This window comes from Bos indicus, chromosome 7, assembly GCF_029378745.1.
Source record: "Bos indicus isolate NIAB-ARS_2022 breed Sahiwal x Tharparkar chromosome 7, NIAB-ARS_B.indTharparkar_mat_pri_1.0, whole genome shotgun sequence".
NCBI lineage: Eukaryota > Metazoa > Chordata > Mammalia > Artiodactyla > Bovidae > Bos > Bos indicus.
This window is the reverse complement of record NC_091766.1, coordinates 5,857,866-6,071,630: the sequence shown is the minus strand read 5'-3', so window position 1 is coordinate 6,071,630 and position 213,765 is coordinate 5,857,866. Positions and strand designations below refer to the sequence as shown.

At 51.4% G+C, this 213,765-nt stretch overlaps 5 protein-coding genes, 3 long non-coding RNA genes and 1 other non-coding gene across 26 annotated transcripts; 3 read left to right on the top strand and 6 right to left on the bottom strand.

Annotated features, from left to right (window-relative positions):
• Nucleotides 1-53,472: 53,472 nt before the first annotated feature.
• On the bottom strand, nucleotides 53,473-78,509 carry HAUS8 (HAUS augmin like complex subunit 8). Of its 2 annotated transcripts, XM_019963918.2 has the most exons (11): nucleotides 78,377-78,509; nucleotides 74,124-74,185; nucleotides 70,968-71,023; nucleotides 66,871-66,952; nucleotides 64,005-64,097; nucleotides 63,012-63,103; nucleotides 62,330-62,395; nucleotides 62,064-62,222; nucleotides 60,187-60,328; nucleotides 55,150-55,291; nucleotides 53,473-53,881 (listed from the first exon to the last, which is right to left on the bottom strand). In XM_019963918.2, the coding sequence occupies exons 1-11, from the start codon at nucleotides 78,403-78,405 to the stop codon at nucleotides 53,695-53,697; spliced, it is 1,110 nt and encodes a 369-aa protein (XP_019819477.2). In that variant the 5' UTR covers nucleotides 78,406-78,509; the 3' UTR covers nucleotides 53,473-53,694. The 2 variants fall into 2 exon arrangements, with proteins under 2 accessions (XP_019819477.2, XP_070648683.1); XM_070792582.1 differs by lacking the exons at nucleotides 74,124-74,185; nucleotides 78,377-78,509 and adding an exon at nucleotides 71,198-72,042.
• A 186-nt stretch (nucleotides 78,510-78,695) lies between these two features.
• Nucleotides 78,696-186,518, top strand: MYO9B (myosin IXB). 13 transcript variants are annotated; one of them, XM_019963907.2, is made up of 42 exons: nucleotides 78,696-78,804; nucleotides 100,050-100,957; nucleotides 132,177-132,271; nucleotides 138,260-138,322; nucleotides 138,802-138,901; nucleotides 139,167-139,267; nucleotides 141,487-141,616; nucleotides 144,883-144,972; nucleotides 146,525-146,641; nucleotides 147,197-147,331; nucleotides 152,008-152,129; nucleotides 154,448-154,589; nucleotides 154,918-155,122; nucleotides 156,404-156,482; nucleotides 157,738-157,827; nucleotides 159,260-159,373; nucleotides 160,728-160,767; nucleotides 161,810-161,932; nucleotides 163,365-163,445; nucleotides 165,535-165,645; nucleotides 167,504-167,626; nucleotides 168,736-168,885; nucleotides 168,969-169,135; nucleotides 170,180-171,085; nucleotides 172,436-172,508; nucleotides 172,685-172,803; nucleotides 175,145-175,278; nucleotides 175,539-175,729; nucleotides 177,505-177,603; nucleotides 177,716-177,889; nucleotides 177,996-178,037; nucleotides 178,216-178,327; nucleotides 179,223-179,293; nucleotides 179,706-179,898; nucleotides 180,263-180,391; nucleotides 180,656-180,761; nucleotides 181,033-181,164; nucleotides 183,063-183,186; nucleotides 183,672-183,719; nucleotides 184,051-184,193; nucleotides 184,864-184,991; nucleotides 185,112-186,518. In XM_019963907.2, exons 2-42 carry the CDS (start codon nucleotides 100,106-100,108, stop codon nucleotides 185,525-185,527), a joined length of 6,570 nt encoding a protein of 2,189 aa, XP_019819466.2. In that variant the 5' UTR covers nucleotides 78,696-78,804; nucleotides 100,050-100,105; the 3' UTR covers nucleotides 185,528-186,518. The 13 variants fall into 13 exon arrangements, with proteins under 13 accessions (XP_019819466.2, XP_019819468.2, XP_019819467.2 ...); XM_019963909.2 differs by having other exon boundaries at nucleotides 156,401-156,482; nucleotides 175,572-175,729; XM_019963908.2 differs by having other exon boundaries at nucleotides 156,401-156,482; nucleotides 177,999-178,037.
• Nucleotides 107,162-107,265, bottom strand: LOC139184267 (U6 spliceosomal RNA). The gene has a single exon (XR_011567859.1). It is a non-coding gene; the product is annotated as a U6 spliceosomal RNA (small nuclear RNA).
• LOC139184045 (uncharacterized) lies at nucleotides 133,020-139,267 on the bottom strand. Its single transcript, XR_011567471.1, has 3 exons — nucleotides 139,139-139,267; nucleotides 138,144-138,367; nucleotides 133,020-134,995 (listed from the first exon to the last, which is right to left on the bottom strand). It is a non-coding gene; the product is annotated as an uncharacterized lncRNA (long non-coding RNA).
• On the bottom strand, nucleotides 151,443-155,031 carry LOC139184047 (uncharacterized). Its single transcript, XR_011567474.1, has 2 exons — nucleotides 154,901-155,031; nucleotides 151,443-153,371 (listed from the first exon to the last, which is right to left on the bottom strand). It is a non-coding gene; the product is annotated as an uncharacterized lncRNA (long non-coding RNA).
• Nucleotides 186,519-188,267: 1,749 nt separating the features above from the next.
• USE1 (unconventional SNARE in the ER 1) lies at nucleotides 188,268-191,238 on the top strand. The gene is made up of 8 exons (XM_019963905.2): nucleotides 188,268-188,424; nucleotides 188,740-188,789; nucleotides 188,911-188,989; nucleotides 189,076-189,228; nucleotides 189,747-189,759; nucleotides 190,160-190,187; nucleotides 190,615-190,789; nucleotides 191,034-191,238. The coding sequence occupies exons 1-8, from the start codon at nucleotides 188,284-188,286 to the stop codon at nucleotides 191,214-191,216; spliced, it is 822 nt and encodes a 273-aa protein (XP_019819464.1). The 5' UTR covers nucleotides 188,268-188,283; the 3' UTR covers nucleotides 191,217-191,238.
• LOC139184046 (uncharacterized) lies at nucleotides 190,330-194,756 on the bottom strand. Of its 2 annotated transcripts, none has more exons than XR_011567472.1 (2): nucleotides 193,190-194,756; nucleotides 190,330-192,131 (listed from the first exon to the last, which is right to left on the bottom strand). It is a non-coding gene; the product is annotated as an uncharacterized lncRNA (long non-coding RNA). The 2 variants fall into 2 exon arrangements; XR_011567473.1 differs by having other exon boundaries at nucleotides 193,590-194,756.
• Nucleotides 194,757-194,800: 44 nt separating this feature from the next.
• OCEL1 (occludin/ELL domain containing 1) lies at nucleotides 194,801-197,245 on the top strand. 4 transcript variants are annotated; one of them, XM_019963904.2, is made up of 6 exons: nucleotides 194,801-195,064; nucleotides 195,327-195,453; nucleotides 195,576-195,775; nucleotides 196,181-196,346; nucleotides 196,580-196,633; nucleotides 196,845-197,245. In XM_019963904.2, the coding sequence occupies exons 2-6, from the start codon at nucleotides 195,376-195,378 to the stop codon at nucleotides 196,965-196,967; spliced, it is 621 nt and encodes a 206-aa protein (XP_019819463.1). In that variant the 5' UTR covers nucleotides 194,801-195,064; nucleotides 195,327-195,375; the 3' UTR covers nucleotides 196,968-197,245. The 4 variants fall into 4 exon arrangements, with proteins under 4 accessions (XP_019819463.1, XP_019819462.1, XP_070648681.1 ...); XM_019963903.2 differs by having other exon boundaries at nucleotides 195,277-195,453; XM_070792580.1 differs by lacking the exon at nucleotides 194,801-195,064 and adding an exon at nucleotides 195,205-195,223.
• Nucleotides 197,246-199,228: 1,983 nt separating this feature from the next.
• NR2F6 (nuclear receptor subfamily 2 group F member 6) lies at nucleotides 199,229-210,287 on the bottom strand. The gene is made up of 4 exons (XM_019963902.2): nucleotides 209,340-210,287; nucleotides 205,679-205,773; nucleotides 201,477-202,061; nucleotides 199,229-199,968 (listed from the first exon to the last, which is right to left on the bottom strand). Exons 1-4 carry the CDS (start codon nucleotides 209,621-209,623, stop codon nucleotides 199,694-199,696), a joined length of 1,239 nt encoding a protein of 412 aa, XP_019819461.2. The 5' UTR covers nucleotides 209,624-210,287; the 3' UTR covers nucleotides 199,229-199,693.
• Nucleotides 210,288-213,765: the final 3,478 nt, after the last annotated feature.

Genomic DNA, 213,765 nt, shown 5'->3' with positions numbered 1-213,765 from the left:
CCATTCGCTGCCAGATGCTGGGCCCCTGGTTGGGAGTGGGCATCAGTACACACATGTGACAGCCTCCCCGTCCCCGTGAGCTGCAGTGGGACACTGCGAAGAGTCCCACACTGACACATTTCCAGCACTTGTGTGAGCCGCTGGGTAACAGACCCACGCGTGCTACAGTCCCTGGGTTTGCAAAGAGGTGGACACAACAGAGAGACTGAACAACAACAACTACTAAAAATTAAGTTATACCAACTTTCTATTAAAAATCCATATTAAAAATAAAAGCGATGTGTGCAAAAGTGATCAGTTCTTCATTATTTCACTACATCATCCTATTCTCTGCGCTCTTGGGAGTATCCTTGACCTTTGAATCTGTTGGTGAAAAGACTCTCATGATGTGTCTCTTCCCACGTAGTGACTTCCTCCTGGCAGCTTGAAGCTGGCCGTGGGGGGAGTACAGCCAATTCTGCCCTAAAGCTTGTTTTGAAAACAAAAATTTGTTCCAACACAATGGATGCATAAGGGAAAGATTTGAACATAATTTGATGGAATGTGGTCTTGCTAATGCAGGATTTGGTCTGTGAGAAACCTGGAGTGAATTCAGGAAATAGCACCACGCTGGCCACAGCCACATAGGAATATACAAACCACACACACACACACACACACACACACACACACAGACACAGACCCTCCACATCTAACTGCCTGAGCTGTTAGGAGCCACCCTGCCCAGCCCCAGTTTCATTTCAGAAAACCTCTTTCTAGCACAGCGACCCACAGTCTGCAGCCTTCCCACATCACATGCACACGCAAACCTCAGATCTTTTCCAAGGTCAAGTGCCGTATGCGCCCTAATGCATGTCATTTCGTAGCCATTTAGTGTGTGGGCAACGGTGCTGTCAGCAAGTCCCTATCTTTTCTCAATGCGTCGCTGGTAACGGTTTTTGAGGGTGCTGTCCTCCCTCCTTTTTCCCATGAGCCCTGTGGTTGGTGTGAAGAACGTGGTCATTTTCAAGCATGTGTCAGGGCAGAACTGGCTGCGTTTACCCCACTAGAAGAGATCGTTAAATAGGTCCCAGCGCACCAGTGATGAGTGGCGTGGCGGTCTGGGTCTGGGTGGAGAGGGGGAGGACAAGATAGACAGTCCAATTGTAAGAAGTGTTTTGTTCTTCCAGAAAGCCAGCAGGTCCTGGGGCCACTGAGCACCCAGCAGTTGGGACATGGCATCTGATGAGCTCACCGCCAGCAGAAGATAGGGGATCAGCACCGAATGGCCAGTCCCTCCAAGCCAGAGGGGGAACAGGGCAGGAGCAGCTGTGGTGAGCGACATTTGCTGCCCAGGAGGACACAGCCAGGTCATCACCAGTGGTGGGGCCAGTGATGTTAATGAAGCTGAAACTGCATGTGACCCTTGACCCTGCTGGAAGGACACGCATGCTTCAAGGTGACCTGGCCAAGAGCTTTCACAGTTGTGTTATTCAGGGGTGGTGAAAAGTGAGAAGCAGCCTGTGTGTCCATGCAGGGGATGAAGGACAAACCGATAAAGGAAGGAGGGGTCATGGGTGATTCCCACATATCAGGGAAGATCGGGTATGGGGTCAGGGGAGAAGAGTAACCAGGGAGAGGGACGCAGGAAGGCGATTTCAGCAAGACCCAAGCACTTTCACCTCCCGCTGCCTGGGGAGCAGGAGCCTGGAGGGGAGGGAAGGGTGATTGGGGGATCTTCCCACACCTGTGTGATGTCATTCACCCTGTGTCTGCTGTGCCCCCAGCGTGTGAGGACTGGGGGTGCTGGCTCGACAGAGAAGCAGAGGGCTCTCCATCTGGTTAGTGTGAACTCCCTCCCAGGGCGGACTTTGGGGAAGGATCCCAAAAAAGATATACAAATGGCTGACAAGTGCATGAAAAGATATTTTAAAACTGGGTTGTCATGATGTAAAATCTGTAAGTTTATGAAGAACGTTGATCTGTATGCTGAAAACAAGTAAATTTGATGGCGTGTCAATGACATCTCAATAGAGCAATGATGGCATATGGAAACACACGCAAATATACTCGTTTGCGTATATATATCTGAAAAGCAAACAATGTGCTTTGGGAATGCCCACGCTGGCAGGTCTTGGCTTTCTTTTTCTCCCTCCCTCTCTGACTCTGTATTTCCAGCATCTCACAGAAGCCCAAAACAGCTCAATTCCACTTTGCAGTTGAATTAATAAAGATCAGTAACGAGAAGGTGGATTTCACGCACCTGACCTTAAGCTCAGTCCAGGGCTCAGCAGAGGTCAAGGCAAAGGCTAAGGACGAGATCTCTGCCATGCAGATTCCCCAAAGCCAGCTCCCCCTGACGCTGCTTATGTGCACGCCATGTCCTGCTCTTTTGCATCGTGAAAATGTCCAAGCAATTTCACAGCAGTGTAGGGCGCAGAGGCACGTTGGCAGAGGGCTTTCCAGTTGTTATTTGCAGTTCCAGTCCACGGCAGAAATCAATGCTGTTTGCAGATGCAACAACCACTTCTGGGGTCTTTATTAGTGTCCTGTAGCTGCTGTAATATAAGACCACAGACCAGGTGGCTTAAACAACAAGAACTTGTGCCCTCACAGTTCTGGCGGTCTGAAATCTGAAAATAAAAATGTTGGCACGGTTGGTTCCTTCTGAAGACTGTGAGGAGAGTATATTCCTTGCCTCTCTCCCAGATTTTAGTGGCTGTTGGCAATCTTTGGTGTACCTTGGCTTGTTGATATATTGCTCCAGTTGTTCCATACCAGGGTCCTTGGACTCTTTGGTGTGTGTGCTCAGTCACTTCAGTCGTGTTCAGCTCTTTGTGACCCCATGGACTGTAGCCCACCAGGCTCCTCTGTCGGTGGGATTCTCCAGGCAAGAATACTGGAATGGGTTGCCATACCCTCCCTCCAGGGGACCTTCCATCCTAGGGATCAAACCCACATCTCTCACGTCTTCTGCATTGGCAGATGGGTTCCTTCCCAGTGCCATCTGGGAATCCCTCTGGACTCTTAAATCAATAGAAATTGATAAGAGTCCAGAAATTCAGGCAAGACTGCAGTACAAACAAGTGAGAACAGGAAACAGGTGCTGAAATTTCCTTGGCTGTCCAGTGGTTAAGAATCCACCTTGCAATGCAGGGGATGCAGGTTCAATCCCTGGTTGGGGAGCTAGGATCCCACGTGCATTGGGCTAACTAGGCCCATGTGCCTCAGCTAGAGAGTCCATGTACTGCAAAGAAAGATCCTGAGTGCAGCAACTAAGACCCGATGAAGACAAATAAATAAATATTAAAAAAAAAATTTAAGAAGAAAGAAACTGATGCCTTTGGTCACTCTCTGAGATGGGAGTTGAGATAGTTCCTTAAATGGGGTGGGGGTGGGGGCAGATCAGTAGGTTGGGCAGGAGGTGTAGCTCAGGTGGCTGCCCACCCCCTTCTTGGTGCTGGGCACAGGGATCATGCGCAGTACTCTGCTTTTGCCCGGGGCACCTCAGGAGAGGCAATCGGTTTGTAGCCTTTTGGTATCTTATTGTGCATTTGCTGTGCTATGCTAAGTTGCTTTAGTCGTGTCCAACTCTTTGCCATCCCACGGACTGTAGCCTGCCAGGCTCCTGTGGCCATGGAATTTTCCAGGCAAGAATACTAGAGTGGATTGCCATTTTCTCCTCCAGGGGATCTTCCCAACCCAGCGACTGAACCTGAGTCTCTTGTCTCTTGCCCTGGGAGGCAGATTCTTTACCACTGCACCACGTGGGGAAGCCAATAGGAAGTCTCCAGATTTCCCTCTTCTCACAAGAGCACCAGCCCTATTGGATCGAGGGCCCACCCTAATCCAGTATGACCTCATCTTAATTAGTTACATTTGCAAAGACCCAAATGCATTTGGATTTATGACTCAAATAAGATCGTATTCTGAGATTCTGGGTGGACATGAATTATAGGCGGATCCTATGTATCCTAATACAGGGACCTGTCAGCAAATAATCTAAAGTGATTTCTTAGGCACTGCCTAGGAAGGGAATAATACCTATATAAGTTGAAGTCTGTGCCTAAGTCCAGTTCATCACTTCCTTGGCCTAAGTTAGCTTTGGCCCCACTGGGTCATTCTGATAGCGTCAGAGTCCAGATCGCAGCAAGTGAAGGGCTGGGTCTGGGTGGGGGCTTGGAGTCAGACCTAGGGGTCCCAACCCAGCTCCACATCTGGGGCAGTGCTGATCAATCTGGACTTGGTTTTCCTTGTCCATCACACAGGGATAGTCATAACCCCACCCTCATACATGCTGCTAGGACTAAGCAAGACTATGGTGTGTGCAGAAAGCTCAGCTCTGGGCCTTGTTCAGCGACCGCACCCAGGAAACCAGAGCTGTTTCTGGGCTCCTCTCCCCTGTGCACCCACTTTTAGGTCTCCTTCCAAAATCTGGAATCCGGAGAATGTGGGCCTCATGCCAGCAGCAGTATCTCATCCTGGCTAATGATGACGGCTGAAATATTGGGTCAGTCATGAATTGTGGGTCAGTCATGAGCTGCAGCCCAAGAGGGGTGCTAGGATTCAGTGAGCATTCCTGCAGAGAAGAGGGTCCCATTGAACCTTGTGGCCTGAGAAGGCTTCCTGCTCGCCCTCTCCCAGTTCCCTCTGCCACCCTGTGCTCCCCTAGAAGGTTCTAGAGCCCATCCAAGTTGGGAATAGGTTTTGTCTGCACTGTGGATGCCTGTGGCACCATGGCAAGTCTAGTTAGGCTTTTCTCTGTCCTCTTTCTGCCCGCACGCATTAACAAAACAAGGATTCCCTCCCCTTCAGGTCTAAGGTCAAGACCAAGGTCATCTCCTGCTGCTCCAGCCTCCACCAGGCCAGGTCCCACCGCCCAACCTTTGCTCAGGCTGTGTCCACAGACTGCAGGCCCTTCCTCCAGCTCTCTGCATAGCCATCTCCTCCTGGCTAGTCTCTAAGTCTCAGCTTAAACATCATCTCTTCCAAGGGGACCTCCCAACCTGAAAGGACCCTCTAGTCTTGTTCTATCCTAAGGCCTTGTTACCAGGTGGATATCTGCAATATCCAGAGACATAAAGATCACTATTTAAATTGCCATTTAGTACATTCTCAACACTGCATAAGCATCACCTCTATCTAGTTCCAGAACATCTTGTCACTCTGAAAAGAGACCCTGTGTGCATTAAGCAGTCATACCCCATCCCGCCCCACCCCACGCCCCCAGCCGTTGGCAACCACTAATCTGCTTTTCTATTTCTGTAGATTTGTTACTTAGTTCAGGCTCACTCTGCTTGCCACATAAGCCAATAAGTCGGGAGACAAGGTGTTGAGGCGAGTAATAACAACTTTATTCAGAAAACCAGCAGACCGAGACGATGGCAGACTAATGTCTCAAAATAACCATCTTACTAAGGTCTGGGTGCCAGTTTCTTTCACAGAACACAGAAGGGGAAGCAGTGTGGAAGTAAAATTTCAGTTCAGTTCAGTTCAGTCACTCAGTCGTGTCCGACTCTTTGCGACCCCATGAATTGCAGCACGCCAGGCCTCCCTGTCCATCACCAACTCCCGTTTAAAAAGACATTAATCTTGCAAATATCTCCTGGACTGGCCAGGCTTGGGGAAGGGATGTGTTCATTTCTTTCTTCCAGCCATTCACAGGTGAACAGAATCAGAATGTTTCCCTGAACAAAGACACTTTAGTTTAACATTCAGGCAGAGAGGAAGGTTTCTCCAGGCAGGACATTATGTGTAGACAGTATCCTTTTACTGAACAAAAGCAATGGGAAGCAAAGGTTAAAGTCAAAGATCCAACCTGAAGTCAGGTTTTGTCCTTCCCCATAGCAGATTTGCCTGTTCTGGACGTTTCATATAAATGGAATCACAGACTATGTGGCCTTTGATGTGTAGCTTTTTTCACTTAGAATAATGTCTTTAAGATTCATCCATGCTGTAGCATGAATCAAGTCTTCATTCTTTTTTATGGCTGAATAATACTCCACTATATGGACATGCCGCAGTTTGTTTATTCATCCACTGGTTAGTGAACATTTGGGTTGTTATACCTTCTGGCAATGGTGAATGTTCATAGTTAGGCTATGAACACTCATGTGCAAGGTTTTTTTTAACACCTGTTTTCAATCCTTTGAGTCCGTACCTAGTAGTGAAATAGCTGGATCATGGGGTAATTCTGTTTCACTTTTTGAAACCACCAAACTGTTTTCCACAGCAGCCACACCAATTTACAGTCCCACCAACAGTGCACAAGGATTGCAATTTCTCCACACCCCTGACAATACTTATTAATGTCAAACTTTTTGATTCTGGCCATCCTGGTAGGTGTGAGGAGGTATATCATTGTGGTTTTTATTTGCATTTCCCTGATAACTCAGATTTAGTCTAAAGAGTTGGGGTGGGGGGCGGGGGGCAAAGGGAGAGTGCCAAGCATGGATGTGAATATCTCATTGTGGTTTTTAAGAAACTCCAGTGGGGACTTCCCCAATGGTCCAGTGATTAAGACTGTGCTTCCACTGTAGGGGACCCGATTTCAATCCCTGGTCAGGGAACTGAGATCCTGCATGCTGCATGGTGTGACCAAAAAGAGAGAGAGAGAGAGAGATGGCTCTGATAAGAGGAAGGACTTTTGAGAATCAAGAGAGAGAGCAGAGAGACCAACATAGGGCTTTGCAACATTTTGCATCTCACCAAAGGTACCCAAGTTCTGGCCAGGATTTGGTGGGACATGCAGGAGGCAGAGAGAAGGACAAGCCTGTCTCGTCTGAACTTCTGCTACTCACCAGCCGGGTAATTTCATGGACCATCCTGGAGGGCCGATTCTGACCCTACAGGGTTTGTTGAAGAGATTGAGCAGACAGCACAGCGTGACAGTGTCCAGCCCTCAGTTGGTTGTACACTCATGTGCGTCCCCTCTGTGCCCACTCACATCTTCCGTAGCCCCTCAGCCCAGAACAGGACGGGCATCCCATCGTCAGAAAATGGCTTCGGTTGCAAGCCACCTGCTTTTCCAAAGCCAGTGAAGGATCGGGGGCTGGTTCCTGAGAAGAACGGCGGTCCAGGTGCAGCATCTCCGTGCTGGGCAACAAACCTTTCAGAGCTCCCACTTAGACTCGCAGAAGAGAAGGTCTAACTGTAGAAAGCCAGTAAGGGCAACTCTAAGGCTTTGTTCCTGGATTTCTGTGCCCCAGCACTGCTGACATTTGGGGCCAGATTATTCTTTGCCATGGCGGGTGGCGGCTGTCTATGCTATTCTTGGGCTTCCATGGTAGCTCAGATGGTAAAGAATCCACCTGCAATGCAGGAAACCTGGGTTCGATCTCTGGGTTGAGAAGATCCCCTGGAGGAGGGCATGGTACCCACTCCAGTATTCTTGCCTGGAGAATCCCCATGGACAGAGGAGCCTGACAGGCTACAGTCCATAGGGTGACAAAGATTCGGACACAAATGAGTGACTAAGCACAAGCAAACCCAGCAGATGCCAATAAAACCACACCCAGCTGAGAATCACTGGTTTAGAAGATCCCAAGTTTTTCACTTTGGAAACCAAATTCTTGGTATTTGCACAAAATACCTGTTTCCCAAGAAAACCATGTTTGGAAAGATGCCACCATACTATGAGTTCTATCAAGTAATGATTCATAGCCCATTTTTATCAGCTGTCACTCACCAAGAGAATCAGTGGTATAGACTATCTACTAATAAACTGAGACAAGTAACGGGAACACAGAAGTGCCCTTTGTCACCCACCATGGAGATAACTAGTTCAGGCAGGATCATAATAGATGCTAATGATGATGATAGGAGGGTGGAAGGAACAGGTGATTGGTGTGGACACAAAGGATTTGACCACAAAAAACCTCCCAGTGCAAAAGGGAACACAGGGCCTTGTGGTGGAGACTCTTGGTGTCAAAGTGTGAAATTAGGAGGCATAAGACCACCCTCACTTCTGACACCAAGAGCAACTGGCATCACTAACTTAACGGAGGTGAGTTTGAGCAAGTTACAGGAGTCTGTGATGGACAGGGAAGCCTGGTGTGTTGCAGTCTATGGGGTCACAAAGAGTTGGATACAACTGAGCAACTGAACTGAACTGAAGACCTCCCTCAGGTTCAATAATCTTCTAGAAGGATTCACAGAACTCACTGGAAGTTGTTACATATGACAGTGAAAGGATATAGGTTAAAATCAGCCAAGAGAAGAGTCTAGAAGAAATCCAGACATGGGCTTCCAAAAGGTTCCCCCACCCAGTGCAATCAGCAAAGAGTTATGTTCCTGGCAATGTGTGACGTCACACACGGTGTACCGCCAACCAGAGATGCTCACTCAATGTCCAGAGTTTTCATTGGAGGTCCGAGGTCAACTGCCAATGTGCCTGACCTTTAGTCTCCAGGCCATCTGGGGGTCAACCTGAGACCACACAGCCCGAGGTCCCCATCGTAAATTAGATTATTTGGGGTGGCCCAAGTTTCCAGGTAAACAAACACACTCTTCTCAGGCAGAATATCCCAGAGGTTTAGAGGGCATGTCCCAAGAGCCAATAGCAAAGTCCAGATTCTCTTTGAATCGGGTTCAATTCTTTACTACACACAAGATAATACCCAGTGAAGGGACCAGATGACAGGGGAGCTTCCTGATGTGGTATCCTGAGAAGAATACATCATTGATTCTGTGGTCCTGCCAAGAATTCGGGGGCCTGACTCTGGACATAGGGTCTACTGATAGCTCCAGGTTGAGAGTCATCCACAGACTGAAAGGGTGTGTGTGTTTTTCTTTCCCAGAAGTTTTATTGAGATATAATTCACACACCATACAATTTGACCATTTAAAGTGTCCAACTCAATGGTGTTTTCAGTATATATACTATAGTGTATACACACACATATATATATATATGTATGTACTTCCCCAGTGGCTCGGCAGTAAAACTGCTGCAATGCAGGAGACGCAGATGTGGGTTCAGTCCCTGTGTTGGGAAGATCCCCTGGAGGAGGAATGGCAACCCACTCAAGTATTCTTGCCTGGAGAATTCCATGGGCAGAGGAGCCTGGTGGCTACAGTCCAGTGGGTTGCAAAGAGCTGGACACAACTAAAGTGACTGAGCATGCAGACACACGTTTGTGTGTCATCATAGGCATTTACAGAACATTTTCGTGATCTCAAAAAGAAATCCCATGCCCGTTAGCTATCATACCACCCCTCCATCCTCTTCCCACCCTAAGCAACCACTCATCTGTCTTCTTTCTCTATTAAGACCCTATTCTTTAGGACTTCCTTGAAGGTCTAGTGGTTAAGAATCCATCTGCCTATGCAGAGGACATGGGTTTGATCCTTGGTGGGGGAAGATCCCACATGCTGCAAAGCAACTAAACCCTTGAGATGCAGCTCCTGAGCCTGAAAGCTGTGATTACTGAAGCCTGCATGCCCGGAGCTCACGCTTCACAAGAGAAGCCGCCGCAATGAGAAGCCCACACACCACAATGAGAGAGTAGCCCGCCCTTGCCATAACTGGAGAAAGCCCACGTGAAGCAACCAAGACCCAGCGCACCAAAAATAAATACATTAAAAAAATTTTTTTTAAACTCTATTCTTTTAAACCATCAGGACCATGAAGGAAAAGGAAAGACTGAGAAATGTTCAATGTTCTAACTAAACGGTCAGCCGGAGTCCAGATGGCACCTGGTGACTGCTGGCAGCACCACCCTAGTGTAATGGTGGATTCATGCAGTCGCAAGTGGGTTTTGTAGGAGAGTGTCCTTGTTTGTGGGATAGTGTCAGGTGAGTGAGTAGCATGTGTGTCAACTGCTCGGGGATGATTCAGAAAATAAAGCACTGTGATGAGTGGAGATCTAGAAAGCAAGGGACCGGGGGCAAACAGGACCAAATGTCCACCTTCAGGGAATCCATCTGAAAGGAGGTTCTTGGCCATTTATCTGTAATTCTGAAATTATTTCAAAAGAAATTATAAAAAGGATTTAAATTTTAATTAATTACTTTAAGTTATTGAAAAATTTTAAAAATCATTTAAATTTTTATCTTTAATTATTAAAAATATTTTTAAAAATTTGACCATGTATTTACCAAATATATTAATATTACTTTTTCTCTCTTTCATTTTTCACATACATTTGCAATCATTGCAAATTGTATCACTACCATATAGCATTTCTTGTTTTCATTTTTTTTTTTAATTTATAGATTTTTTTTTTTAACAGCTTTAAGTTTCCAGAAAAGTAGACTGGAAAGTTCACAGTTCCCCTTGCAACAATTTCCCCTATTATTAACATCTTGCACTGGGGTGGTACATTTGTTAACAATTGATGAATATGAATATTGATGTATTACTATTTAAGTCTGCAGTTTATAGTAGGGTGGTGCACATTCTATTTTCAGAAAGTGCGTGCTGAGTCGCTCAGTCATGTCCTACTCTTTGCCATCCCATGGACTGTAGCCTACCAGGCTCCTCTGTCCATAGAGTTTTCCAAGCAAGATTACTGGAATGGGTTGCCATTCCCTCCTCTAGAGAATCCTCCCAACCCAGGGATCAAGCCCCAGTTTCTTGCATCTCCTGCATTGGCAGGTGGATTCTTTATCACTTCACCACCTGGGAAATCCATTCTATGGGTTTTAACAAATGTATGATGTCATATATCCACAATTGCATGATCCTAAGATTAGTATATTCTTTTTCAATTATAAAAAGAAAGAGAAAGAGAGAGAAAGAGGGAAGAAAAAAAGGGAAGGAAGAAAATCTAGGTCAGTCTCCTGGTCTTTCCCCTTCTTGCCTTAGCCCCAGCCATCATCCTCTCCTGCCCACTGTCAAAAGGTGAGCTCCACAACAGAGGGCAGAGGGAGGGGGTGTGACTTGGTCACCCTGCCCATCGCAGAATACGATCTGGGACAGGAGCCCCTGCCCCACCCCCTCCTGAGTCATCCGTCCCCAGAGATCCCTCAGCCTAGGACCCCACTTGGCAGACTCACTATCCATTTTATTTTAGATATGATGCTAAAATCAAAAGCAACAAAAGAAAATAGATTAAAACTTTTGTGCATCAAAGACTGTCAAGAAGGACTTCCCTGGCAGTCCAGTGGTTAAGACTCCACTTGCAATGCGGGGGACACATGTTTGATGCCTAGTCAGGGAACTAAGATCCCACATGCCATGTGGTGCGGGGTGGGGAGTGAACGATCAAGAAAGTACAGAGACAACATGAAACAGGATGAAATATTTGCAGACAGTATAGCTGATGAGGGATCAATACCAGAATATATTTAAAAAGAAAACTCTTATAACTCAGCAACAGCCAGAAAAGGACAAACAACCTCATTGAAAAATAGGCAAAGGACTTGAATAGACATTTCTTCAAAGATGATACACAAATGACCAATCAGCACATGACAAGTTGCCCTAAATCTCTAGTCATCAAAGAAATGAAAATCAGAACCATGATGAGATACCTCCTCGAACCTGTCAGGATGGCTACTATCAAAGCAGCAGAAACTAACAAGTGTCGAGGAGGACGTGGTGGAATTGGAATACCTGCACACTGCTGGTGGGAATTTAAAATCGTGTGGTAGCTGTGGAAAGTAGTCTGGCAATTCCTCAATAAGATAAATACAGAATTAGCATATGATTCAGCAATTCTACTTGTATATACATATATATATATATGGGCTTCCCATTTAGCACTAGTGGTAAGGAACCCGCCTGCCAATGCAGGAGACAAGAGACGAGGGTTTGATCCCTGGGTCGGGAGGATCCCGTGGAGGAGGGCATGGCAACCCACTCCACTATTCTTGCCTGGAGAATCTGCATGGACAGAAGAGCCTGGGGGACTATAGTTCATAGGGTCTCAGAGACTGAAGAGACTTAGCATGCATACATATATGTGTGTATATATATATGTATGTATATAAATATATACCTGAGAGATTTGATAATATGGACTCAGATAATTGTACAAACACAACCACAACAGCACCAGTCACAATCGCCAAAAGGTGGTAACAGCCCAAATGTCCATCAATAAATAATGAAATGATGAATAGATAAACAGAATGTGATCCATTCACACAATGGAACAGTCAGTTCAGTTCAGTCGCTCAGTCGTGTCCAACTCTTTGCGACCCCATGAATCGCAGCACGCCAGGCCTCCCTGTCCATCACCAACTCCCGGAGTTCACCCAGACTCACGTCCATCAAGTCAGTGATGCCATCCAGCCATCTCATCCTCTGTCATCCCCTTCTCCTCCTGCCCCCAATCCCTCCCAGCATCAGAGTCTTTTCCAATGAGTCAACTCTTCACATGAGGTGGCCCAAGTACTGGAGTTTCAGCTTTAGCATCATTCCTTCCAAAGAAATCCCAGGGCTGATCTTCAGAATGGACTGGTTGGATCTCCTTGCAGTCCAAGGGACTCTCAAGAGTCTTCTCCAACACCACAGTTCAAAAGCATCAATTTTTCAGCGCTCAGCCTTCTTCACAGTCCAACTCTCACATCCACACACGACCACTGGAAAAACCATAGCCTTGACTAGACGAACCTTTGTTGGCAAAGTAATGTCTCTGCCTTTGAATATGCTGTCTAGGTTGGTCATAACTTTCCTTCCAATATTACTCAGCCATAAAAAAGGGATGACGCACTGACACATGCTAATACCTGGATGAACTTGAAAAACATCATGCTGAGAGGAGGAAGTCAGACACAGACAGACAGTGTATGATTCTATTGATGTGAAATATCCAGAAAAGACAAATCCACAGAGACGCTGTTTATATTATTAGTTATGGATGGTTAATCATAATATAGGGTCCTAGGTTCTATATTATTATATACTAGGGTCCTCATATCTGCTGCCACCCTTTAACTAAAGAGTCTTAGCTTGATGAGGGGAAAGATGTGTTTTATGAACAAACTTCTGTAGCACATTTTGTGGGGTGCTTTATTGGCAGGACCAATAAAATCTAATATTTTCATGACTTTTGGATGTTAAAAGAGAACTTTGGGAAGTTTTGTTCTCTTTGCAGTCACATTAAAATAAAAACATTTTATTCAAAACAAATTTCACAGAGACGACAGAAAGCAGATTAGTGGCTTGGAGCAGGGGTGGGGGTGCGGCTGCTGTGGGAGGGGACATGAAGTAACTGCTCATGGCCATGGGGTCTCTTTTTGGAATGAAGTGTGTGTTAGTTGCTCAGTCATATCCGACTCTTGGTGACCCCAGGGACTGTAGCCCACCAGGCTCCTCTGTCCTTGGGGATTCTCCAGGCAAGAATACTGGAGTGGGTTGCCAAGCCCTCCTCCAGGGGATCTTACCGACCCAGGGCATAGCAGGCAGTTTACCATCTGAGCCACCGGGGAAGCCCTTTATGGGGTGATAGAAATGTTCTAAAATGGGCTCTGGTGGGGATTGCCTAACTCTGGGGATATACTATAAACCATTAAATTGGGCCCTTTAAAATGGGTGAATTGTGGACTTTCTTGGTGGTCCAGTGCATAAGACTCTGTGCTCCCAAGGCAAGGACCCGGAGTTCCATCCCCAGTCAGGGAACTAGATCCCACAAGCCACAACTAAAGATCTGCCTGCCACAATTGAAAAAAAAAAAGTCATGCCCCAACAAAGATCAAAGATTCCCCATGCCACAGCTAAGACCTGGCACAGCCAAAATAAATAAATAAATAAATATTTTTTTAAATTCCATTTTTTAAGAAAATGGGTGAAATGTATGAAATCTCTCACTAAATCAGTTACTCAAGAAAATGAAGCTCCATATATCCTTCTAATTCTCTGTATATTCATTCTATTAATGTTTGAGAGTTTGATATTGAAATTCCCGCTAAAAATCATCTACTTAAAAAAATAATTGTAGTATATGGAACCTAGTTCTGTACTTCCAAAGTCTCCTGGAAATGTGTTATCATGCTTTCATAATGTAGAAAAATAAAAATAAGCTCCAGGCATGATCTTCTGCCAGAGTGTGGCAGGGTCTGGCGCTGTGGCCACCCTCTGGCCCTGCGTGCCTCTTGGGCAGCAACCTGAAGCCCCAGACGGCGCTGCTGAATTTGCTTTGAAAATTTGGATCTAAAAGTCTATCCTGGCTCTGCGTCCCTGTGCTGGGAATGGCTTCTGTCCACCCCCACCCCCACCCCCGGCCCCCGCCACGGGAGGCCGCAGTTTTTCTCCATCGTGCTGTTCCAAGAGTGACAGGCTGTGCTTGCTTCAGCAGGAAAATAGGCTGAGATTTCAGCATCACTGGAACCTGGACAGGCCACAGGAGATGGTCTGTGCCGAGCAGGAGAGCTGGCTCTGGGCCAGCAGGGCTCTGCAGACACAGGAGATCCTTAGGAAGTGGAAGCCCCAAGGCAGGAGAAAGGATTTCCTCCCTAGCTCTGGTCATGCATCGGGCAGGGGGCGGGAGACCTCCACTCACAGAGCCTGGGCACCTTTTCCCACCCATACCCGCTGGGCACCCTGCCAGGGTGGGGGTGAGGGGGAGTGAGGTAGGCAGGCACACCTTGACCTTGCCAACAGGGACAGATGCCCTGGGGAGGGGGTCGTACTGGCAATTTGATTGCTGGCTGCTTTCAGGATTCAGGGGAAGTTACTGCTAATAGGTACAGGGGCAGGGTAGTGAAAAAATGTTCTAGAACCCGACAGAGATGAGAGTTGTACAGCTTCTTGAATATATTGAATGAAACTGAATTGTTCCCTTTAAAACGGTTACCTTTATGGTATGTGTGAATCTCTTCTCCATTAAAGAAAAGAGAAGGGACTTCCCTGGTGGTCCAGTGGTTAAGAATCACCCCACAGTATTCAGAGAAGGCCAGTTCAGAGGTTTTATTTCCTGTGGGTATCTTTTAATAAAGAAGGAAAAGCAGGAACGGTGTATCTTTAGAGTACATGCAAAACAGAAGTGTCTGATTAGAAATAATTTTGAAAAAAAAAAGTGAAAGTCGCTCAGTCCTGTCTGACTTCGCAACACCATGGACTAGTCCATGGAATTCTCCAGGGCAGAATACTGGAGTCAGTACCCATCTCCTTCTCCAGGGGATCGAACCCAAGCCTGCCACATTGCAGGTGGATTCTTTACCACCTGAGCCACCAGGGAAGCCCAAGAATACTGGAGTGGGTAGCCTATCCCTTCTCCAGTGGATCTTCCTGACCCAGGAATCGAACCAGGGTCTCCTGCATTGCAGGTGGATCCTTTACCAACGAAGCTATCAAAGAAAAAAAAAGTCTGCCCTGAAATGCAGGGGATGTGGGTTCAAACCTTGGTCAAGGAACTAAGAGCTCACATTCTGTGCAGCAACTAAGCCCACTCGACACAACAACTGAACCCCTGTACTCTGGTCTCTGTACCACAGTGAAAAATCCCATATGATGCAAGGAAGATGTTGCATGCTGCAAACAAGACCCGAGGCAGCCAAATAAATGTTTTTTAAAAAACATAGAAGAGAAAGAAAAAGAAAAGAGAAAGAAAAAGAGAAAAGACGAGAAAGAAAAAAAAAATGCATCTTGCTGCTGAGGAACCCAGAACACTCAGCGTGGCCAGGATTCCAGAGGGTCTTGATTTTAAAAAATAAAAAATTCACATATTGGGATATAGTGAAGTCATTCTGCCTTATGCATAAGTTAACTTGAATTTTATGCTAACTAAACTAGCCTGTTCGTGGCCTATCATAGATACATTATGTGTGTGTTCAGGTGTCCGACTCTTTGTGACCCCATGGACTGTAGCCTGCCAGGCTCCTCTGTCTGTGCGATTCTCCAGACGAAAATACTGGAGTGGAGTGCCATTTCCTCCTCCAGGGGACCTTCCCCACCCAGGGACCTAACCCTCATCTCCTTCGTCTCCTGCATCAGCAGGCAGATTCTTCACCAGTAGTGTCACCAGGGAAGCTCACATACATTGTACATCCGCTTTATTTATTTAAGGAAAGGCCACGTTGACCGGAAGTAAAGAATGTCCACGATAGAAAATAAAGATTAAATGCCCCTTCTCCTGGAGTGACAGTGCTAGTCCTCCTCTGATGATAAGACTCCGTTCCCAGGTGCCCGGCCATGCCTACTCGCTGTGTGCGTGCTAGCCTGTTCTTTATTTTGGACCACTAAAGAAATGTAACCCTGACTTGTTTAATGTTTTTTGTTCTTTCAAGATATGAAAACTGTGCTGAAAACCCTGCTTCTCCCGAGCAGCTTCTCAGAGTGATCTGGAAAGATGACTTCTGGGCTGGTCCTTGCTGCTGCTGCTAAGTCACTTCACTCGTGTCCGACTCTGTGTGACCCCAGAGACGGCAGCCCACCAGGCTCCCCCGTCCCTGGGATTCTCCAGGCAAGAACACTGGAGTGGGTTGCCATTTCCTTCTCCAATGCAGGAAAGTGAAAAGTGAAAGTGAAGTCACTCAGTTGTGCCTGACTCTTAGCGACCCCATGGACTGCAGCCCACCAGGCTCCTCCATCCATGGGATTTTCCAGGCAAGAGTACTGGAGTGGGTTGCCATTGCCTTCTCCATGGGCTGGTCCTTAGTCTGGCTCAAATAAAACTTTCCTATTCTTATTATGCACAGAGCAGACGTCCAGTGGAGCAAGTGAATTTTGGAGCCAGACGTAAGTTCAAATTCTGACTCTTGCATTTACCAGCTGTGTAAGCTGGGAAAAGCTGAGTCTTTTAATTACCTCGGCTGTCAAGTGGAGATCACAACACTTCCTTTCAGATCAATTTGGGGATTAAAACTCAATTTGCAGATTCAACTCACTGGGACCTTGTCTGGCATGTGGAAAGCACTTGATAGAAAGGAATCATGTTCACCCTGTGGAACACAATCCCTGAGGCAATGAAAAGGAAAGATATACGGACACATGCAATGACGTGGACAAATCTCAGAATAATAATGCTGATTGAAAGAAGACAAAGAGTACATATTATAAAGTTCCACTTATAGAAAATGCAAACTATAGTGACCCAAAGTGGCTGCTTGAGAAAGAGGGGGAGGGACAGGCAGGAGGGATTAGGAAGTGTTCTGTTATTTTTTAGTTACTATAATGTAATAAGAAATATATACCTGTTCAGGAGCACAGCTCCTAAACCCGATGTTGTTTCCTAAGTGATAAGAGCAACAGGAACATATTTTGCTAAAATATTTGGTTTCAGTCCCGTTTCTGAAATAGAAAAGTGTCTTTTATTGTTTACACCCTTTTCTTTAAAAAAGAATAACGTCAGATTTTTTAAAATTCTGTTTGTATATTTACGGCCGTGCTGAGTCTTCATTGCTGCAGAGCAGGCTTTCTCCGGCTGTGGGGGTGGGGAGCTTTGCTTCTCACTGCGATGGCTTCTCTCGTTGCGGCGCACCGGCTATAAGGCTTCAGAAGTTGCAGTGCGTGGGCTCAGTAGTTATGGCTCTGGGCTCTAGAGCACAGGCTCAGTAGTTGTGGTGCTCGGGCTTAGTTGTTCTGTGCGCAGTAGTTGTGGCATATGGGCTTAATTGTTCTGTGGCGTGTGGACTCTCCCCGGACCAGGAATTGAACCCATGTCCCCTGCATTGGCAGGTGGATCCTTACCCACTGGGAAAATAATCCCTTTTCAATCACACCTGAATTTCAGGTGCTGAGATGACCTCTGGAAAGCACCTGAGGATGAGGGCTGGTTGCCTTGGAAATGAACCACGTGACTGGAGAGTCGGATCTTTCGGTTCCACCCCTTTGACCTCCAGGGAGAGAAGGACTGGAGATTGACGCTGAATCACTAAAAACCAACGATGAGTCAGTCATGCCTATGTCGCGGAGCCTCCATAGAAACCCAGAAGGGCCGCGTTCAGAGAGCTCCTGGGTTGGTGAACACGTGGAGGTGCTGGAAGGGTGATGTGTCCGAAGAGAGCATGGAAGCGCCACGTACCTTCCCACAAACCTTGCCCTGTGTGTCTCCTCTGTCTGGCTGTCCCTGAGTCCTACACTTTATTAAAAACAAACAAACAAACAAAAACAGTAACAACAAGGAATGTTCTTTCCTGAGTTCTATGAGCCATTCTAGCAAAGCATTGAAGCCGAGAAAGGGATCTTTGAAATCCACGATGTATTTCAGGTCCTTCAGAAGTCCTGGAGGCCCGGCCTTGGCCCTGGCATGGAAAATGGGGATGGTCTTGTGCAACTGAGCGCTCTACTGTGGGGTTTACACTAACTCTGCGGAGTTAGCGTTGAATCATACTGTGGACAGACTGGTGGTGGCCAAGGGGAAGGGCGCTGGGGGTGGTGTGGAACAGGAGGTTGAGGTTAGCAGATGTAAGCTTTTTAAAAAAATATGTATTTATTTATTTGGCTCTGCCGGATCTCAGTTGTGACATGTAGGGTCTTCTTTTTTTTTTTTTTTTCTTCAGTTGCAGCATGTGGGATCTAGTTCCCTGATTAGAGATTGAATCTGGGCCCCCTGAATTGGAAGCATGATATCTTAGCCACTGGACCACCAGGGAAGTCTCGAATGTAAAGTTGCATTTATAAGATGGATAAACAATAAAGTCCTACTCTACCATACAGGGAACTATATTCAATATCCTATGATAAACCATAATGGAAAATAATGTTTTAAAATGTGCATATGTTCCCTGCTGGCTCAGCAATTAAGAATCTGCCTACAGGAGACACAGGTTCGATCCCTTTGTTGGGAAGCTCCCCTGGAGAAGGAAATGGCAATCCATTCCAGTATTCTTGCCTGAAAAATGCCATGGACAGAGGATCCTGGTGGGCTACAGCCCAGAGAGTCACAAAGAGTCAGACACAACTGAGTGAGCACACACACGAGTGTAACTGGATAACTTAGCTGTACAGTAGTAATTAACACAACAGTGTAAATCAGCATACTTGAATAAAAATACAATAAATAAAAACACAGCTTACTTCTTAAAAAATAATGGTAAAAGAAAAAGAATTGTTAGTGTGGAAAACCCATATGTTTGGTGTCAGAAGTGCTGAGTAGAGGACAGAAGACAGTTTTCTTTTAGGTCCTGAGGGACTTAGAGGGGTGATGGTTGTGTTCACTGTCTCGACTGTGGTTATAGGTCCACGGGCCGGTGTATGTATCCACACTTGGCTAGTTAAGGGCTTCCCTGGTTGTCCAGTGGTAAGGAATCTGCCTGCCAATGCAGGAGACATGATATGATCATGATTTAGTCCAGGAAGATCCCACTCGCTGTGGGGCAACTGAGCCCATGCATCGCAACTACTGAGCCTGTGCTCTAGAGCCTGGGAGCCTTAGCTAGTGAGCCCGCGTGCCCGAGAGCCCGTGCTCTGCAACGAGAGAAGCCACGGCAGTGAGAAGCCCACGCACCAAAACAAAGAGTAGCCCCCCTCACTGCAGCTAGAGAAAAGTCCTCGAGGCAACAAAGATCCAGTGCAGCAAAAAAATTAATGAATCAAAATTTTAAATGGCTAATTACAAAAAAACAGCTAAATACTTCACATACGTGCAGAATGTCAGGTATACATCAATCAATCTGCTTATAAAAATAGAAACATGATTTTTTGGATGTTTAGAACGCACATAATTTTATTTGTTGCTGTTTCATTTTCTGCTTCAGTTTCTCAAATTATTTTCACACAATTTTTAAAGGTGATACTCTGTTTAGTTATTAGAAAATGTTAGCTATGTTCCGTTACATTTTTAAAACAGGGAACACTTCCCTGGTGGCCCGGTAGTTAAGACTCTACACTTCTACCACACTTCTACTACAGGTGGCGTGGGTTTGATTCCTGGTCAGGGAACTAAGATCCCACATGCCGCATAGCCACAGTCAAAAATAAAAATTAAAGATACATTAAAAATGGAGACGCAGGAGAATGGGATGCGGGGCCAAGACTTTGCAAGGAAGCAGAAGCATCTCAGAGCTAGCAGGACAAAGGGGTCTGCAGTGTACATTTCGACTCCGTCCACTTTGGGTTTGGGAGAATCCAGCTGTCCCAGATGCTCCTGTGTGCCTCAGAAATGGCACACACGGTCCTGTCGACAGGAAGGAGCTCCTGCCCACTCCAAGTAGCATGAGGAAATGGTGAGGGGACGCATCCAGTTGCTATCTTGGGGTGGAGGGACCCAGAGATTGAGCCAGGCTCCTCTCCTGGCCCAACAGGGTCCATCCCATCTCCCTGGAGCTGGAGGGCAGTAACGGGCAGGCAGTCCCCAGGCAAGCCACATCTGGCCCATCAGTTCTCAGGTCAGCTGTGGCAGAATCCATATGGCCTTGAGGGCCTGCAGGGATGTCGCCTGCACTTCTGAGCACCCATTGCAGCCTCAGAGCAGAAATGTCTGGTTGTATGTCCCCAGAATCATTTCCTGGAAACCACAGTTTCCCGGGTTTTCATCTTCAGAGCAAAAGACACATCCTTCATCATCATCAGACGCTTGACTCTCTCCCTTGGGGCCTGAACACAGCCGCACTGTCACTGGGGCAGACCCCTGGCATCCCCCTGTGGGCCACCTGCGTCCGGGGGTGGGGGCGCCCATACTGATGCACCGTCTATACCCCTGCGGCTCCTTCTTCCTTTCACGTACTGTCCAGGTGCTTTAGCATTGTTGTGGGTTCCTTAACAAGATGGCAGCAGTCAGGCTCTCTCGACCCACCCTCTTACACACTCTCGCCCCCTGTTTTGTAAACAATGACTTTGCACAATAGTGCTGTGGCTGAGATCTCTTATGGCACTGCACACGCATGGCACAAGGTACCCGCTTGGCCCCGAGCTGCTTTGTGTGGTATGCCTGTATGAACTTCACCATGAAAGCGCTGGCTGCTGCTACGCTGGGGCTGCACTAAAGCAACATCATGGTTGTGTTATATGAGGTTACATTAAGGCTACATTATAGCTACATTATGGTTATGTTAGGGCTTCCCTTGTAGCTCAGTCGGTAAAGAATCTGCCTTCAGTGCAGGAGACCTGGGTTCGATTCCTAGGTTGGGAAGATCCCCTGGAGAAGGAAATGGCAACCCACTCCAGTATTCTCACCTGGAGAATCCCGTGGACAGAGGAGCCTGGCAGGCTACAGTCCATGGGATCACAAGAGTCGGACACGACTTAGCGACAAAACCACCGCCACCATGGTTATGTTATGACCGCTGCGTCAGCCAGGAGGGAGCCTGTGTTACGGCTGTCGTGCCGTGTCTGCAGTTTCTACGGCTCCTCAAGTCTCCTTCCAGCCTCTTAGCTTGTGTCTTGCCTACCCTGGGTTCAGCGAATAGGGTTCAGCAATACAGTTGCTAAGCCCCTCCTGGGGGACTCCCCCAACTGGGCAACTATGCCTCCGAATGAGTCCCCGTAACATGTGCTGTGTGCACCTGCCCACCTGACCTGGGGGCTGTCCACACCCATTTGCATCACCCAGGGCTACACATTTTCAGGAAGATTGCCATGCAGAGGCATTGCATCTGTCCTGGGAGGAGTGGAGGGCATCACCTGCAGCCCTTCTTACCAGCACCAGAGCCCTCGGCATGGCCCAGGGTCAGACTCCTCTAGGCACTGGCATCTAGGTGGCTGGCACCTTTGTCTGTCCCCTGGACTTCGACCTGGGCTTAATCATTCATTCTTGGAAGATCCTGAGAAGTGAGAGCAGGAACCCGCTTCAGATGGCATCCCTGCTCTGAAGTTTGATGGAGGAGAAAACTGAGGGCCAGACTATCCAGCCCCACATGGGCATCCTGGCTGGTTCTCCCTTCTGGGCAAACAGGCTGGAAATAAAAGTGCCACTGTGAATGCCCTGGCCCTGCCAGTCAGGCTGTTTCTGTCCTGGGGAAGATGCCAGCTCAGTGCCAGGAAAGTTCTGGACACACCCTGGGCCAGGAAGGAACTAAAGAGTCACCGGATCACCAGCAGTTCCAAGCACCCACTCCTCTGTGGGTGGACTCACCTCACTGTGCAGGAGACTGAGTCTGCAGGGGGCAGAGCCTGAGATAGTCCCTGGGCCAACAGCACCTCTGACGCAGCCCCCAGTTGGGGGGGGACAGAGACACGGCCCCTTGGGTGAAGTGGGCAGGTGGAGACAGCTTCCAGATGAGGTAGACGGGGTAGACAGTCGCCAGGTAAGGTGAGGAGGTGTAGACAGCCTCCAGCTGAGGTGGACAGAAATAGACAGCCTCCAGGTGAGGTGGACAGGTGTAGACAGCCCCCAGGTGAGGTGGGCAGGTGTAGACAGCCCCCAGGTGAGGTGGGCAGGTGTAGACAGCCCCCAGGTGAGGTGGGCAGGTGTAGACAGCCCCCAGGTGGGGTGGGCAGGTGTAGACAGCCCCCAGGTGAGGTGGGCAGGTGTAGACAGCCCCCAGGTGAGGTGGGCAGGTGTAGACAGCCCCCAGGTGAGGTGGGCAGGTGTAGACAGCCCCCAGGTGAGGTGGGCAGGGGTAGACAGTCCCTAAGTGAAGTTAGACAGTCCCAGATGAGGTGAATATGTGCGGACACTCCCTAGGTAAGGTGACTGCTCCTTCCCATTCTTCCTTTCTCTCATCAAGTACTATGGACCCCATTTACCAGGCCAGAGAGCAGAGTGTTTAAAGACGCACCAGGTTAATCCAACTTTCAGCAGCTCATTATGAAGATCTGTTTTGACAGGTGAGTTCCAGAACCTCGGAGACCAGAGCTCACATCCCAGGGCACCAGGGGGAACCAAAACCCAGATGTAAAGCCAGCCCAAGCCCAGCGTGTAGTCCATGGTCTGAAGAGGACACCTCTTCCTGTGGTGTGGTGGGTGGCTTCCCAGGTTTGACACAGACAGCGTGGGAGCAGGACGGACCAGCTCCCAGGAGGGCTGCTTTGCAGGAAACAGTTCATTGTGCTTTTGTGGACACCTTCTGAGGCTCCCTCAGCATCCTGGCTCCCAAGCCCATGGCCCACCCGAGCCTGAACACTCAGCCTCCCACTGTCCTGTGAGCCAGATGGTTCACGCTTGCCTCCCGCAGCTGGTCCCGCCTCACCCGCCTCGTCTCCAGCGGGTCTCAGCTACAGGGTTAGGCCTTACCCTGCTGCTGCCTCTGTGTGCTTGCCTCCTAAGTCACTTCAGTTGTGTCTGACTCTGCGACCCCAAGGACTGTAGCCTGCCAGGCTTCTCTGTCCACAAGATCCTCCATGCAAGAAAATTGGCATGGGTTGCCATGACCTCCACCAGGGGATCTTCCCAATCTGGAGATTGAACTCACTTCTCTTATGTCTCCAGCATTGGCAGGCGGGTTACCTGAATGTAAGACCAGATACTACAAAACTCTAGAGGAAAATATAGGCACAACACTGTTTGACATAGATTGCAGCAAGATCTTTTGGGGGTCTCCTAGAGTAATGGAAATGGAAACAAACATAAACAAAGGGGCCCGAATTAAAAGCTTTTGCACAGCAAAGGGATCCATAAACAAAATGAAAAGACAACTGACATAATGAGAGAAAATATTTGCGAATGACGTGACCAACAAAGGACTGATCTTCAAAATACACAAACAGCTCATCAGTTCAGTTCAGCTGCTCAGTCATCTACGACTCTTTGTGACCCCATGGACTGCAGCACACCAGGCCTCCCTGTCCATCACCAACTCCCAGAACTTGCTCAAACTCATGTCCATCACGTTGGTGATGCCATCCCACCATCTCATTCTCTGTCATCCCCTTTTCCTCTTGCCTTTAGTCTTTCCCAGCATCAGGGTCTTTTACAGTGAGTCAGCTCTTTACATCAGCTGGCCAAAGTATTGGAGTTTCAGCTTCAGCATCAGTCCTTCCAGTGACTATTCAGGACTGATTGCCTTTAGGATTGACTGGTTGGATCTCCTTGCAGTCCAAGGGACTCTCAAGAGTCTTCTCCAAAACCACAGTTCAAAAGCATCAATTCTTCAGTGCTCAGCTTTCTTTATGGTCCAACTCTCATATCCATACATGACCACTGGAAAAACCATAGCCTTGACTATAGGGGCCTTTGTCAGCAAAGCAATGTTTCTGCTTTTTAATACACTGTCTATGTTTGTCATAGCTTTACTTCCAAGGAGCAAGCATCTTTTAATTTCATGGCTTCAGGCACCATCTGCAGTGATTTTGGAGCCCAAGAAATAAAGTCTGTCACTGTTTCCATTGTTTCCCCATCTATTTGTCATGAAGTGAAGAGACCGGATGCCATGATCTTTGTTTTTTGAATGTTGAGTTTTAAGCCAGCTTTTTCACTCTCTTCTCTCACCTTCATCAAGAGACTCTTTAGTTCCTCTTCACTTTCTTCCATAAGGGTGATGTTATCTGCATATCTGAGGTTATTGATATTTCTCCCAGCAGTCTTGATTCCAGCTTGTGCTTCATCCAGCCTAGCATTTTGCATGATGTACTCTGCATAGAAGTTAAATAAGCAGGGTGACAGTATACAGCCTTGATGTACTCCTTTCCCAATTTGGAACCAGTCCGTTGTTTCACGTCTGGTTCTAACTGTTGCTTCTTGACCTGCATACAGATTTCTCAGGAGGCAGGTCAGGTGGTCTTGTATTCCCATCTCTTGAAGAATTTTCCAGTTTGTTGTGATCCACACAGTCAAATCCACACAACTGCAGCAAGATCTTTTGGGGCCCGTCTCCTAGAGTAATGGAAATGAAAACAAATATAAACAAAGGGGCCCGAATTAAACTTAAAAGCTTTTGCACAGCAAAGGGATCCATAAACAAGATGAAAAGACAACTGACAGAATGAGAAAATATTTGCAAATGACGCGACCAGCAAGGGACTGATCTTCAAAATACACAAACGGCTCATCAGTTCAGCTCAGCCGCTCAGTCATCTCTGACTCTTTGTGACGCCATGGACTGCAGCACGCTAGGCTTCCCTGTCCATCAAAGGCTTTAGTGTAGTTAGTGAAGCAGAAGTAGATGTTTTTCTGGAACTCTCTTGCTTTTTCGGTGATCCAGTGGATGTTGGCAATTTGATCTCTGGCTCATCGGCCTTTTCTAAATTCAGCTTGAACATCTGTAAGTGCTCAGTTCATATACTGTTAAAGCCTAGCTTGGAGAATTTTGAGCATTACTTCGCTAGCGTGTGAGATGAGTGCAATTGTGCAGTAGTTTGAGCATTCTTTGGCATTGTCTTTCTTTGGGATTGGAATGAAAACTGACCTTTTCCATTCCTGCTGCCACTGCTGAGTTTTCCAAATTTGCTCGCATATTGAGTGCAGCACTTTAACAGCATCATCTTTGGGATTTGAAATAGCTCAGCTGGAATTCCACTAACAAAGCCACTAGCTTTGTTCATAGTGATGCTTCCCAAGGCCCACTTGACTTTGCACTCTAGGATATCTGGCTCTAGTTGAATGATCACATCATCATGATTATCTGGGTCGTGAAGACCTTTTTTATATAGTTCTTCTGTGTATTCTTGCCACCTCTTAATATCTTCTGCTTCTGTTAGGTCCATACCATTTCTGTCTTTTATTGTGCCCATCTTTGTATGAAATGTTCCCTTCTTATCTCTTAATTTTCTTGAAGAGATCTCTAGTCTTTCCCACTCTATTTTCCCCCCTATTTCTTTGCATTGATCACTTAGGAAGGCTTTCTTTTCTATCCTTTCTCTTCTTTGAAACTCTGCATTCACATGGATACATCTTTCCTTTTCTCCTTTGCCTTTCACTTCTCTTCTTTTCTCAGCTATTTGTAAGGCCTCCTCGACAACCATTTTGCCTTTTTGCATTTCTTTTTCTTGGGGATGATTTTGATCACTGCCTGCTATACAATGTCACAAACCTCCATCCATTGTTCTTCAGGCATTCTGTCTATCAGATCTAATCCCTTAAATCTATTTGTCACTTCCACTGGATAATCATAAGGGATTTGATTTAGGTCATACCTGAATGGTCTAGTGGTTTTCCCTACTTTCTTCAATTTAAGTCTGAATTTGGCAATAAGGAGTTCATGATCTAAGCCACAGTCAGCTCCTGGTCTTTTTTTTGCTGACATACAGTCAGCTTCTCCATCTTCAACTGCAAAGAATATAATCAATCTGATTTTGGTGTTGACCATCTGGTGATGTCCATGTGTAGAGTCTTCTCTTGTGTTGTTGGAAGAGGGTGTTTGCTATGAGCAGTGCGTTCTCTTGGCAAAGGTCTGTTAGCCTTTGCCTTGCTTCATTTTGCACTCCAAGGCCAAACTTCCTGTTACTCCAGGGATCTCTTGACTTCCTACTTTTGCATTCCAGCCCCCTATGATGAAAAGGACATCTTTTTTGGTGTTAGTTCTAGGTCTTGTAGGTCTTCATAGCGCCGTTCAGCTTCTTCAGCATTACTGGTTGGGGCATAGACTTAGATTACTGTGATACTGAATGGTTTGCCGTGGAAATGAACAGACACCATTCTGTCATTTTTGAGATTGCACCCAAGTACTGCATTTCAGACTCCTTTGTTGACTATAAGGGCTATAGCATTTCTTCTAAGGGATTCTTGCCCACAGTAGTAGATATAATGGTTATCTGAATTAAATTCGCCTATTCCTGTCCATTTTAGTTCACTGATTCCTAAAATGCCGATGTTCATTCTTGCCATCTCCTGTGTGACCACTTCCAATTTACCTTGATTCATGGACCTTATATTCCAGGTTCCTATAAAATATTGTTCTTTACAACATTGGACTTTACTTCCATCACCCGTCACCTCCACAACTGGGTATTGTTTTCACTTTGGCTCAGCCTCTTCATTCTTTCTGAAGCTATTTCTCTGCTCTTCTCCAGTAGCATATTGTGCATCTACTGACCTGGGGAGTTCATCTTTCAATGTCGTATCTTTTTCCCTTTTCATACAAACCAATCAAAAAATGGGCAGAAGATCTAAATAGACATTTCTCCAAAAAAGACATACAGATGGCCAAAAGGCACATGAAAAGATGCTTGACATTGCTAATTATTATAGAAACACAAATCAAAACCACAGTGAGTTATCACCTCACACTGATCAGCTTGGACATCTTCACAAAATCTACAAATAATAAATGCTGGAGGTGCTATAGAGGAAAAGGAACACTCTACACTATTGGTAGGAATGTAAATTGGTGCACCCACTATGGAGAACAGTATGCTGCTGCTGTTGCTGCTAAGTCGCTTCAGTCGTGTCCGACTCTGTGCAACCCCATAGACGGCAGCCTACCAGGCTCCTCCGTCCCTGGGATTCTTCAGGCAAGAACGCTGGAGTGGGTTGCCATTTCCTTCTCCAATGCATGAAAGTGAAAATTGAGAGTGAAGTCGCAAAAAACTAAAAATAGAGCTATTGTACGATCTAGCAATCCCATTCCTTGGCATATGTCTGAGAAAACTGTAATTTGAAAAGATACATGCACTCCAATGTTCGTAGCAGCACAATTTCCAATAGCCAAGACATGGAAGCAACCGAAATGTCCATCAGCTGATGAATGGATAAAGAAGATATGGTATAGTTATGCAATGGAGTATTACTCAGCCATAGAAAAGAATGAAATAATGTCATTTGCCACAATATGGATGGATCTAGAGATTATCATTCTAAATGACGTCAGGCAAAGACATGTACCCTATGATATTGCTTACATGTGGAATCTTTTAACAATGATACAGGACTTCCCTGGTGGTCTATTGATGTAGAACCCACCTGCCAATGCAGGGGACATGGATTTGATCCCCGGTTCAGAAAGATTTCAGAGGGCAACTAAGCCCTCGTGCCACAACTTCTGAGCCTGTGCCCCGGAGCCCGAAAGCAAGAGTAACTGAAGCCCGAGTGCCTAGAGCCCACGTTCCACAACCAGAGAAGGCCCCGCAGTGAGAAGCCCGAGCACAACGAAGGGCGGGCAACTCCCGTCACAACTAGAGAGCGCGCCAGCAGCGAGGAAGACCCCAAATCAATAAACAAAAATCTAAAAAACGATACAAATAAACTGACGTGCAAAACAGAAATACAGCAGATTCACAGACATAGAAAACAAACCTATAGTTACCAAAGGGGAAGGGAACAGGGAGTTTGGGATTAACGTATACACACTGCTGCTGCTGCTAAGTCGCTTCAGTCGTGTCCGACTCTGTGCGACCCTATAGACGGCAGCCCACCAGGCTCCCCCGTCCCTGGGATTCTCCAGGCAGGAACACTGGAGTGGGTTGCCATTTCCTTCTCCAATGCATGAATGTGAAAAGTGAAAGTGAAGTCGCTCAGTCGTGTCCGACTCTTCGCAACCCCATGGACTGAAGCCTACCAGGCTCCTCCGTCCATGGGATTTTCCAGGCAAGAGTACTGGAGTGGGGTGCCATTGCCTTCTCTGATATACACACTACTATATATAAAACAGATAACCAGCAAGTACATACTGTGTAGTACAGGGAAGTATACTCAATATTCTATAATAACCTATAAAAGGAAAGAATCTGAGGAAAAAAAAAGATGCCTGTGTGTACGTAAAACTGAATCACTTTGCTGTACACCTAACACAACATTGTGAATCTACTAAACTTCAACAAAAATAAAAATTTTTAATTAAACTTTTTATTTTGTATTAGAGTATATCCGATTAATGGGCTTTCCTTGTGGCTCAACTGGTAAAGAATATGCCTGCAATGCGGGAGACCTGGGTTCGATCCCTGGGTTGGGAAGATCCCCTAAGGAAGGGAACAGCTACCCATTCCAGTATTCTAGCCTGGAGAATTCCACGGACTGTATAGTCCATAGGGTCGCAAAGAGTCAGCCACGACTGAGCACACACACATAGCCAGTTAACAATGTTGGGATAGTTTCAGGGGGACAGCAAAGGGACTCAGCCATCCCTACACATGTATCCATTCTCCCCCAAATCTCCTCCCATCCAGGCTGCCACATAACATTGAGCAGAGTTCCTTGTGCTATAGAGTAGGTCCTTGTAATAAAATTTTTTTTAAAGAGGAAGTTCACTCATTCCAAATGTACAATTCAGTGGGTTTTTTGTATTTTACAGTTATGCAATTATCACCTTAACCTACTTTCAGGGCATCCCCATCATCTCAAAAGGAGACCTGTTATTCACTCTCCAATCCCGCTACAGCCCCTGGCAACCACTAATCTGTTGTCGCTATAGACTTGCCTGCTCTGAATATTTCATGTAAATGGAATCATGCAACTCGTGGGCTCTGGGGCCTGGCTTCTCTCACTCAGCATCACGTAATCAAGATTCCTTTCTGAGGTACCCTTCATAGCTTATCCGAGTTGGTGGAGTAAGCCAACCATGGTTCTGCTGAGGACCCCAAGGGGCCCCACAAAGTCTCAGACATAAAAAAAGACTACCACCATCAAAAATGGCATTAATAATAATAACGGTTAGAGCTTCCCTGGAAGTCCAGTAGTTAAGACACCACCCTTCCTCCGTAGAGAACATGGGGTTCAATCCCTGGTCAGGGAACTAAGACCCCATTTGCAGTATGGTGCAGCCAATGAATAAATACTAAAACCTTCCTAAATAATAATAACAATGGTTGGCCTTTGTGACTGTGGTTGAACCTCACATACCGGGTATGAATCACATCATTTTTCTTTCTTCTCATAACTACTTTGAGCAAGGTCGACTGTTATCCCCAGTCCTCAGATGAGGAGGCCATATCCAGGGGACCCCAGCAGCCCAGTATCAAAACCAGGATCCCACCACCCTCCTTCCCCCGTACCCCTCAGCAACATGCCTCTCTTCAGCTCCCTGCTCACACGTTCAGCTTGGAAGGCTTTTTGCAGCAGCCTTTCGTGCCCAATCTCTTCCTGGGAGTGTGGAGGCATGCAACCCCTTGTACTCACAAGGGAGAAGGAAACAGCACCCCACTCCAGTGTTCTTGCCTGGGAACTCCCATGGACAGAGGAGCCAGGCAGGCTACAGTCCACGGGGTTGCAAAGAATCGGACATGACTGAGCGACTAAGCACGTCCTTGCAAGGATTCCCCGGGGTGGCAACCTTGAGTCTGGGCACAAAGCAAAGAACTTGACTCTTTTGTTCTCATCAGAAAAAAAGAAAGATAAACAAGGAGCTATTTTTCAGTTGGATGTGCTAATCTGTGAGCCTCTTAATTTTTTTTATAATCCTCGATTGGTATTAGTGCGTGGACTGAACTCTGCCTTTCATATCGTAGCTTAAGTCAGCTGCTGATCATTCACTACATCATAATAGCATAGCTCAGTTCCTAACTTAAATCTACACTGCTTTGATTAAGACACAAATCTCTAAGAGAAAAATCTCTTTTTTACTGTGAAACCATAAAGGATCTGTTTCATAATATTGAGATTAATTTGCTGTTATAAAAATTTCATCAGTTAAAAAAAAAAGTAAGCGCTGGGACTTCTCTGGTGGTCCAGTGATTAAGAATCCGCCTTACAATGCAGGGGACGGGGATTCAGCCTCTGGTGGGGGAACTAAGATCCCACATGTCCACATGCTGCAAGTAAACCCCACATGACACAGCAAAGATCCTGCATGCCTAAACTAAGACCTGATGCAGTCAAATAAATAAGTAGTAAGTGCTGTGAAAATCGGAGGGAAAAAGAGCTTGGCCACTGTAAGTGAGTTGAAGTATGTCCCCCGGCCAAAAATTATATCCTAGTCCTAATTCTTGCCCTGGAACCCGTGAACATGATCTTCTTCGGAAACAGGGTCTTTGGTGTCAGGTGTCACCTGGATGCTTTGCTGTCAAAGGAGATGCAGAGACATTGCTCAGGGCCGTGGAGGGTGGGACGTGGAAAAGCATCATAGGAAACAGCTCACAAACAAAGATCAGGATGTACCCCAAATCATGTTTCCCCTGTGTGACTTCCCTCTGATCCAATCACTGGCAGCTAAAAAAGACAGCACATAAATAACCCTGATGCTGGAAAATATTGAGGGCAGAAGGACAAGAGGGCGACAGAGGATGAGATGGTCGGATGGCATCACTGACTCAATGGACATGAGTTTGAGCAAGCTCTGGGAGATAGTGAAGGACAGGGAAACCAGGTGTGCTACAGTTCATGGGGTCGAAAAGAGATACGACTTAGCGATTGAACAACAACAAATTCGAAGGTCATCATGTAATTTGACAAGTCATTTTGCATAAAATGTCTTCAGAATTCTTGAAGACATGTCCTGCTCTGCTTCGGAATTACAGAATCATTGCAAATTGCTTTGGCTCAGTCACTGCTGGGCCCCCCCTTGCACCTCCACAGATCTGCGCCCCCACCCTGTTCGTCCCTGATGCCAAATCTGTGCACATTGATCCCCACGGCCTCGTGTTCCCGTGCCTCTCAAGGCAGCTCTGGGAGGCAGATGCAGAGGCGGCCGTGTGACTGCACAAATGGCTGGCGCGTGGCCAAGTCAGCTCTGGACCCGAAGGCCAGAAGCTTCTAGCTTTTCGGGGGCAAATGTGGCGCTGACAGGAAAATGTTTGTTTGGTTTGTAAGTTGAGCTGGCCCACTGTGGAAGGGATGATAAAGATGGAAGCCCGTGTGGTCATGGTGTGGTCAAGGCTCTGAACTTGGCTTTGATGGGCAACGCCACAGGCGTGATCCTAAGGGGGCTCAGCAGAGAGTTGACGGACGTGACCTGCGACCCTTTCCCTTTCTGAAATCATCAGACATCTGCTGAGTGAGCTGTTTGGGAACTGGTCCCAGGCCAATGTCACGGAGGGAGCAGAGTGTGGGGTGGGGTGGTGGGTGGGGGGGCAGATAATCTCCAGGGCCCTTTTCATCAGGAACACACATGAGTCATTTTTAATCAATCAAAAAGAGGAAACGAGACCAAATGCAGTTAATGAAGGCTCGAGTACCACGCTGTGAAGAAACTTCCAGGAGTTGGACAGGCAACAGTGAAACCTTGGAGACAGCTTAAAGGGCCATCAGGAGGGAGAGTGGTTAAGTAATTAAGGTCCCCTCTGCACAATGCAATATCAGCAAGTTGATAAAAAAGAGCAAAGGAAAGCTATGTATGCTGACATGGAAAGATACATGACATAGGGTTCAGTGCAAGAAAAACCTGCGAGATAGTCTGTATTTGTTTCCTACACCTGCTGTAACAAATGACCACCAGTCTGGCAGCTTAAAATCACACATATTTATTCTCTTGCAGTCTTGTAAGAGTCTTGTAAGAAATCTGAAAATAGTGTCTTCAGGCTAAGTCAAGGTATAAGCAGGGCTGAGTCCTTAGAAAGACTCAAGGGGAGAACTTTTGTTCTTGACTCTCTGAGCCTCTAAGGCTGCCTGTGTTCCTGGCCATATGACCCCTTCCTGACCTCTTCTATTTCTGTGGGAGAGTACCCTCTGCTTCCCTCTGAGAAGGACACTTACCTGTGATTACCTTTAGGATATACCTGCGAATCCAGAATTATCTCACCATCATCTCAAAATCTTTAACATAATCACACCTGGAAAGTCCATTTCATCATAAACCTGATATTTACAGATTCTGAGGATTAGGACATGAACATCTTTGCAACAAGGGAGAATGTTATTCAGCCTTGAGGGTGGCGGAAATTGTGTTCTGGTTCTATGGATGTATCACAGTTTATTACGCGTCATAACGTAATGTATCACTCAGGGATTAAGGCAGGAAACAGAAGTCACTTGAGGTCTTTTAACAGAAAGGGCTTCAATACAGGAAATTCACAATGCCTTGACTCTGCAATTGGAGCATGAAAGCGGCCACAGACAATATATAAATGAGAGTGATTGTGTGCCAATAAAACTTTATTTATAAAAACAGGCTGCAGGCTAGATTTGGCCCTGGGGGCTTTAGTTTGCCAACTCTGGGTGATATCACACCAAACGGTGCAAGCAAATGGCATAGTCCTCACTCCTCTGCTCCAAACCCCCTGAAGGCTCCTGGTCTGGCCATAGCAGTCTTACCCCAGGGGCTTTGCACTGGCTGTTCCCTCTACCTGTAACATACTTCACCTGGATACTCCCATGGCAAAACTCACCACCTACTCAGTAAGAGATACAACTGCTGTTCTGATTCCTTGATCTCCTCACCCATGTTGTTGCTATTGTTGTTTTTACTTTTTCCCAATATGATCAGCTCTTTGTATCTGAGGATGTGGAACCCACCAATAAAGAGGGCTTACTGTGCTACACCAGTTTATATAAGGGACTTGAGCATCTGCAGGTTTTGGTACCCATGGCGGTCCTAAAACCAATCCCCCTTGGATATTGAGGGACAATTGTGCAGGAATACCTCATTTTATTGTACTTTGAAGATACTGCACAAGATTTTTCACAAATTGGAGGTTTGTGGCCACTTTGCATTGGGCAAGTCTACTGAAGCCATTTTTCCAACAGCATTTGCTCACTTCATGCTGTGTGCTTAGTCTCTCAGTTGTGTCTGACTCTCTGTGACCCCATGGACTGTAGCCCACCAGGATCCTCTGTCCATGGGATTCTCCAGGCAAAAGTACTGGTGTGGGTTGCCATGCTCTCCTCCAGGGGATCTTCCCAACCCAGGGATTGAACCCAGGTCTCCCACATTGCAAGTGGATTCTTTACTGTTTGAGCCACCAGAGAAGCCCTGAAGGTCCCACCGAGATATAACCACTTCATGTTATATTTTGGTAATTCTTGCAATATTTCACACTTTTTCATCATTTTTATATTTGCTTATGGGGATCTGTGATCAGTGATCTTTGATGTTACTATCACAGCTCACTGGAGGCTCAGACGATGGTGAGCTTTTTTTTTTTTAGCAATCAGGTATTTTAAAGTTAAGATATGTATGTTGTTTTTTAGACATCATGCTATTGCACTCTTTATTTTTAAAATAAATGGCATTCAGTGCTTTTATTCATATTTTTGAAGTTTGTCTGAAATTTATAACTTGAAGGTAATGTAAGGTTTATTTTTTGAAATTTACACAATCAAGTTTGAGTAACAAGTGTATGAGTAGAAATTTTTTTCCTTTCCAAATATAACTCAAAACAGCTTTTATCCCAGTTTATTTCTCCATTTACTGGATGCATTTATGGAAGGCACACAACAAGTATCTTGTTTTCTATTTTAACAACTTAAATGTAGATAAGACATATAAATCTACTTCTGTTAATTAAGGATACTGGCAGATTTTCAAATATTGCTACAAATTACTATTAGGGTTTCCCTGGTGACTCAGATGATAAAGAATCTGCCTGCAATTCAGGAGACTGGGTTCAGTCCCTGAGCCAGGAAGATCTCCTGGAGAAGTAATGGCTACCTACTCCAGGATTCTTGCCTGGAGAATTCCATGGACAGAGGGGCCTGGCGGGCTACAGTCCATGGGGTCGCAAAGAGTCAGACACGACTGAGCCACTAACACTTGCACTTTTCACTTTCACTATTAGACCAGATACTATGCATACTTTGAGAAAGCCTCTTTTTAGGCCAAAAGAGTAACTTTATTTTTTTTTTAGAAGAAGAGGAACAAGTATTTTTTTAATTGAAATAATAGTTGATTTACAATGTTGTTTTAATTTCTGCTGTAAAGTGACTCAGTTAACATATATATAGTTGTTTAGTCTGTAAGTCATGTCCGACTCTTTGCAACCCCATGGACTGGAGTCCACTAGGCTCCTCTGTCCATGGGATTTCCCAGGCAAGGATACTGGAGTGGGCTGCCATTCTCTTCTCCGGGGTAACTATTTTGAGGTCTTCTTATACTCAGTTAACTAAAGGCTGGCAACATGCAGAAAACTTGGGCTTAAAAAAATGGCTTTGCTGTTTTGAGATACACTATAATCATCTCCAGGCTATTATTTAAACCCGGGGCCTATTTCCTATAGGCCAATCTGATCTGCCGCTTGTTTTTGTAAATAGCTTAGTTTCCATAGTGCCTGAGCTACAACAGCAGAATTGAGTAATGATGACAGACACCCTCTGACCCACACAGCCCAATATATGAACAGGCTACTATACAGTGTATACATAACTTTCATGTGTACTGGGAAACCAACAGATTTCATGTGACTTGCTTTACTGTGATATTTGCTTTATTGCAGTGGTCGGGAACCAAACTCACAGTATCCCCAAGGTATGCCTGCACTTATTCCCCCTGATGTACTATATATCTTATTTATTGTGTTTATCATGTCTTGGCAATGTCCCCTCACTAGAAGATAAACCCCACTAGAGCAGGAATCTTCGGATCAACTCTCTACACATTTGGTTGAGTGAATGATAGTCCTGTGTGTGTGTGTGTGTGTGTGTGTGAATGCACATGTGTATGAGTGTGCACAGAGATATAAACACATATCAGGAAAGAGCCACACCAAACTGTTGGAGAGAAACTAGGGATTCTCGTTTTTCATCTCACATACTTTTTGCAACAAGCATATTTTCTGTTTTAAAACACAAGAAAAGGCAGGAATGCTTCCCAAAGGCATAACATTTTTTTTTATAAGAGCTTGGAACCAACAGAAGATGTACAAAGGCAAAGCACTAAATTTGGGCATACCTTTTAGTGAGGATAAAAACAGGATTTCTGAGGTGAAAATGGAAAAAATAACCAGGGTCTCTTTGTAATCTTTTTTTTTTTTTTTCCTTTGGAACATTTTGTTTTGTATTGGGGTATAGCTGTTTAACAATGTTGTGATGTTTTCTGATATTTTCAGGTGAACAGGAAGGGACTCAGCCATACATATACATGTATCCATTCTCCCCCAAACTCCGCCCCTCCAGTCTGTCACGTAACACTGAGCAGAGTTCCCTGTGCTGTCTTGGTGATCTGTTTTTGGTGTTAGAGTTCACGTGGTGATGAAGCCTTGCATTAAAATATGCCCTGATGAGTCAAATGGGCAGATTTCAGCATGGCAAGTGGAGGAAAGGGCATTTCTAGAAGTCCACTTCTTTGTCTGTGGCAGGACCCCGGCTGGGTGTGCTATCCAGAGTAGGGATTGACCCTCCCAATGGGAGAGGAGTGCGCAGGGGTACCTAAAAGATCCGCTGCTTCAGGAGCACTTGGCTTTTACCTGCTAGGTCAGTATCCTGGGGCTGTGTAGCAAAGTGCCATGAACGGTGTAGCATTAAACAACAGGAATTTCTTCTCTGACAGTTCTGGAGGCCGGAAGTCTGAAATAAAGGTACAGGCTGGGCCGCGCTCCCTCTGAAGGTGCGAGGGCAGTGTCTAGCTTCTGGGGGCTCCGGCTGGCCTTGGCTTGTGACTGCATCACCCCCATCTCCGTCTCTATCTTCACACAGCTGCCTCCTACATCTTCATGCTGTCTTCCCTCTCTGCTTGTCTCTTGTGTCCAGACTTCCCCTTCTTGTATGGACACCAGTCATTTGAGACTCAGACCTTCCCTAAGGATCTCATCTTAATCCGCTTAAATCTACAAAGACTCTGTTTCCAACTAAGTCCACACACTGACGTCCTGAGAGTTAGGATTCCAGCTTTTTTCTTTTCCATGGCTGTGCTGAGTCTGTCGCTGCACGCAGGCAGCTGTTGCAGTGAGCAGGGGCTACTCCCTAGCTGTGCTGCGCAGGTTTCTCATGCAGTGGCCTCTCTTGTTGCAGAGCACGGGCTCTGGGTAAGCAGGCTTCAGTAGTTGCAGCGCTCGGGCTCAGTAGCCACGGCTCTCGGACTCTAGAGTGTGGGCTTCAGTAGCTGTGGTGCACGGGCTTAATTGCTCTGTGGCATGTGGGATCTTCCTGGACCAGGGCTCGAACGAGTGTCTCTGGCATTGACAGGTGGATTCTTAACCACTGGACCACCAGGGCAGCCCCCAACATATCTTTTTTTAGGGGACACAATTCAACTGGGAGCAGAGACCATGTCTTCCTCACAAGGCAGCAAGAGATGATATGTGTCTGTCCGTCTCTTGGGGAAGGCTGAGGGCTGTGTGTGCCGGGCCTGCCATGTGGAATCTCTTCCTGCAGTCTCAGAGGCTGGAGCTAGACTAACTTCTCTTCTCTACCTCCTGGTGGCCTCTGATCATGTGAGCTAACCCACTGCAGTCAGGAGACAGAACAGGCTTCCACTGTTAATAAATTGTTTGCCAAAGTATCGTGCCCATCACATGCTTATCAGAAGGGCGCCCGTGATGGCTCTAGGGTGATTACTGGAGGGAGAAAACAGCAGTCTCCAAGAGTCTTATTTTGCTAATATGTTAAAAGTGAGAGGAGGGAATTCCCTGGGGGGTCCAGTGGTTAGGATTTGGCGCTTTCACTGCCAGTGCTTGGGTTCAATCCCTGATTGGGGAACTAAGATCCCACAAGCCTTTTTCAGCAGGGGAGGGCACCCCTTCCTCCCACAAAAGGAGAGGAAACTGAATCCCCCCCACGTATGAACCAGAACATTCTGACTCAGCACAGTTCAGTTCAGTCACTCAGTCGTGTCTGACTCTTTTTGACCCCATAGACTGCAGCATGCCAGGCTTCCCTGGCGTCCATCACCAACTCCTGGAGCTTGCTCAAACTCCTCTCCACCAAGCTGGTGATGCCGTCCAACCATCTCATCTTCTGTGGTCCCCTTCTCCTTCTACCTTCAATCTTTCCCAGCATCAGGGTCTTTTCCAATGAGTCAGTTCTTCACATTAGGTGGTCAAAGTATTGGAGCTTCAGCATCAGTCCTTCCAATGAACATTCAGGACTGATTTCCTTTAGTATAGACTGGTTGGATCTCCTTCAGGAGAAGGAAAGAGAACCATAGAGAAGAGGAAAGATGAGAGCTATGGATCCCCTGTGATGGGGATTAGTGATATGTTAGTATATGCCTGGGCTTCCCCAGTGGCTCAGCAGTAAAGAATTCACCTGCAATTCAGGAGCCACAGAAGACACAGGTTTGATCCAGGGGTCAGAAAGATCCCCTGAAGGAGGGCATGGCAACCCACTCCAGTATTCTTGCCTGGAGAATCCCATGGACAGAGAAGCCTGGCAGGCTACAGTCCATAGGGTCACAAAGATTCAGACACCACTGAAGTGACTTAGCATGCACACACACAGGATTCGCCTGAGCATCAGCCAAACCCCACCTGGGTCTGCAGTGAGGGCATCCTGACCTGAGTTCTGCATCCGCCACGGCGGTGCTCATTGTGCCAGGAACTCCTAATTGCTCAGGGTCGACGGTTCACTGAACTAATCCTCAGGACATCAGAGCTCTCAGCGATCGCTGAGGGGGGCTTCCGGAACTCCCTGGAACCCAATCAGTTCCAATTAACCAGAAAAGGCAGGAATGTGGGCTGTGGATGGAGCAGGGTGAAAGGGCTTCTCGGCAGGAGAGCAGGCCTGGTCCACGGCTGCCTCATGGAAACAGGCGTGGGTGTTGGCCACAACCAGAGGAGGAAGGGAAGGAACCCAGGTCTCACGGTCAATGGGTCTCCCTGTTCGATGGGGCTGTCAGGCCATGGGATCAAGCAACACCACCCTTTATAGTTAATTCGATCATTTAAAAAATACATTTCAGTAAGCTAGACAGAGAAGGCAATGGCACCTCACTACAGTACTCAGGCCTGAAAAATCCCATGAATGGCGGAGCCTGGTGGGCTGCAGTCCATGGGGTTGTGAAGAGTCGGACACGACTGAGTGACTTCACTTTCACACATTGGAGAAGGAAATGGCAACCCACTCCAGTGTTCTTGCCTGGAGAATCCCAGGGACGGGGGAGCCTGGTAGGCTGCCGTCTATGGGGTCGCACAGAGTTGGACACGACTGAAGTGACTTAAGGGCAGCAGCAGCAGCAGACAGAGAAGGACAGATACTGCATGATTCCACCTGTATGAGGTCCCTGGAATAGGCAAATCCATAGAGATGGAAAGTAGAATCGAGATTCCTAGCATCCTGGGGTTTGCAGGGGAAGATGTGGGGATGGGGAGTTAGTTTTTGGTGAGCAGAGTTTATATCGGGGTTGATGCAAAACTCTTGCATATAGATAGTGGTGATGATTATACCTTCTCCAGGGGATCTTCCGAACCCAGGGATCGAACCTGGGTCTCCTGTGTTGCAGACAGATTCTTTACCATCTGAGCCACCAGGGAAGCCCTATATAACATGATGAATGCATTTAATGCCCCTTCCAAACGTCAAAAATGATCACTGTTTTGTTATGTGTAGAGTCTATCACACTGCGCTCATTCAAGGCAAAGAAAACAAAAAAACTACCTGGGTGCTTTCTGCACAGAAGCCAGAGTCCTTGAAAGGGGCCATCATGGCCCCTGTTAGCAGGGAACAGATGTGTGGCCCAGGGAAACCAAGCTGTCCATCTCTTGCCAAAACTTGGCCTCTGTTCACAGCTGCCAAACAGAAACATGGAGACAGAGTTTTGGGTGAAATAGAAAGAGTCGCTTTTAAGGCTTTGCCAGGCAAAGGGGACTACAGGGAGCTGATGCCCTTAAGACTGTGTGGCCCACGGTGATGGAGTCCAAGTTATATGGTGCTCACGGAGCAGGGCATGAGCAGCTCTGGGACAATTCTGTGACTGGCTGGCATCCAGGTGAAGTTTCAGGCATCATTGACCTTCTGGTTTCAACCAGCATAGGGTCTACCTTGAGCTTCCTAGGTAGCCAATGCAGGAGACACAAGAGATGCGGGTTGGATCACTGGCTCGGGAAGATCCCCTGGAGAAGGAAATGGCAACCCACTCCAGGATTCTTGCCTGGGAAATCCCACGGACAGAGGAGTCTGGCGGGCTACAGTCCACGGGGCCGCAAAAGAGTAGGACACAATTTAGTGACTAAACAAAAATAACAACAGGGTCTATGTTTCTGTGGCTGGCGGTGTTGATCTGGTGGGCGTCTGCTTCCTGTAAAAACATAGGTGTGTTTGTCAGGCCTTTATGTCTTTCAGGGAGCTGAGAGTTCCGGGATTCTGTTACCTGACAGAATTATAGTCTAAACTGTTACCAGTTCTCCAGTCCAACAGCTCTTCTTTGTTTTCACGTCTTCATATCTCCCAATCATTCACTCTCCAGTCAGCATTTCACTTCAAAAGAAAAGGACACAGGGGTTTGTACGCAGTTTCGCATCCTGTGGTTACCAGGCGTGCCGCGGGGTGAGAGTCAAGTTCAGTCTCACCTCTACCCCCATCCAAGTTCACTGTCGTTCCTCAGGGTCAAGCGGAGTCGGTGATTTACCTGTGGAAACCGTCCCAGCCCCTGGCTGCGGCAGGTCCTAGGAAAGGAGTGTCTGAACTTGAGTTATGGCAGGTGAGATGGTCCAGGTTCAGATTATGTGGCCTTGTTCTGATAATGGCCCTCGTAGCTCTCACCAGTCACGTCAAGTCATTCTCGTGTGCCTGGGTCTATCTCTCCCCACCTCTCTCGGTTCACTCCAGCACCTACACTTGCCAGCCACCGCTCCTGCCTCGAATCAAGGTAGCCAACGGAGAAGTTTGAAAGCTGCAGCTTGTCCAGACTCACTAAACAACCTTACGCCAGAGGACCCCCACCCCTAATCTGAGCAGTGAGGGTGAGGCAGGAGATAGCTGGGGCCCCAGGCCGAACAAAGGTCCATGTAGTCAAAGCTATGATTTTTCCAGTGGCCATGTATGGACGTGAGAGTTGAACCATAAAGAAGGCTGAGCAACAAAGAAATGACACTTTCAAACTATGGTGCTGGAGAAGACTCTTGAGAGTCCTGGGACGGCAAGGAGATCAAACCAGGCAATACTAAAGGAAATCAACCCTGAATACTCATGGAAGGACTGATGCTGAAGCTGCTGCTCCAATACTTTGGCCACCTGATACAAAGAGCCGAATCATTAGAAAAGACCCCGATGCTGAGAAAAATTGAAGGCAGGAGAAGGGGGCGACAGAGAATGAGATGGTTGGATGGCATCACCAACTTGATGGACATGAGTTTGAGCAAAGTCAGGGAGTTAGTGAAGGACAGGGAAGCCTGGTATGCTGCAGTCTATGGGGTTACAAATTGTCGGACACAACTGAATAGCAACAACAGGCTGAACAGTTTCTCCCCTGTGGACAAAAACTCCATAATAGCAGGATGATGGAGGAGGGTGGACCCTGCCCAGATAAGAGATAAAAGACCACATATCCCTCATTCTTGAAGTTAAGGAGACCTCCCCCATACACATGCGCAGAAGACCTTGGAGGTCAAAAAGGGATGGGACATCACCTCACACTAAGTGATGTCAACTACTATAATCCTCTTCACTAGAATTCATCTTGGCTAAGAGATGCACGTACATACATGGAAGGATCCTGAGATATACCAAATACAGACTCAGGGCCAGGCAAATCAAAATGATTGGCCAAAAGAAACCCCAAAGAAATGCCCCATAACAGTAAATCAAACTATCCCAAGGGTGTGACTCAATGCCTCTCTCTCTTTGAGCCCGCCCGTGTGTCTGGCCACATGCACTGTACTCATTTTTTACTCCTAAAAAATACTTTGTTTCACTACTTTCTATCTTTGTGGAAACTCCTTTCTGCAAAACTGAGAAGCCAGGGCCGTTGTCACTGACCCCTGGTCCAGTGGCTGGGATTCAGTGGTCTCACTGCCACGACCTGACCTCAATCTCTGGCCGGGAACTGAAGCTTTTCTTAAAGCTGCTGCAGCCACCTGAGATCAAGGGGGCAGGTCAGGAGGCAGAAATGGTCCCTGACACCCTCTTCTCCCCATGTGTCTGACTGGACCCTGGATTAGTTTTCTAGGGCAGTTGCCACAAACAGCTACACACCTGGTGGCTTCAAACAACAGAAACTTATTCTCTTGCGGTTGTGGAGCTCAGAAGTCTGACCTCCAGCAATCTATGGTTACCGAAGGGGAAGTGGGTGGGGAGGGATAAATGAGGAGACTGCGTCTAGCAGATCAAGCCACTACATATAAAATAGATAAACAACAAGGACTTACTGTATAGCACAGGGAAATATATCCAGTACCTTGTAATAACCAATTAATGGGGAGTAATATGATTGACGAAACTAGGGAAAACCACTAGACCATTCAGGTATGACCTAAATCAAATCCCTTATGATTATACAGTGGAAGTGAGAAATAGATTTAAGGGCCTAGATCTGATAGATAGAGTGCCTGATGAACTATGGATGGAGGTTCGTGACATTGTACAGGAGACAGGGATCAAGACCATCCCCATGGAAAAGAAATGCAAAAAAGCAAAATAGCTGTCTGGGGAGGCCTTACAAATAGCTGTGAAAAGAAGAGAAGTGAAAAGCAAAGGAGAAAAGGAAAGATATAAACATCTGAATGCAGAGTTCCAAAGAATAGCAAGAAGAGATAAGAAAGCCTTCTTCAGCGATCAATGCAAAGAAATAGAGGAAAACAACAGAATGGGAAAGACTAGAGATCTCTTCAAGAAAATCAGAGATACCAAAGGAACATTTCATGCAAAGATGGGCTCGATAAAGGACAGAAATGGTATGGACCTAACAGAAGCGGAAGATATTAAGAAGAGATGGCAAGAATACACAGAAGAACTGTACAAAAAAGATCTTCATGACCCAGATAATCACGATGGTGTGATCACTACCTAGAGCCAGATATCCTGGAATGTGAAGTCAAGTGGGACTTAGAAAGCATCACTACGAACAAAGCTAGAGGAGGTGATAGAATTCCAGTTGAGCTATTTCAAATCCTGAAAGATGATGCTGTGAAAGTGCTGCACTCAACATGCCAGCAAATTTGGAAAACTCAGCAGTGGCCACAGGACTGGAAAAGGTCAGTTTTCATTCCAATTGCAAAGAAAGGCAATGCCAAAGAATGCTCAAACTACCGCACAATTGCATTCATCTCACACGCTAGTAAAGTAATGCTCAAAATTCTCCAAGCCAGGCTTCAGCAATATGTGAACCGTGAACTTCCTGATGTTCACGCTGGTTTTAGAAAAGGCAGAGGAACCAGAGATCAAGTTGCCAACATCCGCTGGATCATGGAAAAAGCAAGAGAGTTCCAGAAAAACATCTATTTCTGCTTTATTGACTATGCCAAAGCGTTTGACTGTGTGGATCACAATAAACTGTGGAAAATTCTGAAAGAGATGGGAATACCAGACCACCTGATCTGCCTCTTGAGAAATCTGTATGCAGGTCAGGAAGCAACAGTTAGAACTGGACATGGAACAACAGACTGGTTCCAAATAGGAAAACGAGTACGTCAAGGCTGTATATTGTCACCCTGCTTATTTAACTTATATGCGGGGTACATCATGAGAAACGCTGGACTGGAAGAAACACAAGCTGGAATCAAGATTGCCGGAAGAAATATCAATAACCTCAGATATGCAGATGACACCACCCTTATGGCAGAAAGTGAAGAGGAACTAAAAAGCCTCTTGATGAAAGTGAAAGTGGATAGTGAAAAAGTTGGCTTAAAGCTCAACATTCAGAAAACGAAGACCATGGCATCTGGTCCCATCATTTCATGGGAAATAGATGGGGAAACAGTGGAAATAGTGTCAGACTTTATTTTTGGGGGCTCCAAAATCACTGCAGATGGTGACTGCAGCCATGAAATGAAAAGATGCTTACTCCTTGGAAGGAAAGTTATGACCAACCTAGACAGCATATTCAAAAGCAGAGACATTACTTTGCCAACAACGGTCCGTCTAGTCAAGGCTATGGTTTTTCCTGTGGTCATGTATGGATGTGAGAGTTGGACTGTGAAGAAGGCTGAGCACTGAAGAATTGATGCTTTTGAACTGTGGTGTTGTCTGAGAGTCCTTGGACTGCAAGGAGATCCAACCAGTCCATTCTGAAGGAGATCAGCCCTGAGATTTCTTTGGAAGAAATGATGCTAAAGCTGAAACTCCAGTACTTTGACCACCTCATGCAAAGAGTTGACTCACTGGAAAAGACTCTGATGCTGGGAGGGATTGGGGGCAGGAGGAGAAGGGGACGACAGAGGATGAGATGGCTGGATGGCATCACTGACTCAATGGATGTGAGTCTGAGTGAACTCCGGGAGGTGGTGATGGACAGGGAGCCCTGGCGTGCTGCGGTTCATGGGGTCGCAAAGAGTCGGACACGACTGAGCGATTGAACCGAACGGAACCAAATATGAAAAAGAATATATTATACATATATATATAATATATATATACATTTCTATCTGAATCACTTTGCCATACATTAAAACTAACACAACATTGCAAATAAACTATACATATTTAAACTATGCATGTATTTTTGGCTACACTGGTTCTTCGTTTTTGCGCACAGGCTTCCTCTAGTTGCGGTAAGTGGGAGCTACTATTCCCTTCCATTCTCCCATTGCGATGGCATCTCTTGTTGCAGAGCACAGGCTCTGGAGCACAGACTCAGGCTTCGCAGCACGCAGGCTTAGTTGCTGCATGACATGTGCGATCTTCCCAGACCAGGGATCAAACCCGTGTCCCCTGCTTTGACAGGCAGATTCTTAACCACCAGCGAAGTCCTATATCTTTCTTTATTTAAAAAAAGAAAAAAGAAACAAAAAAGATGTCAGCAGGGCCATGTGCCCTGCAAAGTCTAGGAGAGGTGTCTTCTTGCTTCTTCAAACTTCTGGGAGCTCCCAGCACTCCTTAGCTTGTGGCCGTATCACTCCAATTTCTGCCTCCGTCTTGACAAATTTCTTTCTCTGTCTCAAATCTCCCTCTGTCTTTCTTTTGTAAGGACACTTGTCATCGGCTTTAGGGCTTACCCAGATCTCAAGATTCTTCACTTTATTACATCTGCAAAGACCGTTTTCCAAATAAATTCACAGTCACAGGTTCCAGGTGTCAGGATTCGGAGGTAACTTGGGGCAGGGGCGCAAATTTCACCCTTCGATGGCACCCAAGCACATTCTCCATGAGGACCAGGTGTCTGCCTGAGCCTCATTCGTCCTTTGGGCCAATCTCGTTCTTTTAATGTCTCTTCCAGGTAGCGCCCCAAACAGACTCAACCTTCTCAGGATGCGGAATTCTCTTTGAAGACCAACAACCCCAGAATTGAAACCTCTATCATGGGACTTTGCTGGTGGTCCAGTGGTTACGACTCCATGCTTCTACCACAGCAGGCACAGGTTTAATCCCTGGTCAGAAAACTGAAATCCCTCACGCTGCTCAGTGCAGCCAAAAAACAAACAAGCAAGCAAACAAAACTCCACCACCGTTCACCACCACTTGAACGTTCCACATGACATAGTCAGACAGACCACACAAGGCCTGGTGACCATCCAGGGTGCAGAGCTGAGAGGTTCCGGGAGAGAGCTGGGGCTCACCACCCACCCCTACAACTCCGGTGCAACAGGAAAACATGAAACAAAGCCATGAAGAGAGATGACATTTGACACAAAAAGATGCCCATGCTAGTGCAGATGGCATATCGCCAGGGTGCATTTCCACTTCATTTTTGTCTGGAATTTGAATGGAATCATATGCTCCAGAATATGAGTTGTGCTTGTCTCTGCCGCTGGTGACGGGTTTTGATGATTTGCAACTCTACTTTCGATGATCTCAATTTTCTACAATGAAACTGTCAAAAGAGGTCTGAGATGTAAGAAATACTAAAACACAAATACAATGTGAGCATCAAGACTTTTTTTTTAAACTGTGAAAAGACATGAACAGTTTCATCTGAATTGATCGGTGATGGCCGCAGCAGCACACAACTGGCCGGGGGACTGAAAAAGTGGACGCTTTCGAGCTGGGGACTTGCTGCCTCCTAGAGTCCATTGGGAGAACTTCAGCACCAGGATCAGAAAAGGGAAGACGGAAGGGATGGAAGTCAGGCAGAAAGGCTGTATAAGTATGTGCTCTGATTCCTGCAAGCCCCCTTCCTCATCTCCTCCTTGAATATCTGGCCTGGCAGTGGTCCTTCAGGGTGCTTTTCTCCCCACCCCAGTCACGGGCAGGGGCGCTGTCCACTTTGGGTCCCCTGCCTACTTCCCAGCTGACCTGAGTGCCATCCCCTCAACAGAACTGCTACCCAGCTGAGGACACTGTAGAGAGAGGATGCTTCCGCTCATCACCCAGGGAGGTGCCTGGTCCAGAGTGGGTACCTCAAAGATAACTGGAGACACAGGTGACCTCAGGACTGCATCTCTGGGGCCTCTTCCTTCTGGTCTCATCTCCTCTGTCCACCTCAGCCCATTCTGTGCAGACTAGAGGTTACAACACATGGTTCAGCGATTCCACTTCTGAGTATTCATCTGAAGGAAACAAAATCACTAATTCCAAAAGATATCTGCGGACTTCCCTGGTGGTCCAGTGGTTAAGAATCCGCCTGCCAATGTAGGGGACATGGGTTTGATCGCCGGTCTGGGAATATCTCACACGCTGTGGAGCCACCAAGCCCGTATGCCACAATTACTGAGCCCTCACGCCACAAGAGAAACCACCGCAATGAGAAGCCTGAGCATTGCGACTAGAGAAAGCCTGCATGTAGCAACTAAGACTCAGCACAGCCAAAAACAAATCAATTAAAAAAAATTTTTTTAAGAAAATAGTTTTTTAAAAAGATAGTTGCACCCTCATTTTCACTGCAGCATTACTTACAGTAGCCAACACAGAAGCAACCTAAGTGTCCATGGATAAAGAAAATGTAAGATATGTACATATGCAATGGGATATTATTTGGCCATAAAAAAGGAGGAAATCTTGCCATCTGTGACAATATGGGTGGATCTTGATGGCAATAATGAAATGAAATAAACCAGGGAAAGGCAAGTACCAAATGATCTCTTGTAGAGGTGAAATCTTTTTTAAAATGGACAAAGGATCTGAATAGATATTTGCCATGGACTAAATATCATGTCCCCCCTAGATTCACAGTTGGAAATTAAAATATCCAAAGCGATGGTATCAGGAGATTGAGAAGTTGGGAAGTGATTAAGTCATAAGGATGGAATCCTCATGAATGAGACTGTAAGAAGACACCAGAGAGCAGGTGACCTCTTCTCTCCCTTCTCCTTTCTGCCACGTGAGGATACAGCTAAAGATGTGTGTATGTGTGTGTGTGTGTGTGTGTGTGTGTGCACGTGTGTACACATGTGCTCAGTTGTGTCCAGCTCTTTGCGACCTCATGGACTGCAATATGCCAGGCTCCTCAGTCTACGGGATTTTCCAGGCAAAAATACTGGAGTGGGTTGCCATTTCCTTCTCCAGGGGATCTTCCCAATCCAGGGACTGAACCTGAGTCTCCTGCTTTGGGAGGTGGGTTCTTTACCACTGTGCCACCTGGGAAAAATGGCCATCTGTAAATCAGGAAGAGGGTCTTCACCAAGAACCTAACCATGATCTCAGATTCCCTCAGCCTCCAAAACTGTGAAAAATAAGTTTGCTGTTTAAGCACTCAGTTCAGTTCAGTCACTCAGTTGTGTCTGACTCTTTGCAACCCCATGCACTGCAGCACGCCAGCCTTGCCTGGCCATCACCAACTCCCAGAGCTTGCTCAAATTCATGTCCATCGAGTCAGTGATGCCATCTAACTATCTCATCCTCTGTCATCCCCTTCTCCTCCTGCCTTCAGACTTTCCCAGCATCAGGGTCTTTTCCCAATGAGTCAGTTCTTCACATCAGGTGGCCAAAGTATTGGAGTTGCATCTTCAGCCTCAGTCCTTCCAATGAATACTCAGGACTGATTTCCTTTAGGATTGACTGGTTGGATCTCCTTGCAGTCCAAGGGACTCTCAAGAGTCTTCTCCAACACCACAGTTCAAAAGCATCAATGCTTTGGCACTCAGCTTTCTTTATGGTCCAACTCTCACATCCATATATTACCACTGGATAAGCTCTTGGTTTAAACAAGCCTCAGTTTACAGCAGATTCATTACAGCAGCACAAACCAAGACAACGCTTCTCCAAATAAGATATACAAATGGTCAGTAGCATTTGAAAAGATTCTCAACATCACAAATCATTACGGAAATACAAATCAAGCCCACAATGAGATAGCAGACTGTACAACCATCACCATATCCCCCTTTAATGATACACTTTATTTATTTTGGGGAGGGGGTACTTTCCAGGTGGCTCAGTGGTACAGAATCTGCCCGCTAATGTAGGAGACACAGTTTCCATCCCTGGATCAGGAAGATCCTCTAGAGGAGGAAATAGCAACCCATTCCAGTAGGCTTACCAGGAAAATTCCATGGACAGAGGAGCCTGGTGGGCTGCAGTCCATGGGGTTGCAAAGAGTTGGACATGACTGAGCACACACACGTTTATTTTTTTAATTTTTGAAAGTTTTTTATTGGAGGAAAATTGCTTTACGATGTTGTGTCAGTTTCTGCTGTACAATGTCATGAATCTTGTCCATGTGTACATATATCCCCACCCTCTTAAGCCTCCCTCCTTTCCCCTAATTATACAATTTAAATGGATGAATTATGCGATGTGTGGATTACATCTCAATAAACGTGTTAAAAAAAAAAAAAAAAAAAAAAAAACCTTCTAGGCAAAGGTCAAAACAGTTAATAATAGACTCGTTCTTATGTTCTCACCCCCAGGTTAAAGTGTTGCTACTCCCTGACATTACCTTCCTTTTTGAAAGTAACCATCAATTTGTGTGTGGCAACTGTTGTCTTGCTTTTTGTCAGTTCCACCGCCTGTATATGGAGCCCCCAGGATATTTTTTCATTTTGAAAAACCTGAGTGTCACTCAGACAAAGTCTAGTTCCATCCCTTTCCAGCTGCCCATGTTGCTACTGAGAATTCAGACACCAGGACTTTCGTTTCTGTTTCTTCTTTCTCTGAAGGTTTGAAAGTCTTTCCTTTAACCCTTTGTGTTCTGAAACACATGCTGACTTTGTCCAGTTTGACAGATAGCTCCCAACGTGGTCTTTGGTGTGATTCGGTCATGAGGTTGGAGCCCCCGTGCCTGGAATTAGTGCCCTCATAGAGGAGACCCCAGAGAGTTCCCTTGCCCCTTCCACCATGTGAGGATAGAGCAAGAAGACGCCGTCTATGAACCAGGAAGCAGCCCTCACCAGATACTGAATCTGCTGGTGCCTTGATCTTGGAGACCTAGAACTGCCAGAAATATAGTTTCTGTAGTTTGTAAGTTGCCCAGTCTATGGTATTCAGTTATAGCAGCCCAGACGGTCTAAGACAACCTGTTTCCAATTCTTTGGTGTATATAACTAGGAAGGCCATCGCAAAGGTATAATAGAGAAGGCGGGCATGAAGCAGCCCTGATTTTCAGGTAGTGATGAGCATGGTTTCAGGGATATGAAATTAAAAATCCCTCTCCCCTTACTGGAAGTGTCAGAAGAAGAGCTGGCAATGAGTTTTGGTGTGATGGCGGCTTGGGGAGGTGTTAAGGGGAGAGGGAGGATCTTGGGAAGAAGGAGGTGGGAGCAGAGGGCGGTTATAACTCCCCTCACAGAGATGGTCACTTCCTTCCCTAGAGAAGGAAGTGTGCTTCTAGAGAAGAGCTGTGTCACCATGGTATGTGTGTGTGTGTGTTCGTCACTCAGTCGTGTCTGACTCTCTGCCACTCCCCTGGACCGTAAGCCGGCCGGGTTTCTCTGTCCATGGAATTTTTTGAGGCAAGAATACTGACACTGCTTATTTGCATTATTTGTTTTGTGGGTGCTCTGACTGCAGGATTTTCAGAGACAATTTGAGCACTACCTTGGGGTGTGTCTTCTTATCTCCAATTTGCCATGACAATTTACCCTAACCCCTCCTTCTATAAGTCGTCAACAAACTGATATGAAACCATAGTTTTTCTGGTTGTACACCTGACTTGTGCTCATTACAAAAAAAAAGGAAAATGTAGACCAAGAGGGGAGAAGCTTTCTCATGACCTGACTCAGACCATCGCTGTTGGCATATCTGATGTTCATTTCTAGTCAGTGTGCTCATTCTCTAAGGAATCTGGGAAGGCCCTCCCCAGCACAGCACTTGGTCCAACCTCTTGCATGCCTGCCTCTCCAGCACTAGTGGGAAGCTCTTCTTTTGCATGGGAGCAATTCACAAAAAGCAAATCTATTTCTTGGCCCATAAACTTTCACTCAAAAATGGTGACAGCTTTGAGTCTCATAGGAAAAAAAAAACTGACTACATTCTTTTATAACTTAGATTTCCTACTTTATTGTTTAGATCAGGGTCAGCAAATTTTTACTACATCAGATGGAAAGTACTTCAGGCTTTGCAGACCTAAAGGTCTTCATTACAAAGACAACTTTGCCATCAGAGGGTGAAAGCAAACACCGACCATTTGTACAAAAAGGGTGTGACTGCGTTTCAATACAATTTTTCGTGCAGTCATGGGAGAAGGCTCAGATTTGGCGTGAAGTCTGTGTAAGTTCGCCTGATGGCTCAGATGGTAAAGAATCTGCCTGAGATGCTGGAGACCCAGGTTGAGCCAGGAAAGCCAGGTGACTCAGGCTTCCTGAATCAGGAAGATCCCCTGGAGGAGTCATGGCAATCCACTCCAGTATTCTTGCCAGGGGAATCCCATGGACAGAGGAGCCTGGTGGGCTCCAGTCCATCAGGTAGCAAAGAGTTGGGCACCACTGAGCAACTAACACTTTCACGTTCACTGTCGTTTGCCAACCCTGGTTTAGATTTTTTCCAGCATTTGTGCTCATTCTCAGCACAGTCAAGGCAGAGGAGCAGACACACAGATCTGCCTTCTAGCCTTTTCTTTTGCAATGAATGAATGACGTTAATGAATGAAGCAGAGAAAGACGGTGTGGCTGGTGGGGTGAGGGTGGGGGAGGGTACAAGGAATGGGCCTGCACCCCCTCCCATCATAGGGGTTATCACACAGAGTGGTTCCAACCCTCGGGGCCACTGCGCAGTGTCCAGACACATCTTTGGTTGGAGGAATGCTGCTGGATGTGGCGAAGGAAGGGCAGGGATGCTGCTCAACATCCCCGCGTGTGCAGGACGGCCTCCACTGCAAAAAATGATCTGGCTCCAAACATCAACAGTGCTGAGACGGAGACACCGTAACTTAAATGTAAGCACGAAAATTCAGAAAGCCCGTTTGGGGGCTTTCCTGGTGGTCCAGTGACTAAGACTCCATGTTCCCAGGGTAGGGAGCCCAAATTCAATCCCTGGTCAGGCAAGTAGATCTCAACATGAGGCAATGCAGGAGACCCGGATTCAATCCCTGGGTTGGGAAGATCCCCTGGAGGAGGAAATGGCAACCCACTCCAGTATTCTTGCCTGGAGAATCCCATGGACAGAGGAGCCTGGCAGGGTACAGTCCGTGGAGTCGCAAAGAATTGACATGACTGAACGACTAACACTATGTTGCACCTAGAGGTTCCCACATACTGCAACAAAGATCAAAGATACCACGTGCTGTAACTGAGACCCAGCGCAGCCAAGTAAATAAATAAAAATAAATATTTTTAAAAGAGCCTGTTTGCTTGAATTCCATTGTATGACTTTCTTGTGGAAATGTGATACATGCAGATGAGAAAGTATTTGACCTAAATGTCAAAGGAACACAAAAATGCAACAAGAATCACAAGCAAGCGTTCCTCCCACCTCAAGGTTCCCAGAGACTCCACCCTAGAGACAGCTTCTCTCAACACATTTTTGTTTCTTTTCAGGCTTTTAGAAATGTTAACACGAATCATTCCACACCCTACACGTTATTTTGATTTATTTTCATTTAAAAATTCATGGGAACCAGTCCACGTGATTCCTTTTCACAATGAATAGTCGTTCTTTGAAGAGTTTTCAGTTTAGTTCTTCACACGACAGAGCGTATTTTACATACCATCTGTTCATTCTGCAGCTCTCTGGGGTGCTTTTGTGCTAAGTTGCTTCATAGCCCTTGCTAAATTGAGGCGTGTGGGACACCACTGCCCACTGTAGACAGTGGGTGGCATAATTTCACAATTGTTTAATAGAGACTAAAAGATGAAGGGAACTACAGGGAAGATGAATAGTCTGAAAGCTGCTAGAGAAAGGAGGAAGAAGAGCAGAGGGAAAAGAAAGCATGTGGCAGAGTATCAGACACACATATCCTGAATACAGGGCCACGGGTTTGGGCTGTCGCTGGTGGAAGCGGGGAAGGCTGCGGGGGCTTGTGTATGTGTACGTGCTGACGACCGATGTACGTGCTTACTACCGTCGAGTGTGCCATTCAAGAGACTCCACTGGTGGTCCAGTGGTTAAGAACCCGCCTTCCAACGCAAGGGACGCAGTTTCCATCCCTGGTCAGGAAACGAAGTCCCCCACGCGCCACGGAGCAGCTGAACCTGAACTGTAATTTTTGAGCCCACACAAATGGTGGAAGAAAATGGGTCAGGATGTGGAGACGTTTCTGGGACTCTGATATAGGAGCTCCACGGGAAACTCCCATGCGGGCTTCAAATGGAGATATAATGGAAGGGTTGGGAGTGTGGATGCAAATCGGGAGGTTTCAACCAGCTTGCTGGGAGGAGACTGCGGGTTTTGTGGGAACGGCTCCCACATCTGATGGGGACAGCTGGACCACTACCTACAAGTGTAAATCCACACCTGCTGACGGGGGCCCGGAGGCCCAGCGAGGAGGGGCGGTGCTGGCAGGGTAAGGGGAAAGGGGCAAAAAGGCCACATTTCTTTAACCTAAAAGCATCATCAGGGCCTTCCCTGGTGGTCCAGTGCTAAGACTTGGAGCTCCCAATGCAGGGGGCCCGGGTCCCACGTGCCAAGGGGCACCTCAGGCCACGTACTGCAACTACTGAACCTGTGTCCGAGAGCCCACACAGCCGAAAGTTAAACGGTAAATTTAAAAAATGATAAATAACAGTATTTTTTCAATGATAAAAACTTAAGAATAATATAAACAAAAAATAAGTGCCATGGGGATGGATCCTACATCTCACTGGGGACCGCTCCCCCTCCCTGGTGTCCTACCACAGAAGGCTTGTAGACAGGAAGTGCCAGATGCCAACAGAGGCAAGGCCACGGGAACCAGGAAGAATGCCCGGGCCCACGTGGTGTGGACGGCAGCCAGCACGCGGGCTGGACCCACCCCCTGCGCCACAGTCCTGAGTGGAGTGTAGACGGCAGCCACAAGCCCCTGTAGCTGTGCCCCAGCACGGCCACGAGGGCTCTGGACTGCGTGGAGAATTTCCATTCGAGGGCCAACTCCTAACTCGCTGCCGGTTATTCAACAGAACTGCCCGGTGACTGAAGGGCATGAAGCCATCTTCAAAGTGAAACACAACTGATTCTCGAACAGCACTGGGTTAGAGGCTCCACAGTCAAATATCTTCACAGAATTTACGCCTCCGTACCCACAAGTTCTGAAACGTGGACTCTTCCAACCGAGGCCTGCACCATGCTACAGTGCGTGAGCTCCCCTGGTGGCCAGTGGTAAAGAACCCACCTGCAACGCGGGAGGCGTGAGCTCAGTCCTCGGGTTCAGAAGGTCCCCTGGAGGAGGAAATGGCAACCCACTCCAGTGTCCTTCCTGGGAAATCCCATGGACAGAGGAGCCTGGTGGGCTACAGTCCATGGGGTCACAAGAGTCAGAAAAGACTTAGCAACTAAATCACCATGTAGTATTTACTACTGAAAAAGATCCATGTATAAGTGACCTGCAGTTCAAACCCACACTTTTCAAGGGTCAACTGGTCATAATGTCTGGGAGGTTCTGATGCTCAGGACCAGCTTTTCAGAAAAAGCTGGGACAACATGCGCCTTCTTCTGCCCCTTACAGAAAAGCCAAGGCTCCGTTGCAAAACAGTTTTTATTTGTTAAATTATCAAATGAGATTATCACACAAAATTAACTATACGGCTAGGCTAAGTGCGTAAAGTGCTCAAGTTTGAAGAACCCGGGGGGTCGCTGCAGGTTCCCGGCCCCCCAGAACAAGGGGCACAGGACGTGCGTCCTTCCCCATGGGGTGTAGGCATGTCCTTGCTTGGGGTGGGGACACACTCTGCATGTGGATTCACAGTTCATCGTGGCCCAAGGGGCTCCTGATCTCCTCCTGAGTTTCCCCGTCAGTGGCCTCCTTGGGATTAAAGTACCACCGGCTGAGGGCCTCAGGGCCCTGGGCCTCTTCCCAGACATCCTGGTTGATTAAAGCTGCCTCTTTACTTGCCTCGGCGGAAAGTTCCAGAACCTGGTCGACGCTCCTGCATCAACAAGAAGATGATGGAATCTTTTCACCACCCCAACCAGCCTGCCCGAGCGCCTATGAGGCTGCCACACGGGGGAGACAGGTTCAGGATGACCCTCCTTGGGCTTGTGGGAAAGCACAGGTGAGTAAGATTTGTCTGAGCAGAACTCAAACAGCAAAGCCCCTAGAACAGGACTGGCCAGGTGTGAAGGAAGAGTCGTTTACTCGACAAATATTTAAGGAGTACCAACACTGTGCAAGGAACCATCCAAAGGGCGGGAGGCAGAGCCATGAATGGGGCACCGTCCCAGGGATCACATGACGTAAACAGCGGTGGGGAAGCCGGCATAAAACATGCTTTCCCATTCGTGTGTTTTCCATTTACTCCTGTGACCCTGGTGACCTAGAATCCTTTGGCGTGTCTGATTTCACCCCAGGCACACAGAGGGAGGCGATGCCATAGCAGGTGGTATTTGTCATGAGGACCTTTCAAACTTTTCAGGCACCTCAGGAAGTACATTTGACATCATAAAGGAGAAGAAAACTAGATTCTCTTTTGGAAGAGGTGGAGGAAAGCCCCACGATTAGAAAAGTCCCGTGGGTGGGGGCAGGCAGGCAGCTTGGTGGGACTGGCCATCGGCTGTATGGACCTGGGCCCTGGTTACACAAGGGTGCCTGTTCGTGAAAGCCACCGTTACCACCTGCGGCTTTTCTACATGTATTCAGACATTAATAAGAAGTCCCAAGATCTCTCAAAGCCCCTATTCTGAAAAACACATCAAGACCAACCCTAGGGTCCCTGATGTGCTCCTACCCTGGGCAATGATCGCCCCTTTCTATTGTGGCTGCTCAAGAACACTCACAGGGGACTTCCCTGGTGGTCCAGTGTTAAGACTTCACCCTCCAATGCAAGGGGTGTGGATTCAACCCCTGGTTGGGGCGCTAAGATCCCACATGCCTCTGTGCCAAAAAAACGAAAAATATCAAACAGAAGCAATGTTGTAACAAATTCAATAAGGACTTTAAAACCGTCCACATCCAACAACCAAAACAAAAAATTTCTTAGAAAAAGAACACACACCGGGGTATTCTTGGGTCCCAAGAATCTTGCTCTCTCCCTGCCTTGCTGGACCTTCATACCCTTGGCCCCTGGAAATATCAGAGCCGCCCACCGTCTGGGGTACAGCACACCCTCCACAGGGCAGCTGCCAACAGCCCCTCTCTGCTGAAGGGGAGGTGGCAGGGAGGGGTGCTGTCTTTTTCTTGAGCTATTTTCTGCAATACCTTCGGAGCTCCAGGTCCTTCTTCTGGATCACCTCCCTGAGTTCCCTCAGCACGTTAAAGGCCTTCGCATTGTCTTCTGAGCTGCCAATACCAAGTTCTCCCAGCAGATGGCGTGTGGTCTTCAATTCCTGCTGCAACTCGTCTGGAGGGAAAAAAGGGTTGCCAACCATGGCACCTTTCAAGGAGCCCCAAGCAATGGACACACGAACTAGGTGGCCAACTAGATTTTTCTCCTTTTGCTGGAATGCTCTCATGTGATGCCAGAATCGTGAAAGGCTCAAAGGAAGAAAGGGCAGTGAAAGAAGACATTCGTGCACTGGCACCGCCTCTGGGCCCCTTTGCCTGAGATCACAGGGGTCGGAGACCGGGGGTCAGGTGTGTCTGCCATGCAGGAAGTTACGGAAACTCTAAGAGGGCATACTGCTGTCCTCGCTACAGAAACGAATGCGTAAGACAGAGACGATCTGGGCGAGAAGGAACTTAAGAACAAACCCGTGGTTTCCAGTCCCCAGTCCCACCATTTCTGCACCTCCTCCCCACCTAGCCCCATGTGGGAAGCCGCCTGCAACAGCACTGGGTCCCCCACCTGCTCTAGCAAAACCAGCATCTCTGAGTCTGGTACAAGTCCCAACACTACATGTCGCAACTGTACGTTGTGACACTTGGGGACCCTTGTAAGGGTTCTTATAAACACACATCTTCTTTCCCGAGAGACTCAACTGTGTCCTCCCTAAAAGCCATGTTCAGGTCTTAATCTCAGGTACCTGTGAACACAACCTAACTGGAAATGACGTCTCCAGAGATGTAACTGAGTTAGAAGGAGGTCATTAGAGAGGGGCCTAATGCAGCCACTGGTGTTCTTGTAAGAAGGGGAGAGTTTAGACAAGGAGTCTCAGAAACAAGGCCCTGTGAAGACAGAGGTGGTGCCGCAACACTGTGATAACAAACAAAAAACAAAGCCAAAATAAACTTAATGACAATGGGGATTTCCCTGGCGGTCCAGAGGGCAGGGAACCGCCTGCCAACACAAGGGACACTGGTCCAACCTTCACTTGCCTCGGGGCAATTAAGCCGTACGCCCAACTACTGAGGACCGTGCGCCTACAGCCCGTGGTCAGAAAGAAGCCTGCACGCAGAACCGAGAGAGCAGCCCCCTGCTCACGACAACTAGAGAAAACCATAAAGACCCAGCGCAGCCAAAAAGAAAATAAATAATTAAGTGCAAAATAAATAAAACAAAAGGAACAGCTGGAAAAAAAAGAGAGAGGCAGTGTTTGGAGAAATGCTCCACCAGCCAACACCTGCCAGCACACTGAAGCCAGGAGAGAGGCAGGGGATACATTCTCCACCAGAGATTCCAGAAGCATCCAACCCCAATGTGGCCCCTTCAACTCGGAGGGAACACATATCTGTTGTTTTCAGCCACCCCATTTATGCTATTTTGTTACAGAAGCCCTAGGAAACTCTAACAGTCCCTAAGCCCAACTCCTCCCAACAATCTAAGGAATTTATCAGACATGGAGACCGAGAGTTACAAATAAAATTAGAAACCTGGACATGGATGATGGTTCAACAAGGCTCATTTTTCAAGGTCCTGTGTCATACATAGACTATTTCACATTGGAAAAGGCTTGATTTTACATCAGCTTCAAACAAAATATATTCAAGTGGCTCATGAGAGCTCAGCTTAGAAATTACCCAACTCTATGCCATGTGAACCAGCAATTTCACTCCTGGGCATTTATCTAGACAAAACTTTAATTCAAAAAGATACATGCACTCCTATCTTCATAGCAGCACTACTCACAATAGCCAAGACCCAGAAGCAACCTAAATGTCCACCAACAGATGAATAAATGAAGATGATGTGGTACATATACACAATGCAATACTACTCAGTCATAAAAAAGAATGAACTGTGCCACCGCAGCAACATGGATGGACCCAGAAGCTATCATACTCGGCGCAGTAAGCCAAACAAAGACAGATATCATGTCACCCGTTATGTGTGGGAAGTAAAAAAAAAGGGTGCAAATGAACTCATCTACAAAACAGAAACAGATTCACGGACACAGAGAATAGATGGTGGTTACCAAGCAGCAATGGGTTAGGAGAGAGGCAGAGTGAAGTCTGGGATTCAGTTCAGTTTAGTTGCTCAGTCGTGTCCAACTCTTTGTGACCCCACGGACTACAGCATGCCAGGCCACCCTGCCCATCACCAACTCCCGGAACTTGCTCAAACTCACGTCCATCAAGTTGGTGATGCCATCCAACCATCTCGTCCTCTGTCATCCCCTTCTCCTCACACCTTCAGTCTTTTCCAGCATCAGGGTCTTTTCCAATGAGTCAATTCTTCAAATCAGGTGGCCAAAGTACTGGCGCTTCAGCATCAGTCCTTCCAATGAATATTCAGGACTGATTTCCTTTAGGATGGACTGATTGGATCTCCTTGCAGTCCAAGGGACTTTCAAGAGTCTTCTGCAATACCACAGTTCAAAAGCATCAATTCTTCAGCACTCAGCTTTCTTTATGGTCCAACTCTCACATCCATACATGACCACTGGAAAAACCATAGCTTTAACTAGATGGACCTTTGTCAGCAAAGTAATATCTCTGGCTTTTTAATATGCTGTGTAAGTTGGTCATAGCTTTTCCTCCAAGGAGCAAGGGTCTTTTAATTTCATGGCTGAAGTTACTATCTGCAGTATTTTGGAGCCCCCCAAAAATAAAGTCTGTCACTGTTTCCATTGTTTCCCTATCTATTTGCAATGAAATGATGGGACTGGATGCCATAATAGTAGGAATGTTGCGTTTTAAGCCAACTTTTTCACTCTCCTCTTTCACTTTCATCAAGAGGCTCTTTAGTTCTTCTTCATGTTCTGCCATAAGGGTGGTGTCATCTGTGTATCTGAAGTAATTGATATTTCTCCTGGCAATCTTGATTCCAGCTTGTGCTTCATCCAGCCCGGCATTTCACATGATGTACTCTGCATATAAGTTAAATAAGCAGGGTGACAATATACAGCCTTGACGTACTCTTTATCCAACTTGGAACCAGTCTGTTGTTCCATGTCCAGTTCTAACTGTTGCTTCTTGACCTGCATATAGATTTCTCAGGAGCCAGGTCAGGTGGTCTGGTATTCCCATCTCTTGAAGACTTTTCCAATTTGTTGTGATCCACACAGTCAAAGGCTTTGGCATAGTCAATAAAGCAGAAATAGATGTTTTTCTGGAACTCTTACTTTTTTGATGATCCAACAGATGTTTGCAATTTGATCTCTGGCTCCTCTGTCTTTTCTAAATCCAGCTTGAACATCTGGAAGTTCACAGTTTATGTACTGTTGCAGCCTGGCTTGGAGAATTTTGAGCATTACTTTGCTAGTGTGTGAGATGAGTGCAATTGTGTGGTAGTTTGAGCATTCTTTGGCATTGCCTTTCTTTGGGATTGGAATGAAAACTGACCTTTTCCAGTCCTGTGGCCACTGCTGAAGTTTCCAAATTTGCTGGCATATTGAGTGCAGCACTTTTACAACACCATCTTTTAGGATTTGAAATAGCTCAACTAGAATTCCATCACTAGCTTTGTTCATAGTGATGCTTCCTAAGGCCCACCTGACTTCACATTCCAGGATATCTGGCTGTAGGTAAGTGATCACACTATCATGGTTGTCTCAGTCATGAAGACCTTTTCTGTATAATTCTTCTGTGTATTTTTTCCACCTCTTCTTAATGTCTTCTGTTAGGTCCATACCATTTCTGTCCTTTACTGAGCCCATCTTTGCACGAAACGTTCCCTTGGTATCTCTAATTTTCTTGAAGAGATCTCTAGTCTTTCCCATTCTGTTGTTTTCGTCTATTTCTTTGCATTGATCACTGAATAAGAAGTTTGGGATTAGTAGATGCAAGCAAAGTATATATAGAATGGTTAAACAACATGGTCCTACTGTACAGCACGGGGAAGTACATGCAGTATCCTGTCATTAGCCATAACAGCTGCCAAATCCTGCAGTTGTGTCTGACTGTGCAACCCCACGGACGACAGCCCACCAGGCCCCTCTGTCCCTGGAATTCTCCAGTCAAGAATACTGGAGTGGGTTGCCATTTCCTTCTCCATAACCACAATGGAAGAAAACATGAAAAGTGACTGTATATATACATATATGTAGAGTGAATTGGGCTCCCCTGGTGGCTCAGCAGTAAAGAACCTCTCTGCCAAAGCAGGAGACCTGGGTTCGATCCCTGGGTCAGGAAGATCCCCGGAGGAAGAAATGGCAGCCCACTCCAGTACTCTTGCCTAGAGAATCCCATGGACAGAGGAGCCTGGTGGGCCACAGTCCACGTGGTAGCAAAGAGTCAGACAAGACTGAGCACACACGCATAGCTGAATCACTTTTCTGTACAGCAGAAATTAACACAACACTGTAATGCAATTATACTTAAATGAGGAAGGAAGGAAGGGAGACAGAAAGTGAGAGGAAGGAAGGAAGGAGGCAAACTCTAGGGCAGCTGAAAACTTGCTTGAGAAAGAGACTTGTTCTAAAGAGAACCGTAGGGTCTTGGATGGTGCTCTTCACACATGTCAGCTTCTTCAAGTGAAGTATTAGATCCAACGCCCTACGGGAAATGGGAACGCCCTACGGAGATGGGAGCGCCCATCTCTGCTCTGCTCAGAAGACAGGACAAGGTAGGGGGTGGTGGCCCTGTGGTTTCCCAGCTGCCAAAGCACGTTACTAGATCTGCCCAAGGCTGAGAGATGGCAGGCTCCCTGCACGCCTTTCAGGACAGAAGATCACTGAAGGGTCATCCTACAAACCTGGGTTCAAATCCCAATGCAGCTCTGACTCAGGACCCGACCCTAAACAATGTCAGCCTCGCCGGCCCCCCGCATCCTCTGCCATTTGACGGGGGACACACCATCTACTTGCAAGGAGGCCTGTGACAGGACATTGAGGGATAAAGGTACCCAGGACACAGGAGACGCCAACACGCACCAGTGGCTTGTCCTGCCACTTGCCCCACAGCCACCCCAGCTCTTACCTAAGAAGAGCTGCCTGTCTCCATCCAGGTGGACTGATTTCACGGGCAGCTCGTGCCGTGTGGTGTCCAGGGCTATCGCAAATGTCTTGTACTGTTCCCGAAAGCGGCTGGCCACAGCCTCCAAGGGGCTCAGCATCTCAATCTGCAGGCAGGGAGGGAAGAGCCTGTGAGTCCGAGCCCTGCGCTCCCCTCCCTGCAAGTTCACCGGACGGCACGTGTGAGGTAAAGACTCGGCACTGTTCTGGGACTTCCCTGGGGGTCCAGAGGCGAAGACTCCACACTTGGAGTGCTTCCACTGCGGGGGATGCGGGTTCGATCCCGGGTTGGGGAATCTCAGATCCCACGGGCTGCACAGCGCAGGCAAGAGTAAAATAAAATAAAAATAAAGAAATTGATTGTTGTTGTTCAGTCACTAAGTTGTGTCCGACTCTTTACAACCCCGTGGACCAGAGCATGCCAGGCTCCTCTGCCCTCCACTACCTCTCAGAGTTTGCTCAGTTTCGTACCCATTGAGTCAGTGATGTGGATACCATCATTTAAGAAACTGGCAGCACCATTTAAAACACTTGATTAGACAAACCTTAATAAAGAAGACACAGCACTGGTCCTCCCAGGTCTCCCTGGGAAGCTTCCAAGGGTGTGGTGGGCTCTCCCGAGTCCCAGCCGGCCAGTAGCAAGGTGGCCCAGGCCTCCTCACCAGGAACACGTGCTGGCCTTCCAGCATGTTCCAAGGCTGAGCCCTTGACTGGGATCCCAGTGGATCCAGGAAGGCTGGGCCCTCCTGCTTCAGAGCCCAGAGTTGACAGGCCTCCACCCACCGAGGCCGTGCCCACCAAGCCTTCTTTCCTCGTACACGCTATCTGGGGGTTTTAAGGATTCCTTTACGTGATTATCTTTTCTTTTTTTTCTACTGTGAGGTCCAGGAGGACAGGGACCCCGTTTTCAGCTTGGGGCTGGGCCACAGGGAACACTCACAAGCATGTGCAGAGTGTCACGGGCTGGACTTGTTCTCACAAATTCCTTGGTTGATACCCCAACCCTCAGCACCTCAGAACATGACCTGACTTGGAGACTTTATAGAGGTAATCCAGTTAAGGTGGGGTCATTAAGCTGGGCCCTGATCAGTATGACAGGTGTCCTCATAAAAGGGGGCAATATAGAGACTGACGCTCACGGGGAGAAGGCCAGCTAACAATGAGACACAGGGAGAAGATGCCCGCCGACAAGCCAAGGACAGAGCCTGGGACATTCCTTCCCTCACGGCCCTCGGATGGAACCCACCCTGCTGACACCTTGCTCTCGGATGCACAGCCTCCAGAAGGAAGGGAGAGTAAGTGCCAGTTGTTTAAGCTGCCACCCCACCTGTGGTCCTTTGTTATGGTGGCCCCAGCACACACATTTACTGGGTGAGGAGCCCCGTTTCCTGGTCGAGCCTTCCTAGGTTCCCAGGGTTCACTGTGACCTTCCTTGACGTGGACATTCCTGTCCATTCAGCACCAAGCCTGCATCTCCCACCAGCACTCGGGCCCACCTGGGCTGGCCAGAGCATGTCTCACTTTTTTTTTTCGGCCACACCCCATGGCATGTGGGACCTTAGTTTCCAACCAGGGATGGAATGCGTGCCCCGTGCATCGAAGGTGCAGTGTTAGCCAGTGGACCGCCAGAGAAGCCTCCCAGGGCCCGTGTGTGTTAAAGAGACAGGCCCATTTGCAGGTCGGTTCTAACATTACTGTCACATCCTCTGATAAACCGCCACACAGAAATACAGAGTTGAAGCCAAATGAGGAGGGACACTCACAATAAAGGCTCTCTCCAACCCTCCCCAAAGGACTGATGCTGCTGGGACATGAGGCTTGGAGGCCGTGGTCACCCCTGACCTGTACATCCAGGAAATCCTCCAGCTCCTTCTTCTTCTGACAGAGGAGAAGCCTGCGCTTCAACTCATAAGCCTTTTTCTGGAGTTTCTCCTTCTCTTTACACAATATTTCTAGGTTCTTTTCTGCCTGTTCTTCGAATGCAGACAGGCCATTCTCCATCTGGGAAATACAAAACAAAAGTTCAGGCCAGAGGGGACCTTGCCTCTGTGGCTGACAGCGGCCACCCTTCCATCTGCGACGTACATGAAAAGAGGCTTCATCCTTACCTTCACGGTCAGCAGGGTCAGAAGGAGAGTCTGGGACTCCATCATTTCCATTGCTTGTGACAGATCCTTCAGGAGAAGAAAAAGATACTCCTGGTTCCCCGAGAACTGGTGTAAATCCAGTTCTGTCCCCCTGGGAGAGAAGGGGCAGAACCCTCGCCCACATGTGCTGTCTTCACACGAGCACTCTACCGCTTCTCGACTGTGTCCCCAGGCGGCCTCTTTTCCCACTTAGTCTTCTGGGGCCTCTGTGACAGGACAAGGGTGCTCTTTGGTCCCTTTCTGGCAGGTGGGTGGTCTTCTGCCAGCTGGAGGGCACCCACCAACCCGGCGACCCACCAGAACCAGGACTCGGGGCTCCCCCGCAGGCGAGACCACAGCCCAGCCACCCTCCCTGCCATGGTCGGGACCTGGCCTGTAGACCACCCTAGCGTGGCACCAGAAAATCAGACCCCAGGCTCATTTTTCACATGACCCTGAATTTGTATTTCCTCCCATAGGTGTATACTTGGGAAGATGGAACTCTGTAAATCCTCTAATAATGTCGTGGGCTTTTGTCCTGAAAGGCACAGCTGGCTTGTTTGCTCCTGGAGCAAGGCATCAAGGGGCACCTGGCACAAGGCAGGAGCTGAAACAGATTTAGCCAACCTGCAGCGGCGGCTTCCCTCTCATTTCAGACACTTACTGGGCTCTTTTCACTCACAACAGAAGAGGATGACAACTCGGCTTTCTTTGACTTTTTTTTTAGTTGTGGAGTCTTTCGGACCACACTTTTATCTAAGATGAAGAAAAGTGTTATCCATAAAGTGAAAAGACACAGGCCACCTAAAGTTCACTGCAGCACTATTTACAAGAGCCAAAACATGGAAGCAACTGAATGTCCATTGACAGATGAATGGATAAAGAAGAGGTAGCATGTATCTGGGGCTTTCCTAGCAGCTCAGATGGTAAAGAGTCTGCCTGCAATGCAGGAGACCTGGGTGCGATTCCTGGGTTGGAAAGATCCCCTGGAGAAGGACATGGCAACCCACTCCAGATTTCTTGCCTGGAAAATCTCGTGGATGGAGGAGCTTGGCGGGCTACAGTCCACAGGGTCGCAAAGAGTCAGACATGACCAAGCGACTAGCACTAGTATATATCTACAATGGAATACTATTAGGCCATAAAAAGAATGAAATAATTGTATTTGCAGCAACATGGATGGACCCAGAGATTATCATACTAAATGAAGTCAAGACAGAAAGACAAATATCATATGATATCACTTAATGTGGAATCTAAAAAAAAAAATGAACTTATACACAAAATGGAAACAGACCCACTGACATATAGAAAACAAACTTATGGTTACCAAAGAGGAAAGGTTGGGGGGATAAATTAGGAGGTTGGAATTAACATATAAAATAGATCCCTATAAGGACCTACTGTACAGTAAGGAAACTATACTCAGTATTTTATAATAACGTATATGGAAAAATAGTCTGAAAAAGAATCTACATAATCTTTATATATATATATGAATCACTGTATTATGTATCTGAAACTTACACAACATTGTAAATCAACTACACTTTAAAAAAATAAGTGTTTCTAGGGTGAGAAGAGCAGGTTTTGGAAGCCCTCAGGGATGCACTGCAACCCCCAGCGGGGGAATGGACGGGGACAGTGGACGACTTACCGTGAATGGCTGAGAGATCCAGGTCAGACAAGGCAGTGTCATGCCCCTCCAGCAAGGTAGACTGCAGGTTGCCTTTGTCAAGCCCACTGCCATCTATGGGACCCAAGGAGAATTCCCAGGAGTCAGCACAGTTAGCAAGATGTGGAAGCCTGGAAGCAGCAAACTTTTCTCTGCAATATCACCTGCTTCCAAAAACTCAGTTTCTTGCAAAGAAGCAGTAGAGAAGGCTGAAAAACCTTTGGAAATTCCCACCCACCAACTTGAATATATTTTAAAGTAGAACTAGAAAAGAGAGGCATTCTTTAGGACCAAAAGACACAAATAAGCCTTTCTGCTTAGTTTAAATAAAGGATGCTGTGTACATATGAATGTACAAAACAGAAACAGACCTAGGACCTACTCTACAGCAGAGAACTACACTCAGTAGTTTGTAAAGACCTATAAGGGAAAAGAATAGGAAAAAGACAAGACATAGATGTATACGTACAACTAAATCACTGGGCTGTACAACTGAAACTCATACAGCACTGTAAATCAATTATCCCTCATAAAAATATAAAAATAGGGAATGCCCTGGCAGTCCAGTGGTGAGGAATCCACGCTCTCACTGCTAGGGCCCTGGGCTTGACCCCTGGTTGCAGAACCAAGATCCTGAAAGCTGTGTGGTACAGTCAAAAATAAAGAAAAAAAAAATAAACGTATAAATAAACAAACAAGGTGCTTTGCTCAGAGAATTCTCCAGACAACAACACTGGAGTGGAATAGCCATTCCCTTCTCCTAGGGGATCTTTCCAACCCAGGGATCGAACCTTGGTCTCCTGCACTGCAGGCAGATTCTTCTCCGTCTGAGTCACCAGAGAAGGCCAAGAGTCTAATAGCATGCAATATACATGTTCTGCCCTCTGCTCTTTTTCTCTCTTTCTCTTGTAGCTTCATTTTTTAGCCTCTATTTAAAAATGTGAAATTACACCCTGTACTGTCTAAAATGGGCACTTGGTGAACGGCAGGTTTCAATTAAACAAGGTTTCCAGGAGGCTGCAGAATGAGCAAATAGTATGTAAAATACAGTCATGTTAGCAAGTAAACAAAACTCTTCAATGAAGAACTGTGCAGTTGAGGAAACGAGTAAAGTGACAAAAAGTATAAATGGTGGTACCTTTTGTGTTTAAATTTAAAAAAAATGCTCATTAGACAAAAATCTATCAGGAACAGCTGGCTGCCTCCTGGGTGAGGAACGGGAACTAGAGGCAGGAGATTTCTGTTTCCACTGGTTGAATGTTCTGTCATCTGCATGTAGAGCATTTCCATTAAGAAAACTAATTTCCGATCAAGGCATACAATGGAACTCAAGCAGTCCCTCTAAACTGTCATGGCTATGTTTAAATTACAATTCTGTCTTGGCACTACTGACATGGGGGCGCAGATCATTCTTTTTTGTGGGGCCATCCTGTGCTCTGAGGGTGTCAATCCCTGGCCTCCACCCACCAGCATCCCACACCACCGGCCTCAATAACCCCAGCTGAGAACCCTGAGTTGTAAATGTGGCAGGCCCAGTTTTTGACCCCTCTGACCATGCCAGCTTTCCCAGCTTCACACATGGCCCTCAACCCAGCTGCATGACAGAAGACTAAAAGGCTGGCTCCAGCTCCGTGTGCCCGCTTCTCAGTCACGCCTGGGTCAAGGAACAGAATAACTGTTCTGACAAACAGCTAGAACAGGATCAGCAAGTTGTAGCCTGCAGGCCAAATCCGGCCCACTTCCCGTGTTTGTTAATAAAGTTCTATTAGGACACAGACAAGCCCATTTGTGTACACACGGTTTGTGGCTGTTTTCACGCTGCGAAAGGCAGAGTTAACTGTTTAGTGACAGAGGCTGTCTGGCCTGCAAAGTCTAAAATATTTACCACTGGCTCAGAAAAGTTTTGCTGACTCTTGATCTAAACAATAAAGCAGGAAATTTAAGTCATAAAAGGACATATTTAGTTTTCTCCTATGGGACTCAAAGTTATTGCCATTTTGAATGAGGGTTCGTGGGCCAAGAAAGTTTTGCTTTTTGTGAATTACTCTTCTACAAGAGAAGAGAGCTGCCCACTCCCGCCGGTGAGGCAGGCACAGAGCTGGATGATGCGCTACTTTGGGGAGCAGCCTTCCCCAGCTTCCAGAATGAGCACACTGACCAGGACTGGGCAGCAAACACTCCAGTTATGGTCCTCTGAATGGCAGGTCACGGGTGAGCTTCTGCCCTCCTGGGCTACACTCCCCTTTCCTCTGGTCACACGGCATGTGGGATCTTAGTTCCCCAACCAGTGCTCGAACTCGTGCCCCACCCCCCGACCCCCGCCCCGCACTGGAAGCTCAGTCTTAACCACTGGACTGCTAAGGAAGTCCCCATTACCCATTTTTTAAATACCCAACACATGACACGTCTACAATCAGAAAATGTGAAAGTTTTCGTATCGCGCTGGTGAAAGCTTTTAGAAGACGATCCAACCAAAGATAGTGAGAGGCAGGAGGATGCGGCCTCATACCCTCTCTGAAAGTCCTGCTCTCAGAGCTCTGGTGGGAAATGGCCACATGAGCAAGGAACTGGTGCCACAAGGGAGCACCATGATGGCAATGTGGCTCTTCTCTGGGGCCACAAAGGCAGGAAGGGACGGGCCCCCTCATTCCTCTGCCATCCCTTTCAGCTCCTCACACATCCCAGATCAGTCTTCATACTGAAACTCTCTGCCTAGTTCCTTTCCTTCATGCTCCCCATGAAGGAAAGGGAGTTTTAACCCAGCATACTTAGAAACAAAATTCTCCACCATGCTCATCACCCTCTGAGCCTTGGAGCTCTTTCAAACTCTCCCTGCATCTTTACCCACCTTTGCTCTTTTGGAGCTGGCTGGATTTTGTTCCACCTGCAGGCATCGTCCCACCGGCCTTTAATGCATCTGCTGCAGGAGCCTGTTAGGGGAATATACGACCTTCAGGGGACAAGACACCTTCCTTCCTGCCATCTGCAAAGCCTGCATTTGCTCTTACTTGGAGGCAAGGGGATAGACTCAAGGAGTTCTGACACTTAACTGCATATATACAGGATGAAGGCTTCCCAGGCGGCGCTAGTGGTAAGGAACCCGCCTGCCAATGCAGGAGACATAAGAGATGTGGTTCATTCCCTGGGTTGGGAAGATCCCCTGGAGGAAGGCATGGCAACCCACGCCAACATTCTTGCCTGGAGGATCCCATGGGCAGAGGAGCCAGGCAGGCTACAGTCCATGGGGCCACAAAGAGTCGGACACGAGTGAAGCAACTTAGCATGCACGCCCGCACATAGACGATAAATGTTACTTTTTTCAAAAGATACCTTCATATCCGTTGAACATAGGAAACTATCAAAAATTTGCTGGTGGTAATATCTGACATGGCAGATTACAGATGATTGATTTTCTATATACTTTTTAGTATTGCCCAGTTTTACACAGAGAACATATTAATTTGGTAGTCAAAATAAACAAAGCTTCTGTAAAGGTCTTACTCTTCAAAAATTATACAAAAGCAAGCAACAGTTGCAGCTGGCAAGCCGTCATAGTAATATAAAAGCAAAAAGAAAATCTTGTAAAGAGTGAAAACATTTTGATGTACAGACACCACTCCTATTCAGCCTCCCAACAGAGGTCTGAGAATAAGAAATAAAAGCCAAGCAAGTTGCAAAAAAAAAAAAGAAAACTCCCTTCTTGCAGACAGGATACTTCACATAGAAAATCCCAAAAGAGGTTTAGAAGCACTGCTAAAACTAGAAAGTAAGTTTAGCAAATTTGCAGGACACAGGGCCAATATAAAAAGATACTTCTAGCAATGAACAACTTTGTGACCCCATGGACTGTAGCCCACCAGGCTCCTCTGTCCATAGGATTATCCAGGCATGAATACTGAACGGGTTGCCATCTCCTCCTCCAGGGGATCTTCCTGAACCCAGGGATCAAGTCTGGGCTTCCTGCATTGCCAGTGGATTCTTGTACCCTAAGCCACCTAGGAAGCCCCCCAGTGTGCTGGACACCTAAAACCAATACAATGTTATACGTGAATTATTTCTTAATTTAAAAAATTAATAAAATCTCATCACAAAAGAAACAAATTAAAGAAAGAAAGAAAAGACTGTATCTTGTATAACAGCATTAAAACCACCAAATACTTAGGTATAAACCTAACCAAACATGGAGAAGATCTGTATGCTGAGAATTACAAAATACTGATGAAATAAATCTAACAAAAACAAATAAATGGAGAGGAATATCATGTTCATGGACTGAAAGACTTGGGTGTTTTTAGGATGTTATTCTCCCTAAACTGATGCACAGATTCAATATAATTAAAATTCCAGAAATTTTGGTAGGAAATGGCATTATAAGTCTGAAATTTGTACAGAAAGGCAAAGGAACTAGAAGTACCAGTTTTGGAAAAGAACAGAGTGGGAAAATTCACAGGACCCAACGCTAAGACTTCCTACAAAACTGTATAATCTGGGCAGTGTATAAATGGCCAAAGGACAGACACATAGAAAAGTAGAAAAGAACAGTCTAAAAATGATATACACATGTATAGTCTACTGCTTTGCAACAGACGTGATAAGACAATACAATAAGGAAAGGAGAGTCATTTCAACAAATGGCGCTGGAATATGAGGACGTCTGTACACTTTTTTAAAAATGAACTTGAATTTCATCATCACTGCAGATACAAAAATTAATTCAAAATGGATCCCAGACCTAAACGTAAAACCTAAAACTATAAAACTCACTGCAGAAATGGGAGAAAATGTTTGTGATCTTGGCTGAGGCAAAGGTTTCTTAGATAAGACACGAAAAGCACATTCCATAAAAGCAGAAATTGATAAACTTCATCAAAAGTGAGAACTTCTGCTGTTTACAAGACACTTAAGAGAACGGAAAGCCAAGTCATACACTGGAAAAAAAATATTTGCAAATCACCACAAAGGGTTGATATCGAGGACACAGAAAGAGCTCTCACAACTCAAGGATGAGAAAAAAAAAACAATCTAATTTTTTTAAATGGGCAAAAGATCTGAATGGACACATCACCAAAGATATAGGAATGGTCAATAAGTACATGAAAAGATGCTCAGTATCATCAGTTGTTATGGAGATGCAATTTAAAACCACAGTGAGATAGCCATTCGCACCCACTAGGATGGTGTCATCTTACAGTAATGGCTCTCCTCTGTGGCTGCAGCCTCTCTGGATAAGTCGGGCAGTTTTACAAAGTCAAACATACAATTCCCTTATAATTCCACTCTTGGGAGAACTGCAATCACATCCATGCAAAATCCTGAACAGCAATGTTTAAGGTGGCTTTATTCATAAGTGTCAAAAACGGGAAAGAAACCCAGTGTCCTTGGCCAGGGAATGGCTGAGCACACTGCGGTCCATCCATGCAGTGGAATGTCCATCAGCCAGCACAGGAGCCCACGCTAACTGTACAGAGGCAGGCAGGCGGACCTTTACGGGAAAGCAGCCAGTCCGCAAGAGGCTGCAACCTGGGTGGTACCTTTTAAAAGATCTTCTGGAAAAGCCGAGCTACAGGGACAGAAAACAAATCGTGGTTGCCTCGGATGGGGAAGGGCCGGTTCCATCAGAGCACAAGGGGTCTCGGGGGTGACAGACTTCTCCATCTTGACGGTGGTGCCTTTGTGACTGCACGCACTGGTCAAAACTCACAGAATTATATGCTGAAAAGAGTGATGCTTCCTTTATGGAAACTACACCTTAATTTAAAAGATTAAAAAAAAAGAAAATGGAGAAGCTCTTAAAAATCTAAAATACTATATAAGCATGTAGACACATGGGGGTGCTGTAACCAAGCTGTCCAGGAATTTTAAAATTATGAAGTGTGGACTGTTAGCCTTTGTTGAAAATAACTTCAATAATGTAAACCACGGACTCTGGGTCCAGATGCATCATTTTAGGTTCCTAGGCTGTAAACACGCCATACTCCAGTGTGAGATGCTGATGACAGACAGGATAGGCACGTGAGGGGGTGGGGTGGGGGTATGGATGGGAAATCTCTGTACTCTCCACTCAGTTTTGCTTTGAAACTCAAACTGCTCTAAAAAAAATTAAGTCCATAAAAAAGAAAAAAATCACTCCAAGAAGCGTATCAGTTGGCACAAAAGTATCCTTTTCCTTCAAGCCCGGTCTTAAATCACGTTAATTAAGAAAGAACCTAAAAAAAATAAATAAAAAATAAAAAAAAAAAGAAAGAACCTGCCATTCACCCTACCAGAATAAAAGAAAGGCAGTAGAAATAAATATTTAACTAAACTTTACCAAATCTTACGATTTTTTCCAAATCATAAACAAAGATTTGGAAAACGGGATAACAAAAACTTTACACACACTGGCGGTCCGTACACGCTGAAACAAAAAGGTCACTGGGTAATCTAATGACTGTTCTCACTGAACACCACACAAAGCAGGTTCTCAAAGTATTAAATGTTTTCTGCTGTCATTTTCAGTGGTTTCATCATTCCCGTGGTGCGGCTAGAAGGTAAGTCACTAAGCCCTTCCTGTAACGCTGGGCGATTCAGGCACGTCATTTTTCCCCATGGTCTTTCTCTCACACCCTCCAGGTATTTTTTATGACACCAGCCAAGGCCAGAGAACTGTGTGCCAGGCATTAGAAGGAACGGCTTCAGGACAGAATCCAGAAAGGAATTACTGTGTTGAGAGACAGGAATAACTTTATGATTCACTAGAGCTCGTGGCCTTGCACAAGGGATACTCAAAGCGATCAGCCACCCACAAGAGAGATCCGTGCACTGGCGCGAAGGGCGTGACCGTCCCAGAGGCAAACTGGGCCACAGCCCTGAAACGCTTCCTTCAGGACCAGGCGGTGTCTGGCTGCTGCAACTTGTCTCAGAACTCCAAGTTCAGAACGGTTTCAAATGGACGTTATGTGTTACCTTTCTGGGGGCTTTCTTTTCATACTGCAAGTACCGCGACTCCACTATTCTTCCACCTGCAAGGGACACACAGTTGGTTTATAATAAAACTACGGCATGCAGTGTTAAGGATCCACCAGGTGCCCAGGATGCCCACACCCCACCCCGAAAGCTGGGCACTGTCAGCCCGTCCTGCTCAGCTTTGAGCATGTATGAGACATCTTTTGTATACAAGAAGACGTAGGAGATACCTCCTGTATATAAGGGCTTCCCAGGTGATTCAGCCGTAAAGAATGTGCCTGCCAATGCAGGAGGCGCAGGAGACGTGGATTTGATCCCTCGGTCAGGAAGATCCCCTGGAGAAGGGAATGGCTACCCACTCCGGTATTCTTGCCTAGGAAATCCATGGACAGCGGAGCCCAGCAGGCTAGTCCAAAGGGTCACAAAGAGTTGGACACGACTGATTGATGGAACACACACACACACTGTACACAAGCGCTTGGACTAGAGGCGGAGCCACGGAGACCCAAGAAACTACGATCAAGGAAGAGCAAGGGGGCTTCCCTGGAATCCACCTGCTAATGCAGGAAACCCGGGTTCAATCCCTGATCCCACATGGCTTGGAGCAACTAAGCTGGTGCACCGAGCCTGTGCTCTACAGCCCGGGAACCACTGAAGCCCCCAGCACCCTGTAGCCTGTGTTCGGCAACAGAGAAGCCACTGCAGTGACAAGCCTGAGCACCACAATTAGAGCGTAGCCCCTGCTCACTGAGACCAGAGAAGAGCCCAGGCAGCAAGGAAGATCCAGCACAGCCAAAAATAAACAGGTAGACACAATTATTTAAAAAAAAACAACAAAGGGCATGAGTATGTGCCAACAGTCAGAACAGAAAGTGGGCTCAGGGCAGAGCAGGGCAGGGAAAGGAAGAAAGAGCTTCCAAGGCGGCCACCTGAGAATTCCCTGGCTGTGCAGAAGTTAGGACTCCGGGTTCAATCCCTGCTGGGGGAACTGAGATCCCACAAACCCTGCCGCTTGGCCAGAAAAAGAAAAAAGGCAAAGATGGCCACCTGTTTACCTTCTCCTCCTGCCCCAACTTGCTCTGTGTGCTGTGACCCCAAGTGCCCTTCTCCCACCCAGGCCCACCTATGACCCAATCATGGTACTGCCTTTTACATCCCCCAAACGCACTCTTAGTTCAGGACTGCGCCCCGAGACTCAGTACCAATACCCCTCTGGAACACAGCCATATTCCTTGGTGAAAGTCCAGCCCCAGGTCCCCTTCCACACCTGACCCCGGAACGCCGAAAGCGGATGGAGGAAGCCCACATGTCCCCTCCATCCCCCAGGGGCTCTCACTTCACACCCAGTGCTCAACCCCAGTCCTCTGCTCTGACCTCCACCTCCTACCCCGGGGCCATCCCTCCAGTCAGCTGGAGACATCTTCCCTAATCACTGGCAAGACAGAAGCAGTCCCAGGAGGTCCTCCCATCTGGGCATCTAGCTGCCTCTCAACCTCAGGGCCATAACCTGGGCTCCCCCATGTGACGGGACTTCCGTGCTTGGGGGTAAAACGAACCCCCAACTCTGGGGGCTGGGCCCAGCCCTCAACCAGTTAGGCAAACCTACTCCCCCAGCCCCGCCCTATATCACCCCACTTCCTCTCCCCAGGGGTCTCACTGTTCATTCTCTCTCCACTCCAACCCCTGCCCCCTCCCACTTTTCTGCTCCCCTTTACTATACCGGCTCCTCCTCTCCTCTCTGCTTCCCTGGAATCCCCCCACTCCCCAGTCTGGCCCTCACGATCACGAGGAAATTCCTTCCGGCCAGCTCCCTGAGATGCCCTAGCTCCGAGCCCGGCGGGCCATCCTCAGTGCTCGTCCTGAGGCAGCGGCAGTGGGCAGCACACTGGCTGCACCCTCCTCTCTGACGCACTGTCCCCAGGCTCACCGCCCTGCGGCAGCTACAGCAGGCTGTCTTGTGGGTCCAAGAGCTGCTGAAGGCTGAGCGCCTCCAGGCCCCTTGTGGGTCCCGTGTCCCCTGTTCCTCAAGCTAGCAGGCTGGAGGTAGAGCTGGTAGTCACCCAGGCGTGCCCCAGGCAGGGAAGAGCCGTGCCTGCAGGGAGAGTGGGCTCACTCAGTCAGGCAGGAGGCACCGAGGGTCCAGGTCAGAGCAGGCAGGGTCCAGGGTAGAGAATCAAGCCACACCTGGGATCTGCCACCAGGTGTCCAGCAAGGGACTGGGGCGAAGCACACCCCCAGTTCCAGGTGGAGGAGACCAGAACGCGCTGGGTCTAATACCATCAGCAAAGGAGTTGACTCATCTAGGAAGGAGATTCTGGGTTCCCTGCACAATTGAAAAGCAGTTTCAAGTTGCTGGAAAACTAGAATGCACCTGCTTGTTCTCAACAGCGGTGGGTTTTCCAAAGAAGCAATGTTACAAGGAAGGATATAATTTGTGCCCAAGAACTAGACCATGTGTAAATAGGACAGATTTTACGGACCAGGTGACATAAACCTCCAGTCACTGGGGAACTAGAATTCTGCTCCAAATTCTCTGAGATCCACACTGATGCAGGGCATAAAAATACTTCAGCGTAACAGAGCCTTGAGCTGCAATGTGTGAGAACCTTGGGTCTACCACCCAAACTGGTAGAGTCAAGACCCAAGAGTCAAGGAGGGCTGTTGACGGTGACCCCAGACACACAGGTGGACATCAGACAGGTGGGTACCCCCGAGAGACTGACACACTTATTCAGAAACAAACTTTGATGTTTTATAACAAATTCAGCTCAGACTCTCCTCACCCACTCTTACAAGTGGGTGTGTCCTGGGCACAGCCCGAGACCCCCATGGCCAGAAAGGCCCACTGCCCTGAACAACACCCCTCAGGGCTGGGTGACCAAACTCAGGGTCCCCAAAGGTGTGACTAGAAAGAAGGAAAGCCCCAGCTTTCCTGCTCTGACCTGTTTTTTTCCTTTTTCTTTTTTCCCCAGAAGTACTTACTGCGGGCGGCGGGGGAAACGGGGTAATCACTTTTTTTTTCTGGCCAAGCCAGCAACATGTAGGATCCTAGTTCCCTGATCAGTGCCCCCTGCATTAGAAGTTCCACAGAAGTCCAAAAATCACTTAATTTCAGTGGATTCCATTTCAAAAGATAGATTCTCCCATGTTACTCACCTTGTGTTCTTCCTTTGCTCCTAGCACCCCTAGCAGTACTGGGGCCCACTGCAGGAGGCTTCCTAAAAGAGAGAAACGGGGGGGGGGGGGGGGTCTTGTTAATGCAGGTGGATAAAAAGCTCTGGGAAGCCACCCAGGAGGCTGGGCTTCCTTGGGACAGCCTTGTCCCAGCACCCACCCCTCTTGCCCATCTCTGCAAGGCGGGGCCATCTCCACGGGACGAGGGATACTGAGTCCCAGCCTTGTCACCCAGGGAAAACGCCTGAGAAGAGCAAGCTTTTTTTTGTTGGCTGTGCCATGTGGCATATGGGACCTTAGTCCCCCCACCAGGGATTGAACCCAAGCCCCCTGTGACGCAAGTGCAGAGTTTTAACTGCTGGACCACCAGGGAAGGCCCGAGATCGAGCATTTTTGCCGAGTCTGAACGATCTCAACTTCATTAATTCATCGGGTGTTTGTGCGCCAACTGTATACCACTGAGGATACACGGTGAACAGCAGTCTAGGTTTCTTCTCTGAGAGGGATAACCAGCAATTTCCTACCAGGCAAGTGCGAAGAGGGAAAGCCCAAGGCAGGGAAAGGGGTGGGGGTTGGGGGTGAGTGACAAGCACCATTAACTCACATACATGAGGAAGGACATTCCCAGAGACCATCAAGGTCAAGGGCACAGAGAATGATGCGGAAACTGGAATCGATAAGCCCCAATGTCTCAGGAGTAAAGAATCCACCTGACAATGGAGGAAATGTGGGATGGATCCCCGAGTCGGGACCCTCTGGAGGAGGAAATGGCAACCACTCCAGTATTCTTGCCTGGGAAAATCTCATGGATGGGAGGCCTGGAGTCGCAAAAGAGTCGGACACAGCTTAGCAACTAAACAATACGAGCCCTATGGCTTAGCTGGAGAAGGCAATTTGAGGAGGGGGTGAGGGATGGGGAAACACTGAGTCCCAGGAGCCAGGCGGGCAGGAGGCACTTGATAAACAGTCAGACGAGTAACTCAGCAGTGCTCGCGGGAGGGCAATTCTGATTCCTAGGGGACATTTGGCGGTGTCTAAACACCCACGATGGTCACAACAGAGGGGACTGCTATCGGCCTAGTGGGGGAGACCAGTGCTCAACGCCCTGCAACACACAGGACGGCGCCCACCACAGAGAGGACCCTCCTGCAGATGTCAGCACTACCAAGGCTGGGGGGCCCCGAAGCGGTCAACAAGTGATCGGCAGCGTGGGAGGCAGGGCTGCTGCAAAACTCCGGTCAAAAAATTACGAACCCTGATGGCAGTTAGGGGGAGAATGAATACATGTTTGTGTATGGCTAGTCCGTTCGCTGTTCACCTGAAACCATCACAACACTGTTAATCGGCTATACCCCAAGACAAAATTTTAAATAAAAAATGAACCCTGAATATTACTCAACCCTAAAAAGGAATGAAGTACTGATACGTGTTGAAACAAATAAATCTCAAAAATGTTGTCCTGAGTCAAAGAAGCCAGGCACTTAATGTCATGTGTCGCATGATTCCACTGATAGGAAATATCCAGGACAGGCTAATCCATAGAGACAGAAAGCAGAGTGCTCAAGAGAGAAGGATATATATACGTAAATATGACTGATTTGAGTTGATGTATGGCAGAGACCACTACAGCGGGATGCCAAGCAGGGGTCTGGCCACTGTCAATCCTCCTGAGGTCACAGACAGGCTCCACTGGCAACAGCGGTGCTGGGCCCCTTTTCAGCTCACTGTAGCCCCCTTCCGTGTTATGGGTTCTGATGCAAGGTGAGACCCAAGCCAGGGCTGGGGGTGCCTCCAAGCCACAGTGGGGAGAGGCAACTTAACAAATGCTGGCTGGGCGCCAGGCGCTCTGCTCCTTCATGGAATGTTCCCAACCCCGCAGACACCTAACTGTTGGCCTGCTTTCTCTTTGTTTTCCAGACAAGGACCTGGGATTTATACAGGTCACCCCTAGGGAGTCTCAGAGCTGGAAAGGGACAGAGTAAAGATTCCCTCTGGGCTACTCAGATGGTGCTAGTGGTAAAGAACCTGCCTGTCAATGCAGGAGATAGAAGAGATGCGGGCTCGATCCCTGGGTTGGGAAGATCCCCTGGAGGAGGGCATGGCAACCCACTCCAGTATTCTTGCCTGGAGAATCCCATGGACAGAGGAGCCTGACAGGCTACAGTCCACAGAGCCTCAAAGAGTCAGACATGACTGAAGAGACTTAGACACACACACACACACACACACACACACACACACAGATTCTCTCTGGGGTCTGCGCCAGGGCTCTGGAGACAAAACAAAGGAACTTAGGCCAAACCTGCAGGGACCTGAGGGTTGGGGAAAGGGTGGCACTACATCTGTGCCCAGCCTCAAGCACTTCCCCCGAACTTCAGAGAGGCTAATGTCAATTTCCGTTAGGACAAGGGGCTGTGGAATAAACACAAGTGACTTTAGGCGGCCCACTAAATTTTCATGCGCACAGGCACAATAAACATTGGTGGAATACACAAAGCCTTGTGAGACATGGAGTATTTCCTGTCATATCAATAAACAAGGACATCCCAGTCATCAATGATTCCAGCCCTCCAGGGCACGCAGGAAGGAGACAAATACCTAGGCAACCCAGCAGCCATTAGACCACAGCCACTCCATATGGGGAGCCCTGAAGAACTCAGTGCAGGATACTGGCCCTAGATAGTTGAGATGACTCTGAAAGGAATGATTTCAGTGAGCCCAGAATCTTGCCGGAGAAGGCAATGGCACCCCACTCCAGTACTCTTGCCTGGAAAATCCCATGGACAGAGGAGCCTGGAAGGCTGCAGTCCATGGGGTTGAGAAGAGTCGGACACAACTGAGCAACTTCACTTTCACTTTTCACATTCATCCACTGGAGAAGGAAATGGCAACGCATTCCAGTGTTCTTGCCTGGTGAATCCCAGGGGCGGGGAAGCCTGGTGGGCTGCCGTCTATGGGGTTGCACAGAGTCGGACACGACTGAAGTGACTTAGCAGAATCTTGCATCTTTCCCTACATATAAAAGCGCTAGATTCCTTTATTTGAGACACCAGGTTTTCTTTAATTCACAATAATCTCTCGATGTTCAGGCTATCTGCCCTTTGTTACCAACTGTTGAGTCCTTCCCCCAGGCCACAGGTTGGAGGCCTTGCACCAAAGCCATAGACACGAAGCCCAGAACCAAGGTCACCTCTGAAATTGACTGAGCCCCTTTGTAACCACTGCTAAAAGCCCACCCGCCATGATCATCACCAGCAGGCTTCCAGACCCCGAATTAGGCAAAAACGCCCACAGCTGTACTCACCCTAAGGTGCCCTGACCAATCACCTAACGCCAGCCTTCCAGCAGGAATTTTCTTGGTCTTAAGTCTATAAAACTTGGCTATTAATCCATGAAACCTGTCAACCCACTCGCTGCATTTGCAGCGCCCTTATTATCTCTGCTCACTCTCTTCTGAAATGCTGTGTGGAAATTCTTTTCCAACTCGAACTCAGACTGCCTCAACACAAATTTTCATCTAACTTGACTCCTCCCTGTCCCTTCAGAGCAATTTTCTCACGGTTACTTGAGATGCTGCCTCCCAGGCTTAAGTCCTAAAAATTTCCGCTGAATAAAACATAACTCTCAACTTTCAGGTTGTGACTGTTTTTTAATTTGACACCCGGAATCACACCTGGCAAGGGGTAAGTATTCCACATCTGTCTCTTGCTATGTGAGCCTGGGCAAATGATCTTTCCTCCCTAAGCTCATTTGTAAATGAGGAACATAGGATTAAAAAAAAAAAGTAAATGAAAGGAGATATTTCAGCGGTTCAACAGCTGTCCACTACAGAAAAGATAACTGGAAGAACTACGAATCACATTTAGTGGCGAGGCACGGCTCTAAACGCTTTTAAACCTCACACTAGGCGGCGGCGTGATCAGCCGGGTTTCTCCAGGGAGGAAAGCGAGGCAGAGAGAGGTTAAGTCACCCGCCGGAGAACACCCCGGATGGAAACTTCTGACCAGGGACTCGAACTCGTCCTCGGGTCCTGCGTCCACGCTCCCCAGCATGCACAAGGCCGCGTCCCACCTCCCAGAACCCGCGCATCTCGGTGGTTCTTGGGGAGGGGCTCAGATTCGAACTCAACCCGAGGACATTTACCTCCCCAGCTCTGCGGCCCCTCTGTCCCCAGCCCTCGACTACAGCCCTCCACCTGACACCCACAAATCCAGGCCTGCAGCGCCACAACTTACCCAGCGCCCCGCCCCGAGGAATCCGCCATTTTCCCGCCTTCAACTCAAAGGCCGGCCTCTCAAGTCGAATCCCCCGCCCTCTCCCGGACCAGGCCATATCGCGACGCCGCAAGAGGGGTGACCGTGAGTAGAGCGGTCGCCTCCTGCGCGCGCGTCTCTATGGCCTCCCCTCACACTTGGTTTCGCCCACCAGCGGCAGGGGGCGGGGGCGCGGGCAAGAAGTCGGAAGCGATGGGCGGAGATTCGTGGCCCTCCGCCCCCTGGCGCTTTGCGTCACGCCCCCCCAGGCCCGCCCCTCCGGAACCCGGAAGCTGGAGCGCGCGGGGGAGCGGCGGGCGCGGCGGGGCGGAGCGGCCAGACTAGCAGCGGGCTGGCGGCCGGGCGGGGACCTGGCCGGGGACCGGCGGCGCGCGGCGGCCGAGGCCCAGGTGAGTGCCTGGCGGCCGCGGGTTGAATGTTCTATCTCGAAGCTCGCACCGGCGGGCTGCCTTGCAGAGAAAGATGGGACTAAGGGTTAGTGGGGAGGGGTCTCGCGAAGGCAGGGGTCGAGGGGGCGGGAATGAGCTTGAGGGTCTTGGAGAGTTTGCAGGAGACGGAGTGGGAACCGGACGATAAAGGAGAAAGTTGATGTGACGGGCCTGGTGAGGGAGTTTTTGGGCGGGTGTGAGGGCAGATCTTGTGGCTTTGAGCAGCTTCTCTGAAGAGGACGTGGCTTAAGTGGTAGTTGGGGGGTCGCAGGAAACGGGGCTGGGAGAGAGAACGGCAAGGAGGCGGGGTTGAGAGGCCCAGGCTGGGGGTTGAGAGGAGCGAGGCCGGTCGGGGAACAGCCGGGGTGCGTTGGGAGGAAGAGGTGTAGGTCGGCCTGGGGGCGTCTGCTTACGGTGAAGAGGTAGACGGATGGTGCCTGCGGGAGGGCAGCGCCTGCGACTCACTGGGTGCTCAGTAAATGCGAGGGGCTCTGGACCCACTGGTGCCGTGGCCGCCGGTACGAGGGGAAATGGGGGATGGGAGAGGAGGCAGAAAAGGGGTAGAAGCCATGGCGAAAACTGAGGTCTGGTCCAGGGAGAGGTAGGGGAGGAGGGAAGGACAGGACTAGAGTGGCCCCGTTCAGATGTTGGCGTACACCCCATGGAGATTTGAGGAGGGGACGCATCTTCCCCTCTTGATTCAGCCTGTTACTGATATCACCCCTCAACTGCTGGGTGAGCCAGGCTAGTCCCAGCGCCTTCTGAGCGATATTCAGAACTTGAAAACCCAGCACGCTCCTTCTAAGACTGGACTGGCTGGAGCCTGGGGATTCTAGGGAGCAAGGAAGGAGCTCTTGGGCCCCCGCTTTGGGGCCGGAACTGGGTTTCAGAGGCGACAGGGGTGGGTGTGCACACACCCACATGTGCTAGGCTGTCACCACCTCCTCCCAGTTGCATCCTTGGACTTAAATGGGTAAAATGACATACAGGAAATTTGTTCTCCAGCGGCGCAGAGCTCAACCCAGGACAGGCACAGCCTCTGGTGGGCGCTCTGTAGACCAGCAATCTTTAAGGAAAAGCCTCTCCCACACCTCTGTCTGAGGTGGGAGCTGCTGGGGGACATTGTGCCTTACAGTTGAAGCGTACCAGATCCTATCTTCCTGAGGTATGTCCTAGTCTTAGAGTCCCCAGACCCTCAAGGCATCCGGGAGCATGGAAGGTGACATGGCCAGCTGCAAAAGTTGTCTGATGGGCCTGGCTCTGGCAAGGGCCTTGTGCTAACAGTTTGCTTTTTTTTTTTTTTTAATTTTTTTTTTATTTAATTTGACTGCATCACACAGCATGTGGCATCTTAGTTCCCCAACCAGAGATTGAATCTAGGTCCCCTGCATCAGAAGCTCGGAGTCCCAAACACTAGACCACCAGGGGAAGTCCCTGCAGTAAATGGTTTTGATCAGCATTCATTTCTTTTCTTTCCCAACCCTGGGGATCCTTGTCTGGAATCTGCTAGAAGGGCTAGAGAGCCTGGATTTATAGCATGTTCAGGACAGGAGTCTGGATAGCTTGAATGTGAAGAAGGCCACGGAAAGATAACCACCCGAACACTTCCAAAATGTTCTGGCCTTCAGGGAACTTTTGTAAGCGAGACTCTCAGCCTTGTTTCCCCAGAACACATGATTAGAGCCCACAGTCATGCCTCCTGCAGATTTTGCGTTTGGACTTGCCCTGGCTAGGACTCCCCCGCCACCCCACCGCCCCATCCCCCCTGCCCTCGCCCTCTCCCTTCATGAACTGGACCAGAATCTTCTGGTTCCAAAGCCCTGCTATTGTCTCCTTCCTGTACCAGGAGTGTGGCCAGGCACACTCTCATGGAGGGTCCTGTGTTGGGGGTTCTAACCGCCAATCAAATCTTCTTGTCTTTCTCCACCTGCAAAACGAACAGGTTGGCCTAGTCAGTGTTTCTCAACTTTGAAACCCAAACCTTGGCTTCTCTAGCGCGCAGCCTCCTCTAATTTTATGCAGCCCCACTGCAGTAATCCCGTTTTTCCATCCTACAGTATATATCTCAAAATGATTATTGTACCACTCCCTTATCTTCCATGTAGAAAATTGCAGTGCCAAACGTGTTCTCACACGTCGTACCCGTTCCCAGGGTTTCAGCTGCATCCTTCTGGCTGAAAATCTCTGGGTGAGACCCTCTGTTGAGTCCAGGCCTGTGACTCAGAGAAGCAGGAGGGGACTTGGGAATCACCCTTTTCTATTTCACTGTAGGATCTGTTCTCTATCCCTGGGGGAGGGGGGCTTGTTAACGTACTGCTTCCCATTCCTTGTCTTCCTGAAGTTGTGTGTCTTGAGTGGGTCCAGAGTTCAGTAAAGCAAGGGCTGACTGTGTCAGACACAGTGGACTGAGTGCCAGGGATGAGCCCTCGTGCCCTGATGGAGGGACATTCTAGTGGTCCACCCCCCCCCCCCCCACAGGCATGATGGAGTTCACAGTAACTGGTCAGTTCAGTAGCAGAGATGACACAAGAAGTTGTGGGGACAGAATCAGGAATGACCAGCTCAAGCTTCAGGGCATAGGGGATTCCAGCAGGTTTCCTCAGAAGAGATGGCTGGCCGCAAGCCAAGGCTTGAAGGATACGGAGGTGTTGAACCAAGCCGGAAGAGGGAACCACATAAGTACGTCCCTGTGTGGCTCTTCATTGAACATCTTCTGTGATAGACACTTTCATACCCAACTCTCTTACTCTGCTAGGCATCAGCAGGGAGACTGTGGTTCCCGTTTACTAGATATAGAAACTGAGGCTCAGGAAGGTGATGACTTCAGAGAGGGCTCCCTGTGCTTTCCAGAAGCGTGAAGGATCATTAGAAAGCTCAGTTTGCTAAAGACCCAATTATTGGAACGGTGTCCCGACTGCAGCCCCATTGACATCTGGGGCCAGGTCCTTCTTTGCTGTGGGGGCCACCCTGTGCATCACAGGATGTAGAGCAGCAGCCCTCGCCTTCACACGCAAGATGCTAGTAGCATATGCCCACCTCAAGTTGTGACAGCCAAAGTGTCTCCAGACATGGTTTGTGTGTGCCCCCAGGGACGGGAACTCTCCAGTAAAAGCTGGTTCCTGCCACCAGGCCTACCATCACCTCAGTGACTCTTTGGTGTTTGTTGGGCTCCCAGCAAATTGCTGCCAAGAGCAGGCGTGGGGAAAAGAGGCCAGCAACTGAATTCTGCCGTCCACTCAGTTCTTAATCTGGCGTCCCGATAAAAAGGAGACACCACTGGGAATGGACCAAGGGGGAGTTAGGGAACGTGCCCTGAGAATGTTGCACGGAGGAGGAAGAGGAGGTAAGCTGGAGCACTCGCCATTCGCTGCCACAGCAAATGCCATTGTCTTTCTCTTCTTTGTCTTCCCACTGACCTGGATTTCTGCAGGCACCGTCCTTGTCTCAGAACAAATGGTTGCTTTTCTTCCGAGATTAGAGGTATTCGATTCTCTTCTCAAAGAGCTACTTTGGAGGCAGCCCCAGATGACTGTGGCTCTCGAAGCTGCGTTATCTTCTCTCATTTGCCCTCCTGGCTCCAGACACGGGTCCGTTCTCAAGCACAGGCTAACTTTTGCTCTCTGTGCATCCTCCTCTGCTTGTTCCCCGACCTTGACACTGCTGCTTTAACTCCGGGGGCAGAAAGGGCACACTCTGGGGCCATCCAACCCCTTCTGAAGGCCGCCTTGCCCCAGCCCCCATCCACCGGCCCTTTGTGTAGCCAGCATCCCCAATCAACTGTGCCAGGCAGCCCCTGCTCGGCCTCCCCGCCGAGCAAGACAGGCCCTTCTCTCTGCCCTCGTCCCAGAGACGGAGAAACAGAACAAAGGGCTCTGTCTGAGCGCGGCCGGGGCCCCCAGCAAGCCAGCCCGCTGCCGGCTGCAGCTCAGAGACCCCCACGTCACCTCGTCGCCTGTTTCATTTTGGCCCCAAAAGGGCCCCAGAGATTAGGCACGTCTCAAAAACGCAGCCGATGGATGAGTTTGGGTTCTACTCATTTCCTCGTCGGGACTCTGAGCCTGAGTCCCGATGATAAATAAAGCAGTGATTCAAGCGTTCAGCCTGTGGCTTAGTCGGAGCAGTGAATAAGCTGTCCTGGGCTGACTCATTGGTTTACATCCCAGCTCTGCCCTGTTCCTTGAGGTTGTGTGCGTAAGAGGGAACCAGCTCCGAGCATTTCATGACTGTCGCCGCCGCCTGTGCGGGTTTCCTGGGGCCACCGTAGCAAAGTGCTACAAGCTGGGTCGCGCAAGCAACAGAAGCATATTGTCTTGTGGATCTGGGGGCCAGAAATCCAGATCAAGGTGTGAAGGTTGGTTCCTTCCAGGGGCCACGAGCGAAGGATGCACGCAGGCCTCTCTCCTCGGCTTGTCTCTCGCCGTCTTCTCTCTGAGTCTTCACCGCATCTTCCTTCTGTGCGAGTCCATGTCCAGTTGCCCCTTTGGATCAGTGCCCATCCTAGTGACCTCATTTTAGCTGAATCACCTCTTTAAAAGTCCTATGTCCAAGTACAGTCGCATTTTGAGGTCCTTGGAACAGTAGGACTTCAATATAATGAATTGTGGGGGGCAGGTGCATGCTCAGTGGTGTCTGACTCTGTGACCATATGGAGTGCAGCCTTCCAGGCTCCTCTGTCCATGGGATTTTCCTGGCAGGAATACTGGAGTGGGTTGCCATTTCCTCTTCCATGGATCTTCCCAACCCAGGATTCGAACCCGAGTCTCCTGCATTACAGGCAGATTCTTTACCTCTGAGCCACCAGGGAAACCCTATGGGGGCCAGCAGAGGGTTGGCGGGGGACACGGTTCAGGACACTGGGTAGAAGACAGGTTTCATTTTTTATGAAATGAATTTAGTAAGGGAAATTTCATTTAATAAGGGAATTTTTGATAGATAATCATCCAGATAGAGAAAAGTTGATTCAGTTTTGTCTCATTCACTGAAACAAACACTGTAGGGGAGATGGGCAGGTTGGCCACGTCACCTTTGGAAGTGCCCTCTTAGGGAATTTTCCAGATCTTGCACATGTCCTTATACTTGAAGTGACTATAGAGAGGCAAGAACATGACTCATGGGGAGCGGATCTTGTGGGACTTTATTAGGGATGTGTTTAGAGCCAGACCTGGGAGACAGTGTGTGCCCACCCAGGGGCTAGCCAAAGTTTATAATTGAGGTATATGGGGGTCCCTGTCCTCAGTTTTGCCAGACTCTAGAGGGGGAGTCCAAAATCAACTCCGTTCATGGAACAAAGTGACTTTGGGACCAGCTGCTTCCACAGGTGATGAGACAAAAGAAGTTTCTGGAAGACTTGAAAATCATTCCACAAGAAATGTCCACAAGCCTGGGACAGATTTGGCGATCTCAGGTGTGCTGAGCAACAGGAGTAGCCCTGGTCTCTCTGCCCAAGCACAGGTGTCTGGTCAGCAGTCATGCCCACTAAAGTCAGATTCCCAGCCTGGTGAGGGCTGTGAAGTGCCTGGCACTGGGTGGATTTGGAACCTGGGCCTGGCCTGAAGTGGCTGATGAAGAGAAAGAGTTGGAGCCCTGACGCTACTGCTGCCTTCTCGCGAATGGGGTGCAAACGGCATCACGACCAGGAGGGCTCTGCCAGGATCTTCCCACTCATCTCTCAGAGCGTCTCCATCCCATTCAAGGGTAGATGGAACCTGGGGAGCCGAGCAGAGAAGATTTGGAGATTTTTGCATCTCAGGTCCCATGGGTGCACCCAGGGGCTTTCATTTCCTGGCGAGTGTGCCAGGCTCCAAGGCCACTGCTTGGGAAGATGGCCAGAGTCCCTGGCTGTCATGTAGAAATGCTGTTTATCAGAACAGTGACACACAGGACTTCCCTGGTCGACCAGTGGTGACGACCCCCCACTTCCAATGCAAGGGGTGCGGGTTCAGTCCCTGGTTGGGGAGCCACTATCCGGCATGCCACATGATGCACACAAAGAAACAGGCGGCACACAATGTTAAGAGCATAGCAGCCTGCGCCGTAGACCTCAGGGAGTCTGCCCCCTGGATTAGCAGGAAGAGGAGAGGATGAAGATGGAGAGGCTAAGGAATACGTGTCTGAAAGTGGAAACGGTGACTTGACAGGGAGAGGTGACCCCAGCAGCTCGGGCAGTTACCCCACCAGGCCGTCTCCCTCTCACGCCTTCTCCTGCTCCCTCCTTCTGTATATTGTGTGGTCAGGTGAACACGGAGTTGGAATCATGCGAGCATCTTACATGCCTTTGAGGCCCTGGAGAGACCCTAAAGTGTGCAAACTTTTGTTTTTTTATTTATTCAAACCATCTTTTCTCAGCCTTGGCATTGGTGCTGACTGGGGCTGGGTCATAGTCTGTGGTGGGGCCTTCTTGCCCATCAGGGTGTTCAGTAGTGACCCCAGCCTCCACCCACCAGTTGTGAGTTGCACCCCCCCCACAAGTTGTGACAACCAAAAATGTCTCCATATATGTCAGGTGTCCCCTAGGAGAAGATCACGCCCTCCCACGCCCCACCCCCACCATGATGGAGCTAGCACTGCAACCCCCAAAGCCCTACCTGAGGCTCTGTGAAAGTGAAAAAAAAAAGTGTTAGTTGCCCAGTCTTGTCCAACTCTTTGCGACCCCATGGACCGTAGCCCACCAGGCTCCTCTGTCTATGGGATTCTCCAGGCAAGAATACTGGAGTGGGTTGCCATGCCCTCCTCCAGGAGAACTCCCCGACCTAGGGATCGAACCTGGGTTTCCTGCCCTGCAGGTGGATTCTTTACCATCTGAGCCACCAGGGGCCAAGCGGAGTTCCCTTGTCCTCTGGGGGCTGCTCGCCTGGTCTCAGGCAGGGCCTTTGTGTGTTGTCGCCACAGCTCTGCCCATATTAGGCTCTCAAGGTGGCTTTCCACATGGGCACAGTGACAGGTGGACTGTGTGATCAGAGAGTGGGGGTCGCAAAGGGCCCCCCTCTGCCTGCCCAGACCTGCTTCCCAGAAGACTTTCTGAGTCTTCACTGGTCTGTAGGGAAGGACCCAGATCCCAGCCCCTACAGGGGCTTGTAGGTCTGCTGTCCCCTTGTAATCAGACCCCACCTGACCCAGGGACCAGACCCAAGCCCCCGTCAGTCCCCCTGACCTGTCACACCTGCAGGGGCTGCCCAGTACCCCTCCTCCCTCCCCCTGCTCTGCCTGCCACACTAGGCCTGGCTGATCCTTTCCTGATGTCACTGTGTCTTGGTCCTCTCTGCCTCCAACCCCCCCAGGGCTCCCTGTCAGCCTTGCAGGAAAATCTAGACTCCTTCCCACATTCACAAGGCCCTGTGGGATCTGACCTTCCTGACCCCGGCCCCTCCCCCTCCAGCCTCGGCCCTACCAGCCACACTGGTCCCCTTGTTCCGAGGCCAGCCCTGGCTGCCCCTGCCCTTGGAGATCACCGCCCTCGCCTAGGCTGCCATCGCTACGCTCAGCCCATCCATCCCCTCGCACTGCGCAGGCCTAGGCAGCTCTCTCCACTGGGCACTCCCCTGCGCCACCCCCCAGCTGGTCCAAAGTGACCACCCTGCTCTGGTCAGTTTCCACCCCTGTGGCAGCACCACTGCCATCCAAGACCAGACCACTCTCTGCTGTGGGGGACATCCCGCACGCTGCAGGGTGTTGAGCAGAGTCCCAGGTCTCCACCCACCAGATGCCAGAAGTCTCTCCCCTCCCCCCAGGGGTGACAACCAAAAATGTCTCCAGCCTTTGCCAAGTGTCCCGTGGGGTGGGGCAGGATCACTCCCTCACCCACCCCACAGTTGAGAGCTGCTGCTTGAATACACTGTGCTTTTTCTTTCCAAAAGCACCGTTACTGTTGGAAATGCCTCTTTGCTAGTGGGTTGATCTGTCAGGTTGCCTGAAGGTCAGACCTCATCGCCACATTCTCATTCCCTATTTTACCAGCTGCCTGGCCCAGCCCGGCGGGGTGGGCAGCAGAGAAACATTTGTTGACTGCACGGATTTTGAAAGAAGACATCCTCTTTGGGGATGTAGCAGCAGGCTCCAAGAAGGATCAGCCTCGGGAAGAGATGAATGGACCAGGTTGCCCCAGCATGGGCCTGGGAGAAAGAGCTTTTTCTAAGACTCAGACTGGTTGGGCCAGACTAGAAGGCCAAGGGATGAGTTAAGAGAGAAAGGGACAGTCACGAGAGGGTGTTTGGGAGGCGCTTCTCCGGGGGTTTTTAAAAGAAGCGGAAGAGAGGTGGTGGCACTTCCTGATCACGGCCTCTCTCGGGGAACTCAGCACCTTGTGCACACAACACCTTGGACCCATGTCCTGGGGCTTCTGTAAATTGGCACCACAAGCTTGCATGGCTTAAATGATAGAAATTGATTCCCTTGAAGTTCTGGAGGCCAGAAGTCCAAAACTGGAGCATCAGCAGGTCCATGACTGTCTTCAGAGACTCTGGGGGTGGGTGGAGGACCCTTCCTTGCCCCTTCCAGCTTCTGGGGGCTCCATGGCCTGTGGCCACATTCCCCCACCTCTTACTTAAGCCCTAAGCTGTCTTACAACTCTGAGCCGCCAAGACTGAGAAACATGCTTCTTTTGTAGCTGTTTCTCGGCAGGTCCATCTTACCAATAACTTCATGTCATCATTTCCTTAAAAAAAAAAAATCCCAGCAGGCTCAAGGAAACACGCCTGGAAAAGTGGAAACTCACTGCCTCCAAAACAGCATCCCAACTGATGGTGCCGTAACCCTGGCCTCCTCCTTTTAGCTTGAGGATGATTTCATCCAGTAAACATGTGGCTTCAAATTATGGCCTTATATAAACGAAGCAGCTATGCTACACTTTCTAGAGGGCCCCATCCGCCTCATTTTCCAGTCAGTTCCGAATCTTTCGCCAAGCCGATCGGCAGAATGTGGGCTTTTTCACGCATGAGGCCTTGGCCGGACTAGAGAGAGCGGCTCTTTCACATTTGTCCCTTGCCCCCAGCGCTGGACTGTGGGGCGCCTCCGCCTCCTCCCTGCACCTCCTTTCTCTGAGAAAGGCCCTGAACTGAGGCTCACCTCTCCTTAGAGCCCAGAAGGGACACTGGTGTGGTGTTTGCCAAAGCCTTTTCATTTTTCACCATTCAGGTGTTTTGGCGGGAATTCTTGTTATTGTGCAGAAGACTGGCTGAAAGTTAAGAGGGAGTGACTCCCCAGTGTTCTGCAGCCACCACCTCTGTCGAGTTCCAGAACCTTTCTGTCACCCCTAAAGTAAACCTGGCGCCCATCAGCGGTCAGTCCTGATCCCTTCTTCCCCAGCCTCCAGCAGCCACTCGTCTGCCCTCTGTCTCTGTGGATCTGCCTGTTCTGACATTTCATTGTCAATGGGATTATCCTTGGTGTCTGGCTTCTTTCACTCGGCATGATGCTCTGGAGGTTCGTCCGCCTTGTAGTTTGCCTAAGAGTGCCGTTCCTTTTTATGGCAGCATAATAGTCCACTGGGTGGATGGACTACGATTTGTTTATCCACTCGTCCTTTTTTTTTATATTTTCGGCTTTACCGGATCTTCATTGCTGCCCACGGCTTTCTCTAGTTGCAGCAAGCAAGAGCTACTCTTTGTTGCAGCACAAGGGCTTCTCCTTACGGTGGCTTCTCTGGTTGCAGGGCTTGGGCTGTAGGCACGTGAGCTTCAGTAATTGTGGCACACGGGCTCAGTAATTGTGGCTTGCAGGCGCTAGAGTGCAGGCTCAGTAATTGCGGCGCACGGCCTTAGTTGCTGCACTGCGTGTGGGATCTTCCCGAACCAAGGGTCAACCCCTTGTCCCCTGCATAGTAGGAGGTTTCTTAACCACTGGACCACCAGGGGAGTCCCTCCACTCGTCCTTCAGTGGGCATTTCAAGTCCACCTTTGGCTCTTTCATCCAGGAATGTTAGAGTCTGCAGTTTGACTTCGATTTAGTGATGAGCACATAATTGTCCTCCAAGTTCCAGGTAGATAGATCCTCTCAGTTCAGGGATGGGTTTTCCTTCCTGTTCACACTGCATGTGCTTCCATGAGCACTGGTCAGAAGGCAGAATAGGTTTTTAACTTGGGGACACTGGGAGCAGTGGTTTGAATCAAAGACAGACATAGGTTTTCGGGACCTGCCGTGCCCGACACACGGCCATAGTGTACAGTTGCTGCTTTGCTGAGCCATCCCTCCTGGGGACCCAGGGCCCCCAGTTCCTCAGCCCCAGACCTGCTTCCTTTCATTCCAGACACAGTCTGGGGCTTCCTGGGGTGCAGGTTTCACAGGCACTTGGGACAAGACCTTAAGCTACAGTGTGACTGGCTTCCAGGTCTCAGGCTGTGTTTGGACTCTGTGCGGAAGGCATGTGTAAAAGCCAGAGAAGTCAGCTGAGCGCCTCCGTGAGCTGATGTCCACTGCTCAAGGACATCCCCCGAAGCTGTGGTCATCACAGCACCACGCCACGCAGGTACCAGCAGCCCAGGGGCAGACCCACGCGTGTGTAACGTAACTTCACTTATCTTCTTTAACAAGAAGCTCCCTGATCAGGGGAGAGACAGATTCTTTAAGAAAAAGCAGGAAAACACTTATTTCATTCTTTGAAGCTCATCTGGATCCTCCCTTCACCTCCCACACCATGCTGGGTTGATTGGTTTCCCCCTAAATTCATGTCCCACCCAGAACCTTAGAATGTGACTTTGATTAGAAATCAGGTCTTAGGACTCCCCTGGTGGCCCATTGGTTAAGAATCCGCCTTCCATTGCAGGGAACGCAGGTTCGATCCCTAGTTGGGGAACTGAAATCCCACATGCTGCGGGGCAGCTGAGCCCAAGTGCCTCAACTACTGAGCCACTCCGTGCTCTGGAGCTCAAGCCACACCTAGGGAGAAGCCCACACACCAGAGAAAAATCTCGTGTGCCGCAGTAAAGATCCTGCATGCCACAGCTGAGGCCCAGTGCAGCCAAAAGTGAATAGACAAATGTTAAAAAGTAATAATAATAAGGTCTTGGCGGATGTAATTAAAGATCTCACGGAGTCTGTATCCTGAATCCAGTATCTGATGTTTTCATAAGAAGAGGGGAGGACACAGAGACAGAGAAGGCCTCCAAAGACATCAGAGTGGTGCAGCTAGCAGCCAAGGAGAGGCAAGCATCGCCAGAAGCCAAGATGAGACACAGGAAGGTTTCTCGCTCAGGATCTCCTGGAGGAACCAGCGCTGCCCACGCCTTGATTTTTGGGCTCATCCAGAAAGGCAAGACAGTACGTATTGTTTTAAGCCACCTGGTTTACAGTCCTTTGTTAGAGTAGCCCTAGGAAACTGTTACACCCTCCAGTATAACTTCCAAATGAATAAAGGCTTAAATGTGGCGAGTAAGTCCAGGCAGGGAGAGGAAGACAGAGTGTGGTTCCATGTTCATCCAATCTGGGAGAAGAGTAGGTGCCGACATCATGGGAGAAACGACCCACAGATGCGTCTGCTCATAAAATGTGGTATCTGGATCAAGAAACAGCACACACAGAAGTAAATTGGTATGGGCTTTCCTGGTGGGTCAGTGGTAAAGAATCCGCCTGCCAGTGCAGGAGACACGGGTTCGATCCCTGGTCCAGGAAGATGCCACATGCCGTGGGGCAGCTCAGCCGTGCACCACAATTGTTGAGCCTGCAGTCTAGAGCCCAGAAGCCACAACTGTTGAGCTCACTTGCCCTGGAGCCCTGCTCCACAACCAGAGAGACCACCACAGTGAGAAGCCCGCGCACCACAACTGGAGAGCAAAGAGCCCGCACAGCAATGAAGACCCAGCACAGCTAAAAATAAATGTTTTTTTTTTAAAGTAAGTTGGTATGAATTAAGTTCATCAGACATCGTGAAGACATCATACTCTTCCTATACAAAGAGCTGCTCCAAAACAAAGCTGGGTAGGCAGGGTTCAGTGGGGGAAAAATGGGCGACTGACATTAAACAGCTTCCATAAACAAATCATTACTGAATACACTTAATTCTCCAAAAACCCAGCCTGACAGTCAGAGGATTAAATGTGACAAAACACTCTTCTGTGCCCACGGATAGCCACAGGTTGAGAAAAATCTTAATCCTCAATGCCAGTGAGGCTACTCCGGGCCAACCTCTCTCTCTGGCACTGTAGCGGGGAGGGTTGGGGGGGCCTCTCCAGAAGTCACTTGGGAAGAGGGAGTCAGGGGCCTTCAAAGTGAGGCTCTAGAGGGGATCAGATCAGCCAAGTGTCCAGGTTAAAATGGTACCACCTAGAGAATGGGGGGGTTCTGGATCTACGAGGGTACGCTGCATTGGGAGCAGAGCTTCTGAGAGTCTGCTGGAGGGGTCCCAGGGACATCCCAACCTGAGAATGAGGAAGGGGACACGGATGGCACTGGAAGGAGGCAGCGAGGTGGTGCCTGCCTCTGTTTGAGAGGGAGGGGAGGGCAGGGTGCCAGCCCCTGGCAGTGGCCTGGTCAGTGATTCTTGGGCTTGTAGCCCGGGCTGCGGGAACCAGACTTCCCACTGTGGGCTGGGGGCTTTGGGCAGCTTTTCCATGACTGATGGGGCCCTGCAAGGTCTGCCCTGTGAGCCTGGGCCTGGCTGAGTGAGAAGTAGCCAAAGCATGTCCAGGAATTGCTTCCTGGTGGCCGCCGACCTACCGAAGAGGGGCTCTGCTGCATGGGGGTTGACGGCCAGGAGCGGAGGGCTGGCCGGAGGGAGGCCCCAGGGGGCTCTGCACTGGGACACTCACACCTAGACCGATATTGCCAGGGGCTCCGTTGCAGCGGCCCCGAGGGATGGAGGCAGGGGTCCCTCAGGGGTCCTCCCGTCGTCCTGGTGAAAAGAGAAGCTGTTCTGGGGACAGCAGACAGGATGTGGTCAGTGGGAGGAGCAGGGAGCAAACACCCTTGGGTGTTTGGGGCAAGAGGTGGGGTGGGCTTCCCTGGGCAGCAGCTTAGCCACTGAAGGGGGAGTACAGCAGAGTGGGTGGGCCCCAGGGGTAGGTTCAGGTGCCACCTGGCCCCCAGGGCTGCCAAGCAAGTGTGCAGGACCAGGAAAGGCGTGACTGGCAGGAGCTTGGTAGCATCTTTGGGAAGGGGAGCTGTGGTTTCAACTGTGTAGGGGGATGGCAGATGGAGGTGTCGGGGAGCGGGGGTGGGCAGAAACAACAGGGGGTGATGGCAGACCAAGGCTGGGGCGGTGAGGGGTGATGGCTAACCGAGGCGGGGGAAGGAGCAGGAAGGGCTGGCTTCAGGCTGCCTGGAAGTGAGGATGGAACTCGGAACTGGACCCTGGGCTAGAGAATTTACTAGTGTCTCTTGTTTTTCAGACAAATGAGTTATTTCAGTGGGAGGGCCCTCCCCCTGGGGAGGGGTAAAAGGAGCCACTCTGAGAGGAGAGTGTGGGCTCAGGTGAGGCTGGTTGGGTGCTGGGAGGGCCCACAGGCAGGTGCAGGGGGAATTTTCCCAGGATGCAGATGTGGTGGGGCCTGGAGGGGCAGCTGCTTCGGGCTGGGTCAGGCGGGCCCTGCGGGGGCTCCTGCAAGGGGCCCCAGCTGGCCTCTGCCCTGCCCCACCCCTTCTCTTTGGCCCGCCTCTTCCCCTGCAGCTCCAGCGGTCAGCAGGCGCCTTGAGCAAGCCTTATCTACTTCCTCCTGGCCTGGGGGTGGGGTGCGTATCAGCCGGGCCTGTGACTGTCCTCACAAACTCCATTCTCTGAGCGTGGGGTCTCCTGCGCCTTTCAGCAAGGGGCCCAGAGCAATAAAAGTCCCCCGTGGGGCTCCAAGGGTGTCTGATGACCAGGCAGCCCTGGCAGATGTGGGCCACGCAGCCCTCAGCCTATCCAAGCATCATCCAGACCCTGGTCAGCCCTGGTGGCTTCTGGCTCAGCACGGTGTCTGCTGGGAGGAGAGAACAGATGTACTCACGTGCCCTTTGTGTCACTTGCAGCCAAGCTGCTTGGGCTTGAGGCCATCCGGAGCCCTCCCCACCCTCGCCCATTCTCGAGCTGGATCGATGCCCTGGAAGTTGTGGTGCACGTGGGTCACATTTCCACAAGTGTGCGTCACAGCGGGGCGGTCTCTGCCTGAAGCCCTGGGTCATGCGTCTACACTCACATGAGTGTGGGTATATTCAGATGAAACTCTGTTTGTACTCATTGTCTGTGTTTGTGCGTGCACGGGTGTGAGCGTGGTTGGATGTGAGTGCGTGTTGATGCCTGTGTGCCTGCGTCCGCACATGTGTGCTCACATTCATGCTCGGTGTATGTTCACGAGCACACACATGCATTCACATGACCGGGATTAAGGTGCAGATCTACAGTGTACACTCTTACCTGTCTCACCTGCTCAGAGGTGCACAGATGCCCGGGCCTTGTGGTGCTCCCCAGGAACGTCCTGAGATCAGCTCTCATTGTTTCTGGGGGACGGTCAAGTGGGCGATACCTCTGAGCATAGGCAAGCTCATAGATTCCAAGCCGTTTTCCTTGCAGTGGCATCCAAGGAGCTTGGTGACATGGCTCAAGAATTGGGCATTTTGGAAAGAAAGCAAGAAGTTCCAAAAAGTTTTATTCCTAGGGAACTGCTTCCTTTCATAGTTTCACATACTTTTAAAAACAGCGCTTTTTTTTTTTTAACTTTTTATTTTATATTGGCCTATGGCCGATTAACAAACAATGTTACCATAGTTTCACATGAACAGTGAAGGGCTCAGCCATACATAAACAGCTTTTTGTAATATTTATTTTGTATTTAATTATTTGGCTGGACCAGGTCTTAGGTGCCATGTGGGATCTAGTTCCTCAACCAGGGATCAAACCCAGGCCCCCTGCATTGGGGTTGGAGGCAGGGACAGGGTAGAGAGCTCAGAGTCCTAGCTGCCAGACCACCACGATGTCCCTAAATAGCCTTATTGGCTATACAGTTATACCCTCAGTTCAGTTCAGTTCAGTTCAGTCACTCACTCGTGTCCGACTCTTTGCGACCCCATGAATCACAGCACGCCAGGCCTCCCTGTCCATCACCAACTCCCGGAGTTCACTCAGACTCAACGTCCATCGAATCAGTGATGCCATCCAGCCATCTCATCTTCTGTCGTCCCCTTCTCCTCCTGCCCCCAATCCCTCCCAGCATCAGAGTCTTTTCCAATGAGTCAACTCTTCGCATGAGGTGGCCAAAGTACTGGAGTTTCAGCTTCAGCATCATTCCTTCCAAAGAAATCCCAGGGATGATCTCCTTCAGAATGGACTGGTTGGATCTCCTTGCAGTCCAAGGGACTCTCAAGAGTCTTCTCCAACACCACAGTTCAAAAGCATCAATTCTTTGGCACTCGGCTTTCTTCACAGTCCAACTCTCACATCCATACATGACCACAGGAAAAACCATAGCCTTGACTAGACGAACCTTTGTTGGCAAAGTAATGTCTCTGCTTTTCAATATGCCGTCTAGGTTGGTCATAACTTTTCTTCCAAGGAGTAAGCGTCTTTTCATTTCATGGCTGCAGTCACCATCTGCAGTGATTTGAAGCCCAAAAAAATAAAGTCTGACACTGTTTCCACTGTTTCCCCATCTATTTCCCATGAAGTGATGGGACCAGATGCCATGATCTTCGTTTTCTGAATGTTGAGCTTTAAGCCAGCTTTTTCACTCTCCTCTTTCACTTTCATCAAGAGCCTCCTTAGTTCCTCTTCACTTTCTGCCATAAGGGTGGTGTCATCTGCATATCTGAGGTTATTGATATTTCTCCCAGCAGTCTTGATTCCAGCTTGTGTTTCTTCCAGCCCAGCGTTTCTCATGATGTACTCTGTATCAGATCAGATCAGTCGCTCAGTCGTGTCCGACTCTTTGCGACCCCATGAATCGCAGCACGCCAGGCCTCCCTGTCCATCACCAACTCCCGGAGTTCACTGAGACTCACATCCATCGAGTCAGTGATGCCATCCAGCCATCTCATCCTCTGTCGTCCCCTTCTCCTCCTGCCCCCAATCCTTCCCAGCATCAGAGTCTTTTCCAATGAGTCAACTCTTCACATGAGGTGGCCAAAGTACTGGAGTTTCAGCCTTAGCATCATTCCTTCCAAAGAAATCCCAGGGCTGATCTCCTTCAGAATGGACTGGTTGGATCTCCTTGCAGTCCAAGGACTCTCAAGAGTCTTCTCCAACATCACAGTTCAAAAGCATCAATTCTTCAGTGTTCAGCCTTCTTCACAGTCCAACTCTCACATCCATACATGACCACAGGAAAAACCATAGCCTTGACTAGACGAGCCTTTGTTGGCAAAGTAATGTCTCTGCTTTTGAATATGCTATCTAGGTTGGTCATAACCTTCCTTCCAAGGAGTAAACGTCTTTTAATTTCATGGCTGCAGTCACCATCTGTAGTGATTTTGGAGCCCAGAAAAATAAAGTCTGACGCTGTTTCCCCATCTATTTCCCATGAAGTGGTGGGACCGGATGCCATGATCTTCGTTTTCTGAGTGTTGAGCTTTAAGCCAACTTTTTCACTCTCCTCTTTCACTTTCATCAAGAGGCTTTTGAGTTCCTCTTCACTTTCTGCCATAAGGGTGGTGTCGTCTGCATATCTGAGGTTATTGAGATTTCTCCCGGCAATCTTGATTCCAGCTTGTGTTTCTTCCAGTCCAGCGTTTCTCATGATGTACTCTGCATGTATGTTAAATAAGCAGGGTGACAATATACAGCCTTGACGTACTCGTTTTCCTATTTGGAACCAGTCTGTTGTTCCATGTCCAGTTCTAACTGTTGCTTCCTGACCTGCATACAGATTTCTCAAGAGGCAGATCAGGTGGTCTGGTATTCCCATCTCTTTCACAATTTTCCACAGTTTATTGTGATCCACACAGTCAAAGGCTTTGGCATAGTCAATAAAGCAGAAATAGATGTTTTTCTGGAACTCTCTTGCTTTTTCCATGATCCAGCGGATGTTGGCAATTTGATCTCTGGTTCCTCTGCCTTTTCTAAAACCAGCTTGCACATCAGGAAGTTCACAGTTCACATATTGCTGAAGCCTGGCTTGGAGAATTTTGAGCATTACTTTACTAGCGTGTGAGATGAGTGCAATTGTGCGGTAGTTTGAGCATTCTTTGGCATTGCCTTTCTTTGGGATTGGAATGAAAACGGACCTTTTTCCAGTCCTGTGGCCACTGCTGAGTTTTCCAAATTTGCTGGCATATTGAGTGCAGCACTTTCACAGCATCATCTTTCAGGATTTGGAATAGCTCAACTGGAATTCCATCACCTCCACTAGCTTTGTTCGTAGTGATGCTTTCTAAGGCCCACTTGACTTCACATTCCAGGATGTCTGGCTCTAGGTTAGTGATCACACCATTGTGATTATCTGGGTCGTGAAGATCTTTTTTGTACAGCTCTTTATCCTATATAGAAGGTAAATAAGCAGGTTGACAACATACAGCCTTGACGTACTCCTTTTCCTATTTGGAACCAGCCTGTTGTTCCATGTGCAGTTCTAACTGTTGCTTCCCGACCTGCATACAGGTTTCTATACACTATAAATGGCACTAATTTGAAGTGTGTAATTGGATGAGTTGTGACACATGCAAGCTCCCAGGAGTCCACAACTACCAGCAGGATAAAGAGCACATCCATCGCCCGAAAAGTCTCCCCAGCTCCTTTGTCCTCCCACCCTGTCACCCTCCCTCAAGCAGCCAACAGTCAGCTTTCTGTCTCTGTAGATTAGTTTGCATTTTCTAGAAATTTCTGTACAGTTGACCCTTGAACAATGTGGGGTTTAAGGATGCAGACCTCCATACACACACACAGTCAAAATCCATGTATCACTTTACAGTTACACACAGCACTCCACCCTGGGATTCAGCCAGCCACAGGTCATGTGGTACTAACGTCTATAATGTGTGTGTGCTTCACTAGTAAAGAATGGCCCAGTAGTAAAGAATCCACCTGCCAATGCAGGAGACGCAGGTTCTATCCCTGAGTCAGGAAGATCCCCTGGAGGAGGGCATGGTAGCCCACTCCAGTGTTCTTGCCTGGGAAATCCCATGGACAGAGGAGCCTGGCGGGCAACAGTCCGTGGGTTCACAAAGAGTCGGACACGACTGAGCAACTAAACATGCCAAGTACACATATAGTGAAAAAAATATGCGTGTAAGTGGAGCCACGGAGTTCAAACCCGTGTTGTTCAAGGGTCGGGAGCATGTGGAATCATGTGATATATATATACTGCTTTGAAATTTTTATTGAGGTGAAATTCACATCACAGTAAATTAACATACAGCATTCATGTAACATTAAAGTGAGCAGTTCATTGATATTTAGCATGTTCATAATGTTGTGCAGCCATCACCTCTGTGTAGCTCCAGAACTCTTCCATCACCCCAAAAGGAAACCCTGCATCCATCAGTAGTTTCTCCCCATTCCCCCACCTCACTCCCCAGCCCCTGGCAACCACTAGTCTGTGGTTTTGCCATGCCTATGGATTTACCCATTCTGGGCATTTCCTAGTAGAGTCCTGTAACAGCGTGATGTTTTCAGGGTTCGTCCACATTGTAGCAAGGACCGTTCCACTCTTTCATCAGCTGATGGAAATTTGGGTGTTTTCCACCTTTTGGCTAATAGGGTTGTTGTGAACGCATGTGTACAAGTATCTGTGTGGATACCTGTCTTTAAGTCCTTGGGGTTCATACCTAGGAGTGGAATTTGGGGTCTCTATATATTCCTTTCCATCTTCGCTCTTTCACTCAGCACTCAGATTCCAGGATTGTTCTGTGGTGTTCTCTGCTGTTGTGAGGGTCAGAGGTCGGTCCATTCTCACAGGTGAGTCATGTTCATTGTGTGGCTGGTTTATTCGTCCAGTCACCGGTTTGTGTGCACTGACGGTGTTTCTAGTCTGGGGCTTTTAGAAATGGTGTCAGTGAGACCATTTGTGTACAGTCTGTGTATGAACATCTGCTTCGTGTTTCTGGAATAACTCCCAGGAGTGGTTCCATCGCTAGGAGTGGGTCAGCCACTAGGCATATACTAACTTTTAAGGAAACTGCCAAAGTGTTTCTATCGTTCATCATTTTTCTGCGGATACTGTGGCATTTTGAGGAAAGACGCTTAGCAATGTTCACATCCATTTATCTGCTGATTCTGCATGAGTTAACTGATTCCAAAGAAATTCTCAAGAGTTCTACACAACGTTGTGTGTCCAGGAACTCAGAAATCATGTTTCAGAGCATATTTCATGACAGGGAGACATGTTCATATGTACCAACATATCCCATTAAGAGCAATTCAGGCTTTATTAAAACGTGTAACATCTGTTGAATATTAAGCTGGAAGGAAAGATACCAATGTTCCTTAATAATTTGAGGGAAAGTGTAGGAAATGAAATGTCCCCGTCTACTCCAGCCTTCCTGCGGGCTGCCTCTACCTGCCTCCCTGTTTGTGGCTGCTTCATTATGTCTGCTTTGTTCAGCCTGGCCTGTCGCCTGCCCTCCTAGCACTGCGGTAGGACTCAGTTTCCCAGAGTCCAGATCATCACAGCCTCTGTGGCCCCTCGTGTCCACAGGGCTGAGTCATGCAGACCTCAGCCTACTGTTGCTACAAAGGACTGGGAAGAAAACATGTTCAACTTTCTAGGCCTTCAGGTTACCAGTCTCTGTCGTAATTGTGTTGTTATAACAAAGGCAGATGTAAATAGTATGGGCATGAATGGGCAGAGCTTCATTCCAGTGAAACTTTTTTTTTTTTTTTTTTTTTACAAAAATAGACATTGGGCCTACCACACTCTCTTCCCTCCTTTGCCTTCCTGTTAAACGAATGCCTCTTCATCCTGTAGAACCCCTCTCAGATGGCACCACTTCCCTAAAGCCTTCTCTGGCTCTCGGGGAGAGTAGTTTCTCACGCTCATGGTTGATAACCTCTCGCATCTGTTTGCATATTGGCATCTCCCACTGGGCTCTGAGCCAAGGTCTGGTTCATCTTTGTATCTGCAGCCACACTCGGGTGGCGCACAGTCAGCCCTGCGTGACCCACACTGCGTTCCTGCCTCTCGCCTCAAGACACAAAAGCGAGCTGTTGCCAGCATTGACTGCCTTTTTTCTTTTCTCAAAATGTCTTCAGGAGCAATTGTTTTTTTCTAAATAGGCTGTTTCTGCTGGGGTCATCCTCTAAAATACGCATCTGACCGCGTCAGTTAGCTGAAGCACACCTTTGTTGTGCAGCGTGGGCTCCAGAGCCTGTGGGCTTAGCTGCATGTGGGATCTCAGTTCCTGGACCGGGAATCGAACCCACATCCCCTTCCTTGCAAGGTGGATTCTTAACCACTGGACGACCAAGGAAGTCATTTTAGGTTTCCAGAAAAGTTGCAAAGACCAAACAGGGAGTCCCCTGAACCCCTCACCCATGTTGCCTGAATGTGAACACCTCACACTCTCAGGGTACGTTTGTACAACTAAGAAACTGACACCAACACACTGCTATTCACCAACCACCTGACCTTATTCAGACATCACCGGTTCTTCCTTCACGTCTTCTCTCCCATCATGACCCTGTGCAGACAACCCTGGGACTTTCAGTCATCACAGCTCCCCAGTTTCCTCTGGCTGGGGCGGCTCCTCAGTCTTTCACAGCCTTGGGGAGAATTGACCAGAACTCCTGTAGGAGGCCTCCGATCTGGGTCTGCCAGATGTTCTCGTCATGATGAGAATGGAGTTGTGGGTTCTAGAAGTTAATCTCCACTGAAGAGTTCTCTGGAGCAAGTTTTTTTTTGGGGGGGGGGGCGGGGGCGCTCCCTGACTTCATCCTCCTCAGTGGGGTTTCGCGGTCCCTGAGTTTCCAGGCAAGGTCAGTCTTGCTCATCCCACCCTTCCCCTCTCTGCCCCTCTTGTGTTTGGAGGATGTAACCAAGGCATGTGGGGCTGAGTTTTCATCTGCTTGGGAACTTGCCAGAGGAGTATTTGTCATAGAGGAGAGGCCAGGAAGGACTGAGCTGAGAGATGGCTGTGGTCCCTGGACTTGAGGGTTGAGAGGCTGGTAGGCAGGGATACAGCCTGGGATGTGGACAGACTCCAGTGATGTCGCTCTGTGGGAGCCACGAACCTGAAGTCAGGGTCATGTTAAAGACGGACGAGACTCCTTGGCCTTTCTGGCTTCAGGACAGCCCATGGATCCAGGCCGTGGGCGTCAGTGTTGCCCCACCCCTCCGCCCTCCACCCCCTCTGACGGTGCCACCCCTCCCTTCCAGCTCCAGGACGCGCGCCCCGAGCCCGGGAGGCATGCTGAGGCCAGGCTGCCGGCAGGATGAGTGTGAACGAGGCGGGCAGCGCCGGCCGCCGGGGGCAGGCGGCATACCACCTGCACATCTACCCGCAGCTGGCCACCAGCGAGAGCCAGGCCCCACCCCTGGCCTCATGCCGCGTGCCGGCCACCAAGGACAGCACCACGTCCGACGTCATCCAGGACGCCGTCGCCCGCCTGCAGCTGGACGGCAGCAAGCGCTACGTGCTGGTGGAGGTCAAGGAGACGGGTGGGGAGGAGTGGGTGCTGGACGCCAGCGACTCGCCCGTGCACCGCGTGCTGCTGTGGCCGCGGCGGGCGCACGACGAGCACCCTCGGGAGGACGGCTACTACTTCCTGCTGCAGGAGCGCGACCCCGACGGGACCATCAAGTACTTGCACATGCAGCTTGCCTCCCAGGCCACGGCCACTCGGCGCCTGGTGGAGCGCGGCCTCCTGCCCCGGCCACAGGCAGACTTTGACGACCTGTGCAACCTCCCCGAGCTGACGGAGGAGAACCTCCTGAAGAACCTCAGGCACCGCTTCCTGCAGCAGAAGATCTACACGTACGCCGGCAGCATCCTTGTAGCCGTCAACCCCTTCAAGTTCCTCCCCATCTACAACCCGAAGTACGTGAAGATGTACGAGAACCAGCAGCTGGGCAAGCTGGAGCCTCATGTGTTCGCGCTGGCCGACGTGGCCTACTATGCCATGCTCCGGAAGCACATCAACCAGTGCATCGTCATCTCGGGCGAGAGCGGCTCGGGCAAGACGCAGAGCACCAACTTCCTCATCCACTGCCTCACCGCCCTGAGCCAGAAGGGCTACGCCAGCGGTGTCGAGAGGACCATCCTCGGCGCTGGCCCCGTGCTGGAGGTAAGTGGGGGCCGGTCAGCGGGAGGGGGCCTTCACATGCAGACTCCATGATCATTCAGATACAGCACCGCAGCGGCCTTGGAGAAGGCAGTTACAGTCACGATTCCTCAGAAACAGGAGGTTCAGCGTGCCCTGGGCAGGGCCACACAGGGAGGCACCAGGGTCCATCAGAAGCAGCGAGAGCCAGGGGAGGGTGTAGGCAGGAGTCTGTGTCATGGTTTCCGTGGAGAAGGTCCAGTGAGTCAGGGCAAGCAGGCATAGGATTGGCTGGTGTGAATAATTTCGGAGTTTGGGGGCATAAGGACTGGCCTAGTTGAATGGTCTCCCCTGGGTGGTTCAGGGCCTGGGGAGAGCAGCCTTGAGGGTGAAAACAGAATGACAGAGGTAGCGGGGGACGGTGTGGGCTCTAAAACGGTTGGTCTGTGTTTGGAAGGCATGCTCGTAGGAGGGTCCTTTCTTCTGTCTAGGAATCCCCGCGGGGTCAGCCAGGCCCCAGGTGTCAAAGCCTCAGATATAGAAAATAACGAGTCCTGATCGATGACTCAGTGTCCTCTTAATGTACTCCTCATGTCTGGAGGGGTGGCACTCTGCACGCTGGGTCCCAGAAAGGAAAGGGTGGCGTGTCCAAACTGAATAGTTTGTGCACGGTGTTTCTGGTGAGGGTGGGGCTGTGGGGTAGAAAGAAGCCAGCGAGGTGAGTGCAGGCCTGGTGGCTGGGGACCAACCAGAGGAGGGGGCCACCTAGCACCCCAGCCTCCTGCGCCCTCTCCAGTGTCTGCATCGGCCGGACGCCACAGGGGTCACAGCCGCATCACTGTGGATGAGCCTCTGGACACAGGGCAGTGGGAGTGGTCCCAGTGGCCCTCACCCCTGGAGTCTTCGGACAGGATGCTGCCACATCTCAGAACATAGCTTAACTGTTGTCTCCTGGTGAGAGCCAGGGCCACGTGGGGGCCCAGGGGTGTGCACCTCTGGGTTTGGGGTCTGAGACCCTGCTTTCTTTCTTTCTGCTTCTAATAAGATTTTACAACGATTAAATAATTTCGAGTATGAAATTTAACCTTAAATAGTTAGATTTTATTAAATATAGCAACATTTTGGTTGACCCAAAAGTTCATTCGGGTTTTTCCGACATTACAGAAAAAAACCAACAAATTATGCTATGTCTTTGAGCGGTTTTAGGTTTATAGAAACATTGAACAGGTGGTCCAGAGAGTTGCTATATTCTCCCGCCACCTCCCAACACACACACTTCCCTCTGTCATTAATGTGTTGTGTTGGCCTGGTGTATTTGTTTACTATTGGTGAGCCAACACTGACGCAGTATTATTAACGACAGTGCACGGTGTGCATTAGGATCCACTCAGCATTGCACATGCTGCGAGTTTGGACAGATGCACAAGGTCATGTGTCCACCGTGAGGATCATAGAGTAGCTACACTGCCTTAGAAGTCCCTCGTGTTCTGCCTGTTTGTCCCCCAACCTCCCTTCAGCTCCTGGAAACCACTGAGCCTGTTACCGTCTCCGTGTGTGTGTGTGTTTGTGCACACGCGCGTGCACACACCTAGTCATATCTGACTCTTTGTGACCCCAGGGACTGTAACCCACAGGCTCCTGTGTCCATGGCATTCTCCAGGCAAGAATACTGAATTGGGTTGCCATTTCCCACTGCAGGGGGTCTTCCCGAGCGAGGGATTGAGCCCACGTCTTCTGTGCCTCCTGCGTTGGCAGGTGGCGTCCTTACCACTGCACCGCCTGGGAAGCCCCGCTGTCCGCAGTTTTCCCTTTTCCAGGGTGCCGGATGGCTGGAGTCACCGTTTGTCATCCTCTCAGCCCAGCATTGCTGGCCTAGGACTACATACTGGTCCTAAGGCTCCTCTGCATCTTTGCTCGGTCCGAGACCTCATGTCTCCATGTTCCGAGTGACAACCCCTGGGTGTGCCACAGTCCATCCATAGAACCCTAGACCCCCACCGACCCTGAAGCATTGACCTCTGGCTTCTAAGTAGCCGGAATTCAGTGAAATCCCATCTAGACTGCGCCTGCTGAGTGCGTTTCAGTTCCTCTTCCTCTCTGACGATCTCTGAGATCATCAACCAGAAACTAGCCGGGGCTGTCCAGCTGGGCCCCACGCCAGCACACATGGCCTATTTCTGTCTTCTTCTATGCACATAACGTAAAGATTGCTTGGCTTTTTTTTTGGGGGGGGGGCAAGCGTGTTTTAAAAACTCCCAGGGAATGGACACTTTTCTTATCGATACCGTGTTCCCTGCGTGCGTTCCCTCCTCTCATCCATTCCTCCCTCAAATACTTCACGTGCAGGCGCTGTTCTGGCGCTGGGCTATGCAGTGGCCACAACCGCCACAGAGGCCTGCCCACAGGGAGCTGCGGGCTAGTGGCAAGGAGCAGGCAGAGAGAGAGACAGTGGGTCTCGAGTGTGAGCTACGAGCCAGTAAGAACAAGTCGGCAATCCAGTGGTTAAGTCTCTGTGCTTCCAGTGTAGGGGGCAGGGGTTCAGTCCTTGGGAAGCTAAGATCCCACATGCTGCATGGCATGGCCAAAAGCAAACAAAGGAAAAAGAACAGAGAGTGAAGTGAGTCAGAAAAAGAAAAACAAATGTGGTACATTAGCACACGTCTGTAGGATCTAGGAAGATGGTACCAATGAACCTATCTGCGGGGCAGCAGTGGAGCCGCAGACCAAGAACAGACTGGTGAACACAGTGGGGATGGAGAGGCTGGGACGAATTGGGAGAGTAGCATTGAAACATATACGTTACCATATGCAAAATAGGTAGTGGGAATTTGCTGCGTGATGCAGGGAGCTCAGTGCGGTGCTCTGTGACCCCCTAGAGGGGTGGGATGGGGTGGGAGGTGGGACGGAGGTTCAAGAGGGAGAGGACATATGTATACCTGTGGCTGATTCATGTTGATGGATGGCAGAAACCAGCACAATATCGTAAAGCAATTATTCTCCAATTAAAAATAGACTTTTTTTTTTTTTTTAAAAAGAACAGTGGTGGGCTTAAGGAAGAATGGGTAGGGAAACGAGGAGAGAAGGTGATGTGAGCCAGGCCTGGAAGGAGAACACAGCCAGAGCAAAGTCCAGGAGGCTTGGACCGTGCCTGGCGTGTGGAAGGGAAAGTCAGGGGTCCTAGAGGGCCTGAGAAGGGGTCAGAGTGGAGTGAGAAGGGGCAGAGCAGAAGGCGGTGGGGACAGGGAGGTGACAGGTCATTCAAGGCCTTGCAGGATTGCAGGGTGGGTACTGTGTGTTATGGGAGCTATGGAGGGTATCCTAGCTTCAAAAAAAAATTATTTATTTACTTGGTTGTGCCACTCATGACGTGGGCTCCTGGTTCCCCCACCAGGGATCGAACCCAAGGCCCCCGCATTGGAGGTGCAGAGTCTCAACCACTGGGCCCCACTGTCCTCCCAGCAGTGGCCGGATAAAATGGTGCAGACACTCAATAACTTTAGAACTGGGGACAGGAACAAGAGAGCAGACCCAGCATTTCCTGAGCGTGGCGATCTGCCAAGTGGACCATTCACCCCTCACAGATCCAGGCAGGCGGGGGCGGGCCACACCAAGGTGTGATGAGGATGCCAAGCCCCAAGTTCAATGCAGCACAGCCGGGGAGCAGCGCGGACACCACAGCTAGCCTCCTTTCTAGATGAGGAGCATCTCGGGCACCAGAATGAAGTTCCTAGTGCCGCAAAAGCATCACAGGCTCGTTGGCGTCAAAGAGAGGAATTCCCTCCCTCCAACAGTTCCGGAGGCCTGGAATCTGAAGCTAGGTGTGGGCGGAGCCTCGCTCCCTCCAAAGGCTCTAGGAAAGGATGCTTCCGTGCCTCTTGCAGCTTCCGGGGCTCCGGGCAGGCGCTCCTGGGCTCGTGGCCACATCACTATAATCCCGGTCTCTGTCATCACACCGCCTTCTCTTCCCCTAAAGACGCCAGTCATTGGGTTTAGGACCGGCCCCGATCCAGGATGACTTCATCCTGACTAATTACGTCAACAGAGACCCATTTCCATATAAGGCCACGTTCACAGGTTCCGGTGTCAAGATGATATATACAAGCCTTCTGTGGGGGGGACATAAGTCGGTCCATAGCAACACCCTGCCAAGTGACAGCTGACTGTGTCTCATGCCTTCCTCCCCAGGGGCCATCCTGGGGACCCCTCCTTCCTCTGCTGGCCTCCGTGCTCCTCCCCTGCTATTGCCCCAGAGGGTTCTGGCCCTTTCTTTGAGGGCTGTTAGTCACCTCCATGGCGGGTGTCTGCACCTGGTGAGTCAGACGCCTCTGACCTCGCCCAGCTGCATCCCTCAAGCCTCGAGAGTGTGAGCCGGGGAGGCTCAGTTTCTCCAGGGGTTTTAGGAGGGAGGAGCCCATGCCAGCTTCCAAAACAGACTCGAGCCAAAGACATGTCTTGGCCATAAATGTGCTTCCTGAGGCAACCGTTTGGAAAGAGAGAAGGTGGTTTTAGTTTCAAGCTGGGCTGTGCAGCCAAAGGACCGCTGACATCTCGGGCTGGGTCACTCCAGGCTGGGGGCCATCCTGTGCATTGCAGGGTGCTGAGCTGCACCCCTGGCCTCCAGCCACCTGATGCCAATAGCACCCCATGCCCCCACTGGCGACAACCACAGAGTGTCCCCAGACATCACCAAGTGCCAGCCGAGTCTCCCTGGGTGAGAATAGCTGCCTTAGTCACAGCTGGTGGTCCCACGAGACCCAGGCACTGTTTCTTTCAAGTGTTGATGGCTTAGAATTGTCCATAAGTCAGTCCCAACCATTCTGGGCTAACTTGAGAGTTACTTTTTTTTCTAATACAGTATGTGATATGTAGTTTTCCTTCTTTGTTTTGGCCATGCTTGGGCTTTGTTGCTGCTCAGGCTTTTCTTAGTTGTGGCGAGCAGAGGTGCTCTCTAGTTGTGTGCAGGCTTCTCACTGCACTGGCTTCTCTGCTTGTGGAGCTTGGGCTTCGGGGTGCAGGGGATTCAGCAGTCGTGGCACATGGGCTCAGCAGTTGCGGCTCCCAGGCTCTAGAGCACAGTTGCAGTAGCTGTGGCACACAGGTTTAGTTGCTCCGAGGCATGTGAAATCCTCCCGGATCAGGGGTTGAACCCATGTTTCCTGCTTCGGCAGGCAGATTCTCTACCCCTGAGCCAGCAGGGAAGCCTGAGAGTTCCTTGCTAATAACAGGAATAATTAGCTGTCAAGCCTTCAGGCCCCTGGGGTGTCAGGCTTCAGGTGCCACAGTCGTCATCACCTCTCTGAGGAGTCACAGCAGCTCTGCTCGTTTTAAAGACCAGAAAACAGAGCCCCAGAGAGGCGTGCTGGTGTGTAAATGTCCTGGGGCTGCCATCCCAGGGCAGCATAAACGGGACAGAGTTGGAGGTGGGGCTCTTAAAACAACAGAGATGTCTTCTCTCGCATTTCTCGGGGCTAGATGTCTGAAATCAAGGTCTGGACAGGATGGGCTGCTCCTGAAGGCCCCCATGGAGAGTCCTTCCCACATCTCTCTCCTGGTTTCTGGTGGCCGCCTCTCTGGTGTTCCTTGGCTTGTGGCCACATCACTCCAGGCTCAGCTGCTGTTTCCATATGGTCTTCTCCCCATCTGTCTCTCTATCTTGAATCTCCTTTCTCTCTCTCTCTTTTTTTTGTTAACAAATAAGTATTAATTTTATTTATTTAATTTTTAAAATTTAACTGTGTAAGGTTTTTAGTTAGAGGCTAATTGCTTTACAATATTGTGTTGGTTTCTGCCATCCGTCAACATGAATCAGCTGCAGGTATGCATATGGCCCCTCCCTCCCCATCCCGCCCCTCTAGGCTGTCACAGAGCCCTGGCTTCGGGTTCCCTGAGCCATACAGCAAGCCCCCACTGGCTGTCTGGTTTACACATGGTACTGTGTATGTTTCCACGCCACTCTCTCTAGTCGTCCCACCCTCTCCTTCCCCCGCTGTGTCCACAAGTCTGTTCTTTATGTCTGTGTCTCCTTTGCTGCCCTGCAGATAGAATCATCAGTACTCTGTCTCTAGATTCCATATATATGCATTAATATACGACATTTGTTTTTCTCTTTCTGACTTATTTCATTCTGTATAAGAGGCACTAGGTTCATCCACCTCATTGGAACTGACTCAAATACATTCGTTTTGATAGCTAAGTGATATTCCATTGTATATATGTCCCACAGCTTCCCAAACTATGGAATGCTTCACGAATTTACATGTCATCCTTGCACAGGAGCCATGCTGACCTCTGCATCGTCACAATTGCAGGATATGTGATGCCGAAGCAAGCACTCTCCTTTCTCTTAGAAGGGCACTGTCTCATTGGATTTAGGGCCTACCCTAAATCCAAGACGATCTCACCTCCAGATCCTTCCCTTAATTCCACCTGCTGTTTATTCGCTCAGTCTTTTGTCCGTCTCTTGTGCCACACGGACTGTAGCCCTCGAGGCTCCTCTGTCCATGGGATTCTCCTGGCAAGAACACTGGAGTGGGTTGCCATGCCATGCCTTCTCCAGGGGATCTTCCTGACCCAGGGATTGAACCTGTGTCTCCTGCATTGGCAAGTGGATTCTTTACCACTGGGCCACCAGGGAAGTCCATTAATTCCATCTGCAGAGACCCTATTTCCAAAGAAGGTCCCACTCCCAGACTCCAGGGATAAGGAGTTGGGCATATCTTTCTGAGGGATGTGAGTCCACCCAGAACAGTCTGGGTGCCCCAGGCCACACCGCAGGCAGCCACAGCCGGACCACGCTTAACACCCAGCCTGAGCCTGGGTACCCCTCTGCATCTTCGTGAAAAAGATTTCCTCTCTCAGCTTGGCTGAGGCCACAGAAAGCCGACTGGGACTTTTTGTCAGCTCCCTGAAAGGAGAAGTTGAGTTGTTTTGAGGTTTGGGTGTCGCCGGGCGCCCCCCCCGGGCGCAGGCTGCAAACTTGCTCTGCAATTCTGACCAGAAAACAGGAAGGGGGCAGCGTGGAAAGCCGGTTGCAATCAGCTGGTCTGTCCGCCCGCCACAGCTAACTGTCATTGTCACCACTTCACACGGTGTCGCTCAGCTGCCCTGCGGCCGCCCTGCGAACCACCCCCGGAAACACGGCATCCACGCAGGGCTGCTGTTCCAGCTCAGAAATGCTGAAGGTGCAGAAGACAGGCTAGCCGGGCCGTGCAGTCGGGGCCGTGACCCATGCCATATGCCCTCTAAGAACCTGGCGACTCGGTGCTGCAGCCCTGGCACTGGCCACGGGTCTGGCCGCACAGCCTACCTGGGATGTGCCCCTCTGCCTTGGCATCAGGGCTGCAGATGGGGGCGGTGCTTAGGCTCGGGTTCTCTCTGTCCTTAACAGTAACAGTCACCACTAATATTCGCCAACGCACACAGGGTTTTAATTTCGAAAGCAGAAATGAAACGAGGATCCTTGCTGGCTGGACTCTTTTCCCAAACGGCCAGAAGCTGAGGTTTCAGCGCCTCCATGTAGCCACCGTGGCCTGGCCCACACAGAGAGGGAAGGCTGGGAGATGGCCCCCTAGCTGTTGGGTACATCTGCGGGAGGACAGTGACAGGACAGTGGGCTCTCGGAGCTTTCTGCTGCCCCTGACCCCCCCGCAGGGACCCTAAAAGAGCATGTCCTGGGACTGTGCCAGCCTGGGGTCCTGAGCACCAGCCCCCACTGAGGGTCCCACAGACCCAAAATCACCTGACCCCAGACTCCTCCAGCCTCCCTCCCACCCACCCATCAGCCACTGTTGGTCTGTCCCCTGGCAGCACCTGCCAGCTACCTGGGCATGTCATCCCGAATCAACATGCCGCCCACCATTCACCTTGACCTTTCCTCATACGGATACCTGCACAAACCATGTCCCTCCCTCCCACAAGGCAAGGATGGGCCAGTCCTTGCCCATCATTGAGGGCACGTGGGCAGAGCCACTCAGCTGGAATGATAGAAGGTTCCAGAGCCAGGGGTGTGCCTCTTTGCTTAGGTTTTTCTGTTGAAGAGCTTTGTTAAGATAAAACTCACCCATTTCCAGTAAACAATATAGTGCTTTTAGTACATTCCCAGTGTGGTGCCACCTCCACCTCTAGTACCAGAACGTTTCTGTCACCCCGGAGGAAACCATCAGCAGTCACTCCCCATTCCCCCTCCTCCAGCCCCTGATCTGCTTTCTGGCTCTGCGAGTTTGCCTGTTCTGGGCATTTCTGGACGTTTCATGGGGTCATACAGGTTGTGGTCTTTGTGTCTGATTCCTTGCACTCAGCTTGGTTTTTTTCCAGGTTTATCTGTGCGTCACTGGTGTCTCCGATGGTAAAGAATCCACCTGTAATGCAGGAGATGCGGGTTCAATCCCTGGGTCAGAAAGATCCCCTGGAGGAGGGCACTCCAGTATTCTTGCCTGGAGAATCCCATGGACAGAGGAGCCTGGTGGCCGGCAGTCCATGAGGCCACAGGGAGTCAGACACCACTGAGCAGTAAATACACACACGTCCTCGCTGCAGCGTGTGTCAGTGCTTCGTTCCTTTCTCTGGCTGAGTAATAGTCTGCTCTACAGATAAGACCACATTTTATTTATCTTTCACAAGCTTTCTCAGCATTTCACTCCTTTGTCTGGCTGACTCTGCAGTTGAGTTTTCTCCTGGGCTCTGGGTCCCTTCCCTGCCCCAGCCAGGCCAGCATCCTTCTCTGCCCATAACACGAGGGTAGGGGGTACCAGGCAGACATGGAGGTGATCCCGCTGGAGACTTTTCGGGGTTGACTGAGCCAAGCCCGGGAGGAGAGTGGAGCCCTGGCCAGCAGCCTGCTCCAGGTATGCAGGCCTCAGGGGCATGCCAAGGGCTGGATGGGTGCCAGCAGACACACCTACGACTGTCCATCGGTGTCACGCATCTGCGTGGGCCTGCCGCATCTGCTAAGAGCCTGGTGGCCAGAAGGCATCTGGCGTTTGGGAGCAGTGGGGAGCGAATGTGTAGGGCAGGCCACCAGGGGCCTCGGAAAGCAGGCCAGGGTTCTTGAGCCGAGGCATCCGATCAAAGTAGACAGTCCAAGGGGAGGAAGAGGCGGGGTCGGAGATGGCTGCGTGTGCTGCCTGTGGCTTCTCCCAGGATGCTGGTGAGGACTGTGGTCTAGGGGAGAGGCTTTATCCAAGGGATGTGCCAGGAACACAGAGCCCTCTGGACCCCAGCACTTGTCGGGCCGTAGAGGTTGTCCAGTCATGTGGGGACCTGCAGCAAGCTGGGGCACCTCCTGGTTTTGCTTGTTAGCTACGGGAGGAGGTGAGTTTGTCAGGAAGATTGAATGTTGAGAAAGGGGCATGTGGCCACAGACAGGTCTCGGGACCATTCTAGGGGCATGGGCCACAGCATAGAGGACACTCAGGATCGGGATAGAAGGAGGGAAATCACTGGTGTCATGTGCTGCGCAAACCACCCCCCCAAACCCATACAGGGCCCAGGGCATTCAAAGCAAAAGGGGTGTCAGGGCTGGGAGCCTTTATCTGGTGCGTGTCTGTCTGTCTCCAGGATCATAGGAACCCAGAGGCCAGATTATCTCCTGTACGTGAATACAAAGGCGTTTGGGGGTGTTTCCATGATCTGCTGATGGGGAGTGTCAGGTGTCAGCAGGCAGCTAACTGGGTGGGGAGGTGGTGGAATTAGGCTCGGGAGAGTCTAGGGTAGCAACCTGGGGTACTCCAGGGCAAGATGTGCCAGCCAGACGTCCCCTGACCCCAGCCAGTGGTCAAGGCTCGGCTGGCCTAAGGCTGGCCTTGAGGCTTGGTGGCTAGAATGTCAGCAACGTGAATGTCAGGGTGGGAAGAAGGGGAGTGAGAGCCAGGCCAGGGTGGACGCCCAGGAAGGTGGACGTGACAGGGAGACAGGGAAGGGGGGCGGGGGTCCGTGAGGCCAGGAGGCTGAGCTACTCGAGAGCCTGCGAGGGAGGCCCTGGCAGGGCGGCCCCTGGGCGCAGGCAACAGAATGTCTGGCAGCTTCTGTCCCCCCGCGTGGCCTCCCCAGGATGTTGAAAGAAGTCACTGGGAAGGCCCTATGTTGGCAGAGCAGGCTGAGAGAGGGCAGGAGCGGAAGCCACAACCCAGGGTCGGGGGGGTTGGCAGCAGGGCCTATCACACGGAGGATGAGAGAGGGTGAAGGAGGCCTCGTGCGGGACCAGCCTCACGCCTCACAGATGGAAACACCTGGGGACCTAGGCTGCACTTCTGCACCGCTGATGTTGGGGATGGGGACTGTCCCCGTGCACTATCAGCTGTTGAGCAGCATCCCTGGCCTCCACCCACCAGATGCCAGTGGCACCCCCTCCCTCGGTCAGGACGGTCATAAACATCTCCAGATATCACCAAGCATCCCCTGAGGGGCAGAATCTCCTCAGTTGAGAAGTTCTAGGCCGACTGCAGGCAAAGATTGATTTCACTGTTAATGGTTGTCCGGTGCCCAGATGGGTTGAGATTTGATGGGGCTCTGTGACATTGTGCCATTGTGGTTACACGTCACCTCAGCTCTGTTCAGTTCTATCTCGTCAGCTCAGCACAGGCCAGGTGGTGGGCGGAGATGCTGTTTCTGGCTGGCGATCTGCTTCGTTCCTGGGAACGGGCGGCTGGTGCTGCTTCCCGCCCTATGGCCAGCCACAACCAGGAGAACTGCCCACCCATCACCAGAAACCTCGATCCTTTTTTGTGTGTGTGGCCACATTGGGTCTTCATTGCTGCACGCGCACGGGCTTTCTCTGGCTGAGGCAGACAGGGGCTCCTCTCTAGTTGCAGTGCACAGGCTTCTCATTGCAGTGGCTGCTCTTGTTTCAGAGCACGTGCTCAGTAGCTGTGGCGCAGGGCTTCGTTGCTTCGGGGCATGTGGGATCTTCCCGGACCAGGGATCGAACCCATGTCCCCTGCATTTGCAGGCTGATTCTTAGCCACTGGACCACCAGGGTAGTCCCTCCTCCATCTTCCTCACCAATAGCAAAGCTCATTCAGATATGAGGGTTGGGTTTTCCATCCAAGTTTGTGCTTAGGGCAAAGTCTTCAAATGTTATTTGAAAAGCTGCTCGTCAATGCAAAAGAAAAAGAAAAAATGCAGTCACCCATGTGGTGACCCCCCAGAGCTGAGAAGTCACATGCTCCCTGCAGGCTTTCTTTCAGGCAAATGTCATGAAAGAACTTCAGCAGATTTCTGTTGCATTTCATGCTGGTTTCTCTGCACTGAAATTTGGTCACCCCCTCCCATCCCTGTCCTCCTGGGGGTGACTTTCTGAACCTCACACCAGGCGCTGACTGTGGTTCACCTCTTCTTTAAGCAACTCCCCAACAGGAAACAAACCAAGACTGCCCTGGTGGTTTTCACTGCCGGAGAACAAGCAAGGTTATCTGCACTGCCACGCCCCCCCACCCCCCCCCACCCCCCCGCCCACCCCTTGGCAGAATTGTGACGTATTTTATTGTAGCTTTTGATTTCACCTCATGTACTTGGCTTTTTTCATATATTGCTTCACTTTTTTAGTATCATTTTCCTTATCTGAGATATAATTTTTGTGTGTACCAGGGCTTGGCAGACTAGATCCCACAGGTTAAATCTGCCTGCTTCTACACGTAAAGTGTTATTGGCACACAGCTATGCCTGCTCATGTATGTATCATCCGTGGCACCTCTCAAAAGAGTTGTGACAGAGACATCATATGGTCCCCTGATGGTGACCATTGAACATCTGACCCTTTACGAGAGCGGTTTGCTGACCCCCTCACACTTTGCACACATGGAACATTCTAGAACATTCCAGTTACTTTCTCTGTGCACACATCTGACTTCTGCTCTGTTCTCCCTTCCCAGACCTAAGGAAGCCAAGTTCCCACACTGGTTCCAGATGATCCCTATCACCCAACTGAAATCTTTTTGCATTGGTCTGTGCCTTATATATATTATAACCTGGGTCTCCCACATTGTAGGCAGATGCTTTACCGTCTGAGCCACAAGGGAAGCCCACATATATCCACTAATGTACATCTACCCACAGAGGAGTCTGTAAGCCATCTTTGAGGGGTCAGAAAGGAAGGGCTTGCATGTAGATGTCCCAGAAGTTCATCTCATAAGTTCACCTTTCAGCTTTCACTCTCCTTCTCCAGTGCTGTCTGTCCCACAGGCAGCTGGGCTCACTTGTGCGGCCAGGGTGTTTGAGGTCTGGCTGACCACGGTGGGGGCCATGTGGGGCCCCCTCCCGATCTTTCATTTCACGGAGGGGCCCTCGGAGGCTTTCCAGCCACACCCTGGGCCCTGAGGCCACCTGCATCCTGCCTGCAGGGCAACACAATCTGCCAGGCATAGTGGGATGAAGACAGCAAGCAAGACCCCAGTGCCTCCCAACCCTGCCCTTCCCCCCCACCAGCCCCTGGACCCTCCACAAGCTGCTGGGAGAGCCAGCGTGAACTCACTGAGGCTGGTGGGCCAGGCCAGCAGCGTACACTGAGGGCCACAGCACCCCTGGAGGAAGCTAGCATCGGGGTGCCAGATGTGTGCCCAGAAGGAGGCCCTGGAGTTCACGGCACGCAGATAGTTCAGCCAGAGAGATGAGCGTGGGGACAAGCTTCTCGTAGCCCGGGCTAGGGGGTGGCTGTGTTCCCAGCCCTGGTGCTTAGTACATATCAGCAGGCGTGGGTGTTCCCAGTTCACCACAGGGATGTCACAAGATGCGGAAAATGGCGGGAGCCGCGTTAAGGAACCACTTGATTGGAAGGAGGGATCCGAGGCAGAGTGACAGCCTGCAGACTGCCCAGCTGAGAAGTAAGGCCACACCAGAGCAGGAGGGGGTACAGAAAGATGAGATGTTGTCTTTGGGGGTGTGGAGAGGATCAGGGTGCCCTACAGCTGTTATTGCCTGTGCCTTTTTGTCAGGGGGTCCCTGGAAGTGTTAGGGAGGGGACAGCCACCTGGAAGACATAGTCCACAGGCACTCTCTGCCCTCCCATGCCTCGCAGACCTGCAAGGCTGCCTCTCTGGCTTGCTGCCTAAGAGTGCAGAGCCCTGACGCCTTGCAGTCATCTGAGGCTATTTTAGACCAAAGTGAAAGTTATATTTTGGGGAACATTGCGTCTAAGAGAAGAGTGAAATTATGGTTGTATTTTAAGCACCCAGAAAGGCCTCCTTGGAATTTGCAAAAAGAGTTGATTAAAAGGCAAAGCGTAGCTCCGGGCCCGGGACACCCCTGCCACAGCCACCGCCCTTTCCGAATGTTCTGGGCACTTTGCTATATCAGGGCTGGTGGAGTGGGGCGGGGGGCACGATGAGAGTGTCTGTCCACCATCCATCAGCCCATCAGCTACATCTGCCTCACTCTTTGGCGCGGGGATGCGGCCAGACATCAGGCAACCACAGGGCCTGGCAGCCGATTTGTTTCCTGGTGATTATCCAGGATGGAGCAGCTTCAGGGCCCTGTCCCCAGCATCACTGGGTAGTTTCCCTCTGGAAGTTTGCTTCTGTGTCATTCAGCCACTGCTGGCCGCAGCCAGCTCCCAAGGCCAGGCCCAGCAACACCTCAGTTACCTGAGGCCCATGGAAGTGACCTGTCTTTTGGAAAGGCCAGGAGGTCAAACTCAAGGCTCTCGGTCCACCACCCAGCCACTGATCAGTCCTCTGACCCCAGCTCGTAACTGTTGACCAGCTCCTCCTGGGTGGAGGGGGAAATGGCCACCCCCTGGCAATGGTCAGGTGCCTGGGCTCAAAGTCTTCCGTGGTGTGAGCTGTCAAGAAATGTTCAATGTAATCCTCACCCGTTTACGGGAGAGTAAGTCACAGCCACCTATGAGAATTTACAAAGTTCTACTTAGCCCTTCCTGAGGGTCCAGGGATCTCTGGGACAGCCGATGTTTTTAAATTGAAGTTTGCCTGGTGGCTCAGATGGTGTAAAGATTCTGCCTGCAATGCAGGAGACCTGGGTTTAAACCCTGGGTCAAGAAGATCCCCTGGAGAGGGGAATGGCAACCCACTTTAGTATTCTCGCCTGGAGAATCCCGTGGACGGAGGAGCCTGGCAGCCCACAGTCCATGGGGGTCACAAAGAGTCAGACACGACTGAGTGACTGACACTTTCACTTTCTTTCATAGTTAACTTACAGTGTCGTGCCCATCTTTGCTTGTACAGCAGAGTGACTCAGTTGTACACATACAGACTTTTTTTTTTTAATTGAAGGATAATTACCTTACAGAATTTTGTTGTCTTCTGCCAAACATCAACAAGAATCAGCCATAGGTAAACGTATGTCCCCTCCCTCTTGAACCTCCTCTCCATCTCCCTCCCCATCCCACCTCTCTAGGCTGATACAGAGCCCCTGTTTGAGTTCCCCGAGTCATACCGCAAATCCCCATTGGCACTCTATTTCACATATGGTAGCGTAGGTTTCCACGTTGCTCTCTCCAGACGTCTTGCCCTCCTTTTGTTTTTTAAGAAGTTTACTTTGGGTTGCACTGGGTCTTCACTGCTGCGCTCGTGCTTTCTCTGGTTGCGGTGAGTGGAAGCTACTCTTCGTTCAGAGTGCAGGCTCTGGGGGTATGGGCTCAGTGGTGGCTGCGCACGGGCTTGGTTTTTAATGGTTTTGTTGAATGTGGTTCCCTGTGCTTTACAGTGGGACCTTGTTGTTCACCCATCGTATGTATAATAGTTTATATCTGCTAATTCCAAACCCCCAGTCCTGCCCTCCCCCACCCCACACCCCCCGGGCAAGCCCAAGTCTGATCCCTGTGTCTGCAAATCTGTTTCCATTTTGTAGATAGATTTATTGGTGCCATATTTTGGATTCCACATATAAGTGATATCACATGGTATTTGTCTTTCTCTTCTTGGCTCACTTCATCTAGTATGATCATCTCTAGTTGCGTGCATAGTGCTGCAAATGGCATTAAGTCGTTGGTTTCCGTGGCTGAGTAGTATTCCATGGTATACATGCACCACGTCTTCTTTAGCCGTTCTTCGGTTGGTGGACATGTAGGCTGTTTCCATGTCTTGGCTGTTGTGAAGAGTGCTGCTATGAACATAGGGGTGCGTGTATCTTTTTGAATTAGAGTTTTGTCCAGGGGTATGCAAAGCAGCCAGTTTTTTAATTTCTTAGCAGAGTCTAAGGCTCATTTCTCAGCCAAGGCTGATTCTACCACCAGGGGACATTTGGAAACACCTGGAGATTTTTTTTTCTTTAATATTTATTTGGCTGCATCAGTTCTTAGTTTTGGCACATGGGATCAGTTGCTCCTCTCATGTGGTATCTTAGTTCCCTGACCAGGGATCGAACCTGAGTCTCCCACATTGCAAAGCAGAGTCTTAACCACTGGACCGCCAGGGAAGTCCCTGGAGATGTTCTTTTGTTGACCAAGGGTGCTGCTGAACATCCTACAATTCACAGAACAGCCCTTCTGCGAAGAATGATATGTCCCCAGAAGCCTGTATCAGCCGAGGCCAAGACACCTGCTCTAGTTTAGGGGTCTTTAGGATGTGCAGTTGAAAATCAGGCCTGGGGTTCTGGACGGGGTCTTTCAAGGGGCCATGTAGATCCAGGAGCCACTGCCTGCACAGAACAGCTTGATGGACGTATCAATGTTGGTGAGGTTGGGGGGGCGGAGGGGGAGGTGGGAGAGAAGGTAACAAGGGCACGCAGCCCTGGAGGAGTGTCTCCAGTTCTGCCAAAGTGCCTGGACCAGCTCTTCCCCGTCAGCACGTGACTGCACCCCTCCCTGCAAAACTGACCACCTCCAGGGCCTCTGGGCAAAGAGCTAACTCTGCCCGGAAGCCTAGCTCGGCTGCGTAGATGCCATGTGACCTACAGCAAGCTGACCTCTCCATGCTGCCTGCTGCTCTCCCCTGCCCCAGGGCCTTTGCACATGCCGCACCCTCCTGCACCATCATCTAGCTAGGTCCGCCCCCGAGGCTTCCTGGGAGAGGCAGAGGAGAGCTCCAGAAGGTCCCAAGGCCAGCAGGCTCCTAGCACAGCACCAGCACAGTCCCTGAAGCTCCGAGAGGCCCTCTGGTGCTCAGGGCCCATTAGTTTCCTGCAGCAGCTCGTGTCACCCAGCAGCCCCAGATTTCAGCTGTGGCAGAGCAGGGAGGAAGCAGGCACGGTGGTGCGGTCATGGCAATGCTGAGGCTGGGGGGGACACCTCGTGGGGATCTAAGCCCCCCTGTGCATGGGTGGCCTTCGATGCCTGCTCCAGAGCTGCCCCTTAAAGAAGATGGGAGGGACTTCACTGGTGGTCCAGCGGTTAAGAACTTGCATTCTTAACCTGCGTTAAGTTTCCATCCCTGGTCGGGGAACTAAAATCCCATGTGCCGCAGAGCAGCTGAGCCTGCACACCATAACTACAAGCCAATGAAGCCAAATAAATATTTGAAAAAAATTTAAAAAGATGGGAGACACTTTTTAAAAGATGCTGAGTGAAAGAAGCCAGACACACAGGGCCACATCCTTCTGATCCCATCGACATGAAGTGTCTGCAACAGGCAGATCCAAGGAGACAGAGACCAGATTAGTGGTCGCCAGGGGCTGGGGGAGTGGAAGTGGGGAGTGGCTGCTTACGGGCACAAGGTTTCCTTTGGGGTAATGAAGCGTTCTGGAACGCGATAGAGATGACGGCTGCCCGACATAGCAGACCTGCCAGACACCACCAAATCGTACATTAAAACAGTAAATTTTACCACAATTAAAGCCTGAATATTCATTGCAAGGACTGAAGCTTAAATACTTTGGCCACCTTATGTGAAGAGCTGACTCACTGGAAAAGATCCTGCTGCTGGGAAAGATTGAGGGCGGGAGGAGAAGAGGGTGACAGGATGAGATGGTTGGGTGGCATCACCGACTCAATGGACATGAGTTTGAGCACACTCTAGGAGATGGTGAAGGACAGGGAAGCCTGGTGGGCTACAGTCCACGGGGTGGCAAAGAGTTGGACACGACTGAGTGACAGCAACGTACACGTCCGGAATGCTCCCCATCAGGTCCCACCATGGGCTTCCGGTGGCTCAGTGGTAAAGAATCCGTCTGCCAGTGCAGGAGATGTGGGAGACACAGGTTCACTCCCTAGGTTGGGAAGTCTCCCTGGAAAAGGAAATGGCAACCCACTCCAGTATTCTCTCCTGGGAAATCCCATGGACAGAGGAGCCTGGCGGGCTACAATCCATGGGGTCACAAGAGTCGGACATGACTGAGCAACTAATCAACAGTAGGTCCTGCCACATCAGCCTCTTGGGTTCCTTCCCATCGATCTCGCAGTTGGCGGGCACAAGTGCAGCCATCCCAGAGCCAGTCCTGTTGGCTCTGACCTCTGGGGTGGCCCCCAGCGCGCCCGAGCTCCATCTCCCGGGGCCCCACGGAAGCCGCCGACCCTGCAACAGGACACAGGACCGGCATGAGGTTGGACCTGAGCCCCTTTAGGTAAAATTTCTCCAGCAAGTGTGGAAGTGCTCCAAAATGTTTCAGCCAGCCACTTACCTTTAACATCACCATTTCCACCCAGAGAATGTTTCATTTCGTTGTGAATTGGCAAAACCCTCCCCCAGGACTGAAAGATAATAAAATCGGCCAGAGCAGGTTCGCAGTGGCTGTTCCTGTGGAATGTCTCCTGGATTCAGCCGTTCACACTTAAGCTCTGGTATAGTAGTTTACCCCAGGGGTCTGTAAACTGGTTCTGTAAAGGGCCACGTTAATTAGCATTTCCAGATTTCACAGCCGCTCAGTCTGTATCACAGCTACTTAGCTTGCAGCTACTCACCCCGCATCGTAGAGCAAAAGCAGCCGCAGACAGGACATAGATGAACAGTGCGGCCATTTGTCAATAAAACGTCATTTACAAAAACAGGCAGTGGGAGAGCAGCATCAGAGATACCCAGACTGGGGGCTTCCCCAGTGGTCCAGTGGCTAAGACTCCAGGCTCCCAACGCAGGGGGCGTTTGTTCAGCCCCTGGTTGGGGAACTAAAGATTCCACATACCACAAGAAGATCTGGTGCAACCAAATAAAATAAATGCTTTGTTAAAAAGAGAACCGATAACCAGATTGAAGGACATCCTAAAATATACTCACCCCCATCCTCCTTAAGACTGTTAAGGTCTCAAAAATAAGCCTGAGATACTTGATGTGGGAGGACTGAATGTAACGTGATGAGAATGAAAATCGCTCAGTCATGTCCAACTCTTTGTGACCCCATGGACTGTATAGTGAATTCTCCAGGCCAGAATAGTGGAGTGGGTAGCCATTTCCTTCTCCAAGGGAACTTCCCAAGCCAGGGATTGGACCCAGGTCTCCCGCTTTGCGGGCAGATTCTTTATCAACTGAGCCACCAGGGAAGCCCATGTAACATGTGATAACTGGGATAGAAAACAACATTAGGGGGGAAATGAGGACATCTGAATGAATGCAAGCTTAGTTTCGTAATAATGCATCAGTCAGTATCGGCTTCCCTGGTGGCTGAGCTTTAGAGAACCTGCCTGCAATTCAGGAGATGCAGGAGACCCGAGTTCAGTCCCTGGGTCGGGGAGATCCCACTTCCCAACCCACTCCAGTATTCTTGCCTGGAGAACCCCTGGACAGAGGAGCCTGGTGGGCTACAGTCCCTGGGGTCACGAAGAGTCAGACACAACAGCTCACACCCAGGGTCAGTCCGTATTGGTTTTGTTCACTTTTTATGGCAAATGTGCCATCATTATATTGACAGTGGGAGACACCGAGCGTGGGGCCCTTGGGAACCCTCTGTGATATTCTTAGAACTTACTGGTAAGTCTAAAACTATTTTAAAATTAAAAGGTTTTTAGAGAAGAAGAAGGATGTCGAGCCAGACTTGACTTGTGTGTGTGGAGGGAAGGAGGTCCATAGACGATCCCGCACAGGCCAGGTCTGTCGCACAGACAGGCTCCCACCATGTCCATGAGATACGCAGAGCAGATCTCAGGTGGGATCCTCACACAGTGAACTTCGACCTGACGCATCCCCGCCCTCCCGCGCTTCCCGGCGTCCATCAGCTTAGCATCATCAGCGTTCTTTGGTGCTTTCCTCTGTTGCCTGCGTGCTCGCTGTCGCCATATCCTGTCGTCGCTTCCTCTGCAATGTTCCTGCTAGTGCCCGGGCTCCGGCCGGCGGCCCCGCTGGCGCACGCAGGTGACAGTGTCCAGCAGTCAGAGTGGTGTCCAGGGTACCGGCTTCCCGAGGGGCCCACGCACGACTGGGGCCCAGCCACTGAACTCGGTTTCCTAAACAGCCCCTTACCTTCCAGGGCTATGAGGAGTCAAAGCTGGAAGGTGGCTCTGGATAGTGATTTTCTCTCCTCCTGCACCTGTTTCTGCATCATCCGGGGGCCTGGTTTCTGCTCACTTTCCCTCCATGTTACTGTGCCTAGCTGAACAAGGCTACCAAGTGGAGGCACGCTGAGAACTGGACCCGTCTGTTGTTGGGGTGCAGGTGGGGAGAGGCTGCTGTCAGTGAAACCCTGGACTATGACAGTTTCCCATCTCTTGGGGCTAAGCATTAGGAAAACCATCTGATTAAGTATGCGTGCTAAGTTGCTTCAGTCGTGTCCGACTCTTCATGACCCTGTAGACTGTAGCCTGTTAGGCTCCTCTGTCCATGGGATTCTCCAGGCAAGAACATTGGAGTGGGTCGCCATTTCCTTCTTCAGGGGATCTTCCTGACACGCGGATCAAACCTGAGTCTACTGTGTCTCCTGCACTGCAGGCAGATTCTTTACTGCTGAGCCCCTGGCGGAGCGCCCTGATTAAGTATACTGAGCACGGAGCTCTTTGCTCTGTCCTGCTTCTGATTATCAAGACCCTTACTCTAGATGTTCAGGAAAGAGGGAAGGGTATAAGCAGGTGTCCTCTTGCTTTATTTCTCTCTAGAGAGCCTTCGCTCTCATAGGAAACCCTAGAGCAGTAGTTCTCACCCTTCCAGGGATCAGAACACCCTCAGGCTCTGGTTTAAAAATTTAGATTTCCTAGCCTTTCCAGAAATCCTGCAGGTCTGGAATGGGCCCAAGTCTGCATCTTTAACAAGTCCCTACAGCCCATACTTGGATTCTCAACTTTTCCTCTCCCTTATCGCAACCTACCAGAGCAGCATGGTAGAGGTGACTCATGGGGCAAGGCAGAGGAATCTTGACAGTTCTCTTTTTCCTCACTGTTGTAAGCGGGGGAGCCCCAGGAAGACAGCTTTGCTCAACCCAGGTATGGAGGGTGGACCCAAGAGTAGCCAGCGGGGGCGGGGGAGGCGGGGGGGGGGGGGGGGGGGGGAGGGACCTTCCCCTTCCCCCTCCCGTCCCTTCCCCTTCCCCTTCCCTGTCCCGGAGGGCTTGGAGAGAAGCTATAGGGCCTGTAGGGAGAGTGGAGGGATGCTCTCAGACTCTAGTCTCTCCCTCCAGCCCACCCTTGGGAGCTCACCTTTCCTCACAAGGGCAAATGCTTAGTTTTACTGCATGGAACGTATTAAGAGTCCTTACTGCTCTCAGCAGCAGCACCGTGCAGCTTGAGATTTGTGAAAATGTTAGTTGCTTGGTCATGTCCAACTCTTTGTGACCCCATGGACTGTAGCCCGCCAGGCTCCTCTGTCCATAGAATTCTCCAGTGGGTTGCCATTTCCTTCTCCAGGGTATCTTCCAGACCCAGGGATCGAACCCAGGTCTTCCGCATTGCAGGCAGATTCTTTACCGTCTGAGCCACCAGGGAAGTCCTAATTTGTACAGAAATTCATACAGGGAAGCAAAGGAAATTTGCCATTTCCTTTTCCCCTGGAATAGGAAATGGCAACCCACTCCAGTATTCTCACCTGGGAAATCCCGTGGACAGAGGAGCCTGGCAGGCTATAGTCCGTGGGGTTGCAGAAGACTTGGACGTGGCTGAGTGACTAACATACATGCACACGGAAGCAAACCTCATCCTAAAAGGAACTTCCATAGTGAGCCACCACCCACTTACAGAACTAGCCCTCCACTCACACCTCCCCCGCTCAGCTCAGCCTGTGCGTGACTCCTTCCAGCCCACCAGGCCTGCGGGGTCCTCCTTCCCAGATCATCCCACCACACAAATACAAAATAAATCAGTGCAAAGAGAGGTTGAAAAATCTTGCGAAAGGTGCATGATCGCAGGAAGTTATCAAAAGTGACCCGGAGAATTGCTCTGACCTCCAGTTACTCAGCCACACCCAGGAGCAGCAGATGGGAAAGAGAGCCAAGGATGGAAGCCTGAGCTTCCGGAGGGAATGAGTCCATTGTGTTGCTAACTTTACATAGGTGCACTCTGCCTGAAGGGAGTTTTCAGCTGGGTTCACCAGGCGAAGTTCAACTCCATGCTTTACGAACGAAACACACCCAGACCAAAGTAGTTCAGGAAGCTAAAAATAAAGGGACAGGCACAGAGATGTAGCAGACAGATGGAAACGGGATATAACACAGCTGCAGGTTTGATGTGTAAAAGGGAGAGCTGGGGCCTCTGAACAGTGTATGATGAGGGAGATTCCCCATCAGGCCAAAACCCTCAGTTTACACTCTCAAGGTATAATCGTTGTCTGTATCTATGCATCACAGCACAGCAGCTGCTTTTACAAAGCAGAAATTATAAAAGATACTGGGAGAAATAGATGAAAACATAACATAAGGCTCCTTGAGCAGTCAGCAAATAGACAGGGCTGTAACATGCCCAGACCTCACATTTAGGCAGATCTTTGGGCCCTGTCACAAACCCTTCACTCCATTATGAGAATAAATCTTAAGTATTTGTGGAAGTAGTCATCCCTATGTCAAGTCACAGAGAAAGCATCTTAGAGCTTCCAAAAGTAGAAATACTATCATCAGTTAGTTCTCTTCATAATACTGTAAAACTAGAATTAATTTTTAAGGCCCTTTCATATGGAAATTTGTTTTAAAGAAACAGTAACCTCTGTTAACTCTTAGATAAAGGGGGAATCTATAAACCAAAATTGGTGGTAGTTTAGTCACTCAGTCGTGTCTGACTCATTGCGACCCTATGGACTGTAGCCTGCCAGGCTCCTCTGTCTATGGGATTCCCCAGTTAAGGATACTGGAGTGGGTTGCCATTTCCTTCTCTAGGGGATCTTGCTGACCCAGGGATCGAACCTGCGTCTCCTGTGTCTCCTGCATTGGCAGGCAGATTCTCTATTGCTGAGCCATCAGGGGAGCCCATAAACCAAGATTACAGATATTCTAAAAACCATCAATTGAAACCGTATAGTATCAGAATCCGTGGGATGTATTTAAAGCAGTAACAGCAGGACAGTTTGTAACCATAAATACTTTATGTCCATAAATAGGAATAAATGAAAGTAAATGAATTAACATCCCAACTCAAAAACCTGAGAAAAAGAACCAAGTACACCGCAGAGAGAGTGAAGTGTTAGTTGCTCAGTCGTGTCTGACTCTGTGGCCCCATGGACTATAGCCTGCAGGCTCCTCTGTCCATGGAATTCTCCAGGCATGCATACTGGAGTGGGTTGCCTTTCCCTTCTCCAGGGGATCTTCCCGACCCAGGGATCAAACCCAGGTGTCCTGCGTTGCAGGCAGATTCTTTACCATCTGAGCCACCAGGGAAGCCTAGAGAGTGTCAAATGGATAAGACAAGCCCTCGGGAATTCATCAGTTCCTCCCATATTTTTGGTGCAGTAAGAACCAAGCAAGACCCTCCCCCATCAAAGTTTAATTTGTTCTTTATTCTTCTGTAATCTAGCACGTGGTTTCATTTATAACCTAAACCAAAATTTAGTGAAATACAACGTACAATAACTTGTTTCATACTTGGTTTCTTTTTTTTTTCCCTGAGATTCCATAACCCTGCCTCCCCCCCACCCACCCCCTGGCACCGTCCACCGTGAAACTTCAGCCCCTGGTAAGAATCTGTCCATCTCAAAGGGCCTCATCCTGGGCCCAGGAACCCTTGGTGTGTTTTTCAGGGTTTCTGCTCACATCTGTGGCTGACAGCCAGTGCCCTTCCGGGTTAGAGTGACAGAGTCTGTTAGGAGCTGGGGGCACGGAGCGGGAGTCAGTGTCATGTCTCATCAGCACGAGACTCTCTTTACATGCCTGCCATCTACCCATCTGTCTGTCCAGCGGGCAGCTGGCTAGAGGGAGCCTACCGGGTATCCCAAGCCCTGTGGGCAACAGGGAAAGAACAGAACCCAAGCTAAAGCTGGATGTCAGCTGGGCCCTAAAAACCCTCCACTTCCTCATCTGTGAGTCGAGGAGCATGAGGTTGGGGGTGATCATTCTACTTCCTGCTCTACACCCACAGGCCCAGTGAGCCTGCAGCTGTCACCTGTGTGGGCTGACCTGGTAATTGGGGGGTCCAATCTTCTGCCCCACAGCCACCACCTCTCACCATCATTGCCACCCACTTCCCATTGTCATCCTTTTTCTCAGCCATGCCACACAGCACGTGGGATCTTAGTTCCCAGACCAGGGACCAAAGTCTCGACTTTCTGCACTGGGAGTACAGACTGCCAGGGAGTCTCCCACTGTCGTCTTGTCCTCACCCTCCCTGGCTCCGTCTCCCTCCACCCATTCCCTGCACAGCATCAGCGCTGTGGGAGTCACGTTGGCCTAGCTTCTCCTTCCCCACCTCCCACCCCATCCACGCCCATCCTCAAGGAGCTCGCTTTTCTGTCCCTCCCACGCAGCCCCTCTGAGCCTGTGACTCCGCTGGCCCCTTCTGCCCTCCGTGCTTCCTGGTCCCACTTCTCTGTGTCCTTGCCACATCTTTGCGAGGAAACCAGTCAGCTTAGGCAACTCAGGCCCTCTCGTGCGCATCTTGTATGTCAGAGTGTTGACGTCCTCTCCCTGCCTCAGCACTGCCCTGGCCCCTTTTGGAAGAAGGAGGCGTTTCACCAAGAGCCCCTAGTACAGTGGCCGACACACCTTTCCTGTAAAGGGTCCAAGTGTCAGTATCTTCTCTGCCGGAGCAATCTCCCCCAGCACAACTCAGAAGCAGACACAGACTACCTGTAAACGGACATGAACGTGCGCCAGCAGAACCTTATTCATGGTTGCTGAAAGTTGAATTTCCTGTCACTTTCATGTGTGGGAACGTACTGTTTTGATTTTTTCAAGTGTTTAAAAATGTAACAACTGGGACTTCCCTGGCTATCCAGTGGTTAAGACTTCACACCTCCAGTGCTGCGGGCACGTTCAGTCCCTGGTTGGGGAACTAAGATCCCACATGCCAAGCAGTATGGCAAAAAAAAAAAAAATGTGACTGCCATTTTTAGCTCGCACACCACACAGAAACAGGTGGCTGGCCGTAATTTGCTGACCCTGGTGGAGGTCCACGTCTAAGCCTGACCCCCGCCCATTCCTAAGCATTACACAGGCATCCTCCCCATGGCCACGCGCATTTGTGGACAGGTCATCTGTGACTGCTTCACACTCCACCGCGACCCAAATACTTACTAGCTGGCCCAGGTCATCTGTGACTGCTTCACACTCCACCGGCGACGCATATACTTACTAGCTGGCCCTTCACAGGACAAGTTGGCCCGCCCCTGGTTCACACAGAGCGCCTTTCGTCCTCAAACAACCTGAGAAGGCAGGGTTTACCCCCTCGTTTTACAGAAGAGGAACTTGAAACTCATGAGCAGCAAACTAATTTGTCCCTCTTGGCACAGCCCCCCAGCCCAGGACCACAGGGACCCACTGGAATTCCCTGTCGATGTGGAGCTGTTCTCCTGGGTTCCTCATCAGAGGTAGCCCTCCACCCCGCACACACCCAGGGGCGTTATTTTCCCGGCATTTCCACACAGGAAAGCCCCAGGCTGACTGGATGCCCCCCCGGGGCTGTTTGCTCAGTAGACTCAGCCAAGCACATTTCCTGGGCGCCCAGGTCCAGGGGCCGTGGGACGCCTCCCAGGCCTCCTTCTGCAGATGTGACAGTCGCTTGTGTCCCCAGACAGACACAATCACATAGAAATCCTGGAACTTGGAGAGCACTTGGGTAAACAACTGGAGTTCCAGGCCTAGTTCCCGATCACTCTCGGGTGTTGCTCTCTGTACCCCCGAGCACGGCTATAACAAGAGGGCGAGTGGAAGCCAGTCTGTCTTTCAGCCCTGCCTTTAGGCTTCACGGTAGCCTAATATTTGCTTGAGTTGTCTTACCTGGCAGCCTCTCCTGGCACCACCAGTCACTCCTCTGTCTTGGTGTGTGACCTGGACTGGACACGAGATTTGGAAATCCTGTGTGGAGTGGTTCGTGGTCTCGGGGGGGCGGGACAGAGGCTCTGCCCCCACCTGGCACTGCAGGGGGCAGGGCAACATCAAGGTCATGGGAGGCAGTGGGCAGCCTCCAGGAAGTCCAGAGGCGGTGACATCCCAGCCACGGCCAAGGTGAACGCTCGGAATGTCCCTGTCGGAGCCCCACCAGGGAGGGGAATCCCTGAGACTAGAATGGTGCCAGGCACATGGCCACCAGTACATTGTTGTCAAGTGAATAAATGAAACCACGTGTATAAAAGCACCACGTACAGTTGGGAAGGGGCCAGGGGGATGGGTCCCCATAGCTAGATCAGGAAACAAAGCCAGCCCCACAACCAAGATGAATTCACTACAGCGATTGAAGACAGCCACAGGTATATCTGGGGGGCGATGGAGTTACCATTTTCAGGCCACCTCTACTTAGCTGGAAGGACCACCACCCTGCAAGGGTGAGGCTGGAGAACTTCTCTCCAGGGGAAATCCTCCCCCCAGCCTACCCCCTGACTTGAGACTCACCTATCAACACAGGAGATAGCAAGCATGCTTGCCTTGGTGATCTCATTCCATGGGGCTTTTCACTTTTGAAATCTGAAAGCTAAACATTGTTTGCCTAATGCAGTCCATCGAAGCTTGTCTGGTTTTCTTGTGGGATGTACAGAGGCCAGATGTGAGCTTGGGGCTGGGGCATCTGCCTGCCTGGTTGCCAGACAGCCAGGGGGTGCCTCACAGTAGAGGCCCTGGTTTCCAGCCCACAGCCACGCCACCCACCTGTTCTTGGACTTCAGAGAGGTCAGCTGACCTCTCTGCTCCTGCTTCCTCATCAGAAACGGGGAAGGCCAGGTCTGTCCCTTGGAGGAATTCAAGCAAAAGAAAGAGTCGCAAGCCTGGCGTGTGGCTGGCACATACCACAGGCGATATGGCACATATCTGGCGTGTGGCTGGCACATACCACAGGCACATACCACATACCTTAATGTTACATCGCCATTCTTACTAAAATATTGACCATGCATTCCAACAGAGAGAAGACCCACCCTCTTGAGATAGCAAATGCACTTTATAGAAATTTCTGGCTACGTAGGCTGCTCAACCTTGGATATCTTTGGTTTAAAAATCCTCATTCAGGCATTTCCCTGACAGTCCAGTGGTTAAGACTCCAGACTTCCAACTGCAGGTGTCATATGTTCAATCCCTGGTCGGAGAGCTGTTAATAAGATCCCACATGCTAGACAGCATGGCCAAAAATTTAGAAGAAGAAAAAAATTAATAAAACCTTTTGAATCTCGCAGAAGAAGAACCTCAAAGACAAGAGCAGTTAAAAGACAGCCAGACTTCCCCCGGCTGACAGCATCCCGGGCAGGGGTGGAGGTGGTACCTGGGGAGCAGAAGGTCCAAGAAGGCCAGGGTGCTCCTGCTGCATTCATTTAAACCTAGAAACCGTGACTGGAGGTGGGGTTGGATTAATGGATCCTCTCTTTATGGTTTTTTTCCTTTTATTTGGTAAACTTTTAGCATGGTTCTATATGTTTTTTTCAAAGCATATACTTTATATTAGAAACATATCTTTTATAGGACTTCCCTGGTGGTCCAGTGGTTAAGACTCCACGCCCCCAACACAGGGGGGCACGGGTTCAATCCCTGGTCAGGGAAGTAAGATCCCGCATGCAGCATGGCATGGCCAAAAGAAAAGACATAAAGGAGGAAAAAAAGGAAAAAGAAACACGTCTTTTATATTATAAAGGGAGGGGAAACAGCATTTCTGAGAAAGTAGAGTCCTCTCCCAAATAGTGCTTTGCCAGGGCTGTGGATCGTCTGGCGTGCCGGGAAGACAGCACGAGCTTGTGGCTGCCCTTGCCCCAGAGCCAGCTCACATCACATCACTGCTGGCACCCGGGTCCCACTTCCTCCCTCCCCTTTATCTCCAGCCCCACATGATCCACCGGGCACACCAACCACCCTGAGCTTGAAGGCCTTGCACACCCCTGGCCGGCCCCGGGAACAGCTACACAATAGCTCCCCTCGCTTCGGGTGCCAGGCCAGCATTTCCTCCTCCTCCTCCGACGGACGTATAATAGCACCAACCGGATATTTTTAGATCAGTTTTGAAAAGTCGCAGTGTGTTGAGACCACATACCAGACGCATGAGGTCACCGTGCTGGTAATCGCAGAACCAGAGAGCTGGTCCCAAAGACATCCCCTCTGGTCCCCAGGACGCTGGGCCTGGATGTTTCCTTAAAACTCACCAGAGACGTGTCGCACATTCATAAGGGACCACCGTGGCTCCTCTGGGTGGAAATGTGCATTGCTGGGGTGTCTCTGTGGCAGGCCTTGAACCCAGCCACCACGGCGACTCAGGACTTGCCCCTGGAGGGGTGTCACTCGGGGTCAGGCACCCCCCTCACCATCTGTTTGTAGTTAGGACAGGCAGCACTTTGCATGCTCACTCGTGGGAGCTCATTTTATCACAAAGCAGGCCTGTCCTCAGCTCAGACACCACCCTGCAGGGTCTGGAAGGAAAGGAGGAGACGGATCTGCCGTCTGCTTTTCCCAGAGCTGTGGCTCAAGAGCCTGTGGGGTTTACCCCAAAGGCTGAACATAAGGGAAACAGGAGATTAAAATCTGGATAGACAGTTTTCTTCACCAGGGGGCCCATGAGGGCCTACAGCACATATGGGGGCCTTGATTACAGGAGGGAGCCCCAGACAACCTGCTCCTACAAACACCTTTTACCTTCATCTGTGCTTCTCAACCCCCAGCAATTCAGCTCTCGCTGGGGACTTTTTTTTTCTTATTTATTTGACTGCATCACAGCAGAGGATGAGATGATTAGATAGCATCACCGACTAGATGGACTTGAATCTGAGCAAACTCCAGGAGATAGTGAAGGACAGGGAAGCCTGGTGTGCTGCAGTCCATGGGGTCGCAAAGAGTCAGACACGACTTAGCAACTGAACAACAAATCAGGTCTTAGTTGCATCATGTGGAATCTTTCACTGCGGCACACGGGCTCTATAGTTGTGTCACTTGGGCTTCAGTGGTGGTGGCACATAGGCTCCAGAGCCCTCAGGCTCCGTAGTTACAGGGTACAGGCTTAGTTGCTATGAGGCGTGTGGAATCTCAGATCCCCAACCAGGGATTAAACCCGCGCCCCTTGCAGTGCAAGGCAGATGCTTAACTCCTGGGCCAGCAGGCAAGTCCCTGTGGGGACTTCTGGGGTTGTCCCACATGCTGCCGGCCTCTGGCGGGTAGAGACCAGGAATGACCTCGATACCCTGCAGTGCGCAGGACAGCCCTGCCCCAGAGAGTGACCGCTCCCCGAGTGTCAGCAGCGCCGAGGCCGAGGACCCTGCACTGGGTTCCACAGACACCCGGGAGGGCAGAGCAGATGGGGGCCCGGGCCCCAGCAGCTGGCCTAGAGCTCAGTCACACACATCCAGACCCTGTGAAGAAGAGAAAGGGGCTCTGTGGCCGCTGTCTGACTCTGGAAAGCACCTCGTCGGGCTAGATTCCACCACCACACAGCCAGGTGAAGACCCCTCCCCTCAAAGTGCCCCCCTACCCTGCAAGTTAGTCTCTCAGTTGTGTCCGACTCTTGGGGACCCTATGGTCTGTAGGCCGCCAGGCTCCTCTGTCCATGGAATTTTCCAGGCAAGAAGACTGGAGTGGGTTGCCATTCCCTCCGTGAGGGGATCTTCCCGACCCAGGGATTGAACCCTGGTCTCCTGAATTGCAGGCAGATTCTTTACTGTCTGAGCCCTGAAGGTACCCCCTGTACAATTGGGCCTGGTTTCCTCCCTGAGACCTCTTCTCCCTCAATCACTCGTCCCCTGCTTGGCAGTCTGGTGGTTGGTTCAGATTCTACAGCAATGCCCAGTTCTGGGGTCTGGAGCCCCAGGGGCATCGGCAGGAAGTCACACATCCCGTGACCTCGTCAGCCGGGAGCATGACCAGTGCATGAGCCCAGCGGGGGCTGCTGCCCTGATCGCAGGCTCCACTGAATGGAGCCGTTTTCTGAGGAAGTGTCTGTGGCCTTCCAGCAGATGCTTTTCTGTGGGGCTTCTGCCTCCAGGCATCGAGTTGGAAGCTCATCAGTGATTGACCTGCATCCATCCTGCCTGCTAAATGAGCGCTTGGAGAAAATCCAAACTCCTCTCGGTGTCTCCCTGAGAGCCTGGTCACCTCTGTCCACCCTGCCCTTGTCCCCCACCTCACCAGACCTGCAGATACACACCCCACCCCACAGCAGACCTTGGCAGTGGCCTTCCCACCTCCTCCGAGCTGTGGCCTCCCTGCCGGGCTCAGCCTCCTCAAACGGGAACAGCGTGAGCCTGACACCTTTTTCGCTATTGCCAAGCTTCCCTTTCCTCGTGCGACACCCCCGCCCCATCCCCTCTCTGCCTCTCGTCCCTCCTCTGCCCAGCCTCACCACCCTTGCTGCTTTTAGCCTGTCACTCCCTGAAACAGGGACCACCACTCCCCAGGTACTTCTCCTGCCCCAGGCTCCCCCAAGACTCCACCGAGCCTCCCCTTATCTGGGTACCATGTGGGAAAGAGGTAACCCCAGGAACCTGAGTGGGGCACAGAGGGTGTTCTCTTGTTTTCATCTGGATGGTGGTCATGTGGTAGACCCCGGGGGGCACTGCCAAGCCGTGGGCTCTGAGTACTGCGCACACTTCCTCTGTGTCTTGGGAATGAAGCCCTGATTCACACCACGACGAGGATGGACCCCAGAAGCATCATGCTGAGTGAAAGAAGCCAGACACGAAAGGCTATCTAGTGTGTGCCCCCACTTAACGTGAAGTGTCCAGACCAGGCAAATAAATCCCGAGAGACAGGAAGCAGATTGGTGGTTACCAGGGCCTGGGGAGTAACTGCTGAGGAGGATGGGTCTCCTGTTGGGGTGATAGAAATGTTCTGGAACTAAACAGAGGTGATGGTTGGACAGCATTGTGAATGTAGTGCACGCCACCGAAGTGTTTACTTTTGAAACTTAGTTTTATGTTATGTCACTTTGACCCTAATTTTTTTTTTTAAATTGCTGTCAACCAGCTTGTCATGCCACGGTATTGCAAGACCCTCCAGGAGGGGACGTGTCCCCACATCTGCTTCCTCACAAGCAGGCTGGCAGCTGGCCTGGAGCTGGTATCAACCCAGCACCCAGCAAACTCCTTCTGGAAAATAAATATTCTGGATAGTAAATATTTTCTGGCTTTGCGGGCCAGATGGTCTCTGTCATAGCTCCCTGCTGTCACAGCACAAAGACAGTGGTAGGTGGTCGGTGAATGAACAGGCCTGGCTGTGTGCCAGGACGCTTCATTTCTGGATGCTGAAACTTGAATAGGATTTTTACATGGCAGGAAATATTACTTTTCTTGGGTTTTTTGGGTTGTTTTTTTTTAAACCATTTACAAATGTAAAAACCACTCTTGGCTCACAGGCAGTACAAAAACATACAGTGGACTGGATTTGACCACAAGCCAGAGTTTTCTACGTGAACAGTTACTACTGAAAAAAAAAATCCTATGATTGGTGTTTCCAATGTCCAGGACTTAGAACTTGAGCCCCTCCTTCACGTCAACACAGAGGTAAAGAGCAAGCCCATGAGAGGTGTGGGAAGCCCCTATGGCTCAGTGGTAAAGAATCTGCCTGCCAGTGTGGGAGCCGCAGGAGACATGGGTTCGATCCCTGTGTCGGGCAGATCTCTCAGAGGAGGAAATGACAACCCACTCCAGTGTTCTTGCCCAAAGAATCCCATGGACAGAGGAGCCTGGTGGGTACAGTCCATGGGGACTCAGAGTTGGGCGCAACTGAGCGTGCACACACATACTTGGGACGCGCTGGGGCTGCCTATCTGTGTGTTTTCTGGGTGTCACCTGGAGTCTGTGAGTGACTTCCAGTGAACCATGGTCTACAACACCCTGAGGGAGCCTCCAGGCTGAGGCCTGTAGGAATTTTATCCTCACAATCTGAAAACCTGCTTTTGTTTTCCTCGCAGGCTTTTGGAAATGCTAAAACAGCCCACAACAACAATTCCAGCCGATTTGGGAAATTCATCCAGGTCAACTACCTGGAGAGCGGCATCGTGCGAGGGTGAGTCAGCTGGTGCCCACGCTGTGCACTCCACCGTCAGTCTGGGGTCTTGGGCTTCCCTGCAGCGGGGACCCAGGACTGAGCCAGCAGGGAACTGAATGCTGAAGTCACGATCTTGCAGGCATTTGTGAATCATGCAGGGAAACAAGTATGATTTTCAGTCATTGATATGAAAGTCTGAGAGGTGGCAGGAAGTGTGGGTGGGGGAGGAGGGCAGCACCTTCATAACCAAACCTACCTGCCGCAGGGCATCGCCTAGGACATTGAGGCATCCACTAAGTTAAGTACAATGAGCTAGAGTTCCTAGCATGATGGGATTTGCCAAGAGCAGGCGAGGGCACACCAATTTCCCGATCTTGATGTTTCTAATTCCCTGGGTCTAGGAAGAGTTGATGTGGACTCTGGCATTTGCCAAATGTGCCCCTTTAGCTTTAGCTGGAAGGAGACATGATGCTAGGTAGCAAAGTAAGGCAGTTGTCCAGGGAAGTGCTGAAAGTAGGCAGGTGAGGGGGATGGAGGGAGGGAGGGATGGGACGTGGACTGATGGATGGATTCCAGGGTGGGTGGGTGGATAGAAGGATGGGTAGATTCATAGATGGGTGGATGATGGGTGGGTAGGTTCATGGATGAACAGATAGAAGGATGGAGGGGTGGTTTGATTCATGGATAGATAGATGGGATCATTGGTAGATGGGTGGATTCATAAGTGAGTATATAGACTGATGGGTGGTTTGGATGGCTGGGTGGATGAGGAGATAAATGAGTTCATAGTTGGTAGCTGGATTGTGAAGTTGACTGCCAGGCGGAAGTTAAAACAGATTTACATTTTGTGCCAGAATGTGAGTTCCTTAGGTGAAGGTACAGTTACTTCAACTAAATGTGCAACTTTGAAATTGTGTTCCCCAAAAAAACAAAAAAGAAATTGTGTTTATTTGTATCCTGTGCAATGTTATGCTAATAGAAAATACCTGGAAGCCTTATGCAATGAGTTGATGTTACAAGGAATTACCTATTTGGTCATACTGTGATTTCCGCAGTTAATACTGTAGGATTTTTTTCCTATTAAGATGTACGTTCTGAGTAGTTTCAAGTAGTTAAAAAAATATAATTGTGACTTAATACTGCATAGTGTTTTGGATTTTTGTTTAACACGCAAAGGTCTTATGAGCCATAAAACTATTTCACAGTGGGGGATAAAGAAAGACATTTGGGCACAATGTCCATTGCCTGGTGACTTAAAGGAACCCTTCCCGCTCCACATTGTGGTGTGAGAGTCCACAGTGGCGGTGGGATTTGCAAAGGCTCCAGGTGATGTTCTGAGCGGTAGAATAAGAATCCTTAAATGTTAGATGCGGGGAGATCCAAGCAACAGGCCCATGGAGGCCACAAGAAGGCTCATGTGTTTCGGGGAGGCAGAGGTCCTCCAGGAGAACTGATTTCAAAATACCTGGGTTCTTCTGTCCATCTAAATCTGACTGGGACTTCCCCATTGGTCCAGTGGTTTTAAGACTCCATGCTTCCACTGCAGGGGGACGGGTCCAATCCCCAGTCAGGGAACTAAGATCCTACATGCCTCACAGTATGGCCAAAAAAATAAGCCTAAACCTGACTGATGATCATCTCAGTTGATGGTGCATGTTCAAGACAAGGACAGAAATGTTTTCTTCCCAGATCCTTCAACCTCTGGCTTCTTTCCTTTTTCCCCTCTGCCCAGGCTCTTAAGTGATGTTGGGAGAGAGACCCTCGATAAAGGCAACATCTCCTCTTGCCCTTCATTCAGCCCTTCAGGGACACTCAAGACTGGGCAGTTCTCCCCATGGCCCCCGCCTTCCATGGGCCATCCAGTAGTCCCTTCCCAACTGCTACTGGGCCCAGCTTGGTCTCTGCGTGGGCAGAACCACTCTCCTTCCCCCACTTGCCCCGCAGGTCTCAGCCCTTTCTCCAGAAAGACCTTCACTCTTTATTTTATTCTATTCTATCCTACTCTTCTGTGCTTCCAGGCTTCTGGGATGTTAATTCCCCAACCAGGGGTTGAACCTGGGCCACAGCAGTGAAATCACAGAGTCCTAACCAGTGGACTGCCAGGGAATTCCCCCTCCCTCCTTATTTTAAATCTGGTTTTCTCCCATGTATTGTATCTGCACATTGCAGAGCCTCTGACTATCAGGGGAAGCCCATGGTATCTTACTAAGTACAAGATGCATAAACAAATTGTTTTTCGTTCCAGCAGCTCCCTTGGGAGCAGAGACACCAAGAGGCTGCCTCACATCTTCCTGGGTCCCGGACTGGCTCTGCAGGCCAGAAGCCAGGGCCTTTGCTGCCAGTGGGAGCCTCGATGCCCCTGTTCTACCCCAAGATCAGTCCTTCCTGTGCTCTCCATTTCATGTCCCATGGCTGCTGAAACAGAGTATCACAGACCAGTCAGCACACAACAATAGGAGCACAAAACAATTATTCTCTCGTGCTTCTGGAGGCCAGAAGTCCAAGATCAAGGTGTGGGAAGGGCCATGCTCCCTCCAGAGGCTCTAGGCGAGGATCCCTCCTGGCCTCTTCCAGCTTCTGGGGGCCCCAGTGCCCTTGGCTTGTAGCCCCATCACCCCAGTCTTTGCTTCAGTCTCCATGTGGTCTTCTCCCCTGAATTTCTCTATGATCTCCTCTTCTGTCTTCTGGGATACTTGTCCTTGGGTTTAGGGCTCATCTGGACCATGGAGGAGGATCTCATCTCTAGAAAAAAAAGATGAGAGTGTTAGTCGCTCAGTTGTGTCCAACTCTTGCGACCCTGTGGACTGTAGCGTGCCTGGCTCTTCTGTCCCTGGGATTTCCCAGGCAAGAATACTGCAGTGGGTTGCCATTTCCTTCTCCAGAAGATCTTTCCCACCCAAGGATCAAACCTGGGTCTCCCGCACTGCAGGCAGATTCTTTACCAGCTGAGCCCCCGAGGAAACCCCATCTCCAGGTCCTTCACTTAATTCCATCTGCAAAAGTGTTTTTTCAGAATCACAGCCACACGCTCCAGGTGGACGTGTCTTCTGGGGGCCACCGTTTGGCCCAGCACATCAGCAGGACTGGCCCTCAGCTAAGCAGCCAGCCTGCCCTGCCCACCTCGGCTCTTGTCAGGCTCAGGGCAGCTGTGGTCCTGGGTCACTGGATCTCATAGATCAGCTGCAGAGTCCTGTCGATGGCCTCGGATTCAGGAAAGGAGGTCCTGCCTCAGCCCTTGATGGTGGCCTGCCCACGCTGGGTGGAAGGAGGTGCACTTCCTGTCCAGGGAGTGGCTGCCACCAGCTTGCAGGGAGCAGGCCCAGACCTGGTTCTGCTTTTGGGCAGGTGACACTTTTCGATGCCGCTTTCCAACAAGGCCAAGGGTCAAGGGCAGTCCACACCTCCCCCCAGTTCCCCAATTTGCAAGGCCTCGTGTTCCTGTGGGATCACGGGCTCAGTATGGAGGGGATCCCTGGCTGTGTACAAGATCACCCATGTAGGGGCCCAGCTTCACGAGTAATCACCAAAGGCTGTGGCCCGTTAGATGACACTCGGTGCCCCTGAGGGGACACTGTCCTTGCCCATGTGTCGAGACAGCACAGAGAATTGGCCACAGATAGAGATGGAAACGTGAGTCTAGGACCAGAGGCAGCCTCCCTGCCCAGGAAAACAAAACTGCTGAGAACTACAAGTTACTGCTCAGAGGAGGGAATGGAAGAAAATAGGAGTTTGAAAGCAGAGAGGACGCGCGCATGCTGAGCCTTTGGAAACCCATGTGTGCAGGGTGTGTGCGCATGCATCCATCCATTCAGTGTGTGTGTGCGCTTGCACAAGGCTGCAGCCAGAAGACTGCCGTCCTGGAGGCAGTCTGGAAGCATTCAGCAGGCCTGGGACCAGGGCCCTAATCCCCAGCTCCCTCTTCTGTATTACAGGATGAACTCAGATGAGGGTGACCTGCAGAGCTGTACAGCTCACATACTTGATGATAGCAGATCCCATGAGAGTCAGGTCCCCACCAGGCCACCCCCCTCCTCTGGGGTCCTGGACAACACGTTAAGACCTCCTCCATCAGTGGGAGCCACAGTGCCCCTCCCGGAGGGCATTTAAATCCAGTGTATTTAATCTCAGCAAAACAGTGCCTAGAACCTCGCAGTAGAGCTCCAAGAAATGTCTTACGTCTCTACTAACATTGCGGGTGTGGCTGTGTGAGTACCCCTTTCCTGCCCCAGGACCAACACAGCCTCAGGGCCCCGGGCCCCGCACATGTCCGTCAAGTGATAAACAGATAAACAAAATGTGTGTCTAGACATGTAGACACGGAGAAGGCAATGGCACCCCACTCCAGTACTCTTGCCTGGAAAATCCCATGGACGGAGGAGCCTGGTGGGCTGCAGTCCATGGGGTCGCTAAGAGTCAGACACAACTGAGCGACTTCACTTTCACTTTTCACTTTCATGCATTGGAGAAGGAAATGGTAACCCACTCCGGTGTTCTTGCCTGGAGAATCCCAGGGCCAGCGGAGCCTGGTGGGCTGCCGTCTATGGGGTCACACAGAGTTGGACACGACTGACGCGACTTAGCAGCAGCAGACATGTAGGCTGTTGTGCCAATTTGCTCAGTCGTGTCTGAGTCTTTGCCACCCCATGGATAATCTACCAGCCTCCTCTGTCCATGGGATTCTTCAGGCAAGAATACTGGAGTGGGGTGCCATTTCCTCCTCCAGGGGATCTTCCTCACCCAGGGATTGAACCCACGCCTCCTGCATTGGCAGGCAGATTCTTTAGTACTGAGCTACCTGGGAAGCCCTTACTTAGCCATAAAGAAGAATGAAGTTCTGATACATGCTCCCAAGTGGCAGAATCTCAGAACCACTGAGTTGAGTGAAAGAAGGCAGATTCAGTATCCAACTGACCCTTGAACAATGCAGGGGTTAGTCAGAAATCTGCAGATAGCTTCAAGTCGGCCCTGTATATCCGAGGTTCCCCCAGTTCCCCAGCTCCTTAATAGCTGTGGTTCCACATTGTGGATTCAACCAACTGCAGATGATATAGGACTACGGCATTTGCTATTGAAAAAAATATCCACCTATAAGTGGACCCACAGTTCAAACTTGTGTTATTCAAGAGTTAACTATACATACTAAATGAGTGTTTTGGTTTTTTGGGTTTTTTTTTTTTTAATTCTAGAAAATCCAAAGTAATCTTTAGAGGGGCTGGTCCATGGCTGCTCGGGGGTGGATGGCAGGGAGGAATGACAGAGGCCCCAAGGAGTCTTCTCGGGATTATGGATGTGTTCGTTGTCTTGGTCATGGTGGTGGGCTCTCAGGGATTCACATGTGTCACAGCTCATGCACTCACACACGTTATATCTGTTGTGCATCAGCTATACCTTCTAAAGCTGGTTTTGAAAATTATGTACAGATTATGGAAGGACCCAGTGAAAAACTCATCTAGGTGCATGCTTTTGAGTATGTATAGTTGATCATATACAATCATCAGTAAAGCTGTTTTAAGAAGAATAGAAAAGTGAATCCATTATCTTGTATATCAATTTTCAATTGGAGAAACACTTCATGGCTGGGGAGATGGTGGAAGCAGGGTTCAACCTTCCAGTGTTATTCGTGAGTACATGGGTCTAATCATTTCAATTCCTGCCACCCCCGGGGCCATCCCGAGTGATGCCAGGTTGGGCTTCCACACAACTGTCAGCCCACATCCGGTGTGTAGGGCAGAAGTGGCCAGCCCAGGTCCCTTATTTTTATAGATTCTAGCAGTAGGGTGAGGTGCATTTACGACAACAGTGTTTACCTTAAGAATGAAATAGTATTTACGACATTTAGGTTGCTTGTTTACGACACTCAGAGCTATCACCCTTTTGTCCCTGTGCTTACCTTGGGTCCAAGGTTGTTAATCTGCAGCTGGCTTTACCACAGTCATGAATCATTCTTGTTCTTCAGGGAAACGGCATTAGCGTGTAACACTTGGTTCTTTTTCTGCTTGATGACAGAGCGGTTGTCGAAAAGTACCTGCTTGAAAAGTCTCGCCTGGTCTCTCAGGAGAAGGATGAGAGGTAGGGGGGTATTTCCTTGATGATCCCGGATGTCTGCCTTCTTCCCTATGAAGGAGAAAAGCAGATGTCCTGAGGCGGGGAGTATCTACAGGAGGCCCTGATGGATCTCCTATGAGCATGAGCTTTGCCACTTTCTCCTGCTTATTTTTGTGCCTCCCTGGGGCTTCTCCCTGGAGTGGGTGCTTGGGTGTCTGCTGAAATGTGGTCAGATTAGCATCATCTCTGGTCCACCAATGAGTGAGAGGTGCCCACCCTCTGAGGAATCTACTCACTGGAGAAGCTCGTGGTTTGATTTTTGGAGTTTGTTTTTTTTTTTTTAAAAAAGATCATAAGAATCGACTTATTGTCTCCAATTTGTACATAATCGAGGTGCTTTTTCCTCCCTGGCCTGGTCTCCAAAGCAATATTAGTAGTGGTTTGACGAGTAGCTATCGCTCAGCCTCCAAAAACAACTTTTTTCTCCTAATTTTGACCTACAGGAACTACCACGTGTTTTATTATTTGTTACTTGGCGTCAGCGAGGAAGAGCGTCGGGAATTTCAGCTCAAGCAGCCTGAAGATTATTTCTACCTCAACCAGGTAAATAGCCTCAAGCCCCAACCACAAACGCGGCCTCTGTTCCCCACGGGCTGTTTACGCTCTGCCAGGGGGTCAGAGGCCGTCCGCCTTGGCCCTCTCCAGCCCCCAAACCAGCTCCAAGGAGGCCCAGAGCGGGGCGGCATAAAGGAGCCCATTCATTCCCTGCCTCCCCAGCCCTGCCCCATCGCTTCCAGCCAAAATCATCCTCACACACCACCCTCCCCAGCCCAGAAGTACCCAGAGCACTGCCGACTTTGTTTTTCAGCATAACTTGAAGATCGAAGATGGAGAGGACCTGAAGCATGACTTCGAAAGACTCAAGCAGGCCATGGAGATGGTGGGCTTCCTTCCTGCCACCAAGAAGCAGTAAGTGGGTGGGCCCAGCCAGGCACCTCCCCCTAACTGAAGTTACCGGTCACTCAGAGATCTGACCTACCCCCGGTGGGAACCTCGCTAAGGAGAGTAGCCCGAGTGACAGAGGACTGTCACCATTAGGCACTGGGAGATGCCAGTTAAAACCGCAGGGCGGGGCTCCCCTGGTGGTCAGGGGCTAAGACTCTGCACGCTCCCATGGCAGGGGGCCCCAGTTCGGTCCCTGGTTGGGGAACTAGATCCCACATGCTGCTCCTAAGACCAAGTGCAGCCAAGTAAATAAATAAATATTTAAAAAAACAAAAACAGGGCTTTTCAAAGGTCATTCATCATTTAAAAATCCTTTTCTTTTTTTTCGACCGCACCCTCGCAGCTTGTAAGATCTTAGTTCCCGGACCAGAAATCGAACCTGGGCCCTCAGCAGTCAAAGCGTGGAGTTTTAACCACTGAACCACCAGGGAATTCCTCCATCATTTAAAAATCTTAATTTCTTCATTAGTAGACTAATTAACAGATTTTGTTAATTAGCAGAAAAGCTACACTATCTCAATAGAGGCAGAAAAAAAAATCTAATAAAAGAAAATTTACTCAGGTATATTTACCCAAAACAAAAAAAACCACAAGGCTTTTGTCCAACAATGTGGGTATACTTCAGATTATGGAGCCATATGCTTAAAAACAGCCAAGAAAGTGAATTTTATATGATGTGTTTTTGACCACAATTAAAAATTATTTTAATTCTTCAAAACCACTCAGAGCATTCTCCACGCCTTCCCGGGTGACCGGGACACCCAGAGGGGATGCCTCTGCCCAGCATGCTGCCAGGAGGACACCACGGGGCCAAGCCCTGTGGACAACCATTGGGCAGCTTCTACTGCCGATGCGTGTACACAACCAAACATATACACATGCTTGGCCAGAGGCACGCACAGGAATGCACACAGCAGCCTCGTCTATAACAGCCCCCAACCCCAGGAAACCCTCCCAAATGCCCACCAACCAGAGATAAATAAATCAATGCGTTACAGTATATCCCTGCAGGAGTTGGCACACTTTCTGGAGACAGCAAATGTTTTTCAGCTTCATGGGCCACTCAATCTCTGTGGCATGTTCTTTACATTCTGTTTTCTTAATGACCCTTTAAAAGCTTAAGAACCATCCTCAGCTCAGGGGCTATGCAGAAGAAGGTCCCAGTTGGCCAGGCACCAACCCTGCACAGCAGTGGTTCTTACTGGGGTTCTGATTGTGCTCCCAGGGGACACTTGGCCTTGCCTGATGACTCTTTTGAGTGTCATACTGCAGGTGTGGTCGGAGGGGCCAGGTGGGTAGAAGCCAGGTACCAGCAGTGCCAGGGCTGAGAAGTGGCAGCATTAAGAATAAAGAATGTGGGAGCTTCCCTCGGTGGTCCAGTGGTTAGGACTCCACTGCAAGGGATCCAGTTTCTGTCCCTGATCAGGGAACTGACATCCCACATGCCATGCAGCTTGGGCAGAGCAAAAGAAAAATATATTAGTAAATCTTTTCAAAAAAAAAAGAATGAACAATGCTCCATGCAGTAACACACATGACTCCCCCACCTTACACCTTTTCTATGACAGGCCCGATGTAAGTACAAGTGATTTCACCAAAGTCACGTTCACGGATGGTGTTAGATGTCAGGACAGCGGTTTCTCTTTGGAAGCTACGGAGGGTCCAGGGCCTGAAATGTTGTTCTGTTTTTTTGGTCTGAGTGCCAGTCACAAGCATCTCTGCATTTGGTGATACTTCATCAAACTCAACACTTGGGGACGGAATTCCCTGGCGGTCCAGTAGTTACGACTCCACACTTCAAATGCAGGGAGTGCAGGTTCGATCCCTGGTCGGGTGACTAAAATCCCATATGCCTCACAGCGTGGCTGAAAAAGAAAACAGCAACTACACTTGGGGAACTGTGTGCATTTTTTTTTTTTGGTGATGCCTCCATAAGAAAATTTTTAAGCTCTCCCAACACCACTACCACCAAAAAAAAATAGAGCTACATGCCTCCAAAGTCCTGTTTGACAGAGAGTGGCCAGCAGAGGAGTGGACATCTTTCGGAGTTCGCGTGTTCTGACTGGAATGGCTGGTTTTACGAATACAGCCCAGGTCGCTGGAAACTTGAGCGCAGTTCACTGGAAGCTTCTGCTGTCTTGGGACTGGGGACGTGCCCCAACCTTGGCTCCTTCTCTCCCCAGGATTTTTTCCATCCTCTCAGCCATCTTGTACCTAGGCAACATCACTTACCGGAAGAGAGCCACGGGCCGAGACGAAGGCCTGGAGGTCGGGCCCCCCGAGGCGCTGGACACGCTGTCGCAGCTCCTGAAGGTACTGTCCCGGGCCTCAGCCACAGGGGCCGCCCACCGAGGCCCAGGCTTCCTGCGCTGGCTGAGCCTCTGTCAGCTGCTTCCTCCCCCGCCGTCTCTGCCGTGTCCCTTCCTCATTTCTTTTCTTTTTTTAATCGAGCGATGATTGGTTTTAGCTTCAGATGGACAGCATGAGTGATTCAGTATCTGTAGTATCTGTTGCCAAATGGCCACCACAAGAAGGCTAGTTAACGCTTGTCACCTCGGTGGCTGTGGGATTTGTTCTCTCTTGGGATGAGAACTTCCAAGATCGATTCTCTCGGCCGCTTGCATTTATGCAGTACGGTCACATTAGCCGCTGTCACCCTGCTGCACACTACCTTCTCATGACATCTTACAACCGAAAGTCTGTGCCTTTGCACCCCCTTCACACGCTTCCCCTGTCTGCTCTCTGTATCTGTGAGTTTGGGAGGTTTGAGGGGTGTTTTCTTCTTCTTTTTTTTTTTTTTTTATTCTACATATAAGGGAGATCACACAGTATGTCTTTGTCTGACATATCCGTTAACATAATACCCTCAAGGTCCATCCCCTCTTCATTTCCTTTTTTTTTTTTTAAATTGAAATATAGTTGATTTACAATGTTGTATTACTTTCAAGTGTACAGCAAAATGATTCAGTTCTACATATAATCTTTTTTAGATCCTTTTTCGTTATAAGATATTGATATAGTTCCCTGTGCTGTATGCTATGCAGTTGATTATTTTATTTATAATAACGTATATATTTTAATCCTAAGCTCCTAATTATGCCTCCCCCTACCCTTGCCCCTTTGGTAACCGTAAGTTTATTTTCTGTGTCTGTGGATCTGTTGTGTTTCTGTTTTGTACATAAGTACATTTGTATCATTTTTTAAAGATTCTGCATATAAGCGGTATCATATGGTACTTGTCTTTTTCTGACTTACTTCACTTAACATAATACCCTCAAGGACCATCTCTTCTTCATCTCCTTTTATTTTTTTTTAATTGAAATATAGTCGTTTTACAATGTTGTGTTGCTTTCAGGTGTAGAACAAAATGATTCAGTTCTATATATATTCTTTTATAAGTTACTACAAGATACTGAGTGTAGTTCCCTGTGCTATACGCTGTATAGTTGATTGTCTGTTTTATGTATGTGTGTATACTTTAATCCCAAGCTCCTAATTGATCCTTCTCTCTGCCCCTTCCCCTTTGATAACCATAAGCTTGTTTTCTGTGCCTGTGATTCTATTTCTGATTTGTAAATATGTTCATTTGTATCGTTTTTTTAAAGAATCCGCACGTAAGCAATGTCACGTGGTGTTTGTCTTTCTCTGTCTGACTTACTTCCCTTAGTATGAAAATCTGTGTCTCTCCTTATTGCTGCAAATGGCATTATCTCATTCTTTTTCTGGCAGAGTACTATTCCGTGCATATTCATGCCACATTTCCGTTACCCGTTTTCACCTGTTGATGGACATTTAGGTTGCTCCGTGTCTTGGCTGTTGTAAATAGTGCTGCCGTAACATTGGGGTGCAGGTATCTTTTCGACGCATCTTCCTTCTGGGAAGGGCCATCTCCCATCTCAGCCCCTCCCTGGAATGGCCCATCAAGGTTTTTTATATATTTATATAACTGAATCAGTTTGCTGTATACCTGAAACTAACATAATGTTGTAAATCAACTATGATTAAAAAAAAAAAAATCATCATTTGATCAGCAAGGTCATTTTGTGGTTGGACCATCCCCTTGTCCACTTGCCCTCAACCCCAGGAGCACTGGACAATGTCTGGAGTCATTTAGGGGGTACTAGTGTCATCTGGTGGGTAGGGGATGCTATTTAACAGAATGCACAGGACAGCCCCCACAGCAAAGAAGCAGCATTAGTCACTCAGTCATGTCCAACTCTTTGCGACCCCATGGACCATAGCCAACCAGCCTCCTCTGTCCATGGAATTCTCCAGGCATGCATACTGGAGTGGGTTGCCATTCCCTTCTCCAGGGGATCTTCCCAACCCAGGGATCGAACCTGGGTCTCCCGTGTTGCAGGCAGATTCTTTACCATCTGAGCCACTGGGGAAGCTCAAAGAAGGACCCAGCCCCAAATGCCTGTGATGCCGAGGCTATTTTCTGAACGTGTGTTCCATTTGTGGCTCTTTAAAGTACACCTGCCTGCCGGAGCCCCAGCTCCTGTCGTGCTCATGGGAATGAACGAGTACGTCTGCCAGGAGATGGAGACAGCTCCCCCGGCCCAACTCTTGACTCCCCGTGGACAGGGCTTGGCAGTCAGGGAGGAGCAGTCTCGTCGCTTCGCCCTTGCACCCAGACCAGGGACCCACTCCAGCAGCGACAGCTATAAACACAGGCAGCACCTGGGCCGGAGGGCTGCAGTGACACCCAGGCCTGTGTGACCACAGTCTAGGCCATCGAGCAAGCCTGTGGGTGCGAACATTCTGAGGCACACCGGTGTTCCACACACTGTGGGTTGGCAGCCCTGGGGGTGGGCTCTGGGCCCACTTCCTGGCCCAGCTGCCGGGGGGTCCTTCTTCCGCCCTCCTCATGCCTTGCCTCAGTGACACACAGATCTAGTCAACAAGCTCTCCAGCTTTTCTCTCCTCCCTTTTTTTTTTTTAAGCTTTTATTTATTTATTTTTAATTGAAGCATACAGTTGGCTTACAATGTTGGGTTTCCGGTATAAAGTGGGTCATGTATGTGTATGTATGAATATTTATCTGCATATGGGCTTCCCTGGTGGCTCAGCTGGTAAAGAATCTGCCTACAATGCAGAAGACCCTGGTTTGATTCCTAGGTCAGAAAGTTCCCCTGGAGAAGGAGTAGGTTAGCCACTACAGTATTTTTGGGTTATCCTGGTGGCTCAGTAGGTAAAGAATCTGCCTGCAATGTGAGAGACCTGGGTTCCATCCCTGGGTTGGGAAGATCCCTTGGAGGAGGGCATGGCAACCCACCCCAGTATTCTTGCCTGGAGAATCCCCATGGACAGAGGAGCCTGGTGGGCTACAGTCCATGGTGTCACAGAAGAGTCAGACACAACTTAGTGACTAAACAACAGCAGCAACAACATATGTGCATATGTTCTTTTTAAAATTCTTTTCCATTATAGGTTATTACAGGATATTAAATATAGTTCTCTGTGCTATACAGTAGGACCTTGCTGTTTATATATGTTATATAGATTAAATGTATCTGTTAATCCTAAACTCCTAATTTGTCCTTCCCCACCCCTCTTCCTCCTTGACCTTGAAACAGGTGAAGCGAGAAATCTTGGTGGAAGTTCTGACCAAAAGAAAAACAGTGACCTCCAACGACAAACTCATCCTTCCCTATAGTCTCAGCGAGGTGAGTGCTGCCCTGGGTTCTCATGGGGTGCCCAGGCCCAAAAACATGGGTGCTCAGGGTGGGGATAGGGAGAGCCTTCAGAAATAGCTGGCATGGGTGGTCATTTTCCTGCCCCTAATTTGACCTCCCTCATGGCTCAGATGGTAAAGAATCCACCTGCAATGCAGGAGACACAGGAGGCACTGGCTCTATCCCTGGGTCAGAAAGATCCCCTGGAGAAGGATAGGGTAACCCACTCCAGTATTCTTGCCTGGGAAATTCCATGGACAGAGGAGCCTGTCGGACTACAGTCCTTGAAGTCACAAAAGAGTCGGATACAACTGAGCATTTAACAGCATAGTTTGACAGAGGAGAACCTTGGAAGCTCAAACCAGCTTATACAGCTCAAGGGACAGAGCTAGAGCCACGTGTGATGATCTCTGTGTTGAGCTGTTTAGTGGGCACACTGGTTCTTACCAGCAGAGGACAGCCACCTGCAGCTTGCAAGCCAAACCCAGCCCACTTCCTGCTTCTGTCAATAAAACTTTATTGGCACTTGACCACGACCATTCATGCACATGATGATCTGCTGCAGTGGCAGAGCTGTCCTACAAAGCTGATCATGTTGACTCATGGGCCCTTGCCCAAGAAAGCTTGCTGACCCCTGGGTTAGAGTGTGACCTTTATAACTGTTGCGTGGGTCCCTACATGTTGATAAGACGCCTCTCTCTAGCCTTTGCCCCAGTCTGTGTTTTCTCTGTGGCATATTTTTCTTGCGTTTTTACACCTCTAGACTTGCAGGTTGGGGAGCATCAGGAAAGTACCTAGCCACGGGGGCAGGGGGGTATTTTTAGCTCATGGGAGAAGCTGCTCAAGAATCTAAAATGGATACCTAGACAGTTGGAGCCCCTGTGGGCAAAGGTGCTCAGCCGTGGTATGTGACAGGTGCCACAGGTCACTGGAGTCCACAGCCAGCTGCTCCCCGGGGGCACTGAGCTGAGCAAGGGAGATGAAGGCCAGGCACAGGGCAGCACCCTACGCAGCTCCATTTCCACAAAACCAGAGGACCTCGTTATCTAGGTCTTGATAGCAGGCTGAGTAAGTCCTGTCGCAGCTTAGATCTGAGAGCATACAAAGAAGGAATTTCTTGTAGGTCAATTAGACCCCAATGAGCCTTTTTAAAAAATTGTAAATATCAATCACCGCTTTTAGGCACACAGTGGCCTGGCCCATGGTGCTCCCAGAACCGCAGGGGTTGAACCCAGCCCAAGCTCCTGGTTATTCTCCCACAGCACCCTCCCTGAGCCCATATGCCCACCCCAGCAGTCCCCAGGGTCCTCTGAGGAGCAGGCCGTCCCACGAGAAAGACTTGGCCAGACCCCAGGCTGCCATGTCAGGGCTTCATGCTCTGGTGTGCAAGGGCGTCCGAGCGGACAGGACGGCAGGCAGAGTGAGAAGGGGAGGTATCAGAGGAGCTGAGTGTTTCAAGTCACCATCTTGACCTCCCTGTGCACAGACCTCGGGGGCGCACCTTGCCGAGGTGTGACCCCCACCCCAAACTCCGTGCCCACAGGCCATCACCGCCCGTGACTCCATGGCCAAGTCACTGTACAGCGCGCTGTTCGATTGGATCGTGCTGCGGATCAACCACGCTCTCCTCAACAAGAAGGACATGGAAGAGTCTGTCTCGGTGAGGGCCACACCTCCTCAGCTGGTAGCCTGTGACCCTGGCTGCAGTCGGTCAGGCGTGAGGCCGGTTTCTCCCCTCAGCAGCCCCAGGGAACCAACAGGATGCGGTTCTCAGGGCCCAGTGCAGAGAAAACAGGGGACTCTGGGACTTCCCTGTTGGTCCAGTGGTTAAGACTCTCCACTTCCACTGCAGGGGGCACGGGTTCAATACCTGGTTGGGGAACTAAGATCCTGCAGGCCACGCAGTGCAGCCCCAAACAGAAGTCAAAAACACAGGGCTCTTTGTTTAATATTGCAGGTTGTATCTACTCAGTGTTACGTGCCAGCCTGGATGGGAGGGGGTTGAGGAGAGAAGAATACAAGTGTATGTGAGGCTGAGTCCCTTCGCAGTTCACTTGAAACTATCACAGCATTGTTAATTGGCTATACCCCAATACAAAATACAAACTTTAAAGTTTGAAAAAAAAATATCACAGGTTCTAAGACCCTTAGCATCAGACAGGTTGCTGCCAAGGGAGTACTCACCAGTAATAACCATTCTCGCCATCTCCCCCAGTGCCTGTCTATCGGAGTCCTCGACATCTTTGGCTTTGAAGACTTCGAGAGGAACAGTTTTGAGCAGTTCTGCATCAACTACGCCAATGAGCAACTCCAGTATTACTTCAACCAGCACATTTTCAAGCTAGAGCAGGTAAGGAAATACCAGCTTATTCACCCATCCAGTCCTAGGAGGAAGGGAATGAGCCAGAACCGGGATCCCCCTGGGGACCTTGGGGGCCTGGTTTGTCATCAAACCCGCCCCAGAATTTTTCTCTGCAAAAAAGGGAGAGTCCGAGAACATTCCCACCCAGCCCCAGATGAGGCAAAAGGCAGGGATATTTGACGCCACAGGCGAGTGTTGTACTTTCTCTCTGCTCAGATGTGAAAGTTGATTCAATGGGAGACAAGCTGAGTTGCCTTGTAAGGATTTGCTTCAGTCAGCAGTGAAGATATCCCATGTAATAGGTGTTTTCACTTCAAAATAACCAGCCTTCTTTACCCAAGTATTGTCCTTCCTATGGTGGATTCTGATGAGGAAAGAAAACTGATGGGTTTACACACATGTATATGTGAAAGTGCAAGTGTTAGTCCTTCAGTCGTGTCTGACTCTTTGGGACCCCATGGACTATAGCCCACCAGGCTCTTCTGTCCATAGAATTCTCCAGGCAAGAATACTAGAGTGGCTTGCCATTCCCTTATCCAGGGGTTCTTCCCAACCCAGGGATCAAACCCAGGTCTCCTGCATTGCAGGTGGATTCTTTACCGTCTGAGCCACCAAAGAAGCCCCTATATTTAGCTAATACTTAGCTAATCTTATTATTATGTCTTTTAGCTGAAACTCACATTTCTCACTTGAAATGTGGCTGGTCCAAATGGAGTTGCGTAGGAAGAGCAAAAGACATAGCAGATTGCAAAGATACAGCACAGGGGAGAGAGGCCTTTGGGGGACTTCCCTGGCGTCCAGTGGTTAAGACTGCACGCTTCCTGGGCAGCCTGGGTGGGAGGAGTTGGGGAAGAACGGATACACGTATCTGTATGGCTGAGTCTCTGCTGTGCGTCTGTAACTACCACAGCATTGTGAATCTGCTATATTCCAATAAGATAAAAAGTTGTGGGTTTTTTTAATACATAAAGATAATTTCCATAATCATTAAAAAAAGACTCCACATTCCCCTGCACGGAGTTCAGTTGCTCAGTCCAATTCTTTGTGACCCCCACGGACTGCAGCACGCCAGGCTTCCCTGTCCATCACCAACTCCTGAAGCTTGCTCAGACTCATGACCGTTGAGTCAGTGATGCCATCCAACCATCTTATCCTCTGTTGTCCCCTTCTCCTTCTGCCTTCAATCTTTCCCAGCATCAGGGTCTTTTACAGTGAGTCAGTTCTTCACATCAGGTAGCCAAAGTATTGGAGTTTCAGCTTCAGCATCAGTCCTTCCAATGAATATTCAGGACTGATTTTCCTTTAGGTTAGGGTTTTTTCCTAAACCTAACCCTAACCTTATCCCTAACCCTAACCCTAACCTCCTTGCAGTCCAAGGGACTCTCAAGAGTCTTCTCCAACACCACAGTTCAGAAGCATTAATTCTTTGGCACTCAGCTTTCTTTATGATCCAACTCTCACATCCATACATGACTACTGGAAAAACCATAGCTTTGACTAGATGGACCTTTGTTGGCAAGGTAGTGTCTCTGCTTTTTAATATGTGGTGTAGGTTGGTCATAGCTTTTCTTCCAAGAAGCAAGCGTCTTTTAATTTCATGGCTGCAGTCACCATTTGCAGTGAATTGGGAGCCCCAAAAAATAAAGTCTGTCACTGTTTTCATTGTTTCCCCATCTATTTGCCTGAAAGTGATGGGACTGGATCCCGTGATCTTAGTCTTCTGAATGTTGAGTTTTAAGCCAACTTTTTCACTCTCCTCTTTCACTTTCATCAAGAGGCTAATCTTTAGTTCTTCTTCAGTTTCTGCCATAAGGGTGGTGTCATCTGTGTATCTGAGATTATTGGTATTTCTCCCGGCAATCTTGATTCCAGCTTGTGCTTCATCCATCCTGGCTTTTCGCATGATATACTCTGCATATAAGTTAAATAAGCAGGGTGACAATATACAACCTTGACGTACTCCTTTCCTTGTTTGGAATTAGTCCATTGTTCCATGTCCAGTTCTAACTGTTGCTTCTTGACCTGCATACAGATTTTTCAGGAGGCAGGTATAGTGGTCTGATAGTCCCATCTCTTTAAGAATTTTCCACAGTTTATTGTGATCCACCCAGTCAAAGGCTTTGTCGTAGTCAAAAAAGCAAAGCTAGATGTTTTTTCTGGAACTCTTGCTTTTTTGATGCTCCAACAGATGTTGGCAATTTGATTTCTGGCTCCTCTGCCTTTTCTAAATCTAGCCTGAATATCTGGAACTTCACAATTCACATACTGTTGAAGGCTGGCTTAGAGAATTTTGAGCATTACTTTGCTAGTGTGTGTGATGTGTGCAATTGTGTGGTAGTTTGAACATTCTTTGACATTGCCTTTCTTTGGAATTGAAATGAAAACACTTTCCAGCCCTGTGGCCACTGCTGAGTTTTCCAAATTTGCTGGCATATTGAGTGCATCACTTTAACAACATCATCTTTTAGGATTTGAAATAGCTCAACTAGAATTCCATCACCTCCACTGGCTTTGTTTGTAGTGATGCTTCCCAAGGCCCACTTGATTTCTCATTCCAGGATGCCTGGTTGTAGGTGAGTGATCACACCATTGTGGTTGTCTGGGTCGTGAAGATCTTTTTGTACAGTTCTTCTGTGTATTCTTGCCACGTCTTCTTATAATCTTCTGCTTCTTTTAGGTCCATACCATTTCTGTCCTTTATTGTGCCCATCTTTGCATGAAATGTTTCCTTGGTATCACTAACTTTCTTGAAGAGATCTCTAGTCTTTCCCATTCTATTGTTTTCCTCTTATTTATTTGCATTGATCACTGAGGAAGGCTTTCTTATCTCTCTGTGCTATTCTTTGGAACTCTGCATTCAGATGGGTGTATCTTTCCTTTTCTCCTTTGCCTTTCACTTCTCTTCTTTTCTCAGCTATTTGTAAGGCCTCCTCAGACAACCATTTTGCAAATCTTTTTGAATTTCTTTTTCTCGGGGATGGTGTTGATCCCTGCCTCACGTACAATGTCACGAACCTCTGTCCATAGTTCTTCAGGCACTCTCTCAGATCTAATCCCTTGAAACTATTTGTCACTTCCACTGTAAGGGGTTTGATTTAGGTCATACCTGAATGGTCTCATGGTTCTCCCTACTTTCTTCAATTTAAGTGTTCATCTTGCAATAAGGAGCTCATGGTCTGAGCCACAGTCAGCTCCCCTGTAATGAGCATGAGTTCTAGCCCTGGTCCAGGACCTGAGAGCCTGCATGCCATGCTGCATGGCCAGAAAATAAAAGAAAAGGCATTTTTGTCTCGCTGGTAAAAGGCCATGTTTGTAATTTTTTATGTCAGTTAAATCACATGTCATGATGTTGACATACATCATACACCTTGGGTGTATTGGGTTAAGTTAACTGTATTGTTTAAGTTAACTGCACCTGCTTTCTTTTCACATTTTTAAACATGGCTGTTAGAAAGTTCAAAGTGATATGGGTCTCTCATATTATATGATTGTCGGGACATTCATATAAGAGCAGGGGCTGCCCCAGATTACTGGCACATAGCCACACCCCTTTGTCAACACAGCATCTGTGTCTCCTTTCATGCTACAAGAGCAAAGCTGAGTATCATGCAGACACCATCTAACTTGTAAAGCCTAATATATTTGCCATCTGGCTCTTTACAAAGAAAGTTTGCTGACCCCTGGGTGATTTTAAGCGTGATTTTTAAGCACTCTGGTTTTATGCAGTAAGTCCCCTACATCATGAACGAGTTCTGTTCTGATAGTACAAACAAAGTAAGTCAGAGTTAGCCTAGGCACCTAACTGGGTTTTCCAGGTGGTGCTGTGGTAAAGAATCTTCCTGCCAGTGCCGGAGAGACGCAAGTTCTATCCCTGGGTTGGGGTGATCCCCTAGAGGAGGAAATGGCAACCCACTCCAGTTTTCTTGCCTAGAAAATCCCATAGCCAAAGGAGCCTGGTGGGGACTGTAGTCCATCGGGTCACCAAGAGTCAGATGCGACTGAGCGCACACACACACACACACCCAGTTAAAACAAACCTGTACTGTTTCAGGTTTAGAATAATTTTCACACAGATAATACATAAAAAAACAAACGCAAAAAAGGGAGAAGATATCTTTAATCTTCTAGTACTTTGAAAAGTACAGTAGTACAGTACAACAGCTGGCATACGGGGGCTGGCATGGAGTGAGTCGGCAAGAAGAGTTACTGACTGGAGGAGAGAGGGGAGGTGGGAGATGACAGAACTGAAGATTGTCAGCCGCAGAAGGCAGAGGGCGAGCTGCACAGCCACTTACAGAGGGTGTGCGTAGGTGGCAGTGTGCACCAGACACGTGAGCTCACTCACATGATTGGACATGTGAACGCACAGTCACAGCTTTGAAGGTTCGCCACCTGAAGGTTCATATGTAGAGGACTTACTGAAGATCTTTGAGAATGTGCATTCCTGTTCCCTGTTGCTAATTGTTTACTTATCAAATAATTTTATGTATTTATTGATGTATTTCTATTGGTATATTAATACGCATTCTATGTTATTTGCACGTTTATATATAAATATGTATGTGCATATATAAATAAAGTTTTTTTACATAGGACATGTGCTACGTAGACGTTACTGTGTCCCTGAAATGCTGAACGTAACAGATGCCCCTTGAACCCTGCAGGAGGAGTACCAGAGCGAAGGGATCTCTTGGCACAACATTGACTACACAGACAACGTGGGCTGCATCCACCTGATCAGCAAGAAGCCCACTGGCCTCTTCTATCTGCTGGACGAAGAGAGCAAGTGAGTGTCCATGCATCCGGATCTGCAGCCCCAGGGCCTTACTTGAATCCATTCCATCCCAGGAACTTCTGGGTTGCTCAGATTCGTGTGGCTACAAATCCTGACCCCACATTTGCCATTCACCAGAGAACTATCAACACTCACAAGAGCTGTGAATTCAGGAACACACCCTCGCCCTCCCAGGAGTCTTTGGGAAAGACTTGTGGGACCTGAATCTAGAAGCCAGTCACAGGCTTGGTGCAGCCTTACAAAGGGCAGGGGGTGGAATCAGGGCCCTGGATACAAGATGCTCCATCAAGCCTGCCGGCCCTCATCCACAAGACATGATGAGGGCTGGAGAGGGTGTTTTTAAGGTGCTTTGTGCTTGGTCACTCAGCCAGAGTTCCAGAAATCGCAGGACAGCCTAAAACAACAGAAATTTATTCTCTCACAGTTCTGGAGACCAGAAGCACAAAATCAGCCTTGATGGGCCAAAACCAAGGTGTGGGAGGGCCACCCTCCCTCCAAGGAGGAGACTTCTTTGCATCTTCCACCTTCCGGGGGCTCCAGGTGTTCTTGGCTTGTGGCCGCGTGACTCCAGTCTCTGCCTCTGTAGTCACATCATCTTCTGTCCTTCTGCTTCATCTCCTCTTCTTATAAAGACTCCAGTCTATTAGATTAGTACCCACTCTAATGACCTCATCTTTCTAGGGGAGAGTGGGGACTGTGTCATACAGCTTGTGAGGTCTTAGTTCCCCAACCATGGGTTGAACATGAGCCCTCAGTTGTGAAAGTCCCGAGTCCTAGCCACTGGAGTGCCAGTAGAGCCCCCTCAAGAGCTCGTCTTGACTTGGCTGCATCTAAGGCCACATTCGCAGGTTCAGTGTGTCAGGGCGCAGACCCGTCTTGAGGGTTTGGGTTACTTTTGACTGTGTCGGGTCCTGGTCGCAGCATGTGAGACCTTTGTCGCATCCTGTGGGGTCTCCCGTTGAGGTGCACAGACTCTCGAGCTGTGGCTCCAGGGCTCAGTAGTTGCGGCACGAAGACTTAGTTGCTCCTTGACACATGGGATTTTAGTTCCCTGTCCAGGGATGGAACCTGCATCTCCTGCATTGCAAGGTGGGTCCTTATCCACTGGAAAGTCTCTTTATCAGCAGCTTTTATCAGGCCCCTCGTTTGCTGCCGGCGTCCCCTCAGGCCTGGGGTGAATAGGGCTCACCACCTGCCTCAAGCTGAGTCCCATCCAGGACAGACACATCCATTCTAGGCCAGAATCCAGGGAGAAAACATTCAGATAAGGGAAGGAGCAGGGCACTTGGAAGGGTTCATTGTCCCTCCCAGCAAACTCCCCAGAGCCAGATCTGGGATAGGCATGCAAGGCAGGACCGGGCTGAGCCTGGTCGGATTTGTCTTTGTTTAAAATCTTGCTATTTTAGGGGGCCTCTCTGGCAGTCCAGTGGTTAAGACTCTGTGTTTCCAATGCAGGGGGCACAGGTTCAATCCCTGGTTGGGGAGCTAAGATCCTGCGTGCTTTGGGACATGGCCAAAAAATAAATAAAAATGGATGCCAAAAAAAAAAAGTCCATGGTGAGCCCCCCCCAAAAAAATCAAGATTTAAAAAAATAAAATCTAATTGTTTTAGTTCATTATGATTTTAGAGGGGCTTGGGGGGCACTGAATTGGATTTTCTAAAATAGCGTGTGAAGATGTTATTTGTTTCCACAACCAAGTGAACGGGTCTCTTGCTCTCCACACCCTGACCCTGGCAATGATGTACCTCATAGCTACAGGGTCTCCCCCTCTACGCCCTGTTAAGCCATGAAACCCAGGCATCAGGGGTTCGGAGGCATACCTTGCTGCCCGAGTTTGCAGTGAGGCAGGGCTCAGGCTGGATGCCAAAGCCGGCTGCGGCATTTCCTTCCTGGGAGGCCGAAATAGCCAGATACAGCGGCTCCCTTAGTGAGGCCCCGCTCACCTCCCTGTTTCGTCCGTCTCCCAGCCCCTGCCTCTAACGGGAGCGTGGGCAAGACCCAGGTACAGATGCACCCGAGACCGGAAGCCACCCCCGTCCCGGGATTATTCCAGGAGCTGCCCATGATGGGCCCCGGGCACAATCTTCCCTAGACCAGATGTTCACATGGGCCGGGGCACTGGCTGCCCTGCCTGTTTCAAGTTTGCTCCCCAGCCCTGAGGGCATCACTTTGCCCTCAGCCTCGTGCCCAGGCCACTGCAGCCCGAGCACCTGCCCGCCTCCTCCACGGAAGGCCTGCAACCTGCCAATACAGAGCAGGTGACCGGCTGCAGTTCCTGCAGTTAAAGGTCTCCCGTGCTCTTCCCAGCTTTCCGCACGCCACAAGCCAGACTCTGCTGGCCAAGTTCAAACAGCAGCACGAGGACAACAGATACTTCCTCGGCACCCCCGTCATGGAGCCAGCCTTCATCATCCAGCACTTTGCAGGGAAGGTGAAATATCAGATCAAGGTACGTAGCCTTCTGTCTCCACTGTCAATCAAGTTGTGCTCCGCTCAGGGGATGGGAATGGGACCCCTGGGTACCCTGGAGATCCTTTCCTTCAGATGCTTGCTCTATGCCCCCTCTTTATTGCTTTTGCTTGGCGAGGTTCCAGGGCGCTCAGACCCAGTGTCAAACCCCTGGCTCTGCTTTCGAGGGCCCCATGGGCAGGAACCCCCTCTCTGTCGTGGAAATGGGTCCCGCTCCCCACCCAGCCTTTCCCGAGCTGACCCCAGGGCCTCAGCCAACACTATCAAGGGACCACCCACCACCCTTCTTACCATCCTCCCCATACCAGGACTTCCGAGAGAAGAACATGGACTACATGCGGCCAGACATTGTGGCCCTCCTGCGGGGCAGTGACAGCTCCTACGTGCGGGAGCTCATCGGCATGGACCCTGTGGCCGTGTTCCGCTGGGCGGTGCTCCGGGCCGCCATCCAGGCCATGGCCGTGCTCCGGGAGGCTGGGCGCCTGCGGGCCGAGAGAGCTGAGAAGGCTGCAGGTAGGAGGCTCCCTGTGTCACTGTCAAGAAGGGGGTGCTCAGAGTCCATTGCGCAGTGTAAGATTTCATCACATTTAGCACATTCCTGAGGTTGTGCAACCAGCACGTCTGTCTTGTTCCCCAAACTTTTTTTTTTCTTTCGCACTAGTGATAAAGAACCTGCCTGCCAGTACAGGAGATGTAAGAGATATGGGTTCAGCCCCTGGGTCGGGTAGGTCCCCCGGAGGAGGGCGTGGCAACCCACTCCAGTATTCTTGCCTGGAGAATCCCATGGACAGGGGAGCCTGGCAGCCTACAGTCCATGTGGTCACAGAGAGTCAGCCACACTGAAGCAACTTGGCACACAATAGTTTATTACAAGATATTGACTGTAGTTCCCACTGCTATATAGGAGGGCTTTGTGGTTTATTTCATATGTAAGAGTTTGTATCTGCTAATTCCAAACTCCTAATTTATTCCTCTCCCCATCCTTTCCCTTCAGTAACCATAGGTTTGTTTTCTATGTCTGTGAGTCTATTTAGTATATAAATTCATCTGTGGTATTTTTTCTGATGCCACATGTAAGTGATACCCATATAAAATTTGTCTTTATTTGACGGCACTGCATTTGGTAGGATCATCTTTAGGTCCACCCATGTACCTGCAAACAGCATTGTTGGATTCTTTTTTATGGCTGAGTCATATTTCATTGTATAGTTATACCATGTCTCCCCTATCCATCCATCTGTTGATAGATATTTAGGTTGCTTTCATGTCTTGGCTATCGTAAATTAGCTCCCAAGCTTTTGATCTTGCAAAACAGAAGATTTGTAGCGGGATATATAATTTAACCTGCCCATCCTCACACAGCAAGAAGGTGTGTTCCTGTTTTTCTGTGAGAACAGCCTGACACCCAGAAGGGCTGAGCGACTCCCAGGATCACTCAGCTCCAGATGCCAGCCCCAGGGTTCCATTTTAGGAAGGCTGGGGTGTTGGTTAAAGGAGGATTGAAAGGTTAAAGCTACTACATTGAGACAGTACCATTTGGGCCAGACAGGGTGGGCAGGGTGGCTGGCCATGGGGGCGGGCAGCATGTGCAAAAGTCCTGGGGCATCTGTTTTAGGAAATAGATGGTGCTGTTTGGGGAGGAAATGGAACATTTCATAGTTCCCCGCTGTGCCCAAATTTGAGTGTCAGCCCCCCTACCCCCTCCTTTTTTTTTAAATCGGGTTGAAGTTAAGAAGCCCTTCAGCTCCAAGCAGCCCTCACCTCAAAACTTCATGTGCTCTGTCTCCCCAGCAGGTCTGGACAGCTCTGGTGCCCAAGGTCACCTGGGAGAACTACAGAGAGGAGCCAGCACCCCGTCAGAAAAACTGTACCGGTGAGCGAGATCTTGATTTGTCCCAGCTGGAGCCTGTAGGCAGCGGCGTTGTTTAAAACGGCGCCAGAAACCCGACACCCTGAACCCAGGTCAGGGTTGACCTGAATAAGGAACCCGGCAACCGCTTGAATCAGAAACACCCAGACGCAGCGGCATCTGGTGGCCGCATTTCTGCACACAGAGAGGCCAACCTTGTGCATCATCTGTTTGGGGGGATGTGGGCGGCTTAGTTTACAAAGGATCCTTTTCAGGGCCGGTTGTGACCGTTGGCGGGCGGGGCCAAAAGGCTGCTGGTCTCGCAGAGCAGCAAGCTTGATTTAAGAGCACTTCCTCCCTTAGCCTGACCAGGATGTCCCAAACACCAGTCTGCTAAGTTACTTTACTCTCAGTCAAAAACACAGATGCGTTGTTGCCTCTAAGATGACACAGAGGTGTTCTATGGCCACCTACTGATGGTCAGGGTTCCTCCAGATACCCCAGTTGGTACTGAGTGTAAAAGTGAGCAGGCTTGTGCTTCTAGGAAGGCAGGGTATAAAAGGTCATGCTCTATAGCCATCTGAGGCCATGACAAAGCCAGGGGAGGGACCCTTCAGGCAGCTTGTGAGAGCCAAGCCAGGCAGACTACACTGAGAAGGGACTAGTTGGACCAGACAAGACAAGCAGTGTGTGCTGACCTGCGGGACAGCTGCTGCGAAGGCCCTGAGGCAGCAAAGTCCCCAGGCTCTTTCTTAAGACTCAGCAAAATTCCCAAGGAGCAAGCCCCTGAATTTTGAAACATGAAAAAGTCATTTTGTTTTTTGAGCACTTTGTAAGAAAACCCCCCTCAAGAGGTTCATGAAAGCTTATGAGTAGAGTTAGAGATAGCTCCTAGGTAAGTGATCCTGTGCCATTTGTCTGAAGGCAGTGTGCCATTTTTCTCCTTTTAAAAAGATACATTTTGATTTTTTTTCTTCTAATTGAAGGATAATTGCTTTACAGTATTGTGTTGGTTTCTGCCAAACATCAACACAAATCAGCCATAGGTATACCTGTGTCCCCTCCCTCTTGATAAAAAGATGCGTTGTTTTTTTTTTTTTTTAAAGATGCGCTTTTAAAACAGCTTTTTCACCCCAAAGAAGGCAAGAGAGAAAAAGAAAAACACTGCCCCGTATTTCAGAGTGGCCCCTGACCCACTCAGTCTCCCCAAGGCCTAGCCCTGGGGCTATAGGTCCCACCCGCAAAAGCACATTTAGTTTATACAGATTCTCCCTTTCAGCTGCTCAATGCTAGATTTCTCATTTGACGGCTCTGAGGAGTTCGATATTAACGCTTTTGAAGACATCATTGCTTTCTATGAAAGCAAGAAGTAAGTAGAAGCAAGGGCCTTGGAACCCAAGACCAGGGAGGCACGCCCTGAGAAGCCATCATCCCAAGGCGCTCAGCAAGCACAGTGTTCAGAGCCAGAAGAGAGGGGATCAGCAAGCCAGGGGCGCTCTCGCCAGATTTGGCCTGATCGGGGGGTGTGGGCTGAAGCCAGGGGCTTCATCGTCATCGTAGGGAGCGGGCGCTGCACTGGCCGCTCAGGGTGCAGAGGTGACATGCAGCCCCTCTGTTGTCTTTGCTTGGTGCCTCCCTGGAGGGTGAAGGAGCAGAGGTGAGTGCGGCCATCCGGCCCTGGGCATGGTGCATGGCACACAGGCAAGGGGCTGCCGATCGGGGTCTTCCCAGGTCAACTGCTCAGAGCTTAAACATGTATTCAAGTAACTGCAATGAAGAAGTGTTATTTTAATCTTTTTATTTACTTAACTGTACCAGTTCTTAGTTGAAACATGTGGGATCTAGTTCCTTGACCAGGGATCAAATCTGGACCCCTTGCATTGGGAGCATGGAGTCTTAGTCCCTGAACCACCAAGGAAGTCCCTTGGAATAAGGAAATTTTTTTAAAAAGAGAGACAGACTCCCAGATCATCCTGCAGTCATCGCTCCCTCATTTCTAGACATTCTGCCCTAGACATTTGTGTCAAGACATTGTTCGCGAATGTCCCATTTTCAGAGCATTCGATTTTTGTCCCTAAGGCATTGTCATTCTCACACCTAAAACGTCCACTCAGCCCTAAACCCACAGTGACTGAACAGAACACAGTTAATAAGATTGAATTCTGGGGGTAAATATCTTCAGCTAGAGCTTCTCCCTTGGGCCTCTGCCAGGCCACGCTGTGGTGGGGCCGTCCTGGGTGCTGCAAGGAGTGGGGCAGCCTCCCTGGCCTCCACCTCCAGATGCCAGTCAAGCCCCGACCCCAGTCGGAATAGCCAAGCATCACCCCAGTTATAACACCTGTGTGAGTTCCACTTCATTCCTCCCAAGACATTTCTTGAAGCCGACAAGGAGGCAGACATGTAGCCACAGAACCGTCATGAGAAACCCACCTGCTGCTTCCCACAGAACCCTCCTGGGTCTCCTGTTTTCGGTGGCCCCTGGGTGCTTTTTATAGACCCAACAGGCTCTTAAACACGAGGCCTTTTCCAGTGATCCGAGATGCCGTGTTGCAAATTCTGTTCAGCCCCACGTGTCCCCAGCCCCTCCCCCACCACCAGAGGAGGGCGGAGCCTCCTTGGGGTGGCCGAACCCTGACTTCTCCATGCAGGAGGGAGTGGCAGCAGCCTTCAGACCTTCCCCAGGTTGCATGTTTTGGCTCCAGTGGCCTGGAGACGGTCCCGACCGTGCCAGGGACCCTGAGGTGGCGGGCCCACTGCTCTAACTCTGTCTTCTCTCTGTCACTGCACCCCCTCCCCCCCAGCGATTTGCATGACCAAATCATCCGGAGTATCAAAGGATTGCCCTGGCAGGGTGACGACCCCCGTAAGCTTCTTCAGTCCCTCAATCGGCTCCAGAAACCCCGCACCTTCATCCTGTGAGTCCCCCCCAAGGTTGTGGGCACCCCCTCTCCCCCACAAGTGCAACGAGCGCCTCCCGCCCCAGACCCCACCCCACCCCACCCCCGCCCACAGGGGCTTCCCATGACACTGAATGAGCCGCTGCCCGTGCCGCTGTCTTGTGGTCCTGTCCTCACGCCGCCGTTGCTAAGTGGCCCTCGGCATACTCCCGCCCTAGTGTCTGCACCCTGACCCAAACCCTCGCCAGCCCCCCAGTGTCCAGCACAGCTTCCCAGCAACGCTCCTGCCACGGAGCAGCTGATTTTCTGCCCCCAAACCTGCCGAGCAAGGCTTGCTTCCTCCCGCCCCGGCCTTTGTCACTATGAGCTTATAAAGAAGCCTCAGAGTCAGGGTGTGCAATCCTGAGGACCTCTGCGCATCCCATGACCCTGCTTTGTGGGTGTGATGTGGTAGAAAGGGCCGGAAGCCACACAGATGAGATTTGGACCCCCCCAATCACTGTTTGACCTGAGTGCTGTGAGCATTCACCCTCTGTCTGCAAAGCAGGGGTGACAGTTTTCATACCCTCCTACCCAGCAGGCAGCCGCCTCAACCAGTGGGCACCAGCTGCTCAGGGCTCAGGCCCCCGAGAACAAAGCTTGTGCCTGCAGTGATGCCTGTTTGCAAAGTCATTTTTATGATGCCTCGTTCCACCCACGGGGACAAACGTGAAACGACACAAAGAGCCTCGGAGCCAAGCCTCTGGCAGATCCGCAGGGAGCCATTTCCTCAGCGGGTCTTAGCAACTGCCCAGGCTGCAATTTTTAAAAAAATCTTTTCTTGTCTGCAAGATTCCATAAAGTGTCTAAGGATGTGTGGGCTTCCCCCCCTCCCTCGGCCGAAAAGATCAGCTTTCATTTTTTAGCCTTCTGCCAGTTCACGTCCATAAGGCACCCATACACACAGGCCCTGTCTCAGTTCTTCGAGAGACAGGCCCCTGACCCGGCCACCAGGGCAGGGGCTCCAGAAGGGTCTTCAGACCGCTTTGATGGTTCCCAACGTCTAGCAAATAGAGCTGGGACACCTGGTAGGCTCAGAGCTGCATGGGGTCCCTCGAAGCCCCTTTGGGACCTCTCACCGTCATTCTGTGAGATCCACCAGCTCCCCCCGACACCCAGGGGCCCCTGCCACCGCGGAGGCAGCCGCTGGCCCGGTGAGGCAGGTATGCACAGTCCCTGGCGAGGCGGTGGCCTCGTTGCACTTGTGCCTCCGGACTCTGTCGCTCTCTCTGTTCTCGCTCCATCTAACCCGCAAGGCGTGGCTTGCTGAACTAACCCAGAGCCAGACACTGTGTTCCTTCTGTTCACAAAACCATTTTTAATATTTTGACAGGAAAAGTAAAGGTATCAAACAAAAGCAGATCATTCCAAAGGTAAACACACACAGCACCACCCAGCACCGCCTCGCGAGCAGCTGGCTCGCGTCTTGATTCTAGAAAGTGGGTTGGGGCGGGGGCTTTTACCTTCTCGAGCTTCTCTAATTCCTTCTCTTTCCTTCCCTCTCCCCTTTCCCTTCTGAAAAACTATCTCCTGTTTAAATGACACAGAGGGGTCTTTGTTTGGGTTTTCTAGAAGCAGGCCTGTGATGTGGTCTCTGCACAAGTGGTGTACAGCAGGGAACTCCCAGGAGAAACCTGAGGTGGGGGAGGGCAGGAAGTGGGCTCAGCCAGATCCCGGGGAACCCAGGAGTGGCAGTCGTATCGCAGAGCTTATCTCACCAAGAGGCGATGGGACCCTCCTGTCATATCCCCACATTGGGTGTCGTTAGCTGCAAGCCAACTCCAAGAGGGTGGGACGGGCTTCGTCACCTCCTGGGCATCCAGGGAGACAAGGCCTGTCAGCCAGGGTGGTCATGTTGGGAAGGGGGCAGCTGTGCATCGCTGGCAGCCTAGACCCCAGCAGCCAGCCTTGGGTCAGGTACACCCAAGCGCCCTGTCTAGTCTGCACGTACAGCGTGCTGAGAGATTCTGAAATTAGAGCGAGCGACCGCTCGGTCCACTCGGTCTGGCCAACAGGTGGGACAGCACTGGTGCCCCCAGCTCGTATCGACAGTGAGGGCTGGCCCACAGGAGGACTGGCCGGATGAGCACTCACAGCAACATGGGTGCTTGGAGGGAAGCCAGCACTTGTAGCTCTTGGTTTCTGGGCACTCAGGCCACAGGTGAACGTAATCAGCCCTCTAGGAGGTGGCACCATCCACAGGTCGCAGCTTAGGCTCAGCCCCCGGTCAGGTCACCGCCGCTGCCTGCCAGGCCCTCCTGTCCCAACCCCGTCTCTGACAGCACAGCCCCCAGACTGAGCCTAAGAGCTGCCACCCCAGGGGGGCATTATCCTGGCTCTGGGGCAGCACAAGATGCCTCCCAGTGCCCTCTGGGGCTTTGGGAGGGCAGGCCAGACCCTGCGATTCTGTCCTAGAACCTGCTGGACTCCAAATCCCTGAAGCTGATTATCAGTATGACCCTGCATGACCGTACCACCAAGTCCCTGCTACACCTTCACAAGAAGAAGAAGCCGCCCAGCATCAGTGCCCAGTTCCAGGTGGGTGGCCCGGGGGGGTGGAAGGGGGTGCTGAGCTCTGCCTGGCACTCACATGGGTGGGCCAAAACTAACCCAGCACAGGGAGCTTCTCATTATCCCCAGCGTTCTGACCGCAGCACCGTTTGCCATTTGGGGTTAGGTCATTCTCCATGGTGAGGGCCATCCAGTGTGCTGTGGGCCGCTGAGCAGCGTTGCTGGCCTCCACCCACCAGATGCCGGTAGCATTGTCCAGACATGACTACCAAAACGTCTCCAGATAGTGCCAAGGCTCCCTGGGGGAACACAGTCACCCTCGGTGGAGAAGCACCATCTTAAAAGAGTCATGAGTCAGCGTGTGAGTTAATGTGAACACTGAACTGTGTCCTTAGATCACATTTCCCTGTTTTCCCTGGTTGCCAGGAAGCTCAGGGACACTTTTTTCTTTCTTTCAATGGGGTCCAATGGCCAGTGAGGGCTTCCCTAGTGGCTCAGTGGTAAAGAATCCACCTGCCAATGCAAGAGATGCAGGTTCAATCCCTGAGTCAGGAAGATCCCCTGGAGGAGGAAATGGCAACCCACTCCAGTATTCTTGCCTGGAAAATTCCATGGACAGAGGAGCCAAGTGGGCTACAGTCAATGGGGTTGCATGAGTCGGACATGAGTTAGCAGCTAAACAACAGATGGCCGCAGACTCTCACCATTAACTTTTCTGTTCCTTCGCATTCTGCACAATCTAAGTTTTTTGTTTCCACTTCAGCTTTTATTTATGTATATATATATAATTACATCATTTAGAAACTCCCACAATGCCCTGTTGGAAATAGCAGGCCAGAGACCAAAATCACTGCAACCATGATCCCTTCTGTGGCTGACTTTTTTTTTTTTTAATCAGAGAATTTAACATATGGAACTGGTTAAACAGGTACTAGAGGACTGAAAAGGCAGAAGGGGAACAGAGAGAGACTATTGAGATAGTAACCGTGGGCAGGAGCTTGTACCTCTAAGGCTGAAGGAACAAAAGGAACAGTTTGGGATTCTTAGAATTTAGGCACTTGGAAGTGAGGCCCTGCAGAGCTCAACCTCTGATAAGAGGGTGGCCGCCAGCTGGTGCTGACATGTCCGTGGGGGCAGGAGGAGACGGGTTCTGTTACTAACCAGGGTTCTTGGCCTCCTTTGACATGTGATTTAAATCCCTAAAAGAGTTAATCTGATCCCACCACCTTCCCCGCCCCTTTCACCTGAGACAGAAACATGGCGGCCCTCAGCCCTGGGGACCCACAGCTCCCTTGGGGGCCCTCTGCGTTAGCACAGCCTCCTGCTGAAACCTCCCCTGTTCCCTGTCAGCACAGATGCACCCCCGTTGATTCAGGAAGGTGACCTGGATCGCCTTCCCTTGAGGGATGTGCCCCCGAGGGGGTCCCAGCCCAACACCTTCCCCTCTCTCTCTCCTCAGACTTCCCTGAATAAGCTCCTGGAGACACTAGGGAAGGCAGAGCCCTTCTTCATCCGCTGCATCCGCTCCAACGCCGAGAAGGTAAGGGGTCCCCCCCATCTCCAGGGAGGCGAAAGCCAAGCCCAGGTCTGGAGACTGGCAGGGAGTGTTACTGTGTGTCTAGGGGTGGGGGAGTGCTGGGAGTCAGGAGGGTTGGTCAGGAGAGTATCCACCTGGAGGAAGCAAGTGTCCACACAGGTTCCGAGGACTGGAGGAAGCTGGTTCTGCTACCAGCCAGGGTTCCTGGCCTCGTTGGACACGTATTTTAAAAGTGTGCTCTAGCTAGCAGGGGGTGACAGGGATCAGAAGGAGACAGCCAGGGCCATGTAGTGACCAGCCAGGAATAGAGACAGTCTCTGGAACGTGGGGGATTCCCCAGTGGCTCAGCAGTAAGAGAATCCACCTGCAATGCAAGAGACGCAGGTTCGATCCCTGGATCGGGAAGATTCCCCTGGAGGAAGGCACGGCAACCCACTCCAGTATTCTAGCCTGGAGAATTCCATGGACAGAGGAGCCTGGCGGGCTACAGTCCATGGGGTTGCAAAGAGTCAGACACGACTGAAGCAACTGAGTACACATACATGCACTGGAACATGGAGGGGCTCCAGAGAAAGTTGGCTTGAGGACAGACAGGTCAGGGTGCTCTTCAACTATATCCCCAAAGCAGTCAGCGCAGAAAATGTGCCAGATGGGAGAGGTTGAGGTCAGAAAACAGGAGCCCAGAGCCTGTTGCTCATCCTGAACTTCCTGGGAGGACTGAGCACCAGAGCGGGGCACCAGCAGCCAGTTCAGCCCCTGCTGCCAGGCTTTCTTCACCCCAGAGGTCCACTGGTGATTCTGTGCCCTCGAGAACTTTGCTGGAGCCATTCAGGACCTGGGCTCTCTTCCAGGCATGAGTGGATCTCTGAGCAAGGACATCCTGGTGACTGTTCACCCACACTCTCTGTCTCTGCTCTTCTGTTTCTGTTCCTCTTCCTTGCTCCTGGGATGTTCCGCTAACCTCCAAAGCCCAGCTTGGCCCTGCCAGGTGCCAAGGCTTCACCATCACCAGGCGAGGACCTGGACCCAGGCTGTCTCCTCCTCCCCCACCCCATTCCTGGTCCCCCAGCGACGGCATCTCAGAAGTTTCTGTCCCCACCCCCACCTTCCACCAGCTGCAGAATCAGGCCCACTTGCCCCACCTGTTTGGATTTTGCCTCAATGTTGGACTACTCAGAAGACACTCCACCAACTCCTGCTCTGGACCCATGCTCACAGCCTATTCCTTGCTGTTGAGCATCTGTTCTGTGCTCTTTAGGGTACTGAGTAGCATTCTCTCCAGTCTTGGAGAGCCCACCAAATACAGAAGCACCTCCTACCCTGTCATGACATCCCTCGCCTCATGCCCTTCTCTTCCCTCCCTCCACTTAAATAATATGCACCAGCATGGAGTCCAGGCCCCTGAGCTCTGGGCTGGAAGCTCACTGAACCCACCTCGTTTCAGCCTCTCCTCCCTCTCACCCCCAGCCCTCCAGCAGCAAGCACCTCCCTGCTGTCCATGGCTTGGGCTCCCCTTTTTCCTCTGGGTTTTCACCTAGCTGCCTCCTGCCCTCCTCCCCTACCTGTCCTCTTCTCAGCTCTCAAGGCGTGGTCTAGGGTCCCCTCTCCTGTAACACCTCCCACGGCCCAGCCATGTGTTCTTTCTGCTAGATCCCCAGTACTCGTTCTAATCCCTGGCACAGGGTATGAGTTCAACATAGGTTTGGGAAGGGGCCTTTAGGAAATAAATCTTTGCACCAAGTTATCTTAAGTTAGGCAGTGAGAAGTATTATCTGTCTCCTGGACAGCAAGGAATAGAGCAGATCAGATGCCATGTTTCCTAGAAGAGATGAATGCCTCAGGTATCACTGCTGAGCAGCCCCACCTCTTTATTTCAAAAAGCATGACTGGGGCAAAGAAAAAAACCAGGTGCCCGCAGCTGCCAGGCTGGGGACAATTCCCAGACCAGCCCCAGCCCATGGGTGTGCGCTGACTGCATCCGTACCTATCATCCAGAGGGATGGCAGTCACTTGGGAATCAGCACTTCCTCCCAGGGCTGCCTGTCCCCAGCCACCTGCATACGTCTTCCCTGATCGCTCGATCCCGTTTCAGAAAGAGCTGTGTTTCGATGATGAGCTGGTGCTGCAGCAGCTGCGCTACACAGGCATGCTGGAGACTGTGCGGATTCGGAGGTCAGGCTACAGTGCCAAGTACTCATTCCAGGTAGGACACACTCACGCATGCGTATGGCTATCGGGGACACTGGCCACCTCCAGAGAGAGCACTTCTCCGTAGCCTGAGCCTGGCAGGTTACTTTCCATCAGGGTTTCTCCACCCTGATACTGATCCCCGAGTAAGGAAGATCCCCAGGAGAAGGAAATGGCAATCGACTCCAGTATTCTTGCCTGGGAAATCTCATGGACAGATGAGCCTGGCGGGCTGAAGTCCATGGGGGTCTGCAAAAAAGTCGGACACGACTAAGCGACTGACAACAATAGCTGTTGGTATTTGTACCAGATCGTTCTTTCTCATAGTAGGGGGGGTGGGCCTAGTTCCTCACAGGAGGCTTGTTAAACCAGACAGGGAAGAGGGAATCACACAAGCAGATCCCTGTGTAACTTGGCCCTTTATTGAGCATTTTCTGTAATAGGCACTTTTTTTTTCTTTCTCCAATCTTAATTTTTTTTTGACATATATATTTTATTGAAGTATAGTTGACTTACAGTGTTTCAGGTATCCAGCGAGGTGATTCAGTTATACATACACATATATATTATTTTTCAGATTATTTTCCATTACAGGTTATTACAAGATATTGTCTTGTCTCTATGCTTGTAATAGACACTTTTATACCCAGCTTTTTTATTCTGCCAACCAGCTGCAAGGGGGCCCTGGTTCCGGTTTTCCCAATATGGAAACTGAGACCCAAAGAAATGACTTCAGGGTCCCTGGGCTTTTTAGAAACCAGAGAATCACTAGTAACACCAAACTGGTGAAGATGAAATTTCAACAGATTTTCATCTATGTCACCATTGACGGTTGGGGCTGGGTCATGCTCTGTGGTGAGGGCCACCCTGTGCACCATTGTGTATTGAATAGCATCCCTGGCCTCCACCCACAAGATGCCAGGAACACTATTCCCCTGAGTTCTAACAACCCAAGATGTCTCCATTTAACACCAAACATCCCCAGGGGTTAGCATGGCCCAGGTGGAGAACCCTTGGCGTATACGGGGAGCTGGCAGCAGCTGTGCAGTGCTTGAGTGAGCATTGGGCCTGAACCTAGATGTGGAGGTTAACCTGCATGGCCTCAGGTACATGGCTTCATTGTGGCATGCCTGCCTCTTCTCATCCAGAGAAACAGGAATATCATCTTTCTGATCTGCATAAACAGGAAAGGCAAATTGCCCAAAAGGGAGAAAATGCTGATGTGTTTCACTCATGATTGGCTATTAAAAATTCAGCATAACTGTTTACTTAGAAAGGGCATACCAGGACTTCTCTGATGGTCCAGTGGTTAAGACTCCATGCTCCCAATGCAGGGGGCACAGGTTTGATCCCTGACTGGGGACATAGCATCTCACATGCTGCACAGCATGGCCAAAAAAAGGTCAGGGGGCATACCCTGGGAATTTTCCTTGTGGTCCAGTAGTTAGGATGCTGCTCTTCTACTGCAGGGAATGCAGATTCAGTCCCTGGTCGGGAAACTTAGATCCCACATGCAGTGAAAAAAAGGCATACCTCCAGCTGTGGTTCAGCTCTCTAATGAATCACAGACTGTGAGCCCCCCAGAGTCAACTTCATCTTCTGGCTCTCCCCCGACAACGCCAGCAACCAGCAGGTCCTCGTGATGATGACCACTCTCCCACTGACTGAAAGATCCAGTGCTCTGTGTCTGCGACAGCCTTTCTTAAGCTTCAGACTATTTCACAAAGTCCCAGATCTCAGTTTTGTCAACACTATTCACATCAATCCAAGTTCTGGCTTTGGAAACGACTTGACCGGGGAGTGGCTAGAGCCCTGTTCTTTCTGGTGGCAGAAACCCTCACGTAGATTCTCCTTTCTTACCCAAAATCACCCAGGATTTCACAGAGCAGTTCCAGGTGCTTCTCCCGAAGAATGCCCAGCCCTGCAGGGAGGTCATCTCTGCCCTGCTGGAGAAGATGGACATAGACAAGAGGAGCTACCAGATCGGCAAGACCAAGGTCAGCAATCGCAGCCCTCAGAGGGCCCTTGTACCCATGTCTTCCACTCCACACGGGGTCCTCGCACAGCCCACGCCACTCCCTGGAAAATAAGGGCTCTGCTGAGGAAGTACATTTCTTTGGGAGCAGCACGTTATTTCTTCCTGGAAGGCAGAGGGACAGGCCTAAGGTGTGGGGCTCAGGCATCAGTGTCTCATTTGTAGGCTAGGAACCATCACACCGTAGCACAGGGTGTTCAAGGGACTGGTCAGTAACTCTGTGATGTCTCACAGCACCCCAGCAAGTCAATCATGTAGAGTTACCGGATGACCCAGCAGTTCCTCTCCTAGGTATGAACCCAAAAGAACTGAAAACACGTGCAAACAAATCCTAGTGCGTGTACATTCATAGCGGCACAGTTCTAGTCAGAATTGCCAAAGGGCAAGCCCTGTGTCCATGAGCAGATGATGGATGAATAAAATGTGGGCCTTTCACGTAGCAGAATCTTATTCAGCTCCGATACACACTTGCGTGGTGAGCCTTGAAACTGTTAACTCTGAGTGGAAGAAGCCAGGCACGAAAGGCCCTGTAGTGTATGATCCAGTTTATATGAAACGTCCAGAACAGGTAAATCAATAAAAACGGAAAGCGGGGGCTTCCCTGGTGCTCCAGTGGTTAAGACTCTGCACTTCCAATGCAAGGGATGCAGGTTCAATCCTGGTTCGGGAGCTAAGATTCAACATGCTGTGTGATGTGACCCCCCAAAAATTCTAAAAATAAGACAAAGCAGATTAGGGGTTGCCAGGGGCTGAGGGATGGGGATTAGGAAGTGACTACTAATGGATTCGGAGTTTCCCTTGGGAGTGATGACATGTTTCGTAGCTGGATAGAGGTGACAGCTGCACAATATCATGAAAGTACCAAATGCCACCAAATTATTCACTTTAAACAGTTCATTTTATGTTATGGGAATTCTATCTCAACATGAATTTTTTTTTTAAAAAAAAACCCGTCTTGCTCAGGTCAGTAGTCAGTACACCAGCTCGGTCTCGCTCACTACCAAGTGGGCTGAGCAGACCTGAGTCCAGGGGTGCTGGACGCCTCACTGACGCTTCCTGTGCCCACCCCAGGTCTTCCTGAAGGAGACCGAGCGGCAGGCCCTGCAGGAGACACTGCACCAGGAGGTCGTGCGGAAGATCCTGATGCTACAGAGCTGGTTCCGGATGGTGCTGGAGCGCAGGCACTTCCTGCAGATGCGGCAGGCGGCCATCACGATCCAGGTGCTAAGGGGGCCCACGGGGCGGGTGGCAAGGCTAGCCGGGGCCACGCACACCCAGCCCCTGAACGCCCCCTCCACTCTCAGGCCTGCTGGCGGTCCTACTGCGTCCGCCGGGCACTGGAGAGGACGCAGGCAGCCGTGTTCCTCCAGGCCGTGTGGAGGGGCTACCGGCAGCGGGCAGCCTACCAGCGCCAGAGACAGAGCATCATCCGCCTCCAGAGCCTCTGTCGGGGGCACCTGCAGCGCAAGAGGTGAGCAGAATGGGACCAAGCACCCCCCCACCCAACCCCCCAGAACATTCCACCCACTCAACACTCAAGTGCTACCTGAGATATCACCTGGCCGGTAGAGCTGTCAGGATGTCCCTGTCTGGATGCAGGGAGGCTGAGGAGGGGCTGGCAGGCGTCTAGCCGGTCTGGGCACACTGGGCCCTAGAGAGACACTCCAGGGCTGGTAGGTGGCACCTATGGCAACCCCAGGTCACCATTGGTAGCACTCAGTCTCTGCCAGAGGACCCCCCCACCCGCCTACTGCACCTGCCCACCCCCAGCCACTGAGCAGAACACCTGGACTCAGAGGGTTCAGGCCACCGGGACCAACCCTCAGGGGGGCCCCCTTGTCCCCACTCACAGGGAGTCCACCAGGCCAGGGACCCCAGAGGAATTCAGGGAGTTCTGAACAGATCCCTCCTGCAACAAACCTCATAAAGGTCCCCCTGACCCTGATGGCTCAGATGGTAAAGAATTCACCTGCAATGCAGGAGACCCAGGTTCAATCCCTGGGTCAGGAAGATACCCTGGAGAAAGAAATGACTACCCACTCCAGTATTCTTGCCTGGAGAATCCCATGGACAGAGGAGCCTGGCGGGCTACAGTCCATGGGGTACAGTTCATATAGAGTCGGACCAACTGAGCAACCAGCACTTTTCACTTTTTTCACTGGAAAAAGTGTCAGTAGTCAGTACACCACCTCGGTCTCGCTCACTACCAAGTGGGCTGAGCAGACCTGAGTACAAGGGTGCTGTAGGCCTCGCCGACGCTTCCTGTGCCCGCCCCCAGGTCTTCCATTAGGCAGCAGTGCCCATGACAACATGAGGCTATTCCCTGTCTCCCCCCTTTCCTGGCTGAGGATGGGTCCACCTTTCCAGAAGCATCTCTAGGGGCCAGGGTCACACCCCTTGGCAGAGGGGGAGCCTGGCCCCCCCCAACCCTGTACCTGCAGGTGGAACAGGGTTCCCCAATGCCCTGGGTGGATTTGCTCCTAAACCCACCTCCTTTCCTCCCCCACCCCACCAGCTTCAGCCGGATGGTGGAGGAGAAGCAGAAAGCTGAAGAGAAGGAGAGGGAAGCCGAGCAAGCCGCGAAGAAGGAAACCGTCGAGGCCGGACTGGCCCAGGCAGCTGGGCCAGAACCCGAGCAGGGCCTAGAACCCTCCACAGAGGGCAAGCCTTTGGACCTGGAGCCCGAGGTGTGCCTCAGCGATGGGGCTCTCCCAGCCGAGAGCTGCCAACCTGAGAAGGAGGTCCCGAGCGTGGAGAAGGCGCCCCCAACCCAGAAACACGCAGCTGAAGGTCGAGAGAAAGTGCCCCGCAGCCGAGAGAAGCGTGAGTCACGGCGACAGCGGGGGCTGGAGCACGTGAAGCTCCAGAACAAGCACATCCAGTCCTGCAAGGATGAGCACACCCTCAGAGAACTTTCTGGAAAGGCTGTCCCAGGGTCAGAGGAGAGCCTCCCAGAAGACAGAAAGGAGGGCAGGGAAGATGAAAGCCCTTCGGATGCCAGGACTGAGATGGAGATGGCGGCCCCCAAGAAGCAGCCTCAGGTGCCCCCACAGGCCGCGCCGAGCAGCCTGGACTCGGGAGCAGCCCAGGCTGGGAGCCCCAGGCCCAGCCACGAGGAACGACCCACCAGCCTGGCCCTGGACAGCAGGGTCACCGTACTGGGTCCTAGTGCCACCCCGGAGACCCCCAAGGACAAGAGCAAGCCGGGGATCGGCCCCAGGGCCCAGGAGAGGCCTGACAGTCCTGGAGGCTCCACACAGATTCAGCGGTACCGGGATCCTGACACTGAGCGGCTGGCCAACGCCGTAGAGCTGTGGCGGGGCAAAAAGCTGATGACCACGGGCAGCAACACCATGCTGAGTCAGTCCCTGGACCTCAGTGAGCGGCACCGGGCCGTGGGGGCCACCCTCACGCCCACAGAGTAAGCCTGCACCCTCCTTTGTCCGAGCGAGGGCTGGGGATGCTGGGGAAGTGGGGGTGGCTGCACAGCCGTGCACAGCATCATGCATCTCAGAAACACATGTGGTTCAGGCCCCGAGAGCCGACAGCAGTCGGGCAGCAGCCCCAGAGAAGCAGGGGACTGGAGGAAAGGTTGGGAAAGACAAAGGCCCTGCCCAAATGATCCCTATTCACACAGAAAGCCTGCAGCCTGGTGGGGGCGTGGCCCCTCGGCTTGAGGTTCCCCCCTCTGCAGCCTTGTGGGGGGTGGCCCCTCAGCTTGAGGCCCCCCTCTGCAGCCTTGTGGGGGGTGGCCCCTCGGCTTGAGGTCCCCCCTCTGCAGCCCTGTGGGGGGTGGCCCCTCGGCTTGAGGTCCCCCCTCTGCAGCCCTGTGTGGGGTGGCCCCTCGGCTTGAGGTCCCCCCTCTGCAGCCTTGTGGGGGGTGGCCCCTCGGCTTGAGGTCCCCCTCTGCAGCCTGCCTGGACCTGCTTCCTCATCAGCAGGGTGGGGTGCTTGCGCACATACACCTACAGGTTGCAGGAGCAGCTGCCGACACACGTGGGCCCCTTCTTCTCCTCGTTCATTGGCTAAGTTGTGGCCAGTTCTTCACAACCCCATGGACTGCACCTCGTCAGGCTTCCCTGTCCTTCACCATCTCCCACAGTTTGCTCAAACTCATGTCCATTGAGTCAATGATGCTATCCAACCATCTCATCCTCTGTCACCCCCTTCTCCTCCTGCCCTTAGTCTTTCCCAGCTTCAGGGTCTTTTCCAATGCTTTGGCTCTTCACATCACGTGGCCAAAGTATTGGAGCTTCAGTATCAGTCCTTCCAGTGAATATCCAACGTTGATTTCCTTTAAGATTGATTGGTTCGATCTCCTTGCAGTCCAAGGGACTCTCAGGAGTCTTCTTGAACACCATAGTTCAAAAGCATCCATTCTTCAGTGCTCAGCCTTCTTTATGGTCCAACTTTCACATCCACATGTGACTACTGGAAAAACTGTAGACCCTGGACCCCTAGTAAGCTAAATATCAGTGACTCCAAGACCCAGCCCCTTGTCGCAGAGGCTGGCTTCTCCAAAGGAAAGAAGAGGTGGAGGAAGACACAGACCTTCCTCTAGGACAGGCTTTCTTGGCCCCGGGGTGACAGGCCTCTGGGGCTGGCTCCATCTCTGTGGTGGGGGCCGTCCTGAACCCCTTGAGGTACAGAGCAGCATCCCCGGTTTCCACCCACCAGATGGCGGTAGCACCACCCCGCCCCCAGTCCTGACAACCCCACATGTCTCCTGCTCACCCTTGTCAGTAAAAGCCACATTTCTGTGATCTCACAGGGAGAGGCGCGTTTCCTTTTCCACGAGTGACATCTCCAAGCTCCTCCTGTCTCCATCCCAGACCAAGACTCAGGTAAAGCTTCAGGCGGCGGTTCCCACCCCTGAGGGTCCGAGCCCACTTCTGTCTCAGCTGCCCTGGCACCACCAGAAGCGAACGGTGGATAGAAGGCACGACGGCACCGGGGGAGTCCCTGCTTTCCCTCTAGCGAGGCCGCCTGCCTCTGCTCACCCAGCCCCACTCCCCTACAGCCTTCTGCAGAAACAGATGGGGAGCCCAGCACGAAGAAGCTGGCCATCCAGAAAAAGAAGTCGGCCGACGCAGCCTCAGGGACAGACGCCAGCCTGTCCCCAGGCTCCGCCGAGTCTAAGTAGGTGTAGGGTTTGGGGGTGGGCTTGGGTACACCCAGCATGTCCAGGGCCTTCAGTCTCAGAGCAGTCTAGTCTCCTAAGCCAATCCCGCTCTTGCTGCTGCTGCTTTTTTTGGGCACTCGGTTTGCAGGCTCTTAGTGCACTGACCAGGGATTGACTCTGACCCCTCAGCAGTGAAGGTGCCGAGTCTTCACCACTGGACTGCCAGGGAATTCCCATAAGCCAGTTACACTCAGGAAGCTCAGTTGGGGGGCATTTACTTGGCAGTTCCATGAAGAGAAACCCACGTGGAGCACAGATTGTTGCTGCATCGGGATGAAATGATTCCCACTGAAGCATGGAGACAGTGTGGGTCACCCCTGAGGCCACAGGCAGTGTCCCTTTGGCCATTTATGGAGTCATTACCGGGCTTCCCAGGTTGCACCAGTGATAAAGAACCCACCTGCTAATGCAGGAGACATAAGAGACTCAGTCTCAATCCCTGGGTCGGGAAGATCCCGTGGAGGAGGGCGTGGCAACCCATTCCAATATTCTTGCCTCGAGAATCCCATGCACAGAGGAACCTGGTGGGCTCCAGTCCATAGGGTCGCAGAGTCCGACACGACCAAAGCGAGTCAGCACGCATGAACAGAATCATCACTAGCTCCCAGCACCCCCATCCCCATGTCAGGGAACCCTCCAGGTCTTTGAATCACAAAATCGGTCACAGCTTTATCCCCAAAAAGTCCCTGCCACAGAGATGTAGGCGGTTCACAGAGCAGAGACGTTGGGCCCTGGGACTGGGGAGCTTTGATCAAACAGTGAATGCGAGCCTGAGGATAATGAGCGGACTGCAGTGGGAAGAGAGCCCCCCACTCTGGGGAGACCCCCACCGCCAAAACAAAGTACCAGAAACAGGGACGCTTCAAACAACAGGAACATACTCTCTCATTTTTCTGGAGGCCAGAAGTGTGAAATCAGGACGTGAGCAGGGCCGTGTATCCCTCCAAAGAATCTCAAGGAGGGACCCCTCCTTGCCTCTTCCAGCTTCTGGGGGCTGCAGGCACTCCTTGGCTTGTGGCTGCACCCCCTCCCCCAGTCTCAGCCTCCGTCTTCACGTGACACTCTTCTCCTCTCCCGTTTCTTCTCTTTTTTTCTGGCTGCGCTGGGTCTCGGTTGCTATGCGCAGGCTCAGTAGTTGCAGTGCTGGGCTTAGTTGCCGTGAGGCATGTGAGATCTTAGTTCCCCAACCAGGGATCAAACCTGCGTCCCCTGCATTGGAAGGCAGATTCTTTACCACTGAGCCACCCGGGAAGTCACTTTCTGTCTCTTATGAAGATAACTTGTCACTGGCTTTAGAGCCCATATGGGTAATCCAGGATGACTGGGAATCTTAAGATCCTTTGTTCAGTGCCTTAGTCCATGCAGGCCCCTGTAACAAAACACCACAGACTGAGCTGGAGGCTGGAAGTCCAAGGTCAAGGTGCCAGCAGATTTGGTATCTGGTTCATAGAGGCCTTCTCACAGCGTCCTCACACGGAGGAAGTGGCAAGGGAGCTCTTCGAGTCTCTTAAAAGGGCACTAATCCCATTCATGAGGGCGCCACCCTCGTGACCTAATTACCTCCCAAACTATCACAGCATCCCTAACACCATCACACTGGGAGTTAGGCTTCAGTATACAGATTTAGGAGGACACATTCAGTCCATAGCATGTGGTCATATCTGTAAAGACCCTTTTCCCAGATAAGGTCATGCTCACAGGCCCTGAGGGTTAGCACATGAACAAATCTTTGGCGGGTGGTCATCATTCACCCCATCACACACCCAGCATCCACAGTATATGATTTTGGGTTTATTCTTTGAGTCCCCCCACAGAAACCTTGTGCCTATAAAAATATCTTGGGGGAGGGAGGAGAGCGGGATTTTTCTCTGTCTCTCCTCTGCTGTGGCACATGACCTTCCCTAGTTGTGGCTCAAGGGCTGCAGAGCGTGAGGGCTCAGTAGCTGCGGCGAGTGGGCTCAGCTGCCCTGAGGCATGCAGGATCTTGGTTCCCCAACCAGGGACAGAACCCAGATCCCCTGAACTTAAAGGCAGACTCTTAACCACTGGCCTACCAAGGAAGTCCTCAGTTTTCTTTACATGTGAAAATGGGGTCACACTGTGACATCTGCTCGGTATCTCACTCTTCCACCCGACTCCCCTGTCAGTTCACACAAGCCAACTTTATTTTTAATGGGATCCCCTGCCATTGGTGACCAGTGAAAGGGCTATTTCTCATTAACAGCAGGTTGACCCTTTGGCCTCAAATCTGCCTTCATTTCCTGAGACTTAAGCAGAGCCCCCTATTTTCTCCTATAGATCCACGTTTAAAAGACTTTTCCTTCACAAGAACAAGGATAAGAAATTCAGCCCAGAGGGTGGAGAAGAGACGGAGAGCGCCATACCTGGGCAAGCCATCCTGGAAGCTGCCACCACAAAGAAGAATCTAGAAGGTTGGTGATTCCCAGATTCAGAGATGGAGAGCAGAGCCCCTGGGTCCACTGAGGATCGTCCCAGGCGGGGACCTGAGTCAGCTGTGGGCTGAGCCCTGGTCACACAGTTTCAGGCTGGTCCCCATCCCCAGAGGCACTTTCTGGCCACAGAACTCAGTGTGCGGGGCATGGGGCCCTGGTTCCCCATGCTGGTGACCGCGTCCTCCCCAGAAACCCACCACGCTTACCAGCCTCTCCTGCCCCCTTCCCCACCCCTCCAGTCCCCTCCAGCCACCAGCACCGTCATGCCACAGGTGAGAAGCACCCCAAGGAGCCGGGAGGCAAAGGGAAGAAGAACCGAAACCTCAAGATTGGTAAAATCACGGTGTCGGAGAAGTGGCGAGAGTCCGTGTTCCGCAAGATCACCAACGCCAATGAGCTCAAGTACCTGGATGAATTCCTGCTCAACAAGGTGGGCGGTGGGGCCCTGGGCCAGGAACACTGGGGGCAGGGGTCCCACGCAGAGCGGCCCCAGACCCCCCAGGGCCGCTGCCCCTTGGTAGTTTTCACACCAAAGCCCTTATCGTGTGGGGACAGAAAGGCCGGGTCCGTGGTTCCAACACACAGAAGGTTCTAGAGATCACATGCTTCTGTCTGTGTTTGGCATCTGCTGGTTTTCTACAAAACCCAGCTAGGATTCCCGTGAGATGACTTGTAGCCTGCAGTCGTCCTGTTCTGTACACATACTGACACGCCGGCAAATGTGTGCCTTCCTACAAGGACTGCACAGAGTGTGAGGAGCCGTGTCAACCCGAAGCATCTGATTCTGGGACCCAGCCCCACGCTTCACCCACTGAAATCGTCGCGCGTACACGGGCGTGTGCACACGTGGGCTGGGCGCCTGGCAGATGCGTTTTATCCTGCGGCTCCTGCCAGGACATTTGCGATCTGCCGACTGAAGACACTTGGTTTGCTGTCTCACAGTGCCCCTTGGGGCAGTTTCCTGCTTCCTCCACGTGAGGAAGCACTGGCCTCCAGAACGACCCTCTAAACAGAACAGCAGACACACAAGTGCCGCCAGGCTGTTCCTCGCCCTACCACGCAACTGCAGTTGATCGTGCACAAATTACTTTATCTAGAACACTTTTGGGGACCTCCCTGGTGGTCCAGCAATTAAGACACTGAGCTCCCGATGCAGGGGACCCAGGTGTGATGCCTGGTCAGGGAGCTAGATCCCACACGCCACAACTAAAACCCAGCTTGCGTGCATGCTCGGTTGTGTCTGACACTCTGCAACCCTGTGGACTAATTTTCCAGGCAAGACTGGGTAGCGATTTCCTTTTCCCGGGGATCTTCCTGACTCAGGGATCCAAGCCAATTCTCTTACATCTCCTCAATTTTAGGCTGATTCTTTACCACTGAGCCACCTAGGAAGCTCCCAAGACCCAGCACAGGCAAATTAATTAATTAAAAAAAATTTTTTTTTACAAAATGCATTCAGTGCAAGGCAATGATTGAGCACTTACTGTGTACTAGAGGGGCTTCCCAGGTGGCACTAATGGTAAAGAACCCACCTGCCAGTGCTGGAGGTGTGAGAGATGAGGGCTGCATCCTTGAGTCAGGAAGATCCCTTGGAAGAGGGCATGGCAACCCACTCCAGTATTCTTGCTTGGAGAATCCCATGGACAGAGGAGCCTGGCGGGCTACAGTCCATGGGGTCGCAACTGACTTGACTTAGTCACATGTGTGCAGTAAAGGTAAAGAAATCAGGTGTATTCACACCTCAGTTTCAGGCAGCCCCACAGCCAACAGAGCAGCATTTGAGAGCTTCAGAGGGCGCCATCAGGCTGATAGGAACAATAAAGGGTTAAGATGATCAGGCTATGTGAGGCAGCCCCAGTCCTGGGCTGTGGCCAGGAGTAAGCGCCTGTGCCGGGCAGCAGGAAGGGCCCTTTTAAACCAGGGTTTCTCGGCCAGGGCTGAGTCTGCCTCTAGGGGACACTTGGCAACATCTGCAGATGGTTTTGGTTCTCACAACTGGGAAGCGTTCCCAGCATCTATTGGGGGAGGCCAGGATTGCTGCTCAACACCCACAGTAAGTGATCCCAGAGAAACCAGGGTTGACAGGAGGGCCCGAATGGTTCCCAGGGGAGCCAAGGAAGGACCTGGGACAGGGCAGAGCGGTGACCACCCAGATGCCTGGCTCCAGGCAACGCGGGGTCAGCGGGTCTCTCCTTCCCTCTCCAGGTGAACGACCTGCGTTCCCAGAAGACTCCCATTGAAAGCTTATTCATCGAAGCCACCGAGAAGTTCCGGAGTAACCTCAAGACCATGTACTCCGTGCCCGTACGTGCAGCCCAGACCCGGGGAGGGGTCCCGAGGCAGCTCCCACCCCTCCCCAGCCTGGGCACCGCCATCCATCCGTCCTACGGGAGGGTCACAGCCTGCGTTCCCACAGAACGGGAAGATCCACGTGGGCTACAAGGACCTCATGGAGAACTACCAGATCGTCGTGAGCAACCTGGCAGCCGAGCGCGGCGAGAAGGACACCAACCTGGTCCTCAACCTCTTCCAGTCGCTGCTGGATGAGTTCACTCGCGGGCACACCAAGAACGACTTCGAGCCTCCCAAGGTGGGTGCGGCCGCTCCGTGTGCGGGAGGGTCCCTGTGCCGGCATGTCGCTGCGGGGGTATCTCCAGGGGGCCCCACACAGACCTGGCCTTTGTGCTCTCTCACAGCAGAGCAAAGCTCAGAAGAAAAAGCGGAAGCAGGAACGCGCTGTGAGTATGCGTGTCCTCGTGTGCATGGGTGTGTGTGTGCGTGCGCACGCACCCAGGGAAGCATGCGTTTTCCCACCCAGCCCTAAGGGATCCCCATCCTGAGATGCCATGGGAGGCGTCCCCACCAAGTGGTGCCCCTGTGGTGCCCACTCAGCACCCCCCGCCCCCACCACCCCAGGTCCTGCAGCACAATGGGCACGTGTTTGTCAGCTACCAAGTGAGCATCCCCCAGTCCTGTGAGCAGTGCCTCTCCTACATCTGGCTTATGGACAAGGCCCTGCTCTGCAGCGGTGAGTGCCCCTCCCCTGGCCCCCTGCCCCATCGCACCCCCTGACCTACCCCCAGGCCCCCCTGGATGCCCGCCCCACACCCTCTGACCCCCGCCCCGACTGCATCCCCAGCCCCTCACTGTGGGGCTTCAGCCCAGCTACAGGACCAGTCTTTTCAGAACACCGCCCCCAGACTTCCCTGGTGGTCCAATGGTTAAGATTCCACCTTTCCAATGCAGGGGGCACAGGTTTGATTCCTGGTCAGGGAAGTTCCACATACCAAAGGATGCGGCCGAAAATAAATACGCAGAAAAAAAGAACAGTGCCCCTCACCACGGGGCAGTGAGGCCGCGCCTCACCCACTCACACCCCACCGCTACTGTCGTGCTGGTCAGAGGCCGGTCCTCAGCCGACCCCAAGGCCTCCCCCAACTCCGCAGCCACCCCTATGCACATCCACCTGGCCAAGTCCCCCTGGGCCGTATTTGTTCTTGTTGCCCTCACTGCCTGAACTGCCAGCCCCTCCTCATGTGCCAGGCAAGGCCAGTCAGTCCCCACAGGGACCCTGAGAGACAAGTGCAGCCCAGAATGACCCAGCTGGCCCCCAGTCGGGCAGCCAGGAGGTGACCAAGCCTGGGTGGGAACCCAGTCGTCCCCTGGAAGCCCAGGCCGGGCCAGACAGGCCTCTAGCACGTCTGTGTTCCTGCCAGAACCAGTCAGGGCTGGCTTTCCTTCCAGGCCAGGGTAATTTCCTCTCCCCTCGGCCTGTGTGAGGAGCCTGCCACCTCGTGTCCATAATAAATGCCTAGGTGGTTGTCACTGTCCCAAGACCCCGGGACAGGCAGCCGCAGGACCCCGAGTCCCTGTGGCACTGTTGGTGACCACCCTCTCCCACCACCCCCACCATGACCTCCTAGTGTGCAAGACCACCTGCCACAAGAAGTGTATGCACAAGATTCAGGCCTGCTCCATCGTGTGCGGGAAGAAGGTGAGCCTGCTGAGGCTGGGAACTTCCCAGAATACCCGAGGGAGGCCGTCCTGAGAGATGTGGGGGAAAGGCTGGTCATCAGGCCAGAGCGCAGAGCTGGCGGCGGGGCGCTGGTCCTGTCAGCACCTGGGCGCCCCCCAAAGCTGGGAGCGGGCTTGTGCGCATCTCAGACCCCGGCCCCACTCCCCCTCCCCCTGCACACAGGGGAGGTGGGGTCCTCAGTGCTGCACTGCGGCACTTTACTTAGAGACCCCTTGCCAGCGGCCGTCAAGGGACCTCCACAGCCCAGCACCTCTGGCGGGTCTGCAAGGGAGAATGAGGGGCAGGGAGGGACGGAGGCCACAGAGGAGGCCCAGGGGATGACGGGGAAGGCAGCCAGCCCAGGCCTGACCCGTCCCACTCCCCATCACAGACTGATCCAGGCGCTGAGTCGGGCCACTTTGGCGTGTGCGTGGACAGCCTGACCAGCGACAAGGTCTCAGTGCCCATCGTGCTGGAGAAGCTTCTGGAACACGTGGAGATGCACGGCTTGTACACCGAGGGCCTCTACCGCAAGTCGGGTGCCGCCAACCGCACAAGGGAGCTCCGGCAGGCGCTGCAGACAGGTAGGTGCTGGGGGAGGTGGGTGGGCTTCCCTGGTGGCTCAGGCAGTAAAGAATCTGCCTCCAGTGCAGGAGACCTGGGTTTCGTCCCTGGGTTAGGAAGATGCCCTGGAGAAGGAAATGACAACCCACTCCAGTATGCTTGCCTGGGAAATCCATGGACAGAGGAGCCTGGTGGGCTACGGTCCATGGTGTCACAAAGAGTCAGACTCAAGGGAACAACTGAGCATGCATGTGGGAGGTGGGTGCTGGGGGAGGCAGGGGACGGAGCCAGGTAAGTGTCAAGGGTGGGAGGGCGCCACCTGGGGCCCCAGGCTCAGCCCGCCCCCCTTCCTCACGCTCACCGGCCCGTGCGCCCACCCTGCAGACCCCACGGCAGTCAAACTGGAGAACTTCCCCATCCACGCCATCACCGGGGTGCTCAAGCAGTGGCTGCGGGAGCTGCCTGAGCCCCTCATGACCTTCGCCCAGTATGGTGATTTCCTCCATGCCGTCGGTGAGTCCCCACCACTGTGGTGAGGGCGGGCGGTTGGTCGAGGGCAGGGGTCAGAGGCTTGAGCCTCGGCTATGGCCAGTCAGGGAGGAGGGACCCCCGTCTCCCCAGCTGAGAAAACGAGGCCTTGGCTGGGCCCAGGACCGCTCTGTGGCCCTGCCTCCTTGCCACACACACTGCCCCAGGCCCTACACGGTGGGAGGCTGCAGGCGCCCTGGGGTCCATCGAGTGGGGGCCACGAGGCGCTGACACCCGGGACCCTCCTAGAGCTCCCAGAGAAGCAGGAGCAGCTGGCTGCCATCTACGCCGTCCTGGAGCACCTGCCAGAAGCCAACCACAACTCCCTGGAGCGGCTCATCTTCCACTTGGTCAAGCAAGTGCCCGTGCCCTAATTGCTGGCTGTCTGGGGAGTGGGGTCCCAGCGAGAGCCCCGCTGTAGTGTTCTCTGGGGGTGGCTCCCTGCCAAGGCATGAGCCTGTGTTGGGGGGTCCAGCTTTTTTGTGGACCTTTCTCTCCACCCCGCAGAAACCAGCATTTCTCACCTCCCACCTGCAGCAGCAGTTTCCCCACAGTGACCCCCCAGCCTCTGGACTCTGGTTTGGGGTCTCCCTGCAGCCACCCCCTAACTGCCGCTTGCCACACAGGGTGGCCCTGCTCGAGGATGTGAACCGCATGTCACCCAGCGCGCTGGCCATCATCTTCGCACCCTGCCTCCTGCGATGCCCCGACAACTCAGACCCCCTGATCAGCATGAAGGATGTCCTCAAAATCACCACGTGAGTGCCAGGACTGGGCAGCCCCCACCCCCAACACACACCCAGAGCAACCCAGCCAGGGACCCCACAACTGAACAGGACAGCCTGCTCCAGAATCCTAGGATGGCCTAGCCTCGGTAACATGTAAATGTGCCCGCAGAGAAAAACTCAGAAGAACATACCCCAGGGGACTTTGCACTCCCAATTCAGGGGGCCCGGGTTCGATCCCTCGTCAGAGAACTAGATCCCATGTACTGCAACTAAGACATAGTGCAACCAAACACACACACAGACACACACACACACCACCCCCCCCCCGCCCCAGGAGGACTTCGCTGATTCCTCACTGAATACAGAATCCCCCTGTAATGCAGGAGACACAGGTTCAGTCCCTGGGTGGAGAAGGTCCCCTGGAGAAGGAAATGGCAACCCCCTCCAGTATTCTTGCCTGGGAAATCCCATGGACAGAGGAACCAGGCGGGCTACAGTCCGTGGAGTTGCAAAGAGTCAGACACGACTTAGCAGCTAAACCACCACCACTACCCCAGGAGGTGTCCTGAGCACTGGGGTCCTACATGGACTTCATTTGCTCTCTCTACCCTTCCTTCTTTTCTTCTGAAGTCATGTAGGAAGTCATACTAAACCCAAACTCCTGACAAAGTCCACATGTGCGCTGGCTGCTGTGATGGGCGAACAGTGCTCTTGTGACAGACAAGGGCAGGAAGCAGCCGGGCCCTGTGGGGGCATCCTGAGGCTGACACACGTCCAGACCCAGGAGGAGGCCTGGCAGCATCTCCCCTCCAGCAGCAAGAGCATCACTCCTGAGTTCTTTTGAGGGTGAAAACCCAAAAACCGGGGAGAAATGCCTCATCCCCAGTCCAGGGTGAGGGACAGATGGTGAACCCCACATTCCCAGCCTCTGGGAGCAGTGGGAACCGGCAGCAAAAAGGAGCAATAGTCTCAAGGTTCCTTCTTCCCACCAAATGATCTTCAAAATTCTCAGAAAGTTCTTCAGGAGGGTGGACTTCCCTGACAGTCCAGTGGTTAAGACTCCAAGCTTCCAACACAAGGGGCTCAGGTTCGATCCCTGGTCAGGGAACTAGGATCTCTCATGCTGCACAGTATGGCCATAAAAAATTAAAATGAATGAAAGAAAAAGGACTCAGAAGGGCGCCAGCAGACGTCCATCACTAAGAGGACACTGTTTAGGCGGTGAGTTGTAAAAGGAAGAGCTTGTCACCCAGAGTGGTGTCACGAGGTGAACACAGGCAGGCCTGAGGGCTGTGCCTGACCGTGCACTCCCCCAGGCATAAACAGCAGCTGGCAGGCAGAGGGGAGAGCCCGCTGAGGCCCTGACACTATGCGGGCAGCCAGCCCTGTGGTGTTGACAGATTTTCTTCCAGCACATAACTTGGTACTTTTTTTTTTTTAATCTGTGATTGACAGTAGGAGACCTGTCCTGACTGCCTCTCCATCCAAACTGACCCCATCCCATCCCACCACGCCCTCCCTGCCCTGGTATTGACCATTCCACCGGCCAGCAACCATTCCAGGCTGGCCTGACCACTGAGCAGATGTGTCTTGGGTCACAACTGACTTCTAGAGCCCTTGGGGCCAGCTGCCTACAGCCCATGGGGTAAACGGCCCACATGGTACTCTACTTCCTCCTTCAAAGGAGGAGGCTTATTTAGACGGATTCAGGCTCAGAGAGGTGGGGTGAACTGCACGAGATCACACAGTGAGTGAACCAGGGCCACGATGGGAGCCACAGCCTTGCCTGTAGCCCTGCCTGGTCTCTGGGTCTCTGTCTCAGCCACCATGCCCCAGTCTTTGGCCAGCATCTCTCTAGATGTGGGGCCCTCACGTTGGCCATCCCCCGCCCCCATCCCGGGCCGGTAGCCGAGCAGCCTTCTCCACAGGTGCGTGGAGATGCTGATCAAAGAACAGATGAGGAAGTACAAAGTGAAGATGGAGGAGATCAGCCAGCTAGAGGCTGCTGAGAGCATGGCCTGCCGAAGGCTTTCTCTGCTGCGCCAGAATGCTGTGAGCTATGCTGGGCGGGGCTTTGGTGGGTGGAGCTGGGCGGGGGCGGGGTTCGGGCGGTGGGCGGAGTCTCACTTGTCTGCCCAGCGCACACTTCCAGCACACATCCTTGGCCACAGCCTGACCTGGGGCCTCGTGGCAGCATGGTTAGGGGCCAATTCCTCACCTCGGCCAAAAGACCACCATCCTAGACCAGCCTCAAGGTCGGCTGTTCCTCTCAGCAGTGGGGGAGAAACCTGTCACCTACTTGGTAGGGTTCTTGGTCATTCTCCAGCCACAACCCTAGGCCCCGCCCACAGGGAAACACCCACAGCAGAAGAGGCTTAGGGTGGGGGGGGCGGAAAGGAGGATAAGGGGCCAGTCTCAGGTTCCTGTGGGAGAACCCTGTCCTTGTCCCCACAGTCAGACATGCCTTATGCCCATGACTAACACTTATGCCCTGGTCATGGCCCTGTGTGGTCACCCTCTCTTCATCTCTCCCCCAGCCATGGCCTCTCAAACTGGGGTTTTCGTCTCCCTATGAGGGGGTCCTGGTATGTACACCTACGGTCCATCCTCCTCACATGTCTCCCGGTGCGGTGCATGCTGGGGTTCCTCTTGGCCCCTAGGGTCCTCGTAGAATAGGCCGAGCGTGTCCTAACCTCCGGAAGTGCATGCTGGGGAAACCTCATTGCCTGCTGATCGCCTGTGCTGAAGACAACTAATCAGCCAAGTACTGGCCATTGGGTCCCCGCATGATCCCCAGAGAAGCCTAAGCCTAGATTTCCATGTCAGAACTAACCTCCCCCAGAGCTGCTCGTACCACCCTGTCCGCATCTGCAAGCACCCAGAGGGGCTGGCCAGACATGCTGCATCTCTTTGCAGATGAAGAACCCCAAGGCCCGGGGGAGCAGCAGCAGTGGCCCGGAGGAGCTGGGGGTGCTGCAGGAGGAGGAAGCAGCTGGTGGCGATGAGGATCGGGAGAAGGAGATCCTAATCGAGCGGATCCAGTCCATCAAAGAGGAGAAGCAAGTGTCGCTCTGATCCCTCACCACCCTCAGCTGCCCTATCTGGTCTCCGTCCACTGGCCCCTCCACTAGAGGGAGTCTGGCTGTTAGGAGGTTGATGGGCTAGGCTCAGCCCTGTGGTCCAGGGTCCAATCTTGGGGCACTGCTGTCCTATAACACAGCCTAGGACTGTTTAAACCCCCCACTTGGCCATCATGGTGGTCCACAGGGAAAGGAGAGGACACAAGGATGATGCCTGAACCTAAAGTTGGCCTCAGCTAGGGTGATCCACCAATTTATTGTCCAGTCAGGGTGGAAGTATGAACAGAGATGCAGTTGACAAATTATGCCAGGAGGTCGGGTGTAATCCGGGCCACCTGGGCACCCTGTCCTTAGGAGTAGGCTGGGGCACTCCAGACAGAAGGGACAGCATGTGCTAAGGTCCTGAGACAGAAACTCCTCGCTAGCTAAGTCACAGATGCCTGGTTTCCCTCCAATCTGACCCTTTGCTCACATGAACTTCACTGAGCCAGGGGCATCTGGGGTGGGGTGTGGTTTGGGATGCTAGGGAGCAGAGAGTCCCATCAAGGAGCAGAATAACCTACTCTGTCCCCTACTGGCCTGGCACTTTTCCACGGGGCAGTCCTTCACCATGGAGCAGGCTTGGACACTGTGCCCCCTTCATCCCCAGGGAGGACATCACGTATCGGCTGCCAGAGCTGGACCCTCGGGGCTCCGATGAGGAGAACCTGGACTCAGAGACGTCGGCCAGCACCGAGAGCCTGTTGGAAGAGCGGGCTGGGCGGGGGGCCTCCGAAGGTCAGTATTAAGGTAGAGTCTGCTTTTTTCCTTCCCGTGTCCACACCCAGCAGGCCCCCGGGCGAGGGTCCATCTGCCGGTCCTGAAGCTGCAGTAACCCTGCCATCTGTCTCTCAAAAGGGCCCCCCGCGCCTGCTCTCCCCTGCCCCGGCGCGCCCACCCCGAGCCCCCTCCCCGAGGCGGCCGCCCCTCCTCGACGAAGGCCGTCGTCCTTCATGACGGTCAGAGTGAAGACCCCCCGGCGGACCCCGATCATGCCCACGGCCAACATCAAGCTTCCGCCTGGCCTGCCCTCCTATCTCCCTGGCCGGGCGCCTGGTACCCAGGAAGCTGCCACCATGGTGAGGCGCCGAGAGCCACCGGCCCGCCGCCCAGACCAGGTACACTCCGTGTATATCACGCCAGGCACTCACCTGCCCATTCAGGGCCCTCAGGAGCCCCTGGACAAGGATGATCGGCCGCCTGGGGCCAAGCGGAGGTATTCGGATCCCCCAACCTACTGCCTGCCCTCTTCCTCGGGCCAGGCCAATGGCTGAGGGCCCTCAGCTGCCAGCATCCGCACATGCAAGGATGGCCCAGTCCCCGAGCTGGGCACCGGAGCTCCAGAGCCAGCATTCAGCAATCTGAGAAGGATCCAGAATGGAAAGCTCCGAGAGTGATGTGAGGTGGGCACTGGCTCCAAGTGAATTCAGGCGGGGAGAGGCTGGCTGAGGCCTGGCCACCCTTGCTGAGCCCCCACGTCACACGGAGGCGCCCGATCAGAGCACCGAATCATGGCAGGCAGCCCAGCATCTCCCAGCTCCCCTTTTGTACGTTTTCAAGGTCACTGTTTCTTTGTGTGTGGTTTACATAAGTTTAAACTGTAACAGCCTTAACAGAAGACCAAATTGTTTTTATATGTGTATGTACAAACTTTTATATTAACTCCCTGCATCTTCCTTATAACCTGGATGTGAGTCTTCAGAGCAAGCCCACATAGCCGCCAAGCTTCGGAGGCTCAGACCCACGCTGAGGGACAGCTGAGGGGGCCGAGGGCAAGGACTCTGCATGAGGGGTTTGGACACTTGTGGCCCCTGACTGCCCTGTACTGCGGCCCGGCCAGTGGCTATCTGGCCCATTCAAGGGAACAGTGGAGCCTTCCGTGGTGATCAAGACTGTTGGCTAGAGCCAGGACACACGATGGTAGGCAGCCTCCACTCCAGGCACCACAGACCTCACATTATTCCAGGGATACGCGAATGTGGCCATCACTCCTCGGTCTGTTGTGCCCCGGACAGAGAAGACCACCTTGGCACTGCCAGCCCCATGTGGCAGAACAGGAGCCCGTAACTCAGGACCGTTCACGGGTGGGGAGGGCAAGGCCTGGGCTTGTATGTCTCTGCAAATCTACAGTGACAGTCTGGGCATCTGCAGAGAGGGGCATTCCCCTCTCAGGCTCAGCCCACTCTCCCAGCACCTGGACACACGGTGCCAGGTCTGGGACAAGAGACACCCACAGGCCATGTGAAATAAAGAAAAAGTGCCTAAGAGGTGTCTGTATTCAGTTCCTACTCAGACAGGCTCAAGGGTGGGGGCGGGGGTCAGGCATGCAGCCTCAGCCAAAAATGGCGATGGTGCAGAGCAAGGATTGAGCCCCTTTGTCTGGGAGGACTTCCATCATTCCTCCAGCCAAGTCCTGTTGGAATTTAACACAAGCGAAGTGGGCTTATTTTTTGGCTGTGCCATGCAGCTTATAGGATCCTAGTTCCCTGACAGGGATCAAACCCACACCCCCTGCAGTGGAAGCTTGACCGGACCACCAGGGGAATCCCTGGAAGTGCTTCTTATTGATCCAGAAAGCTGCGGAAGCAGGCAGCTTATGGTAGAGTCACATGAAGTGAGGACAGCCTGCTGTCCTGGGAGCTGCCTCCTGTCACGCCTAGCCCTTCCCCAGCAGGGGCTTAAATGTCAGCTGAAGGGGCCATCTGCCTTGTGGGGTGGGGAGTCAGTCCTGGTGGATCCACTAGAGCCTGAAGCAACAGCACCACCACCATCACCACCAGTAGAGAAGCTCCCAGGTTGCAACCAGATCGGCAGTTGTAATTGGTTGGCAGATGGGGTTTGTAGGTGTGGGGGAGTTAAGAGACTGTGACAGACCTGAGTTTAAGTGGCACATGCTGAAGTTGGTGGTCTAGTCCAAGGCCACACAGCTGGGATGGGGTGGCCTGGGATTCAGACCCTGCCCTGTCTGGTTCATGCATGTCTGGATGTGTGCTCAGTCATGTCCGACTCTTTGCCACCCCATGGACTGTAGCCCACCAGGCTCCTCTGTCCATGGAATTTCCCAGGCAAGCATACTGGAGTGGGTTGCCATTTCCTTCCCCAGGGGATCTTCCTGACACGGGGGTCGAACCCGCGTCTCCTGTGTCTCCTGCACTGACAGGTGGATTCTTTATCACTGAGCCACTTGGGAAGCCCTGTCTGGCTCTAGAGCCGCTCCCCGGCACCACCACCCCCAGCCCGCCACCCCATCAATAACCTGAGTTTGAGTTTAGACTCATCCACGGTACTTACAGGGCACCAAGGCCACTGATGTGACCTGAACACAGGTAACCTGAAGGATGGGGAGATAGTTGAGGGATGTACACCAGACTTCAGCCCCTATGATGTCCCCATCCTCACTCGGAGGGCCCACAGAAGGAGACTCGAACAAGAGGCCTTGACTTCTTGAGGACGCGGGTGGGGTTCTGTCCACGGGGGTCTGGGCGTTGAGGGTGACCCAGCCACACCTCACGCTCCCAGGTTTAGCTCATGTCACTGCCAGACCGTAGGGGGAACAGGTCCAGAAAAAGTTAAGAAACTCGCAAAAGGCTACGACGGGAGGTGGAGTCAGGGTCAGGGCTGGGACCGGAAATAATAGCCCCTAAGTCTTGGGTTCCTAAATCCCAGGTCAGGGCCTCTCCTCGTGAATTCAGAGAAGACTGCCTGGATGCAGAAGGCTCAGAGTGGGAAAAACTCAGGAAGGAGTGGAGAGAAGGGTACGAATTTTGAGGAGGGGGAGTAATGAGCACTTCACGCTTTGCATGTGGGTCTTCTGGCACCGAAGGACTTGATCCTTTCAACCTTTCCGGAAGGATCAAGACGCTCGCAAGAATAAGCAAGCGGTTCATCCCGGAGTAAATGCAGACGGGATGGTGTCTCGCATTGAAAGAAGACATTACTTCCGCCACCCTAAACAAGAATGGGACAGCAAACGAACAGGGCACTTCCGACCGGAAAGAGGCCACGGAGGGCACTTCCGCCATCTCTTAAGATGGCGCCGGCGGAAGGGGCGGAGTACCACTGGGTGGTGATGGCAGCGTCGAGGCTGGAGCTGAACCTGGTGCGGCTGCTGTGCCGCTGCGAGGCGATGGCAGCGGAGAAACGGGACCCGGACGAGTGGCGTCTAGAAAAGGTAGGGAATCTCGTGTTTCCTCGTAAACCCCGAATCCAAGAGAGTGGTCCCCGCATCTAGAGGCCACCGGGCCCGAGTCCCCCGCCTCGCCAGCCAGCGTGGCCACGCCCCTTCCGGTTGGTTCCGGCCACGTCCACCTGCTGCTCTCCCGCCTTCTCCCTGGGGCTCAGCTGGTCCCTCCCCCTGATAATTGGCTCCTCCTGTTTCAACCCCGCCCCCATCCTGGCCTCGCCCCTTGTTGGCTCTGATCTCTCTAAGCAGGATGTCGGGGTAGGGGGGAGGACTGGGCTGACACCCCCCCCTTTTTGTCCCCAGTACGTGGGAGCTCTCGAGGACATGCTGCAGGCCCTGAAAGCACAGGCGAGGTGAGTGCAAGCGGCCACAAGTGGTTCAAAATTGAGTCTCCTACTGGAGACCAAGTTCCCACTAAGAACCTCCCCTCAACTGGGCACAGTAGGCTTTCCTTTTCCTCTTCTCCCCTTCCAGCAAACCGGCTTCCGAGGTGCTCAATGAATATTCTCGGAAGGTAGATTTTCTGAAGGGAATGCTGCAGGCAGAGAAACTGGTAAGCAGGGGCACTTCTGCCTGGTCAACCGTCATGCTCACCTGGGGCCTGCCCCTCTGGTGACTGCTCCCTTCCCGCTTCTGCAGACCTCCTCCTCAGAGAAGGCACTAGCCAACCAGTTCCTGGCCCCTGGCCGAGTACCAACTACAGCAAGGGAACGGGTACCCGCTACGAAGACAGTGCACCTACAGTCACGGGCTCGGTACACCAGTGAAATGCGGAGTGAGCTGCTAGGCACGGTAGGGCTCCCTCCCTAGTCCCGGGAAAACTTCAGCTGGGGACAGGACTTTGTGCATGGAGGTGGCCAGAACAACAAACACTTCCGGTGCAGGGACTAGGATACCCAACAGACAGGACCTGGACCATCAGACAAGGCTTCCCAACAGACAGGCATCGTGGCCAGGGCTTTACTAGATTAGTAAGAGTTTTGGTACATGGCAAAAATGGCACATCTACACTTAAAAGCCCCAGAGTTGGCCCGGAGCAAGGTTTGGCCCCGCCTCACCACACATAAGTGAGTTTTTTCAGCTGTGAAATAGGATGACAGATACTTCTATGAGCACTTTCTGTGGATCTGAAAAATACCCTTCAAAATATGAACCCTTGTTTTCAGTTTATAGATGAGGAAACTGAGCCTCAAAGGTCATAGGACTTGTCCAGGGTCCTGATTGAGGGTGGGGAGTTTCTGAAAGCAGAAAGGACAGGTCTGGGGGCATGGCATGGTTGGTGATTCTGTGCCTCTCCTTTTTTCCCACAGGACTCTAGTGAAGGTGAGACAGCATGAGCAGAACAGGACTCAAGGCCTGGGACATACATGTATTCTTAGTGCCCCACATCCCTCGTGCCTAACCTGGCTCCCACAGGGTGTGCACAGCCCGGGGAAACTGTGCCCAGGGGCCTTACCATACTTGAAGAGGGTGTCAGGACAGAGGAAGGGGCCCTAGAGGAGACAGAATTGGACACTCCCAGCCCAAGTGACTAAGGCTGGCTAGAGGGGGGACCTGGGGCCTGGGGGAGCCCTGATGAGGAAGACTTCCTGCACCTGCTGTGCGACAGACAGAATGGGAAATGGCCTTGTGAGTAGCAGACACATCCCGGGCAATGGTCAGTAAACTGGAAAACAGCAAACCATTTCTTCCTTTTTGCCTGCTTGGCTTGTTTTGCTTTCAGAGCCTGAACTGGATGTGAGGAAGAGAACGTGAGTATCTTCAGCCCTTGGGCAGCATTGTGGGGAGAGGGGAGTTGGGCAAAGCTTGGACCACTAAAGCACAACCATGAGCATCTAAACACCAATCGGGAACCCCAGTGATCCAGTACTGAGGACTGTGTGCTTTCACTGCCAAGGGCCCGGGTTCAATCCCTGGTTGGAGAAAAAGATCCTGCAGGCTGAGCGGTGCAGCCAGTAATAATAATAATAAAATTAAAAAAAAAAAAAAAAACACTTAACGAACAGCCACTTCTGAGGATGCTTTTCCCAGAAGCCAAAGCAAAAAAGGAGAAAGAACCCCAAGCAGCGCGGTAGCTGGAACTATAATCTCTAGGTCCCTTGAAAACATGTTGGTCTCTTCCCTCCTTCCCCCATCCCCTGATCTCATACCCACTGGTCTACCCATCTGTGGGGTCAGTGGGGCATCAGGGCCCACACCAAGGGATGAGAAGCAGTCAGCAGCCGAGCTAGACCTTGTCCTGCAGCGACACCAGAACCTCCAGGAGAAGCTGGCAGAGGAGATGCTCGGCCTGGCCCGGAGCCTCAAGACCAACACACTGGCTGCCCAGAGTGTCATCAAGAAGGACAACCAGGTATGAGGACTCTGGGAACCCTAGAGCCTCTGGTTTGGGGCATCAAAGAAGGCTTCCCAGAAGAAGGTCCCTATGGCTGGGACTTAGCTGGATGAATAGGAGTTTGGCAGAAGTCAAAAATGGCATTCCCAGAAGAGGAAATAGCACTAGCAAGGGCCAAGAAGTATAGATTTACCCCACTGCAGTAGAAAGAGGCAACACTTGGACCCAGTCCTGTTGACACCTCCCCCTGCCTCACCCACAGACCCTGTCACACTCACTCAAGATGGCTGACCAGAACCTGGAAAAGCTGAAGACGGAATCCGAGCGGCTGGAGCAGCACACACAGAAGTCGGTCAACTGGCTGCTCTGGGCCATGCTCATAGTCGTCTGCTTCATCTTCATCAGCATGATCCTCTTCATCCGCATCATGCCCAAACTCAAATAAAGACTTGGCCCGGCCTGTGTCACCTGTGCTCTCTCTGCCCTCCACCCTGTCCAGGGGTGATACCTTTTGGGGTTGGCAACATGATGGGAAGGCCCTTGGAGCCCCATGAGAGCTGCAGAGAGTACAGGACCAGGGGAGGAAGGAGGTCAGGCAGCTGGGGGAGGTGAGTCACAAGCCTGCCTCCCATTTCTGCTCCCCGCCCCCCAGGTACCTACTTCACACTGGACAAGGCAGGGCCCATAGGGGCCCCAAGAACTCCCAATCTGATGGAGTCAGAGCCAAACACATTCCTGTGGAGTCAAGGTAAGGTCTGGAGGGTTGAGGAGGAGTGGGCCCATGCCTGGAGGTCAGCCTGTAGGAAGGGTTGAAAAGTTGTCTCTTTTGAGCTATGAACGACGCCGGGATTCTTGGCCTCTGGAGGAGATGAATTTGATCCAGAGCCAGTGACAAGGCTTGACCGCTCAGAAATTTTGTGTAATAAAGTTTTATTAACTTGCTAGTTTTCAGCAAGAAGTTAATATACCTATTAGTAAGCTGCTAATTAGAGAAAAGGAAATGTCTGAAAACTCAGAGTGGCACCCGGCCCCTCACCCACAACATGCATTTTGCGATAACACTGGCACAAGGTGAGTCATCCCAGGCCATACAACAGTTGACATGGGGACTTCCCTGGTGGCCCAGTGGTTAAGAGTCTATGCTTCCAATGCAGGGGGCCCAGGTTCAGTCCGTGGTCAGGGAACTAGATTCCACACGCCTCAACGAAGACCTCTTGCGACCAAATAAATTCCTTAAAAAAAATTGACGTGAATCTTGAAGAAAGGCAGATTTCCAAGCAAATACACAGTTGCATTAACATAGCTTAAGAGAACATTTCCGTGAGTAAAACATGCTGGTTTTCTGAGTCTTAGGCAGAACCTACTTGATGAAAGACAGAGTCTAAGGTAAGTACATAGTTCATTAACATAGCTTAAGAAAAACATTTCCATAAGAAAAACGCATTGGTTAGCTCAAGGTTTGAGAAGAGTTAATTTCAGGTGGAACCAGGTGTCATCATGGCAACACAAAATTTTTAAAGAAACCTTTTAATTTTGCATAGAGAAGGGGAAAATGTCTGACACTTGTAGTTTGTTTCCTCCTGCCACTTAAGAGAGAGAAAAAAAAAATGTCTGACACTTGCAACCTATTTCCTCCATCTGGGGACCCCTAGCCTTCCTGCCTATTACCCTCTCAGGGTGTCAGTGCTGGGCTTTCCTTGGGATTGAAAGTAGTAATTTAGAGACAAGGCTTAGCCCAGCCACAGCCGAAAGTCTCAGGACACTGCAGGTGCTTCACACAGTCACTCAGCAAACACAAGAAAATCAGTGGCGACCCTGCCTGCCCAGGTCATAGTTTGGGTGGGCGTTGGAGTTGGGACCCTGGAAGGGATCATGGAGTATGAGTCCAGAGGAATTATGGGTCCTGGGTTCTGCTTATCCCCACTCCAGATGTCAAGAGCAAAGTCTGTGAGAGGAGTGACTGAAGAAGCTTGGAAAGGAAGGGTGGACAGAAGGTGCCTGTGGAACACGCATGGAGTTGTCCGTGTGGGCCCCACCCCCACTGCATCAGCATAGGTGTAAAACCACCACTAATACCTTTTAAAATTCTGGTGGCAGTTTTTAAAGCTTTATGAAAGCTCTAGTGGCAACTCTTTAAAAATAGACCATAAGAAGGAGGCTCCTGCTTGTGACTCAGAGATGGTTCAGTATTAGGAAGCATGTTAATAGCCGTATTAATGCATCAGGAAGCAAAATCAGAGTGAAACGGTACTATTCACAGCATCCATTACACAAAGTCTCAATTAAAAATAACGAGCATTTCCTCATTGAACGGAAAAATCTCAAGCCAAAGGCAGTGTTGAGTTTAATGGGCAAATACTAGAAGTTTTACCGTCAAAGTGAAGAAACTAAACTGAGCTGGAGTGGAGGGATACTCACAGTCCACCCATCTCCTCCAATGATTTAATATTGTCTGGAGGTGCTAGTCAATGCAAGTAGACAACAAAAAAAATGAAAGAAGTAAAATTACTCATAGAAGATAAATTTGTCTATATAAAAAGATCCAAGCAAACTAAAACAGCTAGCTATTTCAGTAAGAAAATTTAGTAAACCAACAAGGGGGTTAATGAATATTTAAATTAACTTCCTATATGCAAAAAACAAAGTTGCAAAATATATTGGAAGATCCCATTTATAATAGTAACAGCAAAGATACACTATCTGGTTAAATCAACACCCTTAATATATAAAAAGCTCCTAAAAGCCAACAAGAAAAAAAAAATTTTGCAGGAAATAAACAGGAAAACAAATACAATGGTTTCTGAATTTTTTCACTCACCAGATTAGGCAAGATTTAAAACTTTGAAAGTACATGTACAGGAAACTGTGATGCCATTGAGGTTGCAAAGGTTGTGGGAAAACCAGCTGATTAGAGCATTATTGGCAGAAGCTCACTGAAAAACAACTTAACAATTGATGCTGTTCAGTCGCTAAGTTGTGTTCGGCTCTTTGTGACCCTATGGACTTCAGCACGCCAGGCTCCTCTGTCCTCCACGATCTACCAGAGTTTGTTCAAAGTTATGTCGGTGATGCTATGTAACCATCTCATCCTCGGCCACCCTCTTCTTTTGCCTTCAAACTTTCCCAGCTTCACAGTCTTTTCCAAGTCAGTTCAATCTGTTTGACAATCTCTCTCCAAATTAAAATACACAGGTCTTTCCCCCGTGGATTCTGGGAAGTTTCACTTCTAGGAATTCATCCTACATAAGCCTGCACAATTGGCCAAAGAAATGTGCCCTTGAATCTTTTTTCTATAGTATTGTCCGTAGTAAGGAAGATTTGTCATTGACTTCGAATCTCTCCGAAAGGAGATACAATTAACCGTGGCCTCTGGGAATAAGGGTGGGTAAGAAATTCACTCTGCGCTACGCTTCTTTTCTATGTGAATTCTCTAAACATGCCTCCAGTGCTTATTTAAAGAACTATTTTAAAAATATAACCGCTAAGTAAATAGATGCGATTCCCTGGTGGCTCAGACGGTAAAGCGTCTGCCCGCAATGCGGGAGACACGGGTTCGATCCCCAGGTCGGGAAGATCCGCTGGAGAAGGAAATGGTAACCCACTCCAGTACTCTTGCCTAGAAAATTCCATGGATGGAGGAACCTGGTGGGCTACAGTCCATGGGGTCGCAAAGAGTCGGACACGACTGAGCGACTTCACTCACTCACTCAAGTAAATAGATAAGTCGGTGCTGCTGTTCAGTCGCTAAGTCGTGTCGGTCTCTTTGCGACCCCATGGATTGCACCACGCCAGGCTCCACTGTCTCCCGGAGTTTCCTCAGACTTCTGTCCATTGAGTCGGTGATGCTGTCTAACCATCTCATTCTCTGCCGAAAGTTCTCCAAATAAACTGAGGGTCAGAAAGGGTGAGTTACCGGCCCTAAATACACAGCAGCTAGCTTTCTCCGTCAGTCTCACCGCCAGGGTGTGGGTCCGCTTCCGGGTTCCCCCGGCCCGCCCCCTCACCGCCAGCCCCGCCCTATATACCGAGGCCCCTCCCCTGGCAAGCGGAGCGACCTAGACAGTGGACTCCAGCCTGTAGTTAATGCACCACACGGACTTCGGGAGCGGACCTAGAGTCGGAGCCCCAAACACTGGGACAGGTGACCCCAGGCAGGAGTGGTTCGTGCGGGCCGCCACCGGACCGGAGATCCCAACGGTCTTCTCGGGGGTGCTGTCCCTGGACTCCGCCTCGCCCTGCGGGAGAGATTGCGGGCCGCGCCGGGGTTAACGCGAGCCAATCCTGGGCTGCGCGGTACGTAACGGATTATTTGCATAGCGCTCTTCCGGGTTACGCAGCCGGCGGCGGGCCTGGGGCTCCCTGAGGCCAATGGCGTGCGTCTATGCAAATGAGGGCGGAAATTGAGAAAGCGTAACGGGTAAAGTAGTTGGCCGCTCCGGGAGCCGCCTCCCAGTGAGTCCTCCCACCGTCCCACCTCCAATTATGTCCCCCTGCTGTGTCCACAGTCCGCCCGCCGACCATCCCCGCCACACGCTGTTCACGGCTCTCCCCGCAGGACCCGTACACCTGCCCGGGGACGCCGGAGCGGCGCCGTCCCCAAGCCGATGCCCACCCGAGAGCCCCCCCGGACCCATGGCTCCCGGGGGAACCTGCAGACCCGTCCGCCTGGCCCTGGCCCTCCGGTGAGTCTAAAAGGGAGGAGGGTTCCGAGGCCGAGCCCAGGCATAGGATTCATTTCCCCCTCTTTAAGGGATGCCGGCTAACCCTCGTTAACTCCAAACCATGATTCCTGCGCCTTCTGCAGCGGCTGGTGTCTAGAGGCCTCAAACCCAGCGCTCCCCCAACTGTGTACCAGCCCCAGCCCGGAGCCCACAGGACAAAGCCCAAGAAGATTGTATTTGAGGATGAACTCCCCTCCCGGGCCCTCCTGGGCACCAAGAAGTCTACTAGAGCCATCTGCGAGAGACATGTGCCTAGGCCCCACCCCGTGCCTGACTATGAGCTGTGAGTGGTTCCTAATTTCATGGAACAGGGAAGGGGCACTGAGGCTGGGACTTTGACAAGCGAGTAAGAGTTTGGTGGTTTAGTCGCCAAGTTGTGTCTGACTCTTAGGACCCCATGGACTGTAGCCTGCCAGGCTCCTCTGTCCATGGGATTCTCCAGGCAAGAATACTGGAGTGGGCTGCCATTTCCTTCTCCAGGGGATCTTCCTGACCCGGGAATCAAACCTGGGTCTCCTGCAGATTCTTTACCAACTGAGCTACAAGGGAAGAGTAAGAGTTTACCAAATAGTAAAAAGAGAAGGGCATTTGGGGCAGGGAGCCCAACAGAGACAAAGAAAAGCAAATTACAGTGATTGTGGAAAAGATTTCTTTCCACTCATACTTTGACCCCCTTTCAACCTGGTAGTAAGTACCCACCAGTGAGCACTGCAAAGGATCGGAGCCGCTATGCTGCGGTGTTTCAGGACCAGTACCCAGAGTTCTTGGAGCTCCAGCAGGAGGTGGGCTCTGCACAGGCAAAGCTCCAGCAGCTGGAGGCCCTGCTGAACTCACTGCCCAGACCCCGAAGCCAGGTCAGCACCAGGTGGAAACCCTCACCCTACATCCCTTGCAAGTGGCCTAAGCCTGGCCTCTGGAAGCCCAATGGGTTCAGATCTCTGGGCCTCTTCCTCGTCCAGGCTGGGCGGGCACCACATCACATGGGCCAAGGTCAGCCCTTGACAAGGTCCACCTTGTCTGAACCTGTTTCCCCATCCCTCCTTGGGTCCTGTGCTCCCTGAGCACCCGCTTCCTTCTCCTCTGGCAGAAGGAGGCCCATGTTGCTGCCCGTGTCTGGAGGGAATTTGAGAAGAAGCAGATGGTGAGTTGTGCCTCTTGAGTCCTACAGCCTGGCCTTTGCACCACCCCCCGCCCCCCCCTCCACATACTCACACTCCCATGAGGCTGGGCACTTGTGCCCAGTTTCATGGAAAGAAAACTAAGGTTCAGAGAGGAAAAGATGAAAGCTCAAGCAGCTTGAGAGGCATAGGCCAGACTGCCATAAAGACTTCCCTGGATCTCACCCTGCTCAGGACCCCAGCTTCTTGGACAAGCAGGCTCGCTGCCATTACCTGAAGGGCAAACTAAGGCACCTCAAGACACAGATCCAGAAATTTGATGACCAAGGAGACAGCGAGGGCTCTGTGTACTTCTGAGTGTCCTGGCGAATAGAGGGAACCAACGAAGTGGGAGGCCCTACGCTGCCCTTCCTTCTTTTCTTCCCTCCTGATCTTTGCTGTTACTGTTGCCCAGCCTGGGGTAGCCATGCCTGATTTTAAATGCCTTCGCCTTTGAGGCCTAGATCTGATGGCCCCTCTTCCAGCAAGGCTTCCCAGAACCTCCTGCAGGACTTCCATGGAGACCCTACATCCCAGTCCATCCCCTGGAAGTGGGTCCTGCTCTCCATTCCAGTGGAATAAACATTTATTAAGTACCTACTGCCACTTAAAACTCCTGGTTTCACTCGTCACCAAAAAATTGTTCTTCCTGAGCAAGGGAATTGGCCAGGGTCTCTGAGTAGACTGTGAACCCTAGTCTATCCAGGGGGCTCCAAGAGTCTCAAATGGCTTCCAAGAGTCTCCAAGAGTAGGAAGCTGAGGGGTCAACCATTAGTGTCACCCCCTCAGCCAGGAGGGTCCCCTAATGTCCATGCCGTGCCAGGCTCTGGGTAGCATGGATGGAGCACAGGTAGGACCAGGCTCCATGTGAAGCCCAGTGATGGTAGCCCAGGAGCTTTCTTTGAGCCTTGGCCTCCCAGAGCACAGGGGCAGTTAGGCAGGCTGCAGGCAAGGAAGGCAGTGCCAGCCACTGGGTCACAGAGAGGTCTCAGCCCCAGGATCGGTCCTCAAGAACACATGTCCTCAGAAAGAGAGCCCACTGTGATAGAGCAAGGAGAGGGGGCTGGACCCCAACAGGTGTCCTGACAACCAGAGAGGCTCAAGATGTCTTCTTCCAGCAACAGAGGTTTGGGTTTTGTAGAAGCTCAGCAATCAGGCCTGGACAAGCATCCAAGTCTCTGACCAACTGGAAGCAGGACAGACACCATGGTCTTGGTCAGTCCACAGACGTCCTGTGAATCTGAGAAACAGTGCATTGCTGTCCAGCCGGCTGGAGTGGACATTCACTTGTGCACAGGACCTCTCAGAAAACACCCACCCAGGGCAGAAACCAGCCCAGCTGCCAGTGGGAGAGCTTCATCCCATTCCAACCTCAGTCCCCTTCTGGGGACAGGGCACACCCAAGAGACCTTCACTCATTTGTTTCCGTCTTCCCAGATGTCCCGAGATGGACATGGGGGAGATGAGGGTTCCAATGGGGAACATTCTGGAGGGCTGAGGCTGCTTTATGGCTAAGCCCTAGCCCAACCTACAGGGTGAGACCCCGGTTCTTCCCTGTTTTCAAAGGACCATGATTGATAAATTTGTCTTCACTTGACAAGCCTTCAGTCAGGGCCAAAAGGTGCCACCCACACCACCATCTGGGCCCTTTCTACCCATCCCCTAGAGCCACAGTCCTGGCATAAATTCCACAGATGCCTTTCCTACTACAGAACTGGGCCACAACCTTCTGAGGCCAGGCTGGCACGCCCCCTGGTGCCCTGCATCACCCCATATCACCTCAATTAAGTCCACATTTCAAGGTCTGACCTTAGAGGTCTCCATCTTCTAAATGCCAATTTCTAAAAGTTTTTTAATTACGTGTAACAAAAAAAATTTAAACTGGCTCAGGCACAGAAGGGGAAGTCTGGGCTCATGGAACTGAAATGCCCAAGGGTTTCAGATGTGGCTTGATCCAGGGGCTCCAAAAGTATCCTGTGAAATTGGTCTCCTTTTTGGCTCTGCTTTATCCTAATTTCCATCCTGCCATTGAATCTCACTGGCCAGCTCTGGGCCACATGCCCTCCCTAAACCAGTCGCTGTGGCCAGCGAAATGGAGGGCTCTATCTGGGCTGAGATCAAGGGACAGAACTCGCCCCAAACATTTCTCCCAAGGACACTGGGGCCCAGACACCATGATTAAGGGTTGACCAAAGAAAACAAAGGGACTTCCCTGCCAGTCCGGTGGGTTAGGCCTTGGCATGGTCGGGGAACTAACATCTCATAAGCCGTGTGGTGCAGCTAAAAAAGGAAGAACAATAAAGTACTTAGTCCAGGGTTTGTGTGAATGTATGAGGCTCACTTTCATAGGCCAGAATCTAAATTCATCTGCTCAGCCCAACTCCTACAAACTCATTGGCTGACCTCTGGCCTCCCCTTCCAGCCTGTTTCCACACAAAACTATCCCACACAAACACATTTTAAAAAACCAGCAAGTAGGGCTGTTAGGTTGTAGGTGTTCCAGCTGGGCTGGGAGTGGGTCCCCATGGTAGGGTGCCTTCTGTGTCATCCCTCCCCCGACTAAGATGATGGAGACTGTGCAGGTAGGAAACTTCTTTATTATTGGCCGTGATTCATCCATCATGTAGTGTCCAACATGGATTACGTGTCCAGAGGATCAGTCTGGCACTCATCACCCCTGCCTGGCTGCAGCTGCCCCTCCAGTCCAGACGCCAGGACTTTGCCCATCACACCAGAGAAGCCACACCCCCACGAGTTTATTCTTGGGGTACCAAGGGACAAGGCTGTCCTGGGATTGGACCCTCTGTCTCACCCCTCATTTTCATCAGGGTTTCTGGGGAAGACTTGACTGGAGTCTAGACAAATCAGTCTCTTTTTGGTTTCATGATCATTTAGAAAACAGAAAAGACAAACATTTCACAGTCTTTAAAAAATAGGAGTCTGAGGAGGGAAGCCAGGGTCCTCTGTCCGGGGGAGCACCCTCCCCCGCCCCGGAGGCCTGAGCATCCGTGTCCCTTGAGGTCTGCAGACCTGGCCCTGTCTGGTCACTGGCCTGAGCCGTAGGGCCAGTTGAAGGTACTTCCTGACAGCAGCATGTCTCGGATCAGCGTCTCGATGGGCGTCTTGCCCACCAGGCGCATGAAGAACAGCTGGGAGATGAGGGAGGCCGGGACGGCACGCAAGGCAGGGAGCCGCAGCAGCAGGCGCCCAAAGCGCTGGGGCTGCGATGGGTACTGGGCCCGCACATACTCGGTGAGGGCCACCTGCGCCTTCTCCTGCAGGCTCTCCACATGCGCTGGGTCTGAGAGGCCGCAGGCATCTAAGGGACAAGGGCAAGGTCAGAAGAAGAAGTGGCAGGAGGACACAGGACCCCAGGGCTGACCGGGGCTAGGGGACACCACTCAGGGCTGTTGGTACAGAGGAGGGCACTCAAGGGAGGGGAGACAGGACCCAGCGCACAAATGGGGTGTCTAATATCTAAGGCACTGTTGGTCCCCAAGAGATATTAAGGTGGCCTCATCTGAGGATGATGACACGGAGTGCAGGTCGTGATGTCTCAAGGGTGGAAGGGCCCTGACTAAGGCATTTAACAGGGAGACAGGTTCTAATCAAGCTTGAGGAGGAAGGAATTCCCTGGTGGTCTAGTGGTTAAGACTGCACTTCCACTGCAGGGGCTGCCTTCAGTCTCTGGTTAGGGAAATTCTGCATGCCAGGAGGTGAGGCTGAAAACACCCCAAACAAAAAGCTCAAGGGGAAGAGGGGGCTGGCAAGGGGACTTGGGAAGAAAAGCAAAGCCTAGAGAGGGTATTCAGACATACTAAACAGACCTCCCTTGTGAGTGAAGGTGACAGGTGAGAGCCCTATGAATGTCAGGGCAGAGAAAATGTCCTGGGTAAGTAAAGAGGGGCAAAGCCGTATTATTGGATAAAAGCCACCTCCCAGAGTAGCCTGGGTCTGGCTCCGCATCCTTAGTTCCAGGAGACACCTAGTGGGACCTCCTTGCAAAATGCAGAGTCTGCTATGCCACCACTCCCACCACAATAAAGCAGGGCTTTGGCGGTTACTGAAGACTAGGAAGGAACTAAGATGCCTCCGCCCCTAGGTGGGAGGGGCTTCAAGCCACACACCCTACCCGATCCAGCTCTGCTGTGGGTGGCCCCTGAAGGCCTTCCGGGGGTGGGGGGGCAGGTTGGGAGCCCTGGGTCAGTGGTCTAGGGTCCTAGGAATCAGGGAGCGAAGGGCCCAGGAGACCCCAGAACCAGGTGTCAGAGAACCCCTGCCTTTCGTAAGTGGAAGGCAGTCCTCCATTAAGTGGTCAGTAACAAGAGGAGCATCCTGATTTGGCAGATGAGGGTCACAGAGTTCAGGGAGAACGGAAATCAGTAAGTGACGGACAGAGCCAAGTGGGCAGACCTCCCCTCCCGCGGCCCCCCACCTGTCATTCTGCCGTCAGTGCCCACTGAGCACGTCAGTGCCCACTGAGCACGATGAACACCTTGATGAGGGGGTGAAGGGGGGGGGGTCTCAGGGAGCCTGAGAATCAAGGGGGGAGGCTGTGGGGCCTTAAGACATGGAGCCGTGGGGGATCAAAGTTCTTATGAAGGCCTGGGGTCAGGGAGTGGGGCCATCACAGACGGTGTCAGACCGCCTGCATCGCTTCCTCCACTGTCCCCCAACAGCGCTAAAGGCGCATGCAGGGACGCAAGTCTGGCTAGCTGTAGATCCGGAAGTGGAGGACTAAGGGGGTCAAGGTCAGGAGCTAGGTCTCTCCCCTCCGCCACCCAGCCCCTCCCCAGGCCAGAGCCCCCCCATTCCAGGGCGTCTCACCAGGTGTGAAGAGCGCGATGGCCTTGAGGCAGCCATACTCCGCGGAGTCAACCTGCAAACGGCCCAGTTTGTCCACCTGTTCCTGGAAGGCGCGCACCTGGTCCATGAAGGCCACGGCACGCTCGGCGGCCATGGGCGCGGCATGCAGGCCGGCGGCGGCCAGCAGCGGCGCCGTGTGCAGGGGCAGCGCTGCCTGCGCCGCGTTCAGCACGAAGAGCTCGCTCCAGCTGAGGCGCAGCAGCGCCACCTGGTCGGCCACCGGCAGCTCGGGGAAGAAGGGCGCGTGGCGCGCCCACTCCACGGTGCTGAAGAGCAGCCGCGCCGCCAGCTCACACACATTGTCGATGCCCAGCACCGCGCCCGCCGCGCCGCTCCCGGCTCCGAAAGCGCCCGCGGCTCCTGCACCGAAGCGCCCGGCCGCCGCGGGATAGGGCTCGGCACGCAGCAGCTGCGCGATCAGCTCCGACACCGGCTGCCCCGGGAAGAGGTCTCCGCCGGCCACGGCCAGCGCAGAGCCAGGAGGGCTGCCCGAGGAGGCTGCCACAGTGCCCGGTAGCGAGTGCGGAATTCGGCCGCGCTGCACCGCTGTGAAGGGGAGATAGAGATGAGGGGGTGGGGAGGAGGAGAAGGGGGAGGGAGATTGCCAGCCCGCAAGAAATGCGGAAGGTACAGGAGAGGGAGGAGGGGAGTGGGGACAGGGAGCGGGGCAAGAATCAGAAGATGGGGAGTGAGGACACGGGAAACCAGAGAGGGGAGCGTGGGGTGTGAGGAAGGCGGGGAGGAAGTAGGGGGAAAGTGGGTACCCCGAGTCATGGGGTGGGGCAAATAGGGAGGAAGAAAGGTTGGAGATAAAATTATCAGAGGGTTACTCATTCCCTCCCCTCCAAGACCCCAACTCAGCCTTTCCCTGAACCCCCAATCCCTACCTCATGGGCACAATGCTTGTTGGGAGGACAGAGGCCAAGGTCTTGCAGGCCCCACCTTGCTCCACCCTTGTGCCCTGAGGTCATGTCCAGCCACCATCAGGCTACTTCTTTCAGAGAAGGAAGTGCGGGGTTGGGGGGGGCATCTCAGGTGGAAATAGGACCACTGGGTGAGGGCTAATTCACATACCCGCCTCCCCCTCTTCTGGACTGTGTGAGCTCCCCTCTGCAGCCAGGGAAGCCAGACCTATCAATCATGTCCTCATCTGTCAATCATAGGAGTCTAAGAGCTGATAATGGGTCTAGGGGGGGCAAGCACCTTCCTAGGACATGGGCACATAGCCAGCCTACCCCTCAAACAAGTGATCAGTAGGAGCTGGCACTGATCTCTCCTATGGAAGTAGGATATTTCTCCACCTCCCAGCCCCACCCTCCAGGTCATGGCCCCCTAGAGCAGGTCTCATCTGCCTGGGCCTCTGCAGTGACCTCAATGTTAAGAATGAAATCCTGGTCAGTAGCAAAAAGTCGCTGTTAGCAAAAAGTAGTGTTTGTTGCTCAGTCGTGTCCGACTCCTTGCGATCCCACGGACTATAGGCCGTAAGGCTCCTCTGTCCATGGGATTCTCCATCCAAGAACCCTGGAGCGGGTAGCCATTCCCTTCTTCAGGGGATCCTGACCCAGGGATTGAACCCGGTCAGTAGCAGGTGCTCAGTAAACCTGAGATTCCATCAGTAGCTTTGCCTGTGATGGGGAAGGACCAAGTGCTGGCCTTGGCCAGTGCCCCCAGGGATCACGTAGGTGACAAGAGGAAAGCTGAGGTGCAAGGAGGAAGGGTGGCTGCATGCCAGCCTGGCCCATGCCACAGTGGGCAGGGTGGAGGGGCTGACTGGGCTGGATGCCCAGCAGAGACTAATTAATAAGCTTTAATGAGGTGACATGCCCAAGTCTCATCACCTCCATGAACTTCTGGTCAACCCACCATGGAGCAGAGCGGGAGAGGGACCCAAGTGGGAGCTGAGGGCTAGCAGAGCTGATCAGGGAAGCAGCGTTCAAGCCTTATCCCATGTGATTTGAAGTCCCAGGAGCCTCTGTCTGTCAAATGGGTGTAGCTGGGTTGAGGGCCAACTGCTAAGTCGCTTCAGTCGTGTCCGACTCTGTGTGACTCCATAGACGTCATCCCACCAGGCTCCCCCATCCCTGGGATTCTCCAGGCAAGAACATTGGAGTGGGTTGCCATTTCCTTCTCCAATGCATGAAAGTGAAAAGTGAAAGTGAAGTCGCTCAGTCGTGTCAGACTCTTAGCGACCCCATGGACCGCAGCCTACCAGGCTCCTCCGTCCATGGGATTTTCCAGGCAACAGTACTGGAGTGGGGTGCCATTGCCTTCTCCAACAATGAATCCCAATTAACCTCTGGCTCACTTGGTTCTAAAGCCCACTGCCATCATTCATCCATCACCCGGCCACCTCAGGGTCTTTGCATTTGCTGTTCCTGCTTCCTGAGAACCCCTTCCCAGCTCTTCCTCCCCATTAAGCCCAGACTGTGTGGGTTCAAATCCCAACCACAATTAGATTGCTCTCTGTACTCTTTCCCCACCCATAAAAGTATGCAGTTGATAATCATGACGATGATAACACCAATCACTGAATTAAATGAGAATGTATCTAACCGGCTTGGAGTAGCTTTTGGAACATGAAAATGAAAGTCACTCAATCGTGTCCGACTCTTTGGGACCCCATGGACTACACAGTCCATGACTTCTCCAGGCCAGAACACTGGAGTGGGTAGCCTTTCCCTTCTCCAGGGGATCTTCCCAACTCAGGGATTGAACCCAGGTCTCCCACATTGCAGGTGGATTCTCTACCAGCTAAGCCACAAGGGAAGCCTAAGAATACTAGAGTGGGTAGCCTATCCCTTCTCCAGTAGATATTCCCAACCCAGGAATCGAACCAGGGTCTCATAGTAAGAGCTAAATGGATAGTAACTCAAGCCAAGAAACATTAAGCACCTTCTATGTTTTAGAACCTGGTGTAGGCTCTGGGGATGTGTCAGAAAACAAGACAGACAAAAGTTTCTGACCTTGAGGAGCAGACATTCTGATGGAGGAGCAAGCAAATTATAAAGCAAGATAGATGGCCCGAATAAAGGGGTTGCAAAGGGTAATCAGGAGGGCTTCTCGGAGGAGGTGTGTTTCAGCAAATCTTAAAAGAAGGTGAGAGAGGAAGCCATGTAGGTGTCTGGGAGAGGTGTTCCAGACAGAGGGAGCCACCTGTGCAAAGGCCAAGAGAGGGCTGTGTTCGGGTCATGATCTGAGATTTATTATTTCCACCTCGAGACTCTGAAGATCTGAAGCCTGGATTTGATGTGGATTTTAGGTCAAATTCACAAGTGGAGACAAAATCCAGGTTGCGGGGGTGGGGGTATGGACAGTCACCCCCAACTTCACATGACCAAAGAGAGTGATCAGATGATCTTAAGAGAAAGATTCTGGGCAGCTGTTCCCAGCTTCTTTCACAGAGACTCAGCAGAGAAGAAACCAACAATAAAGCAGGAGAGACTCAGCTTTTAGACACAGAGAAGAACTGCCAGCCTGGCTGATAAGAGTCCAGGCAGAGACACGAAGTCCAGCCTTGGAGCCGACATTGAAGTGGGCCGGATTCTGCTCCCTAGCCCAGTGCTTCGTGCAGAAGTCTATAGGTTCCACCTGAATTCTAAGAGTGATCGGTGGAGTTCTAGACCTAGCTGCCCTGCACAGATCCACCCAAGTCCCCAGGGCAAGGACAAGAGGCTGGGCCTCCCTCTGGCTCCCAGCATCCCCGGTCAGGCGGAAGGGTGAGCTGCCCTTTGCCTTAGTCGGGTGAGTTCCTGCCTTGGGCAAACACAAGGCAGAGAGGGTGGAGGGAAAGCAAATCAAAAAAAAAAGTACATCATTGTTCAGAAAGTGGTGGCCAGGATAGAGGGCAGAGGGTTACCGGGGTTAACTTCAGGTTCCCTGTTCCTTAGGCCGGGTTGGGAGAGGTGGTGGGGAGAAAGGTTCTAACATGGGCCAAAGTCGGGGAGCCCCTTGCAGCCCAGTTCTGCCTCAGCCACCAGGCAGCCACAGATAATTGGATTCCTCCAGCCCAGGGCCAGATCCAGGCCCACGGGATCTCAGGATCGGTGGTAACGAGGTTAGCAGGCGCCAGACCCCACCCTCCATGGCTCCCAGACCCCAAGAGAGGGAGCAAAGGGCAGGCTGCTTGTTCACCCTCTGCCCACCCCACCCCAGCGAGTACTCACCTTCCTTCCTCATGCCCACCCGGAAGCACTTCTTGAGGCGGCAGTATTGGCACTGGTTCCGGTGATGCTGGTCGATCTGGCAGTCACGGTTAGACCTGTGGGCATGCAGAGGTCACCAAGGGAGTCACCATGACACCTACATTCTGGCCTGGGAGCCACTTTGTGAGACGTCTTAGAAGGTTGCACCTGGGAACCATCAGGACCAACCCCCATCCCTACCAACAACCTGGGCTGGGCAGATGACCCCAAAGTGGCACAAAGGTTAAGCCTGCAGGTGTGCAAAGAGGAAAGGACAATCTGGGGGAGTGGAGACAGATGAAGATCAGTCTGTGGCAAAGTGGATTAGCATGCCAGGGAGGGTTATGTTGGAACTGGGTTTTGAAGGATGAATACAAGTTCCCCAGGTGACCAGAGGCAGTTCCTGGCAGAATGACAATGACACCCAAAAGTTTTCCAGTTACATTTTACTTGGTCCTTGTCAGGCCAGGGGACAGGGTCTTTGTCCCAGGGCACTGTGAGAGCAGAGAAGGAACATGGTCACCAAGCAAGACTTTGTGAGTTGACTAAGAGATGAGAACCCAGGCCAGTCCTCTTTGGGGTCACAGCACCATGGGGCCCCAACATTACTGCCTGGCACGAGGCCACCATCAATGTAAGAACAAACGAAGGAATGAATGAATGAACTCCTGTACCCCTCCAAGATGTCAAACCCTTCTCTAGAAAGACCATCCAACACCTAACTGAGCCCAAGAAACTTCCTCCAGGGGGTCCTCGGGGATTGCTGGTGCCTTTTCCAGGGACAGGACACATGGCCCCGCCCTCTGAAGCAACGAGTTCCGTCCAAGGTCAGTCACAAGTTGAAAGGTTCAGGCCTTTGTTCTTCCAATGTCCCCAGCGCCCTTTTTCCCTTGGCCCCTGTTCTATGTTCCCTCCATCTCTCTCTCCTCTGAGCCTTTTGAGGCCTAAACCAAGGGCTGGAGTCCCAGCTGGGCACCAATCGGGTACTCAGAGCTAGTCACAAGGTAAGACAAATACTTAATGAAGTTAAAAAGTCAAACACATCTTAGCTGCGGACACCTAAGGCCTGACCCTTGGGCAGCCACTCCTCCACTGAGCCTTGGTTTCCTCATCTGGAATTGGGAGGCCAGAGGCCAATTCTATATGGGATGCACTCATTCTGGAGAAAATTGGGAGTGCAGGTTGGGGGGGTGTCAAGACTCAGGCCCCACCTGGGAGTCCCAGTGGCCAATTTTGAAGAGGTGAAGCTCCAGAGGGCCTCTGTGTCCTGCAGCACCAGCCTCCGAGCCCCCAGGAAGAGGCCCTACTAGGGCAAAGGGAGCTCAGGCAGAACCAGAACAAAGCCCAGCAGGCAGGCAGTGGGAGGGTCCTGGGCAGCCGGGTGGAAACAGCCAGGCTTGGGGCAGGCAGGCAGGGGCCTGGCTCGGGTCCCGGAGACTTCAGGGGAGGCCCTGAACCTTCTGCCTCAACTTCCCCAGTTGTAGAGTCAGGAGAGATCTTCTGCCCCTCCAGATGGGAAAACAGTAAGTTCTACCTGTTATCCCACCTAAACAGCACATGCTTTGCCAGACCCCACAGTCCAACTCTGCCTTCTCCCTGGGCTTCTGGCTTTCAGTCCCATTTGATCATTGCCCTCTTGCTTACACACCTTCTTCCATGGTTCCCCATTACTTTCACTCCAGAATTTCTGACCCACTTGGCTCTAACTTCTCCCATGCCTGGGTGGTCTCACATTACATCACTGATCCCCAATCCTGCCACTGAGTGTTTGCTGGAGCCACACTCTCTGCAGGAGTGCCCTTCGCTTCTACCTGCTAAACCCCTCATGTTTCAAGGTCCACCTCCTGTGGCCTTCCTCTCTGACCCTCAGGCAGAGCTCCTTGTTCCTCCTGGGACCCCAGACCATCCCTCCCTTTAGCCCAACCCAGACACCACATACTGGGACACCTGTGTCTCACTGTATCTCCCTCAAACTGGGAGAAGGCTGGGCTTGGAACTGGGGTCTTTTCTAGGGTACTGGCATCAAACCACCCACGTCAGGCCCCGAGGGGTCTTTGTTGATTCAACCTGAGGCTCAGAGAGAAGCAGTAACTTCTCCCGGTTACACAACACAGACCTTCTCAAGAACGTGCCAGTGCCGAACCAGGTCCCTCTCCCTGGCCTTGGTGCTCCCACTCTAAGGAAGCCTCTGGGACCCCCAAACCACCTGAGCCCCTCCCCTGCCCTCCCTAAAGACCCGGCCAGAGAGCACACAGTTATTCCAGCAACAAGAATGAGGCCAAAGTCTGGTGGCCCAGTTAGCATTGGAGGAGGGAGTAAGCCAGCTCCGCGCCATACAGAGCCGCCCCCAACAGGCCAGATCTGGGGCCAAATTCCTGCTTCAGGTACCCAGGGCCCCACCCAGTAGCCCTGCCAACAAGCCCTCCAACAGCAGCTCCCCCTGGGGAGGTCCTGACCCAGACTTGCCTGGCTCCCCACCTTCCCAACCCCACAGTTCTCTTGCTAAGCCCCAAGTGGGCAGGTCTCTCCCTGGGTGACCCAGGGCAGGTGCCAAGAGCTTTCTGGGCCTTAGTTTTGCCCGTGTGGAAAATGGGACCCTCCAAACGGGCTCTCCAGAGACCAAGCATGTTCCTGGAGGATGCAGAGTAGGGGTTTGTCAATGGAGGAAAAGGGGACTCAGCAAAAAGTGATGTGAAAGGCGGGGTCCTGGACCGGACACCCAGTGCCAGCAGCTTCTCCCCTAGACGTAATGCCCCGTCGGGAACCAGAAAAGCTAGCCAGGTCACACCCGGCCAGTGGGGACTCCAACCTAGGACAGCCTAGGGCTGCTTCTTGGAAACATTCATCCCCACCCAGTCTCAGAACCGACAAAAGTTTCAGGGATTTTCCAGGATCCCAATTCTGCACCTACTCCTAGCTGGGGGCGTGTAGAGGGGGTTGCGGGGCTGAAGCAGCCAAGATACGGTCAAATCCAGCCGCCACCTCGGACCTCTCTCGCAGCAGTTTCCGGTGACCCAGGGCCCAGAGAGCGCCCATGGGGGTTCCCCCTGACGGGCAGGCCCAACCCCCACAGCAGAAGTGTCCCTCTCCCCCCGCCCCATGCGAAGGAAGCCGCCCTGTGCCACCTAGTTTCGCTCCAGCCGCCGCCTCAGTAGTCAGGGCGACTTTGGAAGTGATATTTGACCCCAAGGGCGCGCCGTATCGATCCGCGCGGCCGCAGACAATGGCCCCCGGACGCTGTGAGCTCCACAGTCCAAGTTCCACGTTCGATCCCCACCCGGTCCCCGGCGCGCCGAGATTCCCAAGGGAAGGGATGCCCTGGGATTAGGGACCCACCCCTGACAGCACCCCAACCCCTCACAGCGCAGAGCTGACCCCTCTCCGGAGAAAAGGAAGGGAGGAAGGAGGAGCGAGTAACTGGGGCGGAAGCCGCCAGGGACCACCTGATAGGGGGACCTGCACCGATACAGCGCCGACTGTATACACAATCTCAGGAATGTGATGGAGAGGGGGCGAGGGACCTGTGCCCCGATCTCTGACGGGAAGTAGAAAACCAGGGAAGGTCAGCGCCAGGCCCAAGGTGACCGAGCAGGTCAGAGGCCCGGCCCGGGTGCCGGCGGCGGTGCGCTGAGAGGGGGCTCACCGGCAGGTGTAGCTGAGGTTGCGGCGGATGCTCCGCTTGAAGAAGCTCTTGCAGCCCTCGCAGGTGAAGACGCCGTAGTGCTTGCCGCTCGACTTGTCCCCGCACACCACGCAGTCCACCTGCAGCCCCGGCCGCTCCTCGTCGCCTGGCTCAGCGTCGCTGGCGGCACCGGGGGGTGAGGCCGAATCTTCCTCCGCCGCGCGCGGGTAGCCGCCCGCCTTGTCCACGCCATTCGTGTCGCCGCCGCCCCCGGGGCCGCCCCAGCCGCCGGTCACCATGGCCATAGCCCCCAGGCAGCGGGGCCGGGGCGCCCCCTCCGCGTTTCTCCCTCGGGGCACACCTCTCGGCCCGGGGGACCCTAACCGGCGCGCATCCGGTCCCGGTGCGCGGGGGTCACACGGTTGCACCCCCCAAAAAAGTTTTGCAGCAACTTCCTGCGGCCGGTCCGCGCGCCCGGGCGGAACTGGTCGGGCCGGTTCCAGGTCAACTTTCCCACGCGTGCGCGGGGCCGGGCCCCGGACCGGGGGGGCGCGCTAGAGGTGCTGGCCGGGGGCCCCGGGGACTCGCGCCCCGCCGCCCTGGGGCCCCGGCGGGGGAGCTCGGGCCATGGCCCGGCCCAGGCAGCGCAGGGGGTGCCCTCCGGCCTGGCCGCCGCTCGGCCAAGGGCTGCGGCCAACTTAGCGGGCTGCCATCCGAGCGCGGGAGGCCGGGGGGAAAGTTTGGCCGCAAGTTGCGCGGCCGCCCGCGGCGGGGGGGAGGGGCGGCGAGCGTGCGCCGGGGCCGGTCACCTCACCCCCTGAGTCCCCCAGGGCCCCCGGCGGCCGCTCGGGGCCTGCAGGACCGCGGGCCGGCGCTTCCCGAGCTGCCGCCCCCGCTGCGGCCGCGCCCGCCCGGCCTGGGCCTGTGCCTGAGCCCGAGCCTCGCTCTCGCCGCCGACCCCGCGCGCCGGCCTCGCGCTGCGGCCGGTTTGACACACAACGTTCCATTCGCGGGGCGGGCGGGGGGCGGGGGCGGGGGCAGGGGCGCGCGCCGCGGGCTGGGGGCGGGCGCTCGTTGCCCCGGCGACGGCCGCCCTTATAAGGACATGGGTGGCCGTGCGCGGCGCCCGGCGCCCCGGCCGGCGGGAGGGGCTAGGGCGGAGCGCGGGGCCGCAAGGCCTGACCCTCCTCCCTCCCCTCCCTCGCTCACCCCACTCCCACCCCCGTCCTCGCCCGGCTCCAGCCTTAACCCCTGCCGGGCCGCGGCGGGAGCCTGGGCCATTGCTGCCCTCTGCCCTTCCGCAGCCTCGCCAAGATGTCTCTCTAAGGCCCTCCCCTCCACCTCCGGCCTTGGAAGTTGTGTAGCTCAACCGCCCTCGAGGCGCCCCTCGGCACCACCCCCTTGCATTCCCGGCAGAAGCAATAATGGGGGGCCGGTTGCACCGGGGGGCACGCCCCTACGCAGTTCACACACACCACACACACCACACACACCACACACACCACACACACCCCTCCTGGGGCATTTCTTTGCACAGTTGCATGATGGATTGTGTTTGCTTCCTCTTCCAGAAAGTCGCGGCGTCCGACCCCCACCCCACCCTTTCTCTGCTTGGGCTAACACCTGGTGTTCGGAATCTCCGGGGGGGAAGGGATGTTGTGGTCTGCGGCCGGCAGGGGCGCGAGGTCAGGGGGCCCCTCTCCAGAATTTCAGGCTTCTGGGGGCAGGGCGCCCACCCGCCCAGCGAGGCTGGAGGCAACAGGAATGCCCACCACCCCTGACGGCGGCCTGCCCCCTTTCCCCTTTAATTTCCTTTTCTTTCTATGCTTCACAGAAAGAGCTTGACCAGGGGCCGACTGGACTACAGATGTCTCTTCCAGGCTCCCCAGAGTTTCCCAGCTGCTGCTCTGCCTCCATGTCACTGCCTCCAAGACCCCGGGTAGCGGCAGCCAGCATATATTAAACACCCTTTGTATGCTCTCCTGGCCGCCCTGGGCAAAGAAACCTGAGCCTTGCTTCTGAGCCTGTTAACCTTTAACCGGCTGGAAAAGCCCTTCCTGCAGTGACCTTTCACCTTGGAGTCCTGAAGGTCCAGGCCTTATCTCCCGCCCTGCCCTGGGCTAAGCTGGACACTCGGACACGTGGCTGGGCCTCTAAGGGCTGCAGGCAGGAGAGAAAGGTCCTCTGCCCCCACCGGCCCCTACACCCTCCTCTCTCAGGAAGGGTCCTTGAGAAAAGCCATCCCCCTCTCCAGTTGATGTCTGAGGGGCATCCTCCCTGACAAGGGCTGGAGATGTTTGGAGATCTTGCTGCAGTTAACAGGATACCAAGGTTCTGGAGAAGCCAGGCAATGGATGCCCAGCCCTGGGCCTCTGGGCCTCCTGGGGAGGGTGTGGCTGGGTATGAGGTGGGGGGCCGGGGGGGGGGGGCGGGGGGGGGTACGTTTTAGCAAGTACAGAAAGCAAGAAGCACTAGGGTTAGACATGAGGAAGGACTTTCCAAGGGTCTGACTAGAGTGGAGTTCTCTGCCCCATAACCTGCGTTAGACTTGAATGGTTAAAGAGGACGCTTTAGGTCCTGACAGTCCAGTGGTTAGGGCTCCGTGCTTCCACTGCAGGGGACATGGGGTTGATCCCTGGTCAGGGAATTAAGATCTCAGATGTCCCAAGTAAAGATCACGCATGCAGCAACCATGACCCGGGGCAACCAAATTTTTTTTTTTTTTTTTTTAAAGAGAGAGGACACTTTGGTTCGGCGGCCCAGGAATGGGAGGCGCTAGCTGGGTATTTGGGGTGACGATGGGTGTCTTAGGTCCCTGGTCTGAACTGTTTAGTATCCTCGATGGGGGCGGACGTGGAGGTGGGTGTCTCAGAGATGAGAGCCAGAGACTTGTAAGGAAAAGAAGGCTCAAGGAGTCAGAGGGGGCTCGGAGAAGGGAGGGGACAGGGAACTAGAGTTTGAGGGACACAAGCCTAGGGGAGGGGTCCGGGGGCAGATTGGAAGAAGGTATGCCACAGATTGCGGAACCTCGAGGTGATCCAACCTTTCAGGGGGGCTGCCCCGCCTCCGCCCAGGAGCTCTATAGCCCCCGCAGCCCCTGGAGGCCCGGGTCGAGGGGTAGTGCTGAGGTCCGGCCCCGCCCACCTGACCCCTGCCCGCGGCCCCGCGGTGACATTTGACCTTGCAGAGGCCGCGACCAGGGACAAAGAGGCCTGGGCCCATCTGCTGCCGGGCACCCGTGGGAACAGCAAGACCCGGCTCCCGGTGGCCTGGGAACCTGCCCCCGCCCCCCAACGGCGACCTCAGCTCCCGCCCCCACCGCCGGGGCGAACTCCTTCCCCACCTTCCAACAGGTGACCTTGCTTCCTCCCGGCCCCACCCCACCCCACCCCCCACCCTCCGCCACGGGCAACCTAGTGAGACTCGGGGAAACGGACAAGAGGGTCGTACAGTCGGGTCCTCTGCCGGGCTACGGGCGACCTTGCCCGCCTGAGTTTCCCTGCTTTCTGCAAAGCCTGCCTCGGTCCGGAGATTGTGCTTATGGTTCGAAGGTCACCAGACCCCAGCGCTGGCCCGAGGCTCCTGTGGATCCAGGTTGAGGAGGACCAGGTTGAGTCTCGGCGGCTGACAAGCGCCGACCTCAGGTCAGCCTTGCCCTGCCGGGAGAGGCAGCCGCGCCGCGCACACACCTGCACAGGTGCTGCCTGGAACCACCACCCCCCCCCCCCCGCCCCCACCACGAACCTCACCCCCACCAGGCTGGGAATGAAAATCTATCTAATCCGCGTCTTGAATTTCAGCTACCACCCAGGAGGGGACAGCTGGCCACTAATCCGGGGCGTCTGTGTCGAGCCTAACCCCCTTTCCCAACTCTGCCAGACTCCTCTGGAAGGGCAGGGGGCGTTGCCTATGTAAATAAGATGCTAATCACTTGCCTGCTATTAATCTGACACTGGCACCTCCCAGAGCTCCCATCTCATGCAGGTGAAACTGGCAACTTTTCAGACTGGCCAAGAGCCATCCAGACGCTCTAGGGCAGTGTACTTCTTTGCCCATAGTTAGCAAACCTGAGTTCCTCAACAACAACTGTATAACGCCCCTGAGATCTCTCACTTGCAGAGTTTCTTCCCTTTGCTCACCACCCTAAAGCCCTTTACCTTAGCGCCACATTCTTTGAATGCAAGTTCTAAGGCCACCTCTGATTCCCCCTTCCCCCTCCCTCCACTCAGGGATCAGTGCTCTTCCAGCTAATATTTCACATGCTGAACTGTTCAGGCCTCAGTCTTCCTTCTGGGTTATGGGTATCTTCCTCTCGGGAATATCCTTCAGAACAAACCTAGCATTTCCTTGGGAAGCAGGCGGGCAGGGGAAAGTGTGCCCTGCCCCAGTAGACACGTTGCTTGGCTTCTGGAGACAGATAAGGGTTGGAATTTCAGCTCTGGCTATG

Excerpts from the sequence above, each read along its gene's own strand:
- HAUS8 (XM_019963918.2), bottom strand. The coding sequence starts at position 78,405 with ATGGCGGATTCCTCGGGGCGGGGCGCTGG. Across the intron at positions 74,186-78,376 it reads TCCTCGGGGCGGGGCGCTGG|GAAGCCTCCTGCAGTGGGCC; the intron begins GTAAGTTGTGGC and ends TCTCTCTTTTAG. Across the intron at positions 71,024-74,123 it reads GAGCAAAGGAAGAACACAAG|GTGGAAGAATAGTGGAGTCG; the intron begins GTGAGTAACATG and ends TGTCCCTTGCAG.
- MYO9B (XM_019963906.2), top strand. The coding sequence starts at position 100,106 with ATGAGTGTGAACGAGGCGGGCAGCGCCGGCCGCCGGGGGCAGGCGGCA. Across the intron at positions 177,604-177,715 it reads AGACCATGTACTCCGTGCCC|AACGGGAAGATCCACGTGGG; the intron begins GTACGTGCAGCC and ends GCGTTCCCACAG. Across the intron at positions 181,165-183,062 it reads GATGTCCTCAAAATCACCAC|GTGCGTGGAGATGCTGATCA; the intron begins GTGAGTGCCAGG and ends CCTTCTCCACAG.
- USE1 (XM_019963905.2), top strand. The coding sequence starts at position 188,284 with ATGGCGCCGGCGGAAGGGGCGGAGTACCACTGGGTGGTGATGGCAGCG. Across the intron at positions 188,425-188,739 it reads ACGAGTGGCGTCTAGAAAAG|TACGTGGGAGCTCTCGAGGA; the intron begins GTAGGGAATCTC and ends TTTTGTCCCCAG. Across the intron at positions 190,188-190,614 it reads CTGGATGTGAGGAAGAGAAC|TGGGGCATCAGGGCCCACAC; the intron begins GTGAGTATCTTC and ends CTGTGGGGTCAG.
- OCEL1 (XM_019963904.2), top strand. The coding sequence starts at position 195,376 with ATGCCCACCCGAGAGCCCCCCCGGACCCATGGCTCCCGGGGGAACCTG. Across the intron at positions 195,454-195,575 it reads CGCCTGGCCCTGGCCCTCCG|CGGCTGGTGTCTAGAGGCCT; the intron begins GTGAGTCTAAAA and ends CGCCTTCTGCAG. Across the intron at positions 196,347-196,579 it reads TGCCCAGACCCCGAAGCCAG|AAGGAGGCCCATGTTGCTGC; the intron begins GTCAGCACCAGG and ends CTCCTCTGGCAG.
- NR2F6 (XM_019963902.2), bottom strand. The coding sequence starts at position 209,623 with ATGGCCATGGTGACCGGCGGCTGGGGCGGCCCCGGGGGCGGCGGCGAC. Across the intron at positions 205,774-209,339 it reads AACCTCAGCTACACCTGCCG|GTCTAACCGTGACTGCCAGA; the intron begins GTGAGCCCCCTC and ends GCATGCCCACAG. Across the intron at positions 199,969-201,476 it reads CATCGCGCTCTTCACACCTG|ATGCCTGCGGCCTCTCAGAC; the intron begins GTGAGACGCCCT and ends CTTGTCCCTTAG.